This window comes from Panthera pardus, unplaced genomic scaffold, assembly GCF_024362965.1.
Source record: "Panthera pardus isolate Hobbes unplaced genomic scaffold, ASM2436296v1 HiC_scaffold_12, whole genome shotgun sequence".
Classification (NCBI taxonomy): domain Eukaryota; kingdom Metazoa; phylum Chordata; class Mammalia; order Carnivora; family Felidae; genus Panthera; species Panthera pardus.
In genome coordinates, this window is record NW_026526677.1 from 46,560,377 (window position 1) to 46,848,734 (window position 288,358).

The following is a 288,358-nucleotide window of genomic DNA, read 5'->3' on the forward strand; positions in this document are numbered from 1 at the left end:
TGGAGAGTTAATAGTCTTTTCAATGCTATTGAAAAGCTTAAGGGTTTTACATTCAGTTCAGTAAGGTTTTGGGAAGAGTTCTTAAAAAGCACAATAAAGTTATTTGTAACTAGTATCTTTCTATGAAATATATTTTTGGAATAGTTATGTTGATAAAGACAGTGAAATGGTGAAGTCCCATTAATATAAACAGTAACCTGTATGGGTGTGAATGGTTTCCAGGGTCTCAATATTTTGCCGATGTTGTTTTCAAACCTATCTGCCCCTAAGAAAATTATCAATCTCTCTTTTAAGAGCGATTCCCATTAGGAAATTAAGAGTGAATCATCAATCAGTGCCCCTCCTTGTTGGGATGAGCGCTGGGTGTTGTATGTAAGCAATGAACCATGGGAATCCACTCCCAAAACCAAAATCCACTCCCAAAGGTAATACTGTACACACTGCATGTTAGCCAATTTGCCAATAAATTATATTAAAAAATAATCATAAAAAATAAAAAAAGTCAAGACTTTAAAAAATAACTAGCTAAATAAACAAACAAACAAATAAATAAATCAGTGCCCTTCAAAGTGTATTCTGAAAACCAGTACTAATCCACAAACTGCTATTGAGTCCCAATGACATAAATACAGAAATTGAAAGCGTTTAGACATTTTTATAGAATTTTAGCAATGCAATTTTATATCAGTTTAATATAATAATAAAAACTGGAAGCTTGTATTTGAACTACCTTTTCATTGTACTTTTCTGGTGTTTCTTTTTATTGCATTTGCCAAACAAACTGGTCTAGGGTGGATTGGTCCTTCACCACAGATCCTTTGGGAAGCACTGTTCTAAACGGCTCCATTTTTAGAGTTCATATGCTCTCTTTTAATATTTTGCTTCTGTGGTCCTTATGGATATGAATTGATCTAGTTTTCACTCGGAAGATTAAATGAGTTAATGCACAGAAAAGCATCACACACAAGGTCTGGCACTGAAGTAGACTGAATTTAAATCCTGCTTAATCAAGGACACGCATCTCATGCTGTTCTTTGATAGGACACATAGAAGAACCTGTACCAGCTCCCTCCGAAGCAAATCGGTATCTGTAATCATGGCCCCACTGAGGAGCTTTCCCTCTCATGCTTCATCACTGGTCTCATCTTACCCGAGGGTTGATGATAAGGACAGCTCATAAATGAAATGTGTGTTGCTGTGAGACTCTGCTGATTCTCTAGGTCAGTCTCTCCTTGAAATCTGGACCTAGACATACTGCCCTAGGAGAGAACAGACCCGTATTCCCGCCCTGGCTCAGTAGCTGGGTGACCCTGGACCAATTGCCACCCTTTCTGTCCTTCCATTTCCAGCGTCAGGAAAGTGAAGGCAGTACCTACTAAAGCCGAACATCCCACATACCTGATGATGATCAGCAATTCTAATCTATTCTATATTCTATATTCTAATTCTAATCTAGATTATACCCAAGAGGAATGAGTACATTTGTGCACTCTGATACATCTTCTAGAAAGTTCATGGCAGTACCCTTCAAATGCCTATTAAGAGTTGAATCCGTAACTGAATTGTGAGAGTCACACAGTGGAATATTACACAACAAGGAGAATGAACAATTTACAAGGAGCAACAGAAATGTAGCTCACAATATTGAGGGGGAAAAATTAGACGCAAGTAGAGAATATACTCTACCAGTCTACTCATAGAAAGTTCAAAAATAGGCAAAACTAATCTCTGATGTTAGAAGTCAGGATAATGATGAGCCTTGAGAGGGGTTGTGACTAGAACCGGGCAGGGTGGGTGGGAAGGCGTGACGGAGGCTACTGGACTGGTAATGTTCTTTTTCATGATCTGGGTACTGTTTACGTGAGTGTGCTCGCTTTGAAAACTCCCGGAGTATACACTTAATAATTTCAACAATTTTCTGTATGTATGTGGTACTTCAACATAAAATGAAGCCATAGGACTGCATCCCCGTTAGGGTCCCTTTTAGCTCCATGGTCTCCTTCTCCAATTCCCTGGGTAACCCACATCACTCACAAATCCATAGGACTCAAACTAGGTCACTTCTGTCTCCAGACCTTTCCTTAGGAGATCATTTTTGTAGCTAAGCATGTTCTACCCTCAGCCCCCCAGGATTGTTCTTGTCCTGGCCCTTACATCTTCCCTCAGCAATTCCAACAGGCAGGGCCGTGTAATTTACAAGGCAGGAGCAGGTAGTGGGGAAGGCTTGGGGTTCCGATCGCCATTCTGCAGGCAAGTATCCATGTCATCTTGTGCAAGTGATTTAACTTCTCTGTGTCTCAGGTTTATTATCTCATTGTAAATTCATAAATGGTATCATTATCTCTATTTTACAGGTGAATAACTTGAAACTCGGAGAGTTTAAATAACTTCCTTCAGATCATATAGCCAATAACTGAGAGACAGATACTATAGCCCTTAGAATCTGTTCTCCCAAATATCTACACACAATTTTCAGCTATGTTCCCTCAGAATAAAGATTATATATTTAGCTAGGTGCATTCACATGACTAAACTTTACCCAATGGGATGTAACCAAACATGTTGTGTAACACCTTCCAGGAATCTTCCTAACAAAGAGATGGGACAAGAGTATTCAGTTTCTCATATCATCAGACTACATAACAGGCCACACCTCCCGCTGAGAACAACTGGAAAAGTTAAATGAAGTGAAAAATAAATCTTGAGAGTGTTGGAAAGCTAACAAAACTCACAGGGCCACAATCTCAGAAAAAAAGGAACCCCAAGAGGTGAGCCCATCACTTGGGACTGCTTTCCCCCAGGGCACCTGCCAATTTCAGAAGAAGCAGCTGAGAAGCTAGGAGGTTGAGCAGGGCAGGTGCCAAACCTCACGAGGATAAGCAGACAGATGTTCAGGGGCCCCCAAGCCAGGGGCCCCCAGGAACCTCCCCATCCCACCTTCCTAAAAGACTGCCTTCTAGTAAACAAAGAGAAAACAAAGACATTTAAACTAAAAAGCACAACTGGGAAAAATGGTTAACCGCAGATCCAAACAGAACTAACGTGCATGACAGAAAGACAATCATTCTAGTTGGAAACTTGGTGACACAGGGAGGCAGAAAAAACAAAAGGGTAAACACATGGGTAAATTCAAAAGGATATTAACTAAATAAAATAACAATCATGTTGTCTTATAGGGTTTAAGAACATAGAAATCATATGAAAATACACAAAAGCCAAAGGATTTCAATTGGGTAGTGAGTAAATGGAGTTATTGTTCTAAGGTCCAGGCACCCTCTGGGAAGAAGTAAAGGTAACAATTTACATAGGACTTTGATAAATCAAGAATCATGTTGTAACCTCTAGGGTAACCATTAAAAAATAGTAAAAGAGTAACTATAACTAGTAAGATAATGGAGAGAAAATTGCAGTCTGTGTGTGCCATTCAGAAAGATCTCATAAATTGTGTTTATAATTTATATGTCATATTTAAGCAACTTGTCTTTTTTTTTTTTTTTTTTTTGAGAGAGAGAGAGAGAGAGAGGGAGGGAGGGAGAGTGTGAGCAGGGGAGGGACAGAGACAGGGAGACACAGAATCCAAAGCAGGCTCCAGGCTCTGAGCTGTCAGCACAGAGCCCTACACAGGGCTCAAACCCACAAACCATGAGATCATGACCTGAGCTGAAGTCGGATGCTCAACTGACTGAGCCACCCAGGCACCCCAAAGCAACTCGTCTTTCGCATTCTGTTTTCTTTTTATTTTGTTGTGTTACTTTTTTTTGTTGTATAGGTTAAAAGCCCAGGGCGTAGGGGAAAACCAAACGTCTCAAATTAAGGTAAAAGTCAAACTGGAGGAAGTTTTCACTGGGGAAACTTTTACATTTCCCAAACGTGAATACCATCTGTTATGGGTTGAACAGTGTCCCTAAATATATATTGAAATCCTATCCCCAGAACCTCAAAATGTGACCTTACTTGGCAATAGAGTCATTGCAGATGGACTTAGTTACGTTAAAATAGGATGTCAGGCAAATTGGACTAGGATAGGCTCCCAATCGAGTAAAACGAGTGTCCTTAAAAGAGGAAGGTTTGAGCACCGACGTGCACAGAGGAAAGATGGCTTGAAGACACACAGGAGAGAGACAGCCACTGGAATTATGCTGCTGTAAGCCACGGGGTGCTTGGGGAGGCTTAGGAGGAAGCATTGCAGGGGCACGCCTTCATTTGGGACTTGTACCCTCCACAACTGTGAGAGAACACATTTCTGTTGTTTTCAGCCATCCAGCTCGTGGTCCGTTGTGGATGGCCTACAAAATTAGTATACCATCCGAGGGACAAAATGGGAGGCCCCTGCAGATCATGAAGAGGGTTCTACAAAGGGTCTGGATCTTAATCAATCATCAGAGGTTGTTTGACCACATCAAAGCATTGTGGGCTGGGTGGGGAGAGGGTGGGGGTTGCTCTGGGTAAAGAGAAGCCAGCCAGAGCTTCCTGGGGACTTCTTTGATCACTGAAAGTAAAGTGTGCTCTTGGGATGAAAAGAATGTGTGAGATAAAATGGCTCTGGAGTGGGACTGTTAAGTGAGACCTCTTAAGTGAGAGTCCCTCTTGGGAACCCTGGGGTATTAGCAGTGGCCTTTGAAGGCCAGGCTGCCTCGAGCGAGCGAGCACGTCCTTCAAGAGTCCTGCCTGCCTGGAGTAAGGCAGCAGATGGTAGGGTGGGGGTGGGGCATGAGGAAAAGCATCAGGGCAGGGAAAGCTGGAAGACCTCAGCCTTGGTTTGCGACATGGGGGACTGAGGGTGGGGTGTTGTCGAGGATCACACAGGACGATGCCGTTCAGATGGCCTCCGACCCAGCCGTGGTGGAATGCGTCCCAAGATCTTTGAGGCAGGCAGCCCACTTACCTACCCTTTAAGAGTCTAATAACGAACTGTAGACATTTAAGGGGGATCCCTTGCCTGAGCATGACAGCTCAGTGCCAACTACATGTACAGAGGGAACTCTAAAATTCGTGGCTCTTATCTGAGTGGTCTAACAAAGGAATGGAGAACACTCCAGAAGAAGAAGAGCAGGGGCAAAGCTTTTAAGGATAGCGAGAAGCAGTCATCAGACACTTCAGACCCAGTCAGGCAAGAATACCTGGCATCCCAGTGATTCTATTTGTATAATAGAATCTGTGCCTGTGTCACAGGCCACGATATTACTCCCATGGTCTCCCCTACCCTTCCCCAGGCCAGTGTCATTGGAGGAGCAAGGTCTTCTTTGTCACGGTTATAATCCACCTGCCTCCCACACCTGCCTCCTGATTCTGTGGCCTGGAGGAACGAGAGTCTGCACGTCCATCTTTACTAGGGAAGCTATTAAGGCTATTTATATTTTAATGTTTCCTTTTAGGGAGGAAGGTAAGCAATATTACATCTAACCATGAGCTGGAACCCAGTCACCATGGCCAGATGGTGTCTTCAGGGCGTACTTTGAGAACCTTGGCCAAATTCGTCAGCAGAGGCCAGCTCAGAGACAGAGAGTCCCAAAAGGGAGGTGGCAATGCTCTGGGAAGTGCCGTCCCTGGCCTGGTTCAGAGCTTCTATCTCCTCTCCTGGGAACTGCCCATTCTTACCTGTTCTGCTGAGATTTGAGGTATCATTTTCTGTTTCTGCTGTTGGGATTAGAACGGTTCAAGATTCACCATGGCCATTCCAATTACAAAGTCATAGTCTGGCCATTCCTGTTTTAAAATTGGTACCTAGGTAGAGCAGACTGACTCTTGCAAGGAACCTGGGAGGGAGGGAGGAAGGGAGGAAGGGAAGGAGGGTCAGCTCCATTTCACAGATGAAGACACTAAGGCACAATCAAATTATCCAGTGAGCAGTGGTGGAACTAGAAATTGGGCCCTGAATTAGTGACTTTTAACTCAGATTACCGTGTTTAGAATGATCATACTTGTTTTTCCTGAGCTAGATCAATTTCCTGAACAGATCAATGATCTGTTTTCAAATCCCACACTTACGGTGTTGAGACTGCTACACACAAACACACATGCATTTCCCCCACATTCTTTTGTTTTTGGTGGGTTTTTTTTTTTTTTTTTTGGCATACCCTGTTTTGTTCCAAGTTGATATTTAAGTTCCAGTTAGTTAACATATATGGCAACATTGGTTTCAGGTGTAGAATTTAGTGGCTCATCACATATGCAACACCCAATGCTCATGACAAGTGCCCTCCTTAATTAATACCCATCAACTATTTAGCCCATCCCTCACCCACCTCCCTCCATCACCCCTCAGTTTGTTCTCTATCACTAAGGGTCTCTTATGGTTTGCTTCCCTCTCTCTCTCTTTTTTCCCCCTTCTCCTATGTTCATCTGTTTTGTTTCTCAAATTCCACAGAGAAGCGAATTCATATGCTATTTGTCTTTCTCTGACTGATTTCACTTAGCATAATATATACTCTAGCTCCATTCACACTGTTGCAAATGGGAAGATTTCATAGTTTTTGATGGCTGAGTAATATTTCATTGTATGTATGTATATAACATCTTTATCCATTCATCAGTTGATGGACGTTTAGGCTCTTTCCATAATTTGGCTACTGTTGATAGCGCTGCTATAAACATTGGGGTGCATGTACCCCTTTGAGTCAGCATTTTTGTATCCTTTGGATAAGCACCTAGTAGTGCAACTGCTGGGTCACAGGGTAGTTCTATTTTTAACTTTTTGAGAAACCTCCATACCGTTTTCCAGAGCGGCTGCACCAGTTTGCCTTCCCACCAACAGTGCAAGAGGGTTCCCGTTTCTCCACATCCTCTAGTCTCCTGATTTGTTCATTTTGGCCACTCTGCCTGGCGTGAGGTGGTATCTCAGTGTGGTTCTGGTTTGCATTTCCTTGATGATGAGTGATGTTCAGCATCTTTTCATGTGTCTATTAGCCCTTTGGATGTCTTCTTTGGAAAAATGTCTATTTGTGTCTTCTGGTCATTTTTTTTTTACTGGGTTACTTGTCAGGTGTTGAGTTTGAGAAGTTCTTTACAGATTTTGGATATTAACCCTTTAGCGAACGTATCATTTGCAAATATCTTCTCCCATTCCACATGACGCCTTTTAGTTTTGTTGATTGTTTCTTTTGCTGTATAGCAGTTGTTTTGTTTTGTTTTGTTTTAATCTCAATGAGGTCTCAATAGTTCATTCTTGCTTTTGTTGCCCTTTCCTCCAGAGATGTGTCTAGTAAGAAGTTGCTGTGGCCAAGGTCAAAGAGATTGCTGCTGGTATTTGCCTCTAGGATTTTGATGGCTTCCTGTCTCACATTTAGATCTTTTAAATTTATAAATTTATTTTTGTGTGTGGTGTAAGAAAGTGATCTAGTTTCATTCTTCTGCATGTTGCTGTCCAGTGTTCCCAGCACTATCTGTTGAAGAGACTGTCTTTTTTCCATTGGATGTTCTTTCCTGCTTTGTCAAAGATTATTTGGCCATACATTTGTGGGTCCATTTCTGGGTTCTCTATTCTGTTCCATTGATCTATGTGTCTGTTTTTGTGCCAGTACCATACTGTCTTGATGACCACAGGTTTGTTATACCTTGAAGTCCAGAACTGTGATGCCTCCAGCTTTGCTTTTCTTTTTCAAGATTGCTTTGGCTATTTGGGGCTTTTGCAGTTCCATAACACTTTTAGAATTGTTTGTTCTAGCTCTGTGAAAAACTGCTGGTAGTATTTTGATAGGGATTGCACTGAATGTGTACATTGCTTTGGGTAGTATAGACATTTAACAATATTTGCTCTTCTAATCCATGAGCACGAAATGTTTTTGCATGTGTGTGTGTGTGTGTGTGTCTTCAATTTCTTTCATAAGTGTTCTATAGTTTTCAAAGTACAGATATTTTACCTCTTTGGTTAGTTTTATTCCTGGATATCTTATGGTTTTTGGTGCAATTGTAAATGGGATCGATTCCTCAATTTCCCTTCCTGCTGCTTCATTATTGGTACATAGACATGAGACAGATTTTTCTGTACATTGATTTTATACTCTGAAACTTTTCTCAATTCATGTATCAGTCCTAGTAATTTTCTGGTGGAGTCTTTTTGGGTTTTCTACATAGAGTATCATGCTGTCTGCAAACAGTGAAAGTTTGACCTCTTTCCTGCTGATTTGGATGCTTTTGTTTCTCTTTATTTGATCACTGAAGCTAGGACTTCCACTGCTAGGTGAAATAACAATGGTGAAAGTGAACATCCTTGTCTTGTTCTGATCATAGAGGAAAAGCTCTCAGTTTTTCCCCATTGAGGATGATATTGGCTGTGGGTTTTTCATAGATGGCCTTTATGATGTTGAGGTATGCTCCATCTATCCTCTCTTGAGGGTTTTTATTAAGAATGGATGCTGTATTTTGTCAATTGCTTTTTCTGCATCTATCAAGAGGATCATATGGTTCTTATCCTGTCTTCTATTAATGTGGTGTATCACATTGATTTGTGAATATCGAACCCCTCAAGCCCAAGAGTAAATCTCACTTGATGGCAGTGAATAATTCTAATGTACTGTTGGATTCAATTTGCTAGTATCTTGTTGAGGATTTTTGCATCCATGTTCACCAGGGATATTGGACTGTAATTCTCCTTTTCAGTGGAGTCTTTTTCTGGTTTTGGAATCAAGGTAATGTTGGCCTCGTAGAACAAGTTTGGAAACTTCCCTTCCATTTCTATTTTTTGGAATAGTCTGGGAAGAATGGGTATCAACTCTTCTTTAAATGTCTGGTAGGATTCCCCTGGGAAGCCGTGTGGCCCTGGACTTTTCTTTGCTGGGAGATTTTTTGATTACTGATTCAATTTCTTTGCTGGTTATGGGCCTGTTCAAATTTTCTATTTCTTGAGGGCCCTGGGTGGTTCAGTCAGTTAAGCATCTGACTTCGGCTTAGGTTATGATCTCACAGTTCCTGAGCTTGAGCCCTATGTCAGGCTGTCTCCTATCAGCACAGAGCCTACTTTGGATCCTCTGCCCCCCTCTGACTCTGCCCATCCCCCACTTGCACTCTTTTTCTGTCTCTCTCAAAATAAACTTAAAAATCCCTGAGTTAAAAAAAATTTTTTTCTATTTCTTCCTGTTTCAGTTTTGGTAGTTGTACGTTTCTAGGAATGCGTCGATTTCCTCCAGATTGCCCAGTTTCTTGGCATATAATTTTTCATAATATTCTAATTGTATTTCTGCGGTATTGGTTGTGATCTCTCCTCCTACATTTGTGATTCTATTTATTTGGGTCCTTTCTCTTTCCTTTTTGATAAGTCTGGCTAGGGGGTTATCAATTCTGTTAATTCTTTCAAAGAACCAGCTTCTGGTTTCATCGATCTGTCCTCCTGTTTTATTTCCTTCTATGTCATTTATTCCTGCTCTCATCTTTATTACTTCCCTTCTTCTGGCTCCAGGCTTCAGTTGCCGTTCCTTTTCTATCTCTTTTAGGTATAAAGTGAGGCTGTGTATTTGAGACTTTTCTTGCTCCCCACCGCCTCTGCATGGTCTCTCCAAGGGTCTGCAAAAACCAGCTTACTCCCAGTTGGTCTCCAAGACACTCCCTCCATGCACGCCTTCTCCCATCCCTCCACCCCTGTGCTCTTGCTTCCCTACCCTTGGGAACTGAGATTTGATTAGGTAGTGCCATGCTTCTCAATTTGGGGCACAAAAGTGCCCTGTAGGTCCATGGCAGTGTGTCCCAGGTACTTGATCTCCCAGTGTAAACAAGATGCATCTTCCTAGAGTGTCATGTTTACTCAAAGATTTTTGTGAGGGGTGGTGGAGGTTAGATAACCATTCTAGATCATTGTTTTCATGTTAGAGTATATATATAGATGCAGTATAGAAGGAAACACAAGGCACTTTAAAGGGAAAGCTTTGGCTTCCATTCCCTTATTTTCCCTGATCAGGGCAGGGCAGTGAGGTGCTGGGGGACTATGGCAATGGGAACTGATTTAGGAAAGCAAGGGAAGGAACAGGTAAACAGAAGATACAGGTCTGGGTGGGGACACAGGGTAAGGCTGTATAGCCTGGCGGTCAAGGGCCCAGGTTCCGGAGGCTGACATCTGGATCTAGCCCCAGTTCCACTACTTTGTACCTGGAACAGCAGGTAAGCTGAGCCTCTGTGTCTCAGTCTTATCTTAAAAATGGGGTATAAGGATTTTGCTTTCAGGATCAAATGAAACAATACATTTATAGAGCTTATTACAGCACCTGGCAGGTGACACGAGCTGAATTCACAGTATCCAGTACCCTGATCAGAGTCGGAGGGGCTCCTCAGGGGATCCCTGACAACATTGGTTGTGCTTGTCGTTTTTGCAGAAACAAGCTGCGAGAGGGAGTGAGTGTGAAACTACCACACATGCCCCGAAGGCTGAGTGATGGTGAGCTGCAGCTAATAGGCCAGCTAATGGCTGAGAGTCCGTGACTCTGAGAGCCAGAGGAGGGCAGATGAGCCCCAGCATGGGCACAAAGAAAACTTGCAAAGTGCCATCAAAAATGGCTGGCCTTCCTTGGGGCTTTCCCTGCTGCCACAATGCTTGCAAAACAGGGGCTCTTATCTGCAGTTATGTTTACTTTTTGTTGATTTTAGATGGGAACAAATGGATCGTTGCAAATATTCCAACAGCAGACAAAAGCTTTCAAACAAAGGGGGAACTCCGTGTGAAATGCTGGGGACTGACCACTTGGTTAACCTGATGTGGCAATTCTGAGGCATTATGCTCTCCCATATCAGGAAGGCTTGCATGCACTGGGATTAAGAACAGAAACAAACAAGCCGGTCCTCAAAGTGTGCATTGACGAAAGAGGCCAGTTCAGGGCAGATGGGAGCATTTCTGCAGAGGAACTGAAATATAAAACCAGGCCATGCCAGGTAAGAAGGTGAGAGGAATGAGGAGGTAAACCGGGACTGGCTCCACCTTTCTGCCTCCCCATCCCTGAGGGTAACTTTCTTTGTTGAAAGAATACACCCAAGGCAAAACTTCTTCACTCCTCTTCCCAATCAAGTCCAATGTGCTAGTCAGGTAAGTCCTTCCAGGTGCCCCGGGGGGAATAAAGCATCCAACTGTTAATTCACAGACTCCCACACGAAATCAAAGCTTTGCCCTGCTCCTTTCACTAGAAAGGAAGAAATGAAATGGACACTGCCCTTGGAGGTGCCAGACCAAGCCCACACGAAAATGTTTTGATTCCTTCAACAGGAAACCATTTATTTTTGGTTCATTTCAGTATTTATAGCAGTGCCCATGTAACGCATTTCAGCCCACATGAATAGTTCCCAATTGTCAGAGCAAATTAATCTTTTACAAGCTACTCAGCAGTGAGGTTAGAAGATAAACAGTAGGCGAAACAGTACACGCTCCCCTGTACGTGAACCTTCCTATTACAATAAATTACATTTGAGCTCACCACATCCAATGACTGCGACTCTCTCTGTTCGTGTGGCAGCCCCGGCTGCCCCCTGCCACCTCTGCCCTGCTGAGGTAGTTCTCTGATCAGCCACCTGGCTGGGACATGCTGCCATTTTCAGTTTGGAAGGAAAAGCCTGTAAGTCTGCTTCCTGGGAAGAAAGACACTGCTGAATTGCCATTTGCCTCCCGAATGCAGAAAACATCAATTTCATTGCAGCTCATCAGAGTTGGAAACACCTGCCACTTCCTTTCTCAGTCGCAATTAACATGCTGCATCTCAGCATTGATTGAGTCCAAGCAGCCTCACACTGCCAAAGTCAAGGTCTAAATGAAACAGTACAACCTGATAGTATTTTTCACAGTTTTAGAAACGAACTTATTTTCATTGCCAAAGAAGCACTACAAGAGTTGGGGATAAATGTCTTTAGACTTGAGATAAACGTGAGTAGAATAGACTGATGCTTATAATGAAAAATAGTTCTTTACCTTTGTATTTATTTGCGAGTGGTACTTGTTTATTTTTGCAGTTATTTGGGGGTAGAGTGGAGGACTGATATTCTCCCCTAATGGAAGCTGCACAACCCCACAGGCATTCAGAGAATGTTTGTTACACAAATAGATCAACAAATGAATGCTTTGCGAGAGCAAGCTTCAGACATGTCCTCTTGATTCAACTTATGTAAAATCCTAAACTAGCAACTAACATGAGCCCTTTAGTTTAACTTAGAAGCTGTGTGAGACTGGCTATAAAATACGACCCGGAGCTGGGGCTTTATGTCTCGTTCAGAGTCCTAACTTGTTCAGCTTTGATCACAAGTATACTTTTATGGGACAGAAGAAGCTGTTTTCGCCATAATCCTACCCGTACTGCATAAAGAAACTGTCTTTAAAATGTACAATATTTTACACTTTGACGGTCTTAGAACATTCTTTATTGTGAATAGGAATGGAATTGTTCAAAATAATTCAACAGCTACAATATTTGTGTCATTTTGGAAATGTCCATTGAAATGGTTTTACATGCTGGTAAAACTAAAAGCTGGCGTAAGTAAAAGGCTGTTAGGTATGAGCATGTGTTTCAACCTGGCCACGTAAGACTCAGCCTTCCACTCCAGAACATAGTCTTTGAAAGAGAAAATGAACAAATTGCCTTTCTCATCTATTAACAGAAAGAAGGTGTTTCTTGGCCCCCCTCAGGAGGATCTTTCTTTTAGATGAAAATAGAACAAATCAAAATAAGTGGCAATAAATTCTTTTGTATCAAAACAATCCAGACACCACACAGGTAAGCATCACGTTAAACATATGCAAGTCGCAAGTAGCATGCTTTCATAGAACTGACAGAAAACACTGGGTTTGAATACTTCTAAATATTCTAGAATAAAAACAGAAGTTCTAGATCTTTTTCTTTAAATGAATTAAAATTCCTGAGTATCCAGAGTCTTATTTTAAATGCCTGAAGGCCGAAAATATTATTTTAACTATCTCCATAAATCTTTAATACTATACAACTAGCTCACTGCCCCAAACATCTGGGTTACTTATATGTTAAATAGCTTATATACCGATACACCCTAGTGCCAATAGACCTTCTCCAAGTTATAATACAGGAAAATCAGAATTGTGAGGAAACTGTATTAGCAATTTCCACCAAATATATAAATAAATAAGAAGAGGTAAATAGCCATAAATGGCATAGTTTTGACAGCTAGATAGATGCCTGCACATATTCCCCAATAGAATTCAGGCACTAGAAGATTTGACTCTTTTTTTAAAAAGGGGAAAGGAAGAAGAAGGAAGGAAAAAAGAATTACAACCTTCGGAATTTGGTCTGCCATGGAAAGGTTGCATTTTAATACCACCCAAAACATTGGCGCACTTGAGAAATCCAGTTACATTTCTGATTTCTGGCTTATCAGCTGGCCAGACTGGTGCACATAGACAGCATCTCACACAGCAGTGGTTCATGGTCAACATGAACTGAGGAGAGTTAGGTCTCAAGAGCCAACTGTTGCAAAGCACCTTTTGTTCAATGACACATTTACACACTTGCAGAAATGAGAGAGGCCAAACATATAACAAAGAGTTCCTCAGTCTGTCTCTTGTCAGCAACAGGCTGACTCTTCAAAGAATCCCATTGACTGTAAACAATCAAATACTTTATGACAACAGATCACTATTTAAAATCTTTTCTTTGGTTCCCATATGAACCATCAAAACGACCCAGGAATCTCCTGTCAGTGCACAAATTCCATCTCCTGGCTTTCTTTTCACATTGAAAATGTCACTTAAAAAAAAAAAAAAATCCATGACCCAGTTTGGGATTTGATCACTGCCTTTGGTAAATGGGGTCGCTGCACTCAGCTCTAGGGTGAAGTCAGAAGTGGTTTTGTCCTTGTCCTGTGGAGTTCCCAGGGAGTCCCTGGAGAGAGCGCTGGAGACACTTCTCTTTGGACCTGAGAAGGCTGTCACCGGGAAGCCTTCTTCACCTTGGATCACGAGTGTGTGTGTTTTCAGTGCCATTACCAACGGTTATAAAAATGCACTGGAAAATGATTCATTTTCGAGAAACACTTTTCACTGTGTTCCAGGGCCAGTAAGGAGAGGACTCAGAGAACAAAAGCTTTTCTAAGCCTGCAGTATTTGGTGAACACTGATAGTCTTGCCAGTATGAAGTTAAAGTTTGATTTCCTTCTCTCTCTCTTTTTTTTTAAATGAAATTAAGGCTCAAATGTTGTATTAAACTCTCATTTCTTATGTATATTATATTAAGGCTTATAAATACAACTGGTAAATTAAATTCACCCTGGATTGAATTAACACCTGCTATATGAGTTATTTGCTTTATGTAATCAGTAATCTCAAGGTTTCTCCTCTTTCTCTGGAAACACAATTTTTAAATATTAACCTAATCTTTAAACTGTGGCTGCTTCTTTCTGACATTTGGAAACTGGTCATCCATGAAAGAAAAAAAAAGGGCAAATATGGATATATTAATGAAAAGGCAGCTTTGTAAAAATCTTAAGATGTGTAACTCAATGAATTGGGGAGATAAATGATAAAAACAGCAGGAAAGTCGATCCCTGTGTCACTTTCCAGGGAAAACAATGCTGGTCATCTGCCAAGGTCACTTCCAATGTGAGACATGCCAAAGTGACTGCCAATTCCCTAACCATCTTTGTATATTCGTCATTATAATCTCTGGAAGGGTCTTGGGCAGCTGTACTCCATATGGGAGAATTTTAAGAAGAAATTGCAATAGGGCATCACTTAAGTTCCACGTATGGCAAATCCTGCCAAAGGAACCGTGAGTGAGTGAGGTGTGCCCGGCCTGATCCTCAGCCAGCATCCAGGGCCAGCGCCTTGGGCTGCTCACGTCCTACTCAGCTGACAGCCCCTGGAGAATATGAAGCTTTCAAAGTGCTGGTCTTCAGCCTTTTCTTTTATGCGCTGTTCCTCTAAGGAGTCCACGAGTCTGTCCCTTTGTTCAATTACTTGCATCATCTCGCTGAGTATTTCTTGCTCCTCGTTCAGATCGCTCTCATCTTTCTGGCTCTCTAAAAAACAAAAAAACGGCAAGCATTGGGCCTCAGGTAACATTCAGGCCGAGGGAGAGATCTTGGCACGGGCATTCTTGATTGTTTCGGACTTGTTCTGCCTTCTAATTTCCATGGAGAAAACAAGGAAATGAATTTAACACCAGGGAACTCTCTCGCAGCCACAGATTAGCAAGGAGGGTGCTTTGTGCTGCAGTCAGCTCAGTTTTCATCTTGAGAGTATATACAAAGCAAACAGGGGGAAATCCCTTTGTAAGGAAAAGAATATCAGCCAGGCCCCACAGAGTTCTCCAGCCTCCCCTCCCCTGCAAGAAAAAAAAGAAACCAACGGAACAACAAGAAGGCTGTTTTCCCTAAACATGTCTGAACTACAACAAAGGAATCTATGAGAAAAGTTTCTAAACAAACCTTCTGCATCAGGGGCTAGGACTTCAAAGATGAGGATCCTTTTTTTCTTTTTCTTTTTTTTTTTTTTTTTTTTTTTTTTTTTTTTGTAGTTAATGACAAATTGCAGCCCTTTGAGGAGAGACCAGGCAGAAGCAAAATAAGGCTCTGGTTGGCCAATGGGATGGTGTCTCCAGACTGTGAACATGTTTTCTCTTTTGTCTTAAGAGTACAAGAACTTCTTCCTAATTGGCCTGACACATCCCATTGCCCCGGGGGACATAAGATTGCTACAAAAGGAAGGGAAGGGATAAGAAACAGGTAGTAATGATTTTCTGACAATCAAAATAGATTTTAAGGCAGATTTAAGTCTTGTCAACCAGATTGTTGCCTTGGGAGACGACTTTATAAATACCTGAGCCCGTTCCCTTTAACATGCCAGGGACTAGGTGGTGAGCCTGATCCTGGAGCAAAGAAGGGCCACTGTTTCTCACATGAGTCTTAGTTCAGAGGATGGGGTCAGGAAGAAGGCATATATGACAAAAGGGAAATAGAGAAACACCATTCCCTCGGTACTTCGTGTTTTATGGGCAAGAGACGATTAGAAGCAGAGGGTTAGCTCTAGCCTCTCTGTTCTGGGCCAGGAAACATCATACCATTTAATGGGAACACCAGGGGCTCAAGGATTCTTACCCAGCCCCTTGTTTGGAATTCTGGGAAGAAGCCAGCTGGAAGGGTGCCTTCTGCATAAACATAGGGCAGTATATGGTGGCTGGGCAGAGAAGGGTCTGAGTGTGGCTCCCCAGATCTCAATCTGCTGTGTGTGGCAGCCGTGGGGCTTAAGAGTGCCCACCAGCCCTAGAGCTACCAAAGGTAGCTGGCCAGTGAGCCTCCCAGAGGGCTCCCCCGCGATGAGGAGTGACGTGGTCCCACGGTGGAGTCTGTCTGGACAAGCTGAATGGAGGATGTGCTGAGGTGTGCCTGAGAAAGCCAGGGACTGCCACCAGGCTCCAGGCATGCTGAGGAGTGGCCAGGCTATGGACGATGCCAGCCATACACCTCAGCTTGCAAATGCCAGCAGAGAGAGTGGCAGCCGGATGATGGGACACAGCTGGGTGGGGACTCAGTGAATCAGAGCAACCAACCCAGATACCTACTGCTGCGGAGTCACAAAACCTGCCTCTCCCTACTACCCGTCCTTAGGGAGGAAAGCAGAAGGAAAAGCTGGCCATCTCCAAGGCTGAACATTTTCATCCCAAAGAGACTAAGCATTTCTACCGGGATTGTTAAACTTATTGCATCAGACCGAGTCTACTAGAGAGGGATAAATAAAGTTCTTTTTTCTTTTTTTTTTCCCTCTCTTGCTAACTAGTGGGCTAGAGCTTTTATGGAAGATCGGCTAAGGGGAATGAAGAAATGTATGATCCTCACTCCTTAGTAAAACTTAAAAAAAAAAAAAAAGGTTCAAAGGTGGCTAATGGGGACTGTTGGTGGTTTTTATTTTACCATCCAGAAACAGAGCAAACTGAAATTTTTATTTGATGTATAAATCAGATATTATGCTCTATGGTTTTTTCTTTTTAATTAATTTATTTTTTAATGAACTTATTTAAATCCAGGTTAGTGTAGTATTGGTTTCAGAAGTAGAATATAGTGATTCGTCACTTACATATAATACCCAGTGCTCATCCCAACAGGTGCCCTCCTTAATGCCCATCACCCATTTAGCCCATCCCCCCGACCTCCCCTCCAGCAACTCTCAGTTTGTTCTCTGTATTTAAGAGTCTCTTATGGTTTTTATCTGTTTTTATCTTATTTTGCCTTCCCTTCCCCTATGTTCATCTGTTGCGTTTCTTAAATTCCACCTATTAGTGAAATCATATGATTTCTGTCTTTCTCTGACTGACCTATTTTGCTTAGCATAAATAATACACTCCAGTTCCATCCACGTTGTTGGGCTAGATGGGTGATGGGCATTAAGGAGGGCACTTGCTGGGATGAGCACTGGGTATTATATGTAAGTGACGAATCACCACATTCTACTCCTGAACTATTTTTACACTATATGTTAACTAACTTGGATTTAAATAAAATAAAATAAAAAAAACCAAAACCCTGCTATACTTAGTACTTCTTGTTCCCCAGTCCCTGGTCCAGAGCGGTTTTCCTCCTGTGCAAACCTGATGCCGCACTCTCTCAACCCCTCTCTCTTTCTTTCCCTTTGTCTCTCCATGGAAAGGGTTCCCTCTCTTCTGTGGCACTGCTGTTTCTCTCTCCCCAAGTTCATGTCCATGCACCTTGTACCTGGCACGCTGTCTCCCTCCAATCATGGAGATCCTTCTGACACTCCATAGATCAATTTCCTGGTTGTTCCAAATCATCTGACCTCAACATAGCTGTGTTTGAGGGAGGAAGAAAACCCAGAGCACCCTGACTTCTCACCCATCTTACTCCTACTCCTTCTATGATCTGTTAATCTGGGTATATTCCAGTGTCGTTGCTCCTTATTTGATAATCAACACAGAAAAATAAAACATTCCTCCCTCAATGTTGGCTTGTCATCAACGGACTCATGCGAGCCCTCTGACGAATAAAAATGACTTTTATCTGTTCTATACAGTGCAGCCCTAGAAAGATTTTGCTAGAAATAGAATTTTTTGTTGCTATAAAGAAAGTCCACAAATCATTACTACGTGGGAAGGAATAGGAGACCCTCTTTGGTAGTCTGTGCCTGAATCTTAGTCCTCTCACTACTTACCTCGAACATACTTTTTAAGTTCCGAGACTCAGTTTTCTAAACTGTAAAATGGGGATAAAATGCCTAAGTAAAAACAATCATAAAGATGACGTCTAATATGTCAGGTGCTTGCCCTGTACCAGGCAACCCCATAGGTAAGTATGTTTGGTCCATGAGGTGTAAAGAAATTGTTGAACTTGTCCTTTTAGACCTAGGCCTAAGTGTAGGAAAGCCATGCGTGGATCTGGTCCCATGAACACACAGCCACAAAACGGTGTCTTACTGGGCTGGAACCAATGAATGCATAAATCAGTATAGCATGTGAATTGAATTTATGTCAGCTTTCCCTCCTTTATGGTGGAAATTATTTTCTCATTTGTGTTGACCTGGTCCGGCCTGTGCTGGGAAGGGTGTTTCCTGTACATCTATGGTGCCTGGCAGAACTAGGCCCGCCTTCCTTGGTGTTCCCAAAGCATCTCTGTCCTGGCCTTCATCTCATTGTACTACAAACACCAGTTTGCATGTTGGCCTCCCCGGTGAGACCACAAGGCAGGGGTGCTCTTCTTCTATTGCCAGGGCCCCCCTAGACTCTCAGCAAATACTCCTTAACTGAATAAATGGGAAAGCGAATGAGTGATTTTGCTCTGTTAGCTCATGGGATGGAGTAAACTGCTGCCCTCATAGCCCAGGTGAACAAAGCCAGAAGCGACTTGCTGGGCGGGTGGTGAGTTTCCACCCGTCCAGCCTCCCGTTCTGCCTCCAGGCTGCTTGCACAAGACAGGAAGAGCGTCCCACTCTGGGATTTGCAGGGTGCTCTGTGCAAGTGCCTCTCGGGGGAAAAATGTCTTTAACAAGGGCCCCCAAACATGTCATCGTACTCACCCTCCTTGAGCATTTTTTCTCTTAATGTCTGTTCCAGTCTGCTTTGATGATCTTCCAGTTCTAATTCTTGGGCCCTGGAGATGAGAAAATGTTCAGACCTTGTAAAAACTGACGATCTGCCTAGAAACAGAAGCTCACTGACTACAGCTACTGCCTTTTTTTTTTTTTTTTTTTTTCTCATTAAAACTGAGGTCTTGGAATATCTCTAAATGGAAAGTTCTGCTACTGCTGGGGTCACTGAAGGAGCCCAGAAGGACTGCTGGGATATGCTGAACTGGAAAGACCATGGAGCCGCTGAAGGTTGTGATGTGATCTCAGTGGGTGTTTGGAAGGCCACTCAGGCCGCCCTTTGGGGATGCATCATCAAGAAACGACTAGTATAATCCAGGAGAGAAGCAATGACAATCTGAAAATCTTTTCTCTTTTAGGGGCAAAGGGACTTCAAGTATCACCTCTAACAACTCCCAAATCCCTGATTGTGATAAAGAGCAAAACAAGGAAGAGGAGGCAGGAGAGAGCCATTGTGTCCATGTGGAGGCAAAAAAATTCAGACGCTGTCCATCTGGTTGTAGGAGATGTGGAAAGAGGGATCAGGGACGCTTGGGGTCTCTGTGTTTCCACCAATAGGAGCAGCAAAGTCAAGAAGAGAAGTTAGTTCTTGGTAAAGGTCAGTTTGGAACTTCTCAACCTTTCAATGCCTGGGGCTATTCCATGTGTATCCCTCGTGTATGCAAGGCGCCCACATGCTAGGCCATGTGTAATGTGGAGGTTCCCCAGAGCTTTGGGAACCCAACTCTGGAGTTCTCAGGAGAATGAGGACCACAAACAGAGGTCACAGGGATCAGAGAGGGTGGGTGAAGTCATGTGATCCCTCAGAGGAAGACTACAGAGAAAGAAAAATTTGAAGACAACGAGGTTGGAAATGCCCACATTTGGAAGTCAAACAAAACAGATGTCACCAGGGAGGAAGCAATCAAAACTTTGAGAAGCAATTAAAACAAGAAATTCAGCATCACAGAAACCAGGAGGAGAACGTTTCGAGAGAGAAGAGAGAGGTCGAGGGGATTCATTGCTACAGAGACATTGAAGAGGGTGAGGGCTGAGAATAGGCCCCTGGGTTTGACATCATGGGGCCTTCACTTGCACCCTACCCACGGCGTGCATGGGTATCTGCTACACTTCGCTATGCCCAGTCGTTGCTGCCTTTATTTTTACTACTACTTGGGTCAAGGTCCCTGCCATGTTCAATATTCTGCCTTTTGTTATTGACCCTGAACTTCTCTTGGCCTGCTCTGATAGCCAATGGAAGTGTACCACTCAAGCCTTCCTTTAAGAGAGAACTTTCTGGGCAGAGTACAGCAAGCTGACTGCTGAGGCAGAATCCACTCAGTGTCATGTTGTGGCCACACTGTCCCCAGGCAGCTCCCAGCCAATGTCAGAGCACAGCAGTGGTACTGGAGTTGGACTCCTCTGATGGCATCTCAGCTCTGGTTCTCCCTGTGGCCTGGCTAAGATGTTCTCAGGGCTATAGGGCCATCTCAGGTTCCTCTGTTCAATTCCCTTTCCTCCCCTTCTCCTTTCATAGGTATCAGGACCAAAGAGGGTCTGTAGACTTGCCTCTTACTCCCCCTCCTATTTCCCTTTATCCCAGTACATTTCTTGGACTTCCAATCTTGTCTTCGTATCTGCTTTCCCAAAGCACCCAAGTCAGTTACCCAAGATGGTTCTCTCTGTTCAACCAGGTCTTTTCTCTAAACTAAAACCTATCCTTTAGCAGCTTAAACCATTCCTGCTTTTGTCTAGCTCACCTGCCTGAGCTTCCCTCTGGCCTCTTTTGGAGCCGAAGGTTCCCCCTGGCAGCAGACTAACTAGGGAAGCTGGTCACTAAGCAGTAACAGCAGCCGTCATTGACTTTCAGACTCTCACACGTAGAGCCCATGCACCGAATGCTCCTTCTACAAACTTCCATGGAGCTTTTGCCATGTTTTCTTATTGCTAGCATGCTATGTGTTAGCACGTCTTTCTCCCCTAAAATCATGAGATCCTCGAAAATAGGGACGGTGGCGTCACTCATTTTTATTTCCATATTACCCAGCAGTTCCTGGCACACAGACTGTGTTGGATACATTTTTGTTGAATGAACTTTGTACTTCAGATCTAGTCTACAGGCAGACGGTATGATTGGGGAAAAAAGGCTTTGCAGTCAGGCGGGCATGGATAAGTGTTGCTCTGAGTCTCAGCATGTGTATCAACTTAAAAAATAGTGACAGAAAAAATAATTACTAAGGAGGATGCTTTCTTCCCGGACTTTCCTTCCATGTCCCCGTAGCTCAATGAGTAGAACTCTTAGTCTCCTTCCCCAGTCTCCACTCCTACTCACTCTCAACCTGGGAGAGGTAAATCTGGGAAGAGACTAGGTGAACTTAGCTCACACCCTTTTTCTCCTGGGACTAGCCTGCCTGCAGCAGACCTGTGTTCTTGATTACTCTGAGCCTTGCCATAGGTCTATGGCAAGATTTCCCAATCTTGATGCTATGGGCATTTTACTTCAATAGTTGGTGGGGGGAGACAGGGCATCCTGTGCATTGTGGGATGTTAAGTACCACTCTTGGCCTCTACTCACTAGACACAGGTAGCACCTCCTAGGTATGACAACCAAAAATGCCTCCAGACATTGTTGAATATCCTCGGGGGGGCAAAATTGCCCCCAGTTGAGATACATTGGTCTAGGGTAAAAGTCTTGCCCCCAAGAAGCAAGTGGGTCCATTACTTTCTGTAACTACATAGATGAGTATGTCTAATTCTGGGGTCTGGTTAGTGCAGTGGGTTGAATGGTTACCCCCAAAAGATATGTCCACACGCTGAGTGACCTTCAACTCTTTCAGAGTACGATGACATCCACCTCTACTTTCTGGTTCTCCCACCAGGCTGCTCTCTTATTCAGAGAGGACAGCCAGGGAGGTCTCAGTCCTTGTATGTTAAAGCCACAAGGAAGTGGCCAGGCAGATCTCCCCAGCCTCTTCCCAGACATAAGCTTCCCTATTGCAGGTGTGTGACTGCAGGTGGCCCCCCCTCCCCCACTGGTCTCAGAGACAAGGATGGATTGAAAATACCTTATCCAAATGCCCTCTAGCTCCAGACCCATCACTTGAGGTCTGTTTTAGCCATAGGACTCCACAGAGGGAACAGACAACTGAAGATTCTCTGCACTAATGCCAGCATGATATGCAAGGCACCAAATATCAATTTGCCTCAATCACGATTCTGTATGCACAAGGAGAAAAATTCCTGGGACTTCAACCTGGGAGGGTGAGCCACCCCACTCCCACCCCCTTTGCTTTTAGGACTCGCTGTTATCTGTGTTGCCTTACTTACATGATCAGTAGCTCCGACTCATATCGCATTAATTTATTCTTCTCCAGAACCAGCTTAAACCATTCCTGCAAAAGCTGTGCTTCATCTTGTGTGCCTGAATCTGCTTAAGAAATCAGCGGCAAATGGGTTAGATTGGCATTTTTCTCCCCATGATCAACCTGCTTAGGAGCTACTTTGGTGGGCCATGTTTGTAGCAGAAAAAGTCTCAACAGGCAGCAGCCCCCCTGATGGCCTGTTGATGCCTCAGGTTGCAGGCGTGAAAAATAAAACCCACCTGTGCATGCTCTGGGGGCCGTCCTCTTGGACATTTAGGGCATGAATACTTCAGCTCCAAGGTTCATATAATCTCGATAATGTCCTGCCATAAATGAAACTTCTCCTGTCTACTGGTAAAACTTCTGTATGTTTTAACAAAAATTGTTTTAATATTTATTTCTTTTTGAGCAGGGGAGGGGCAAAGAGAGAGAGGACCCAGAATCTGAAGCAGGCTCCAGGCTCTGAGCTGTCAGCACAGGGCCTGACGCAGGGCTCGAACTCACAGACCGTGAGATCATGACCTGAGCTGAAGTTGGACGCTTAACCTACTAAGCCACTCAGGGTCCCCAAACTTCTGTATGTTGATGCATCAAAATCTCCACCAAAGAAAACCCTAGTAACTCTGCTGGTTACTATCTCTTCCTCCTTCTCCTTCCCCAAATCCAATGATTACTGGGTGCTCAGGTGAGGTGTGGCTCCCTTCATGGGGCAGAGAAGCTCACACCACATTTAATTATAGAGGAGTGGTGACTGGCATCTTAATTTTTTACACAAAGAAAAGCCAAATGATGGGGAAAAAAGTTACTAGTTTTGAGTCTCACTGGGAAAGTTCTATTCATATCTTCTTATAACTTAGGTTATGACCTTTATTTTATTTTTTTTAATGTCGATTTTAGAGAGAGAGAGAGAGGGAGAGAGAGAGAGGGGGAGGGAGGGAGAAAGAATGAGTAGGGGAGGGGCAGAGAGGAAGGAGAAACAGAATCTGAAGCAAGATCCAGGCTCTGAGCTGTCAGCACAGAGCCTGATGTGGGGCTCGAACCCACAAACCGCAAGATCATGACCTGAGCCAAAGTCGGTCGCTTAACCAACTGAGCCACCCAGGCACCCCTAGATTATGACCTTTATTAAACATAAGAATTACCATGAGAAAAACTGATGCTGCTTTTGGATGCACAATGTTAGATGTCAAATGTTTACATAATAAAATGCTAAAAATCTAAGCATATTTGAGAAGCAGGAACATGGAGATGGTTTTTTAGTATTTCACCCTGAAATGAGAACACAGGCTGTATTGTGGCTCATGGCCATTCTAGAAGGATTTATACTGGAGTATCCCATAGGCAGAGGGGAAAATAGTGCAGACAAAACATATGTGTGACCTTGAGCCTTTGCTTCTTAATTGGTTAAAATGAACAATAAGACACACAAGGAGGGGCGCCTGGGTGGCTCAATCGGTTCAGCGTCCAACTTTGGCTCAAGTCATGATCTCCCGATTTGTGGGCTCGAGCCCTGTGTCAGGCTCTGTGCTGACTGCTCAGAGCCTGGAGCCTGCTTTGGATTCTGTGTCTCTCTCTCTCTCTCTGCCCCTCTTCCACTGTCTCTCTCTCTCTCTCTCCCTCTCTCTCTCAAGAATAAACATTAAAAAAAATATTTTAAAAAGACACACAAATAATAGAGTAGTGAGAAGCTACTATTTATTATGCCATATTATGACTGATGATTACATGCCAGTCAGTGGGCTCTGTGCATTATATGGGACATCTCATTTATTTTTTTATTTTTTTAATGTTTTTTAATTTATTTTTGAGAGAGAGACAGAAAGGAAGCAGAGGAGGGGCAGAGAGAGAGAGAGAGAGAGAGGAGACACAGAATCCAAAGCAGGCTCCAGGCTCTGAGCTGTCAGCACGGCGCCCAACGTGGGGCTCAAACCCACAAACTGTGAGATCATGACCTGAGCTGAAGCCAGGTACCCAACTGACTGAGCCACCCAGGAACCTCAATATATGGGACATCTCATTTAAACCTCATAAGAAACTCACCAGTAGATTCTTTTATAATCACCACTTGATAGCTGGAGAAAACAGAGGTCTAAAAGCTCAATTTTCCCAAGCTCACAGTTATTACGTGGCAGAACCAGGGCTTGAACCCTAGTGAGCTTTGTCCTGAGCTTTTCACTTCTTTGTATCACTCCCCACTCCCCCTCACTCCTTCCCTCCTTCTCATAGGCTTGTAGGGCAAGTAACACGCCTGACACGTTGCCCTGCTTGTAACAAGTCATTCATAAAAATGAGTTCCCTTTCCTCCCTGTCTTCTTAACCACCTTTTTGTTGATATGGACATTTGGGTCCAGAGAGATTCATGTGTAATGCACCAAATTACACAATTTAGGGGAAATTGGTACCACAAGGCAGATCTAGACTTCTGATGAATGCATCCATTTGTCCCTTCATGCATAAATTCATTTGCTCATCCAATAACACCTACTTATTGAATAGGTATTGGGTAGTGCTTTGGGTAATGGGGATACAGTGACAGATAATGCTACATGTGATGAGAAATTTGGAGATAGTAAAGCATAAGGCCTGCCATCTCTCTTTATTATTTTTTCTAGAGAATCTTCTGGAGCAGATGGATTTAAAGAGCCAGAATAAAATAGAACATTAGAAAACTCTTAACCACAACTAAGCAGCATAAAAGCACTCTGGGAATATAGAGAGGGGAGGGTTTTCCCGGTCAGGATGTGAGGTTGGCTTTCCAAGAAGTGTGGTGCTTGAACTGGGGTGTTGAAGAATGGATAACACTTGGAGAGGAACTAATGAGGATGGGAGAGGACATTTCCAAGAAGACACAATGTCAGCAAAGACAAGGGGATGGAACAGAAAGTGGTAGAGACAGAGATCAGGCAGGCCTAAAGGGGCATGGTGGGGCGGAGGGTGAGGTCTGGGAGTGTATGAGGATCTTGTCCTAGAGGTCCCTGAACGTCATGCTAAGACTCTTGTACTTTATGCTGTAGAACACAAAAGGACACTAAAAGTGGTTGAGTAGGATGATCTAAGTGAAGTTTTAATCAGGAAGGATTAAAAGGGGGGGGGGGAGAGAAATAGCCAAACGTTATTCTTCCTTAGGTTTCTTGGATGACAGGCAACTGGGACCTTGCAGTTCAGTGGGGAAGGCCAACACCGCACAGCCAAATAGAAGATAATGTGCCCCTTGCTATGGCCACACAGACAGGAATGAAAGAATAAGGTATATAGACCAGAGATCATCTATAGCATAAAAGTTACTTTACACTTGGGATCAAACTTCCACTCTTGCACCTCCTACCATGTGGGCTAAGAACACATACTGTAGCCTCCCTGAGCCTCAGTCTCCTCATCTGTTATGAAGATACAGTGGGATTGACTATGTACACAATAGACCTTAACCCAGCCCTAGTACGCAGTTTAAGTTCAATAAATGGTAATGGTCATTATTCAAATCATATGACATAAGCGATGAAAGAACCTTCACGGGTAATCTGTTCCGGGGATTCCCTCTACCTCCTTCCCTCTCCAGCCTCTGTGATAACTCTCCCTCTGATGGTGGAAATCCCTGCGGGGCTCTGTACTCCAAGTATAGAAAACTTCTTTCCATTGGCCTTTGATGGGCTGGCCGCCAGCTGCCAAGTCCAGTTTTGCCTCCATGGGAAAACAGAGAACACTTAACACTCAGAAGGCATTCAGAGTGTTCTTTTGTCAGAGTCAACACCCCTAGGTCATTTGTCATTGTGTCACAAGAGGGCTGCCCACCTCGACTTGCCCTCTGGTGTTCCAGGATGCAACCTGAAGACAGTCCAGAATCAAACAAAATACCAACAGTTCACAGGGGAGAGATCTTCTTGCACCTTTGTCTGAGCCCTGGGGTTGCTGAGGTCTTTTGGCAGCTGTGTCTTCACCGGGCTCTTCCTACCTTGCAAACGAGTGTGGCCTTTCCACACGAGTGTTGGTGAAGTCTGACGACTTCATGCTCTGTTTGTGCAACTCAGCCTTTCCTTAACCTAATGCAAGACTGTATATGTATCTTGTTAACTATCATCTTGTTTATTTTGTTCCATCATGGGGAAATCTTTCGAATATTTCCTCCAGTGACACAGTTCTAGCTTTGGGGTTTCTGCAGTATTGATAAATGGGCATCCTGGACCTTTATGCAATATTGAAAACCAAAATGTCAGATGGGACTGGACCAAGAACAGAGCCATCTGGCCCATCATTAGGGACCCTGCTCAGGCTTTGGGTGAGGCTGTTCTACAGACTCTAAATGCACTCTATCACCCAGCACACATTTCTATATTTTGTCCATGAGGCTGTTACAGGAAGCCTCGGTAAAATAATTTCCTGAAATCAAGCTTCACAACGTCTGCCGTGTCCACTGGCACTACAAACCTCACAGCTCCACCCAGAAAAGGAAATGACATTTGTTGTTCACAGCTTCTCAGTAAACACCAGTGGCTTCTCATAATCACTAAGTTTCTTTCTAAATATTCACAGTTTCTTTAATAATCCTTCCTAGAATCTTGACAAGGATCAGAATTCCTCTTTCTTTCCCGTGTGAAGTGAAACACAGAAAATAGACTGGCCTTTAGTCTTTGGTTCTGGAATTCGCCATGAGTTTTCAAAGACTGAGGTTATATCTAGCCATGTTGAAATAACTGGTTAATTTGGTTCATTCAACAAATTCTGGTTGAGGAACGCCACACCCAACAAGACTAGTATACGTGCCATCGTTCTCCGTGAAAGAAACCTAAATTCATTGCTCTCTCATTTTTCTCACCTAGATTTCTCTTTCAGATTCAACTCCCTCTTCTAGATGTGTTTAACATTTCTAGATGGAGGACTATTTTCCTTGATAAAGAAAACATAAATGCTGAGAGTTGGAAAAGAGTTGTCTTTTCTCATCCTGTAACATTACACCATCTGCCTGGGTCTCTCCTTTCCTTGTTCTCAATCCAAAAGAAACAGCTTTAAAGGCACTATTTTGCTGTCTTTAGAGTATCCTTTTTTTTTTTTTCAGAGTGAGCCTCTTTGCTGCATGATACCCACTTTAATCCTACATTACATGCGCCCTTTTTAATCTCTCTTATGTGCCCTTCTAAAATGTGGTCCATGAAAGAGTAACCTGTGCAGCCACACTGACTTCTATTGGCACAATACTCAATAAACATGAGTTGAATGGAATCATTCCATACAATTTCCTTTCTTTCAATGGAATAATTTACAACAATTTTTTTTTTTAGAATCTGTCTTTCCTCAAGAGTCAAAATCACTTTGGGGGATCTTTGAACATACCGTAATTGACCCATTTTCCTGTTGATTGCTGTCTAAGTCCCTCTCCATGTTTTGCTCTGGAATACACACTGACGATTAAAATTCCTTAGTATGGTATGCAAATGGTCAGTTTCACAGAAAACAGAAAGCCAAAGCATTTTCCAAAGAGCTATGACTGTTTACACTCCCACTAACATTGAATAAAAGTACCCCTTGTTTCTTAACCTTGCCACATACTTAGTATTATCAAGTTTTATAAATTTTGGTAATTTAATAGTTTGAAAGAGTTTCTCATTGTATTTGCATTTTCCTGATTACTAATGAGCATGATATGTTTTTATTATTTGCCTATTTTTATAAAGGCAAACATTTGCTTTCCTATTTCTTATTGATTTTTAAGGGTTCTTCACATATTCTGGAATACTGATTCTTTTTTGGTTATATTTGTTGCAAATGTATTTTCTGAATTAGTGGCTTATCTTTTCCCTTATAGTGTCTACAGACTACCAGCTTGAGGTCAAAAAGATTCTTCTTAACTTTTCAAGTTTCATTTTTCATATTAAAATCTTTGGGGGCACCTGGGTGGCTCAGTCGGCTCAGGTCACTATCTCACAGTTTGTGGGTTCGAGCCCTGTGTCAGGCTCTGTGCTGACAGCTCAGAGCCTGGAGCCTGCTTCAGATTCTTTGTCTCCCTCTCTCTCTGCCCCTCCCCCACTTGCTCTGTCTCTCTCTCTCTCTCTCTAAAATAAACATTAAAAAATTAACTAAAATTAATTTTAAAAACTTTAATCTTTATGAAATTGGTTTGTTTGGATGATGTAAGGCTCAATTTTTTTCCTCTGTTGAAAATTACTTGTCTGAGAATCACTTATTTCTATATATCTGCATGCTACTGTAGGCTTAAATCAGGTTTTTGTATATGTGAAATTATGTTTGAGTCTCTTGGTCGTTTTCAGTGAAGGATTAAAATTGGCTCCATAAAGGTTGTATACATTTTTTGTTTGATTTACTCCTAGGTGCCATATGTTTTTATGCTAATGTAAGGGCATCTTTTTTCTTTCATTTTTTAATTGCTTTATGCTGAGATCTAGGAATGCAATTGGTTTTTCTATTTTAAGCTTATACCCAATCACTGTCATATAGGCTCTTCTTATTTTTAATAATTTATTTGTGCAATTTGGGATGCTTTTCACATGGATGATTCTATCATCAAGAAACAACACAAATTTGTTTCTTCCTTTCCAAACCTTATGCCATTTTTTCCTTGTCTTACTGCACTGGCTAGGGTTCCCTGTACAATGTTGAATATAAGAGGTAATGGTAGGCCTTCTTCTGTTATTTCTGATTTTTAAAGAAATTCTACTAATATTTTACCATCCGACAGTGATATTTGCTGCAGCATCTTGGAAGATATTCTTCAAACTAAGAACATTCTATCCTGTTCTAATCCTTTTTTGTTGAAAGTTTTTGTCCCAAGTGTTGAATTTTGTCAAATGATATTTTCTTCTTATACTGAAAAGACCATATGGTTTCCCTCTTTCATTTCTTAATGTGGTGATTGTTAAATCACCCTTAGATTGCCAAATTTTAAAATTAATTGCATTGCATTAAATATTCATTATATTCTTTTATTTTTTGGGGAATCTGCTATATCTGTGGTTCTGTTTGCCCTTCTCATTCCTAATTTATTTATTTCTATCTTCTGTTTTATTTTATGTTTTCAAGAGCAAGCAAGGGGGGGGGGAGGGGCAGAGGGAGAGGGAGAAGCCCAAGCAGGCTCTGCGTTGTCACCACAGAGCCCAGTGTGGGGCTTGATGTCACCACCCTGGGATCATGACCTGAGCTGAAACCAAGAGTTGGATGCTCAACGGACTGAGCCTGCCAGGCACCTCTATTTGATTTTTAAAAATCAATTTAATATCATTGTTTCTAGTTTTTCATTAGTCTTTTCAAAGAACCAACATTTGGCTTGCTTGATCCTCTCCATGTTGTTATGACTCTCTATTTCATTTACTTCTGCTTATTATCTTCTTTATTAGGCTTCCTTTTCTTTTTTTAAATTAAGTTGGACACTTAACTCATTAATTTGCAGCCTTTCTTCTTTTCTAAAAGGAGTATTTAGGGCAATACCTCTCCACACCACTTTCACTGCACCTCTGAGTTTTGATCTACTGGTTTTCCTTTTCATATTTAGTACATTTTAAATTTCCACGTATTTTTAGAAATGTCCATTTGATTTTTTTCTTTGATCCATGAGAAATTTATCTTTTAACTTCCTAGATGCATGGTTTAAAAAAAATATTTGTTGGCTATTGACTTATAAATTAAGTACATTGTACTTTAGAATGTGGTCTGTATAGGGGCATCTGGGTGGCTTAGTTGGTTGGGAGTTCGACTTCAGCTCAGGTCATGATCTCAGGGTTCATGAGTTAGAGCCCTGCGTCGGGCTCTGTACTGACAGCTCAGAGCCTGAAGCCTGCCTGGGATTCTGTGTCTCCTTTCCATTTATCTCTTCCCCACTTGCAATCTCTCTCTCAAAAATAAACATTAAAAAAAAATTTTTTTTAAAGAAAGAGGTCTGTATAATTTAGGTTCTCTGAGATTTATCAACTAATAGAGTTAATTTTTATAAATCACATGTGAGCTTGAGAAGAATATACTATTCTCTAATATGGAGGTACAGGGTTTTATAAATGTCTTTTAAATTAAGGTTATTAGTTACATTGTTCACATTTGTACTAATATTTTGTCTGCTTGACAATCATTAAAAGATATACTAAAATCTCCTGCCACGGTAGCAGAAATTACTCCCTGTAGTTTATAATTTTTTGTTTTATATATTTTGAGCCTGCTAGAGTCAGCACATACACATTTAAAACTGTGATATCTTCTTAGTAAGTTGATCATTTAAAAATTATGCTGTAACCCTGTTTATTCCTAATCATCATTGTGGTATTAAAGGCTATTTTACCTGCTTTTAATATAATTACCTCCAGTTTTTTTCTCATTTCTTAAATATTTTTTTATGGAGGATTTTAAACACAATGCATTACCTCCAGCTTCATTTAATTAGCATATATTTTGCCATCCTTTTACTTTAAAACTTTTTGTGTATTAATGTTTTATGCAGATTTGCTAAACAGCATGTCACTGTCTTGTTCATTAACTTTCATGATGATTACTGACATATTTGACTTGTGTCTATGTCTTACTTTGTGCTTTTTATCTTTTTAGAATACTCTTTTATTTTTATTTAGAATTGAGTTGGGATTTTTGTTTGGCTGATTATTATTTATTATAAATAATATTAATAGACATTTATATATAATTATATATAATTAATATAAATAATATTAATAATATTAATATTATTTGTTTCCTCCACAGATTTGGATGTTATACATTTTACTTCTATTGTTTTGGGTGACTACATTTAAAACATAAATAGGTGTTTTTAATACCATAACAGCCTAAACTTAGTATCTTAGCCTTCTTTTAAACAACATAAGGGCCCTGGAACTCTTGACTTCCAATCATTCAACTCCAAACTTAACCTCTATTTTAGTCCAGTGCTTCAGTTCTATGTTTTAAAAATCCATATTATGTGGGGGTGGCTGCGTGGCTCAGTCGGTTACGCATACCACTCAGTTTCCACTCAGGTCCTGATCTTGCGGTTCGTGAATTCGAGCCTTTGCTTCAGGCTCCATGCTGACAATACAGGGCCTGCTTGGGATTCTCTCTATTTGTCTCTCTTTCCCTCCCCTACTTGTGCTCTCTCTCTCAAAATAAATAAACTTTAAAAATAAATACATGAAAATAAAAATCCATATTATTTTATATTGACAATGATTTACTTTCATGTTTATTATTTTTTTATTCACCATTTCTTCTTTCATATTATAGATTGTCCGTGTATCTTTTTCCCCCCTATAGGAATTTGTTTATAAATAGTTAACTCTATTCGAGAAAAAATTAATACGTCTTTATTGTGCACTTATTCTTGAAATACCTTTTTTTTCTCTGTACACTATTCTAGCTTGAGAGTTATTTTTTTCAGCTGTTTGACACTATTACTTCCCTGTTTTGTAACATCCATTACTGCTTTTGAGAACAGGGCTGTTAGTAAAAATTTTGTTCCCTTTTAAGGTGACTTATCTTTACTCTTTGTCCACTTTAAGATCATCTCTGTCCTCAATGTTCTACATTTTCACTCATTGTGCCAAGTAAGGGTGGACATATTTCAAGTTTATCCTGATTTCTGTATCCTGGAATCTCTTTAGATTCACATCTTTCACTCATTTGGGAAAAAAGAAAGCTAACACTTATAAACCACTCGTTGGGCCCCAGGCCCTTTCTAAATGCTTTGCTATCATGTCTCATTCATTACCTCTCCAAATGATACACAACTTCAATTTTCTCTGTTCTCTCCTTCCAGGACTCCAATTGAACATATACCAGATCTTCTCATTTTATTTTCTATGGCTACAAACTATGCCTTTATATTTTCCATCTCTTTCTCTCTCTGTGCTGCATTCTGGTTCATTTCCTCAGATATATTGTCCAATTCACTAATTCTCTCTACTGCTGTGTCCAAACTGCTATTTAGTACATTCATCAAGTTTTTAATTTCAATGAATGCATTTTTCATTTCCAGGCTCTTCATTTCATTATTAAAAAAAAAAAAACCTAGCCATTTTCCCCTCAACTTTTTATTTGACAAAAATTAAACCTAAAGGATTAAGCATTATATTTAGTTGTTATGTTCCTTTAGTCTCCTTTTATCTAGAACAGTTCCTAGATTCCACCCCTCCCCTTTTTTATGGCATTGATATTTGCCAGTTATTTTGCAGATTGTCTCTTACTCTGCAATCGTCGGATTTTATTCTTATTATTAAATTCAAGTTGAGCATTTCTGCTGCATAAGTGATGATGCGTCTTTCTTGGTACATCACAGCAGGAAGCTTATGATGTTAAGTTTGACTGCGCTTACGGTTGGTCAGGCTGAAGGTGGTGTTGTCTGTTCACTTTGGTAGTGTTTTTTGTTTTTGCTTGCTCATTTTTATGTGTAATCTATTTCTGTAAATGTTTGACATATAGACATAGTATATTCTGTATGTAATAATTAATGTAGTGGAAGTTCTTGGCCATTGAAACTTGTTTTTGCCATTCTTAGTGGCTTACTTCCTTGTGTTTTGGACGATTACTTATTTTTATCATTTAATGATTTGTTGAACTTAATTTGTCTGAAGCCTGAGAGCATAAACTGAAGCATGGTTTCTTTCATAGAGCATCTATACTTGTTTTCCAGGGAGTTAAAAGAACTGGCACAATGCAGGATACTTTGAGGTTAGCTTCCCTACTTTTCTTTAGTCCCAAGGCTTAGCCATTAAAACCACTGATATTTATCCTCAAGGCAACCCTGGATTTCTTTTTGATGCTTCCTCCCTTCCTGGCACATGGAAGTTTCAGCATACTTTTCTTCTTCTCATCCTTGTCCTTCTTGGCCCTGAGAGGTTTACCTCACTTACTTGAGAGAGCCTAGCAATGTTTTTGAAAGTATACTTGTTGTAGTGAACGGGCTTTTGTAGTATCTAGTCCACAGTTCTGCTGCTCCGTGCTTCTTGGGAACTGCATTCTGCATCTGGCCGAGTCGGCCATTTGGTAATCTAGTTTCAAATGTTTTTCCAGGTAAAATCATTATGACCGTGATTTTTTTAAATCTGAGGGTTGCAAAATTAACTTTATGGGTCAGAATAAGCACTAAAAGTAAAATAGGATGGAAAGTACTAGTCTTTTATATATAGCAAAATTCAGTATTATTTCCTGATGAATTTTTCAGTTATATATTTACATGTACTAATTTGTGATATAAAATGCATTTCTTGCTGCTCTCATGGTAATTTTTGTGTGTAAGGCAATGCTCGAGGGCACATAACTCTGCGACCTCCATGCCCCTGGAATCCATGCAGTGGAGAGGACCCAAGGCTTCTTCAGGAAGAGAATCTCAGTCTCATCCTCAGTGGGCCCATCTTTGTTGTAAGGCCACTCACTTTCTATAGAGTGGCCACGGAGGCCAGAAGCAGAGATGAACACCATAATAAGCGGATGATTTTTATTTGCTGAGTAAGGCAATATGCAGTCGACCCCGAGCATCCCGGCATGTCTTTGGTGGGAGTGCCATACTGCAAGGCCTAACCATCCTCCAGCCCTGAGACATTCCTGGAACCAGCCAAGTAGGCGATTCTGAGAAGTAGGTCAGGCTACCACAGCATGACTGCTATACAAATTCTTGCTTCCAGGGAAAGGGGCTGGTGTGCTCAGTGCTTTCTGTAAAGGCTGCCATGTACCTTGCCCTGAGCTCCTGAGCCGTGGCACAGTCCACTGGGTACACAGCTACCATCTAGGCCTAGCAGGTCACTCGGTGACACTTGGGTCCGGGGCAACTTGTACCATGCTGCCTTCCTGCCGTTTGCTGGGCTGTGAGCAAAACACTCCCATGCTCTGATGGACTGGATTTCACTGTTCACTTGCGGCACATAGACTTGTGGCAAACCCATCCAAATTCCTTGCTTGCTTAGCCGTCGGCTTTGGACTCTTGTTAACTCTTGGCCATTTTCTATGAATGGCATCAGGCTTCAAACTCACAAGTGTCTGATTCCAGTGTCTGTGTTCTTTTAAGGACACCTCATTGTTATATTTTCAAGGAAAGTATTATTCCTTCTGTTCCTCAGCAGCAGCCAAGATAAAAACCACAGAGTGCAAGCCAAACTACTTCCCTCTTCCTGGCTAGGTTTTCATTGCAATATCTCTTGTCATAACATGTGCTCCTGCTGCCACCTACTGGCAGCCTCACACATCCGGCTATTTCTTTGTAAACTCCATCTTTGTGAAGGGAAGCCATCTGGCTCTTAAAAAAAAAAAAAAAAAAAAAAAGCAAGAAGCTCAATGAAGACAACCAGCTGGTAAACCTTCCCCAAAAGTTGGTAACACTGTGAGGGCAAAGTTAATTCCCATATACCTCCCTTAGCGACAAATCTTTTCTCCCTCCAAGCTGCTCTCAAGTTTTCATCAGATTTCACCTGCCTCCAGGCGTTGAAAGAAAGCACAGATTCTGTTATCCACACCATCTTAATCTGAATGGTGGTCTCCTGCAAAATTGGGAAATTCCATTGCCTTAGCACTTAACATGGACCACCTCATTGATAACAAATCAGTAGGTAACAGTGCCTTGACCAAGAAGAATCTAAGGGGCTGGCAATGCTTGGCTTGTTTTCCTCATGGGGGTGGAGCCCAGGGCAATCAGGCCCCTGCATATCCTGGTCCTTTACTCTGGGACCTAGGACCACCAGGGGAATCCATGCCTCAAGGACATCCATCCATAACACTTCTCCCCACCTCCCAACACACACCCTACAGGACATCATGACTTGCCATCTAGGGTGGATTGCTGGATTTTCGTTTTTCTTTGTTTCCCCTTCCTTGAAAACAAAATGGGGAACAACCCTTCCTGCGGGTGGGGGAGCTTATTTCTGACTGTTGGGAAGAAAGAAAGAAGGAATTGTTGTCACGACAATTAGGAGCTCATCAAAGCTTCATTTTGCTCATCAGCCATCATTGCCCTCCGTCCTGCACCCCCGCATGTTCCTCTAATTCAATGCCCGCCTAATGAATAACTCCTAGGAACAAAAGAGCCTTTCAGGCTGGCGCACGTAATTATTAGAGGAGCCTTGCATTACTGTCACAGACTACTCATGTTTTCAGGCCTGTCTCTAAATTTGGTTATTCACAACCTTCATAGCTCAATATTATTGCCTAACTGTGATCATTTTCTAATTATCCTAATAATACCTATTAAATAATTCCCATTAAATCACTTGAACCAGAGCAGCACAGGCCAGCTCAAATACAACTTAACCTAATAAGCATTGGTCATTCATTAAGCACCAGGGCAATCTTTTAAAGGGGCTGAATAGAATATTAAACTGCAAAGGAATATTATTACTGCACAAATGTTATTACAAGTTAGAGTGTATTAATTTCGATGCCTGGTTTGCACATCTTCTGTTTGGTTTCCTTCGGGGCCACTCTCCTCAACTTAACTCTTCCAGCCTCCAGCCCCGTGTTGATTGGTATCTGTCACCCACACAAGGACAATCAAGGGGGAAAAGGCCCATAAACTGAACAGGGGAATTCAATTACTAAGGATGTAAAGGGAATGAAGGGAATCTATCTTCTGGCTGGGCTGACACACCTTTGAAAACACCACAAGTTGACTTTCTTCGGCTGATAGTTCAAAATAGCCTCTCTTTAAGCTTGAGGGAGAGGGAGATTTTCAGAAGCCATGAAAATTTGGTTTCTAGAATTTAAATCTCAAGCAGTAAGATGAGTCAATTCTTTTTTGTTGTTGTTTTAATAATTAAAAAAAATTTTTTAATGTTTATTCATTTTTCAGAGACAGAGAGAGACAGAGTGTGAGTAAGGGAGGGGCAAGGACAGAGGGAGACACAGAATCTGAAGCAGGCTCCAGGCTCTGAGCTGTCAGCACAGAGCTTGACGTGGGGCCTGAACTCACAGACCACCGTGAGATTATGACCAGAGCTGAAGTTGGATGCTTAACCAGATTGAGACACTCAGGTATCCCGAGTGAGTCAATTCTTTAACAGTGTATGTGTGTAGATGGATACTTAAGAATACTTTGTAAAAATGACATCGGGTCGCATCCGTTGAATGCCTGCAGTGTGGTAGAAACTCTCAGAGGCAATTTGCCCACCAATGCCCTGAATGACCTGGGAGTGTGAGGATTATTAGCTCCATTTTTGGCATAAGGAATCTGCAGCATGAAAGGTTAAGTGATTCTCCCAAGGCCACACAGCATAAATGCAACAGAGCAGAATTTGAACACGGGCTTTTTGATGCCTATAATTCTCTTTTCCCCACCATGCCACCCTGCCTCCCTAGCAAACTGAAACATGCTCTAGCTTTCTTGGTTTATCCTTTTCATTTCTAAGGCTCTTGCTGAAATCTGTGGATTCCCAAAGAGCGGTGCAGAGCCTTCTTGACGGGGAATGTGGCGGTATGTCAAACAAGGGCAATTCATTTTACTGCAAGTCCCCAAAACAGCTGTAGAGACAGGCAGTGTCTCTCACTGCAAGCAAGAAACAGTTATTATTTGTGTCATGAAGTCTATTCCTCATGGGTGGATGTGTGCATTGCAAGGAAGTGCACGGTGTGTTTTAGAAAGAAAAGGAACAAATACTTACTGATCATCTGTCCTGTGCTAGGATTTCCTCATAAACTGTTTTAGCCCGTCCTTACCACAAATCCAAGAAACAGGTCTGATGATCACTCCCACTTCGTAAACCGGGCTCAGAGGGATAAAGTCAGACTCCAGCATTTCCCTGTGACTCAGAAACAAGCTAACCACGCACGCAAGTGCTAACGCTTGCACTGCAGGGACCCTCACTTGGCTGAGTCCTTGCAAAGCTGTGGGAGCAGCCCTCATAATTTTGCCTGCGTGACTGTGCACAAACTTCAGGCTTCACAAAATCTGGGTCTGCCCCTGCTGATACCATCGCTCTCAGACAGCTGAACTTTTAAGAGAACTGAAAGCCTAAACTTCCGCCATGTTGTTTAACAAGTAAGATGTTTACACGACTGTACGCAGAGATATGTTTTCAGTGTCTGGCTATACCCGAAATGCAGAAGGCTAAAGACATCATACCCCCAAACGAAGGAGACAATATCACCCCCCACCCACTAACTCTAAGGGCCTCTCCAATTCACTAGCTGAAAACTAGTGCTAGGGTGGCTTCCAAAAAATGTAGGGGTCTTATGTCATGCCTCACCTTGGACTCCTTTGCTGTCTCCGTATTCATTGAGGCACTTCACGTCTCCTGGAGCAATGTCCCTCTTCTAGAACAATCTCCTCACCTCACTGGTTAACTCTTATTCCTCTTCTGGGTCTCATCATAATGGATTGCCCCTTCCAGGTGATTAGCCTGAATGCCCTTCTCCCCAAGATCAGTTAGGAAGCCTGTGATCGTGTCCCCATGCCCCCCTCCCCAAACGCTTGTTCCTATCACAGGACTTGTCCTCCTGTATTGCTGTTTATTTATTTACATGTCTGCATCCTTCAATGGACCATGAACTTCTCAAAGGCAGAAACTGTGCTATACTCATCGTTATAGACCCACTGTCTTCATGTCTCCCCCAGGGTAGGACTTCACCAGATGAATTCTGTTTGAATCTAAGGACCTGAAGCTATTGGTGGGAGAGTTACCATTTCTTGTATCAGGCAACATGTTAGTTTATCATCTTCATATATATAATTTTTTAAACTTTTTTTTTTGAGAGAGAGAGAGAGAGAAAATGCAAGCAGGGGATGGACAGAGAGAGAAGGGGGAGAGAGAGAATCCCAAGCAGGCTCTGTACGGTCAGCCTGGAGCCTGATGTGGGGCTCGATCTCACAAACCATGAGATCATGACCTGAACCAAAATTAAAGTACAATGCTTAACTGACTGAGCCACCCAGGTGCCCCCTTCATATATATATATATTTTTTATATATAATTTCTTCTTTAATCCTTATATCAGTTCTAAAGGAAACTGCAAATATCCCTATTCTAGAGGAGAAAACGAAAGTTCATAAAAGTTTAGAACGTGACCAGCCCAAGGTACACAGCTGGAAAAGGGAGGGATGAGGACTTTGAGTCCAAGCCCGGGCTTTGAATCGCTCCCCGCTTTGCTTGAACACCCAAATAGCTCTCATGACTATCTCAGAACAGTTTCTCATAACCCCCGGGTTGCAAAGAACATTCACACTTGCATAAGGGAGGCCGGACAGGCCAGAAACCCAGGGACAAGGCCCACGGGCTGACCAGTGCCCTAGGAATTTCAAATCGGACCATGAGTTTGTTTCTGGAAGTGTGGAGCAGCTGTGACCTCAGCGCCGCCTGCCCGCGTTAACAGTGCCGTTAACAGCAACGAGGTCTCAGTGTTTGGCCGGCTCGGTTAGACTGGCACCATTCTCGGCCCAGGCCCGCCTCTGCGATCGGCGGGGCCACCTACCTGCTTCCCCCCTCAGCGCCTTCTCCAGCCTCACGCCTTGGATCTCAGAAGCCCTCTGCCGCTCCTCCACCTCCTCCAGCTGCCTCTGGATGGCCTGCAATGTCAGGATTGCACGTCACATGGGGACTCTTGAGGTGCAGCGTCGCATGAGGGGGCTGGCTCTACCGCTTAGTTTTCAAGCAGAAGAGGCCCTATCCCTTGCAATGTCCCTCGGGTAACGACCTCTGAATTTCCAAATCGTAGATCTTGATGTTTCCCTCGCTTAGAGTGAACACATAAAGCAAGGAGGCCGGACGTAAGCTCAATCCGCCCCCGAGTAGACATTAGAACAGTCCTCTTCAGGCCAACCACACAAATGTGCTCTCAGGCAGAGGATGCTGGGGTAGGTGGGCGGTTCTCACTGTCCCGGACTCTCCAAGCCTTGAACTCTGACTATGGTCGTGGCATACACAGAGCGGCAGCTACTACTCAGAGTAGGACGAGGCTCTGGGAGCAAATGGAGGGCATGGTCACTTTCCATGTTCTCAAGAACCAGCAGAAACCTCCCAAGAAGCCTGTCTGGAGCAGGAGACGCTGAGCTCGGTTTGTCCAACTCCTGTCCTTGGCTATCGATTGTACTCCTTCTTTCACCGCACCGCAGGGCTGACACCCGGGGGCCTCTTACCGTGGGAGCATATGGAGGCTTACTAGCAGCTGATTAAGACAAGACCCAAGATGTTTATCCCACTAGGGGACAACCTCACATCCTCCCTAGTTAATGTCTGGAGTCACAGCTGGGTTTGCTTTTACCCGTTTATTTTCCCTACCAGCTATTTCTCTCCTGTCTGTATTAGGAAGGAAAATCAAGGGACAGCCTCTGCCCATATACATTTTCCCCCCATCAATTTTCTCTGCTTTCCAGCAGCATGCTGCCGAGACGGCACAGCCCTTGGCAGAACTGACTTCACACCTGGCAGAACAGGTAAATGAAAGGAACTGGCAGCTGTCTGGGCGGGCAGAAGGTGTGTGTCCCTCTTCCTCCACCCCATTGCAGCTCTGTCTCACCCCCACTCCTCCTGAGCTCCACATTTTCTCAGTCTCCCCTGCATTCAGACTACAATTGCTGAAGGGCCTCTGAGCCTGTGAAGAGGTGTGAGCAGGGGTCAGGCCTGAGTACCCACCTGGTTCCTCTTGCCAGGGACTAAGAGTGTTTAAGTCCCGGGGTGTAACCTAAAATCTGAAATAGACGGGGACTCTCTGAAATACTCCTGTGATTTTGTGCCCTCTGCTGCTCTTTTAAAGACAATTATATTTTTATAAATCCGTCTCTCAATGGCGTGGCATAGAATCGCTAATGGAAGGGCAGCATTTCAATGACTTTATGACTGACTCTAGTGCATTTCTGGCTTTGTGGTTGTTACGGTCTGAATTGTGTCCCCCCACATTCATGTCCTGAAGCCCTAACCCCAATGCGACTGTATTCCTTTAAAGAAGGAATTAAGGTTAAATGAGATCATAAGACCCCTAATGCCGTTGGCACTGGTGACCTTCTGCGAACAGGCAGTGACACCAGAGACATATCCCTCTCTGCCTGGGCACAGAAGGAAGGCAGCTGTCTCCGGGCTAGGAAGAGAGGCTACGATAAAACAAAACAAAACAAAACAAACAAACAAACAAACAAAAAACCAATCCTGAAGGCCCTCCATCTTGGGCTTCTGGCCTTCAGAACTATGAGTAATAAATTCCTGTTTTTCAGGCCACGTATTTTGTGTGATGTTATGGCCGCCTGAACGGACTACGGCAGCGGTTGTTGTTTGGAAACCAAGGGTGAAAATCTTGGAGACTAACAAGGGCTCCTGTGAGCTTTAACAGATGGGGACTCCAGAGGCATCATGGTTCTTATCACCACCTACCGTCTGGAGGGAGAACACGAGGAGGGGGTTGCTGGGTCGGCCAATCCATATCATAGAGACTTACCTTGTTTTCACAAGGGAAAGGTACAATGTTTCAAGGAAACCTGTTTCAGAAGTTGGGAGTGGACAGAGACTTTGTAGGGACTTTCCCTGTCCGCTAGGTGACAGGAGTGGCTCCCTTGTCAGTCACTCTGAAGGGTGAAGGAATGTGACTTCCTTCCTCGACAGAACTATATGGCCAGAGGGAATAACTGAAGAAAGGAATATAAGGGTACACTGCATGAATACGAATGGTCATTCTAAGTCCTTCTGTCCTAAAACCCCACTGTTCTTCAAGGCTAAGTCTGGGGTCCTCAGGGAGATGGAGAATGCTTGACTTCCTGCTTCCTTTGGCTGTCTGTGACAGAAGTGGGCAGACCAATTTGGGCAGGAATGTTTAGAACTAACAATCAAATGAGGAAATCTATATTGGAATGTTGGATGCTCATGTTTTTGACGAACCTTGGAGTAAAGACAGCTCCTAATAGTGGTCAGTTCAGCAGGGACACAGTCAGGAAGTCAGGGGAAGGTTGTATCCTCTCAGGGGACAAAACTAAGTCCCTGCAATGTGGTAGTCAGGGCTTGGGATGGTTCCCAAGGCCATGGGTAGCCTGTCACTCCAGGCTTACTTTGCAGGACACATGTTTGCAGATAGAAAGGCAGCTGGGAGGGGCCAGCTCAACTCCTCGGCTCTCCAGGCCTCAGAGTCCAACCAAGCATTGAGTTAGGATTTTTAGAATGGCCACAAATCTGGTCATTCACAGAAGAGAGACTGACCTTTTTCCCAGCCCATCTCCCCCAATACAATACAGACTCCCAAAGGGCTTCCCAATCCAATTACCAGGTCCCAGTCCCCAGGCTCACTCACTCATGTTAAGTTTGTATTCTGACCTGAGCTTTATGAAGTCTTTTCAATTCTTCTTGCTTAACCATTTGTTTTATTGCGTTCTCCAGCTTCCTTCTTCTAAGTGTCTCCCTCTCCTGAAAAAACAAAATAGAGAAGAAAAAATATATTCAAGAAAAATGGGGTTGAAATTTTCAAAATAATGACACAGGCTTCTACTTTTTCCAACAGAACCCCTGCTTAGCTTCTAGAACAACGATGTTCTGATAGAATTTCCAGCAATGGTGGACTATCTATGTCTGTGCTGTCTAAAATATGGAAGCCACTAGCCACATGTGGCTATTGGATATCTGAAATGAGGCTAGCATGAATAAGAAGCTGAATTTTAAATTTCACTTCATTTTAATAATTTTAAAATTATTAAAGGCTAGGAGGTGCCAGATTGGAAAACTGGCGTGTGTGTGTGTGTGTGTGTGTGTGTGTGTGTGTGTTGGAGGGGGTGTATATGTACATATGTAGGTGGGAGTGGCTTTATAGAGAATTGACTTGGCTCCCTTGAAGAAAAGAATAACAGAAAAATTATACTCTATACAGGTGCTACTACAGGCCCAAGAAGGATGAGCCTGAGAGGGAAACACACACACACACACACACACACACACACACACACACACACACCATGAAAAGCATTTAATAATTTTAAACAGTCCTTAGGTTGGGTCTACATTGCCCAATTGAGCCTGGGAATAGAGGAAGGTATCTAAATAATCCAAATGCGAGTGTTTCTTGGATTGAGGCAGGCATAAGATTGCTTCCCTTCCCCACTTCACTTTGCTTGTGCAAATATGTCATTAACGTCACTGGGTTTTGTGTGTGCCTAGGCTTGTAAAATCAAGAGCACTCAAAATCCATGTATGGAAAATAGATGTCTGGATTTTGATGGTGTCACTCTTAGGTTTTAAACACCAGCGGAAGGAGAAGTAATGGTGTGGCCAGCTCCACATAGTGGAAAGCAGAGGAGACACTTTCGGTTGGGAAACAGCAGAATGCTGGCTGAGCGCTGGGCCCAGGCACCCTACAAAGCTGGCATCAAATCCCAGCTGAGTTGTGTAAGTTTCAGCATGGCACACAACTTTCTGAACTTCAGTGCCCTCTTCAGAACGAAGGAAATGATTTAGTGCCCACCTGGTGGGGACGTTATAAGAATTAATGGAGGGAGGTGCCTGGCTGGCTCAGTCAGTTGAGTATCTGACTCTTGACTTCGGTTCAGGTCATGATCTCACAGTTCATGGGCTCGAGCCCTGTGTTAGGCTCCGTGATGATGGAATGGAGCCTGCTCTCTCCCTCTCTCTCTCTGCCCCTCCCCGACTCATGCCCTCTTCAAAAATAAATGAACAAACAAAAAAGAATTAATTGAGAGAATGTCTTTAAAAAGATATGGGATAAGTACTCAGTAAATACCATGATTTTTATTTTGTTTTATTTTATTAATTTATTTTATATGTAATTTATTGTCAAATTGGTTTCCATACAACACCCAGTGCTCATCCCAACCATGATTTTTATTATTCAGTGGCATGGCTATTAGATTATCATCTTATAAATTAGCATGATTATAATTTACTAAAATCAATGCATTTTTCATACATGTGTGCCTGTATATATAACACACACATATATATGGATATGGATATACATACATATCCTATACACACAAAGTAAATGTTTAAACTGGACTAGTTTCACTATGAGTTCGTCTACTCTGAGCATACTCATCTACTTTCTACATATTAGGATAAAGGTTAGAGCATGCTAACGATTTCTTTTTAATGCTGGCAGAAACAAATATGGAATTAAAAATTTATTACAGCTAGCCTGGTGCCTGGGCATTCAGGTTGAACTGAATGTTTGCCCCTTAAAGGGATTATAAATCGGGGCGCCTGGGTGGCGCAGTCGGTTAAGCGTCCGACTTCAGCCAGGTCACGATCTCACGGTCCGTGAGTTCGAGCCCCGCGTCGGGCTCTGGGCTGATGGCTCAGAGCCTGGAGCCTGTTTCCGATTCTGTGTCTCCCTCTCTCTCTGTCCCTCCCCCGTTCATGCTCTGTCTCTCTCTGTCCCAAAAATAAAATAAACGTTGAAAAAAAAAAAAATTTAAAAAAAAAAAAAAAAAAGGGATTATAAATCCACAAGGGAAGAATAGACCTAACAGGCCTACCCCAGAAACTGCCAGAGGAATCCAGTTCCACGACAGAGGTCAGGGATTATGCCTAAAATGTGTGTGTGCTTCCAGGGCCACGTGGATCCTGGTTATTCAGTCACCCATTCTATGGACATGGAACATCACACTCCTCAGGACAGCCAGCTTTGAGGCTTCAGAGTGTCTACAGGTCATCAGTGAAAACATTTATGATGAAATTTCCTTTTTCTAGAATTCTCCTTAGGATCTAGAGTCCTTTTCTAGAATCTCCTTAGGATCTTCCTCTTCATCCTTGGAAGGAAATTTTAGCTCTCAGAACTCAAACTTATTCCATATCAGATCATCTCTATTTCTATGAGATAGCTTCCAGATTTACTGTCCATCAGTCTGAACAGAGGGTCTGGGCCACTGGGCTGGGGGAACCTCACCATTAAGCAGCCAGGACATTTCTGGAAAGGGTAGGGTGGAGGGGCAAGGTAGAGATCGCTGGTAGGTGTTATCCAGAGATTGTCTAACTCAACCTATACAAAGACTCACAAGTATCTCTGGAGCTTCCATTATATTAATTTACATAATAAATCCCAGCACGTCCTAAGTGCTATGTGGCAGGTATTATACTAATTACTTCACATATCTCTTATTCCTCAAATTACACTTACATTATGGATAAGGCAATCAAATCTTGGAGTTAAGTAACTTGCCCAAGATGGCACAATTAGTAATTGGTAGAGCCAGGAGTTAAGCCCAGGGAGCCTGAATCCAATATCCACATTTTCATCTGGTCTATACTGCTTTTCCTGTGCCCAATAATGTGCAGGGACATCGAAGACCCCTGCCTTAGAGAAATGTCAAAGCTCCCCCCCCCCTAAATTAAGATCATTTAATATAATTTCAGGGTGGGGGGGATGCCTTGACAGCTTCTTAACACTTTTCCAAGCAGCAGAGCCAAACCCTTACTGCTTTATCAAGAGTTAGCAAAACAGAACCTGGAGAAGGAAAGAAAGCCATTACTGCCTTTTATTAAAAGATGTTGACATAGAAAAGAAGGATGATTTATTAACAAATGCTCATATAGCCATCTGATGTGCCAGGCACAGTCCTTATATCCTCAATAGTGGCAATGACAGCACAGAGAGAAAAGGAAAAAGAAGCTTGGGGCAGGGTGCTTGGGTGACTCAGTCGGTTGAGTGTCTGACTCTTGATTTCAGCTCAGGTCATGGTCTTGTGGGTTTGTGGGATCGAGCCTCGCATTGGGCTCTGTGCTGATGGTGTGGGGTCTGGTTGGGATTCTCTCTCGCGCTCCCCCTCTGTCTGCTCCTCCCCTGTTCTCTCTCTCAAAATAAATAAACTTTAAAAATATTTTTTAAAAAGGCGAGGAAGGAAAAGACAAAGGACAGAGAAAGGGAGAGGTCTGGCAGGACCAAGGTCCGGCTGCCTGCCCCACTCTCCCAGGTCCAGGCATGGGTCTGGGAGGACAGGGGGAGGGGAGGGCCGAAGGAAAGAGAAGGGGTGGAGTGTGCACATCCCATGTCCAGTTTCCTGTGCAAAGTTTCATTTGAGCTGACGTGGGCTCTGTGCCAAGTGGCCAGGGACACACCTGTATGGGAGAGAAGAGATAAAGAAACCAGAGCGGAGGGGGAAACCCTTGTTCCTTCAGAGTGAGCCCTTGGGAAGTAGTAAAGAACCTTTTGGCCGCCTTCCCTCCCTGTAAGAGTGGTCAGAAGCCAGGTGAAGCAGGCAAGCTTTTCCACAGTGTGGGCTTAAGTGCTGACAGGCTCTGTTCTGGGCCAGCAGGAGGACAAGGAGCTACTTGCAAGGCTTGCCCGGGATCTCATGGTCTTGCTATTCGATGTGTTTGGACCATTCCATTCTTCTATTCTCCGTGAGTGCTGCAATGGCTGTTAGAACGGCTGATGAATGTCTGTATTCGCTTGAATACAGACTTAACTCAGGGCCACTTAAAGGGATGAGAGAGGGACAGTAAAGAAACTGCAGGAATCAACATAACACCAAATTCATTTGTGTTGAGTACTGAACTAATCAGAGATGCCCCAAGTTAGAAAGGAGAAAGCCCTACATATTCTCTCTCCTTTGCATTCCCTCCCCCACTCCCTCTCACCTTCTTCCCCTCTGTCTCTCCCTCTCTTCCCCTCACCCCACTCATGCCCTGTCCTGGCTCCCCTCCTGACTTGCTCTAAGCTGGGCCATGGAGGGGCTGGAACCCCTGAGTGACTTCAGATGATGCCAAAGCTCCTAATGCCAGATATGGAAAAGTTGAGTCTAAGTAAATAAATGTGGTTCTCTCCCTTTCTCCTCAGATCCCCACTGCTCCAAAAAATAAACACTGTTAGTACAGTGAACTGCTTCTCTGTTCTCCTGGAAAGCATCTTAGGTCCAACCATTCATGCGCCAGCCCCAGGGAGAAGGCGCCAGCCCCAGTGGATAAAGCAAAGAACAGTGAGATTTGGTCATGGGATGTGTCTTCACGTATGTGACATACAGACACATTTAAGGACCTATAGCCACTCTTGTACTTCTAAATCTATGAGTATGGGAATTGTTTAAAGTGTTTCCCAGAAATCTGTTCATTAAGCAAAGAGAAGGACGGGCCATGTCCCCAGCCGGCACGCAGCTAGCCCCTTCCACAGCAGGGACCCTTGGAGATCCATGTCTACATGCAACTGCATGGTCCATTTCATATTTCTGATTAGAATCAACAGAACATTTTCCATGCAATCTGCCTCTAGTGCTTCTTAAATGAAGCTGTGTTTCCCCCAGGGAAATATGCATCTGCTTGTTGTAATTTTTTCGATGGTTTGCTTGTTGGACCACATATTAAACCCACTTTAAGAGCTGCAGTCACCAAATGATTTTAAGTAAATATGTCTGTTTTTTTTTTTCTGCCAGCTGGAGTCTCTAAGAAAGGCAAGCTCCTAAAAGTTAAAATTAAAAAAAGAAAAGATAATTCTTGGGGTGTTCCAGGTAAAAAGCGGTTGCTGTCAGATGCAAGGAAACACGATCCTCTAACGAAACAACTGCAGCTGGAGACCACATTGGGTCTGGAATCGAGATGGTGAGTGGCCCCCATAAGCCAAAAGCCCTTCTTAGTTTGCCAAGTCTTGTTACCTTTGACTGCAACGAAGGCTGGGGATGAAACTCTTCATCTCCAGAGGAGGAGCCAGTGGAAGACGTAGAAGAGGCGGCCCCTGTCACCTGCACTCGGATAGGGGTGTGTTTGGGACCTGAAATGGGAACAGAAGAACTCACTGAACTCTCAGCTTCTTTGCTGCTTCCCAACCCAAAGCTGCTTCTCCCTCCTCCCTTCTTCCCCTCACCCCCTTCCTCCCTGCCCTTCCCTCACTGCACCTGCCAGTGAGCAGGAGGAGGCAGTACCTAAGGGCAACTGGAAATTTGGCCCTCCACGTTAATTACATTTCTGGGTCCCTGCCAAGAGCTTTGCAGCTCTTTCATATTAAAAAAAAAAAAGGTATTATGCAGAAATCAATTAATTCCTTAAACACCATTTATATGGTGTGTTGCTTAGAATGCATTCAGAGATGAAATCTATTATTAAAATCCTTGTCTGAAGTTAGCTGAGTTACCTAAATGCTCGTGTAAGGTTCGTTCTGCAGAGTAATTGAATGCAAAAAAGTCGGAGCCAGCTCTTAAACAAATCGCCCTTCTGTGGCTCACAGCATCTGGCACCCATTTTTACTACATGACATCTGCTCAGTGTAAAAGAGCTGGCGTCAGAATGTCTGGTCATAGAAAAAAAAAAATCCCAAATGTAATCAGAAGCAAAAGGACTCTAAGCCTAAGGTTTTATCACATAGTCTCATGCAACATAAATATTTCATTAATTATGGCTAAACAAATGCCACTTTTATTTTCCCAACTTGCAGATATTATCACATCATCGAAGTGATGATTCAAATGCCAGGAAAGGCACTGTAAGATAGGGAGGGCTCAACAATGCAGGGCCCACGGGAGAGCTGAAGGCGAGGAGATATGCGAATCTCTGAAAAAGAGGTGGATGGTGAAAGGCGGCAAAGGGCCCGTGTTCACTAATCTCTTTGTGATCTGGCTGGGGACCGTGTGTGGTGAAGTCTTCCAGGTGCCACAGGAGGCTTTTATTCTTCTCAGTGAGAACATCTGCCCTTGCACACCATCCTGATGCAGAGTTGATAGTAATGTCTGTCTGCATGCACCCACTCTGGACACTGACTCTCAGAACCAGCGAGAACTCCGTGCTGGGAAATGTAGGAATCTTTACTCTGCCGTGGCAGCTTCTATCTGAATAGAAGTATGTGTTGGGTGGGGAGGGGGAAGGAGAAGCAATTCCATGTGACTAGCATTCTCTCCAGCCTGTCTTTTCCTCCCCATAATTTTCAACTATTTACCCCAGTGGAAGAGGCCACATTAAAAAAAAAAAAAAAAAAAAAAAAAAAAAAAAAAAAAACAAACAAAAAAAAAACAAGGGTAATTTTAACCACCAGGAGCACATTTACATATGCTGTTATTCAAAGCAAAATAATGCAAACCATCTATATAACAGCACAGACTCTCTGGGGAAGGAGTTCACTGTTTTCCATTTCAGTTTGCCAGATGCGAGAGCTCAGGTAAAGAGAGCTTCAGAGGACATCATAGTAACGGAAGGAGGCACCCTTAGTGGTGAGCTCAGATTGTCCTCCAGTTCCAGCCACTCAATTACCACTGAGTAAAGTAGTCACGGAGTATTCACTTCTGAGTGTGTGAGCCTGAGGACCTAACTTCACCTCCCTGAGCTTCTGGAACTCACAACTTCTAACCTGCAGCACTGTAGTGGATGAGTAAAGGTAATCAATGAAAAGAGCCTGACCCAGTGCCTGGTTCATTAGCGGTGCCTAAATAAATCTTGTCGTCATCGTCAGCAGTGGCAGCAACTCTGCCTCATCCTGATCGTCGATCCAAATCAACAATACTGCAATATTAACAAAACTGCCTGAGTAGCCTTCATTTATAGAACTCTTGTAGCCTAAAGTAGAAACTTTCAAAACTAAATGTTATAGGGCCATTGGATTTTCTTTTGAAATTGAGAGGAAAATATTTTTCAATGTAATGCATTTCTTAAACTTCTGGTAAATGTTATGTAAAGTTCTATGGTCACCTCTGCTACCTCCAAACTTTGCACAACCCTCCACACAGGGCTAGGTTCCTCCTTGTGTGCCGTCAGAGTCCTCTGGACATATGCCTATCAAAGCATTCATCATCCTGTACTACAAATGCCTGTCTGCTTCACTGACTCCACTCGGCTGAGCTCCCAAAGCCAGGAACTGGGACTCAATCTTCTGGACGACTCTATTCCTACCATAGGATCTGGGTCATAATAGGTGCCCAATGTATGTTTGTTACGTGAGGAGGAGTAAGCCACATGTTATCCATGACATTCAACTCAATAGCTGAGCTTGACAAAACCAATAAACATGGTGCTGTGCAGGAACAGCGCTAAGCTACACTGCTGGAAATACCAAGACTAAAGACATGGGCTCCTTCCTCTCCAGGGATTGACATGCTCATAATGACTGTCAAGAATGTGGGTCTCACTCACTCTCTCTCTCTCTCTCTCAAAATAAACAAACATTTAAAAAAAAAAGTTATATAGTTGCCTCTAAATCTCTTCCCCTTTCCCCGCTTCTACCACAGAACCATTGACTCCAGGAGTTAACTTTTCCAGGGCAAAGTTAACAAAACCTGGCAGCATTGCTCACTCTGTAATGGAGGGGCTGATTCTGGGATTGATCTCCAACTGCAAAGCACTGAAAGTCGGGTCAAGATATATGAGGCAGCTATTTCCAGACATTGGACAACAGACAGCGCAGGACTGTGATAAAGGTAAGAACAGAAGCAAATGAAGCCGTACAATCACAGTACCTCCCTGCCTAGAGGCACTTTACAGACCACAGTGCAGGTAGGAAGAGCCTAAACAGCGCATAGCAGGTTCACTGAGTTGAAAAGACAGAGACCAGAGTTTGAGTGAGTTGAGGCAGCTGGAATGTGTGGGGGAGACAACCGTAGAGAGCTATGCAGAAAAGGCACTTCAGGAACAAGCACAGAAGTCTCCTTGAGTCTATTGCTTAATAATAAACTTTAGATCCATAGAGAGAAACTGCATGAGGCTGGGCCAATAACTGCTGGGAATTATAGACTAAATAATCTCTAAAGCTTTTTACAGGATTGGGAAATACTCAAGTTCCACCCAGCGAGGGTAGAAAAAACTTTAGTGGCATTAGAGTAGAGGCCACAGAAGAGTCATACTTTAGTAACAGGGATAAATTAGCCCTAGAGTAAAGGTTATTATAAACTCACCCAAACAAGCTTACAAAAAACAACCTTGAAAGAAACAACTTGATCTTCAAGTTACACTACCGCCTACCAAATATTTTTACTGCCTATTTAACATTCTTTAAGTGAAGAAACAAAGTCTAGACACTCTACAATGTAATAGTCACAATATCTAGCAGCCAGGAAGTATATGTAAAAGAGCAGGACAATAAGCTGATCATCAAGAGAAAAATTAGTTAACAAAAGCAGACTCAGAAATAAATGGAATTAGCAGACAAGGATTTAAAAACAGCTATTATAAATGCGCTCAAGAATTTAAAAAGACAGCATAAATAGAATGAGGAAGTAAAAAATATAGAAAAATGAACCAAATGGGGGCGCCTGGGTGGCGCAGTCGGTTAAGCGTCCGACTTCAGCCAGGTCACGATCTCGCGGTCCGTGAGTTCGAGCCCCGCGTCGGGCTCTGGGCTGATGGCTCGGAGCCTGGAGCCTGTTTCCGATTCTGTGTCTCCCTCTCTCTCTGCCCCTCCCCCGTTCATGCTCTGTCTCTCTCTGTCCCAAAAATAAATTAAAAACGTTGAAAAAAAAAATTTTTAAAAAAGAAAAATGAACCAAATGGAACCTACAACAATGAAAAATACAGGGGTGCCCGGGTGGCTCAGTTGGTTAAGCATCTGACCTTGGCTGAGGTCACGATCTCATGGTTTGTGAGTTTGAGCCCCACATTGGGCTCTCTGCTGTCAGCACAGAGCCTGGTTCAGATCCTCTGTCCCCCTCTCTTTCTGCCCCTCCCCCACTTGTGTTCTCTCTCAAAATAAATAAACTGTTTTTAAAAAGATGAAAAATATAAAATCTAAAATGAAACTTTCACTGGATTAGCTTAATAGCAGGTTAAATATTGCAGAGGAAAATGGTGAAATTAAATTACAGCAGTAGAAACCATCTAAAATGAAACACAGAGAAAAAAACAGACTGAAAAACTGAACCTCAGTGATCTGTGAGATAATATTAAGGGGTCTAAAACACATATGGATGGAGTGCCAGAAGGAGATAGCGGGAGATAGAAATGGAAAAAGTCATTGATGTAATATTGTTGAAAACCACACAAATTTAATGCAAGTTGTAAATCCACAGTTCCAAGAAGCTCAATAAACCATAAGCAAGGTCAACATAAAGAAAATCATAGCAAGGCTCATGCTAATAAAATTGCTGAAAACCAGAGATACAGATAAAATCTTAAAAGCAGACAAAGAAAACTGATATATTACCCACAGAGAAACTAAGTTAAGAATGTCCATGGGCATCTCATTGGAATCTAAATAGACTAAGAGACAATGAAAGATCATCAAAATGTTGAAAGAAAAGTCTGTCAATTTGTAATTTTATATCCAGTGAAATGATCCATTCAAAATGAAGAAAAAATAAAGGCTTTTTTTTTTCCAGAAAAAGAAAAGCTAGGATAATTTGTTGTTAGAAGACATACAATTAAAAAATGTTAAAAGAAGTTCTGTAGCAGAAGGAATATAGCACATGGAATGAAGACCCATGAATGGCTTAGAATGGCTCTATGAAGAGCCATTTCTGGAATGGTAAATTTAATTTCTTTAAAAGATAATTGGCTATTTAATATAGGATAGTGTGAGCTAAGAAGAAATACATAATTTGGTCTCTGTCCCCCATTCCCACCCATATCTGGTCTTTGACTCCAGTTCCTGACACAGAGCTCCTGAAACTGTTGTCATTCCTGAGTAGTTTCTAAGTCTCTTGAAACTTCTGGTGATAGGAGCACCTTTTGTTCTAATGAGGTGACTCTTGGTGGGCTCCTGGAGGATGGCTGGCCATTAGAGAGACCAAGCTGTGACCAGAGCTTGGAACTTACAGTTCTACCCCTGATCCTCCAGAGACAGGGAAGGGACTGGAAAATAAATTAATAATCAATCATGCCTATGTGAAAAAGCCTCCATAAAAATCTCTAAAGTACAGGATCCAGGAGCTCCTGGGTTGGTGAACATAGAAAGTATCAACAAATTTCAAAGGACTAAGGTCATCAAAGTATGTCTTCTGACATAGTGAGATTAAGCTAAAAATCAATAATATAAAATATAACTATAAAATCTCAACATGATTAGAACTTTTCTGAGAACCTCCAGACCAAAGAAGAAATAAACATAAATTTAAGCTGATGGGATAAGAATATGGCATAACAACATAAACTAGGATGTAGCTAAAGTAGTGATTTGAGGGAAATTTAGAGCTTTAAATGCACACACTGTGCAAAAGAAAAGTTGAGAGTTAATGCCCTATGATCTATTTCAAGAAGTTAGAAAAAGAACCACTGACTGAACCTAAAGAAACTAAAAGGAAGAAAATAATCAAGATAAGAATAGATTACGAGAGACAATAAAAATAAAGCAGAAATAAAATAGAAAATTAATGAAGCAAAAATTTGGTTGTTTTAAAAGACATAACATTGATGATTTCTAAGAAGAATGATTAACAAAAAAGAGACAGAAAACACAAATAACCAATATTGAGGATGAAAAGCCCTACAGAGTATTCAAGGAAGCTATTATACAAATGATCTTATAACAATAAGTTTGAAAATTTAGATAAAATGGAAAAATCATTGAAAAACATGACTCACCCAGCAATAGCACTGCTAGGAATTTACCCAAGGGATACAGGAGTGCTGATGCATAGGGGCATGTGTACCCCAATGTTTATAGCAGCACTCTCAACAAGAGCCAAATTATGGAAAGAGCCTAAATGTCCATCAACTGATGAATGGATAAAGAAATTGTGGTTTATATACACAATGGAGTACTACATGGCAATGAGAAAGAATGAAATATGGCCCTTTGTAGCAATGTGGATGGAACTGGAGAGTGTGATGCTAAGTGAAATAAGCCATACACAGAAAGACAGATACCATATGTTTTCACTCTTATGTGGATCCTGAGAAACTTAACAGAAACCCATGGGGGAGAGGAAGATAAAAAAAAAAAAAAGAGGTTAGAGTGGGAGAGAGCCAAAGCATAAGAGACTCTTAAAAACTGAGAACAAACTGAGGGTTGATGGGGGGGGTGGGAGGAGGGGAGGGTGGGTGATGGGTATTGGGGAGGGCACCTTTTGGGATGAGCACTGGGTGTTGTATGGAAACCAATTTGACAATAAATTTCATATATTGAAAAATAAATAAATAAATAAAAATAAAAATAAAAATAAAAAAAAAGAAAAACATGACTTACCAGAACTGACATAAGAAGAAATAGAAAATCTGAATACTTACATATCTATTAAAGAAACTAACTCCACAGTTAAAAACCACCCTACAGAGAAAGTGCTAGGCTAGATGACTTCATTTGTGCTCAAATGTTTAAAGAGCAAATAACACCAGTGTTGAAAAAAAAATACAAACCCTCTTCCAGAGAACAGAAAAAGATGGAACACTTCCCAACTTGTGTTACAAGGCTAGGATAAAATCCAAAACCTGACAAGGATATTGCAAGAAAGGGAAACTTCAGACCAATAACTCTCATGAGCATGGCTGCAAAACTACTAAAAATAGTTAGCAAATCCAATACATTGATACATAAAAATACACAATACATTATGACCAAGTTGAGTTTACTCCAAGAACACAATAATGGTGTGACATTTTCAAATCTCTATAACAAAGTCAATCAATGGGACACCTGGGTGGTTTAGTCAGTTAAGTGTTTGACTTTTGATTTTAGTTCAGGTCATGATCTCACAGGTTCATGAGATCTAGCACTGAGCCAGGCTCTGTGCTGACAGTGCAGAACCTTCTTGGGATTCTCTCCCTCTCTCCATGCCCCCACCCCTCAAAATAAAGAAACATTAAAAAAAAATCAGTCAATGTAATTCAGCACATTATTCATTAAAGTAAAAAAAAAATTTATCTCCATAGATGTAAAAAATTTGATTACATTTATCCATTATTCATGAAAAAAGTCATAGTAAGCTAAGGAAAGATGGAATTTTCTTTAATATAAAGTACCTGCCTTAAAAATCTACAGCAAACAATATATTCAGCAGTGAAATATAATCCTTCCGTTATAGGGGGGGGTGGGGGGAGACAATGATGTACATTCTTAACAATTGCATAGGCAGTCCCAGGCAGAAAAATAAGGCAAGAAATTTAAATAAAAGGTATAAAAACTGGAAAGGAAGATGTCAAACTGTATTTATAGACAACATGATTATCTATATAGAAAATCCCATTAAAAAGCTCCTCGAATAATAAGTGAGTTTAGCAAGGACAATATAAAAAGTCTATTGTGTTTCTATATATCAACGATGACCAACAGAAAATAAAAATTAAGAAAGCCATTCCATTTATAATAGCAACAACAAAAAAATGAAACACTGAAGGGACACATTCAATAAAAAATATGCAGAACTACACACTGCACACTAACAGCCTTTTCTAGGAAAAATTAAGGAAAACCTAGATAAACTGAGAGAGATCCCATTTTCACAGACAGAAACTCAGTTGTCAATTCTTCCCAAACTGATTTATAAACGAAAAACAATATCAATCAAAATTCTAACGGGCTTATTTGGTAGAAACTGACAAGCTCATTCTAAAGTTTATATGGAAACACAAAAGACCTAGAGTGGCCAAAATAATATTTAAGAACAAAACTGCAGGACTCCCACTACCTGTTTTCAGGTGAAGCCACAGTTACCAAGAGCACATGTTACTAGTGTAAGGCTAAACATGTAGATCAACGGACAGATTAAAGAGGACAGAGTGATACCTACACATGTATAGTCAACAGATTATCTGTAGAGGTGCCAGAATAACTCGATGAGGGAAAGAATAGACTTTTTAACAAGTGGTGCTGACAATTGGATATCTACAGGCCAAAAAACTTGACTTCAATTCACTATAAAAAATTAATTAGAATTGGATTGTAGATCCAAGCCTGAAAGCTAAAAACTGTAAAGCTTCTGGGAGAAAACCCAGGAGAAATTCTCAGTGACTTTAGGTGTAGCAGAGATTTCTTAAATATTATGCAAATTATAAAAGAATTGATAAAGGTGACTTCATCAAACTAAAAACTTCCATTCTTTGGAAGATGCTGTGATGATAATAAAAAGATAATCCATCAACTAGGAGAAAATATTTGCAAACACATGTCTGATGAAGGATTTATATCTAGAATTTTAGGAACTCTGGCTAAATAGAGGACTATTGTATATTCTTAGATCAGAAGACTCAATATTCTAAAGTTACCAAATATCTGTAAATTAATCGATTAAAGACTGTATCATTTATAACTGCACCAAAAAATCGAATACTAGGGAATATATCTAATGAAAATTGTGCAAGATCTCTACAATCACAAAACACGGGAAGAAATTGAAGAACACCTCAGGGATATGTCATGTCCGTGGCTTTGAAGACTCAACATGCAAAGATGTTAATTGTCTCCAAATTGATCTATAGATTCAATGTGATCCCAATCGAATGTTCAGAAAATATTTTTGTGGAAAATGATTGATTGATTCAGTAAGTCACATGGAAATACAAAACGCCAAGAATAGCCAAGACAGTCTTGAAGAAGAACAAAGTGGAGGGTCTATTCCAGGCTATGAAGACTTACTATAAAACCACTTCCTGACTGAGGTGCAAGGACAAATCAACCAGTGGAACAGGATAGAAGGCCAAAAACAGACCTGCCTAATTTATGACAGAAGTCACAGCAATGAAATGGAGGAGAAGGATGGCCTTTTAAAAATAAATGCTGCTGAATCAAGAAAAACAAGAAGAAAAAAAACAACCAATAAACCTTCACTCTACCTCACAGAATACACAAATATCTATCCTACTTTCGTACTAGACTAAATTGCAAAAGGTAGAAGAATAAAACTTTTATAACTGTTGTCCAAAAGAAATATGAGCCATACATGTATCTCAAAATTTTCCATTAGCCACATTAAAAAATGTGAAAAGGAACAAATGCAATTAGTCTTAATCATGTATTTTATGTAGCCCCAAATGTCAAAAATATTATCATTTCAACATGTGGTCAATATAGAAATTACTGAGATATTTTACATTATTGCATTCATACTAAGTCTTCAGAATCTGGCACATGTTTTATACTTACAGAACATTCCTGGCTAGGGGTGCCTGTGTGGCTCAGTCGGTTAAGGGCCCGACTTTGGCTCAGGTCATGATCTCATGGTTCGTGAGTTCAAGCCCCACATTGGGCTCTGTGCTGACAGCTCAGAGTCTGGAGCCTGCTTTAGATTCTCTGTCTCCCTCTCTCTCTGTGCCTCCCCTGCTTGCACTCTGTCTCTCTCTCTCTCAAAAATAAATAAACATTAAAAAAAATTTCTGTAAAAGAAGAATATTCCTGTTTAGGTGATAAAATTTTAATGGTTAAAGTAAAATGTAATTCAAAAAGCAAAACGTTGTGTTTACTAGAAGAATATTTTGCATTGCTTCAGTTTTTAAATTTAAATTTATTATAACATGAAATAAAATAAAAAATGCAGTCCTCACTCATAATAACCATATCTGAAGTGTGCAGTAGTGGCTGCCATGTTGGACGGCACAGTTCTAGAAAGTAAAATAGAACATCTTTATGACTTCAGAATAGGGAAAGATTTCATCAACAGGATGCAGAAACCAACAACAATAAAGGAAACTATTGATAAATTTGGCTTCATTAGAATAAATACTTCTGTTTATTAATAGACACCTTTAAGGGTGAAAAAGTGAGGGGTGCCTGGGTGGCTCAGTCGGTTGAGCGTCCAATTTCGGCTCAGGTCATGATCTCATGGTCCGTGAGTTCGAGCCCCGCGTCCGGCTCTGTGCTGACAGCTCAGAGCCTGGAGCCTGTTTCAAATTCTGTGTCTCCCTCTCTCTCTCTGACCCTCCCCCGTTTTTTTTTTTAAAAGAGTGAAAAAGTGAGCCTAAGAGGGAGAGAAGATACTCATAACACATGTATCTGACAGAGGACTTGTATCCAGAATCTACACAGATTACAACTTAATAAGGAAAGGACCATCTATGCAAGAGGTCTGGGCAAAAAGGTCTGAATAGAGATTTCATACAAGAGAATATCTGAATAGAGGATGCCTGGGTGGCTCAGTTGGTTAAGCACCTGACTCTTGATTTCTGCTCAGGTCATGATCCCACAGTTTGTGAGATCGAGCCCCATGTCGGGTTCAGCGCGGAGCCTGTTTGGGATTCTCTCTCCCTCTCTCTCTGCTCCTCCCCTGCTCATGTGCTCTTTCTTGCTCTCTCTCAAAATAAATAAATGAACTTTAAAAAAGAGGGAGAGAAAATGTCAAAAGTAGTGCAACATCATTATCAGGTAAATGCAAATTAAAACAATGAGATACCTTTCATAAACATGGTGAGAGCAAAACATAAAACTAAACTGAGACTGTCAAGTGTTGACAAGAATGTAGGTCAAGGGTAGCTCTCATTTCCTACTGGAATGTATAAACACTCGTACAACCACTTTGGAAAACTGTCTGACGGTATCTTCTAACGCAAACCACCTACATGCCTACCCTACCACGCATCAAATCCACTCCCAGGTGTTCCCTGATAAAGCTTCTCTCTTTGAACAAACTCTGGGCAAGCTTCTTCGTGGCTAGGCCTCAACTTTTTATAGTCTATAAAAACTATAGACTCTCAACATAAATTACTTAGCCCACCCACTTCTTCCTATGCGAAAAGACTTGAACACTAACAGTTTCTAACAACTCAAAGTCACATCCCTAAGATAACCCTAGCCCTCCTTAAAGTACCTACCTGAGAAAACTCAAGGCTGACTGACAAAGCAATTTAGTGTTTGTTCTAGTCAACACCTGCTGATAGGGCTCTGACTGCCCTTTCTTACAGTCCTTGGTCCCCTTGAGATGTATATGAATCTCCTACCACTCAAGAATGTCTTTCTCAAGAACCTGAAAGCCAGTCCTTTGAAAGGTAATCATCAGGAAGGATAGGACCTCTGTCTCCCAGTCTCTATGGGAAGATAGAATCCTAACTTCAATAATTGCCAGCTAACACACACAACTAGCCTATTCAGCATTTATGCCGACCAAACCTTTATAATTCTTCACTTCCTTGACTCTACTGAGCCTTTGCTCAGCCCCTCCCTATTCCCTCAATCACCCTGTAGAACACCCAGCCACCTCTGTAAAGTTCAAAGGTGAGTTCACTTCATGTTGGACTCTCTTTTCTGCTGCAATAGTGTATTATCAGTTAAAATCTGTCCTTAACACCTTTCATGGCATCTGGCTTTATCTTTGACAATAGCCAACACAAGTGATAGGTATAAGAATGCTCAAAGCAGCATTATTCACAATAAAAGCAACTGAGAACACCTAAATGCCCAGCTTCAGAATGCACGATCGTGGCATATTCACAAAAGGGAATAGAAGGTGACAATGCAAAGAATGAACCACTGCTGCCTACAACAATATTGAACCCTGCCCACATCCCCCTCCCCGCCCTGCCCCCGCCAATAATGTTTAACGGAAGAAGCCAGGCACAATACATACTTGTATTTTCTGTTGTTGTGGAAGCAATGAACTCAGATTCGGCACCTATGATGATACCCATTTATTATGTCACAGTCGTATAGGTCAAAAGTGGAGGCAGGCACAGCTCAACCGGATGCTCTTGTTGGGTGTCTCACAAAGCCACGATTGATGTGTCTGCCATGCTGGGGTCTCATCTGCAGCTCAGAGTTCTCTCCCGGCTCATTCAGGTTGTTGGCAGCATCCAGTTCCTGGTGGTCATAGGAGATGGGGCCCATTTTCTCGCTGGCTGTCTGCTGGAGGCCCATCTTCACTCTCAGAGGCCCGCTGTCCGTAGGGCCTCCCATAGTATGACAGTTGACTTTTTCCAGGCCAGCAGGATCCTATCTTTCTCACCCAGTGAGTTTCAGGAAGGGCCCCCTCCTTATTAAGGGCTCCTCCAATTAGGTTAGGGCTACCCAGGATAATCTCCCTTTTGATTAACCCAAAGTCAATTGGTTTAGAACTTAATTACATTCACAAACTCTGGTAACCTAATCACAGGAGTGAGATCCATCATGTTCACGTTCCCACCATACTCAGGAAGATGAGATCTGCAGGGCAGAAAGCATGGGGCCCTCTGAGAATCCTGCCTACCACAATACTGAATGATTCAACGTTTATAAAGTCAAAAAACTGCAGAAGCAATCCGAGATGATGGAAGTCAGATGGTAAGCACTTTTGTTGGGTGTCACATGTATGTGGGAAGAAGCATGACTGAGGCTTCTGAGTGCTGGTGATTTTCTAGATCTTAATCTCAGGCGTATTTAAGTAAATGTGCACTTTGCAAAAATTCATTAGTTGTGTACTTTAATGTGTATATTTTATACTACAATAAAGATTTAATGCAAAAAGAAAAAGGAGGTTCTCGGGGTGCTTTAATTATATATGAGAATGATACCTCGCATTCAAAATTGTTTGTATAAAATCGGCACTGGGAAGTGCTTGAAATCAGTTTATGCCCCTAAGTAATTCAAGGACCCTGAGAAGTTTATGTATACTATCAATGAACCCAGGAAGTTTTGTGGAAAAGAGAAAAATTAAATTTCAGCCGATTTATTCAAGTGATCATAAGTTTGAGGTATGTCCATTTGAGTACGTTTTGAAAGTTTCTCATTTTCAGTTATGATATGGTTCTTTTTCTCCATTGCATGGGAGCGTACCCACAGGTTAACTGTGGAGAGAGCAATGTCAGTGTGTATGTGTGTGATTGGTGGGCTGGACAGGGAAATGAAAGGAATAATAAATTCCTTTATTAAGAAATAAATAAATTTAAAAAGTAGTAAAAGAAACTAATCTGAGCCTAATCTCATAGGGTAGGGAAAATCTTTGCATTCTTAGGATATTGACCTGAGAACACCTGAGAGAAAGACAAACTCTTCCATGAAATGGGCCCAGGCACTATTTCTAAGGCTGGTCAGCCTTAACCTAATTCCATTCTCTACCTTCTCATTCTGTTCCAAGCCAAGGAAGTCATACCATTTCTCAGTGAATGTAAATGAAAGAGCTCTCCGTGACAAATAAATCAGGAAAACACACTGGCCCCCACTTATTGTAATCAGCATATACAAAAGTCATCTAAATGTGAAATAAATGAAGTAAAGACCAATCTTCTGAATGAATTTAATGCAAAAATCTTAAATAAAATACTAACAAACAGAACAGTTATATTAAAATAATAAGATGCCATGACCAAGTGGTATTCATTTTAGCAATATAAGGATGGTTCAATATCAGTGAATCTATTACATAATTCATAGTATTAATCAAACTATGGAGAAAATAAAATCATACCATTATCTTGAAGGGTGCCGAGCATCATTTGATAAAATTCAACAACCATTCACGATTTAAAATACTTTCAGTAAAGTAGGGTTAGATGGCAATTTCCTTGAAGTGTTTAAATATATCCCAGTCAACCCAGAAGCAAGCATCATGCTTAGATGGGAAAACATTCTCCTTAATGAGGTGCATTCTCATTAAGGTTAGGAATGTCATAAGGAAACCATCATCACCACTTTTAGTTAATACTGTTCTGGAGATTCTAGAAACCAAAGAAACTAAGGAAACAAAATAAATTAGAGGTATACGTCTTGTAAACAAGAGGTAAGATTATCATTATTTACAGATGTTGGGATTGCATATTCAGGGAGGACCCAGGAGAAGCCACTGGAAAGCTTTCATAAGCAAGTAGAAGGCAGCACAATGGATGGGCAAAAAGTATTTATACAGAAGTCAATACATTTCAGATATACAAACAATAGTAGAAAGATATATCAAAAGGTCTTATTTACACTAGCAATAATAAAAACAAATACATTATAATAAACTTAATAAATATGCAAGACCTGTATGATGTAAGGTTTAAAATATTCTGGGGGCGGTGTCATAAAACAGAGAGCAAATGGAAAGGCAATTTATATCATAGGGTTGTGAATTCTTGCCAACTTAGTTTGTAAACTTAATGCCATGAAAATACTCATAGGATCTTTTTTTTTTTTTTTTTTGTACATAAACAAGCTGAGGCTAAGTTCAGATAGAATATCAAACAAGGAAGAAGAGCCAGGAAATTTTGAAAGAGAGGATCAATCATGGAATACTGTTCCTATCTGACAGTACATACATAAATTTAAAAGGGTATAAATATATAAAGTAAAATAATTAAAACAGTGTGGTACTGACACATAGGGAAATCCATCCAAGTACAGGAATTTGATACATGACAAATACGTCATTTCACATAAGAGAAAAGATGGATTAGTCACTAAATTATTTTAGAATAACCAGGGAGACAGCTTAAGACAAAACAAAACCAAAACAGGGCTGGATCCACACCTCACATTTTATATTAGGACTGTTTCTTGATATAAATATTGAAATGTAAAAAATTAAAAACAAACAAGAAAACCTAAAAGATACTGTAAGAAAATTCTTTTCTAAAACTTGGAAGAAGTACTTTCTGAACTATTATATAAAGGCTAGGAGCCATAAAATGAAAAACTGCTTATAACAACGATATAAAAATAAAACTTTTATGTGACAAAATCCACCATAAACAAACAAGAGGCTGGAAAAAATATTTGTAATTCCTGTCACAACAAAAGGGCTAAATTTCCCTTTTAATAGAGTCCCTTCACATCATTAAGAAAAAATACCAACAGTACAACAGAAAACTGGATAGAAGAGATAATAGGTCATAGAAAAGGAAATACAAATGACTTTTTAAATTGAAAAGGTACTCAGTCACCTGTCACATTGGTAAAGATGAAAAAAAAATCGGATAGCCCATTGGTTAGTGCAAGTGTCGAAACAACACGTTTATATTTTGCTGAACCGGCACCATTTTGATGGCGGATTTGGCAATCTCGATTAAAATCCCTGATTCACATATCCTTCGTTCCAGTATTTCTACCTCTACTACTCCACATATGACAAATGGCCTAAGTTCTCAGTTAATTACAACAGCACTGTTTGCAGTAGCAAAAGATAATGCAATTGACTTTCCATCCTGGGGGCCTGGCTACCTAAATCCACATCTACACCTGTGCAGAGATCCTGTGCAGCTAGAAAACAAAGGAGAAAGGTCTTTATGTGCCCACATGCAATGATCTCTAAAATAAAATTAAAAGCATAATACAAAGTGTGTACGATATGCTAGCATGCTACCTTAATGTAAAAAAAGAAACAAATATTGTTATTTATAAAATTACTCTTATATGCATGAATTCTGTCTGCAAGAATGCCTAAGAGGTTGATGATAACATCTGTCATCAAGGATAGGACCTGGATGGCTCAGGGACAGGGAAGGGAGATAGGACTATTTATTTTGTGCATTTTACACCCTTTTATTTTTAAACTACACAAATGTACTATCTATCAAAAAATGCACAACACATTAAAGTTTACGATGTGATATAAAGGGTATAATTGAACTCCAGCCTGTTTGTGCCTATCCTCAGCTTTGCTGAAAATAAAGTCTCTTGTTAATCTGTACAGCTTTCTGATTAAGGCACCAAAGAAGGAAATTAATTTTTTGCTTGAAAACTAAAGTTCCAAAATAAAAGTTAAAAAAAGAAAAAAGTTAAAAATAAATAAATAAAAACAAAGTTGCTCAAGAATAGGGACAGGAGAGTCACAGTTTATTTAAAGCCATCAACCAACTATCAACAATTAAAAAAAAAATAAATCATGTGTTTAAACTGTCTCTAAAGATACATACCAAAACTTTGGCAAGGAGGAGTGGGACAGAGAATATATGTTACTTTCTAAAAAATATATTTTCACATTGTCAGATTCTTCCAATTTATTAATTAATTCAATCATTTAAAAATTATAATCAGATTTAAATATAAAAAGCCTAGGTTTCCATTGTTAACCACATACATAACTGTTTTTAAATAGTAACAAAAAACCTAAGTTTAAAAGAGGCACCATTTTTTGACTAGTAAAACAGCAATATTTTTAAAATATGAGACAATACAGATGACAGTATGGCGGAAAAGGTACTTCATACACTAGTGGTGGAATATAAACTGTTACCTTTCTCTCGGTTTAATTGAAACTGACAACATGCAGTTGTAAGAAATAACACAGAGAGGCCCCATGTATCCTTTATCCACACCGTTAAGAAACAATGTTAGTGTAAGAAAAAAAAATTTGCATCTTTAATCCAGTAATCTCATTTCTTGGAACCTATCCTAAAAAAATAATTCAAAGGAAAGAAAAACCTATATGCATAAAAAATGTTCGTTCAATACCACATATATAAAATATAAATATATTCATAGGCATAATTTAAACAATAAACGGTTTGGGGACACCTGTAGGGCTCAGTTGGTTAAGGGTCTGACTTCGGCTCAGGCCACGATCGCATGGTTCATGAGTTCGAGCCCCGCGTCGGGCTCTGTGCTGACAGCTCAGAGCCCAGAGCCTGCTTCAGATTCTGTTTCCCTCTCTCTGCCCTTCCCCTGCTCACACTCTGTCTCTCTCTCCCTCTCAAAAATAAATAAACATCTAAAAATTGAAAAAATCGAAAAAATAGTTTTATTATTTTCTAGATAAAAATAATTTATTTAATGAAGTAACATATCCACTAGTGTTAATAACATTCTACTGCCATTAAATCGCATTTATGTAGACTATGTGTGACTGTCATAATAGTTATGCTATATTGTTGATTAAAAAAATACAATTTGGGGGCACCTGGGTGGCACCTGGACATCTGACTCTTGATTTAGGCTCGGGTCATGATCTCACAGTTCATGGGATTGGGCCCCGCATTGGGCTGTGCTGAGTATGGAGCCTGCTTAAGATTCTCTCCCTCTGCCCCTCTCCCCTGCTCATGCGTACATTCTCTCTCTCTCAATCTCTCTCTCTCTCTCTCTCTCTCTCTCTCTCTCTCTTTCTCAAAATGAATAAATAAACTTTAAAAAAATGAAAAATACAATTTTGGGGGTAAAACTTAGTAAAAGTTGCCATACATGGATAATGAGTGAGAAAGTGGTGAGATTATGGTCGATTCTTTGTCTCTTTCAAAACTTTCTGTAATGTAATTTCAAATTCAATTTTTTCCCCCAATTTTTCACGTTTTTCAAATTCAAGTTTTCCTACTTTTGTCAGAATTTAATTTGGGGAGCAAAAGAAAGGGAAAGATGCCCGTTGTTAGTCCAGTAAGAATGGTTAACTGCCCAGCACGAACTGCAGACTTTCGTTAGGAAAGAGCCACTTACTTGCATCTTTGTCTGGAGAAGGATGGACCCTCTGCTCCAGGCAGGTGCTAGTGAAAGGCTGTGCCAGCTTCTCCAGGGGCTGGGCACTGTCCACGGGCTCCCCTTTGCCCCTGTGGATGCTAAAGAGGTCCTGGAGGTCCTTTCTTTGTTTGGATTCTTGGAAGAAACTCTCAAAAGATTTGTCTTTGAGTCTGAGTGAGGAGAAGAGAGAGATCTTCCTCTTTGGAACCCTGGAAGCATCTGGGAAGGTCTCCTGCAAACTCACTTTCTCAAGGAGTGTGGGGACATCTTCCATCTTGTGGCAGGATGGGGACACTAATGCAGGAAACACCTTGGACGGTCGGTTGGGCAAACTGTGGGTACGGAAGGCAGGGTCAGGAAGGCGAGGGTGCGGAGGCTGGGCAGCCCTGGCAGGTGGGGAGCCCCAGGAGAAGAAGGCTGAGGTCCTGCGTGCCATGTCTCTCCCTGGGGACTGCTGGCTGCAGTCTTTACTGGAGCTGGTTTTTCGAAGGCTGAACGAGCGAGTGCAGGAGTGTGGCTGGGTGGTGGGCAAGGGCTTTGATTCTGGCTTGGTGGAGTTGGGGAGGAGGGGCTCCAGGGACCTTCGGATGGCATTTGCTATGAGCCGAAGTGGAGACTTGGGTGGAGGGACGCTTGGCTCCCCTGGAGCCCGTTCAGCTGGGGTCCCCGTCTTCTCCTGAGCCTTTCCCTGGGCTGGCGGGGTCTCTCGCACTCTCCAGGGGAGCAGCAAGGGGCTGACTGGTTTCAGCACATGGCCTCGTCGACCACTGTCAGCACTTTTCTGGGCAGGTTGTGCCCCAGCTTCCAGGCTCACACTCTCAGGGAGGGAGTCATTCCAGTCCAGCAGCTTTGTCTTCTGCTCCGGGGTGAGGACTAACTTCTTCAAGCCCAGCCTCTTCCCCTCTGTCAGCTGTGACCCACCCTCCTCTCTCCTTCCTGATTCTGTTTTCCTTTCTCCTGGGTCCTCTCCAGCCCCGGGGGATAGCTCTTGGTCTGGCAAGCACCTGTCCTTCCCTCTAGCAGGGTGTGGGCCTCCGTGGATGCTTCTGGCATCCCCAAGAAGGGACTCTGTTTCCTGACACCCATCAGAAGCCGTCTCTGCAGGGCTGGGTGTCTGGGGCCTCACCATGCAGTACTCTGCCCGCTCCAGCACTTGGTCATGAGGCAGATACAGGTGCATGTCCTTGGGTGCTGCCTGGGCTCTGGCGCGCCTCAGAAAGATTGGGGTAGAAGGGCTGAAGTGACCTCTTGAGACCTGTGAGGGCAGGTTGTAATCTATCACCTAGAGGAGATGGGCAAAATTAATGGGTATTTAGGGATTCCCAGCATTTATTTATATGGGGAGGCATTTCTCAGCCCATGTCCCCCTCCCTGCCTCGCTTCAGATCTCCAAACCCCAAAGTAAAAAAGAATTCTGCCTAGGATGATTTCAAAGGGCCACTCTTCATTCTAAGTGGCTGCCTTGGGACCTGCTGGGATCTGCCTAGAGCCCTGTATCAGCAGTGATCAAAGGCTTTGCTGGGTGCTGGATTAGGTGGGTTGGAAGCCAGAATGGAAGGTGACTGCACTGACCAGCTCCTGGGCCAGCCAGCCAGCCAGGTAGAGCTGGCCTGGCCTCTATGTGTGGCCAGACCAGATGCCCCAAGGCGAACTTAGCCACAGTTCCTACTAAGGGAACATTCCACCTGTAGATAGGTGTGTTCCTCCAACAACCGAGAGGCCAAGGCTTCTTCCTTGGAGACTATTAAGCGAAGGAGAGACAGTTACCCTTCTGGGCTGGAGCTGTGGTGGCAGAAAGATGGCCGTCAGGACTTTGCACTGACCCTTCTAGAACTGACTCATGCCTTGCTCCACTGAGAAAGTAGCCATTTGTAGTGAGCAGGGACTTGGCCCCTTGGCAAAGGAAGAACATAGGGACATTCTAGAAGTGGCTGTGCCCTGCTAAAAGCTCTGGTGCCTAAGGGCAGGTCATAGGACAGGGGCTTGACAAGAGCACGTACCTTGATTTGTCTCGTGCACCCTACTTCCCAGAGCCCAGACCAGGGTCTGGCAGGTAACAGAGGCTTGATAAACTCATACTGGAGGATACAGTTCAAACCTGAGTATCTCAGTGATGTCATTTTCTGTTCAAGAGGGATGGACCTCCAAGAGTCTCAGCTGCTGTCAAAGGCAGCCTCAGTTCCGTGTCTGCCATCCGTCAGCTGTGAGCTCCTCAACGTTCTCTGCCAGGCCCTCAAGGGCAGAGCAGATGTCCTAGCATCTCCGCATGCCACAGTCCTGCCCAGAGTCCATGCCCCACAGAGTCTGCTGAGTGAGTGGCTGTGCCCTGGGGCTGGCTGAGAAGGAGCAGGATGGATGAGCTTTCATGAAGGGCACAAGTGAAAAAGGCCTGGGTGGGCATTTCTTGGCCCTGGCTTTGCACTTGGGGGACCTCAGACTGCTAAGAATCCAGAGTTAAGGGCGGGGGTAGGAGGGGCACAGGCAGCTCACCTTCCTAACACCGGGGCAGGGCCCCAAGGGGCATTTACCTGAGGTGGGGAGAAGCCATCCAGGACATTCCCTGGGACACCGCCTGAAGACAAAGATGGAGGAGAAGATGAAGGAGAAAACAATGAGGAAGAAGAAAGAGGGGCAGCTTCCTCTGAAGGTGACATGGTTCTTCTGTTGTTCACTGGTGTCGAACCTGCCAAGGAAAGAACATACTCTCCATTACAGAGCTGTTTTTTTACGTTATTTTATCATGAAAAGGTGGAGGTTTGAAGAGAAGCTCCAACTGGATAAACACAGCCAGAGGGTGGAAGGTGCTGGAGACTGATTCTGAGACTCCAGTGCCCAGAGTTTGATCTTTGAGGAATGGGTGCAGGAATGACAGCCTGTGGGGGAGAAGAGGTCCTAGGACGAAAAGTCTAAGAACCATTGCACTTCTCACTCCCATGAGAACGTTCCTGAGATATCTCCAGGGCGTTTCTTGGAAATGGACGGCTACCTCTGAAGTTTCCCCCAAAGCCATTGTGGTTGGCATCTGGACTGCGTTAACTCACTTGGTCAATAAACCATCTGAGGCCTCTTCCCACAAGATGCCTGGCCATTAGCTGTGGGCACGGACAGGGTAGGTAGTCACTGCTAATGAATCAGGCTCTTCCTTCTCACATGGGCACCAAGGGGCTCTCAGGATGGTTAGCTTGAGATTTTGAGAGAACACTAGGGAGGGAGGTTATAATGAGTATCAAATCATTTGAAGCATATGGAGTGGGGTTCATGCCAAGTTCCTGTTGGTCAGGGAACAAATGAGATGCAGTGTATGTGCTCAGACCAACATGAGAAAGGAGTGTGGCCAGGACCCTGGGGATCAATGAGTCAATGAGTCTGGTAACAGCAGAATTGTGACAGTTGTAGCCTATAAGATCCATCTCTCCCTCTCCCGAGTGCACACACGTGTGTACGTGTGCACAAATATGCCCTCTGGTAACCTTAAATCTAAAATCTCGAGGGCTTTGCTTCCACGTGGGACCATTCCAATAATATGTCCTGAGAGGGATTCAGAAAATGCCATGCTCCTTTTCATATTTGTCCACTCTGTGTCTGACCCTTCAGCCCAGCCAGCTCTCCTGTGAACCCTTCCAGCACGTAGAGTCTATCCCCCAGAGACCTCCCAGGACCAACGTCTCTCAACCACTCCTGTCAGATTCCCTGCTTCTGGCTGCTCAGCTGACCCATTCCTATTTCCCTCCGAGGTGTCCAGCCTTCAGATGTTAGCTCACTTCCTAACTCAATACAACCCCCTGGCCTCAGTTTCCCCATAGCATTGGGTGAGACACTCCTGCTCTGGAGCCCACACAGGCCAGGCCAAACCCAAGCCCCACCCCCAGAAGAGTTCTTTCCAGACCCATCCGCATGGGGGAACCACACAGGGGCGGGGGGTTCTTCAGGATTCTGTCCTGCTTTCCTTGTACACAAATGTGTGTCAGAGTGCGTATCCCAGTCCTGGGCTCTGACAAGACAGTCACTACACACACAAGTTCAGCAGGCTTCCAAAGCGAAGCCCTCCAGAATGCTTCTGAGGGAGAGGAGAACTCAGGGGAACAGATCCGAGGGCGGCAGGAAGGAGCTGCTGGGAGAAGGCCCCAGGCTGCCAGGAGCCCATGCGGGGGAGGCGGCTGGCCAGCTTGTCACCCAAACCCTCAGCCCCCGTTGCGGCCCACAATGAGATGTTTCGAGCCTAAAAAGGCAAACGCTGTGAGTCAGTTGTTGCCTTGCTTCCTGTCCTCGGCTTGCCAAATTCCTGCCAAATTCCTTCTCCTCCTCTCCCTTGCCCCCTCATTCTCTTCCCTCAGCTACCTCCCAAATCAAACTCCTGAGCTTGTCTCAAAGTCCCCTCAGCTCAACAGACTGACTCTTTGTTCCCCTGAGGAGCTCTCTGGAACCTTCTGACACAGTGCCAGGGACACCTAGGGAACCAAACTTGACAGGAAAGCCTTGGGGTTTGCAAGGTCGTGACCCGGAGGCTGCTCCCTCTCTCCTTTCTTTAACCCCTGCCCCCACCCCTGCCAGTGAGGCCTCTTTGCACTCATGTTCCTCACACACCCACTTCAGGACAACTTGGGCAGGGCTTGAAGGGATGCCTGCCCGTCAAGCTGCCACCTGGGAGGGGAAGACCAGAGGTAAGCTGAGAGGTGACAGGAAATCTCACCTGCCTGAGGTGGCTGAGGTTTTAGGGTTCCCTCAGAGGATGGCAAAGGGGGAGCCTGGAAGCCCGCCTCCTTCACACCCACACCAGCTGCCTGACACTGAGCAAGTTACTTAGACTCTCACTTTCCTCATGTGAAAGACGGGAAGTCTAGCGTTGCTTCATGGGGAGGCTGAGGGGATAAAATGGGGTAAAAAGTGGTGCCCGGTGTAGGATGCCAAGTAAATGCTGCACGCGAGCTAAATATTAACTCTAATCCTTCTCTTCTTCCCATGCACATGAGTTGTGCCCAATAAAGACACTGCTGAACTGCTGACCTGTTCCAGAGGGGGCTATGGACCCCAACTATGGCCAAGAGTTCTCTAACTTGTAAGCCCAGGGACTCCACACTCACCACCTCAGATCCTTCTCTGCGGGTTCTTTCTTGTTTTCCTTGAAGGCTTGGCATGGTCCAGCCAGGCTGCTGTGCCCTCTGCCAGGGCCTCAGTCCTGGGTGCTGCTGGCCCTTCTGGTCCCATCATGCAAAGGGGTTGATAAGCAGACCAGGGCCCATATTACAGCCCCCCAAGCCTCCTCTGGCTCAGCTGTCTCTTCGCTGGGCCCTCCGGCAGTGACCTTTCCCTTCGATTCTAGAGGCCATTCTGGTGACTATGGTCAGCTGGGGGAGGGTGACAGCTCCCTCTGTCCTCCCACCTGGGGTTGGGGCCAGAACCAGCCTTGACAGGGGAGTGAGTGGACCGAGGAGATGGTGCCCCAGGTTCTGCTCACTACTACAGGACCAGTGTTGCCCACTGGGGTTTCCTCTTGGGCAAAATGAAGAGGACGAAAAAGATGGCCGTGAGGATTTTTACAAAGACTGGGATTCCAGGGTGCAGCTTCCCAGAATTTGGTGTTTAGGCAATACTCAAATTTCCTGAGGTCTCAGAGCGCCCTCTAGGGGCAGGAGGCTTGTTCCTTGGTTCATATGTTTGTTCACTCATTTTCTCTTTCATTCAGCAAGCTAGAACTGAGTGCCTCCTCTGGGCCAGGCCCACAGATACGATCCCAACTCAAGGCCGGCCCTCAGAGGCCCGAGAACTAACACCTAGGAAAACTAAAGACACATTGAGGTCGTCAGGTCCATCCCAGAAACCATGCTTCTGGTTAGCAGTCCTCTCTCTCCCGCGCCTTCTCCAGCACCCTCTAACCTGCTGGGGGAGGGGCCCCCAGACTCGCTGCTCACAGCCCAGACCGAGAACTTCTTAAAAGCAGGGCAGAGCCCCTTGTGCTCGTGGCACTCCTTAAAGTCAGCTGGAAGCACTGGATGGCACCTACCCAAATGGACCCACCGGTGGAAGCAGAATTCTTGTGATTTGGGGAGGGGCTAGGAGGCTGAGGAAATGAAGTGACTCAGGCCTTCAGTAAACATTCCCTATTCTCGTGGCCCTCACTGCCTGGGACTGCAAGATGATTCAAGAGCCATTTCAGGGTGCCCCCAGGTGAAATGGCCTGCAGGTGTGCAGCTGTGGTACAGCCCCAGAGGCACCCATTATCCCAGCCTGACCCAAGGAAGGTGGGGTGGGGGGGCTCGAGTCTGAGGGCTGCTGGGAGAATGAGAATGACTCATGGGCCAGGAGTCAGGACTGACTCACAAGGAAGGAGCCAACTAACTAGTGCTCTGTTCCAACTTCAACAATGGTTCTTTTTAGAAACCCCTGTCTAACCCAAGGCTTTCCTGGGTCCACCTCTTCCAGAGCAAGGCCCAGGAGGGAGTGTGGGAGCAGGGGGAGGCCAAAGGTGGACTTGGAAATGGACTGAGAGTCCCTGTCCCTCTCTCAGGACCGGGGAGGGAATGCATGCCTGCTCCTTAAGGGCTGCAGAGCAGCACAGAGAATGTGGCCAGCCCCAGGATGCTGTGCAACCGTGCGTGTGGTTAGTGCGCCCCCTAGTGGGAGTCTAATGCATCCGCGGCAGCCCTTGGCCCTCACCCAGCCCTGCTCTTCTCTGGGACGCTGGGGTCAAAGCCTGCTCAGATGAAGCAGCAGGTGTGTGTGCCTGGGCGGGCGGGTATGTGAGTGGGTGTGGGTGGGTGTGGCTTCCTTCACTGCTTTGCCCATGACTGCATGAGATCATTCGGCTGATGCCCCCAGTCGAACTCCAGTGCCTGGAATGAAAACACAAAGAGGCTCTGGACCTCAGTTTCCCCACCTGTGTTTCAAAAATCTTGGAGCCAGTGATTGCTAAGACCCCTTCCAGGTGCAACCGTAGAGCTGTAAGGCTCCATGATTCCAGACTGAGGAGCTGAAGAGGCAGGGAAGGTCCCAAATCCTTGGAAAATGCTTCCCCGAGTCAGCAGTGGAAACAAAGCCAAACTACTATTTCTTTCCTTGCTGCTCGCATCCAGGAGCCCAGGTCAGAGAGGACACGCATGGAATGAGAACAGCTGCCCCTGAGAATGAACCAGAGGACACTGCCCCTGTCCCTCCCCACCCACTCCCAGAGAGCTCATGACTCACTGGACTGGAATTTTCTTCTGCAGCTCTGGTATTTGTTGGGAGTTACAGACTGGAAGCTATTGGCCCGGAGCAGAGCTGTGGTGGAAAAAAGAAAGGGGCAGGGGAGATGGGGAGGGAGGGAGAGTCTGTTAAACTCGCAGAATAACCACAGGGTTTTTCTCTTGTGGCACGTTTTGTAGACCAATAATTATAACCTACCATTCTCAGACCACATCTCCCTGTCCCTACGACGCACACCTCCAGCTTTTCATTCAGTCATTCATCGAATATGTATTGAGACCCTGCTATGCGACAGGTACTGCCATCATTCAGAAAATGCCTCAGATTATGAGCCATCATTCTAAGTCACCCATAATTAACATACGTGTGTACCTGTTTGAGTGCACACATGCATGCCCGTGTACATACATGCATGTGTGCACACGCTTGCTTGTTAACAGAGCAGTTCTTCAAAGCTGGAGTCTCACATCAATGTCCCATTTATGTAGTAGAGAAACCGGAGTTGTGCTCATTGAAGCCTGCCTGGAAGCTGCGGAGTGTTCTACCTCCTCTCCTCCTTCCCTTCCAGAGCCTTCCAGACCCTTTGGGAACCAGGATTCTGTGGACTGTGTACTCAAGACCCTCCACCCATCTGGGTCTTGAGAATTAGCTGAGCAATACGAACATCCCAAGACATCCCATGGTCTTGGCCATTTAGGGTGTGAGAAATGCAGATGTACCTCCTTCCTACACTGGGCCCTCAGATTTGGCCTCAGGCTCCGGGTCCCTGTGGTGGACCTTCATACTGGAGATGTAGAATGGGGTGCCACACGTACACACGAATGCACACCCTGGTGGGACTGGGTGGTACGGAAGGAAAGGACGCTCTGAGAGCGATGTAGGTGTGGGAGAATGGCGTAGGGAAGGTTTGGAGCCAAAGCCCAGCTCTCTCTCTCCCTTCGCCCTGCCCCCATCTCGGGAGGAAGGCCCAAGTCCCAAGTCCTGCCAGGGCTCAGAGCTGGGCGTCGGTGCTGGTCAGCCAGGCTGCGAGGTGCGGGCGGCAGCCACTTCCGGGGCTTCTTTTCCTGGGGACGAGATCCTCCAGCTCCTTAGACCCCTGGCTCCCCTCTTTCCCTGACTCCACCTGGAGACAATTTGAGCCCGTTCTCTCCTGTGGCTTCCCTGTCCCACAGGCCTGCTGTCATATCAAGCCCTGCCGTGTGGACAGGTGCAGCGTGCGGCCTCCGCGTCTCACAACCTACGGATCTGACTCGCTCCTCCCGCAGGCGCAGGTCGGGGTTGGCCAGGCTGGACAGTGTACGTCAGGGGCAAGCAGGACTCCAGGGCAGCCGCATCTCGCTGACCTGCGCTGTCCTTTCAATCACAGAGTGGCGAAATTTCTCAAGAAACACAGAAGACTGCTTAAAGCTCTTGTTGCTTCTCCTCGGCTTTTCTCTTTGTGGAATGAAACTTACTAGAAGTAGCTACAATTCACAAGCGATTTTTCCATCCCTGGTGTTTACAGGACACGCGTGCACACACTCCCAAAGGGTTTGGGAGGCTCTGGGAGGGAAGGGGGAGAAGAGGTAGAACTTTCTGCAGCTTCCAGGCTTCGGTGAGAGCAGCTCTGGTTTCTCTACCACATGCACACCTATTTTACCACAGCAGGAACAGCAGGGTGGGTGGCAATGATTTGATCCAGTCGTTTTGAGCAGCATAAAGCAAGCCTGGTTCCCTTATTTTCAGCTTATATTTTATTTTTTATTATTTTTTTAATGTTTTATTTTAGTTTTGAGAGGGAGGGAGGGAGGGAGGGAGGGAGGGAGGGAGGGAGAGAGAGAGAGGCAGAGAGAGAGGGAGACAGGATCGGAAGCAGGCTCTTTGCTGACAGCAGAGGCTGATTCGGGGCTCGAACTCACAAATGTTGAGATCATGACCAGAGACAGAGTCAGACGCTTAACCGACTGAGCCACCCAGGTGCCCCCAGTTTATATTTTATTTATATTTATTTTAAGGGAGCACTTTTGGAGATCTTAGTGCCTGAGTTGCTACAAAACGAATAAGGGTAAGTATTTTGTCATATGGTGTGAATGATATCATTTTATTGTTACAAACGAGTAGTATCTTCCATAGGTCACTGGGCCATCCTGTCGTCAAATTATTGTCAGAAAAAAATGGATAAATACCAACTTTTCTAAGCCAGAGTAATTTGGGGCAGTCTGCCACCCCCCCCTCCCCCCCCCCCCCAGTTCCAATTAGCTCATGCCCAAAACCTAATACACTTGATTGATTCATTTAATTGTCTAGGTGTGCATTTTACAACACACTTACGCAGACAGTCTCTCTTGAGCTGCTCCTCTGTGATTCCCCAACGTGTAGGTCGTGGCCCTCCTGCATGGAAGGAGCTGGGGCACTTACATAAAATGCAAACACTTGGCTCTACTCCACTGAATCTGAATCTCTTGATTCACTGAGATCCACTGAATCTGAATCTCTTGAAGGTGGTGACCTAGATATCTGCCTTTCAAACAAGATTTTTAAGAACCACTGAACTAGGTGTCTTAGGGGAGCGTTACTGCACATTTTCCACTGAACCTCGATAACACAGGGCTTAAATTTTTTTTTAATGTTTTATTATTTATTTTTGAGAGAGAGAGGCAGAGCATGAACAGGGAGGGGCAGAGAGAGAGACACACACACAGAATCTGAAGTAGGCTCCAGGCTCTGAGCTGTCAGTGCAGAGCCTGACATGGGGCTCGAACTCACAGACCGCAAGATCATGACCTGAGCTGAAGTCAGATGCTTAACTGACTGAGCCACCCAGGCACCCCCACAGGGCTTAAATTCTATATCAGGCCATCATCTTGGTCAGGCTCTATGCTGAAGAACTTTGAAGATACAATAGGTTCCTTGATGAGCCAAGGTAGTCCCAGAAGTCTTTCTCTAAATTGTGGTAAAATATATGTAACATAAAGTTACCACTTTAACCATTTTAAAGTCTACAGCTCAGGGGCCTTAGGGACATTCACAGTGTGTAACCATCGCCACCATCCATTTCCAGAACTTTTTCTACATCCCAAACTGATACTCATTAAGCTGTCACTCCCCACACTCCTATCCGCCCCACCCCCTCCAGTCATCACCATTCTGCTTTCTCTCTCTATGAATCTGGCTATTCTAGGGACCTCGTAGAAGTGGAATCATACAATGCTTGTCCTTTTGTGTCTGGCTTAGGTTCATCCATGTGGCAGTGTGTCAGAATTTCATTCCTTTTTAACACTGAATAACATTCCATTATATGAATATCGCACACTTTGTTTATCTGGTCACCTGTTGTTGAACTTGGGGGCATTTCCCCCTTTGGCAATTGTAAATAACGCCGGATGGGCATAGGTGTGCAAACCAGGAGTCTTCTTAAAGCAGTATCTCGGCTTTGTTTGGCATTCCCTCAGCTCAGCTCTGAGCCATTTATCCAAGGGAACATTGTGATTCATGAAGCTCCATTAACATGCACAACATAACAACCCTATATTATCTCGCAAAATAACAGACTCACCATAACTAGCAACACAAAACACCACACTTCGATGGTACCAGAGATCTTAACCTTACAATGTGGTCTGCCTAGCAACGATCAAAAACATGATGCATGGAGGCGAAATCAATAAAAGATTGCCTGGACGTCATGCCATCTATCCACTTCTCTGTCTACTCTGTATTTCATTCTGGAATCAAACTAGACTGTCAGGAACAAAATGCGTTGGCCACACTGCCTTGTTGACTTGACGCAGCCCTGTCCCCTTGGAAGAAGTGTTCCTGCTGAGCCATGTTTTGCCACCATGCCCTCACCTGCCAGCCAGGGCTGTTGCATGAGACAGCCTCGCTCAAGACAGGGACTCCTGAATCCCTCAATGCCATCTATTTAACATGAGCTGGACAATTTCTACAGAGTGAAGCACTAGGAAAAGTGGTACCAGATCTGAAACTTGCTACAAGCCAATACATTGTTTTGAATTATGAATATTATTATGAATAATAATTGTGTTTCCTTTCAAACTCTGGCTGCCAGAAAACTCAGAATGAAATTCATGATCCCACTAGAGCAACCATTTAGGACTACAGCCTGCCTCGCTGGAGTCTCTAACTCCTAAACTGGTTTTGTTAACCTTGACCTTGGGGATTTATCTTTTATAGAGAGTGACATGTAATTTTGTATTATGTCTTTTTTATAACTTGTCTAAAATCCCCTGGCAACTGAGGAGAGAGGAGAAAATGGAGGGAGGGGATGAAAGGCAGGCAGGCTTCATATCTATAAAGGAGGAGGCCGGAGCCCAGGGAGAGGAGACAGAGGCCACACATAACCAGACAGAGGCAGTCTGCACTCAGCTGGGCACAGCACAGCTAGCGCTCTGTCCCCTGCATATGCTTAGCCTTTTGGACGGCACCACAGTGGTTTTTAACAAGTACGTCCTGATGACAATTTGTCTTATTTAAAAATAACTTTTAAGTTTTTTTTAAATGTTTATTTTGGGGGGAGAGAGGGAGAGGGAGAGGGAGAGGGAGAGGGAGAGGGAGAGGGAGAGAGAGAGAGAGAGAGAGAGAGAGAGAGAGAGAGAGAAACAGAGCATAAGTGGGGGAGGGGCAGAGAGAGAGAAGGAGACACAGAATCTGAAGCAGGCTCCAGGTTCTGAGCTGTCAGCCCGGAGTCAGACGCAGGGCTTGAACTCACAAACTGCGAGATCACGACCTGAGCTGAAGTTGGACACTTAACCCACTGAGCCACCCAGGCGCCCCAATGTGCCCTTTTTTAAAAAGGCTCACAGGGGAGGGTAAATCCAGAACTTCCAGGAGGCCGGCCCCGCTCGGGTTTTCCTGTGAAACCAAGCCTTGGGAGATTGTTTCTCGGTTCAGGCGGAAGTTCTGCTCTCGGCCACCAGAGGGGTGTGCAGGACAAGCTGAGTACCCGCTCTCCCAGGGCAGTGAAGCTGTTGGTGCCTCAGGTGGGAAGTTTCAGTGAGCCTGCTTCTTCCCAGCCCCGAGGTCACAAGTTACTGTTGACTGAATCAAAACATTCAATTCAAGGCCACCTTTATTAACACAAGCTGGGCTGCTAAAGGCAACGACTTTTTAGGGTGCGGAGGGCCCCAGCACGGAGCCACACCGATTACCAGCCGTGAGACCTAGGGAAAACACAGTGTGTTTGCTCACAGGTAAAATGGTGAGCTTACCGACCCCAGCGGGGTTGTCCTGAGGATGCCATGGGGCCATGTTTGGGAAAACCAAACAGGTACTTAGTGAGAGTGTATTTATTCCTGCGCAGGTCAAGTTTTAGTGCGTGCCACGTGTCCCAAGCACGGCTGATGGCCCTGTGCTGTCCCCAGGGGCCCCCAGGGAAGCTGTGCCACCCAGATGGCTGTGGTCCATGCACTGAGCCACATCTTTCTCTAGCGGGGCTATGGAATGCTCTAAAGAGATATCAAAGAGGAGACTGCTCTAGGCGAGAGGGTGCCGGGGCCCCCCTTATCTCTGCCAGCCCAGGACACACCGCAGCCAGTCAGTCAGGCCCCTCTGCCATACACCCCACTTGAGATTCCAAAGCTTCTTATGGAGCAAGAGGCTGGGCCTGGGTCCAGTCCCCTCACCCCCACATATACCCTGGCCTCACTGCCTCTGAGCCTGAGGGCTGGGCCTACTGGCCCCTCATTCTCCGTGAGGAAACAGTTGCCGGGTGGGGGGGGGGGGGGTGTCTCCGCTCCCTCCCTGTGCCCCAGGATCAAGCAAGCCTGGCTCCCATCCAGGCAGGCTGTCCGCTCACCTTGCACAGCTTGGGGCTCCTCAGGGCAGTGTGGAGAGACTTCTCTGGTCGGGGCCTCCCTCAGGGAGCTGTGCCTGGTGAGGGGCTGCGGTAGGGGTGGGGGCTCTGGCCGCCGGGGTCTTTCCTCACGGGGCTCTGCACTGGAGGCCTCGCTGCCACTGCAGTCTGGCTCTGCCTCAGAGCTGGAGGAACAAGGGGAGACAGTGGGTAAGCGGAGGGCCCAGTAGTTCACCCCCCAGGCCCACAGCGTGTCCTGCCCATCAGTGCGGCCAGCAGACCACGGGGCTCTGGGGGAAGACAGTGGTGTAGTTACCTCAGGCGTTGTTATCGCCCCCCCTCCCACGTTCATATGAAGTCCTAACCCCTCATGCCTCAGAATGTGACTGCATGTAGATATAGGGTCTATAAAGAGACAATTAAGTTCAAATGAGGTCATTAGGGTGGACCCTCATCCACTATGACTGATGTCCCTCAAGAAGAGGAGATTTGGACACAGACAGGCATAGATGGGAAACACCATGTGCACATGAAGCCAGCCATCCTCAAACTGAGGAGAGGGCCCTGGAACAGACCATTCCCCCTCACGGCTCTCGGAAGGAACCAACAAGCCTGCCAACGCGTTGATCTTGGACCTCCAGCGTCCAGAACTACGAGAGAGTACATCTCTGTTGTTTAAGCTGCCCTGGCTCTGGTACTTTCTGGGGCCCTAGCCAACAAATATAAGCACGGACCCAAGCAGGACGAAGCCCAGCAAATATATGCCGATGTGCTTGCACGAAGGTGGGTCCTCCTACGTTCAGGATCCTTGAGCAGGATTCCTTGGCTCTCCGGGGTAAGATGAGCTTATCATTTAGGACCTGGGCCTAAACCTTCAGGCATTTCAATGCCGCTTGTGTCCTGTGGGAATTGATGGGGGAAAGAGAGGACTAGTGGGTTGGAGGGAGAGTATTTTTCTGGGTCTTGGATGACTGGCAGGAATTCAAGTGGCAGAAAAGTAGAAGCAGTGTATCCTTAGGCAGCAGGGATAGCAAAAACACAGTCCCTCCCCCCCACCCCCGCCCGGGGCTTGGGGGAGGCGCAAACCTGTAGGGCTGTGAATTTAATGACCACTTGTATTTATTCTCTATGTATATAAGTCCAGCCTGTGTGTGTCCATTGGGGCACTGCCCCTTCTCCATCTGTGTACCCTGGTGGACTCTCCATCCATCCTGGTGCCCAAGCATGCCGGTCATGGCAGCTCAGTGCTCTTCACTGATTAGTCCCACAGGTGCAATGCAAAGTGAACCGTACCCATTGGAGGTCTACCTTGAGATCTTGGTACATGGGCACGGACTGATGGATGTGGGCTGAGGCCCTCAGCAGCTGAGAGTTCCACATGTGGATACAGCCTCTCTGGGGATGGTTGTAAATCCGCTGTAAGAGGGGCAGCAGTGGAGAGTGGTTGTTTGAGTTTCTGGTTCCAACCTTGCCTGGAGAGAGAACTACCTTTGGACTTCCCAGTGAAAGGAAACGAAGTATTTGCTTTGTTAATTAGGCTGGGTTGAGTTGGGTTTCTGCCTCTTACGATGGACATGGTCCAGTCTAATTGAGGCCCAGAAGGCTGTGAGAACTGGGGCAGGACCTTCCTTCTCACCTCAGTGATCACCAAGGGCACTCCAAGGCAGTGGCTCTCATGCAGACATGTGTCACAATCACCTGTGGGACTTACTAAAATGTATCTTCCTAGGCCGCCTTTCAAGAGTCAGAAGACACCAGACCTCATGAATAGTTATCTACACTGCAGTATCCATTTTCTCTCCTCACATCCCTCCCACATCTACTCCAATCAGGTTTCTGATCCTCTTGTTGGAAAATCCAGAGGCCAATTCTCCATTCTCATCCGAAACAGTGAGCCACCCCCTCCTTCTCGAAACTTCTCCTTTCTCCTCTCAGCTTCCACAACGCAGCCTCCGTTAGTTTCTCTCCTTCCTGTGGGTTTTGCCAGCCCCTTCTCTGCTTGCCCAGTGATTGTTCAAATGTCCTGGGGCTCTCCTCCAGGCTCAGCTCTTCTTTATCTGTGAGAAGATATTCTTACTCCACAGGTAACTCGTCGGCATCCTTGGTTTCATAGGCTCCATATGCCACTGGCCCCGAAATCATGGTCTTCAGCCCTGCCTCCCAGACACTTCTCTGTTCTCCTGCTTGCTTGACATCTGCATGAAGACTTCTGATAGACATCTCAACCCCCCCACTCCCCGACCAGGTCCAAAACAGAACTCTTTTCTCCACAAAGCTGCATCTTCCCTGATATCTTCTCCTCCTCAAGGCTACTCTAGAAACAATGGCACCTTTCATCCAGTTCCTCAGATCAAAGTCTGGGAGCCACCCTTCAACTCTCTCTCACCTTCACATTCAGTCCATCAGCATATCTTCTCCTCTGCTCCTGACTGTGGCCCAAGTTTCTCATCTCTTACTGGAGCCACAGGCTCCCACCTGGCCTCCCTACATCTGCTCCTACCTATCTCTGCTCCATGCATTTTCCATACCAAGGCCTGCTGATCTTTGGATATTGGAAATAAGATGTCTCTTTCTGACTTAAGAGTTACCTAATGGCTTTCAATTAGACCTAGAATAAAATTTGAACTCCGTGCCCTGTCTTACTAAACCTTACTCCTGCCTTACTTTCGGGTATCGTACTCTCCTTCCCCTCATTGTATGCCAGCCACATCAGAAGACACTGGGCCACACTCACCCAGAGGCCTAAGTACTAGCATCCCACTGCTTGGATGCCACTTCTCTCAGTCTTCACATGGTGGTCCCTTCTTGTCAACAATTCTCAGCTTGAATGTCACCTCCTCATGGAGGCTGTGGTAGATTGTTGGCAAAAAACAGTTGCAATCATCCCCCTCCTGGATCCACACCCTTTTTCAATGGACCTTTGTAGCTCCTCCCATAATGGTGGAGCCAATTTCCCTACCCCTTGAATCCTGGCTGGCCTTGTGACTTGTTGTGGCCATTCTAATGTGATAGGGGTAGCCAAGACCTCAAGAGACTTTGCACATTCTGCTTTCTCATGGGACAATGTGAATAAGCTTGGGCTGCCTGTTGGAGGAGGAAAGACCCATGGCCAACAGCTCCCTGGAACCCCAGCTGACAGTTAGCCATGCTCCAGAAGCAAGTGGGACCCTGCTGGCCCAAATTCACAAGGGAGCTCACTGAGACCAGAAGAACTGCAGGGCTGAGCCTGCTAGCCCACAAAATCCTAAGTGTAATAAATAGTGGTTGTTTGACACCCCAACCTTTGGAGTGTTTCGTTACTCAGCATGATTGTGAGAATAGATAACTGATACAAGAGACCTTTTCTGGCCACCTATTCTAAAGTAGCTGACAAGTCACTTTCTATCATACATTCTTATTTTATCCTTCTAGCAGGAACATATGAGATATTTTTCCTGTTAACTATTTGCTTGTTTGCTGGCTGTCTACCCAGTTTGAAAGAAAGCCCTGTGAGAGCAAGGCCTTTGTCTTATGTTGGTGACTGCTATGCCCTCAGAGTCTAGAACATAACGAACAATCAGTACATATTGCTGGTTGACCTCCTGAGTGAATTCAGCATCCCGGGGAGGCCTGGAGTCTGCACTCCTAACGACCACTCTGTGTGGTTCTGGTATTGGTGGGAAGGATGGCATTCTGAGAAATACTCCTCTAGGGCAGCAGAGATTCACTTCTCATGCCTCTTCCAGTCCCCAGCCTAGCCTCCCCATCACCATGCATTGCCATCTTACATTTTACTGTGACAGTGACACCCATTCGGCACCCCGTGATGCAGCCATCATGACAATTGCCTTTTGGAGAGAAGACAGTGGGGCCAGAGCCTGTCCCTTCTTTGAGAAAATAGCAACTGCTAACACTTAACAGTGTTTATGATGTGCCAGGCATTGTTCCATACACTTTCCATATATTAATTGTTAGATTCTTACAACTGTCCATGAGACAGGTGTTACGATTGTCCCCATTTTAGGGATGAGCACATAGAGGTATAGAGAGGCCACACTGCCAGTGAATGGAGAGAAGGCCAGCCTCTAAATGCTGTCCTCCTTGTCTAGTCCCTCTTCTGTCCCCAGCCTGCAGCAGCCTGAGCATACCTGCTGTCATCACTGTTGACCAGCACACACACAGCCATCATGTCTTGTCCAACTACGTCCTCCCCAGGGCTGATCCTCACTGAGGTCCACTCAGAAGGCAGGAGAGAGATGGCTCCACCTTCCACATCACTGGGCTCTGGCTCCAGAACACTCTTGGGCTTCTTGGGGGAGGTTGGCTCATCTGCTGGGAGGAGAAGAGGGTCTAGAGAGATGGTGTGAATAAACAGGCCCTGCAGGGTACCTGCTCCCCCGTCCAGAAGCTTGGGAAGCCTGCTGGGGACAGGGGGTAGGCAGGGCAGCAGGACTTACATCTACTTGGACACTCCAAGACTGACTTTCTCGTCCTCTGTACCATCGTGTGATTCCCACCACTTAGCCCAGCAGGTGCCCCGGCATTTAGAGCACACCTTTGTGTATAGAGCATGAATGCACATATCTATCTCACTTAATCCCACAGGAGGGTCCTGAAATGTTTGAAGGGCCCACCTCAGGCCCACAAGCCTCTGCACTGCTATTGTCAAAATCACAATGTCCAACATGCTGTTGATCCCAGTGGCAACTTCTTAATTCTTGTCTTGACATATTGGCAGCATTTGACCCAGCAAATCATTCCCTCCTTCTAGAAGCAGCTCTCCTTTCAGCTTCCAGGATAGCACAGCCTCATTCCCTTCCCCTCACTGGCTGTCTCCTTCTCTCCTTATTTCTGTGCTAGTTCCACCTTTTCCCCCTGACCTGGGGGATACTGGAAGGCTCCAGGGCTGTTTTTGAATCTCTTCTTTTACCTAGACTCATGCCAGTGATAATCTCATCTGGTCTCCTGGGTTCAAATAACCCCAGATAACAATGACTCACACCTCCATTTATATTTCCAGCCTAGTCATTTCTCCTGAATCTAGACTTATATATCCCACTGCTTACTTGGCACCTCCATGTAGATGTCTAGCAGACACATCAAGCTCATGTCCAAGTGGAGCTCTTCATCCCCACTGCTCCCCAGTCCTGCTTTCCCCCACAGCCCTCCCCATCTCGGTAGATGGCAACCTTGGCCTTCCAGCTGCTCAAGTCAAATGTTTTCGTGGCATCCTTGATGTCTCTTGTTCTTTCATTCTTCACTCAAGCTATCAGTGAATCCGGTTGGCTCTACCTTCAAAATATGTCAGGAATCCAGTCACCCATCACCACCTCCTCTGCTACCACCCTGGCCCTAGCCACCATTATCTCTTACCTGGATTATAGAAACAGCCTCTGCAGGTCTCCCCACTTTCCCTCTCACCATGCACCCCCCTTCAGTTTTCTTAATACAGCCACCCAACTCACTGTTAAATATAAGATCATGTTCCCCTGTTCAATACCCTCCAGTGGACCCTGTGACCTCACCTCCCACTACTGCCCCACTGTCTCTGCTCTGACCATGTCCCCCCATCTTGGCCCCTTGCACCGATCTTGCCTCTTCCCAGGAGATGCTGTCCCTGGACAGCTTCCTGCAAGGCTCGCTCACTCACTGCCTCAAGTCTTTGGTCAGATGGCACCTTCTCCATGAGGCCTACCCTGTCATCCTATTTTAACTGCAAACATGCCCTGAGCGTTCTCCATTCCTCTTTATTTTTATTTGCAACACGTCTCACCTTCTAATGATCTCTACAACTTTCTCATTCATTTTGCTTTATTATCTCTCTCTCATGACTAGAATATAGGCAGTGATCTTTGTCTGTTTGGTTTCTTGCTAGAATTGTACCTGGTAAGGAGTAGATGCTCGATGAATACCTGTTGAATGATCAGTGAACCAATGACCAAAACAGGCAGCCTGAGGCCCAGCTCCATCTTGGCCATGAACTAGCTGGGCAACCCCTTCTCTGGTCTCAGTGGGGCAGATGTGCTCTCTCCCTTCTAAGGCTGACACCGCACTTGCACTTGGCTTCCTCCCCGCCCACCCCCTCCAGCGGTCATTACCTTCTGTTCCCTGTGTCCCAGACTTCTGTCTCAATTGGACCTTTTCCATCAGTATTTGCATGTGCTGGAGCCTCTCCCATTTTAAGAAAACTATTTTTAACCCAATTCCCATGCCCGCCCCCCCCCCCCTTGCCAACTCTTCTTCCTGTTCTCCCTTTCCAGCCAATCTTGGGAGAATTGGCTACACTCACTTCTCCACTTGTTCACCTACTATCACCCAGCTTCTCAATCCCTGTAATCCTGCCCATGCCTCTGCCACTTCCCAAACTGCTTCAAAGTCCCCCATGCCCTCCTTAGTGCTAAGTCCAATTCACAAGGCTTTGGGGTCCTCCTGCAGCCGCTGCCGCCCTCACCCCTCCCTGCTCTGGGGACACGTTCTCTCACTGCCTCCCAGGCTGCATCCAACCCTTAAGTGCTGGGTTCTTCATGCCTCCACCTGGGAGAGGTTAGCCACTCCATAACTGTGTTTACCATCTGTGAGGATAACTCAACACATTTTTTATTTTTATGTTTTGAAATACTATATAGGCCAAACAAAAACACGTGTGAAAACACGTGCGCAGGCAGATGCGGTCAATGGGTTGTCAGTTGGCCACTCCTGGCATATGGGCACGCTTGCCTGTGCACACACATGGGCACACCTCTGCACAGGTGTGGCCGTGGATGGGAGGCACAGGGGGAGTAGGGGTGAAATTGGATGCTTGGCTGTATCGTAGTAGCAGCAGTAATAATAGAGGCAGCTTACTTTCACTGAGACTTTTATGGAGAACTATTTAAGTGTTTAACATGTATCAAGTCTATTAAACTTCACAGAGCCCTCTAAGACAAGTATTATTATCCCCATGTTGCTGCTGAAAAAAAAAGCAGGTGCACAGAGAGGTTAACACACCACCACATGGTCATGTATTTCATCAGAGGACAGGGACTAGTCTGCATAGCTGTGAGCAGAACAGAACCATGGACGCCAATGTGTGTGACCTTTATTCTGGGAGTTTGGGCTGGAGTATGTTCCCAGTTTTCTTCCCCTTCCCCGCAACAGAGCCATGCTTTGTCCTGTGATTTTGCAGCCCTTCCTACTAGGGCAGGTAGGTATGCTTCCCTGCCCAACTGACATGAGGCTTGGCTGGGACACTTGCTTTGGCCAGTGCAAATGAGCAGATGTGACGTGAGCAGTGGCTTCAAATGGCCTTGCTGTTTGGCTAGCCCACTCACATTCTTGCTAGTTTGCCATGAGAAGAGTTTGTCCCAGATGGCCACTGTCCCTTCGGCTTAGGTCCCTGGCTGTGGGCACATGGAACGAGCCTGGAGCCTGGCCTGGCCAATCCCATGGGAGCTCAGGCCACCCTTAAACCTGCAGCCTGAAGCAGAGCCACTCAGCCAACCCACAGACCTGTGAGCAGGAAAAATGGATGCTACAAGCCCTTAAGATTTGGAAGTCTTGTTACACAGAATGACTGTAGCAGAGACCTGACTGTCTACCTGGTTTCTATCTGAGTATAGGTGCGTGTGCCAGAGCCAGAACCACAACCACAAATATTGTGGTTGGCTATACATAGTCAACAGGTGCTACTTGGCCACCTCTGATCCAGGCCTGTGCTCGGGGTTTGGAAACCAATCAGCCATGCTCTCTCTGCCTTCAAGGTTCTTTTCCTGTCCCACAGGGGAGATAAGGCATATTCATACATAGTTGCATTACCAGGTAGATGGTCTGAGAGCAAGGCGGGACAAGGTGGAAGGGGAGGGAGATCGGACTTCCGTACAATAAACACTGGGTTTAAGGCACCATTTTGCTGGGTTAAGGACAAGTCGGTTCTGATCAGAGAAGAGAGAGGTGGTGCTCCATGGGATGGACGTCTGTGAACAAAAGCCATGTGGGAAAGCATTGCCATCTGCGTGGGAACAGAAAATAACCCTGTTTGGCTGGAGGGCAGGAGAGTATATAAAAGAAGCCAGTGGGAATGACTGCATGGACACTGAACCAGAAAGGGCCCTGAATGGCAAAGTGAAGAGTAGATGTCACTCCAAGAGCAACCACTGAAGGGTCGGAAGCTGAGGACTGGTATCACCAGACTGGCCTCAGAAAAAGATCGCTCTAATTACTGAGTGGAAGGCGGACTGGAGGACCCAACAGGAGGGGAGAGGGAGACTAGGAAAGGGGCTATGATAACCTGGGGGAGAATGAAAGGCTGAGCATGCACAGCCAGAAAAGAGGGGAGTGAGGTTGCTGAGAGCAGCCTGGGGGGGATCAGGTATCTGCAGGCAGTGGAGGCAAGCTGTGCCAGGCTGTGGTAGCATCACCTTGGGGACCAGCCCAGACCTACAAGGAACGCTCTGGGGGTCTGCTTTTCTCCTTCCTCCTTCTAGAGAGTTTTGGCCTGGCCAGCAGGGCTGAGGGATGGAATGGCATAAGGCCTTAGGCTAGCTCCCTGAGCTTCTAGAGGGCTGGGGACATGGCTGACTGATGAGCCCTCAGGACAGCAGGGCTAGCATCTCTCACCACGGAGTCCAGATAACAGTGGAGGGGCTGGGAGCACTGGGAGGTGAGGATTTTGAAAAAAGGAAGCTGGAGCTTCCTCTTATTACCACCTTATCCAGGTAAAAAGCCCCAAAGGTGGACATACTCTTCCCCTCCTTCTGCCCTCCAAGGCCTGGGCCAAAGGCTCCAGCTGGGTCTCTGGGGTTCAGTGCTATGCCCAGGAGGAAACTGCTTCACTCAAGCTTCTACTTCTAGACCCCTCTCTCATTCCCTGACAACACCCATCTGCATGCACATACCAGTAGTCCTAGCTCGAGCCGTCCTGGTACCAGCAATGGAAGTCATCAGCAATGGAAGGCAACAACGAAAGTAACACCAACTTATTATTGAGTGCCATTATCAACATCCATCATCTCTAACATCCTGACGACCTGCAAGGATGGTGCTGTCACCTTCACTGCATGAGTGCAAGAACGTGGCACCCAGAAAAGAACTCAGCCAGGGCCCCCCAGTGAGTCAGCTGGATCAGTCACCATGGGGACACGCAACGGCTGTGTCAGTGGCCAGCCCCAGGTGAGGGTCCAGCTGTGCTCACCTGCTGCCTCCCCCAGGCCTGTCTGCAACTTGTCGTACGTTTTGCCTGAAGTTATGTATTTCCATAGGGAGAATCCCAGACTCCGGTGGGGCTGGGGGCTGCCAAGGAAGGAGGTGCAGAGGGTGGGGGTGAGAATGATCCAGCAGCTCCCAGAGCAACTGAGCCTGGCCTCTTGGAGGAAAGCAGCTCTGCTCACAGCCGAGCACTTCAGTCTCCTCCCAGCGCTCTAGCCAGACACCTGCTGCCTGGTGATAGAGGACACTCCAGCAGCGGAGCCAAGCTGTGTCTGTCCTCACACACCACCCCCGGCAGCCAAGTCCCAAGGCCTTTATCTGGCCAGACCCCAGCTACAGTGTCAGGGTGAGGACCCTTGGTTCTGCTGCTGAAATTGTTCCTGTTTTCTCCCCAAGACTAGAGACCCTTCCACGCTCCCCCCAGAACCCAGGGAGACAGCAAAGCAACACGTTCTCCTGTGTAATGTTATTAAGCCCATTTTACAGATTAGGAAACTGAGGCTCACAGGCGTTATCTTCTTTGTCCAAAGTCACACAGCTCCTAACTGCCAGAGCTACTTCTGGCTCGGGGCTTGGCAAGACTCCCTCTGCTGTCTTGCGCGCTGTTCTCTCTGAAGAACCAAGTTTAAAAAGAGCAACGAAACTAAGTTTATCAGGATCCAGTCAGGAAAATAGAACTCAAGCCAGAAAGTTCAACAGAGGAAAGTTACTACAGGAAACTATTGACGATGGTGTCGGATGAGCCGGAAAGCCAAGTGCAGATCGGGAGACAACCCAGAGACAAGCAATAGCAGGAAGCCACCTGCTGACGGGGCGGTGGGAGGAGACGGTGAGTCCAAAGGCCAGGGCTGCCAGGCAGGAGTAAGTACCACAGGGAAGACACAGTCACTGCCCGGGATGCAGAGAATTGGAGAAATACCCTGGCCTCTCCCTTCATCCCGCCCTCCACCTTCCCACTAGTGCACCCAATGGTCAGGCCTAACAGGAAGCCAGTTGCCAGGGAGCCTGGGAAATGTAGTTTGCAGGGATTACACCTGTTCACTACAGAGCAGAGCAGGGGAAGGGCGGGGAGGATGTCTCAGAGCGAACAGGCAAATGTCCAGGACACTAAGCATAGAGCGGTCTCCCCACCATCTCGTAAGGTGGACAGCGACGACTGAGGGGACACTGACAAGCCCCCAGCAGGATGGGGGAGGGGCTTGGGAAGGGGCTTGTGTCAGGCATTCCCTCCACTCACTGCCAGGGGATGGCACAGTTGTCTATGCCAGTACCAGGGTCCCTCACAGTGCATGTACCCTTAAAGGATAAAGGCACAGGTGCCTAAAGACGGTACAGCTGCCATCCAGGCTTCTGAGAGTGACACCTCAGGGTAGACTCCCAGGAATGCCAGTTCCCAAGGGTCTTCAAGGAATGGCAAAACTGATGGTGAGCCCTGGGCCTCTGGCGTTTCTGTCCCGCCCTCCTGTACTCTGGCCAGGCATCCCCAGGCCAAGTGTCTAAGCCTGTTTGTGCGCAGACGTGTGTACTCACAGGCCCATGCTCTGCTGCCCTCAACCAGGGTGGGGAGCACTACTCAAAGGGCCCCGCCTGGCCTTGGGAGCAGCCTCTGTGCAGAGGCCAGCCCGAGTAAACTAAAAGCCAGCTAGGGGGAGGGCTCAGGACTCCCCAGCTGTGGGTTCCATCCTCACAGCTCACCAGAGCCGGCCTGCTCCTGCGGTGGGGCCCTCTGCCTGCACACGAGGTCAGACAGCAGGGGAGTGCCGTCTACGGACAGACCCGGAACCTGGTGTGAGCAGCGGGGTCTCCTCCATCAGGACCAGGAGGGGAGGGGGCCCGTGGTAACTTCCCAGCAGATCAGCGGGCCCCCACACAGCCGGCTTTTTCTCCTTTTCTTTTGCTAATAGCAGCAGATTTAGGGCCTTAGTCCTCAGACCTCCATTCTCTTCTTCTTCCTCCTCACGCCACGATGGGTGCCGTGTCAGGCCAGCTCTGCGCCTCCAACTTTGGGCACAGCCAGTACCCTATATGCAAGTTTCTCTGAATGACGTTGGGGGTGGAGAACTCTAAGTTTCTGGGTAGGAATCCTAACAGCAGCCCAGGGAAGCAGGAAGGGAAACAGCCTTGGGGCCCACAGGCCTTCCGTCCTGCACACGCCCCTTGACCGGGTGGCAGGCCGTCCCAGTGTGCCACAGCTCACCTCAGGGCAGATGGGAATGGCAGGCATGGCTGCCAGGCCCGGATGAAGTCCTCACAGCCCCAGGGACGTGCCAGGCCTGGCTGGGCCTCATGCGGGTGGGAATTGGAGGAGAGAGAACTGATCTTCTGGCACTGCTAGGTCCCCCAAGATTGAGAAGTTGGCTACTTTGTCTGGGTGAGGTGTGTGTGAGGGGGGGTTACCCCTCTTCCTTGGTCCCCCTGCTGCCTGCCCTCTTGTGGTCTCAATGAGAGACACTTGCAGGATGACTCGACTCAGGAGGTCAAAGGCACGTTGAGCAAACCACATGCCAGGCGCAGAGGCAGAGCCTTCCCCACCCCACCTCTTGTCTCAGACCTGCCACCTGGATTCCTGTATCAGAATGCCAGGAGAGGGAGACGATGTGTGTGGCTCCGTGGCCTGGGCCTTGACACCCAAGGGGATCTCGCTGGAGCCGCTTTCTGCTGCCAAACTCACACTGGCTCCCACCGGTCACCCAGTTCTGCGAGAGATGCTGTGTGAAGATCACCCCCCCTCCCCCGAAAGGCAAGAATGCAAGTCGAACCTCCCCTCTCCCAATCAAAAGGCTCTGTGGACACAGCAGGACACACAATGTCACATGTCATTCTGAGCCATGAATCGATGCCAGCAAGACCTTCTCAAGCCCAAGACAGCAGCAGACTCTGCGGTCTGAGGTCCAGCCCAGAAGGTAGGGCTTTTATCTGTTCTGCAAAAACTTATCAAGGGTCGAGTATGCGTCAAGCACTGTTCTACCAGTGGGAATTATAGGAGTGCCCGAAAGAGACAGAGATCTCTGCCCTCCAGGAGCTTATGTTCTGGCAAGGAGGGATATATAAGCAATAACCAGAATCAGTAAGTGAATTACATGATATGGTCAGGGGTGATCATTTCTATGAACACCTGACTAGTAAGTGGGGTAGGGGGGATCAGGACAGCTGGGGGTATGGATTGCAGTATTAACGGGAGACCTCCCTGGGAGGGAGACAAGGGAACAAAGAGCTAAATGAAGGGTGGGGTCAGCTGTACAGATACTAAAGAAGGGTGTTCTGGGCAGAGGGAACAGCCAGTGCAAATGCTCTAAGACAGAACGTGCCTGGTGTTCAAGGAGGCCAGTGTGGCTGAGACACAGTATATGAGAGAGAGCAGGAGTAGAGTAGGTCAGAAAACAGGGGCCAGACCATCCAGAGCCATCTGAGTCCATTACATGTACTGGTTTTTGCTCTGAGTGAGCTGGGAAGCCGCTGGAAAGTTCTGAGCAGAGGACAGATCTAAGCTCTGGAAGGCTTACTCTAGGATTGTGTTGAAAATAGGTTGAGCAGAGCGAGGTAGAACCCAGGAGGCCGTGTTGGAGGCCACTGCAGTAACTCCAGAAGAGAGAACAGTGGCTGAGGCTGGGGAGGTAGCATGGGGATGTCGACAAGGGAACAGATTCTGGCTGGATGTGAGGCCAAGTGAAAGAGCCATCAAGAATGATTCCAAGCCTTTGAGCTAAGCAAGGGGAAAGATGGAATTGCTGTGCCCAGAGACTGAAGGCCAAGGGTCAAGTCTGTTCAGGGGAATATTATGAGCAGGAGGTGGATATTTAGGTTGGAGACTCTTGGTAGAATCTAAGTAGAGATGTCAAGTAGGCAGCCAGAGGCAGGGCTAGAGCCCAGCTCCCTTTTTGCGGAGACTCAGGAATTCACTAAGCCAAACCACAGTCTTGCTGCCAGGTGGCAGGGGAAAGAAGGGGGCTCCAGAGCAGAGGCTGGGTTGTCTGAGGGAGGTGACCAGTTGCCTTCAAGAAGGCTGGGAGATCAGAACACTGGAGAAAAATAGAGGGTGCTGCCCAGTGTGAATGGAGACCTCTGTTGAATCTCCAACCTAAAGATGCCCCGTCCGGCACACTCTGAGCTCCAGCTGATACAGAAGGCTCAAGAAAGTCTCTTGACTTCGTTGGGAAGTCTCGGGCCTTCCCTGCTGCACAAAACCAGGAAGGTGCTTATCTAGAGCTCAGCCAGAGAGTTCTTGCTGCCTGAGAGCCCTGTTGGGCATGTTCACCGATTCTACCGCCACAAAACCCTAAGCCAGGGGCATCAGTTCACAGGAGGGGCTTGCCCAATACCACTAGTCCATACAAAGCGCTGGAGTCAAGGCTGGGTCTTTGACCAGCTCCAGGACCTCCCCAAGGGCCAAGGCTCCCCTGAGAGCAGCATCTAATTCCTGGCCGGGGCCTGGTGACTCTCTGTTCCTTCACAGTTGAAGATGTTGCTCTAGCTCACCTGCCTAGCATCAGAGAGCTCCTTTAATGTCAAGGTTACCTTCAAGGTGGCCACAAGGAGGTGAAGAGCTAATGAGGGACTGCCCATGAGCTGCTTGGCCCCAAGCCCAGCAGGGAGGAAACGCTCAATCAATAACAGCTGGCCCTGGAGCAGTAAAAGCAGCAGTCACTTCTACTTATTTAAGGGATTAAAGAAAAAGCTGTAAAAGTGAATGAGTTCACAGAAATAAAGGAGAACAGCCCACCCACTCTGCCTGACCCACTTGCTCTACTTAATATTCAGGTTACGGGGAGATTGGTTTCTTTGGCTGGATCATTTCTTTAGGATAAATTCCCTGGGGTAGGATTACTGCGCCAAAAGGTCAGAGTTCTTTTATGGATCTTAATAATTGTTGCCATATTGCTTTCTAGAAAAGATGGTCCTCGTTTACATTTTACCCAAGACTATTTTTTTTGCTTACAATCTACACCACTTTCTTCTTTAGTAATTCAGTGGGAACGAGATAATTTACATTCCTTTGAATGTAATTTTTATAAATGCTTGCTCTTTCTTTTTTAGCATTTACCTTTTAAGTTTCCTGGAGTGAGAATTGTCTATTCATGGCCTTTGCACATTTATCATCGGTCTTTTACCAACAAATATTAACTGATCACCTACACTGTGCAAGGTACTTGGGAACACCTCCTTTGCATGAACTTTTTAAATGCCACAGCAATGAACTCCTTCATTATAGCACCTAATTCACATTTTCCCTCAGTCTGACTGACTATTAAATATTTCCATTTTTACTGTTAAGTTTTTAAAATGTTTATGGTCAAATTTGTGTCGTGTTTCTCAAGGTTCTAAAGCTTAGAAAGTCACCATTAAAAAATTAAAAAGAAAAAAAAAACTAAAATTTAAGGGGTACCTGGGTGGCTCAGTCAGTTGGGCGTCTGACTTTGGCTCAGGTCATGATCTCGCGGTTTTGAGTTCGAGCCCCATGTCAGGATCTGTGCTGACAGCTCAGAGCCTGGAGCCTGCTTCGGGTTCTGTGTCTCCCTCTCTCTGTTCCTCCCCCGCTCACAATCTGTCTCTCTCTCTCTCATAGATTAATATTAAAAATTAAAAAAAAAACAAAATAAAGCTTAGAAAGTTATCACTCCACGATCTAATCAATTCTTGATTCTAACATTTAATTCTATTATTTTACCTTTTTAAAATTTTAAGTCTTTAATCCAGTGTTTCTGGATTAAGAATATTCTACCCAACATGTATGTAGAATGTATCATGCAAAACAAAAAACCTATCCCGGACAAACAAAAACTCATTTCAAATAGGTATGGGAAAGCCCACTTCAACAAAGTTAATTAAGCTTCTTTACTGGAGGACCCCTCAGACACTTTACCATGTTAGTAAGTCTCATGGATCTCCAAGGTTTGGGAGGACCAGCATGACTGCTATAAACCATTTCTCAAACTGTGTGACTATGGAGCTCCTGATTCACAAAGCCCCTCTTGGAACTAGTGTTCCCTTGACACACTTTGGGAAATGTTGCTTTAACCCCACTTTAAGTTAAAAAAAAAAAAAGTCAAAACTGTAAAGTTCCATGAGAATGAGGACTTTTGTCTACCTCACCCCTTGTGATATTTCCAGCACACCGTAGATACTCAGTAAATGTTGGTTAAGTAAACAAGTGAGTGTATGTACAAATAAAACAAATCAAATCTAGTGCATGAGACCGAGATACATATAATCCATGATATAGGGAGGGGCAGGGACTTTGTGTGGCTCACTATCGCCTCCCTAGGACCTAGAATATGTCTAGGGTATGGTGCGCGTTCAACAAATACTTGCATGGATGAATACATAAAGGAATGAGTCACTTGCCCACCCTAGCTCCTGACCTGAGTCCCTGACACCCTTTCTTCTATGGAAAAGAAAGAATATCTCACCTGGGTAAGAGTACATAACCCTGGGCAGCGCAGAAGGCAGTTCCAGGAGCCAGCAGCTGAGCTCAGAGGCCCAGAGCCCCAGAAATGCCCCTTCGGCGGAGGCTCATACCAGCGTCAGAAGCCCAGCTACGTCCAGCCTGGTGACGGCTGGCATCCCAACCTCGGGAGGCTGAGGACCAGACTTCCTTGGCGCGGTCCAGACTAGCCAAGTGAGACTCTGAATCCTTCCCGTATGGGGAGGCCAGCCTGGAATTGGGTCAGAGCCTGCCACGGGTTCTGTCCTCGGAATGGATCTGCAGGCAGAGCTTTGCAGCCTAAGACACTGAGGGACCTGAGCCTCTGGGGACAGGGGAGGTCTCTTGGGATCACAAAACGGCTCTCCATCTGGATAAGCATACTTGCCATGTTCGCTGCTGTTCTGAAACCAGTGTCTGCTCCTTCCTCCTTACCTCTCACCTCTCACTCAGCTGGGCCAGCATAAGACTTGCAAGGGTGACCTTTGTCACATAGGAGCCTCACTTAGAGAAAGTTTCCTAAGGAAAGCTCTCCTACTGGTCCATGGTTTGGATGGGGGGACAGGGGCGCGAAGAGCTGTTAAGACAGTCTGTTTCCAACGGCTGATGTGACACCGACCCTCACCCAGCTGTGCCCAGCATCTGCACAGAAAAGTACCATGAGCTTTCAAGAAAGAGACCCCAAAGCCTGGCCCAGGAGCATTGGTGACATTTTCCAAATATTACCCCTGGGTAATATTTCCTTTGAGAGTGCCCAGCGCAGCCCCAGAGAGTCCCGTGTCACCACAGATGCAGGTCCCGCCAGCGGTTTAGGGAAGACGGATCCCCCTAAACCAGCCCCGTGTTTGAGGTTGGAGCAGCTTCCACGGCAAAGAAGAGAGGAAACAATGAGCTTTATAAAGAACCATATTTATTTTTCATTTACAGCATCAAATACCATAAATAAAGCTAAACAATGTTTGCCGTGTGCAAAATACAGGGTTCCGTGTGGCACTGTAAATGACTACCAAAGGTCACAAACATGCGCTGCGATGAGATGGGGGGGTGGGGGTGGGGGTGGCTAGCTAAAGAGAAGGCCGAGAGGGAAGAAGGGCCCCCTCTGGTTGACATTTTATAAAGGGAGGGAGACTCTGCAAGAGAAGACAAGACAAGAGCAATGACTTCGTACTGGCTGGAATCTGCACCGATGCGGTGAGCAGCGCAGCATGCGGGGCTGTGCAGACAGGCCGAGAGGTCAGCGTGGCTCGGGGCCGCATGCAGGACAGACACCACCTGCAGCCTGAGCCCCTGAGGCCTGGCCCACAACAGCTCCACCGTACTTGGCACGGTGTTTCTCTATAAAAGCACTTGGAATGTCCTGCTGCTGCAGGCAATGAGGCGGCAGGGGTGGGGGAGGGGTGGGAAATGTGTTTTGAGCGGAGCCCCGGGGGCGTGGACACGGGCTGCTTCAGGCTTGGGCTGAACGGAGTCATTTCTCAAAGCCACCCCTGGCCTGTGACAATGATTGCTCTAAGTGAAGCTTCTGCATCATCTGGGGCTTTCTGAGCCAAGGACAATAAGAGGAGCCACAGCAAAGCCCTTGTGTCTGAAGCACAGGCTGCAGCAGGGAAGGGATTTGCTAGGAAAATTGTGATTGTGTGTTCGAAACACAGAGCATGGGTCAGGCTTGCGATGAAGCCTGGGAGCGTTTTTTTTTTTTTTTTCTCTCCTTCTTTTTCTTTTCTTTTCTTTTTTTTTTTTTTTACATCCTTCCAGAAAGGGTCACCCATGGTTTTGATCAATAATCTTTATACTATAATCAATTTAAGACACTTGTACGCATGTACTTTTTCAGAGGCTGCTAGATAAAAGAGTTATTTTCAAAGGTGAAGAGCCCTCTCTGCTGTGTGGTGTCACAGTTGGGGTCACTGTCCCAGGGAGGTAAGTGGCTTCGCAATGGGAAAGGCACGCATGCAGGTCGTACAGGGAGCCGGAGGGAGGCGTGGTATGTCCCAGGTGTAGACCGGGCAGCCGGCTCAGAGGTGAAAAGAATGAAGAATGGCTTCCGAGCGGAGCACCACCCCACGCTGTTAACCCACCATGCCACGGAATGAGTCCATTAGTATGCGAGACGTTCACAGTTAGCACAACCAGTAAGTACCACGGCGGGGAGGACGGGGCGCGGAAAGCGGGTTAGGCATTAGTACCACTCTCTGAAAATCGGCAAGAAAACCAGTCACCTCAGAGCAGAAGTGTGTCAGCCAAGAAGTGGGTGTAGCACTGGAAGGCTGAAACGAACTGATGGCCACAGTGTAAGGTTGGAAAGAGAGAGACAGAAAGGAGAATTTAGTCTGGGGGACAAAGGAGAAAGGCTGATAACACGAAAGGCACAGAAATTGAAGATGAGGCAACCATTAATAAAAGGGGGACGTCCCCAAACAAATCGTTGCTTGCTTTGGTCAGGTGAACCTTTCTGGTAGTGACCACCTCTTTCTCTGCAAGAGAGGATCCGTGCCCCTCTGTTCTCCACTCAGGGCTACGCGCATCCTCGGGAACCCCCTCCCCCCATATCTCTTGGCCCCAATTTTACTCCAGTGTCTCATACTCATTCTCGAATATGCTGGGGAGGCCGAGAGGCATGTGCCTCCTGGGATCCACCATGGGTCTCGGTGCTGCCCACCAGGAAGGTTCAAAGCCTCAGAACGTACAAACATCTCAGGTTTCTGACAGGCACACCCTGTATCACCAGAGTAATTCAAACCAGTCTCTTCATGGCCGTAAAGGACACTCTGAGAGATGCTCACTCGGGCTTCGTGGAGCATTCCACAAAGCGTCTCGGCCCACCCTGAGCCGAAGACAATAGCAATGACACGGCTGCGCATGTGTTCACATCACAACCTCAAGAATTTCCTTTCGGAATCAAAGAATGAAGCAAAAGTTCCTCCCACCACGCGGAATAGTAAAACCCCAGCAAAAATTTGGAAAAACACAACACGAGTCATCAGACTGAGAACAGTTCCAACAAGGACAGAGGTGCCAGTGCCTGTGGACTTGGTCACAGCCATAACCCTGTGTTATCCAAGAACTTCAGGGAAGTGTTTGTAGAAATGCCTCTCCCTCTCTTCCTGCCGTATAGAAACCTATCATCGCAAAGCACTCAAGAGCCCTGGCTTCTAACCCACGACAGGTTCCGTACTTACTTCATCGAGAGGAGACCTCTAGTGTAACAAGGGCACAGAGCCAGCTCCAGCCTGGCAAATATACACATCCTGAGCACGCTGGTGGGCCTCTCCCGGCAGCCTCTCCATTGTTCCACTAGACCCAGCAGTGGTCATGTCTAGGCAGAGTGGGGGGGGTGGGGGGGAGCAGAGGCCTCCTCCGGAAGCCCAGAGTGAAGACCACAGGTAGGCCCCATGCCTGTGTTTGCCCTTAATAGGGCATATTTCCTTTGTATCAGTCAACAAACAGCTTCCACCCCCAGCCTCCCCTGCTAGTCAAGACACAAGAGGTCAGACACATTCCTTTGCTAGGACAGTGTGAAAACAAATGGTGTCGGGCTGTTTTGACCAAATATGCATGGCAGCCGAGCGGCTAAGCAGCCAGGATGTCTGTAAGTAGTGCTCATGGGGCAGATCTCGTGTCCCAGAAATAATACCCTGAGGTGCTAACAAACGCCCTCAGTCCCAAAGGACATGATAGGAGAGGGCAGATTCCTTCCTCAGCCTGACCATTATAGACCCTGAGTGGCCTTGGCTCAGTCTGCAGCCTGGGCTGAGGACCTGATAGGGAGTCCCAGGGGTCATGACCCCAGGCGTCAATGCCACCAACTGACATAGCTCCTCTTCGACATTGCATCAGCTTGATGGAGCTCCGCATGGTCAGGGGCCAAGGGGCTTCCCATGCAGTGCTCGTTAGTGGGAAGGGATGATGGAGGTTTGTCGCAATCTGCTTGAAACCCCATGGCTCTAAGGCATTTGGCTGTGATTTGGTAGGAGGGGAAAAACCCTTCAGCTCCTATCGTACATCAAAATAAGGCAGCAAAAACACTTTCCGTCCCTCCGGGAGGACAGATAACAGCCAATGACACACTGCCGCGTGCTTTTGCAGGCCGTAGGTTCAATTCCACTCTGATCTACTCCTTGCTTCTAAACTGATCATGCTTTCGTGTTGCAAAACACTGTCCCCTGTTGACAAGTGGCATTAGGGGACGTACATCTAAAAGCACTGGTCAGGAGGCAGCATACTCACTTCTGCTTCTATAAAAGCCCAAATCGTTAATGTTGCAGGCAGTGACTACGGCAGCTGACTGCAAGGTAGAAAGGGTTTGTAATATCAGTTAAAAACTTCAAACCGTGTTTAGAAAAATTGACACTCATAGCAAAAAAAAAAAAAAAAAAAAAAAAAAAAAAAAAAAGCTTTTTCTTGGCTTATTAAAAGTTAAAAATTGAAATGTAAACCTAGAAATGTGGCTCGCTTTGGTATAAAAGGAGGACAAAGCTATAAAAAACATCCTTCATGTCGTGCTGGCCCCAGCACCAGGAGCAGATGCTCGCCCTGACAAAGTCAGGCGCAGGTGACCAGCGGGAAACTCTTTGGCTTTGAGCGAACTGGTTATTAAAGAATGCTAGGCTTCCTGGCCAGGGCCTTGCTAACTGCAAACACACTGCCGTCTAAGGTGGAAATGTTAGGGCCCTTCGGGGGTGGCTGGCATTTCAGTGGAGCTTGACCGGGAAGCATCTGAGCACCCAGTTGCGGATGGTCTCGAGGGACTCCTCAGACTCCCGGTACATGGAAGCCAGGACCTCGGAGAACACCCAGAGGAGCGGGAGCCCGACGCTCAGGAGCTCGTAAGTGTAGCAGTAGTTGTAAGCATTGTCCCTGAAATGAAGGCCGGCTGCACGCAGGAGTCCCCGAATCCAGTTAAGCAGGCTCTGGGGAATGTGAAGCAGGCCCCATGGCAGCCTGAGAGGCCAGCTTAGCGCCTTCCTAAAGAAGGAATTGGTGATACCTGGAGGGCTGCCTTCAGGCGTGCCAATGGCGGCGGCCGCGCAAGAACTTTCCACAGGAGTGTCCCGCCGAGGGGCCTCTTGCTCTCTCCACGTTCCCTCCTCCTGAGAGGGAGCAAAGGGAGGGCATTTAGGCCATGATTCTCACCGAGGACCCCTCCCATGAAGCAGACGAAGAGAGCCAACACAAACTGACGATGGCAGACCCTGCATTTTGCAACCAGCCCCCTCTCCCCCGCCAATAGCCTCAGCCCCCATGCATGGCTGAAGGGGGGCTAAATATGGGCATCACTTTCCTGGGGCCAAGGTGACCAAGGGGTTCACAGTCCTTCAAAACACACACGTTCTTTACTTTTTAAAAAAAGTTTATTTATTTGAGAGAGAGCGAGGGAGCGAGCAGAGGAGGGGCAGAAAGAGAGGGAGAGAGAGAATCCCAAGCAGGCTCCGCACTGTCAGCGCAGAGCCCGACTTGGGGCTTGATCTCACGAACCACGAAATCATGACCTGACCTGAGCTGAAATCAAGAGTCAGTCGCTTAACTGACTGAGCCACCTGGGTGCCTTAAAACACACGTGTCCTTTGAAAACAACAAAAACAACAACAACAACAACTGTTGGGCGCCTGGGTGGCTCCAGTCAGTTAAGCGTCCGGCTTCAGCTCAAGTCATGATTTCACAGTTCGTGAGTTCAAGTCCCACATCGGGCTCTGTGCTGACAGCTCGGAGCCTGGAGCCTGCTTTGGATTCTGTGTCTGCCTCTCTCTCTGTCCCTCTCCACTCGTACTCTGTCTCTCTCTCAAAAATAAACATTAAAAAAAACCAATGTACACATGTCCTTTGACTCAGAAATCCTATGTCATGATCTATTCTAAGTAAATAATTTGAAATAGGGACAAAGACATGCATACAAAGATGCCTGTTGTAAAAATATTTATAAGGTAAAAATATGACACAGGATAAACCTCATTAAATAAATTATCAACCATCTTTTACAGGCATCCAGAATGAGTCTTCAGAAGAATTTTTAATGTTTGGGGAATGGCTCTCAATATACTGCGAATATATAAAAAGAAGGATATAAAAGCGTAGTGATAGGATTCCAGCTAGGTTAAAATACATTCACAGAGGGAAAAGTCTGGAAGGAAATGTCACAAAATGTTAGTTATGGGTTTCTCAGGACAGGGTGGTGATGAATGATTTAATTTTCCTTGTCTGCATACGTTCATTTATTTCCCCATTTTTCTACACTGAGCCTACAGTACTTGTGTAATCAGAACAGGGCTGTTAAGTTGTGGGTCCTTGCTGGAGGTGGGTGGCCAATCAGGCGGTAGAGAAGGTATTTGCTAAGAGCTGCCAAAGGGGGCGCTATCACAAACTGTCCAAATATGTAGCAGGCTGTCACTTCGCGGACTTCTGAGAGCCTGGGGGGAAAACTTAGGGAAAGGTAGTCTCCACAGAAGGCATCCCGGCATAGAACACTCTGAGGTCCCGAGAGAGACCCAGGCCAGGGGTGGGGGCAGGGGGACCCTGTAGTCTTCGCATGGCTGGGCATATAGTCTCAGCCCAGTACCTGGGAAGGCTCTTCCAAGCTCCTCGGGAGAAGCTGGCACCGCCGCTCACCTGGGAGCTGGCCTCTAGAATGGGGTAAGCCCAGAGGCCTGCTGAACAGGCTAAGGAAGAGGGACCCTCCACACTGCACAGCACAGACTCTCGTGTTTACCTGTGGGTCTCAGTTCCTCCAAAGCCAGAAACGTTGGCCTAACTTGGAAGAACCCTCGCAAATGAGTTCCTGTCCAGGGGCCTGCCCTGTTTCACCAGTGCTTTCAAGACAAAACATACCTCTCTTTGTTGCTTCAACTCTGCCCGTCTCTTCCTCTGCTGACTGTTGGCTTTACAGTGAATGAAATGAGATTTGCAGAAAAACTTGCCTGTAAAAGAAACACACACAGGCACACACAGGTTTTCTCCTGTAAATGAGAGCTGCAGCAGACACAAGCCAAGGTCAGAAAATACCAATAATGGGAGCAAGCCTAGGAAACCTTAAACTTGGGAAGCAGTTTCTATCACTTGTCTTAAAGCAGCAGCACTGAGATGAGAACCCTTTGCTGCCTCAGAGGGAGGCTGTAGCAAGGCGGGGGGAGGAGTGCAGGGATGCTGGGGACGGGGCCGAAACCCTCAAACAAAACACTCCCCAAACCAAACTGAGGCCAAGTCCCTTCCCAAGGCTGGTTGCAAGACTGCAAAACGGACAGCTTTGAATATCAGTACTGTTTCCAGTTCCTGGTCCTTCCTGGGGCCCCCTGGAAGTGGGAAAGGCTTGGAGCAGATGGCGGCAGTGATGGGGAGGAAAAGACCCAGGTGAGACACACACTGGGTCCCTGGCCACAGCCCAGGACCATTGGGCACCTGCCAGAAAAGCCTGCTTTGTTCACCATTCATTACAAGAGTAATAATAGGGACAGTTAATGATGGTAACAACAAGGAAAACTTCTCCAGGACTCACAATATACCAGACACTATTCTGAATGCTTCCCATGAACGAACTCGTGTGAACCATCTTGCAACAAACTTTTGACCTAAGAACTATTATTACCTTCATTTTACAGATGAAACAACTGAGGGACCCAGAGGTAACCGGATTCCTAAATCCAGGGTTATATGGCTAGTAAATGGTACATTCTGGCAGGCCGCTTCTCAGAGGGGAGGTTGCTATTATGATTACTTCCATAATACACACTTTATAAATCACAGCATTGATATGCCATCATTTGTTGGGCCCTTGCCACAAGCCAGGTGCGGTGCCGAGCACGTGACTAGGTTTCCAGGTTTGATTCCCCAACCACACGGGGTGGGGGGTGGTGGGGATGGAAGGTGGTGAGACTGGCTGAGAACGCATATGTAAAGCACTCGGCACCCAGCAGGTGCCGCCTGGTGCAGGACCGCTCCCGGGTGTCCCTGGCCTGCCCACAGAAGACCTGTCTCTCTAGCAGGATCCCCCGGCTCTCTGACCAACTCTCCTGAGGACGCTGCATTCCTTGGCAAGTGTTGGGCGTCCCGGAGCCTCCAGAGCACAGAAGCCCAGGCCGCAGAGCAGTGCCGTCCCGGGCCCCCGGGGGTTACCTTCGTCGCTGTCGAAGGCGTAGGCGGCCAGGCGCAAGGTAGAGGCACAGACACTGCAGCGGAAACACTCGCGGTGGAAGAAGTGGCCCTCTGCGCTCAGCCTCTCCATCACATACACGCGCTTCTTACAGAAGTGGCAGGTGTCGCTGCCGCCCAGGTTCAGGGGAAACACCTTCCGCATAGACTCCTAGGGGCACAGGGCAGCGGGAGAGAAGCACCGTGCGTTAGGACGGACACTGTGTCTTGCAATGTGAGGCTGACGCTCTTGGAATTGCCGACCTCAATCGCGGGGACCTCGTGGGCTCCCGTCTGCTGCTCATGTCTCTGCAGCAAAGGGTGAGGTGGGGGAGGAAATGCTCCCAACATAGACCCCAACCCTCCAGGGACTGTGGTCCATTTTGCTACCAGGCTGGCCAGCCGGCAGCAAGGGAGGCCCGGGAGGGGCTCTTCCCAAGGCCGGCTGCTCTGGTTTGGGGGCAGGAGCAGGCAGCCCTCACAAACATGCCTGCCAGGAGATGCGGTCTCCAGGAATCTGTCCTGGGGGTTAAGGGCTGCCCGGGTCTAGAGAGAGGTCCCTGAAAGAATGTTTTCCACATTTGTCCTCCTGCAGTGACTTAAGTCAGGTGAGGAAAGCCTGTGGCATCAGAACTTCCAGAGAACTGCAGGGAAGGGAGAGACTGTGTCCTCTAGCCCCCAGACTGCCAGTCAAATCCCTAAATCCAAGGGGGCAGGAGGAGGAGGAGGGCCAGGCAGCGGTGCACCTGGGGGGTTCTGGATTCCAGGCGGGACGCGCTCAAAGGAAACCAGAACTGTACGGTCCGATGGCTGCCATTGGCAGCAGGCAGCCTTGTTTGGAGAAGGGAGAATTCGAAGGGAGGAGGGTTTCTCCATTACTGGATTCTCAGTCCAGTGCAAAAGGGCTACTCGGACTGGATGCCCAACACTGATGGTAAGGGGTGCCTGGCTACACGGTTGGCCTGCCTGGCCTTTTCACGGAGCTCTCCAGAGCCCTGGACAGCAGGAGAGAGACCCTGCCTTGTGAAATGACCCCTTGGGGAGCCGAGTGAGGTTCGTCTGTCAGAAAATGCAGCCCCCTCAAACCCCGGCTCTGGTCCAGCCCCTTCTCAGGCCTCCCGTCTACGAGAAGAGGGCCTTGGGTGGGCCAGGCCATCCTCTCTGGGAGGTCAGAGCTGGTGTCTGTGGGTGAAGGCTGAGGGGTGCGCATCCTTACCAGGTCTGGAGAGGTGGCCTGGGTCTTAGGTCTGTGATCATTCATGTACAGATTGATCAGGACTTCAGCCGCAGCCCCTATTCCACTGGACACTTTCCCTACCGTCAGCTACCCAAGAGCAGAGGCAGAGGAGACAGAGACAAAGGTAGAGGCCAGTTAGCACCGAGCAGGAAAGCACGAACAGGCTGGATGTGGGAGAGGGCTCCACACCCACATGCAAATAGCACCCAACATCCCAGGAGAGGCAAAACCAGCCTGGAGCGGGCAGCGGGCACTCTGGAGATGGAGAGAAGCACAGAAATGGAACCCCGTGGCCCGGGTGAGCCAGGTGACCTGGAAAACTACCACCATGGGGAGGTGCAAGGCCTCCAGGATTCATTAAGTTCCTTGGTTCACAGATGGGGTAAATGAATCCCGGAGACAGGGAGGGATCTATCCAAGGCCACGGAGCACATACATGCAAGATTTGGAACACTTTCCAGGTCTCCTGACCGCCAGCCCGGTGCCCTCACGCACTAAGGAACCACGACCTCACGGACAGACAGCTGGATGGCAGCCGCCCTTCCCCAGAGACCGCCCCTCTTTGGAGGGCTGTGAGCTGTTGCTTCATGAGCAGTGGGCTTTCCCTGCCCCAGACCACACTGGGGGGGAAGGGTTAAGTCCCCAACTCCACCATGAACCAGTTCTGAGACTGAGCACAAAACTCTCAACTTCTGAGCTCAGTTTCTTTTGTTCAGTAAAACGGGGAAAATGGTGTCTGTCTCATGGATGTGGGGTAAGAACTGAGGGAGAGAATGTATATCCAAGTGCCTGGTGCTTTGAGGGCGGAGCCAGGATGAGCTAGATGAGCTAGACTCCTCCCTCCCTGCTTCCTGAGTTCAGTAGGTCCCAGCCTGCCTTGCAGCCTCCACACCCCTAGGGAGCAAGGGTGGTGTCTGACCTGAGTCTCCCTGGGCCTACAGAGCGGTGACTGAAACAGGAGTGAGGAGGCAACAAGAGCGTACTCAACTGTGGGCTCCAGACGGCGGTGCCCAGAGGCCCCAGACTGGTGTTGGCAAGATAGCTCCATGTGGGCCCTGGGCATCACGGCCTGGTCTCGGGTACCTGTGCTTTGGAGGGCATGATGGCCATGCCCACCTGTCTGGGTCCCCATCAATGTGCCTTGGAGCTGGGGCAGCTGCTGGAGCCCAAGCAGATAGGGCACAATCACACACACACCCTCCGGTAAATCCCAACCTGCTCCCCCTTTCCCACCAGCTATGAAAGGCCACCCTGGGAACACTGTAGTCTCCTCTTCAGAGAGGCACACACCACAGTAAGGGATTCTGGAAACACTGTTTCGCATCCCAGGACTCCAGAAGGAAGCAGGCTCCAGACCCTCCGCGGCCTCTGTATCCAGCTTCTGGGAGTGGCACAGGCAGACGGCTGTTGCAACAACGAGCAACCGTGATGTGTGAGGTTGAAGGAATGCCCTCAATCTAAACCCAGGACTGCTCCTGGGAGGCCACATCTAATCTGCTACGAGACGCTCAGATGTAAGGCAGGAAGTTCCGGGAACGGCAAAGCCAATGGGCAAATGGCAGCAATTCCCCACCTCCTGATAGCAGGGCCCATACTCAGAGCCTTGGCCAACTCATGGGATTCCTGCAAGAGCACAGCCACTATACGAGGAAGAAGAGGGAAGGATGCCAAGCAGGTGGGGGAGAGTGAGGCTCTCTCCCCGAGGCTCCTGCTCCCTTTCTCATCAAGGAAGCCCTAACACTGACAGCCGCTCTGGAACAGTTGCGCCGACCACGTGTGGGTCTTGGGGTTGTAGGGAATACGGCCGTGGGCCTGTGAGGTAGGGTGTCTGACCTCACACCTCAGACAGACGGGGCCCCTCCAGGCTTTACAAAGCCAGCTCCTTCCCAGTAGCAGCAGCTGCCAGGCCACTTACCCCATACCCATTTCACCCTCCAAGCTGGCCCAGCCTGGGAGAGGTTAGGATTCTGCTTCCAGGCACACTTTCCACCATTTGCAGGATTTTGCCAATGCCAAGGAACTTGGCTCCTGTTTCCGAGAAGGGTTCAGCTGCGCGGGCGCAGGACAACAAGCCTTTGTTCGTCTGTTGTTGCACCCCCTACTGGGAACCCCCAACATGGGTCCCTCAGACAAAGGCTGTAGAATACCAACTACTTCTTGGGGTTATATCAAGACAAAGAGGGGAGGGAAGACAGCGGAGGTGAGATTTACCTGCCTGCCCACACTGCCCTTGTGGGGCTGCCTCCAATGGCCCAGCGTGTGAACTGGCTCTGAGGCACTCTCCCAGAAAGACTCCACGGCGATGCCATGATACCCATGCGCAATTATTGCCTCCCTTGAGTTAGCAGAGACTGAGACTGTACTTTCCGAGGCTTTAAATACAAGCCCCTAATGGGACCTTATTAACCACTTAGCTAATAGGCATTTTGTGCTGCTGAGCTTTTGTGCAATCCTGACTTAAGGAGCAATTACAGAAGCCTGCCGAGGGCTGTAAGGTTGCTGGTGGGTGTCGCCAAACACATCTGTGTCGTCATGGGCCTGCGTGGTTCTTCTACCAGGACAGGGCACCATCCAGGGTCACCTGGCCAGGTAATCCAGGATAAAGACAAAACTGGTCTTTCAGTATGGGCCATAAAGGCTCCTTTCTCCCAGTTGCAATCACAGACCCCACCCCATTTCAGAGGCTTTACCAAGAATAAGGAAAGCACCCTTAAGAAAGCGGCATTGGGTCTGCATGTGCCCCTCCTAACCTGATAGAAACCATCCCAGGGTCACCACTGGCCAATACCAAGAAGTGGACTGGACTTTCTGGAGAGGTCACAAGGAGACTAGGAGATGGAGAACTAATCTCAAGAGGTGAGGGGGGGTCCCCAGAAGCCTACCCTCGATGACCAGTGTAGAGGCAAACATTGCCCTGGGGATTATGGGTTCTCTTCTCTATGTTTCTTGTTAACAGGATACCTTATTGGCTCTAGAAGATTGAGGACATGATCGACAGACCTGTGCTAGCTCACTGCTCCTCAAACAATCAGTGGTAAATAACCAGGTTTTACTTTAAAAAAAAAAATCTCTAATCTATTGTGACCTGGTATTTCTGGACACAACACAAGGGAATTGCTAGAGATATGATTGTGCACTTGGTTGTATGGCAATGCCACACTGCTCTACAGGTGTCTAATGCTCACTTTCACTTGCTGTGCTCACCGGGTCACAGATCAGTGCCTGCCCAGGGACCACACTTGGAGTAGCACTGCCCCAGCCAACCAAGGAATTACTAGGCTCTTGGGATGCTGAGAAATAGAGAGATCAATTTGTAGAGAAACTTCCAGAAAACTCATCCTGATATTGACCTCAGAGCGAGATCCAGGGGTTCTCAACAAGGAGATACACCCACTGAAAGACCTGCAGAGGACTAGTCATGAGGACAGGTGACAATTCAGGAGAGTTTGGCCAAATAAAAAGATTTAGCCAAAAATGATCACATCCCAGTCACTAGTTTTTAAAGAACTGGTCATTTCAGAGGGCTGTGGGGCTGCTTTTGCAAACCTTTATGTATCTTTCAATATTCTTGTAATTTTGAAGAATCGGAGTATTTCTTACTACCCTCTTTCCTCTTCTGAATTCTAATTATTTTTTGGTTAATTGACTAGAACAAGCTGGAATGGCTGGACACTTCCAGCAGGCCAACATCTCACATTCCATTAGAATAATCTCACATACACTATTTCCCTTCTGTGAGCCTCAGCTGCCCCATCTATAAAATGGAGAGACCACCTCCATCCTTGCAGGACTGCAAAAAAGGGTCCCCATAGAACCTGGGCCACACCTCACATGGCACTAGGCTCCCAAGAAGCACTTGGCAGATAGTTCAAAGCACTGCCGTTGGGGTGGCTTTACACTTCCATGTTCTGGAACTTCTTCTCTCCTTTCTTAGATGGCCTTCACTCTGAAAACCTCTAGGTTGCTTGGGTTCCCTCCTCTGCATGAGTAAGACCAATACAGCCCAGCCAGGGTGAGCGCACCGGCTTCTCTTCGATGAGTCAAACATGGTGACAGGACTCTTGTCACCAGCACGATCCCAGAGGCTGCAGCAGATGGCTGGACACCCCCCCCCCCCCCGCAAAAGGAGGCAACCCTGGCAGCCTGAGCTCAGAACAGGACAAGCCTTTCTCACCCTGCTCTCCACTCCCTTCTGGTTTGCACTCGCTAATGTCATCACTGTGTTTTACTCATGTCTACACTCCGGGCACAGGGCATGTGCTCTGAAGGAAGGAGGAAACAGGTTCCTGGGCCCATCTGTGGCCAAACAATGCTAACGTCCCCCTCCGCCTCCCCCCACCCCCCACCACCTCGGGCCTGGAACTCAGCCAAGAATACCAGGTGTCTGGGCCGGGCTTCTCCACAGAGCTGGGTCCCCATGACCACCTGGCCTGTTGTGAACATCATGAGGCCCACACGGCTCAGGCAGGGTGAGGAGGTGTTTCCAGGGCCTCCAAGCTGAGGGCTCACTGGAAGAGGAAGTTTTGACAGGCAGGGCCAGAGAAGGTCTCCTGGGCATATTTGGGCTGACACTCCTCTCTGAGGAGTCCCTGCGTGAGGAACATCATAGGACAGGTGGTGGGCCTGCATGCCCAGGGATACGCTCAGGGCATGGGGGAGAGAGGACAAGGATCGAAACCACCTTGTTTTGAGGAGGACCAGAAATTATACCCTTGGAGTTGAGACTCAGGCAGGCCTTTGTGGCTGTGACCTCCCAGTGGGCACCCACATCTGCACCTGTGTCCACTGGTGCCAGGCACCGTGCTGTGCCCAACCGTGTGCAATGCTCACGGCCTTGCGAGGTGGGTCTCATAATCCCCCTTCGCAGATGGGAGAGCTGAGATTCAGGGAGGCTCTAACTCACCTGAGGCCGCACTGTTCTTAAGTGGCTGGGATGGAAATGGAAACCTGAAGGTGACTTCTTTGCCTTTAGAAAGAGAGGAATCAACATGCGTTTCAGGTAAATGAGCTTTCTTCTGGAATTCTCCTCCACTGGGGAAAGAGTATGTTTACTGGATCCTTCAGGCATGTTACATTGGTCAGTTTATGGCATTATTCCTGTCACCCTCAGGGCTAGCTGCTGTCACCTCCATTCTATAGGTTGGGAAACTGAGGCGCTGAGAGGCCCACCAACTCATCCAAGGTCACACAGTGAGTACTTGGTGTTCTGAACCCAAGTGCAACCCTAAGCTCATATTCTTCTCCCTGAAGCGCCCTGCCTCCCTGAGACACAACAGCACTCTACTAACTAAAATTCCCCATGTTGGGATACACATAGTACACTTCCAAAGGCACTCTTATCCCAGGAAAAAAGAGAAAGACGATGAGGTTGAGGGAGGCCTTGAGATCTAGGCTTGTCTCAAATGAAACAGACATAGCAACCAGCCAAGACTCACCTAGCTTTGCTCCAATGTACAAATCTCTGCAACAAACCCTGCAAATCGAGTTTTGGAACAAATAGCCCCATGTAGAGAAAGCTCCTTTTGTGATGCGAATTGCTCTTCTGACCCCGGAAGACTGACCCACAGTCCCCTCTTGCCCCGCTGCACAAACACTCAGCCGCCATCTTGTTCTCACAAGAGCTCACCAGCCTTGGCAAAGGACTGGCAGTCATGCCCCCCTGCTTGAAAAGAGAGGTTAACTAATGGTTGATTGGGGGCCAGGGGGCCACCACAGGAGGGCCGGTCTGATGGGATGGATGAGTTGAATGGTGCTGGGAATATACGAGTGGACATGATCCCTAGTCCAGTCCTTGGAAGACAAGACTCTGGTAAGGATCTAGATCCTAAATGAGAGGACCTAAGGAAGCCATGTGACACCATTCAGGCCAAACTCCCAGTGGCATCACTGAATCTTAGAGCAAAATATCCACCTGAGAAGGCAGGCAAGTGGAATCTGAAGGCAGAGCCCTGGCCACATATCTAGGGACTGGTGATCCAAGTTTGTATCCCTGTGAGGAACACGTGGTCCTCATACAAGTTTGGCTAGGTCTGCTCCCAGGTGGAGGTGGCTATCCCTGGATCCTCAGAATTGGAGTGTAGGGCTCTAGGGCAGGAATAGAGACACGGTGCCTGCCTGAAGTTTGCCAGGGACCAAACATCAGTCTCTAAGTGCATTTTCCTTCCTCTGGCTTCCCTGAATGGAGGCCAGCTTGCGGCCCTGGGCAGTGAGAACAGCCCATAATCTGCTGGAAAGAAGCACTGAGGCCTCAGGCTCTCTCCAGGGGAGAGGCTCCCAGAGCTCCTTCAGGACTGAATGAAGTGGTTTGTCACCAAGCTGTCACTTACTTTAAGGGGCAGCCAACCCTCTCTTCAGAGGAGGCCATCACCCTGCCAGATTCTGTACATGCACAAAGTCCAGTGTTGAATCAGTGGTAGGGTGGGGCCCAGGAGAGGGAGGGATATTGGTGGTGTGTGGGGGCGGGGAGTGCAGGGCCACTGGCCATATCCTCTCCAAGAATGCTTGAAACTTGGAATTCACCACTCATTCCTAACTGTCTACAAGGGCTTCACAGTGAGATCTGAAGGGTATTGTGAATGCTGAGTCCAAACTGGGTCCTTTTTACAAATGGAGAAACCAAGGCACAAAGAAGGTGAGTGGCTTGCCCAATGTCCCAGGGTGGCCCTTTCTAAGAGCTCTCCACTCACTGCCAGCCACCCTATGACAGGCACATCAGCCTGTAATTAATAAGCTCAATTATACTATCGCCTGATGGTCAAGGCTGGCTAGAGAAATGGAATAAGAATAAGAAATAGGGGTGACTCTTCTACCACAACCTGGTAGAAACAAGGAACAGAGCTGTAGGGGGGAGCAGAGGGCCTGAGATTGGCCATCCCAAAGCCCACTCTACTTGCGGTTCTCCATGCTCCATGTGGAGCTCTACGCAGTCACAGCCTCTGCGCTGGTGCCTCTGACAAGGACTCCATTCACACTGGGCTGGGGTCAGGAGCGCTGGGTACCAGTCGCCTCTCTGCACCTTTGTTTTCCTATCTGTGGCTCTACTCTCGCTCAGTTCTCTTTCCCAGGAAGAGCCCTCCTACCACTCCATTTTAAATTCCTACCCGTCCCCAGCCTGCCAGGTCCCTGCTACCTGCTATAATTTTTCCATAGGATGTACTGTCTTGTCTTCTGATGTACTGTACAGTTTATTCACATATTATATTATCATTGACCATTTATTTCAACCTACAAGGATATAAGCCTCACCAGGGAAGGAATGTAACTCCATTGAGGCCTATCCCAAGAGCCTGAAGTGCCTAACACTGAGCTGTCTGTTGTTTAATAGATGTTTGTTGAATGGCTGAATGTTCACTAACTGCCTTGCTTCATGGGTGACATTGGTTTAAAGCTCCTTGAAGAGCCCAATGGAGAAGCAGCCGAGGGCTCCAGTGGAGCATGATGAAGATGTGACGGGGAACGTGCCTATTGACGTTGACAGACGTGACAGAAGTGCCTCTGTCAGACCCTGGTGGCCTCGCCAGCACTTAGAGATCAAACACCTACTAGAAATCAAGTCAGGGAACTTGGGAAGGGTGGTAGCTTTTCTTGTCCCAGCTCTGCCCTCAGGCCAGGCCACCATGAGCATGAAAGAAAAGCAGAGACAAGAAGGGACCTTGACCAGGGCTAACTGAAGAGCGGCTGAGCGGGAGAGAAGCACGGTGTGGGCCTGGCTGCCCAGCCAGGAGCACCAGCCACTGCCTGCTTGTGCCCAGGCAACCTCGCCCCTTCTCGTCCTGTCATGGCTGCCACAGCAGCAAGTACCGTCCCCACCAGGGGAGGCTCCTCTCCCAAGCTGGGCAAAATGGCTGCTCCGCAGCCTTGGTGATGGTGATGACAAAACTGCCAGTCTCCACCCAGAGAGCTCACTATCACATGAGCCAGGAACCACTCTCTTGTTGATGACAAAATACAGAAGCCCAGATAGGTCAGGAGACTTAAGGTCAAAGAGCCGACCAATGGCTGACCTGGAACAAGACGCTAGGCGTCTTGGCTATGGCTATCTTCCATGGAGCTGGAGGTGTTTGTGTTTCTCCATGTCACCTCTCGCTGCCCTTCCAGGGGGTCATTCACACCCACGACTGGGACTGTGGAGGAGTGGGGGGCTGATAATATTCCTTGCTCCTTTCTTAGTGACGTTCCCTGTACTCTTCTCCCCACAGCAGTGGGAAGTCACTGGGGGTGGGACTCCCAACTACAAACCGAGAGACAGCTCCTCTTGTACACTCAGGTAACATCAGGTGTTTGAGCTTTAGCTTAAAGCACGGGAGCAAAAGAGCAGTAACTGTGATGGGGGACATTCAGCCTTGCACGCCCAGACGAGCCTGGGGAGCTAGATGGACCAGATGTGTTCAGAGAAGCACGGTTTGCAAGGAAGGGACCAAGCCTCCTCATGAGCAACAGCTAGACAAAGTGGGCTTCACATCCATTTTCAGGCTCATCTACTCTAGGGGCCAAGCTTCCCAGAGACCACCCCTCTCCCACCCCCACCTGGAAGTGTTCTCAGCATACTCAGTGACAGGAGGACAAGGGGGAAATCAGAAATTCCTCCACAACCACAATCTAAAAATTGTTCAAGGGCGCATTTCATTATCTACCTAAAGTTCGCTCCCTACCCCCGCTCCAAGCCGACCTCTGCACTGCTACCTGAGTCAGCCTTCTAGAACACAGAGCAGTGGCTTCTGTGGCTATAAGAGGACAGAATGAAACCCCTTAATACCAAGAGTGGACTGACTCTCACCCTCATCCTCCACACTCCCATAAATACTTTTATTCCCAAAGCAAGTTACACCAGAATTCTCTTTCCGTTCACGCAAGCCCTGCCTGCCTTCCTCTGCACATGCTAGACCTTTCTGAAATGCCCTTCCCTTTCTGTGTAACCTTTGACACTTGTTTCCCATATTGCCTACTCTGTGAATCCTTTCCAGACTTCTCCCCCTCCCTGGGTTCGTATAAACTTGCCCTTTCTGTGCCTTGGAATTAATGGATAGTGTTGACAAGTAGTAGGTTTGCCGTGTGAAGCTGCCATTTTGCTAGGTCAAAAACAACCAAATACTGGCCATCTCCTATGTAAAATGTTACTCATTTCTATGCTGCTGTGCTGTTCATCATCAAAACTGGAGTAAAAGGACCGTGCCGCCCACCCCGTCTCACCATCCGGCACGCGGTGGCATATGGTGGGTGCCAAGATGCACAGCACTGTCCGGCAAGTTTTTGTGTGCTGCCTGTTCTACTTTGGGGCTTGCTCCAACACAAAAACAAATGAATCCGGGACTGCTGTAAAGCATCTTACAAACCCTCATCGCCTCCAAAGCAAGCTCCTGGCATTTGTCTGCACAGGGTGGGCAGAGGAGAAGATCTCAGAACATGCAGAGGGTGGGGGAAGCTAATGGTACGGGACGACTACCTTTCTGGAAGGAGAAACAGAGTCAACAGTCGATGGAGAGGAAGTAGCAGCAGGATCAGGAGATGGAAGGCAGGAGGGAGAAGCCGGAGGGTGCTCGGGAGACAGATCTTTAGAAAGTAGTTTATTCTGCACAGAACAGAAACAGAGGAAGCTGTGATTATCCCTGGGGCGTGCACCGTGATGCTCGCCTCCACAGTGCAGCTCCATGCCTACGCATTCAAGGACGGGAAAAGAAATCCAGGCCTGGGTCTCAGGACAAAAAAGAAGCCTCGATCTTTGGAGCCCAGCAGGACTGCCTGGCTCCCGGGTACACGGCATTCTGCTACAACTATTCCAGCTCCCTCGTCACACCAAAAGAGCTGCAGCCGCTCCGTCCTAGTCCTGCATCTGTCTGCTCCAGATACCATCGCTAACGCCTGACGCTCTCGCTCTGGAGTTTGGGGTCATGTAGCAGCTGCAAACTTAGGAAAGGAGAACCCTGGGCTACTGTGGAGGCTGGCCCCTGGGCCCCAGAAGTGAACTAGATGCAAAGCATCCCTCCACTGTCAGTGACTCTGACAAGAAGCAGAGGACACAGGTCTGGAGGAGATGGAGTGAAAACAGCAGAGGGGTTATGTCCTAGGGACCAGGCTGCCTGCGAGCGGTGGCGGGGGTGGGGGGGGCGCCTTATGCACACATCCACTGTGGGGACCTCACTATCAGCTCTTCCCACTCCTCGCCAGCCCTCGCTCTTCTCTTCAGTGAGTTTTGAAAGGAGTACCTGGCCTGCAGGGGGCTGTGCTTCCCATTCTCAGGCAAAGCCATTCTTCTTGGCTGATGCCGCCTTTTGGGAAAGCAGAGCACAGGTTACAGCCTGTGGTTGGCCCCATCACTCAGGATCTCCCCGGTCGGGGCCACGGGGAGATTCCCCCATCATGCCTTCCAATGTCATGAGCAACTTGTCCTTCACGGTCAAGTCACTGTGATGTGATTCCTGACAGGCCAGCTCTCCTTCTCCGTGTTGACTCTCAGGACGCTCAGAGCCTACTTGGACCCCTCTAGGATCTAAAAGCATTCGGTTCTGTTTCCTTTGACCTGAGCCCACTTTACTACCTCGCTTTTCCCTTTGTCATGATTTATCTACATATTTTTGCATCTTCTCATGTGGGTCTTTTTTAGATGCCGGTCCAAGTTCTTGCAAAGTCAATAGCTCCTCATGCCGTGGAAGGAGGAGGGGGAGGGTCTGAAGCTGCACAGACTGAGTCGTGGTCACTTTGCTGGATGTCCAACATGTGGTCACTTTGCTAGATGTCCAACATGTGGATCCCTGGGTGGGGGAGGGGGCTCTGAAAGCCCCTTGTTTACCTGTGGGAAATCCCCATGTCCAAACATGGAGGCTAGGTGAGCCGCCTTCTCCTTAATGTTCTTTTTGTGAAATTCCCTGTTGGCCAAGTTCTGAGCCCTCTTCTGCAGGCCAGGTGAGAAAGAGGAAAGAAAAAGAGACAGCAACAGAGACCGTGAGGGTCAGGAGAGAGGTTGGGGGTTTGGGGGGTAGGGGCAGGCTTGTCTCGGTGGGACAGAGGAGACAGGGAGTGAAGAGGAAGAGGAGGAACCCACTGTGGGCGGAGGGAGGAGGGGAGGGAAGGAAGGCACCCCCAAACACAGGCAGAGGAGGGGCACGGAGCAAAGCTTTCACCTGGAGAATCCTGTCCTCCACTTGCTGCAGCCGCCGCAGCACCCCGGAAAGGGCCAGCGCTCCCTGGCAGGCAGGGGGCAGAGCAGGAGAGCTTCCTGGCCCACCCAGCTGCAGGTCAGACTTGGCTCTGGCTCTCCAGGGTCTGCTCGGGCACTCGCAATCAGCAGACACTTGCTTTAGCTCTCGGAGCACGTGCCCCGTCACAACCACCGAGGGGAACTGGGAGAGAAGGAAAATCAAGCTTCCTTCCCGACTGTGGCCCATTCACACCCACCCCACCATAAGCCATCCCCAAGCTGACCAGGGACAGAGGGCACGGCAGGTGCCGCCATCAGTCAGATTCCCTGTTAACCCGGGGTCCCGACTCTCCACCGTCCGACATCCTCAGTAACGATACACAGTCTCGGGCCTCCCCCCCAACTCACCGGATCAAGACCTGTACGAGGCTGGTCTCAGTCCCAGCTGCACCCTGAGGTCACCTCAGACACTTAGAAAAAGTAACCCAAGTTTGGCCCCACCCGCCGGGGGTCTGGTTTAATTGGTCTGAGGTGGGTTCCAGATATTTCTGAAAAACTCTCTAGGGGCACCTGGGTGGCTCAGTCGGTTGAGCGTCCGACTTTGGCTCAGGTCATGATCTCACGGTCCTTAAGTTCAAGCCCCGCGTCAGGCTCTGTGCCGACAGCTCGGAGCCTGGAGCCTGCTTTGGATTCTGTGTCTCCCTCTCTGTCTGATCCTCCCCTGCTCTCTCTCTCTCAAAAATTGGTAAACACTAAATTACGAAAAAGAAAGCTCTCTAGGTGATTGTGACGCTCACAGACAGAAAGCCGCTGGAATACACCCACACGGGCCTCGCTCGGCCTCCACCACCTGGAGCGACACAAAACTCCTGGTGCTGATGAGCCGCTTCTGAGTACTGTGGTCACAACAGTGTTTCTGTTCCAATTCCAAACCCAGAGATGCTAGCTGGAAAAAGCCTCAGCCCACGGCTGCCAGTCGCCTCCCCGGCCCCAGCCGGTCCTGGTCTGCTCGGGCACCGGGGGAGGCCTTCACCACATCCCAGCCTCACCCCTCCAATGGTGCGCAGCCAACCGGTCACCTGAGCTCAGCCCAACACCACTGCCGCTTATCCATCCCTTTCGAAATCTGCCTATTCAAGTGGTCTGCAAATAAAGCTACGTATCCCGGAGCTTCGCACAAAATCCCCCACGCGGTACAGCCGGTTCTCGCCCAAGCAGATGCAGCATCGAGGGCGTAGTTGTTGGGCAGATGTTACTCCTGACTGGCAGGTATTTCCAGATGCTGCATGCCTGGTTAGTCTTACCTATAAGGGCGGTCACCCCAAGTTGTGTCTGCCTTCCCAGAGATTCTATAGTGAGCCCTACATGGGCTGCACAGCCAGCCACTGACCCCGCCCCTCGGGGTGAAAGTCCCCTCTGACTTCAGCACGACAGCGTCCACTGGAAGGAGCCCTACCTGCCTTTTCAGAGGAGGTGATGGGCCGGGTGTGGGCTCCTCCGGCCGGGGGCAGCGAGAGTTAACAGGTGGGTCAGAGGAAGAGCGCAGGACAGGCTTACCTATCCCTGAGGTGCGGCATTCCTGGGAGGAGGAAGGGAAGTCCAAAAAAGCAGCCACGGGAAACATGAAGGAAAAGGTGAGTCAGACTGAGAACTTGGAGGGAGGAGAAGAGAGGTGGGCAGAGACAGCACCCCTGCAAGCTGGGCCTTGCTGGGAAACCTGAACCCTGGCTCTCCGTCCATGTGAACAAGTCCTGGAGTCCCCTTCTCTTGGACAACGTGTAAATCCCAGGGAGGCCTTGCTCTTGGCTTAGACCCGGGGCACTGGGCCTGTGCCGCCAGGCCATGCCAAGCCAGGGTGGCCAGCCCTCGAGTCCTCCTGGAACTGGCAAAGCTCCCGGAACACTAGATGCTACATTCCTTCTGATGGAAGAGAACCCTCAATGACACTTGGGGACTTCTAGGGGCAAAGCCTCCAGAAGGGGCAATTGAGAGAAAAAAAAAATTCAGAGAATTGTAAGTCTCGGGAAAACGGCCCCCTTATAGCAACAAAACTTGGCTCCCTGGGGAAGGTCGGTTTGTCCCGGAGGGGGCGTGGTCCACCATCAAGGCCAGACAGACATTTATGATTGCCTGTAAACCCAATCAACCAGGTGTTCTCTAAAAGAGAACCAATCCCCTCATCCCAAGCTCTTGTAATTTGACGGCGGCATCCCAAAGGAATTCAGGGGAGCAAAATGAACCTCATGCAGCTCAGACCCTGGAGTCAGAGTCTGGAGAGCAGTCAGCACAGTGTGCAGCCTGGTCCACGGCATTCTGCCTCTTTCGGCCTCACAGCCACCCCTGCTCAGACACAATGGCTCTGCTAGCCTGACCTCAGTGAACACGGGAGAGGGGATGCCAGAGAACCCTTGGGGAGGGCTGGTCCCCCGGAACTTAGACCCGTGACTCAGTTTCCCCTGGTTTGCACATGTCTTCTCACTCTGGCCTTAGGCTCCTCGGCAGCCGGCATCTCAAAGATGGCTGCAGACCAAGTCATGGTTACAAGGTGGAACCAAATTCTGGATTTCTCCTCCAGTGCAGAAGAGGCATCAGCAAACTATGGGCCCCGGGCCAAATCTGGCCTGCTGCCCGTTTTTGTAAATTCAGGTTTGTTTGCACACAGCCACGCACATTTGTTTAGGTATTGCCCCTGGCTGCTGTCATGCTACTAGGACAGAAATGAACCGTTGTGAGAAAGATAGCATGGTTCCCGAAGCCTAAAATATTTGCTAGAGCCTAAACTTGCTATCTGGTTCTTCTTGGAAAAGTGTGCCGACTTCTGATCTAGAAGGAGCGCCAGTCTCACCCGAGCCAGGCCTGGCTGGCCTACCTGAAAATCCACCACTAGCCTCAACTGGCTTCTGCTTCTGGTTTCTGCTGGCTTCTCAGCAGGTTCTGGTCACCAGGAAGGCAGGTCCAGCGAGCATCTGACAGGACTCACCTGCTTCACGAGCGAGGGGTTCCGAGAGTTCTCCTCAAACTTGGCCAGCAGCTGACTTGCCATGGACTTGACTTTGTTCTGATTTCCACCTTCTTTATTGCTGCCGCACTCTTGACTGGAGCGCAGGCTCCGGGTGGAAAAGGTTGAAGGCTGCAAAGGCCAAATTGAGTACATTGGTTGTTGGATCCTGGCACCCAGATATCAGGAAGGGGCCTGGGGACTCAAGACGGGGGACTAGTTTCCTGAAGAAGGACACCGTGGTCCGAGGAAGTGAAGCAGAAGCAGGAGGTGATGCCCATTGAGACAATGTTCATATCTTCCCAAAGGACAGGCGCACCCACCTGGGAGCCAGACAGGGTTTGAAAATGGACTCACTTCCTAGCCCCATGACCTTGGCAATTTACTTAACTTCTCTGAAGTGTCCTCATCTGTCAAATGGGAGCATAACCCACTTCCTCTGGTTGTTGGAAAACTCCAATACAATAATGAAGTGACAAGCAGAACAGTTTTCTAAATACACCATGTGGCATCAGAGGTGAAGGGTCGGGGGGGATGGGGGTGAGGAAGCAAGAGGCAGTATCAGTCAGGCAAGGAACGGGCCTTGGACTTCTTTCTCCTCTCTCCTCTGCACCCCAATCCCAACTTCAACCAGCCCTTCTCTGTTGTTGCTATCTTTAAAAAAATACCTTTTAATCTGGAAGTAATTTTATTTTTTTAAGTTTATTTACTTATTTTGAGAGAGAGAGAGCAGGGGAGGGGTGGAGAGAAGGAAGAAAATCCCAAGCAGGCTCTGCACTGACCTCACGGAACCCGATGCGGGCCTCGATCCCATGAACCCTGAGATCATGACCTGAGAGCCAAAACCGAGGGTCAGACACATAACTGACTGAGCCACCTAGGCACCCCTAGAATAATTTTAGATTTACAGAAAAGCTACAAAGATAGCACAGGTAGTTCCTATATACCCTCACCCAGATGCTTCTAATGTTAGCATCTGGAATAACCATACTACCAATCCCAAAACTCAGAAATTAACCTGGCACAATTCTATTAGGTAAGCTAGAGACTTGATTCAGACTACTCTAGTTTGCCACCAATGTCCGTGAGGTTCTAGGGTACCAGTCAAGGTCCCACATGGCATGTGGTTTATCACGTCTCTTCAATCACCCTCATCTGTAAGAGTTTCCCCATCTTTCTTTATCTTTCATGACCTTGACAGTCTTGAAGGAGACTGATCAGCTATTTTGTACAAGGTCCCTCAAGCTGGGTTGGTCTGCATGTCTCCTCATGATCAGAGTAAGGTTGTGGGTTTTGGAGAAGATGCCACAAAGTTCAGAAGTGTCCTCCTTGCTTTATATCAGGGTAGGTGCTATCAGTGTGACCATTACTTGGTTATGCTGTTTTATCAAAAGGTATTCTATGTAAGACTTCTTCGGCTCATCCTCTAAACACTAGAACCTGGAAAATAACTGGTGTTCATGGAAAGTCTTCTCTCCTTACCACAGAATCTGCTCCCATAGGCCTCAGAAGTAAATACCATCATATCTGGTGGGCAGTCTGCTTTCCCAAGGGGGCAATGAACCTCCTTCAAAGGAACAGATGTTCTCAAGACGACTAAGAAATGTTCATTTAGCAGAAAGTCATGGGAAGAAGCAAGCTAAGGTCTAATGATTTTTTTTTTTCTTCTGAAGAGTCCCTAAGAGCCCCAGGGGAAACCTTGTAGGCATATAGCCACTCTGAAGTGTTAGACAAACACAGAGTCACTCCGACTTCAAAGTACGGAATGTAACTGTGCATATCAATACAGGCTTGAGAAGAAGAGGGTAGGTTTACTGGAGTGGTCACTGTTTGCACAAGGCCAAAGTGGGCCAAGACACTGGGTCACAGACTGGCGCTTCTCAGAGGTTAATGCGCATACGAATCACCAGCGGCTCTCTTTCAAATGCAGATTCAGATTCGGGGGCGTCTGGGGGAAGGGACACTGCATTCCTAACCAGCTGCTAGGTGATCCTGCTGCTGTTGGCTCCTGGCCTACATTTTGAGCAGCGAGTATTTGGAAAGAATTATTCCTTAGTTAAATCTGACTTTAACAAAATGGCTGGCTCCAATCACAGTCCAGCAACATCTCAGATGGGGCAGGAGTAACCAGATTTCTTCCCACACTCTGACTCCTGTGTTGCCATCTACAGAAAGAGCACAAACACTCCCTCAAATGAGCCGCGGATGAAAGGCAGGAGCAGACTTCCACGTGAGACACGCATCACAGGCAAGCCTCTAGGGAGGAGGGAGGGGCAGATCACAGGCACTGTAAGTGAGAGCCAACACCCCATACTGGGGAAAGTGGGAGGTCTCTCCTACCCTGTTCCTCAGCCTCTGCTTCCTCTGCTCAACCACCTCCCTATTCACTGGCTTCTTGCGCACGCAAGAGCCAAGAGACAGAGAAACAAACTCTCTTGAAGGGATCAAAGAAGTTCTAGAAACGGTTTAGAAAAGGGTGATGTGAACTCATTGGATAAAATGTATTTGTACACATTTTAAGACATGAGCTGAACTCCACGCTTCCTTGAACAGAGCTCATCTTTGCCCCTTCCAGAAAATGCAATGAACAATAGGCAATTCCCCCACCCCCCCAGGTTGGGCCTTGTAACTTTCTTTGTTATAAAGGTCACTATGTTGAGAACCAGTGTCTGGATCCCGGTCGAGGCTTCCACATGAAGCAAGTCACAGACATGAACAACAGTGTCCTAAAAATATACAGCAATAATGCACCTTCATCCACATAAGGTAGTCTTTTCTAAGTCCTGTAACTCAGGTATAAATGTATTATACAAACTGTCCCGCATGCCTTTGGGGCCTAATTATGACATCCGCCGGTACGCTAGCTAAAGCCGGCATCCTACAGTTCACTGACAACATCTATGCTTGTTTTTGTGGGGTTAGGACAGCTTTTTCAGATGGTATGAGTACCTCCGGTCTCTTTAAAGAGCTTCCTGGGGAAGCAGGAACGGATACTCTCTTTTTGGCCAGATCGATTTTTCAGCAGGAGGCAGACTGGTGCTTGGTTTGGACAAAGTAGCTTGTAATATTCCACTTTGACCAGAAGGTGGCACTTGTGGGCCCTGGGACATCTGCCTTAAGGACTAGAAATGCGTAAAACAAAAGGTAGAAACAATGACTGGGAGACAAGAGGGGCTGCTGGTGCCCTGTTCCTACTTGCTGTTAATAGCGATGATATATTGATTAACACAGGTGCCAGATATCATGCTCGGCATGATATCATACACCCTCTTATTTAATCTTTAAAAATCCTGCAAAAGTTCCATACATTTCAAATCTATCGCCTGCATTTCACAGACGTGAACCACAGCCGGAGAGGCTCTGTTTCTCCAGGTTACACACCTCGTAAGTAGTGGAGGGAGGACCAGAACCCGATGGTTTTTCCATCAAGCCAAGCTTAGAACCAAGTGGTTCACGAGAGAGGAAAGAAGGAAGGGCCAGCACTGTGGCCACTGGCCGTCAGGCAACCAGCCTTTGCTTAAACTGACACACGAACCTCATCCAGGTTGTTGAAGCCTCTCCGCCTCCGTTTGTTCATGTCGCTCTCTTCAGTTTGGACGTCCACCTGCAGCGGCCAAGAAAGCATGGTGAGTTCAGGGCCATCGAAGTCTGCAGTTCCACTAACAGCCCGACGCCACGGAGCTGGCCCTGAGCTGTTGCCCGCAAACAGTCGCCAGCCCAGGAGACAAACGGACATAAATTACCCTGCGCTGTAACACACACTATCACAGAGTTCCCTTCAGACGCACGGGAGGGAGCCTTCCTGAACCTAGAGGGGGCTCTGTCGGCAGGGGTGGGAATCACATGGCAAAAGATCATCCTGAAACCTCCCAAAGCACAAAGAATCTCTGTTCTGGGGGCAAGGCAGGGACTGTCTCTGTTGTCAGAGTGACCCTGGGCTCAGAGCAGTCCCAGCCAGGTCTGCTAATGCCTGTCCACATGTTCCAACATGGAGACCACCTCCCACAAGCAGTGGTACTGCCCATCTCACAGGTGGGGATTCCCAGGGTTCCGATCAGCCGTCCAGGGATTTGATGGCAAATTAATCCGCCATTCATTCGCAATTGCAAATACCAATAAATGGTATTCTATCAACTTCAAAGTAGCATCAGGTATGGTCTGAAAACTGTGGTGACCATACAGCCCTATTTGCCCAGGACAGTTTCGATGTATCGTTTTCCCCAGCTGAATTATGCAGTGTTCCCTTTCCCTCTCAAAAGTACCTTGATTAGACAGTAAATCACATGGCTGCCCTACCAATAAGCCCTGACAGCCTCCTTTCTGCTGCCTGAACCTGAACATTTAAATCTGGGAACCCCCCTCTATACACGCCCATTGCAGTAACCCTGCAAGGACCACCAAAGGCTACACTCACGGTCAGCCTCCTGACCTCGAGGGAATGGGAGGGACTGCACCGATGGAGCTGAGTCTGGGGGTTGGGCTGGATTGGGTGCCTTCACTGCACTCTGCCAGCTAAGTCTATCCTGACCCTGGGGTTACACCGCTCTCCCTCCCCATGCCCAGCATGTTAGCCATAAGCATCTTTGCAGCAGACATCCTTGCTTCAAGCACTTTTGCCACGAGCATTTTTACCATGCAACTAATTGGATATAAAGCAATGTTGCTGTAACAGATTTACAAAAATAACTGGGGGACAGTTTGGTTTCACCAACTGATTGACAGCTTGGTTTCATTTCTCCATGGGCATAGTGCTCCCATTTTCACATTCTACAAATCTTAGCCCTGGCAATGGTCTCTGCAGCCGTGCAGAGTTTTGAACCCACATTTCCCACAGAGCTTTGGGATGTCTATCAATGGACATGTGACAATATGCCAAGAGTAAATAGCAGGGTGCTTGCAAAGCAACATAAAGCGAGTAGGTTTCCTAGGATTTGGAAATGGATACCTCTCTCACTAAAGGAAGAACGTTTAGCGAAAAAAGAAAACATGCCATGTCCAACAAGGAGACCAATCAGTAAGCAAAAAATATGTAACAGGATGAACCAAAGATCGAAGACCAGTGTTTAAGTCCAGTCCACAAAATGAAACCAGTTATTTGCACAAGGTCACGATGAATCTACGCCATGCTAGCTACATACTCTGGACGTATCCAAACGTTTTGTATTTCACAATAAAGTCTTTTGAATTTGGTTATTTGTTTTTCATGTTTCATTATGTCCTTTTCAATGAATGCCCATCTTTTATTTTTTGTGCTTTTCTCTTTTAGAGTAAAATTGCCTCTTGACGTTTACAGTGAGACTACCCGGAATCCTGCCATCAGTCTCTAGCTGGGGTCTTCTCCAAATGGCCGGGCCCCCGAGAGCCATGGATGTTCCCTTCCCTGGGAAGCCTCCACCCACAGACAGGCTTTCAATAGCATGCCAGCTGAAATCCCAGGCTTTCTTCCACTTGCAGTGGAAGGATGCAGTGGGAGGGCTGCTGGCCACTCTCTCCCCTCAAACCCAGGAGTACAGCCCCTTCACCCCATGCTTGTGCTGTACCAGGAACTCCTGGAGCCCCCAGTACACACACTGCTGTGTACCCACTTGCTCCCAGCAGAAGCACCTGCTTCCCCTGCTTTTATACTCCCGTCTCCTCTGCTCCCTTTCCACATTCACCAGCACCTTTAATATTTTGAAAGATAAGATCAACCACTGTTTAGTCATTGATATTTGTTCAGAAATCTGACCCTTCCCTTGTTCAGGCAGCACAAAAGAGCAGATCTGAGGGCCCTGCCTTCCCTTCAACATTTCCTTCAGCTTTTAATAAATCATTATTCTGTGAATGGAAATGATTTCAACCCAAACGCTTGGGCAAACACCAAGAGAAACAGATGACCTTATTCGCAACAATGTTGGGTCTTAGAGGCGCAGGCTGTCTGGGCCCCCGGCTCTAGCGCCTATGAATGGTTTGCTGGGGGAGACTGGAGCGCAAGAAAGTACAGGATGTCCTATCCAACAAGAACTCTCCATGCATAATCTTAGGGTTTTCTGTTGCGTTTTTTTGTTTTGTGTTGTGTTGTTTCTACCTTAAATGAAGACTTGGCTTTTCTCTCAAAGAGCAACACATCTTACTCTCGTTTGACAGCTTAGGGCTTGACTGTTCCAACATCAGAGCCTGTAGAGATCCAAACCCAGTATGTTAGCCACAGGCTCACAAAAAGCGCTTCTAGGACGGAATGTGCCCAGTAGCACCACCTAAGATGACCGCAAATCCTTTGGGGGAAATAAAGGAAGTGGATGGGGTAACCTCCACTCCTCTGATTCAGCCTGAGCTATGGGACAATAACATTCGGTCTATATGGAAAGGTTACCTACATACATACACAAACGGTCTCTACTCTTACTTATGAATTGATCTTGGAAGCACTGATTCTCAACTAAAGAGCTAGGTTAAGACAGAAAGGCAGAAAAAAACTCAAACTTAGGGATTTACCTAATTTTTTCTTATCTCTTTATCTCTATCTGGAAGCCAACGTTGCATTATTACCCCATCTCCTTGGACTCTATTTTGCTCTACGAAGAATGGAGTACAAGAAGGGAAAAAAAGTATTTATTGTGCCCAGTGAGAGACAGCGTGAGAATACACGAATAGCTCACTTTCTTTCGCTTTTTTTTTGCCTTTCTCCCAAGAACACATTTCTTTTTTAAATTTTTTTTTTAACGTTTATTTATTTTTGAGACAGAGAGAGACAGAGCATGAACGGGGGAGGGGCAGAGAGAGAGGGAGACACAGAATCGGAAGCAGGCTCCAGGCTCTGAGCCATCAGCCCAGAGCCTGACGCAGGGCTCGAACTCACGGACCGCGAGATCGTGACCTGAGCTGAAGTCGGACGCTTAACTGACTGAGCCACCCGGGCGCCCCAAGAACACATTTCTTATGATGATTTCCCAAAGATTTGAAAAAGTCCATATACTACGGGGCATTTATTAATCTAATTGGTGTCTCCATTTAAACAAATAATCAAAGACATATACCTGCTAAACTGATTATTTATTTGATCAGTGCAAGATAATCATGTTCCCATAAAGCCCAACTTCACGTGATGTTAGTTCAAAGGAAACCGCCTTTATATTTAGCTAGCTAGTGTAGGCTAACCCTGGAGAGATTTAGATCTGGGGCACAAGAAGAGAGACTAGCCATTGCAGGCAATGCCCGGATGTGTAGAGGCAGCCATGATATTTAGAAAGATGGCCAGTGACACTGGCAAGGGAGCTCTTCTCTTCTTCAGTAACAGAGTCATGACTTACTTCCCAGCTGTGTGACCTTAGGAAAATCACCTAACGTCTCTGACATCAGCTTCTTCATCTCTTATTTCCTCACCTAGATGTACTATCTAGCTCATAAGTTGTTGTAAGGATTAATGAAGTCACGTACACACAACACTTATCAGGTTGGCTATGGAAGTGTGGCACACTGTTAATTAGGATCGTGCTAGTTAAGAGACTTAGAAAATCTGAATTCTAGTTCTGACCTTGACTTTCACCACCACTATGGGACATCGCAGTTTAATCCCCCCACATGCAAGATTGTCCTTCTCTAAAGCTGGGAGGAGAAGACATGCCCCACCTTCCTCAAAAGGTAACACAAGGAGCAAACGAAATACGCATGAAACGGCTTCGTACGCTGTAAGGTGCGGCATCGATCACGGCTGCGATGCAGAACCAAGTGTTCAGTCCAACTAGTTTGCCTCATCTCAGAAAACAGGCATCTCCGTTTACTCACAACTCCTCAGGGACAGCAGCTACCATTTGTGGAGCCCTTCTCACACGGCAGGCAGAGCGGGGGCTCGCACCTGCATTGGTTCGTACTGTCTTTGCACTGGAGCAGTGCCGTGTTGAGGTTGGTGCCATCATTTTGCAGACAAGCAAAGGGAGGTTCAAACGTGTGCCAAATCCCCAGCAGGCCTAAATATGGTTTTGTCTGCCTGGCTTCAAACGTATTCCCATTCTGTAGGTTAGCTCAGAATCCCCTGCTGTGTTGCACAGAGAACAGGAGAGAGATCAGCCTTCAAACCGCAGGTGCCACAGCAGCGGCTCGAAGGCCTGGTGCTTGCTCGGCCGGGCAGCATCTGCACCCGGTGCTCTCAACCCTCCTGGGCTTTCTTCACATCTCTGAATTGAGAAGTACTAGAAAGTTGGTGGGGAGCCCTGGCTGCTGGGTGGAGGTTCTGTGAGAGCAGCTGGGGAAGGGGAGAGGAATTCAGATGGTGCCCCTGGAAAGTCAGCATCCTCGGGCAGCCTCCTTGCCTGTCTTGTTCTCTGCTCTACCCTCAGCGCCGACAGGAGAACCCCACATAATATATACGCTCAGTAAATATGGATGGAAGAAAGACTTCCTTACCTAATGCCCCTGGCTCTTTGGAAAGTGTTTGTGTGGGAGGAGTGAGGAGGGGAGAGCTGGGCGGGCACCCTCACTGATGAGACCAGACACCCACGCGAGCCATGCTCTGTGAACTCCACTCTCCCGGGATCAGTGCTGATGGAGAACGCCCGCCGCCTGGGTCACAGTCAGCCAGCTGAGCAGGATGAACACCCTGGGGCTGCCAACGTGGCTTCTGGGATGGGCTTGTCATGAATAAGGGACACCTCTGTGTTGTGTTGTCCTCCAAGGAGTGGGCTCAGAATGGGGAAACAAAGATCAGGCGCCCCGAGTGTGTTGTAACATACTGTATCCAGTGACTGGAGTGGCCATAAATGCAGGCATTACCCACAAGCAGTAGGTCTAGGAGCACATACCCAGGAGGACAGGGACCACGTATGTGTGTTCAGGCGTGACTTGTGGTACATAGTGACAGGAGCTCTGGAGTCCCCGGGAATTTTCCTATGCCACAGGACCAGAGGCAGATCTTCAGAAGCAGACTGAGAGCTTTTAAAGAGGAAAATATAATCCCCAAGCTCTTCTTCTTTCCCCAGGCATGGCCATTCAGTCTCCGGAAGTGATCAGTCAACCTCAGTCGTTTACCACTCACCAGAGAGACGATCCTCCTGGCGGACTGAGGGGAAAGTTATATTCTCTAAAAGCAAACAAGGTCCTTGGAGGTAAAAAGTCTTTTATTTTTCCTGGAGTTGATCAGCTTGGTTGGGATTTGGATGCTATCAGGCTTAGGGATGAGACAACAATTTAACGCCAGCAGTGAAAACCAGGAGAGAGGGAGAGAAATTTTTAAGACTGGCTCCACAGAGAAAAACGGACCCTCTCCAGATTAAGATGCCGCATTGTGAACAAATATGGGCTCCTCGATCCCCATATCAAGATGCTCCTCTGGAAGTTAGTGAGGGCATCGGCAGGGCCAGGGAGGGATGGGGAAAGGGGGTGAGGTTGAATACAGATGCCCCTATGTGTACAGATCCTGGCTGTGTGCTGTGGCGTAGTCATGTGGGCAAGGTCTAGCCTGCACGGCTGGTCCACAGGGGCGCCTGAGCTGGGGCGCTGAGGACTGTGTGTCTAACTGCACCGACACCTTCTGGGTGTGACCATGGTGGAGCCTCTGGGTGTGTGCAGTTTTCAGAGTCTCCTGTGCAGACGTCCTCCGTGCCCATCCTGCGGGAAGCTGGAGCGTATTGAGTACCCTGCTTGTGGGAAATGCCAAGGCCAAAGAGGATTGCAGGTAGGTTCCCCAAACCAAATAGTGTGCGGGTACAAGAAGACACATGGTCAGATGGGGAGGGGGTACCTTGTGTGTGGTCTGATCACTGCACTGGCACTGAGCGGTGGACTGTCTCTTAGTCAGTGATGACTAAGGCAGAATGTGATCCAGGGGCCTAACTAACCAGCCCACCCAGAGGAAGCATTCGATCAATCTGAGGTGCAAGAGGACAGATAATGCCCATGCCAAGCACTTACTTCAATGACCTACTCTTTCTACCTATCCAAACAGCGTGGCAAATCCTAGACATAAATGGGGCAGGGGGAGGGACCGGACCCCTCGCAGGATGGGCAGTCCATTTAGCACACTTTGGGGGTGACTGGACATGGTTCAAACTTAGCCAGGGCGGGGCCAAGCAGAGCCCACCCACTCCCCCTGCATTTTCTAGCAAAGCCAGCGAGAAGTAGGGTGAGGACCTAGCAGCCCTTGGAGGGCCTGGCTGGCCTTGCTGACCATTCCTACCACGTGACCCAGAGCTGGCCAGGCTGGTTCAATTCTGTCACTCTGTAAACAGAGGCGGGGTGAGTGATAGGTGTAAACGCTCCTTTCCAGTTCCCCCTGCTGTTCCCAGTTGTGGGCTGAGTGGTGGGAGAAAGCCGGTGAATGGAGAAAGGGGTTAAATATTTGCCTCTGTTTCCAGAAAGGCTGCATTGGCTTGCTTGGAATGGGGAAGCCCAAAGTGGGGATCCTTGGAGGAAAGCTAGCTGGGCTGGGGTGAAATAAGCCTATGACTGGGCTCCAGAAGGTGGCTTGCACTCAGTAGGACGTGCGGTAGGCCACGGTGCCTTCGCACAGAGCCTGTGTATGGGCGAGGCGTGGCCCCTTAGTTGTGGTGTGCCGACCCACACACCTTCCTGCCTCAGCCCTCGCCTTGCTGGCCCGTTCCGTCCCGTAGACAGGGTGTGGCAGAACATTACGTGCCCACTCCTGGAGTTAGCTCAAAGGCTACGACGTTCCTGGGAGCCTAGACCTCAGTGGAAAAACTGACCACTGCTCACACAACTGAGGGAAAGAAAGGAGGCTACGTGGCCCCAGCCCCACCCTGGGTGGAGGGCTGACAGGACCGGGCACGACTGACCACGAGTAGGAGACTGTCGGCAACCTAGAGAGACTGAGACACACGCAAAGGCCCGCAGCACTCTCGGCTGTCCCGCCGCTCTGTGGAGGGAGGCGAGCTTTGTGTGAGTACTTGCCACCTGATATCTCTGGGCCTCTAATTTTTTGATCTGTAAAATAAGCACGTTGAGCAAGATAACTTGTATCCTGTCTAGCATGGCGATGCCATCATTCAAATAAAATGACAATTTCTCATTAGGCTCCTAATTCCCAAACTGTCTACCAGGGCAGCCCATGGCCCCATAGTGTACTTGCAGAAGAGTCATAGGATACTTTAAATTTTCTAGGGAAACACGGTGAGGTCTGTTATACATCTTGCAAAATACCCCTACCAAGTTACTTGGACTTGTATCTACTTAGCAAACCGAACTTTTAGGGGTTTCTTTTGAGCCAGGGGCACTGTGATAAAAATTACTGAGGGACCGATGGTGCTGTAAGTCAGGCAAGTTTGGGAAGCTCTTTAGGCTCTGAGCTCCTCAAAGGCATACCTTCTTCACCTCTGTATACTTGCTACTTGTCAAAAAGAATTCAGCACTAACGTTGGCAAACAGTAGGGCCCAATAAACATTTGCGGAAGGGAGGGAGAGAGGGAGGAAAGAAGGAAGTGAAATTAACCGAACAGACTGTGTCAGTGTAGTATTCCCACACACCTCTGCCACTAACGGCCATTGTGATCCTGATCTAAACTGTTTTACAAGGAAGAAATCGTCTCCTCCTTCCCCTCCCCGCTTAGCAGCCAGGGCTAATCTGATTTACTTTATTATTTTTTTTCAAATTTTTATTTACATTCTAGTTAGTTAACATATAGCGTAATATTGATTTACTTTAAAAAACGCTCCAGTCGCGTGAACTCTCAGCTCTCTGCCACGCCCTTCCTAGAACCACTTTCAGGTCACTGAAGCCAGCTACACGGTGCCGGGGCGACTTCCAAAAGCGGTCAGTCACTAAACTGAGCTTTGCTCGTGTCTTCCGTGAGAACCTTATCTGTGTAATTCATCAGCATTAACAGACGGAGAGCAGGACATTGCCCTCCCCCTTGCCCCATCCATGAGCAAAGAGACACCAAACAGAAAGAAGCAGGTCGACACTTACTCGCGGGGTCCTCTTCCTCGGAAACGTGAGGTTGAGATAGTTGTGAGAAATGAAGGATTTGGCCAAGCTGAGGTCAGCATTTTCTCCATAGTTTTTGCCCCAAGAATCTATTCATAAATAAAAATATGACGGAGGTTAGACCCCACCACCGCGACTCTAGGACTCGGGGCGGTGGGGGAGGGGGTCATTGCTACAAGGTCCCTCCAAATAACTCCCTTACCCGTAACGAAAGATACAAGTGAGCTGGGTAGGGGCTGTGTAGCTCCATCCATGACCTCCCAGCCACAGGGGTAGACCTTCAACCTTTCGTGGCACCTGCCACACACACCCACTTACACACACAGGTCTGGGTGGGTGGGGTCCACTCCCATTTGGCCTCAAAGTGAGAGGAAAGGAAGGGGCCAGCCCCAGAACAGATGACACCAGAGAGCAGAGCAGCCAGACATGGGCATGGGGCAGAGATGGCCCAAGGGTGCAGCAAAGTCTCGCCCCAAAGCAGGGCCTTACCCACAGGCCTCAGCGGGGTGCCCCGGAAGAGCTCGTAGAACTTGGAGAGGTACATGACCATGCTGAGCTTGTCAGGCTCCTGGGCTGACGCCATCTCCTTGCCTGTGGTCACCGGGGGGATACCAAACTCACGCTCAGCCACGTCAAATGCCAGCTGGTTGTTCTCCACGGCATCGTCTTCATTCAGAGAGTCAAAGTTGCTGGAGAATCAAAACAAAGTGAAGTTCAAGGACAGGAGACATGGGTGTGAAGAGCTGAACAAACTTACCCACAAGGAGCATTATGAGTGACACTCTGCCGGGTCTCAGTGGCAGGGGTGTGGTGAGGGAGGTGTGGCCCCAGCCCCTGCCCCCATCATCCCCTTCCTGCTTCCTGCTGCCCTCACCAGCACCACCCCCCCCACTGCCCCTCCCCCCCCCCTCCCCCCCACACACACCCGCTGCTTCTCCAGGGAAGCTCCTTCTCACTCAGGGTGGGACCAAATCAGATTTAGGCATCGCTGCCTGGGCTGGAACAATGGGAAGATAATTTACACCTGTTTGCTACTTTATTTTTAAGTAGTTCCTTTATGTTCTTGTGCTTTTAATTCTAAAAGTAACATGAATGTCTCATAAGAAAAAGAATCAAGGTGTATACGACATATAAAGTGACAAGTGAGCGTCCCATCCCCTTTTTGAGGCAACCTCACTTCCTAAAGGTATCGACTGCTAACCCTTTGGTGGGTTTCCTTTCCTCCTTTTGGATGAATGTACTCGTGGGCCTGCAGTTACTCTGCAGTTGATTTGAATCCAGCATCAATAGATGTATTATTGGGCCTTCAACATCACAAAGTGTGTCCAGCGTTCCTAATGATGCTGCCATTATTGCCAATATGTGGACGAAGAAACAAACTCAGAGAAGGCAAGTGACCTGCCTAGTGCCACACAGCTGATTGGTCTACATCTTGGTTCGAATTCTTTTGGCTATAAAACTCAAACTGGTTCCCAGAATGAGGTCTTGCCCGGAATTCTTCTCTTGTGGGTAGAGTGCCCAGGGGCAGAGGCTCCATTTCCCCAGTGACAGAGGGGACGTGGGGACAAGAACGCCCAAGGGCAGAGGCTCGATTTCCCCAGTGACAGAGAGGACATGCAGGGACAGGCACACGCATGCGGCCTGAGCTGCTCTTCCGACTCACAGATTAGGAACTCAGGTCACGCAAGCTGCTTACAGAGTAATCAGTGCAAATGGAAAAGAACTTAAGAAAACCTCCAATAGAAGATATGTTTCGAGCCAAGATTCTGCATCTCGCAGAACAGCTCTCATCCCCCTTGTGCCCGGGTCCCCTTGGGCCATGAAGGGCTTGGCAGGTTCAACCGGAGCCCCCGACTCACATCAGCTCAGGCCGGAAGCGGTGGATGATGGCACACAGGGCCAGGCCGCTGCGCCAGGATGTGGTCAGGTCGGTGACATTGACGTGCTGGTAGCCCTCGGTTTGCTGCTGACACCAGGTTAAGAGCTTGCTGGGCCGGATGTCGGACTCTGCAGACAGGGGAGACACACAGTGGTGATGGGCTCTGGGGAAGTCTCAGCAGCCTCCCTGGGGACCAGGAAGAACAGCACCAAGGCAAGGGCCAAGGGCATGGGTGCAGCCCCGAGGCACCCTGCCAACAGCGTGGTGGGAGGGAGGGCAGGATACTGGGACAGGACACATGTTCTCCTGCAGCAGAATCCCTGAGACCCCCTATGGCCAGGCGCCAGTCAGAGGCTACCTACGAACACAGCGGGGAGCACTGTGTGGACAGACCCTGCCAACATCTCATCTGGTGGGGCAGGCAGACATGGCAGCAGGTGACGATGACACCATGCTGTGATGGCAGAGATGTGGGTACGGGGGGCACGCGAGCAGGTCTGTTCCTCGTCTGCCAGGGCAGCGAAACTCGCCAAAGTGAGAGTCATGGAGCAGGTGTACCTGCTGCTTGAGGAGTGTCTAGGGATTCATCAGACAAAAGAAGGCATTCTGGGAAGACAGAAGAGGGCTGTGCCATGGCAAGAATCTACAAAGGCCGGCCAGGCTACGTGCAACAGCTTGTTACAGGGGTGGCAGCAGTGGGGCGTGGGGCATGAAGGGAAGGAGGGGTGGCCAGTAAGGCTGTGTGCGCCCAGAGACTGGGAGGATGCGGGGTCCAGGCAGGCAACAGAAGCCAGAGAGCTCTTTCAGCAGGACGGGGACCTGAGCGAGGCCAATGGATCGTGTAACTATCCCTTCCCTCCACCAGGAAAAGAGGGTAGCATGTGGAACTTCTTATCTAGCTGGGGAGACAAGATCCCCACACTAGAAACAACAGGGAAAGAAAAGCAAGGCCCCAATAAAGTAGTTCCCCAGTTCACTTTCATGTCCTAAGTTCTTCATGCATATTAATTCCTCTCCAACCCATCTACAGTTGGCGTTGTTGCTGTCCTGGTTTTAGAGAAGAGGACGCTGCAGAACAGAGGAGAAGTCCCTGGCCAAGGTCACACAGCTCATAGCAGAATAGCCTAGTGGACTGCAGGGTCTGTGCCCCCATGGCCACCCCACCCCTACGCCAGCAGCTTGGCCGAGGACCCGGGTCGGCTGCTTACCCCTCCTGGAGAGGCCCACGGATCTCCTCACTGAGCCCAGCCTCTCGAGAGGCCACTGGTCCAGCTCCTTAGTGATGTATAAATGCTTCACCTGCAAGCAAGCACTTTGGTTAGCACTGACTTTAAAGAGACCACATAGCTGCCCACCAGTATTTCCCCCAAAGCCAGTCTCAGGGTTGACCCAGCCTCTACCCAGTGTCCACCATCTATTTTCCTCTCTCCCTGGAGGGCATGGCCTTCAGCAAGAGAACCGGGGAACCTGAGACACAGAGCAACGGGTCCCACCCAGTTGTCCACCCAAATGTGGGGGACTCAGGCGTGAGAAAATGTAATTGGCTAACTTTAAGAACATCACACCATTCTTCGTACCATTGCCTGAAGAAGTTGGCAGTTGTGTGTTTCTGAGTCAACGGGAGCAAAAGGGACTGTTGGACTGCGAACTGAAAGGACTTGATGGCTGGCTGAGGAGACTATTTGAGGGAGGCATGCTCAGCCACGCATATGCGCGGTGACAATAAACACGTAAGCACATGTGCAGATGTGGACGCCACAAATGTTCTAGTTCTTTCTGTGGGCTAGACACACACTGACTCTAGTTTTCTCCTGCAGCTCTCCTGGAGACAGGAAGTGGTCCCACACCCAAGCCAAGAGGCATTGGTGGCCTCAGTCCCAGGGATGTGGCAAAGTTTCTTGTTTTTTTTTTCTTTTTAAATTAATTAATGTATTTATTTTTAAATTTATATCCAAGTTAGTTAGCATACAGTGTCACAACGATCTCAGGAGTAGATTCCAGTGATTCATCTGGAATGTGGCAAGGTTTTACATGACCCCCACCCACTGCTCAGTGACGGGTGGCCCCGATAGGGCCCAGGGAAGGACTTACCTGATGGGGCCTGACACAGTTAGAGTTGAGATTTGGGTACCGTGTCCCTGGGTCCAACGTGTACTGCTCAAAGTTCTTGTTGATGTTCTCTGGGGTAGTCTGAGGTAACAGCCGATAGAGACTTTCTCTAGGATGAGGCAAAGCCCAGGGGTCAGGGGTTGCTAGGGCAGCCTCAGGCCCTTGTCTGGGCCCCCCCCCCCACCCCTTGCTCTGCTCTTAAAGGCTCCTTGAATATGTCTGTATACTCCTCCCCTCAAAGCCTGGCCCTCATGGTTCCTCATGGATCCACAAAGTGGGGGAGATTCGAAGGGCTGGAGAGGAGGTGGGAGGGGGGTCCACAGGCAGTGATGCTGGCCTTCTTCCCCCAAGAAGAGGGCAGGGACACACAGCTGGCAGCAGAGGGACCTGTGGTTTTGCTATAACCACCACTCAGCTAAGCTGCGTCCTATGGCCTGCCCCCCATGACCACTGGCCTCCACACCCAAGACCAGCAGAGGCCTGTCCCATTCACCAGCCCTGATTTCCCCCGGTCCACCAGCTGTTACAGCCACGTGGCCAGCAGCAGGAGTCTGGGCAGAAGCCCCAGAGGATCTCAGCAGCAGAAGACGCCTGGGAGGTCAGAAATCCAGCCCCCACAGGAGGACACTCAGTGCTGCAGTGAAGGCTTCCCCCTAAACCTCTTCTGGCTCTGCAGTGACCGGGCAGTGCTGGGAACCCCAACTTCAGGGCCGCTCCAGGTCAAGATTTCCCTGTTGCATTCAGGTCGTAAGGTCCTGGCCCCAAGAAAGAAGTCACTGAAGAGGGCAGAGCATGACAGAGAAAGTTTTCCTGGGGATGCTGGGGATCAAATCAGGGCCCGTGTGGGAAGGCAAATGAAAGAGTCATCCCAGGTTCATCCAGGAGTCGCCTAAGGGCCAGCCTTGCTCTCTTTCCTGTCTGATTTTGGAACTAGCCCTGCCCCCAGCCGGAAACCCTGCCACCGATACTCACCTTTCGGCCAGCAGCTCCAGGGGAGGGGTGCCCTGGTCCCAGCTTTTCACCATCCATGCCGTGTCAAAGGCTGCCAGGAAGCCTCGCGCACAGCCTGTGCCCATGGGCCAAAACGGCTGGAGGAGAAAGTGTGGAACATTCCCGTTAATTCTAAAGGCCCCCACTTTGCCTTCCCATTCTATCCAGCACTTGGGGCTTGCCAGGCCCTTGCAAGGCACTGGAGCGGGTGAGGGGTGACAGGACAGACCCTAGGATTCACCACAAACACAATTAGCTATAGCACAAAGTCCCGTGTAAAGGGTGCTGTATCACAGGAACAGCAAAACTGCTTTGGGGCTTACAAAAGGCACAGGCAAATCCCCACCCTGGGGAAGGCGATGGAAATCAGGGAATACTTCGCAAAAGAGTTGCATTTGTGAGGATTTTAAAGAATGGGTAGGATTCTCATCTTGATCCGTTCAGGAATAGCATGGGCAAAGGCATGGTGGCTGGAAAATGATGGTGCCCGGTAGAGGAGCAGAGGAGGGTGGCAAGAGAGAATGCTGAGAAGGGAGACGGCGGGGGGGGGGGGGGCAGGTCACAGCCCACACACCACGGGGAGCAAGGGCTGGTTCACCAAATAAAGTTCTTTTTAATTTTTTTAACGTTTATTTTTAAGAGAGAGAGAGAGAGACAGGGCGCAAGTGGGGGAAGGACAGAGAGAGAGGGAGACACAGAATCCAAAGCAGGCTCCAGGCTCTGAGCTGTCAGCACAGAGCCTAACGCTGGGCTCAAACCCATGAACCCTAAGATCATGACCTGAGCCAAAGTCGGACGCTTAACTGACTGAGCCACCCAGGCGCCCCTGACCAAGCTAAGTTCTAACTGAACTGTCCCATGGGCACCCAAAGCATAGTCTGGAATTTGACTTTTACTTGGAATAAACACACATTTTTTTTTTGGTTAGTGCTGACTTTAAAGATAAAAATGTAACCCTTCTGAAAACATTCTATCTAAGGATCCTTGCATTTGCTGATTCTCTGGGAAGCACTTTGAGCAGGGAGGCCATGGACAGAAACTGGACTTGGGGCCCCATATGCCTTCTTATATCCTCTACAATCTCCATGTTGCAAGGCCCCAGAGAGAGCTCCCCATGCGAGGAAGAAGTTGTGGTCCAGCTGAGGGCGTGCATGTTCTCAGGAGGCCAGCCTGTGAAGTCCAGAGCGGGGCTGACCGATTTTGTACTTTGACAAAGAGGTCGGCCCGAAGAGCCCGGAGGTAGGAGAGGAAGATAGAATGAGCTTCTCTGTATTTGGTCAAAGGACAGGTGCAAGCTGGAGACCAGCACGGGCTTGGCAGAGTCCGGCACACTGGCAGGGCACCCGTCCGTCCCCTGGCTGAACGACAGCACAGGCTGCTGGCCACACCATAAATGCAGGGATCGGTCTTTTACCGGGAATGGGGGGCACTACCTCAAGCAGGCTGTCGCCCACCAGGGCCACGAGTAGCTGGTGTGACTGGCGCTCGCGCACCAAGGCCGCGTTCTCGGAGGCGTACATGGAGGTGAAGTCGAACATGGCCACATCGGGCTGCCCATAATGGTTCATAGCATAGTCTAACGATGGCAGCTGGTAATTGGTGGCGAAATCTGCAGCCTCACGGGCATAGGAAAGCAGGTTGTCCTGGTTCACGTTCTCCGCACACAGCAGCATCTCCGTGTCGATGTAGTCCTGGGGGGGAGAACAGGAGCAAAATGTTGCAATCTGCCCCTGGAAAGGGCAAGTGTTCATACCCATATCTTTGCAAAAGGACTTGGAATGGGTTTGGACAGCGAGGCTGATCAAAACAGAAAATCAGGGCCAAAGGAATCAAGAGGAACCAAATCAGCCCTCTGTATGGGCCAACAGAGCTGTGATTAAGCATCGCACTTGACTTTGAGCTTCCTGGCATCCGAGGCAAAAGGGAAATGTGATGTATGGCAAGGCTTTCCTTATCAGAAAGAAGGAAGCATAGAAATTCCTAGGGGAGGCAATTTTTTCCTGGCACTAAATTCTAAAAGAACTATCTCACGTAGGAATTTTGACAGAGAACACAGTGTTGCAATGAACAGTTTACTCAGTAATGGTCTTGTGGTAAACACGGAAGTAAATTTCATATGGCTGGTTCTTGCGATAACTTTCAGCAAAAATGAAAAGACAAAAGAGCGAGTAAATTTTATAGCCGACCAAGCTGAGCTAATAATATGGTCTGGACATACTGTGTTTAGTGGGCAAACAGGACCAGAAAAGAAATGGGTAACTGGCATAACTCTTGAAATGTCTCTGCAGAATCAGTTATCTCTTCTCTGGCCAGGCTGAGGGTTGCTCAGGGCCCTGTTCTGCTCTCACAGTGTTAACTGCTACAGCCCTGAAGGGCACTGGCTCCCAGCACCAGGATACCCATCCTGGAGGGACTCCGGCAGTGCCCCATAGCATGTCCCCCCGAGTCTAATCTGCTCCTCGTGTGGTTAAGGAACCAGAAGACTATCTTTCCCGAAAGGTGGCAGAGAAGTGCAGATCCTGAGGAGGGTGGAGTGTGGGCGGGAACTGGTGGGGCCATCCAGAGCATCAGGTCACAGTCCACCCCTGCTACGCAGTGAGTAAATTTGGGCAAGTTATCAAAGTTTTCTGAGTTTCCGTTTTCTTGTTTGTAAAACAGGAATGACAAAATCCACCTCATACCGTGAGGACTGAGGGAAGTCGCAGACATAAAAATCCCCAGCCTGACGTCTGGCATGTGAGAAGAGCAAAGTGAGTGGGAATTTCCATTCCCTATAATTCACGATGGCACAAACATAGCATGTGGGGAAGCGCGTCCCTGGACCTCCGCTCCCCACCCCGAGGCACCAACAAGAGTATTTATAAAGGTCTTGGAAGGCACAGCCACATCTACAAACAGAGCGACCTACTGTGTCCATTTTCCTCATAGCCGTGATTTCAAATACCTCATCGCAGAAATTCTCATATGTTCACACCATAGTGCATCACCCAGTTTGCACCCAGCAGTGGCCCAAGGGTGCTTTGCCGGGTCACGGCGTTCAGGCTGGAGCTCCTGTCATTCGCCTTTCCTTTCTCCTACCTGCTCCTCCAGTCACATGACCAATTTCCTCCCTTACAAGCGTGGGGATGAGATGGGGAAGGGTGAATGGAGAGGTCTTGAAAATACTCCCTCTTCAAAGCAGGCCCACAAGCGCCCGTGAGGTGGGCTGGGTGATGGGGGAGTGTGGTCACGCCTGGTGCTGGTGTCCCGAACAGGGGTATGGGGACCTGCAGGGCTGGGCTGGCTGGAAGGAGCCACGGGACCTCGTATGGCAGGAGGTCCCAGGTGAGGGGACGGTACAGAAGCAGGACAGGGAGCAGCGGGGAGGGGGTGAAAACAAGGACAATGGAGAGAAAGGTGGGAAGGGACCCTAAGCGAAGTGGGCAGGCCTGGAGAAGTAGTTTTAAATTAAGACAGATGCAGGAGGATGAAGGTGGACCCCGTTTGCCACACGCATAGGTACTGAAGACAGGCTGCGTCCTCAGCAGAGAGGAAGGACAGTAGAGAGAGACGCGGCAAGAAGAGTACAGGGCGGGGAACCTGATGGGAAGAGCAGTCACCCCTACCTCCCCACCCCTGTGCTGAGCTGAAAGGAAGGCTGGAGATCAGAAGAGAAGGTCAGGCAATGGCTTCGAATGAGGTTGGGCTCAGCACTGGGAGACCAGCTATGATGTACGTTCGCCTCACCCACCTGGAAACAAGGCTCCCTCCCCCCATGGCGAGACCAAGCCTGCTATATCCAGGAGCCTTCGCCTATATGAATGTGGGCCAGCCCAGAGAGGGCACCAGGATGACAGGCCACCCTCCTTGTGAGGGAGAGCAAGATGGGCAGAGTTGGGAGCCCAAAGCCATCGTTTCCTGAGGAGGAACTTCACTCTCCCTTCAGTAGCCATGGAAGACCAGAGGTCAGTAGGAATAGGTGGGGAAGCAGGTCAGTCAGTCATTCAACACACATTCACTCAGCACTCTGTGTGCCTCCAGAAAGATGCTGACCCATGCAGGGAGAGGAAACGAGAGAGGACTTGCCATTCCTCTGGGAGCATGACAAGAATGTTAATTTGAGTGGCTCGGGGTAGATGGACCAGCTCCCAGCTATGCAAATGCTACAGAGCTTGGCCGGGCACATGGAGACTCCTGGCCAGAGCTCCTGAACCAAAGAACTTTCCAGCCCTCTCACGTCCAGCCTGTGGGCTAGAACTTCTAGAGGAGAGTTCCTGTCTTATCTTAAAAGCCCCTCAGCACCAGCTCAGAAGATGCCCTTGGACTCTCTGAGGGGAAAGAAAGCCCCAGTGAGGACACCCACGAGCCTGGGATCTGCTCCCAGATCTTCCACGGTCATTATGGGGTTAGAGTGAGTCACGCTTGCCCACCTGTGTGATGACAGGGACGTGGGGGTATGGAGGGGCTTTGACAACTGCCAAAGAGTTGAATCACCATGAGCAACATGCCGTGGCCTGGACAAATGCCCTGGGATGCCCTGAGGGAACCTTAGTGTCCCACAGGCTGGAGTACTCAGCCAGTGAAATAAGAAACCCATGTCAAATTCTGCCTGACTTCCCATGGTGAGAGGTGGGTGCTGACAAAAGCCTCCTCAGCCCCTCCTTTGCAAAGGTTTCCACTGTTCCTCAAGCCCCAGACCCCAAATAGTCCTTCACTACCTGCCATTGGCCTCTCGATGGAGGAGGCAACTTTGGAAGGGATGCCCATGGAATAAAGGAAAGAAGGGGACACCACCCCACCTCCCCCAGACCGGGTCAGCCGTGGGGCACCAGATGCCAAAACCCACTGCTCACACATCTCCTGGCTGTGTTCAGTCGGTTCCTTTCAACTCCCATCCACCCCATTCACAGCCTCCTGTCTGCAACTCAGGCTCTCAGCAAGCCCTGAGCCACGCAGAGGAGGCCCAGGGGAGGGCTGGGTTACTAATGCCACCCGGCCGGCTGCCAGCACAAAGTGATCAGAGGACAGGCAAATTCTTCTTCGACAAGCGACACTGAATAGTCACCATGCCGCCTGAGCTGCAGGCCGCCACCCGGAGAGCAGGCTGACCTCAGACTGCATGATCGTTATCTTGAGGCTACAGCAGGGGCAGCAGGAACAGAGGCTCTGGATAGGTTGGAAACCTGCCCAAAGCAGCTTCCAGCCCAGGGCCCACCACTCTGTGTGCTCCTTTCTTCTAGCCTCGTACTCGGTTTAAACATGAAGATGCACAGGCAGGAAGCAGAGGCCAGGAAGCCAGCAGGACCAAAAAGCAGGTGTCCAAACCAGACAGAAATGACAGAGGGAATCTACAAACCCCCTATATGCTCCAGGCATGGGGCCCGTTGCTCTGTATACCTTTTAAAATTTACTCCTGCAAACAACCCTTTCGGACAGAAACCATTATTCCTGTTCTACAGATAAGACCGAAGTTCAGGAAAAGTTAAGCAGCGTTTAGTCACAGTCCTGAGTTAATCCGTGGCAGAGCCAAGATTCAAGTTGAGCCTTTGTGCCTGTGAGAAGAGAGGGTTCCACCGGACATTACGACAAGAGGGCCACATGTGAAATTCACCAGTGAATGTTGTCTCCATGTTCCACTCGGACAAGGAGCCCACAGCTGCCTCCGAATGACATGAGACCTCCCAGGAAAGGGAGCAGGGTTGAATGAGACATGGAGAAGGAGAAGACTCAGCCCATCTCCCGGTGGCAAAGGCTCACACCAACAAGCGGGGGAGGGTCTCAGCCCCCACCGCCACCCCCCAGCGTTCTGCAGAAACACCTCTGCCTGTATCGGCTCCTTCACTCAACACTCACACGACACCACACAGAAGGAAAATGCTGGTCCTTTTCTTGCCTCCCGCTTTGCTCGGTTTCTGGCAGGATGGCATCTTGCTCCCACACTTGCTGGGTCACAAAGGGAAAGACAGGACACCCCAGCCAAGAGATACGTACGTTAATGATGACACCTTTGTCGAGCAGGCTCTGCTTCTTGGCAGTCATGACGAAATAGTGGGTGCAGTCCTTGTAGTAAACAATGTTCTCCAGATCAATCCCTGCAGACAGAAGTATGTGTGGACTCAGTTTGATTCCCTCAGTGCTCGCTGTATGCCAAGAGCTCTACTTTGCTGCATTACAGGTGCCGTTGTTTCCCTGCATATACTCATGTTGGGCAAGTTTTTAAAACACACAAGGCTGGGAAAGAGAAAACGGAGTGCTAGAATTTACCTAACTCCACACAGCTAGCTTTTACAGCCCCACTAAGACCCTATGTGCTTTTTCAATTGAGATATAATGGACATGTAACATGTTATAAGTTTAAGGTGTACGATATATTGATTTGGTATATTTATATATTGCGATATGATTAAAGCGCTTTAAAAAAAAAAAAAAAAAACCTCAAAGTCCTTAGGGGCTGTGGACCAGCACTTCCAAGTTAGAGCTAAGCGCTGCTGAAAGGCCAAGAGTTGTCCACAGCATAGCAGCAAAGCAACAGTAGTCCCGGGATTTGAACCCCAGACGGTCTGATTCCCAATCGCCACCGTGCCCTCCATGTGACCACAGAGTCAGAGAGTGGTGTCAATTCTCCCAAGGCTGTGCTAAGCCATGTTTCTCCCGTTCTCCTGTGTGTGGGAAAACCCAGGTGTCCTGGCAGGAACAAGTCAGGTTGGAGGGCTGGGTTGTATCTTTTTGTACTTTCCAGCAAATGCAAAAACACTCGAGAGACTAGGTTTCTGCTTTTAAAACAAAGCCGTAGTGCCTGGCCGAAGCATCACCTGAGAACTTGGAAGTGTGCATGATCAGAACCCCACATAGGACCTACTAAATCAGAAACTCTGTTGGTAGGGCCAGCAATCTGCACTTTGACAAGCCCGAGAGGGGATTCTGATGCACGTGCAAATTTGAGAACTGGCTTAGCTTCTTTGGAGAGAAAGGAACAGACACGTAACAACTTTAACAGCAGCTGACATAGAGGTGTGCTGGGTAACCAGAGGAACCCCTTTATTACCGTTAAATAGGAAACAGCCATCAATGCAGAGGGCTCCCCTGAGAATCAGAGGAAATTCATCCGTGTCACTGTGAAAGGGGCACTGTGAAACAATGGCCAAAGGTGACCGTCCCAGCGAAATGTAAAGGAAACTCACTGAGACATTTGGAAAAACACACTCAATGTCCTGTCATAATTCATATTTGGTGGTTTATTGAAGTATTTATCTTCTTGGTTTTTGAGAGGAAGGGAGGGTTGGACAATTCTTAAATCATTCAGAAGAACATAATACGCTGAATGAAAACATTCTACAGAGAACTGTGGGCTGATGGGGGCCAGGGTGGGGAGGGGAAAATGGGTGATGGGCATTGAGGAAGGCACTTGTTGGGATGAGCACTGGGTGTTGTATGTAAGTGATGAATCATGGAAATCTATTCCCGAAGCCAGGAGTATACTATATACACTATATGTTAGCTAACTTGACAATATATTATATTTAGGAAAAAAAAAAAACAAGAAATAAAACATAAAATCCTAAAAAAAAAAAAGAAAAAGAAAAGAAATGAAAAGAAAAAAAAGAAAAAGAAAAGAAAAGAAAAGAAAAAGAAGAGAAAAGAAAGAAAAGAAACCAAAAAACCCCGCTCTAATAAAATCATGCCACTGTGGTGAAACTCAGAGGATCGCCCAACGGGCACACATCATAATGGCCAGTGAGTGGCACAGTCTGGCTCAATAAGGAATACCATTCCTAGAAACTAACTTGAAATATTCCCGGGGAGCAGTTTGACCTGTAACAGTGCACAACTGGAAGGTCTATACCAGAGGCCAGCAGACTTTTTTCTGTAACAGGCAGATAGTAAGTAGCTGGGGCTTTGTGGGCCATCAGGGTCCACAACCACTCATGGCTACAGGTAGCAACGTCAACAAGTGGGTGTGACTGTGTCCCAAGAAACTTTCATTTATGGGCACTGAAACTGGAATTTCATGTAACTTTCGATTTGTTGCAAAATAGTCTTCTTTTGCTTTTTCTTCAGCCATTCAAAAACGTTAAAACCACTCTTAGCTCGAAGGCAACACAAACATGTGGCCGCCCATAGTTTGCCAGCCTCCAATTTAAATGCTTAGGCGGTGACAGTGCATCTACTTAATGAGCTATTCTGTGGCTGCAAAACTGACCATCAGGAGGACCTGGCTGCAGTGTGGACAATATTTCAAATGTGATGCTGGAGGAGAAAATCAGATTCACAAAGAGTATTGACACCCCAAGAAGAGCCAGAGCCCGGTGAAAAGTGGGGCTACGGGCAGACGATTATTGAAAAGAAGTATGTGAACATGAGAACTCTTTCTGTGCTAGGTGATACTCGGTGTGGATGATTGACTTCTGGTATGAAAATTTTGTCCAACATTGTTGTTACACTGCCTTTCGAGGAGAAATACCTATCTTAAAATCAGGTGAAAAGAAAAATCTGGGATTTCCGTAATTGGCAGGAGCGTTTCCCCCCTCTTTCCCCTCCCTGGGCTGGATTTCTCTGCACCATCTTTCTGACTGCCTGACGTACTAGTTGTCTGTTTATTAACGGTCTCCCCCAGCAGAATATATAAGCTCCAAGAGAGGGGTCTCGTTTTGCCCACCGCTCTTTCTCAGGCCCTTGAACAACAGCTGGCGCACAGTAGGCAGTCAATAAATATTTGTTGAGTAAAGGAATGAGGATCTTCTTTCCTCAAGGCCCACAGCTGGGGGACACTGATGCGCTGGGGTGAGTACACATTCCCTGGGCATCCCTGGATGTCCCTGGTGGGGAAGGGCGGCTGGCACACTGCACAGAAGTACCTACACTTCTTCAGGGGCTAACCTCAGGTTACTGGCTCCCTCCTCAGACGGCTCTCTGAAGCTCACGGTGACGTGGGCATAGACCAACCTCCCTGCATTAGGATGGTTGTCCCTCACTGGACAAGGATCCACTTGGGGAAGGGACCATGTCAACCTCAACTCTGTATCCCATGATACTGATACTGGCACGTAATAAGCACTGAGTAAACGTTGACTGAGTAAATCCATCTTTAGCCATTTTCATGTACAACAGCCAGAACTTTTTCTCAAGAATTGCCCTTGTCCTTGAAGGAATCCTACCCATTTCTCTCCTAAGGAGAAGTCTGGGCTTCTGCTTTATCAGAGTGAGGCTCCCAATCCCCAAAACTGGGACAGCCCAGCATGGACATGGCCTGGTTTGGAGAAAGGTGAGGGTCCCACCTGTTTCTTCTTTAAGGTCCTGAAAAAACTTCTGGTTGAAGATGAAAGCCACCCCGCTAATCTCTTCCACCTTGGCCTCAGCTGTGCTGTTTCTGTTTATGAAGTTGGCGGTGATCGCAATAGCCAGCTTCCCACGGAATTCTTTTCTTCGGAACCCTGCATGAGGCGAAGAGAAAAAGGGAGTCTTTCTTCTGGATTTGGTGGGAAAAGTGAAAAAGATTACTGAGGAAGCTATTCTCAGATGCCTCACGGGCCCCTGAAACCAGAATTCTGCATCTGTAGAGAATAAGGGCAGGTGGAAATGTCAAGGTTTGTACCTGAGGAAGAAACACATCACCAGAGGCCTAAGTCAGTGGGACTTTTTCCTTTCCTGAAATCTATAGGACCAATTATTCTGGTTAGGCTTCTACAAACAAAAGGCCAAAGTGATCTTCCTAAAGGCAATCCGAGAGCTCATCCTTTTAAAGATTTGTTAGGGGGTCGCCTGGGTGGCTCAGTAGGTTAAGTGCCTGATTTGGGATCAGGTCATGATCTCACGGTTCGTGGGTTCGAGCCCTGTATCAGGCTCTGTGCTGACTCTCAGAGCCTGGAGCCTGCTTTGGATTCTGTGTCTCCCTCTCCCTCTGACCCTCCCCTGCTCATTCTCTGTCTCTCTCTGTCTCTCAAAAATAAATAAATGTTAAAAAAATTTTTTTTTAATGAAAAAGATAAAGATTTGTTAGGCGCTGTTGCTAGGTACATTCATGACACACGCACTTTGAACTTGACGATTAAGACTACATTGTTAGCATTCTTCATGTTTTCCCCCCTTTGAAAAGGATTATGAGACTCAATTCCTGTGGGATGGGGATTTTAAACTTAAAAAAAAGTTTTTTAAATGTTTATTTATTTTTGAGAGAGCGCGAGTGAGCGGTGGAGGGGAAGAGAGAGAGGAAGACGCAGAATCTGAAGCAGGCTCCAGGCTCCGAGCTGTCAGTACAGAGCCCGATGTGGGGCCCTGTGAGATCATGACCTGAGCCGAAGTCGGATGCTTAACTGACTGAGACACCCAGGCGCTCCCATGGGATGGGGATTTTAACAAATTTCCTATTTCCAGTCTCCAGTGACGGGCACACGGTCCACGCTCAATAAATATAGAATGAATAGACAAAATTTTAACTTGCAATTGATTTGGTACAATGATTCCTTGGGGTGCTTGTGTCAATGGTTTAGCTTTTTAATGGCGGTGACAGAGAGGACCCCAAGCAGCTGGTCAGACTTCATTCTTCTGCCAACCCCCTTTCTTTCTAGCAGCTGGCTAGCCCACAGTCCCCAGTTTTCCCTCTGCCCCAGATGCCGTGCACTTTGCTTAACTCAAGGCGCTCATCACATGAGCAGGCTTGGCGGACATGCTTCTATCTTCAGCCTCCCCTGAGAACTCCCCCCACATTTGCTTGCAGTATACGCAAACCTCATGCGCATTCCCAAACTTTGGTCAAAAATCCCTTGGACTGGAAACCTTGGGTTTTTATCTCAGTACCTCCTCTTTTAAGTCATCCTTCATTAGACTTATCGAAATGATCAGAAATGGCCATGATGGTCTAGTCTGGTATTTCTTAACCGGGAGTGACCTTGGCTCCCAGTTAGGCAAAGTGTGGAGACATTTCCGGTGGCTACAACTTGGGGGTGCTACTGGTGTCTAGCAGGGAGAGGCCAGGGATGCTAAGCATCCTACTGTGCACGGGACAAAAAATGATGTGGCTCCAAATGCCAACGGCGTCGATATGGAAAAACCCGGCTGCAGGTCTACTTATTTGGTGCTAGGCTGCCTAAGTGGCTCTTCTCCTTCTTACCTTTCTTTTCCTGTGCACGAAATGCCAAACTATACTCAGACAGGGTGTGGATTTTGGATTTGCAAATATTCAGACTTAACAGTTTTACCAAACCACCAAAATATCCCCATAAATGCTAACGGCACAATATCCAGGTTAGCAGCTTAAAAGGTCTTTGTCAGGTATTGGTTATTGATTGCAGGGATGGGGCACGTGTAGGGATGGAGGAGAAGAGAGAGGCACAGGAGCGGGGAAAGGGCCCTCATGGTCCAGCAAGTGGTAGGGCCCAGCTAGGCAGACCACACCTCTGGAAGCCTCCAACACCTACCGTCTTTCAGGGAGTGAGTTCTGCCCTCAGAGGAGATGCCCTCCCGGTCAGACCTCTGCAGCCTGCAGCCTTTAAGCAGGGCAAGCTTGAAGAGCAGATGTAGCCACAGTCTAAGAGATGCCATGTGAGGCCATTTTGTCCACCATCTGTGGTCTCACGCGGATACAGTTAGTGCAAATCCATACAACCTACGCACCAATTAATCTCGGCAGGGGGCGGGTGGAGGGGGAGGTGATTGAAGGCATTTCTGGCAGTGGTGCTCCTCTCCCAACCTGATTAGCCCTTACTCCAAGAAAACGTGTTATGCTTCCAACTTCAGAACTCAGGGAAGCATGGTTTTGCGCTTTGACAGTCTGGGGAAAACAGATCTTACTGCCCAGCAGTGAGTGTGCTGAAAAGTTACAAAAAGAGAGGGGCTCCTTCTTCTGGAGCATTACACGTGACGGTGAAAGAACACACTCATAGTAGAAGAACGGCTGTCTTAGAGGAGGTATGAAAGTTCTTAGTGCCATGGATTGCACATTGACACGTGCTCAGTAATTGTATGCTGACTTTGAACTTCCCTGGCACTTTATCTTTATAAAACACTTTTACATGTGAGTCCTTTCTTAGCCCTCAAAACGATGCTCTGAGAAGATTCTGTTATCTACATCTTCCAGGTGGGAAAAGTGAGGTTCAGAGACAATGAAATGCTCAGCCTCAGGCACAGCAGGACAATCTGCCCTTCTGTGAAGGCCCCACCCAGCTTTAGCACCTGCCATCTTGCTTTTCTGCACTGCCCCCTCCCTCACTCCCATACCCCCTTCCTCAGCTCCAGGAACAGTCTTCACCTTCCAGCGTGTTCCTGCGGCCATCAGCGCCAATGATGACGTCAAACTCAAAGTCCGACAGAGCGTGGTCCGCAGGGAGAAATTCTGCCCGCCAGCCGATTTCTGCCAGAACAGAAAAATGATTTGAGTTGGCAGAGAAAGGTGGGAGGCCTCTTGGTGTCGGCCAGGAAAAATGGATAATACCCCTAGGTGTAGGCACCCCAGACAGAGCTGCCAGAGGAAAGACCCAGAGTCATCCCAACTCATACTCTCATCTGGACTCCTTCTGGCTTTAATATCAATTCAATCCGGGACAAAGTAAACCAGCAGCGTCAACCCCATGCTTGATGTAACTGGTTTCTGTGCAGGTTGGGAGACTATCCTCAGTGATTCTTAAACTAGTCTTACTTGAACCTTATTTTTCCCAGTGTTTTCTACCTTGCTCTCTTCATCTTCCCCTATATTCCTCCTTGCCCTCCCATTACTGACCAGACCCGGAGGATGTGCAGGGTGTAGAAACCAGTTTGAATTGCCACTTCATTATGGTCAGAATGTTCTGTCGGGCAGTACACAGCCTTCTATGATAACATTTTCAGGTAAAATCTTGTTGGTCACCCATAACTGGGATTTAACATCCACCAGAGGTTTGAGAGAGGCTACCAAAGCCACCTAAAGCCTCTTCTAAATTTTCAAATATCCTGGGCTGAGGACAGGAGAAGTCAGAACTGAATAAGCACATGGAGCTCTGAGGTCTCTGACATTAAGTTGCCCAAACTGAAGGTCCTGCCTCAGCAGAAGATTTTGATAATAAGATGCAGAGGCATCAGGAACAAAGTCTCTGTCCGTGGTGTGTGAGAGATCAGCATTTACATAAACATATTAAAGGAGAAAGGGAAGCATTACTAAATAATAAGACACCCACAATGGGCGAAGTCTGTGGTTTGTAAATTATACTTTAGTAAGACTTAAAAATATTATATGCCAAATTATATCATGAGCACTTATTTCATATTTTCTCTAGAAGCTTCACATTTCTCACTGGATTTTAAAATACCATATGGGTACAAAATATCCAAGTAACTGTGTGTTTTCCCACATAGCTGGAAGAGCATAGGAATGAACTTTTTCAAACAACCAAATGTAGGTCTTCTATCCTAATTACTTATTACTTCATTTGTCAAATTACTTCCCCCTAGTGACAGGGTAACAAAATTACAGGTTTAATGGCATAACCAATCCCCCGGGGGGAAGAAGAGAAAAACTAAAGTGGTAGGTAGCCCTGGTCCAAAAAGGTAAAATATCCTTGACGGAATTATACCAAACAGTCCCCAACAAGAATAACTCTTACAGAAACATCCTCTGAGAACTACAAATGCGATTTCCATTTTGTGATATCTGATTTCTAGATATGAAAGGAAAAGTATACTGTACTTTGATTTTCTTGATCTTCAGGAGGTTCTAGAACCTTCACAAACTCCACATTCACATGGATTTCAACGCCCAGCATCAGGGCCACCTTGAATAGGATGAGCTGCAACTGACGAATACCTATTAGAAAGGAAAGGGGAAAGAGAAGACGTGTCAGCAGTAGTGCTTGAGTGCCTCCTGCATACAGGGTACTATATAATCACTCCTTGATGATCTCTGCGCATAGTCATGTACCAACCATGATCACTACCGAGAACTAATTATGTGACAGCCACTTGGTGTTTTCTCACTTAACCCTTATTGTGACCCTTTGGGATAATTATTCCCATTTAATGGATAAGAAATTGAGGCTCAGTGAGGTGAAGTGATTTGCTCAAGGTGACACAGCAGCAAAACTACAATGTGGACCCAGATCTGTCTGATTCCTACACTGTGCTCTAGCTTTTAGATAATGCCATAATAATGGAGGCTCTCTCTTTCCTGCCTCCTTCCTGAGATAGGCTATAAGTTTGACAAGGTAGAGATGGAAAGGGGAGTAGACAAAGAGAGTAAATGGTCACAAGTAAAGTCAGTGATAAAATGGTTCATCTCATGGCAGACTGAGCCTAAGCTCTTAGCCACCCACGGTCAGGGGCGGCTGGGGAATTCTCCCTATGGAACTGGGCTCGTGATAATTCACCTCCCACCCACTCTTCTAAACTTTCCCAGTAAGTGTCACCTCCTATCTCTCCCTTGGCCCTGCCATTCAGCACATGTGGGGATGTCTCCAAATATTTTTCTATAGAGCAAGAAACTTTCTGTGGGTCCCTCTGTATTTATTGGGCTTTGTTCATTTAACATTTACTGAGCATCTGCAATGGGCCAGGTGCCATGGGAGGCACAAGAGATATGGAACTCACTCTAGTGGAGGAAACACATGTAAACAGACTGGGTCAGAGCATGGTGATTGGGGGCAGGGGAGCGGCAGAACAGCGCCTGAGCTGCAGTCCCGGAAGCCAGGAGAATACCAGATCCCCACAGACAGATTAAGGATTACAAAGAGGCGCTTGGGAGTTAGGAGGCTTCCTGGGGGTGGAAATCTCTGTGGAAATCTCTTTGGCAGGGTGGTGGGGGAGAAGTCAGATTACAAAGGAAGGAGGCATGAACAGGAGAGGCACAGACAAAGTCTATATCCTCCCTTTCTAGAATAAATGTTTTGAAATAGAAAACGGTAAAGGAAATAACAGAGGGCTTGGGGGAGCAGGAAGCCAGGAGGGAGAGAGGGGAGCTGAGCGGCCAGCTCTGCCTCCTACATGGGGCAAGAGGAAGGAATGGGTACTGGGGTGGAAGCGAGTGCAGGAGGAAGGAGGGGGCTGGGACTGAGGAGTACCCGCCAGTGGCTTCTCTTCCCCAGAGCACAGGAGGAAGGCCATCTGCTCAGAAGGAGGCGGCTGTGGTGGAGGTTCAGAGCAGCTGCCTGGGGACTGGAGGAGGATGCTGACACAGGACCATGGAGAATTGCTGAGCAGTGCTGAGGGCTGGGGCGCCACTGGGACTGGAGGCCACGGTTGGTCTGGAAAGAAGCCAATCAGCTGGGGCTCAAAGAACCCAATCCCCCTTCCTGCCTGGAAACAGGCCAGGTCTCTCCTCATCATTTCAAGGTTGCTAATCTATCCTGTTCCAGCACATATTAGGTGTTCAAAAAATTCTCCCTGCCTCCCTTCTCACAGGCACTGGAATTGCTCTTGGCAATGAGCGCCCTGAATGCCAGAAGCTGGGATCCAGAGTCCTGCCAGTGTTTCTGCATACTGGGACTTTTCCAAGAACTAGGGGTTAAATTGGAGCCCCACCAATGGGGCACAGAGGGGCTCCTGGCCCACAGGGAAGGCAGCCCAACAGACTGGGGCCCTCACAAGGACCCAGCTCTGCCTCTCAGGAAGACTTGATGAGAGCGTGGCACTCAATGTTGTCATCCTGGGTTGGTAACCAACAAAAATTCTTCTGTGGGTGGTAGGGAATACCCTGAAAGCTGACACTGCGGCCTTATGAGCGAATCCAAATTTCTTTCCAATGGACTCCTGGAATTTTCTCATCCCAGAGTGGGAATAAAGTGTGGGGCCACTGCTGATAGGTTCTCTTTACTTGTGACTAAATTACACCCTATGTGGTTGACCATTGTCTCCAGTCATTCCTCTGAGCCCCACGCCCTTTCCCGTCGGCTCCTGTCCTCATGAGAACGTGGCTCTCAGGGCTCTCCTCCCGCCCACTGGTTGAGAGACTGAACCCTCAAGTTGGGGACCCCGGCCGCTTCTTGCTCACTGCACACCAGCGGATGCAAAGCACTTCCCAAGTACCTACTACTTGCCAGGCACAGTGAGAAGCACATCACAAACTTGACCTCACTTAATCCTGGTCCTGGTAGGCAGGCATTAATCACATGTGCGGGAGACAAAACTTGGGGCTTGAGGAAGGTTAAGGAATTTGACCCAAGTTACACAGCAAATGGGCAAGACCAATTTGGGGCCCAGATCTGTTCAAACCCTTGAACTCTCCCCATAGTGTTAATCTCCCTGACTTTTATGGGTCACAGTCTTATATACAAGGTGGCTAAAGACCTCCTCCCTGTTAAGCATTAGGGGAAGTCTGTCCTACAGCTGGTCTGCACAGATCTTGCCTGGAGAGACCCAGGCCTGAGGAATGCAGAGCCAAAGGGCCTCAGTGCTCACCTTGCCCTACCCGAGCATGCTAAGCTTACAGGGCTGGCCCAGGGCCTGGAATAACTCAAGGAAACTTGGTACGGGATCTGCCGATTGTGTCATTCCTCTCTTCTAAAACCTGCCGTGGCTTCCCCCAGCACCACAACATAACATCTAAGAGGCCCACTTAATGGTTTTGTGTGCCTCCCTCTTCTGAACTCCTCCAGCAAGTCTGACCACTCTATTAAAGTGCAGTTTATTGTTGACAAGATCGGTGAGCTCTCTGAGAGTGCAGACCATGTCACTTGCCTCTGTTTCGGTTTCCCACACTTCATTCACTCAACAGAAGTTTACCAGACATCTACTATGTGCCAAGAACTCTTTTACACCCTGGAGATACTCTGGTGAACAAGACGTGCTTACTGCTCTGTGGGGCATACCCAGCATAGATGCCAGCACGAGGCACAAAGCAAGCCCTTCGTGAAATGTTGCCAGTTGAATGCATGGATCCCCCAGGGACTTGTAAGCTGGAACATCCTGGAGACTCCTTAGTGTGGAGAGATGTGCCCCACCCAGGGTCAGACCCCTCCCTGAATGGGGTGCCACCATTGGCTCTACTCACTGATGTGGTCAATGGAGCCAGCGCAGAACTTCCCGTAGAATTTCTTGGCTCCCAGTCCCCGTAGGTCATGGATGGTGAAAGGCCAGAGGTGCAACACATTGTTCCTGGAGAAGGTGTCCCTCTTCTCCACCACAACCACTTTGGCCCCTAGGTAGGCAAGTTCAATGGCAGTGCGCAAACCACACGGTCCTCCCCCAACAATGAGACACTGTAGAGGTAAGAGAGAAACACTCAGTGATCTCTAGCATTGTGGACACAAACTCCTAGTCAACACCTAACTGGTCCACGCAAATCAACCAGCAAGTACAAACCAAGCACCTTTTTGGGACCTGCCATTCATCCACCCGAGGTACATTATCTGTGGGCCTAACCAGGCACTGTGCCACACCCTACAAAGGACACAGAAGTAAAAGGACTTGGGGGGAGCACAGATACACTTGAGGTTCCGAGTCAGACTGAACTGGGCTTAAATCCCAGCTCTGGCATTTGATACCTTAGCTTCCTCATCTGTGAATGGGTCTACTGCTCTTTCCTTGGGGAATTATTGAAAAGAAGATTCCATTAAAAAAGCTTATGGTGCATCTCTGTGACCTTGGATTAGGCAATGATTTCTTTGATGTGACACCAAAAGCACAAGCAACAAATGAAGAGATAAATTGGACTTTATTCCTAAAAGATTTTGTGTTTCAAAGGCCATAATAAAAAAAAAGTGAAAAGACAACCCCCAGATGGGAGAAAATATCTGTAGATCATCTATCTTGTAAGGGACTGGTATCCAAAATATATAAAGAATTTTATAACTCGCCAATAAAAAAAAAAAAGACAAACAACCCAATTAAGGAACAGGAGATAATCTGAATAGACGCTTTCTCAAAGAAGATATACAAATGGCCAACAAGCACGTGAAAAGATCCTCAATATCCTTATCCATCAAGGAAATGCAAATCAAAGCCACACGAGATACCACCTCGTACCTGCTAGGATGACTATAATCAAAAAGTTCAGACAAAAACAAGTGTTGGTGAAGAAGTGGAGAAATTGAAACCCACATACGTTACTGGCAGGCAGATGCTTTGCAAGATGGTACAGATGCTTTGGAACAGTCTGGCAGCTCCTCAAAAAGTTAAACATAGAGCTGCCATATGAGCCAGCAATTCTATTCCCATGTTTATACCCAAGAGAAGTAAAAACATATGTTCACACAAAAACGTGCCCATGAATGTTCACAGCAGCATGACTCATTAGAGCCAAAAAATAGAAACCGAAATGTCTATCAGTTGATGAATAAACAAAATGTGGTCTATTGATACAATTGCTTATTCAACTATGAAAAGGAACGAAGTACTGATATATGGATGAACCTTGAAAACGTCATGCCAAACAAACGACATCAGACCCAAGGGGATACATATCGTATGATTCCATTTATGTAAAATGTCCAGAGTAGGCAAATCCAGGGAGGCAGACAGTAGATTAGGGGTTGCCTGGGAACGGGGGTGGGGTGGGGAATGACCCATAATGGGCATGCGGTTTCTTTTTATGGTGGTAAGACATTCGAGAATTCGATAGTTGTGGTGCTTGCACAGCTTTGTGACTACATTAAAACCATTGAATTACATACTTTAAAAAGGGTGACTGATATGGTGTGTGAGTCATATCTTAAGAAAATGCTTGCATGAGAAGAAAAAGCATATGGTATGGAATTTGGTACACACTAGTGTAGACTCTGTTATTCGCTGAGCCCCAGTCCCTGTCTTCAAGGGAGCCTGAGCCTAGTGGCAAACTCAGACTTCTGGAGTAAGTAACCAGAGCCCTCTGTGGTTAGTGATTCCTCCTCACCACAGACACGAGAGGAAGAAACTATTGTCATCCTCATTTCACAGATGGGAAAACTGAGGCACAACGCAGCGAGGGAACTGGCTCCTGGCTTCCCAGATCCGAAGGAACAGAATCAGGATGCAAACCCAGGTGATCTCACTCCAGAGCCCATCAGGCTGAGCTCCTATTGCTGTACGACTTCTACCAGGAATAAAAAGAAGAAAGAACGTTGCAGCAGAGGGGAGCATCCGTTCAAAAAGAAAGAAGTTCTTTAAGGTGGGTAGAGAAGGGTACTTTGAGGGGAGGGAAGGGAAAGGAAGGAGGGAGAAGAGATGAGAGTCAGTCTGGAGCCAGATGCTAAGGGTCTGAAACACTAAGTGAAGGAGTATGGCCTTGGTCCTGCAGGCTGTGGTGAGCGGAGGTGACAGGACCGGATTCTATACGAGTCCCACACTAGGTTTCAATGGATGTTGCAGTGTTGAACAGGACAAGGGCCCTTCCCCAAGGAAGCTACAGCCTGTTACGAGAGAAGGGACAACATGTAATGACCTCATTGGTTACACTAGGCAAAAGCCCTTCCATTTAAACAAAATCATGAGGGAGTGCCAGAACATCTAGACAGGAAAACGACAGTGTTTTGGCTGAAAGAGTCAGAGACCCCTGGGCAGCACCCCGCCCTGCCCCTGGGCGGTCCCTGAAGCACCTTCAAGAGGCAAGAGTGCACCTGGGGCGGATACCCCAGCAAGGCAACAGGGAAAGAGATCTGTACCCACCCACACCTCACTGCTCAACATGTCAGAGGCATCTGGAAGCTTCCCTTCTGCTCAGGATCAAACCTTATCTTTGAAAAATGCACGTCCCTTCCCCTAGCAAATATTCCATCATCCAGTTATCACTCATCTGGGGCCTCTGGGGTCTCAAAGAGCAAGTGCGAACAAGCATATCACAAACTCCCACACCACAATCAGCGTGGCTTACCAGCTGGAACCTTCCAGAGAGTTTGCAGAAACCCCATTAGGGGAAATGAAGTCACCACTGAGATACGACTCACTCCAGAGATGTCGGGGAACAGGCGTGCAAATCCATTTGCTTCCTTTCTGGATAGAGCACACTGGGGAGAGCCACCACCCCCACTCCTTATCTCACACCCCAAACAGCTCCTCTGGCTTGCCTTGGCCAGACCATGACGGGCATTTCAAAGTAAGATTCCGAACCCTGACACTCTGAGGTTGGCTTTGGGGTTAAGCCTGGATTCACTGCATTTCTTTACCATTAGTGCATCTTCTTCTGTTTGCTGAGTGCTGTCACTCCAAAGCCAGGGATGGTGTGGGGGTGGGAGGATGTGGGGGAAGATGGGGAGGAGGAGGAGGAGGAGGAGGAGGAGGAGGAGGAGGAGGAGGAGGAGGAGGAGGAGGAGGAGGAGAGGAGCCCGCCTGCACCCTTCTATCCACCAGGCCTGACCCAGCACCACTCCCAGAGCAAGGCAGGAGATCCCTTTCCCACCAGTGGGGTGAGGCGGGGGGTGGGGCAGGGGCTGCTGTACATTTTTCATGCAAACAGTAGCCAGGGTATTGTTTCTTACCCTCCCAGCTAAACCTGAAATCCCACCGGCAAAAGGTCAGTTTTCCCACCACTCTGGGCCCCAGCACATACTTTGGGCCTGAAATTTCAGAGACGCCAGGCATACTGTAATCTAAAGTCAAAGCAAATACCAACAGGCCCAATTATATAAAGGGAGCAAATTTGGTGCAGATGTTATCAAGACAGGAGAGAAGGCTTGCCGGCAGGGGCCGGGCCAGTTCCTCTCGGAACATACTTGTTATGATTAACATGGGAACTTGGGAGTTCTGACTAGAGGCCACAAAGTGCAACTGCCCCGGGCCTGGGCAGAGGACAGGAGAGAAGGAGGCTTCCCCAGCGTGCCCACAGGTGATGCTCCGGATGTTGGGTGTAGTGCAAACAGACCCCAGATGCAAAGGCTCATGATAACTCAATGTGAAAAACTCTCCACATTTCCTAGACCCGTCTGGGCTCTCGCTGCTGAGGACCGGGTGCCAAGGAAAGAAAACTTTTCATTAGGACTCAGCCCCGAGGCCTTCCTCGAGCCCCAAGTGACACGGTACATTCTGTCCACAGGGTCCATGCTAAATGTTACCCCAGAGCTAGGCTCTGACGTTATAATGATCTGCATGTTTCCCAGGCCAGCGTGGGTGCTCCTCAAACTCTCTCCCTGTGTCCCCTGCATTTCTGTTATGCTCAGAGCCCAGTACATGGCCTGGCACACAGGCGGCCTAGATAAACAGTTGGTAGATGCACACGAACTTCTCACACCCACCCCGCCCACCCAGTTCTGGCTCTCTATCAGTAACTGGGATCTGCGGTTCATGTCAGCCAGGGTTTATGTCTGCCTTTCCCACCCAGGCGGGGGTTAGCTGGGGTCTGCCAAGGCCACCAGCATTACGGACGTCAGCAGATCTGCGTGCTCAGGCGACATCGATTTATTACCCAGTGGGGAGTGGGGCAGACCCAACACCAGCAGGAAATCCATTGTATAGATAAGCTTGGCAGTGCATTCGTGGAGAGACAAACACCACATGGAAAAATCAGCTCTTACTTATCAAGGGGTGGGAACGGGGGACGAGCAGACTAGCCCACAGTCGAGGCACCGATCATGCTTCAGGCACAGGGCTGGGGCAGCCTCAGCCACACAAGACTCTCTCACGATCCAAGAGGAGCCGAGCAGGCAGTACCCACTTCTTGATGGCATGATGCATGTTCCGATCCACAAGCGGGTGGGTGTATTGGGACCATGCCAAGAATGCTAAAGGTATTCAGTCCCCCAAGGGAAGTGCCAAGGGGACCAGGGGCTAAGCCAGGGGTTAGCAGTCTGGAGATTTGATTTCCGCTTCTGAACTCTGCCTCCAGTTTCCCTGGGGGCTCTGTGTGCAGACGTTCCAGTGAGGAGGGGCACGGAAAGCCAGCACCCGGAGGCGGCAGGAAGGCCGGGGCCTGCATTTCCCTAGCGCTCTGCACCTTGTTGAAAAGGAGGAGTACGGCATCTAAACTCTATGGGCCCAGGACTTTCAACTTGCCAGGCACTGTCCTGATCACTTTATGTATTTTGTCGTTCCCACGGCCCTGTGAGGTCAGTGTCCTCATCATCTCAGCTCGGTGAATGAGCAAACTGGGGAACAGAAAAAGTGAAGTCACTTGGTCCAGGTGCCCTTAGTATCACCATTTTTGAGCTAAGAAACGGGAGCAAAAGACAGGAAGAAAGTCCCTCGGGTCGGTCACAGAATGAGTAAGTGGTCAAGTTTGGATACAAACAGAGGCAACGGGGGTCCAAGACCTGTGCTCGGAACCACGTATCTGACATGACAGTAAAGCAGACCTCAGGGGTGCGGTCAGGGGTGCGGTCAGGACGAAGGAAGGTGGCTTTTCACCGTTTCCCTGCGTGGGGCACACCTCGGCCTGCTGAACGGAGCTGGGGTTCAGGCTGGGTGCCCAGAAGGCCTACAGGCCTGGGTCTGGGCTGAGCCTCCTATGCTTCCCTGGGGTGGGAGTTTACGGGCTGGATGGACCTTGAGCTCGTGCAAGTCCAGGAAGCCACCTTGGCAGGTGCCTTGGCAGTGAGGGGTTTGGCCACGGACAATGCAAGCCTTCTCCAGTGCACCTGGGGGGCTGGCAACCCTGGCGGAGAGCCGAGAGATGGGAGGTGAGGCATGGTGCCATCTTCCTGGGGGGAGCCGGTTCTCTGGGGCAGCGCTCTGGTTCCAGGGACATACCGCCCCACTTCCTCATGTGGCTTCCCAGCTTCACTGGCCCTTAGGACAAGCGCTTATCTGAACCCAGGCAGGAAGGCCCTGTTACTGGGTTACCATGGGTGAAAACAGCTCATCTCAGAATCACAGGACAGAGACTTTGCCATCCCAAGTGCCACCCACATGCTAATATGGGGGGGCTTGCGGCAGGGGCCTGGCCTCACACCCCCATTCCGCAGGGCAGCACTAAGTGGAGAGACGTAGCCACTTCAGTTTCTAGCCATGGAGGAGTCTCCGTGGGTTGGGTGGTCAGACAGGGGCTCTTGCGGGGGATTTCAAGGGGCACTCTGGGCAGGGAGCTAAATCTCATCTGACTTGACAGGCCCCGCCCCGGTCTGGCTCTCCTGTATCTGGGTCACACCCAGTTATTCCTGAGTAACAATGAACACCACTCACTAACCTCAGAAATTCACAGAAAGGAAAAGGAAAAAGATATCCTGCTCTCCCTGCCTGCTCTGAAAAAAATAAAAATAAAAATAAAAATAATAATACAAATGCCTCTGAGAAACATTCCATTCCTCCCGGTCCTTCCTTTCCAGCTCGAGCCAGCGCTCTGAGGTGCACCTGCGACCAACCACCACAGGGTCTACAAATGTTTCATTTGCAAACATTCTGCCCCTTGGCCTTGTGGGTCCGCTTGTATTGGGGCTTTGGTCTCAAGGTGGTGCCGCCTGCCTCTGGGTGCTGGTCATACGTCACAGTCTTTCCCCGCTTGGGCACAAGCACCCTGAAGTCAGGGCATGTGTGCCAGGCCCCATCCAGCCCCCGCTGGCAGGACAGCACAGGACCCTTCCTCTGCAGATGTCGAAGTGCCTAATCAACAGTGCCAACTCTGTCCCACCTTTGTTGGTGCCTGTACCTCCCATGTTGGGAAAAGCAACAGTAATCACAGTGTTCCCAACAGCAACAATAAAAACTAGAGCCCGCACTTGCTGCCTGCTTACAACGTGCAGGAACAGTGCTAAGCCCTTTGTAAGAAATGTGTCTCGTTTCATTCCTACCGAAACCCCGAGTTAGGCATATTCATTACTATCTGGCACTGGGAAACTGGAGTTTGGGAAGCTTATAGGACGTGACCAGGGTCCCAGAACTAGAGCAGGAGCTGACCTGGGACTCCAGAGTCCATGCTTGAAGTCATAAGCTTATATATTACCTCTTCCAGGTTTCCGGGAGGTGCTCAGTGGTCTATTGTTAACATGTCCCCTCCTCCACTAAAACATGTAAGGATCGCTGAGCACCCTGTGGGATTGCAGAGGATACGAGAGAAACCTCAGAGACCAGCTGGCTGGGACCAGAGAAAAAATAAAACGGAGATCATGAATGCTGCATTGTTTGGGGATTACCTGTGAAGACTGCAGAACCTTGTTGGAGGGACAGATGGGTGACTTTCATAAAAGAAGTCCCTCTAGGAGAGGGTCCATGAGTGGCCACCTGAGGCCGAGGATGTGGACACTGGAGAAATGGCACACCGAGGTTTGGGCCAGAAAATGGGAGGGTTTGGAGGGAGTGGGCAGCCCAGCTTCCACCCTTGTTCCCTTACAGTCCCTCCCCCGAAGGAGTGGAAAGGGCCTTCTGAAGTCAGATCGTTCACTCCCAGCTCACAACCTCGAGGTCTTCCCGTGGCACAAAGAGCTCAAAATCAGACCTTATCATGGCCTTGAGGCCCTGTAAGACCTTGCCCTCTAATTTCTCCTGTCTTCTGCTCCTACCACACTTCCTTCCTTCTCTGCACTCCAGCCATAATGGCCTCACTATGTACACACAGGGCCTTTTTCATTTGCTTTGCCCCCTGTCTGGAACATTCTTCCCTTAAAAAAAATTATATATAAAACATATAAGATACATAAACATATAAAGTAAAAAATATATTTTTTTCTAATATAAAAAAGGGCATCTATTGCAAAACAATATGTAGGCCTAGTTTTATTTTTCTTCATATTAACATCCAACTTTCCAAACAGCATTTAAAATTTTTTTTAACATTTATTTTTGAGAGACAGACAGTGTGAACGGGGAAGGGCACAGAGAGGAGACAGAGAATTCAAAATAGGCTCCAGGCTCTGAATTGTCAGCACAGAGCCTGACGCAGAGCTCAAATGCACAAACTGTGAGATCATGACCTGAGCTGAAGTCGGACGCTTAACCAACTGAGCCACCCAGGCACTGAGTCAAACAGCATTTTAAATGTTGGTAAATATTTCCAGATGTACATGTATATTGTTCTATTGTAGGCTCTTTTTTTTTTCCTGTTTGTAATCTTATAGCTTTATAGTATTTTCTTTACATTTTCCCAAAGGTTTTCAAATACACAGAAAAGCTGAAGGAATTTTAGTGAACAAACAAGTACCAACCACCTAGATTCTATAATTACATTTTGCTCTCTTTGCTTTCTCACACATTTATTCATCCGTCCGTCCCTCTACCCATTCATCAACTTATTTTTTTGGTGCATTCCAACTAAATTGCAGAATCAGTACATTTCCTTCCAAATACTTGAGGATATCACTGATTGGAGTTTGAGATGTGTCCAATGCTCCCCCCCACTTTCTTTTTTTAATGTTTATTTTTGGGAGAGAGGGGCAGAGAGAGAGAGAGAGACACAGAATCAGAAGCAGGCTCCAGGCTCTGAGCTATCAGCACAGAGCCCGATGTGGGGCTCAAACCCATGAACTGTGAGATCATGACCTGAGCCGAAGTCAGATGCTCATCCAACTGAGCCACCCAGGTGCCCCCAAACCCTGTTTTTTAAGATACAATTCACAGGCAAAGAAATGCACATATCTTAAATATATTCATTTGATGTGACAAATTACACTATTTTTGTTCCTTGTAGCCTATCAGTCTGCTCTCCCTCACTGGTCTTTCTTCTAGTTGACCCCGTGCATTTTTGTCCCCTGGGCTCTGGTGCCAGCATCTTGGTGTGTGAGCAGTGAGCAGCCAGGAGTTTCTAGTCAAGGTGCGGGTCTGGGGCCGAGCAGCCGGCTGTCTTGGCTCCCTCTTCTCCCTAAGAACAGAAGTCCCAGGGCCTTCCACGACCCCCCCCCCCAAAAAAGAGTGTGGAGGAATCTCACATTCCTTGAGGAAGAACAGGGGAAGGAGCCTTCTCCAATGGGCTGAGGCCAGATATACTCAAAGCTAAGAAATCTCAGGCGGGTTATAATCCACGTGTGGGGGAAAAGTAGGGCTAAGATACACAAACCATCCGGGATCCAGAAATAGACACGCTAGGTCACTGTTACCACTTTCTCTTTTTGCTAAGGCTCTTAGAACCTGTAAGTCCAGTCAGGTAGGGGTCCCCACATTACACAACAATAGTCAGCACTCACTGTCCTTCATTCAGGGACACCTGTACCTGTCTTGCCAATGTCACAGCTGTAGCTAGTAAGAGGCAGAGCCGGGACTTGAAGCCAGGCACTCGGCTCCAGAGACCATGCCTTTGGTCACTGGGCCACAGAGACCACCGCAGGTGACAGGGGCATGGAGAGAGCGGACTGGGAATCCACAACAGCCCTCCCTTGCTCTGGTTCTCAGTGAATTTTAATTTGTGATCTCCTCAAAGGCAGGGTCATACCTGGCTTGCCTCTGCGTCCCACGCCACTAGCCTGGCACAGGGCTAGTGCTCGGTGAGGATTAGAAAAAAGAGAGGTGAGCATACATACCAGGCCCTGGGTGGACGAGTACCCTTTGGGGGCCTAACTGGTGAGGTGGCTGGGAGAAGAGCACGCACTGGCAGGATCCAGCAGGAAAACTACAGCAATGGCAGGACACCCCTTCCAGCCAGGACTTGGGGACTTCTGGAAGGGGCCAACATCATGGTAACTCAATCCAACGAGAAAGGCAGAACACAGTCTGAGCATCCACCAACGTATACTTTCCCAGCCCAGAGAACCCAGCCCGGGCCGTGCCCAGCAGTCATCAGTCTTCCTGGTGACACACATTTCCGCTCAACAGGTGCCATGACTGGGGGCCACCTGAGGTCAGGAGAAGAACGTACTTCGTATCTCCCACATGCCGACCTACAGCCGGTGCATTAGGTGCAGGCACTCATTTCCATTGTGAAAGCCGCATTGCTTTGCCCAGTGTACAGCTGAGGAACTGAGCCTCAGGTGACGTGAATGAATGGAGCTGGCATTTACTGAACTCTAATTCTGTGTCAAGCACTGATCCAAGGGCATCTCACACGTTAACTCATGCAAACCTCACAACCACCCCAAATTTGGAAATGACGGCACAGAATGGCTAAGTGGAGTGCCCAAGGTTGTACACCATTAGGAAGGAAGAACTGACATTCGGACCCAGGCTTCCAGTTCCAAAGCACAAACTCACGTCCATCGCGTCACGCCTGCCTAAGATGACGGAGCTAACAAAGCACAGAGCCAGGAGTCTCCACTAGGTCCCCGTGACTCTACCATCAAGCTCTTCTTTTTTTTTCTTTAATTTTTTAAAATGTTTATTTTTGAGAGGGGAGGGCACACTAGCGGGACAGGGGCAGAGAGAGAAGGAGACACAGAATCCGAAGCAGGCTCTAGGCTCTGAGCTGTCAGCACAGAGCCCCACGCGGGGCTCGAACCCATGAACTGCAAGATCATGACCTGAGCCAAAGGTGGGCACTTAATCAATGGAGCCACCTGGGTGCCTTGGCTCTTTCTTCTCATATCGCCCTCCCTGACACCTCTCTCCCACATGTTTGGGTTCACTATCCCTTTCTGGCCCATTTTTTTTCTCCATCCTGGGTACTCTGACTCCTTCACTGGGGCTGCCTCATCTGTGACCACGCGCGGTGCTAAGCAAGGCTGACCCAATCAGTGGGCAGCAGGCTTGTCCTGGGCTGCCCTCTACAGAAAGACCACTATGGACATGGTAATGCATCTGCATGAGAAAAGGCCACGTGTTCCTTCCGTGTTCACAGATTCCTATTGCTCTGAGGTCAGCAAAGGAGAGACTACTTACCTGAGCCCAGCGGCTGTTTCTGCAGCCAGCCCAGAGCTGGGCCGAGGGCCCAAGGAGAACAAGGCCACCCCTGCCTCTCCACAGGCATATGTGGACCAGCAAACACTCGGCCAAGAGCCCTGGAGTGTTTCCCAAGGAGGACACAGCAGGTCAGAATATGCTATAAGAACACGCTGTTAAGAACACGCTGGTTTCCTTCATCTTCCTCTTTTATAGGGTCTACGGCCACACAGGCAGGTGGCTGGGTGCATGTGGCTTAGGGTCTAAGCAGGACGTAATTCACACATGCAAACAGGTGAACCCCGTCCCCCTCCCCCCAACAGCCCTCCAAGGAACTCCACAGGGAAACAATGCACATGGCCGTGGAGGGAGGGGCCCGGGCTGGGAGGCAGGAAGGCCATTTCCCAGCTGTGTGACTTCCAGCACAGCAGCACATTAGGCTCCAGTGGGTTGACCTCCGTTTCCTCCACCATAAACAAGGAATTAGGGTTGTTGCGGGGATGGAGTCAATAGACCGCAGAACTCAGCCGAGCACGCGGTAAGCGTTCGCTACGTGACAGCAATGACGGACAGCTCGCCTCCCTGCTCCCCTCCTCCTGAGCAGAAGTTCTCTCAGTGAAAGCAGCAGGGCTCCGCCTCCAAGACCTCTCGGGCCAGCTCACCCAGGGACACGGATGCGGTGATCCCGCCAGTTTGAAGGCTGGGGGTGTTTCACATTCCTTGGGGGCAGATGTATTGGCCTTTATCAGGGTGCTTTAGCAGGGTAGATGTGCCATGCCTGGAGTCTGGGCACCCAGAAGGCTGCCAGGCCGCGGACCCCCACACCTGCGAGCTGCCCTGTGTCTGCCAAGGCCATAGGTGTGCGTACTGTCCAGTCTGTCAGGGGTCAGCACACTCTTTCTGCAGAGAACCAGGCAGTAAATATTTTAGACTTTTTGCCAACTGCTGGGTTGGATCATCCTGCCTGGTGCTTCCTTCCTCAGCGTCCCCTTTATCTTAGGGGGTCCAAGGAGGTACTCACGAAAGCCCGGATGCCATTGTCAGTATCTCCTGAATTCTGATGAACTTCCCTTGCTGCTCCTGCTGCCCAGAAGCCCTGCTGCACATCGTATAGAGGCTTCTCTCGCCATTCAGGTCTCGCCCCAAACATCGCATTCCTCAGACGTATCTTCCCCACCCCACCCCATTTACTCTCACGTTTCCTTGTTTTCCCAGGGTGCTGACCACAACCCAGAATGTCTTTTTTATTTGTTAACTAGTCCACTGTGCCTCCCTCCACCTGCAGTGCAGTGTAACCTCCAACAAAGCAGGTAACTAACGTGTCTCCCTTAGTCACGCTGTATCCCCAGAGGCCAGAAGAGCCACTGACCCAGAAGACCTGCATAGCCCAATAAATCAATGAATCAAGTCCAATCGTATGTTTCCCCCAAACAAGATGTTTGCAGCACTAACCAAAATATCATAGTCAATATATTCTTTTAATTTTTTTAACGTTTTTATTCATTTTTGAGTGAAAGATAGAGTAGGGGGAGGGGCAGAGAGTGAGAGCAAGACAGAGAGACAGAATCCGAAGCAGGCTCTAGGCTCTCAGCTGCCAGCACGGAGCCCGATGCGGGGCTCAAACCCGTGAACTGTGAGATCATGACCTGAGCCAAGGTCAGACGCTCAACTGACTGAGCCACCGAGGCGAGGCGCCCCGTGTCATAGTCGATATTCACTGAGACACTATCTTGGGGGCTGTGCACATACTATCTTATCAAATGAGATGGAAAGTAACTCATGGGATACACTGACATTAAGGTCCCACTGCTGAAAAATTTATCTGGGAAGAGGCAGAGCTAAGTTTCAAACCCAGGTCCGTCCAACTTGGCCCCAAGTGACTAACCACCCTCTTGCTTAATTTTGCAGGGTTTTTTTTTTTGTGTGTTGTTGTTGTTGTTGTTTTATCAATTTCATGGGAACACAGATTATCTGTGGCTGATTAGAAATGCTGGTAAGCAATGATGTGCCTTGGGACTTTTCAAACAATGGAGGGAAGACATTATCTAAAATGTGTGGCCTATTAAACAACTTGTTTCAAAGCACAGGTTTGGGGGAGAAGGAAAGAAATGAAGTCGCCAAGAAGTATGGGGTTTTTCATCTTTCACCAGAGAAACGGTTAGGGTCAGGTAGGGGAAACAACTTCAGGTATCACAAAGCCAGTTAGGAATGACAGCAAATCCTGACACATCCCAAGGGAAAATCCATATGGTCCCCGTACCTTGACCCACCTCCCAGGACTGGGCTATATATCCCATACCCAATCCACCGAAGGTTAAATGGGGAAATCCCAAATCCAGATGTGCACAAGACACAGCCCAGTCTATTTCCAGAGAGACTCCTTCCCCAGTGAAGAGGCCTCACAGCTTGCAGATACCAGCAGATAACAGCATCTGACACATGCCTTCTGGGCCATTCTCACCCAATGCAGTTCTGACTCCACATGCAGCTGACACAAAAGAAATGAGCAAGCTCGCCCAGAAGCTCCCCGTAACTTCCAGGTGGGTTAACCTGACACTATAAAGTGGCTTGTAATTAAAATGTTTTCAAAACTGGGAGTAGATCACAGTGTCTAGACATTGGGAGACTCCAACCCTACACCATCCTGCCCACCCAGGATTACAACCTGCCAAAGAACATGTTGTGTTTTCTTTATCAGAGGATCTCGAAGGGCACATCTCTGGAAAGCCTCTCCTCACCGCCTGCTGGGGGCTGCTGGGGAATTCTCTCTGCCACCAAGAAGGAGGCATGCCTGGGCATCTCGGGCTCCTACTCTCTGGAAGTGGCCATGCCTGGGCCACTGGAATGGCTGGGGGCATCCCCTCTTAGGCTGGCTGACTAAGTCCACATACACAAGGCAGGACTTCTGGGATCCAGGCGTATTGCACCATAGCTGCGAGCCTGCACGGGAAGAATTACTGTAACCCTCCAGATAGAACAAACAAACTGCTGGCCCCAACGCAAACACAGGTGCGGGTGGAAGGGGGAGTGCTGAGGTAGGCAAGGACAAGGTTTAAGCTGTCCTACCCAGGAGCCAAGAAGAAAGGATATTTATCATTCATTTGCCCATGCATTCATTCAAATAACACTCAACACAGTTTTTTTCTAGGCATCATGTTGAGGGCTGGGGAGACAGATGGACAGGCCACATTTTCTGCCCACAGCTACTCCCACTTGAGCACAGGAAAGAAAAAAAAAAGACACTAAAGTTTCTGGAATTGGGTGGACTTCACCAAGCACATGCATAGTGGGATTGGGAAAGAGCAGAGGCAGAAACCTGGAAGGAAGCCACTCTCAGGCTGGGTGAAGAGGTCCTGAAGCTGGGAATAGAAAGGGTTATACGAGACACCCTTAGCCCATAAAGGTTAAGAGATTTAGTTTCCAAGTTGTTGTGTGAGTGTCAGGTACTCAGAAAAATCTGGAAGGCATGTAGAAATCCCTGTAGTTGATCCACAGAGCCAACAGAGTAAAAGATTCTGATTTTTAACAGTAACAGTAACTTCTACTTAGCGGAAGTCTGCTACGTATTACTCATGATGTATGCTGATTTCATTTACTATTAGAAACATGCCATTTTGCAGATGAGGAAATGGAGGCTGTGAAATGTTAAGTAACCTGCCTGCCCATAGTTGCAGGTTATCCGGTGATGGCCATTATGCGATTTCTACGATGCCCTAGGACCTCTGATCTTGAAGTCATTGCCCATAAGACCACATGACCCAAAGTGAGAGTGTCCAATAGAACACGGTTTCTCAGCTTTGGCACGATGGACATTGGGGACTGGATCATTTGTTGTTGTCGGGGGCTAACCTATGAACTGCAGGATGTTTAATAGCATCCTTGGCCTCTACCAACTAGATGCTAATAGCAACCCCCTTCTGCCCTGAGCATGACAATAGAAAATATCTCTATTGCCAAATGTCCCTGGGGGGCAAAATCGCCACCAGTTAACAGCCACTGCAACAGAAATATAATGTGAGCCACACGTGTAATTTTTAATTTTCTAGCAGCCACATTTTTTTTTGGAAAAACTGGAAAAAAAGAGAGAAAATTAATTTTAATACATTTATTTAACACATCAAAAATATCCTTTCAACATGCAGTCAATATAAGAAGTACTGAAGGGGTATCATACAATCTTTTTTTCATACTAACTCCTTGCAATCTGGTATGTATCTTACACTTACAGCACATCTCAATTTGGACTCGCCACACTTCAAGTGCCCTAACCATGTGGCTAGCGGCTCCCATAACGAACAACACAGATCTAGAAGAAAAAAGGAGGAGCTTACCCATTTTTAAGAATGGGTGGAGGCAGAAGAGCCCAAGACGCTGCTGAAATCAATGGTCAGAGAGTATAACAGGCAACTTCTGGGAATGTTCACAGTTCAAGTTTTTCCTTTCCCCTCTGAGAAGTATCTCTCCCTACCAGCAACCTACTTACCCCGTGGGCTGGGGTGGGACAAGTGAGGAGTGAAAAAAAGGTATCTGGTAAGGAGGGGTGGAGGGAAACCCAAGAGAGAGCGAGAGAGAAAGAAAGAGAGAGAGAGCATCCATGGGAGGGGGCCCTGGGAAGCCCACCCACGCAGAAAACAGGGAGTTACTGGAGGCTTTCAGGGAGGCAGCAAGCAGACCAGGCGAGGCAGAGTCCAGGAGTAAGACAGATACAGACAACTCATCCACACTTGGGAAACGCCCAGAGTCACCTCCACCAGCAGCGTTGACTCAGGGCTGATCCCAGTCCAAGTAACTGCTGAAACAAAGCCCCTAAAACCACAGTCTTAGTCAATCTAGAGCCAGATCCAGAGAAATTGAGGCCCTTGCCTGGGACCACTCAGCAACGATCAACACATCTTTGCAATGACAGATGGTAGGGCTGGGGGCTTGCCGCTGTCTGGACTTATTTATTCACCCATTTGGCCACTGCTACTCTGGCAGGAGTCTCACTCGCCCCACTGTGCAGATGGGGACAGAGGACCACACTGCTGGAAAGGGCCATGACGCTTCACTAATTATTTAAGGAAAAAAACCTTAACTGAAGCACACAATTCAAGTTAAAACATAGCAATGGTCCTCCCTTGCATATGAAATCCATTAACTAATTGATGTTTTATAGAAGGAACAATAAACAGAAAACCTTTTGCAGTTAAAAAGAAAGCAGCTCTGGGGTACCTGGGAGGCTTAGTTGATTAAGCGTCCGACTTCAGCTCAGTCATGATCTCACAGTTTGTGAGTGTGAGCCCCACGACAGGCTCTGTGCTGACAGCTCAGAGCCTGGAGCCTGCTTCGGATTCTGTGTCTCCCTCTCTGTCTGCCCCTCCCCTGCTTGCACTCTGTCTCTCTCTCTCTCTCAAAAATAAATAAGAAACATTAAAAAATATTTTTTCAAGGAAAAAAAAAAATAAAACAGTTCTGTGTACTGAAGAAGGAAGAAGGCACGGGAAAGGCCAGCGGGCAGAGGGAGGACAGAGAAGACAAACAGAAAGGGACAAGGGGAGAGGCAGATTCCTGCAGGGGAAGAGAGCAGAGAGGAGATAGCCAGAGCTCATAGAGAAGGGAGGACCAGCACCGGGCCTCCGGCGGGGAGCAGGATGATGTTGTCTACCCCAGCTCTGCCGAGACTGGGTCGCTGCTCTCTCGTACTCTCTGGGGAGAAACACACCTTCCCACTCAGAGGCCCCACTTGACAAGAAGTATGGTGGTGGCCAGAGGCCCGGTCACATATCCCTGAGAACTAGGTTTGGAGGGTAGCCTGCAGTTTGGCTGTCCGTGGGTCCTCGGGGCCTGCAAATCTCCTGCCTGCCTCCAAGAAGAGGCCCATCCCACCCTCTGAGCAGGTAGTTCCAGAAGAGCACCTCCCCTTAGCTGACGTCTGGGTTCCACCAGCTGTGCTGGGCACCCCTGAACTGCTCACCACTCTCAGAGTTAACTCCACTCCTGCTCCCCATGCTCCCACCAGGCCCCTGAACCAGGGAGAGGCACATTCTCTCGCACCATGTCCCCTAATAGAACCTGTCATCCCCATTGTGCAGATGGGGAAAGCTGAGCCCCAGAGACTGAAAACCAACCTGTGTTGTTTCCACTATAGAGTATGTGTATTATTAATATAATAGCCTTAAAGGGGAAGGTTACATAGGGTATTTACACACACACACACACACACACACACACACACACACACACAATACATGTGAAAAGGGCTCTATAAGTTATAAAGTTTTATAAACAGTTACTAAGTTGACTCTTAATACAGAGTATAACATCCTGTCGACAAACATATGGCCCTCTTTCCAAGGGACTGGGGCCGGCTTACAGAGTTCCTTCTAGTATGTTATTCAACTAAGCCAAAAAAAAAAAAAAAAAAAAAAAAAAAAAAAAAGGCTGTATCTAACCTCCGCTTCATCCCTGCGTGGGCAAGGTCTTGTTTGTTTTTCAAAACCCACTTTTTAAGCACTTGGAGAGCTCTCTGTTGCTTCCCACAGTTTCCAGCAAAAGTGCCGGCTCCAATTAAGCCCATAAGGGATCGCCTCCCCCTGCAGCTGGCTCTAGAGCTTCCAACCCCCAAGTAAGGAAGAAAACCCCAGCCAGCGCCAGGAACCAACCCCCCCCCACCCCGCCCCCGTCAAAGCAACTCAGCCCACCTTCTACTTCTGGGACTCCTTTGCGAAGCACCTACTATGTGCTGGGAGGCATATGCTCCATGCTGAAGTAGATGTAGGATTTCAAGGTCTCTGGCCACAGTTTGGAAACATGATTGCAGGTGGAGGTGGGGCTCGCTGTGAAGCACTTTAGGGGAAGCATGCCAGGGTACAGGGTGTCACCCTGGTATCCTCCAGGCCTCTAGAGGGTCCAGAACTTCTCCTTTTCCACATCTGGACATCCTTGCAGCCTACCTCCCTGGAGACAGCCGAGCAGTGCGGTGTAGTCAAAGAACACTAACCTGACCTGAACCAAGAACTGAAGTCCTCCTCCATTTTAGGATCCTGGCTCCCCTAGCCTCAGTCTGCTCATCCATGAAATGGTACCAGAAATATCTACCCACATCACAGAACTGCCAAGAGGCTCAGATTCCAGCCCCAGCCAACACAGCAGGGGACAGCTCAGAGATGGCCAGATTCTGTCATTTGGACTGGAAGTATCAGAGGCTTAGAACAAGAAAGGATGCAGACAAGGAAGGTCTTCTGTATGGGAAAGTGCTCTAGAACTGATAAAATGTGGAATATTTCTGGAATATTCCCTCCAGCACCAAATAATGGTTTTATTCTAGCAGCAACCATTTACTAAGAGCTCACTGCTTTCTCTCCAGCATCTAGAACACTGGCATCATGACCCTAAGTATACGTGTGTGTGTGTGTGTGTGTGTGTGTGTGTGTGTGTGTGTGTGTGTTGAGTAAAGCTAATTATTGCTCTAGGCCCTTTATAAACACCTCATGAAACAGGAGGAATCTTGGGGGAGACAGGTGAGGAATCCCTCCTTTGGCCAATGACCTTATTTATAACTTTCCAGGCCACGTGAAACCTTGCTTCCTCCCCTCCTGCTTTGTAAACATGTAAGGCAGAGAGATTCAAAAGGCCCAGCTTACTGGACAGATTCTGGGCACCTAGAGGCTGAGCACTTAAGGTAGATTTACCAGCCCCCCGGGCTTGACAGAAATTAAAAACCATAGGACCTACTGTGCACTGGTTACCACTGCTGCTATTAACCCCCTAAATTAAGCTCTGCCCAACCCGCTTCTCCTAACAGCCTGAAGGGAGGGATCCCTAAAGCCATTCCCTGAAGCTCATTCTTGCATCAGTAAAAATGCGGAAAGGCCTAGGGGTGGGCTTGGCTTCCTATAATGTCCGGAACCTCTCTCGGAGAGCCTAGACGATTTCATCACGAAACGCGAGTGTCATTTTCTGGGACAGACAGAACGGGACATTCAGGAGCTCAGCGCCCCACGGAGAGACTGTAGACTGGCCCTTTCTCCAGTTTACCTCTCCTGGGCTGGGACTGCAGAGCAGCGGCTGAGCTCCAACGCACAGCCTCCACGGGCAGGTGCGTGGGTACGGCTCTCCCCTGGGACACGGACACCACTAGGAGGAAGGTGGACAGGGAAGTGGCTCACAGGCCACAGGGCCAGCCGAGGTCTCAAGAGCCCCGCTGTTCAGATTTCTTTTGCTCTGGCAGCTGGTCATCATGACCAAGGCAGTGACCTTACTCTGTGCAGGCACTCTTCTAAGTGCTTTACTGTATGAATTTCTTCAGGTCTCCTACTCACCCGATTCTCTGGGTAACCACTGCCTTCTCTACTTTACAGTTGAGAAAACTGAGGTACAGAGAGGCTAAGCACCATGCTGAAGGTCACACAGCCCTGACAGTCCCAGCCTGCATCCCACCGGCGATATCGAAGACAGAAGACACAACACCAACCCCTTTTGGCTCAGCTCAGTTTCAGAAAGTTGCTTCCTCACACTCCGCTCTCTTGTAGGCCTGGACGGAGCAGAGGTGGTGAGATTCTGGGCTCTGAGCTGGAGTAGGGAGGAGGATATGCAGGGTATGGACAGTGATTCTCCCCTGTTGATGCCATCAGGCCGAGGCTCCAGCAATCATTTTAACAAAGAGTGCCACGTTCAAGCTGGCACACCAGACATTTTCACCTACTCTGAAGACTGGGCTGGAACAGAGTATGGTTCCAAGGCCCAGGATAGTGAAACGACAGAAAACAAAACCATAACACATGTCATCTGAAGTCAGTGACCACAAAGCCTTTTTTGATTCAGTGCTTAACGAAGGCAAACAAAAAAGGAGCAGGATGTGGAGTCATGATGGCATCTGGCCACGTTCCCCCCCCCCCCATACTCCTACTTCCTGTATAATGAAGCATTCTGTCACTTTAGCATCTTCTCACCAAGATAACAATAGGCTACGTTTTTCCACCTCAGGACAGTTGGCTTGAGGCTGCAGATGGAGAAGCCGGGAGAGGGGAGCCACCGAGGACACTGATTAATGGGTTTCCCAGGTCTGCTATCAGCTGTTCCAGACACGAAGTGTCGGCACTGATCTCAGAACATGCTACGCCAAAGGCCCTATCGCAGGCACTCCGGGCAGATCGGCCCACGCATTCCCAACCCATGAGGCAGCCTGGAGGGGAGCCAGAGAACGCCAAGGTGGACAGAGGAAGGGCCAGAAAAGGTCTGAGAGCTCGCGGTTCTCACTGCTGCTCTGGGAAAGGAGGCTGGCAATCCCATGGGGCATGAGGACACCAGCTCTGACTTGAACAACAATGGACCGCCTGGTCTGGCCTTAATTAAAAGAAAGACGCAGGATCATACCACATTTAGAAAGAAACTGAATGAAAGAGGCCTTGAAGAGGCCATCTGCTAGAACCTTGCGTGTCACAGAAGGGGACACAGAAGAGAACAGGGAGGAAGGGAAAGAGGAATTGTACTTTTGAGGACTTCCTTCGTGCTAGCAAGGGTGCTTGATGTGCATGCCGAAGCAAGTAAGGTATGTTTTAATTTTAACATCCCTGTTTTACAGAAGAGGAAATTGCGACTCACACCACTGATGTGATTGGCCCCGGGTCACAAACTAGTAAGTGAAAGAGCTGAGATTTGACCTGAGTCGCTCCCAGGCTCTTCCTAGCATGCCCCGCTGCCGCCGTGCACAGGCAAGCCCCACACAGCTCCTGATCCCCAGTTCCTAAGGGTCGTCAGACCAGGGGTCCTTAACCTTGTATGAGCCAGGGGTCACTGTGGCAACCCGGTGAAACCTAATGACCCCTTCTTAGAATAGTATCTTTAAATGCACAAAGCAAAATGTTAACACACGTAACATATCTAGTAATATATTAAATAATAAGATCTAGCCCCAAGTCTAACACCTTACATGATTTCCAAACAGCCTTAAGTGTAAACCAGAGACTAAGGAACCTGCGACAGTTATGAGGACAATTGGAAACATCTGTGATTTATTTTGGTGATAAAGGCACAGGCACCCTTAATACAGGTGTGCTGCCTACATTCATGATTGGGGACGATGCTACAGTTCAGTTTAGAGGTGGGTGAAAATAACAACTGGAGAAAGGGCCAGTCTACAGTCTCTCCATGGGACGCTAAGCTCCTGAATGTCCCGTTCTGTCTGTCCCAGAAAATGACACCCCAGTTCAGAGACTCCTGAGAATAAAACAAACAAACAAAACAAGACCTCATAACAGAACAGGTGGCAAATAAGCATATGAAAAGATGCTCCCCACCACTTGTCATTAGGAAATGCAAATTAAAAACAATAATGAGATACCACAACATGGCTATCAGAGTGGCCAAAACCGATCACCGCCAACACCGAGTGCTGGCGAGGATGTGGAGGAACAGGAAGTCTCATCCGTTGCTGGTGGGGATGCAAACTGGTACAGCCACTTTGGAGGACAGTTTGTCAGATTCTTACAAAACTAAACCTATTCTTACCATATGACCCAGCAATCGGCCCCTTGGTATTTGCCCAATGAAGTTGAAAACTTATGTCCATACAAAGACCTGCCCAGCAATGTTTATAGTGACCTCATTCATAATTGCCAAAACTTGGAAGCAACCAAAATGTCCATTCGCTAGGTGAATGGATAAAATTGTGCTATCTTCAGACAATGGATTATTGTTCAGCCCTAAAAAGAAACAAGCTGCCAAGCCATGAAAAGACATGGAGGAAATATAAATACATATTGCTGAATGAAAGAAACCAGTCTGAAAATGCTACCTACTATGTGATCGCAACTATGTGATGTTTTGGAAAAGAAGGTCAAACAACTGTGGAGACTGTAAGAAGACCGTGGTCGCTAGTGGCCGGGAAGGTTCAGGAAGAGGGATAAACAGGTAGAGCACAGAGGATTTTTAGGACATGAAAACACTCTGTCTGATACCATAATGACAGACACAGGACACTATACATTTGTTTAAACCCCTAGAATGAACACCACCAAGAGTGAACCCTAAGGTAAATGTGGACTTTGGGTGACGATGTGTGTCAGTGTGGGTTCATCAATTGTAATAAATATACCACTCTGGGGCAGGATGTTGATAATGGGAGAGGCTGTGCATGCGTAGGGGTAGGGAGTATATGGGAAATCTCTGTACCTTCCCCTCAATTTTGCCGTGAACCTAAAACTGCTCTGAAAAAAAAAATAAAGAAAAAACAACCCCCCAACCCAAAAAACCACAGACCAGAGCAGCACTGCCATGAATCCCCAGCACAGGGGGCACTTGTAAACCTTTTCCCCAAACCTGTGGGGCAAAGTAAGAAGTTACCATTTACTGAATGCTTACAACATTGTGGGCTCTCATCTAAGTGGATGAATTTTCTACTTACAACAGCTCCTTGAAAGGGGGTAATATTACCTTCATTTTGCAGATCAGAAACTTTGGGTTTCAAAGTTGAATCCTAAAACAAGTTAGATAGATCTACCTAACGGACTATTTGAAATAATGAATCATTGCATCAGAAAGATTGCAACGCGAGCTGTTAAAAACTCTTACTTGAAACTCCTCCTTTTTACATTTGTGTAAATAAAATGAAATAAATTATTTGCTGAAGCTGATATAATGCTGAAAATGCCATCTTTAACCCCAAATCTCAAACTGCCACATCCATCTAAAGGGCTTCATGTACCGGGACATTAGCTGAGAACATCTAATAAGCCAACAGTCAAATGTGAAATTCTAAAATCATGAATTCATAAATACAAAGTAATGCTGTTGTCCACCTTAAATATTTCAGACAGGATTTCTTTTGAAAATAAAGTAAGAATGACATCTGAATCCCCCCTCCCCACCCTATCTTTGACACTCAGTACTAAGTGCTGAAGAAACAGTGTGGTTGGAGGTACGATGGACATCGTATTTCTGACAGTCACTGCCTACAGTGAGGTCCTCACACAAAGGTCAATTAACTGGGCACCGCAGTCTGGGACCCCTGGTTTTGAACATTCTTGCATTCTTCCATTTATCCCCATGAAATTCCAGGCAAGTCCCTTAATCTGGCTGAGCCTCAGTTTCCCCATCTAGAAAGTAGGGATGGTAACCCCAGCCCTTTTTACCTCACCGAGTTGGTACGAGAATCAAGTGAGATGCTAGAGGCAAAATTGCTTCACGAGCAGAAAAGCTTTATGCCATTGTGATGCATCAGTAAGTTCTAATAAAGGAGAAGTCATTCAGTGCGGTCTGGAGCCCTGGAGTAAATCTGAGAGGGGAGAATACAAAAGGCTCCGGCAGCACTCGCAGGGCTCGTAAATCCACACCACCCACACCTGTCGCTGAGTTCAGCAGCAGCAGCAGCACAAAGGCCAGTGATGTGCTTTTCATGGCAACCCCTCCTGCCAAGAAAGCATGGAAACACTGGAAGAATTTAAACCTGGTGATAATCAGGTTTACAGTTCCTTGCAAGGGAGCATCACCTACATTCTCCCCTCCCCCAAGGGCCAGGGCTCACGGACCTCACCCAGGCACCTCTCTCCGGGGAAAAGACTTTCAAGAGATGGTGACTCCGCCACGTCCAACGTCCGCAAGGTGCCGAGTAGGCAAGGATACACCAGGTGTCATGGTCTGCAGGGCCCCCAGTGACCCTGAAAAAAATCGTCTCTACTGGTGTGATAGGAAGGAAGCTAGAACAAGAGGGAGGTGAAGCCATGGAGGAAGGGGTACAGAGGTCATCTTCCCTGAGAATTCGGTTGAGAAGAGAAGAAACAGATCTGATGCCATCAGTTTCATGAGAAGCGACGGCTGCTTAAAGGAAGGGGGCAGAGGGATGGATAGGGAGCCAGAGGAAGGGAGCGGGTTAGAAAACTGGCTGGGCTTTCTTACAAGGCTGCACCAGGACGCTCAGCACAGGGTGGTCCTGAGACCACCCGTCCACTCTGCTACCTTCTCCACCAGGGTGAGTTCAGGGCAGACCTCCCAAGGCAGGGTCAGCCTGCAGTCAGGGCACTGAGAAGCTGCCCAACACAACCGCGGGGAATGAGCACGGGCTCCAGGGCAGGCAGGGAAATGAAGGCAAGGGGAGGCAAGGGAGGAGCTGGCAGAGGACAGGGGCCTGGGCCAGCACCAGGTCCGGTGAGGGCAGCCTGGCCACAACAGTGGCAGCTCTGAGACATGACTGGAGAGGAGCATTTCAGAGGAGTTTAGGCGGAGCAGTGCTGGGTGCTGGGAAGGGGTGGCTAGGGCAGAGGTGGCAGGTGGCAGCTGCTGGAACCACTCAGGCGGAGGGCCTCCGAGGAGAGGGTTTGGGGGGGGGGGCCATGGGCCACTGGCCAGAGCAGGAGAGGGAGAAGGCGGGGAGCAAGGGGCGCGGTGTGGCTAGGATGGGACAGGCCGGAAGGCTGTTCTGGAACACCAGGCTGGTGAGGCAGGAGCCGGATGATCAGCCAGGGCACCAGGCCAAGCTGGGGGCGGGAGGGTATGACAGACACTGGGGAGCCACAGATTTGAGCAAACCGAAGTCAGATCCTTATTTCTGAAGGAAGGCTCCACAGGGCTGGGTGACAGGGCTGGGTGACAGGGCTGGGTGACAGGGCTGGGTGGCAGGGCTGGGTGGCAGGGCTGGGTGGCAGGGCTGGGTGGCAGGGCTGGAGAGGGAGAAAGGCAAAGGGGAGTTCAGAGACTGGTGACCGGATCACCTGGGTAGGAGGTCACTGCCGCCATTCCCAAGTGGGAATGGAGAGAAGGGACAGGCGTGATTGGAATTGTAAAGGAAGGCACAGCACAACTCAGGAAATGATGAGAGCAAGTGAAGAAACGGGAAGAGAAGCAGGTGTCAGAAAGAAGTTGGTGAATGTGGCTTAAAAGTGCCCAAGGGGCATCCTAAAGACATCCAGAAGTGCCTACATGGGGCCATGGTGCTCAAGAAGGTAGGGACTATAGACAGTCATCTTTGTGGGGAGTGACAGCTGAGTGTAGCAAAAGCTTCTCCTGAGAGAGCACCCCCAGCAGAAGCAAAGGAGTCAGGCACAAGCCCTTGGGGTACGCACTATGGAAAAGAAGAAAGAACACGAAGACACCTGCAAAAGATGGATCAGGAAAGTCGTGTCACAAATGCAACAGGAGCCTTTCAAGGAGAAGGAGGTAATTAACCGCTACCAGGTACTTTAAGTGCTTTAGGTATATTTCCCACATAACCTTCACCTCAGCCATGTAAGATAATAACTATTATTATTCCCACTTCACAGAAGAAGAAACAGAGGCAGCATCATAATACTTAGTAAGCAGTCAAAGAGAGTTCTCATAATAAAGGCAAACACTGGTAAAGGGAAGGCCCTTCAATGATCTGCCTCCTAGTCACCACCCCAACCTCCCCTGTATCACTATCCCCTTGGCTCACCCTAGTCCTGTCTTGGCTGCCTGGCTGCTTCTTCCAAATGACCAAGAGCTTTCCCATCTCAGGCCTTTGCACTTGCTGTCCTCTCTGAACAACCAATTCTTTGCCTGACTCCTTCTCACCTAGAGACTTCAGCTTAAATGCCACCTCCCTGTCACCGTATCTAGAATCAACTCCCTTCCCCAGGTCTATCACAACACTCACAGCACAATGTCCTTCTTGGGATGACAGGATAAAGTTATCTTTGTGTGCTTCTGTTCCCTGCTAACTGGACAGAAAGCCCTGCAAGTGTAGGGGCCTTCTGTGTCTTCATCTTTCTCTCTGGGGCCCAACATAGTCAGCCCTTAGCAGCCACTTGATGAGGGAGTAAAGGAGTAAATTAATGAGAATACTTCTTCTTGGGTAGGGTTCAGTTCTGTGGACAGTCCGGAGGATTCTTTCTTTCCAAGACTTTAAATCAGAATGACCAGGTCTGCCCAAACCTGGGCAGCAAGGCTGGTTTTAGCCTTTTCCTAATCTGTTGCGTCTTTCCCTCTAAGGCAAACAAGCACAGGACGCAATAAATTCCTTATGGCTGAGACAGCTGTTACGCACAGTTGGAAGACTGGTCTACCTTCACTCAGCATCACTACCCAGCATCACTCAGATCCCACAGTCCCTTTCATGATGGAGTTTTGTGGGTCTCTACTCCAAAGCCTTCCATGGTTTTGCATCTCAGTCAGAATAAAAGGCAAAGCCCTCCCAGAGGCCTCATGGCCCACACAGCCTGGGCTCACTTCCTGGACCCCACCTGGGGCCATCTAACCTCATAAGTCTTCTCGCTGTTTCCAGAAATACCCAGCACCTTCACTTGTCGGTACCTCTGCGCCTACTGCTGTTCCCGCTGTCTAGAACTCTCTTCCCTTTAGGAGCCATATGCTCATGTTCTCGCTTTCTTTAGTTCTTGGCTCAAATGTTACTGTCACACAGAAGCCTTCCCAGCACGTCCTTATATAAAACAGCAACCCACCTCTGCTTCGGACACCCACATCCCCCTCACCTTGCTTTCTCTTCTCTTTATTTTCATCCTAGCACTGACCACGCGCACAGGCACACATGCTCTGCCTCTTACTGAGAAGAACACAAAGTACAAGAGGGCAGAGAATTTTTTCTGTTCTCTTTCCTGAGGTATCCCTGGTATCTGACATATATGTAGGAGACACTTGAAATGATTTCTTTAATGAAATAATAATTGTGGGAAATTTAACTCAGGGATGGCAATTTAAAATAAACACAAGCAGGTGGAAACAGTTGGGTTGTTACTCAGAAGTTGAACCCAGAATTACTACATGGCTCAACAATTCTGCTCCTCAGTAGATGTCCCAGATGTTCCGCAAACAGGAACCTGAATGGATACCCGTACGCCAGGGTTCCCAACAGCATCATTCACAAGAGCCGAAAGGTAGAAACAAAGTAAGTGTCCATCGATGGACAAATGGACAAACAAAACGTGGTATATATACATACGATGTGGAATTATTCAGCCTTCAGGAGGAAGGAAGTTGACATGTTACAATGTAGATAAAACTTGAGGACATTATGCAAAGCAAAATAAGCCAGTCGCAGAAGGACAAATACTGTATGATTCCACTTATTAAGGCACCTAGAGTAGTCAGATTCATAAAGGCAGAAAGCAGAATGGTGATTGCTAGGGGACGGGGGAGGAGAGAGTAGGGAATTATTGTTTACGGAGTACAGTCTGGGATGTTTCAGGTTGGATGAATAAAAAAAAAAAAAAGGGTTGAGAGACGGGTGGTGTGATGGTTGAATAACAATGTAAATGCACGAATGCCACTGAACTGTTCACTTAAAAATACTTACAAGGGTAAATGTTATGTATATTTCACCATAATAAAAATTTTAAAAACTCTCATACTGGATTCAATCACTGGAAATCTTTTAAGTATGGTTGGGATAACTTGGATATGTGAGTCTCCTTTCTCTACTTAAAATTTATGGAATCTAAATACAGACTAGGTATTTGTGATTAAAATTAAGCCTCCAAATTGAGATGTGCTATAAGAGTAAAATGTATTTTGAAAACTTAGTTTAAAAAGTGTAAAATATTTTACTCATGGTTTTTACAGTAATTACATGTTGAAATGGTAATATTTTTGATACATTGGGTTAAATAAAATATATTATTAAGGTTGGAGAAAAAGAGGAATGGATTCTACCACGTGGGTGAACCTTGAAACATTATGCTAAGTGAGATAAGGGCCAGACACATAAAAACAAATATTATATGATTCCACTTATCTGATATACCTAGAATAGGACATTTTATAGAGACAGAAAGTAGGTCAGAGGTTACCAGGGCCAGGGGGAGAGGGGACAAAAGAGTTATCACTTAATGGGTACAGAGTTTCTGTTTGGGGTGAAGAAAAATTTTGGAAATGGAAAATGGTGTTGGTTCTATAATACTGTGAATGTAATTAATGTCACTGAATTATACACTTAAAATGGTTAAAATAGCAAATTTCATGTATATCCACAATTTTAAAAAAGCCATGAGGAATGGGGTGGGGGAAAAGTAAATGAAGAGATCACTTTCTTAAAGCTATAGAAATCAATAAACAGTTGTGAACACTGACACGCTAGCTCCTTGGGTGAAGGGGTAAAGGAAACTTCCCCGGCTTATTCTGTGGATTTGGACAGAAAGGAATTTTCCCATGTATGCTCCTCAGATTTAGACAGCTCTCTCCTAGAGAAAGGATGCAAGAATAAAAAAATCTTCCCACTGCTGAACTCCCATGGACAAATGTTTGGTGACAGCTTGCAAAGCTGTATTTATATCTCTTAAGACTATGATGCATAAGAGGAGGTGGGGAGCACGTCAGGTGGCAAGTAAAATATGTTACATACAGCTGAAGGCTCTGAGCAGGCTCTGAAGTTGGAACATATCTGGGTTTTCTTCCCAAAAAGCTGCATTGAAGTTTAAGGTGAAGAGTTTTTATGTAATATGTGATATACAAAAGAATACACGTATATGTTATTATATTTACAACTTACCGTCCTTAACTCTGCACTCTTGTAACTATATGTTATATAGTATACTGTTTGTATTCATATAGGTTCAACATGCTATAGAGAGAACTGGAAGCTCATAACTGACCACTCTGTAACCCTGAGGTCTGTGTGGCCTCCTACCTTGTCTTTTGAAGAATTCACCTGCTGAAATGCCAAGTAGGAAATAACCCAACTGCTTGAACCTGCAGGCATTTGGTTCTCTTTGTACAGTCTTCTTCTGTCCAATGGTACTTCCTCTCCCATTGCTTTCACAACTGTTGATTGCTAATGAACACCTTATACTCCAAACATCTTCTAAGCATCTGGTTTTGAAGATCTAACCTGTGACAAATACCTACCATTTGCCAGGTGCTGGAGAATCAGCAAAGTGTAGACAACAACTCCTGCCCCCATGGATCTTATAGTTTAATGAGGTTTCTGGAAACACGTGATAAGGCAATGTTTGTAGCTAGGGCAGCACCTTCTACCTTCCTCCTGTCTTGGAAGCAGATGTGGTGGCTGGAACTGCAGCAGCCACGTTGCTTCTACAAGGTGACAAGTATGATGGAACATTGAGTGCTGTATACAATTTAACAGCCACTAGTCACATGTGACTATTGAACATTTGAAATGTGGCTAGTCTGAACTGAGATGAGCTGTAAAATACATATGGGATTTCAGAGATTTAATTAAAAAAAACAAATGTAAAATATCTCAGTAGTATTTTTTTATATTGACTACAGGTTGAAATAATATTGTAGATACATTAAATAAAACATATTATTACAATCAATTTCACCACTTTGGGTGCTTTTTAAATGTCGCTACTAGAAAATTTTAAATTACATGTGGCTTGCATCATATTTCTATTAGACAACAGACGCCTAGAGAATCAGAGAATATAGCCACCATCACTCTACTGATACCTGGTTTAAAAACCAACTGGGTGCTTGAGACCTGGGGATGAGCCAGGCATGTCTCTGTCCCCAAGGAGCCCACAGTGAGAAAGAGACACAAAAAACAACCAAGGTGGGGAGACACCAATCAGCAAGATCTGGTAGGACCAGAGTCTGGGAGTCCCCAGTGGGCACAAAACCCAGACTGAAGATGGAATAAGAGAAGGGGAAGTAGAGAAGAACTCAGGGAGGGCTCCCTGAAGAAGGTGATGCTTGCTTAAACTGGATCACACAGAGAACAAGTTAGCTAGGCCAGGAAGGGGCCCATGTTCAGCACAAGCCATGCAGATCTTCTGTGGGCCATGGCTCTACAAGTTCCCATTATTTGATGAAATTCGAAGAGAAAAATACACACTTGTAGTTGTTCCCCTTTTAAAGAGCATTCACCTTCACTGATAAAGCAAACCTGTTAAAGAAACCATGTATACACAACTATATTTGCAACTGTAAAGCACTATGCAGACGTTGGGCGATAACAATAGCAATTCAGTTGTTTTGGCTGTGACTGAGATGGCTTCAGAGGTGTCAGCCATCCCTGTCTTATTGCTACTGGACTGCTCTGTTCGAGGCCACCCCGCCCAGACTCCAGGACTCAAGGGGTGTCCATCCCAATGCCCACTCAGCAAGGCCAAAGAGATCCAAGTAGGCAATATCCTGCTGTGGCAGCCCCCTTTCAGAGATGGGCTCTTCTTGGCCCCACTGGTGGGGAGCATCCCCCAAAAGAAGGTCCAGGGAGAACACAACAATGCCTATAATATTTCCAATGTGATGCACACACCCTTGGGCTCAGAAATCCTCACAACTATCCCAGACATGCTCTCATGTATATATAAAGTCTGTGCGGAAATGTACTGCACCACCATTTAGGATGGCAATAGACTCTGAACGAGCGAAGCAGTAAAATAAATTGTGAAACGGGAAGCCATAAAAAACCCTGAAAATAAAAGGATGAGAGCCCCACATACTGATATAAAACAATCTCCAAGATAGATTTGAGTGAAAAAAGAAAGATGCACAATATGTAAAAAACAACAAAACCCCCCAAAAAACAAAAAACCAAAACAAAACAAAAAACCAAAACGTTTTTCCATAAAAAGTCAGGAGTGGGGGGATGTACACATCCATAATGCATGCATGCAGCCATGCGTACCCATGTAGACCGTCAGCAAGAGCACGTGGAAATGGTGGTGGCCTCTATGGTTGGGACCTGGGGTCGTGGGGAAAAGATACATTTCATACACCTAGTACATGTTCTTGTCCTGCTTGAATTTTTTTAAAATCATAAGCACACACTTCTTTTTTTTAAAGAAAACTAATTCGTTCTTTTTCCCTTAAAAAGACAAAGAAGTCTTTATAAGTGTACTTATAAAAATGAACCACAGTGAACCCAAATTAACCACTTCCCACGAAGACAGCCAAAAAAGAGAGCTTTTTATCTCGGTTTAATATTTGGAGGATTGGAGTCACTGAAGCTCATATAGAATGTCCAGCGCATGCTCTCATGCTGAGCCTGCAACCTCCGTGTGGAGCAGAGGTGACAAGCGCAGGAACTAACCCAAGCCCATTGTAACCCAGGCTTAAAAACGTGTCTAACCAGTGCCAGGAGGCCATTCCAGGTAAGAGGACAAATCCGGAGGTCACCGACAGAGTCTCACCCCGCAGAGACCATCTCCTGCTCTGTCGGCTGGCTATGCCTGCAGCTGTCCATATTAGGCAAACTGGAACCTGACGTGCCCCAGCCAGTGCAGCAGAGCCCAGCTTCGAGGGCCGTGGTGGGTGATTTCAGAGGTCCGGAATGTCAGATAGCCTTATCTCGGCCAGGAGATAGCAGCCTTCCCTCCTAGCTTCACCCTTCCTGCCCTACCTCCCTGCCTCCTGCCATGCTCTGCTTATGAAGCTTGGGAACCAGTTGCATCACCCAGGCCCGGGCCACCCACTGGGGAGCCACTGCAGAGGCAGAGATGGGCAAGGGTCACAGTGAGGGACAAAAGGTATGGGGTGACCCTGCTGGATGTTCCCCAAATACGGACATTTCCTTCTCACCAGATAACTCAACAGTGTTCATTTTACAGGCTGGCCCCATTCCTGCTGGTGACAAGAGCCCATGAGTCATTTCCTGCAAGCATGTTTTGATGGCGGTGATGTACAAATGCCTTCTGGTCTGCCTTGGTTATCTGTGATTACTGAGCAACCCCAGGGAGGGTGGTAGGAGGAACCCTGGATTGGGAATCTGGAGCCCATCCTCAATGGTCCCCCAGGTCCTCTGACTGCGAGACCCTCTCCTCACGTCCTGGCCCCAGGAGGCCGTTCTTTCTGGCCTGCCCCTGCATCCATCAATTCTGCTTTCTCTGGCCCTCACCCCCTCCCCTCTCCCCATTCCTCATCCACTCCTTCGTTCCTATTACACAGCAACATAGTCTTCCGGGAATACAGCTCTCTGCCTTGTGTTCCCTCAGCTCAGCAAGGCAAACTTCTACTCCGATGTCAAGCTCCAAATCACACCTTCTCTTCCAGGAAGCATTCCCAGACTGCTCCAGTCATACTTACTCATTGCTTTTCTGTACTCTTGCAGAACAGCGTTCACACCTGTCTCATACACTTAGGAAAGCACTGAAAATAATGGCTCAACACTTGCCGATCACTTATGATGTACTACGCAGCATTCTGAATACTTCACAAAGACTGTCTTATTTAATCCTCACTGCAACTCCATGAGAGAGGGACCATTCTTATCCTCATTTTACAGAGAATACCACTGAGGATCGGGGATTTAGGTAACCTTCCCAAGGCCACAGAGCTATTTAGTGGCTGACTGGTACCTAGATGAGTGCCTGGCACACAGTAGCTACTCAATCATTATTCACCTTGTGAATGACTAAGTAAGTTAAGAAACATAGACATAATTATGTTTCTATCTCCTGAACCACTCAGAGCCACCTCTTATTTACCTTTCAAGCCATCTCTCCTGTCAGGTGCCTAGTAAGACACAGGGCACTCGAAATACCTGCTGAATGAATGAACAAAAGAAGAATCGCTTCTCAGCCTTTTGGCCAAGATCAAGTGAATGAACCAAAGAATATTTGAGCAAAACCAATCAACAGCACCCAAATCCTGTCAATGCCACCTGCTAGCTTCACATAAATAACTTCAGGATCCTGAGTCCCCGTGTATGTCACCTGTCAAATGTAGAGATTGTACACAACATTCTCTCAAGTCCCTTCTGGTATTGGGTACATATAAAATAAAAGACCAGACTCAACAATTTTGCAATGATGGCAATTCCCATACTAAACTTTGTATTTTTTTTCCCTCCCGGGCTATTTTCCCCAGGAACATTCCATAGGTGGACGTGACATTTGATCTGGGTCCTGCCATAATGCAGAGCCAATAATAGTCCAAAAAGAGTTAATTCGGCTCAATCCTTGGTTCACTCTATCCTTATCCAAACAAGTCACACCCAGAGAAAGAATGATTAAGTGCCTGACAAAACCCTCATAACTAATCATCAATAATAAACAATGATCCCAAGTGAGATTGTGCAAGTTAGATTAAAGCCACTGCTCTAACAACTCTGTCTGATTTTCTCCCGGTCTCCTGGCAACTCCACCAGAGACTTTCTTCTCCAAACAGATCCTGGTCCATCTCCCCCAACCACCACTGCCAACACACACACACACACACACACACACACACACACACACACACACACACACCACTCACTGCTGGAATAGAGACAGCAGCACAATGCTGAACACGTGGTAGCTGCTGATAAAAGCTTGTGAAATGCTGAAGCCCAGATCCACTCCAGATGGTGCTCAGATGTGTCCACATCCGTGGAAAGGTGGGGCTTCTGGCTAAATTTCATGAATTTCTACTCTAATTGTGGCCTGACCAGGAGCTTGGCTGTATGCCTGGTACCTGACACAGCTGTGTTCTACGGCTCAGCATTAATGATCACCCATGTGCATGCTAATACCCAGCATTTCTTGTCCGGCTGATGCTCAGCATAAACCACTACACCCAAGGATACCTAAGTGGGGTGTGTGAGCGAGACAGTGTCTGTTCATGTCAGGAGAGGGAGGAGCCACGTTCTGTGTTTTGTTTGACTCACAACAAGGAGGATATAAACTCTATGCTCTTAGAGCAGGGCATTACCCATCCACATGAACCCAGTACGGAGAGAGACTATACCATGACTGGAATGCAAATAAATATTCACCACAGAAGACACCTGTTATTTATCTGTCTCACACCTCTATGACCTTGGGAACCTGCTCCTCCCTCATATCAATCATGTGATGCTTGAAAGGGCCACCAAAGACAGTAGCCGTTTCCCTCAGTTTGGGCACAATAATTGGTCCAGAGATGGGCCAATCAGAATCCTTCCCTGAGATTGTAATCAGCATTAGGCAGGAAGACAGAGAATCTAGTCTTTGGGTCACACACCTATAAAGATATGAAGTACAGGCCACCAACATGGAGAAAATGTGTTTGCAGGAGGGAAGAATGGAACCAACATAGAGCAAAACATCCAAGGGATACATGGAAGGACAGAGGATGGGAAAGACTTTGAGTGTCTGGACCTCCCTGTTTATACAAGTTAATGATTTCCCTTTTTGTTTAGATTTGAGTTGGGTTTCTGAAGTGTGCAGCTCAAGTGACCTCACACAGTCACAGCCATACTTAGAGCACATTTTCTTTCTTTTTTTTTTTTATATAATTCAAAAAAAAATTTTTAATGTTTATTTTTGAGAGAAAGAGAGAGAGAGAACGGGTGGGGGAGGGCCAGAGAGACAGGGAGACACAGAATCCGAAGCGGGCTCCAGGCTCTGAGCTGTCAGCACAGAGCCCGATGCAGGGCTCGAACCCACAAACCGTGAGATCATGACCTGAGCCAACGTTGGACAGTCAACCCACTGAGCTGCCCAGGTGCCCCTAGAGCACATTTTCAAATGTGTCTTCCACACTTAAGGATCTAGGTCATCTGGCTACCACACATCTGAAATGTCTGTGTTCCTCCTCCCACAAGGTATAAAATTCTGAGCAAGATACACTCTCACCCAGCATCACTGACTACAGATGTTAGTGCTTTCCCTTTGTACCTCAGGCCCCAGGGGTGACCTGCCAACCACAAGAGTCCACAAGGACTCTTCTCGTTCCACCCATCAAACCTTGTAAAATAGGGGCCGGCCAGACAGGCTAGGCAACCGACCGGTGATTTCTGAAAAATGCCCAACATCCTGGCGGTCAAGTCTCCATCCCATCCCCCTGCTGGCTCACTCCGTCTGAAGGTCTGTCTTCAGATCTCCAAGAGAGTCCCCTCAACAGCTAGAAACTCATGAGTGCATGAGGCCACCGCATTTCCTAATAAAATAAGGCCTCTAAAAATCTCCCTGAGAAAACATCTTGCAGCTCGGTCACCTGGCCTCTCTGGGACCTTTCTAAAAGAATGCCGCCAAATGTACCTACTGAAAAGGGTGATGCTTTGAAAACAAACAGTTCCCCCCTCTCTGTGTCTGAAGAGCCTCCCAGAGCCATGAAGTTACAGCAGCTAGGCCCGGGTGCTGCCTCGGATACCAGTTACACCCCTTGCTCTCGTTTTTCTTTAAAGCTTTCATCTCCTCTGCACAGGGCTGAAGCTTGGCGGGTTACGGGCAGACACCACCTGGATGGCGAGAGCTCTGGGCTGGAGTGCTGGCCTGGTGCAACGCTCTTCTTATGCCCCATAAAGTCAGTGCGCCCCAGACCTGGAGGAGCTCTGGCAGCCATGTCCCCAGGGACAGGAGAAAGCAGCCATCTCCCACGGTACACTCAACAGCTCCTCATCACCAAAACAAAAACACAACAGTCCTGATCGCCATGGAGAGTTCAATCCTCTTGTCTGGGATTGGCACCGACTAAAATTCCAAGGGCTCTGGCTGAACCACCTCCTGTGAGGTCTAAATTCAGCACGCTCACTTTTAACCCAAACATACGGCCTGGACCACTGCCCGGGGCTGACAGCCCCCAGGGGCCAGCCGGGAAGTCATGACTTCCGGCTGCCCATTCGGCAATGGGCACTGCGGTGCTAGAAGAGAGGTGATGCGCTTCCTAGGCCATGTTCACCGAGGTTGCCTATGGCAAAACAATGGGGGAAGTAACCAGCTGTGGAGGGTTAACTGCATGTGAGATCCTGAGCACAGAAATGCATCCTGGGGAAGAGGGCAGGGAGGCAGTAGAGAAAGAGAGAGGGAGGAAAAGGCAGTAAGGACCAAAGACCTATTTCTTAGCCAATTAAAGTCAAGGGATCTTTCTACAATGTTGGCTCCCAGGGGAGTGGAATTTAGGACACAATCTCTAGAATCAGACAGACCAAGGTTGCCTTCTTGTTGTGTGATCTTGGGGAAGATAATGGACTCTTGGTTTCCATAGCTCTAAAATGACCCAAAGGACCATGTAGTGTTCATTGAGACCACGTTTATAAAATGCCCGGCACAAAAAAGTTGCTCAATAAATAGTAACTACTAAAAGTAGTAGTGGAAATGGTAATAGTAGAAGGAGGATAATGCCAGGCATGCCTTTATTCCGTCTGCTTTGGAGAGGGCACAAGAAGAGTAGCTGAGGCCACCATGGTAAGACACGAGCTCCCACCTAGGATAAGCTGTGCAGGTACAAAAGAAACCTTGAACTGAGCAAACTGAGAATACACACCCATGCCTCTTAGGAACCTCAGGATGGCAAGACGGCAACAGCTTCCTGACCTCCCAACGAGCCAACCCACACACCCCACTCGGGTAAGAGATGTCCGCCCAGGGTGTTTCCTTACCTTGGTGTTCATACAAGACTTCCCTCGCTTATACTCTTTGTGGGATCCACGCTTGTCCAATTTGTACCACAGGGCTTTGGCCTTCCAGGTGGTCACCTTGGACTTGAGCTTGGAATAAAAGTTTCTGTGGTCCAGAGGGTCTAGGTCCAGGTGTCGCGTGAGGATGTTGAAGGCCTGGAGGGTGCCTTTGCACGTGGAAGCCTGGACAAAGTTCTCGAAAACCTGCCCGGCCTGGGTCTGCTTCTCGTCCTCATTTTCCCCCATGTTTTAGGAGCCGTGTAGAGCAGTGGTGAGGAGAGGATGCAGGAGAACACCATCAAGTACCTGGAGAAGCGTCACACCTGCAAAGGTAGGTGGAGGCAGAGGTGAGCTCCGTGGCAATGAGGACAGGGTAGGGGGGATGGGTGCCGAGAGCGAAAAATAAAATTCCTTTAAGATGTTAAACACCCTAAGCGTAATAATGAGTGCTAAACATAAATCATCTATAGAAGACACACAATCATATCTTCTGACTTGGCAATCCTGTCTTGCTGGCAATCTCTGCCTCCCCACCAACACCCCACTCCCCTCACTGGCTAAAAAGAAATACATACAGACTGTTCAAAGATATACCCTGGCTGATGTCAGCATTACCTGGTCGATCTTGCTATGAGCCAGATACTGTAGTTCTAGAAATAATAACTGGTAAAGGGGGGGGGGGCAGAAAAGCACAACAGATTTAGCTAGCACCACCAAAAACATCTAGTTCGTGGTGCTGCAAATTAGATGACTAATATTACTGTAATCTAGCCACATGACATTAGTGCACAGACCAAAAAATTCAAAGCACACGCCTCCCTAGATTTCATGACCTTCCCACCTGTCCTTAGACACCAAACTTTAAAGTCTTCCTTCGTTTATTCACCAGAGGTCTTTCCCCTACATAGGTGACAGACAGCAACTTCTCAAAATTTCTCTCTACTGCCAGTACCTGCTGGAAGCATGGGATCCACCTGGGTCAGACATACAGAAAGTCACAGATACATGTGGGTCTCCTCCCGATGGACAAAAGGAGTCTGTGCTTTGTGAGCCCAAGCTGTGAGCTGTTTGGAACAAGTGCATAGGCTGATTGAAGGAAAAACGCGATGAGTATTCATTCACATCACGAAAATAGCTCGCCAGGGTTTTGGCCATCAGCCTTTCCCTGTGCACCACTCTAACCTCAGGCATTTCTTTGGAAAGTCATTTAAGTTTCAAAGGAACAAAAATAAGTTAGGGCTGATTTTCCAAAGCAATAGCTGTTTTTCCAGAATCCAAAGCTAGTGCAAGACGACAAGCGTCGAGGAACTAGGGCCGGCCCAGCTGTCACGAGGGCTCGAGAGGGTCTGTAAACAAGAGAATACAGCATACCAAGGTCCCCCAGACAGAGGCCTGGCAGGAGGAGGTCGGCAAACACACAGACAAGGCCCTTGGGCTGGGCGGCTTCCCACTCTAGACAGAAATGCCATTGTGGGTGCATGTGGATTGTGGGCTGGCCTTATAATATTAAAAGCAGAGAATGGTGTTTGTCTTCTTCCTTAATCCTTTACTCATTCATTCAGCAACAATTATTGGTGCCTAAGCAGAAGCCATGGGTTGCCCTAGGTGCTAGGGATGCAGAGATGGGGCCTAGTGAGGAAGACAGGTGCATAAAGAGTTGGTTATAAGACAATAGGCAAGTGGTCTTAGAATACGAACTCAGTGCATGGAAGCCAGATCAGGCGGTGTCCAACGGAGCCTAGAGGTAGCCAGAGGAGCCATGGGGGCAAAATGTCCAAGATGCTACAAGTTTAGGAACAAAGTGAATTTCATTAGAAGACCAGGGAGTAGATGCTCTCAGGCAAAGGAAATACCATACAGGCTTGAATTTGGAAAGAGCCAGTACAGCTGCAGAATGACAGCAAGGTCAAGGTGTCCGGAGTTCAGAACTCGTGACAAGGGGTAGGGGCATCCAGGGCAGATCATGGAGGGGCCCTGCTCCTCCCACGGGCTGTGAGGTGCAGAGACAGAGCAGCGGGCTGAGAGGAGTCTCTGGGAAGAGGAGATGGTGGGGAGGCACAGGAGAGGGAGGCAGCGAGGACCAAAGCAGCTGGGAGAGCACAGGGAGACAGAAGCACACGCGAGAAGGCTGTACAGCAGCCTGGAGGGCACCACCTGTAGGGGGCAGCCTGCCGGGGGCAGACACCCAGACACTGCCAGCCAAGAGGGCACTGACAACAGCATGGGACCCCACCCCCACCCCCACTCTGCCCCCAGGAGCCTCCAACGTGCTTGGCACCGTGCTCAGCTGAAGGCACATTCCACTCCAGGCCTCGCCAAGTTCCATTTCTCGCCAGGCCCCTCTCCTCTGCGAGCACTGACCTGGCCGCTCTGTTCTCCGCAGCCCAACCAAGTCCGCAGACGTGGAGAGCTGGCCCTGTGCTTTGCCAGATGCTGCTAAGTCACGGATTCCCTCCCAGATGCACTCTCGGCTCCTGTGACATCTGCAGTGCTCAATTTTGGCACCGCTCACATAAACACGGCCTCCTCCTGCTTTAGCTCTGCCCCAGGTACAAGACTCGCCACCAAGACAGCTAAACAGACAGCAAGACTCCTTTGCTTTTCAGAGCGAATGAACACTTTGTTTCTCTCTATCCTTGGATCCACTTCTCTGCCCAGCGCCGAATGAAGGATGTGGCAGTGGACGGACAAATACGAAACCCCTTGAATTCAGCCAGTATCTTGCAGTCCTTTCTGGGGCTGGGCAGGCAGTGCAGAGAAAACTACAGGCTTTAAGGCCATCAGAGCCCAAGTCCAAAGCTCAGCTTGGCCCCTGGCTGCCCTCGTGGCCTCACACAAGCCACGTAAGCTCTGAGCCTCAGTTTCTTCTTTTGTAAGAGATGTGACAGTCTCCACCTTGCAGGGTTGCTGCAGAGGGTCAGATACGTGTGTGAAGGCAGAGCTGGCCCCGGGTGGCTCTCGGCCGATGTGGAGACATATGCCACATCCCTCACAGCGGGCAGGTTTGTGTCTGGGGAACGTACCGGTTTGAAAAATACTTTTGCAAGATGGAGTCTCCAAGTTTCCAACTCCTCCTTGCCTATAATGATGCTGAACCTGACTCCCAGAGAATAATTTACAAACTGGAAGAACCTGTCTCCTTCCAACACCAGCTGCCTCCTTTCCTTCCCCCCACCCCCTGAAAGAGAAATGAACATTTTAGGGCTCCAGTGGAGAGCTGAAGGTGGTACAGAGGGCACAGGGTGGGTGTAGGGGCTTCAGGAATGCACTGCTATCTAGAGAGAGGTTCAGAGAGGTGGAAAGAGCTGGCAGGACGGCAGACAGAGCTGCCTTGGACTGTACCTTAGCAGCTCACACAAGGCTTAGACCTGCATCCCTGGGTCTGAAGGGTCTGGTCTCAGGCTATAAAATCAGCTTTCCCACTGAAGTCAAAGACCTTAAAAATGACTCTAACACCCACGTGGGGTAGGTTTCCTCAGGAAGAGCCTCAGAGGGGTTAGTCTGGCAGATGGGGGCGTGCACCTGGTCTCGCGCACCTGCTAGGCACACCTGATCTAGCGTATCTCTCAGCCTGTTTTCTCATCTATAAGAGGAGATCATCACACCCACTCCATAGGCTTGCAAGGAAGAAATTCAGTCATGTATGTGATGTATTTAGCACCCAGCAGCTACATGATAACCAGCATTCATTACTATTCTTCAAATGGTGCAAAGGTCATCAAACCAGAAGGAAGGGACTAGCTTCCCGGGTCAAGGAATTATATATGTTATAAAACTAGAAGCCATGGGCTTTCAATTCAGAATATATGGTTCAAATCTACTTTGTAGTTATGGAGGCTTGGACAACTCACTTTAACTTCTGAGATTTAAGTTTCCCCAAATATAAATTGGGGAACAAGGAAGTTTCAGTAATGAACTGAAAGCATCCTTGGTATGAGGTAGTTCTGTTAATGAACTAGAAAGGCTGACTTAGGAGAACTCTTTGAGTCCGCGTTCCAAACCCTTTCTTCCAGAGACTGGTGTGTAATTCTTTTGGTGGATACCCTTTCTCCTTCCCCAAAAGAAAATCAAGGGTTAGTTAAATCAGAGGATCCTGGATAAAAGCTCTTGTTAAAATTTTCCTTGTCAACCACTCCCCAGCTGTTGCTTTTTAGAGTTTGATATGAAATATAAATAAAACCAACTACCCAGAAATATGAAAGGTTTCTGCATTTTCTGGGAAGAAACAGGACGTGATGCTTTAGTTTCTAAGAATAGCCTTGAAGCAATTTGGTTTTTGCCAACTGGAGTCCCTTATTTGTGGTTCTGCCTGTGTGACTTCATAAGTCACAAAACAACCCCCTTTCCCTGTCTCTGGCTGCTACAAATTAAAACTCAGGGGCTCCAGGGGCACATGGGTGGCTCAGTCTGTTAAGAGTCTGACTGCTGATCTCAGCTCAGGTCATGATCTCATGGTTCATGAGTTTGAGCCCTGAGATAGGCTCTGCACTGACACCAGGAAGCCTGCTTGGGAACCTTTCTCTCCCTCTCTCTGCCCCTCATGCACATGTGCGTGCACTCTCTAAATAAATAAATAAATAAATAAATAAATAAATAAATAAATAATATTTCTCTCCCTCTCTCTGCCCCTCATGCACATGTGCGTGCACTCTCTAAATAAATAAATAAATAAATAAATAAATAAATAAATACAAATTAAAAACAAAAACCAAAAAACTCAGGGCTTCCGATTGCCAGTGATAGCATGAGTAATGGGCTCAGTCCAGGGCATCTAAAGGACAAGTTCAAGGTTTACACAGAGTCCCTAAGTACCTCTCAAATGAAAGAAGAAACCTTCTGGCCAAAGAGTTTCTCTAGTACACTCAAATTTAAGACCCCCAGCCTTCTGTCTTCCCTGGGCCTCATCATCTGCCAAATGGCATCACAAAGGATGACCAGGTGTTGGATAAATGACAGGGTTCTATAAAAACTTGAGGGCTGGAGGGACACCAGACAGAACCTTCTAACAAAGCAGCTGTTTGGCCCAGGAGAAAAGCTCAGCCCTGAACCACACCCTCAAGGCTCACAGACAAGATATGCTTCAAGGTAAATACCAACCCTTGGGGTGGGGTGGGGGTGGATAAACAGGTGAAGGGGATTAAGAGGTACACACTTCCAGTTATGAAGTAAGTCACAGGGATAAAAAAAAAAAAAGACAGCACAGGGAATATAGTCAGTAATACCGTAATAAGTTTGTACAGCAACAGATGGTAACTACACTTACTGTGATGCACCTTGCATAATATATAGAGCTGTCAAATCCCTATGCTGTACACCTGAAACTAATGCATTATATATCAACTTATGTTTCAATTAAATAAATAGAAAAAATAAATCAAAACTAAAAACCAAACCCTCTTACCATTGACATTGTCAAGCTCCTCATTCAAACTTACCATCTCCTAGGTACCTGGCCAACAGACCCCCACGCAGGACCAGTTTCCATTCCAGAGGCAATGAAAGGAAGCCGTTCACCCCCACGCACTCACAGGTGGTCAGAAGATAAGGAGCCCCAGCTCCGAGTGTCACACACAGAAGACCCTCAGTCACAGCCACCTGGATCCAACACCTGAGCTGAGGCGAGAGGAAGCCAGGGGAATGTCTCCCACATACACTGCATCTCTGCAGAGCCCAGGTTCACAGGTGATCACATCTTCTCACCTGGCCCAAGGAGGCCTGGCTTTCCATCTTACAAGGACTTACAACAACCATCTAGAACCAAAAGGGGCATCCCCCAGAGTTGGGAAGAGACTGAAAGGGCCCCCTTGTCCTTGCCATGTCCTTCCAACCAGGGGTCCCAGCCTTGCCCTGCTCACCTTCCCAGATGGACATCACACTGCCTCCTGGGGCGGCCTCTTGCACCCTTGCCTCCTCTGACCAGGAGAACCTCAGTGGGATCAAGTCTTCTCAGTCATTCCCCGGGGAGATGGATCCTGTCTCTCCACAGGTTTCTTTCTGTTCCTTATTTTAACCCCAGAGATCACCCACAGGAAGTCAAAGCCCTTTCTTACATGCAGGCTAAACGCATACATGCAACTTTTCTTACACAGGCCATCTGAAGCCCTAATAGGAAAGGCCAATGGCAATGCATTCAAGAGACATACCGTGAAAGCCCAAACAAGTTCCCAGCCTGCCGCAAGGGTCTAGATAGTGCCCTCTGTCTACACTGCTCTGGGAGGGGAGCTCAGACTCTACCTTCTATGCTGCCCCCTCACTGAGAGCCCAAGGCCATGTGGCTCTTGCCCTTCCAGCCCCAGCCCTCTCCTCACTCTTTTCCAACAGTGAGTTTTCTCCATTGGTCTGGCTTCAAGTGACCTCACACACTCCCATGTCTTCACCTCCATCCACTTCCTCCTGCAATCTCAGAAGCAGATCCCAGGATGACCTCCCTCCCTGCTCCAGTGGGCCAGAGACCAGTGTGCTGTGTGCTGACCAGTCAGAATGCCAGGAAGAGACCTATGTGACCAGAGGCCCACGACAGGCCAGGCTTTTTCACCAGTATTATCCTAAGGAGTCCTCACAACAAGTCTGTGGGGTGGGGTGGTCCTTATTTTTCTTTCCTGTTTCTGCTCTGTAACAAGAGCCCTGGGGGCCAGGGGCCATTCCAGAACTCATCCATCTTAATTTTTTTATTTTTTAGTGTTTATTTATTTTTGAGAGACAGAGAGAGACAAGAGTGCAAGTGGGGGAGGGGCAGAGAGACAGAGAGAGAGGGAGACAGAGAATCCGAAGCAGGCTCCAGGCTCTGAGCGGTCAGCACAGAGCCCAACGTGAGGCTCAAACCACGAAACCATCATGACCTGAGCTGAATGAAGTCAGACACTCAACCGACTGAGCCACCCAGGTGCCCCCATCTTGATTTTCTATAAAGCAAGTGTAAGTCTGCCATATGTGCTTCCTATTGTGTGTGTATGTGTGTGTATATACATGCATGTGTGCATGAGTGTATATATACACAAGTGTATATATATATGTATGTGCATTGTGTATTCATGTATGCTTATATATGCATGTGTGTATATACCCACGTGTACATGTGCGTGTATAAGACACATGTATATATGTATATGCAGGTGTGTGTGTATATATATGTGCATTGTGTATGCATATACATGCATGCACGTATATGCCCGTGTGTATATGTTCATGTATAATACGCATGTGTGTATATCTACATGTGTACACACATACCTATTTTAAACATTTTTCAATAAGGATTTCCAGCCAGTGCTCCACATCTCTGCTTGAACCACGAAGCCTCTCTTCAAGGACCTTTCCAGAGAAGCAAAGCCTTTGAGTGGACAGAACTCTGGCCTGGGCATGAGGAGTCTGGGCCGGCCCCTGACACCAGCCTCATGAGGACACCAACAGCAGCGTGGCTCAGCTGCTGACAGTGCACCAGACCCTGTCCCAGATGCCTCCATCTGTGATCTCATTTGACCATCCTTGTTGGACAGAAGACAAGACAGACTACAGAGTAACCTCCCCAGTATCCCATAGGCAGTGACTAGGGATGCCGTGAAAGGAGCCCCACTCCATCTCACTTCAAAATCCACACTCTTAGTCACCCACTGGATAGGGGCCACATAGACAGAGCTAACACGACCAGCTTTTGCTGCAGCCACCGTATACAGGAAATGATCCAGTTCTAGAGCTTCTGAGGATCTCACAGGTGTCAACAACGGGATGTGGTTTCATCAGTTACGGTGCAACCAAATAATAAAGTATTCAGCAGTTCTTTAAAAATAGTATTCATGAAGACATTTAATCCATGGGGAAATGCTTGTGCCTTACTGCAGAGTGAGGAGAGCCGGATACAGTTTCAGGTACGCTATAGGATTCCGACCCCATAAGGCAATATCTATAGAAGAAGAAAAACAAGCTAAACATGAACATCATTGTGTGTGTGGGGGGGGGGGTGCACACATGGGGTGGGGGGAGATGGTCTTTCAGATTATTTTTATTTTTAGCTTCATACTTTTCTGCATTTCCCAAATTTTCTACCAAGAGCATGTACAACTTGTATAAACCCCTCCTATACACACATTCCAAGTCCAGGAGCCTCTTTCCCTGATCAGACCATTGGTCTTAGCCACAGGAGGTGGGCTTCTGGACTGTACCTTCCTTGGGCCAGCAAGTACCTGCAGGCCTCCACCACACCAGCAGTGTACTTTTCTTCCCGAAAACAAAGGGCCATCCTGCAAGAAGCACCAGGCTAACTTGGTGAATGTGTTTACATTCCAGCCAGCAAGGGACAGGGGTGGGACAAGGCCCCAAGGCTGTATTCCCCCCCCATGGCTCTGCTCTGCCCTCTGGATCTCAGGTCCTTGGGTCCAGCGTGGCAGGCCCCTTCCCAAGAAGCCATGCCTTTGAGCCCATCTCAGCCTGGCCTGCAGGATGCCTTGCCCGTGAACCCACAAGAAGGAAACCTGCATACCTGCTTATGGGCCAAGAGGTGACAAAATTACGTGGATCTCAACACACACACTGGGCTCATCTTAACAACAAAAACTGAACAGTCCATTCTACGTGTGCCCCAAATCATCTTGGTGACATACTGGGTGCCCAGGAAAACTGTCAACTCTCAATTTTGAGTTCCAGGAGGCCATCCTATTTCAGAACTGATAGTGGGGGTACTGAGAATAAGCAGATTCAGGGACAGAAAGCAGAACAGTGGATGAGAGGGCAGGGGGAAGAGAGGAATGCGGAGTTAGTGTTTAAGGGGTGCTGACTTTGAATTTGGCAAGATGAAAAAGTTCTGGAGGTGGATGGTGCGGATGTCTGCACAACCGTGTTAATGTATTCAGTGCTACTGAGCTCTACATTTAAAAATGGTTAAAATGGTAAGTTTTATGTCACATATATTTTCCCACAAAAGTAAAAATAAAAATAAAATGCACAAAACAAAACCACCATCACCACCTAACAGTAGGAGCTGTCCAAGGCCAGAGTATGGAATTTGTGACCTAATTAACGCTGAAGTCAATTTTCTAAAATACTTTTGAATTAAAATGTAATACGCAAAAGAAATCATTGGGCTAATGAAAGAATCTTGCTGTTTTTATTTGGCTCAGTGAAATCATTTTCACCTTTTTTTTTTTTTTTTTTGGTAGGTCATCTAGACTCTCATTCTTCCTTCCAAATTTTATTGGACTCCAGAAAGCCTATGGAAGCTCAGTCCTGACAAGTTGTAATTTTATCTCTTGTTCTGCTTCCCCCAGGCAACCACCACCAATACCCCTGCCCCCGTACGCTCAGCACCAGTAACATCTCCTTCAACACCCGGCTCCCTGGTCCTTGCTCCCTGAGCCCACCATGCATTGCCCAGAGAGAATGCTCCTGCATTCTGACCATCCCCAAGCAGTGAGGCCAGCAGACTGCAGTTCTGTGAAAGCAGGGAACATTCTTCCCAGCAGTGTACAGATTCCCTAAAAGCTCCCTGGCAACAGGTCCAGATCAGCTCAGATCAGGTGGACATGCCGTTGGGCTCGAATGAGTGGAAATAACGGCTGTGTCATGAGATGACACTCCTGTCCCTCAAAGTCAGGGCTGGGCATATTTTTCATTGGCTAACATCAACTTCAAGGACACTGGGTAAGAAGCCTTTTGAAGAATCCTGTTGTAAGACAAAAAAGCTTCCCCATTTCAAAAAACATTAGGTCCAATATATCATATAGCATCCTTGGTGTTCTTAAGCATGTGGATGTAAGCAAATCCTCGCCCTACCAACTCCTACTCTTCAAAGCCCCTTCCCTCCAGACATTTTAGCTCCCTAGCCCCAAATGGGTTGGCTCCCTCCCACTGCATCCTTACTTGCCTCAATTACAGCAAGTTCTTCTGTGAATTTTTTATTTCCCTATGCCCAGTTCCTAGCACAAGACCCTCTGTACATAGTATGTGCTAAATGAATGAATGAATATACAATCCTTGGGACCGTAAGAACTGTTGACATTAAATGAGCATCTATGAAGTCTTGGGCAAGGTGTTAAAAGCTTCCTATGTATTAAAGTTAATCACTGTAACAAACCCAGGCATTGTTAGACTCTCCATTATCTCCATTTTGTAAAGAATTAGGAAAGTTAGCAAGTTGCCCGAGGTCACATGGTCACAAGTCATGAACGTGTAACATGAAGCCCCATAGTCAGAGCTCAGAGCCCAAATCCTTAACCACTATACCCATACTGCTCCCACACAAAGTGAACACAGCCAAAGGTATACAAGTCTGCCCAGCACACCACAGCAGACAGGGTCTCTGGTCTAGGCCGGGGACTCCTTTTCTTCCATCAAACTCCAAAATGCTAAGATCTGGGTAATGAGATCTTGGTGCACTATCAGATGAGGACAGAGGCTAATCTGCCAATAAAAACTCAGCTGGGAGGTAATTTTCAGGCTTTGGTGGGTATGGCCGAGACAGGCTAGCTGACTGCCACACGCATTGCTCCTTCCTCCTGAGCCCTTCCTTGTAGCTGTGAACCCACGCAACCAGCTCTAGGTAATCGGACTATGAGCAGAAGTGATATATACAACTTCCGGGCATGCCCCATAAGAACCTCCCATGGTGACCGTCCACGTTCTTTTCACTTCTGCCAGAGCACAGCAGCTTTGGAAACCACAGGTGGGAGATGGCAAAGCCAGGAGAAGGAAAGAGCCAGATTCCCTGGGTGCCCTGGGAGGAAAGCCCTCTGTGACGAGGAACATTTGGCCTTCACATACATGAGAAATAAACTGCAAGTATATGAAGTCACTGAGAACTGAGGGTTTATCTGTTAGGTGGGAAACGTCCCCTTAAGTAATACAGGAGGTAAACCACAGTGTGGTAGGTACGTCAGATTTGGCCTGTGTCAGAAAGCTTTCTCTCCCAGTAAGAACGCTGGTCACGTGGGGCGCCTGGGTGGCTCGGTCAGCTAAGCGTCTGACTTTGGCTCAGGTCACGATCTCATGGTTCGTGGGTCCAAGCCCCGTGTCGGGCCCTGTGCTGACAGCTCAGAGCCTGGAGCCTGCTTCAGATTCTGTGTCCCTCTCTCTGTCTGCCCCACCCCTGCTAATGTTCTGTCTCTGTCTTTCAAAACTGAATAAATATTAAAAAAAAAAAAAAAAAAAGAATGTTGGTCACATGAATGAGCATCTCTCTCACTACCACCATCGTTGTGGTCAACTTCCAAAACAACCAGATCTGCCATTTTATATCTTACCTTCCACTAGGTCCTCAATATCCTAAAAAGGTTGCTTGACCCTCAGAATACGCCTGCCCACCTCTCTATTTAAGCACTCCCGTCCCATATATATATCCTGGGTTGAAAATCCACATCCTTTCTCTACGTGAGAATAATAGAGGAGAACAGGACAGATAAGATAGTCATTTCCTTGGTTTCAGTGCCTGCCCCCGTGTCCCCCGCCCTGAGTCCCTGGAAGCGATGTGCTATGGTGGAAACCGAATGGACTCTAGCTCACTGAGCACTCTACCGAACAAGTCATAAACAGAGCGTCTCTGTGAAACGTAAATGAGGTGCCTCATAGTGCGCTCTCACGGATGTGCTAAGTGTCATTTCCAGCACCTGCAGGGGAATGACTCCCACTACCTCAAAGCTCAAGGCAGCCCAAGCCAAACTAAGGTAGAAATTGGTGCATTTTCACACAAATGGAAAGGGTAGCTCATTCCCGTTCATCTAACTTAGGCTGGGATGGGAGAGCTAAACGTGTATTTTCCACTGAGCTGGTTTCTAGCACGCCCTTAAGGTCACTCCCCGTGGTGAACCTTTGTATCTGGATCTCATTACATCTCCTGACTTGCTGAAATTAGGTCTCAGGGACTTGGACTCCAGTAATTGGTCCGGAGGACAGAGGGGGATGCCGAGGAGGAGACGGAAGCCATAGCAAAGCGAACATGAAAAGGATTTCTCAACAACGCCTGTTCACTCCACACACAGCTCCCCAGCCAGGAGCCTGGGACGACCACAGAGCAGTCCCCGCCCTGAGAAGCTCACAGCCCAGCAGTGTCTCACGGAGCCTGTCTTCCAAAGGCCCCAGACCTTAAAGAGTTGTGCCAAGTTAATGTATTTGTCAACCGCCCCCCCACCCCAGGCAAAAAATTTGTTCTTCATTGCCTGACAAAAGTTGTGGGGTTTTTTGTTCTCGTGTGAATTTATCAACATGAAGTCAGTCTCAAAAATGTGCGCAAACTCCATCATAGTTAGGTCTATACTGCCTTCGCCTAAGAAAACAAAATGGCACTCTCCGTCCTTCCCACCCAGCCTGGCTTCCCCGGCCATGTCCACTCCCTCACCTCCACCTCCCCTTCCATCCACTGCAGTCTGCTTCCCACCCATGCACACAGTCCGGGCCTGGCCTCACACCCAAGGTTGCCACACCAACTCCACCATCCCATCTGGGACCCTACCTTGTTCACTGCCTCTCCCATTTTCAGTCTTTGCAGGCTCCTCTCTCTCTCAATGCCCCTGAGATTTTGCTGTGTCCCAAGATCTTAATCTTCACTCTCCTCTCGCCCTCAAGGACCTTAGACACTCCTATAGTTCAACCAATATCTATGTCCTTACGACCCAACAAGCTATCCCTCCATGGGATCTCCAGGTCCGTAAGCCAACTGCCAAATACCCACTTCCTCAATGACTCCCATACAGAGACCTCACGTGTGGTCAGTTGACCTCCCCTGTCACTCCCCTGCACCCCCAACCTCAGCGAACAGCACCATCTGCATCCAGACCCCCGAGTCACACTGTCAGAGTCCCCTCCTTGCCCCAGTCCCTCACCTCCTGAGCGGCCCATCACCCAGTCCTGCCTTAGCAGCCCCATCCACTACCACCCTCCTTCCTCTCTGCTCTCATCTGAGCCCTCAAAACCTCCTCAAGCTGTTCCTGCTTCCTGATCAACCCCCTCCAACCCATCGGCCTATTTCTCAAGCTGCCACCAAAGACACCTTTACATCAAAAACGCACATTTGCTCAGGATCTGTTCCTCTTTCATCCTTCAGCAGCAGCCCCCCACCCCCCCCCAACAATCTTCAGGGCCAAATCTGAACATCCTAGCAGAGCAAAACAGAAACCACCTTTGTGACTCACCTCTTGCCTGCCCTTGGCCTGCCCCCCAATGCTTCCCCTTCCCTGTACTCTTGGCTTACTGAGCCACCTGCAGTCCCTAGTAAGCCAGGCTCTTCCACAACTCCCTGCCTGTGCCTTAGCTTGTGCTGTGTCTCTAACATGCCCATGCACATTCTTTTTTATCTGGTGAAAACCTGGGGGGCTCTAGAGCTGAAATACCAAAGCTAGCACAGTACCAGGGGTCCCAGTTTGGACCCTGGAGTCAGGCAGACTTATTAGAAACACGACACACCATTTACTAGCTGTGTGTGCCTGGATGAGTTACCAAACCTCTTTGAACCTCAGTTTCCCCATCCATAAAATGGGGATAATAATAGTCTTGACCCCACTGGGCTACGTGAGGATGAAACACAATGATGCTTGGCTAGGCAGTGTTCTAGGCTGCACTGTTCTCCTTTGAAGTCTTGCTCGGGCCTCCACTCACCCCCTTCCCCACACCGTACCCTGTGGAGGTTCCGATGATCGTTTCACACATCCTATTGAGTGGATCCACTTACAGGTCTGCCTGCCTCAATGGACTGTGAGCTCTCGAGCCTGGGATTTGTGCCTCTAGCAATGGTAGGTGCCCAGTGACCACTGCTTGTGGGTAAAACCCAAGCAAGAGTGGCTACAAAACCCAGGCTATGTGGCGGCTCGAAGTGTGACTGCTCTATCTTACGGCCACCAGGATTACCGCAGGGGCCTCCCACCCAGCCTCTACTTCTCAGCCAGAACCGCCCCCACCCTGTTCCCAAAGCCCTCAGGGCTCCCTACACCCCTCTGTGTAAACCCCCTTGATGGGCTCACCAGGCCTCCGGTGCAGCCCCTATTTCCTTGTTAGGCTCGATTCCCAAAGGTATTAGCGCTGCCCTGTGGCTGCGTCAGACAGGTGGGCCCCTGAAGTGTTCCACATCCAGCCTCCACCCTCCTCCTCCCAGCCCTGCTCCAATCTTGCCCATCCTCTAGAGTGGGGGCATGCCCCACGATGCTAACTGAAGACTTACCGTGCCCTGTCTCCCAAAGGAACTGCACAGTCCAGTCAGGGGATCACATTTCAATAATAATTATGGGTAATGGCTGCCGTGACACTGAGCGGTGTGGACACACAGGATGGAGTGACGGGCGGCCTGAAGAAAACCTCAGAGAAGTGGCACCAGAGGCACAGAAGATTCCCGGCCCCTTACTGACCTTTCTTTCCTATGCATTCTTTTCCTCCTGGAGTCCACGCCAGAGGCCACCCAACCTGGCTCTACCATCGATTCACCAGGAAGGGTCTCCAAATACAGCTTCCTGGCCCCACTCCCAAACAGAATCTATGTAGCCTGATGGCCAAGGTGGGGGGGAGGGGAATGCTTTTGACTCCCCAGGGAGTTCTGTGGCCCAGCCAGGTCTGGGAATCACTACCCACATAGAGTTCTGCTCGTTCCATTCACTGAGAACCTGCTTTAGCTGGGGCATCGCCAGGCGCTTTGGAGAGCAGGTGGACAAGTTCTGCACCCCCAGCTTCTGAGAAACTGCTATCCGGGCAGGGGTGGGGGCAGGGGGAGACAAGCAGTCATAACACAGGGATCGTACACAGGGCAGAGACCAGACTATCTGGCACTTCATTTAGCCTTGAACCCCAACACATTTTTTGTGCATTAATCTTGTCTGGGTGACTCATGTATAAACTTCTTAAGGAAAAGGCCACTGTCCTTTGTCTGGTTCCCTGCATTTCCCAGAGTACCCAGCTCAGTTCTGGGTACACAACTGGCATTCAATCGGTGTCAAAGATTCAAACAATTCGACTTTTTATATTATGCCCCTATTTGACGAATTCAGCCATTAACGAGCCGTCTACTCATTTTTACCTTTGTCATTTCGGTGCCAGTGAGGTGCCCACTCCTGGTAGGTAGGCACTACACATTTGTTGAATAAATGAACCTCTAGCAGTCAACGATCTGTTTCAGGAGGGACAGAACAGCTTATGCTATAACACCTTTAGAGTTAGCTTTTGAAAGCCTCCCAAATTTTTTTCATTTGAATTATAGACCTTGAATTTCAGAATCAATTTCCTGATATGTAATTATACTGCTTTGTCGTTAATACTGTCATGAATGTTATTAGCAATGTAAATAACACCTCCCTGGACCTTGGCAGTCAGCCGGCCTCCGTGTGGCTATGCCCAGGGCAGGGGCACAGGACATGATTGCCCACTCCTCTCATTAAGCCTTCCACCCAGCTAGCAGACCAGCCAGCCACACCCCTGACCCCAGTCTCCACACAGGGACCTGTAAACTGCATTCAGCCTTTATAAGCAGGTGTGTGCACCTGCAGGGCTGGGTAAGCCCTGCCTGAGTCAGAAAAGCCCAATGGGCTGTTCAAAGCCTACGGACATGTCAACGCACTTGAGAAGCCAGGATCTGTGATTTCAGTGTGAAATCCCCTGTGCTGTAGACAAGACACACGACCAAACAGGGACACTCAGCAGGAGGTTCTTGGGAGGCCCCAGCACGGGACATTCCACCAAGCGGGAGTGGGCTGGGCAAGCTGGGGTGACCAGAAGAATGGACAGACTCTGCTTTCCTTGGGGCCAGCATTTCCAGTGGTAATGCTGTTGTCATTGTGGTTTGTTTGTTTATTTGTTCTACGTCCTAAAAACAAGACTTGGTCTTGAGTGGGGACACTTCTGGATGCGGCTTAAAGATCATCTGGCCCTCCCTCTAGGTTCAGTCTAGGGAGGGAAGATCTGTGATGCCCTTTGCACCAAGGACCAAAGGGGTTTTCCCTGGAGGGCATGCTCCTTCGTGGAAAGCACTTTGGCAGCCCAGTCTGAGAGCTGTTCCCTTCCTTTTCGCTTCTGCTGGAAAGCAGGAGGATTTATTTGCTGCCTACTTATTTGTCCATACCTTCCCCACAGACACTGATGACCATGTGCCAGGAAAATGAACACAGCTGCAAAGTTCTCAGATGTGACCTTGGAGGAGTGAATGGGCCAGAGGCAGAGCAAGAAAGCTCTGAGAAAGTTTCTCTCTACTCCAGCAGGACCCACCCAAGGGGGTTCTCTGTCCAAGTCAAATACACTGTTATCAGAGAGCAGTTTAGATGTCTGAGCAGAAAAGAGAGAGAGAGAGAGAGAGTTTGGTCCATTTCCTCATTTGTGCAGAGGAACTGAGGCCTCCTGGGAACTATTTTCCCAAAAGTTCTATAAAGCCAATGAAGTTTCCAGATAGTAAATACAGAAAGGTCTCTCTGATAAGACAGGGCAGAACAAGTCCCTAAAAGACACTAAACTGCTGAACTGACCTCTGAGATTTTTTTTTTTAATGTTTATTTATTTATTTTGAGAGAGAGAGAGAGAGGGAGAGAGAGAGAGAGAGAGAGAGAGAGAGAGAGAGAGAGAGAGAGAGAATGCACACATGCCAGCTGGGGAGGGGCAGAGAGAGGAGACGGAGAATCCCAAGCAGGCTCCACACTGTCAGCACAGAGCGTGATGCAGGGTTTGAACTCCCCAACCATGAGATCATGACCTGAGCCAAAATCAAGAGTCAGATGCTTAAGTGACTGAGCCACTCAGGTGCACCTGAGATTATTGGCTTGACAGGTTATTCCACACCACTGGCACATGACCACGAGGCTGGCAGAGAGAGCAATGTGGACCTGTGTGGAAGGGCACCATGGCTCTGAGGACACGGACGCCCAGCTCTCCCAGTGAACACACAAAGGCCATGGTCTGTGAGCTCAGAGATGCTGGGATTAGCGCTCCAGGACCAGAGACTACCCTGACCCCTGCCCCTCACTGCCCCACAGCCCAACAGACATCAGTGCAGGGAGAAGATCACGGGTGGGACCATGCTGCTGATTTTTCTGTGGAGGTTAGGGAGACAGTGTCCTACCATCCCAACATAAGAAAGCTGGGTTGGCTCAACAAAGATATTGGACTCCTCTCTGACAAACACATTCGCTAAAATAAGCAGCAGCTGTCTCAGAAAGGAATTTCTCTTTCTTCACACACAAAAAAAACACAAAACCCAGGAGCTACAGAAGAGACCGATGCAGGCATGAAGGCTTCGACTCCACATTGCTCTCCGGTTTTTCACATGAAGGACAAGTGAGGCTCAAAGCTCTGTTTCCAAAATGGATTTCCTGGGACAGACCTCCACAAGGATTCATCCATGGAGAGAGAGACCAGGGCTCCCACAGGACTCACTCTCTCTCTCTCTCTCTCTCTCTCTCTCTCTCTCTCTCTCTCTCTCTCTCTCCCCGTGACTCCTCGCACTCTAAAGAGCTGATATTTTTAAAGATTCTTGCTCTCTCTCATGGCAAATCATCTGCTTCCTGGATCCTTTTGCCTTGTAAATATCATCTTTAAAAACAGCAATATATTTTCATTGGTCTTTATTTTTAAGTAGCCTTCTCACTCCAGCCCCAGCTCCTGCAGAAAGATTGTGTGGCCCTGTCTGGAATGCAAAGCAGTCCCTGGAGAGACAGTCTGCGCATGAACTCACAAGGGTGTTTGTTATCAGCTTATTTGGCAAGAGGAATCTGAGACATTTTACACATGAACTGTCAGTGTGGCCGGTCCCACTCTGATGCCTTCGCCCTATCAATAAACACCTCCACTGGTGCGTGACACACAAGAGGTAAAAAATGGACACAGACAGTCTGAAAACAAGCCTCGTGCACGTGTCTACAGGGAAAGGTACTTCAGGTGCCTGGAGAATTCATATCTGGAGAATCTTCGCTGGTCCCTACTGAGGTTTCTTTCAACGACTCTTACAGAGTTAGCAAGTGTTTCACAAAAGCCCTTAACCTTCTGGTGCCAACCACGCCCCCTCCTCCCCCAGCTTATCTCTCAGTTAAATGTCCCACCCCTTCCACCCTCAGCGAAGAAGAAAACTCTTCTTTACTTGTGAGTCCTGCATCAAGCCCTTTCATACCACCACACATTTTCTTGGAAGCCTGCTTTCTTATCTACCTAGTAATCTCCTATTCATCCTTCAATTCCCAAGTCCCCCAGCTTGTGCTCAGTGCAGGTACTCTGTGTGAGGCTCTCTTCTCAGTGTTTCCAGAACACTTGATGTGTCTATGACAACAGTTAGAATGGCGGCTGTAACTTCGTATGCACCTGTCCTGCTGTCAGGCCAAGGCACAAGCTCCTGGGAATAAAGGGACTAGGGCTTACTCACCCCTGCATCCCCACAACCCAGCCCAGGACCCAGCATTCAGAAACCGCATAATAAACGTTGGTCGCCCCAATCAACGCCCGGCCCATTTAGCCCCAGCCCTCCCCTCTCGGTGCTAACAGAGAGGCCACTTGAGATGTGGAACGAGAACAGGTGGCGGGGTCAGCCTCTGAGCCCTGGCCCCTGTGAGTTCAGTAGCCTGTGTCTGCCTCAGTTTCCTTCTCAGTACAACAAGTATGGCCACCTCTCAGAGGGCTGCCGAGGGGAACAGACAAGGTAACACACACAACTTTGTGCCCACTCGTGTCATGGAGCTCAGGAGGAAACGTGAAAACAAGTGGGGTCCTACTTTAAAAAAGTGAATGGCTTCCGTGCCGGTTCATGGGCCATTAACATGGTGACAAGGTGGCCAGCCTGCCACCCAAAGTGGCCTCTCTCAGAGTAAGAGACAGGGCAGGCTGCACACTCAATCCACACCCTTAGCTTCAGAATCTCAGGACGAGGCCTGCTTAGCAACAAAGGTGATTTGCATCTGAGTGGCAAACCCACAAGAGGCCACTCCTGCCGAGGCTGGCAGATCCGAGCCTTCGTTTCCGGTCTTAAATTAACCTTTCACCCCAAGACACGCCATAAAACAGAATAATGCTGGCTCAACAGTGGTAAGTCACTAAGTACAAGCCAAACAGCCCGCACATGAGAAGAAGCCTCCACCTCCCCGAGCGGTTGCACCCAGGTTTTATTAGGCCCCCAATAAACAATGAGGTGGCAGCAGTGGGGCCCTGCTCACACCTTAGACAATCAAGCGCAGGGTCAAAGAGAGAAGTGGAAAGTGTGGTGGCTGGAACCATGTGAGGAGGCAGCAGGGCGCTGGGGGGAAAGCCACTTCATATGATGTTGTTTTTTTAAATGTTTATTTATTTTGGAGAGAGAGGAACAGGGAGCAAGCAGGGGAGGGGCAGAGAGGGAGACACAGAATCCGAAGCAGGCTCCAGGCTCTCAGCTGTTAGCACAGAGCCCGACGCGGGGCTCGAACCCACCAACCGTGAGATGGTGACCTGAGCCAGTCTGACGCTTAACTGACTGAGCCACCCAGGTGCCCCTCATATGATGTTTTTGATACCCAAAGTTGGGAATTGGGAGACCTGGCCTTCATCTCCATTCTCCCACTAGCTTGCTTTCTGGGTCTTGGTAAGTTCTCTCTCTGGGCCTCAATTTCTTTACCCATACAACAGAAGAATTCGATTCCATGTTCTATAGGTTCTTCCCAGCTTTAACACACTAAGATCACAAATCCTAGAGGCAACCCCACCTTTCTCAGCCCTTCCCCTTTCTGTGCTAGTTATCCATCTGAGACATCTCTTAGCTCCCACTGAGCAGGCTTCTACCAACACTAGAACTTTACTGCTCCAGAGTGTCTGGTCAGTCCTGAGCACAGAGCCTGGCTGGCCGAGAAGAGGAGACGCTTGAGGCCATATTCTTAAGGACTCATCTGCTCTCTCTGGTCAAACAACTCAACTCCAGGTAACTTGTGGCATTCAGAGCTTGGCTATCCCAACAACCCCTGGTCATCTGGGCTGGCTTCTTTCCACTCAAAGATTTTTCTCACTCCCTTCTAATACCACCTGCACCTCCTGGGTTCCCGACTCTCTATCAAAACATTAGACTTTCCCCAAGGTGCTTGGCAAGAGACTAGGGCAGCAATAGGCAGTTCTTATCTGTACTCTGGTATGTCCCAGGGTGGGGTAGGGGAGAGGCTACGAAGACCAGGAGAAAAGTGTCTACAGAAGCAATCTCCAGCCACATTAGGAGGAGGTGACCTGGAGAAGGTGACAGAGCTAATCACAAGGACAGAGAGAGCACTGAAAAATCACAGAATTCCAGGAAGCTCCTTAAGATGCTACCCAACCCTCGATGCCTCCCTTATCTCCTTAATAACTCTGGGGACAGGTGAAGTTCTGAGTGGCCCAACGCCATGCAGCTAAGCTGTGGACAATCAATACTAGAATGTGGGTCTTGGCCTCAGCCCACTCTTTTTTCCACTCTACTCCGTCGACCTCAAGACCTAGTTAGGGTACTCTAATGAGGCCAGTTGGATCCCCTACAGACTCTAAGAAACATGACCCAAGTGCCACTTAGGGGAAGAGCAGGCCCAGAAGATATTTTGATAACTGTCTCCCTGACCCCCCATGCATTCCTTCCCAAGCTGACACGGTTTAATTGTTCTTTCTCCAGCCCTTGCCACAAAATCTTGAGGAGCTTAGAGGTCAGTGAGAAGGGAGGGGTGAGCCCTCCTGTCTTACAGAAACCTGAATATCTAAGATGATCACAAGGTTCCCTCTTCCTCGGTCTAAAGGAGGTCAGTGGGGAAAAGTGGCAGATGGAATTAACCCACTGGAAACCTGGCCTGATTAGGTCAAGAACAGTCATTGTGAGCAATTAGATGGATCATCTGAATGTTTATTACAACGCTAGGATCTGCCTCTGCCAAGGACCTTTCAAAGAACCGTGTTGGACAGCTCACCTCAACGTCAGGAGGAGGAAGCTCAGAGTAAAAGATTCAAGGAATTAATTATTCAGTGTGCATGACCCAGTTCCTGGAGGTGAGGCTGAGTGAGAAGAGAACTCACCAGCTCCTTATCATGGCAAGAAATGCAAATACTTCACCGGGTAGTGTTCCCTTTGCTGCCCAAGAGGATCCGTTTATGGTGGAGAGTGCCTCCCGCCTGCCTCCCCAAAAGAGCCAAAGTTCATTCATTCAACAAACAGTTACTGGGCTCCTCTGAAGTCCTATGCCCTCCAAGGATTTACATATGGCTGGAGCTTAGCAGCTTCGAAAGATCATGGAATTTATAAACAGGAGGCCCGGGCAGTGTCCCAGCTCAGACCTTAGGTGGCTATACTACCCTGGGCAAGGTAGAAAATTAAGTTAACTTTCTCATCTGCAAAATGGGAATGAATCCTCCTGCCTTATTATGAACGTGAAATTGATCTTTTTAAAATGGAAAGTCCAAGTAAACCTGAGGTGTAAACAATAATGAGAGAAGCCGCATGCTTTTCCTGCCCTAGAGAAGCTTCTGACCTGGCCATATTTGGAAAATAACCCGAGGTACCTCTGTGGCAAAACTCACATTTCCTGTAATTTGGGCAAAGGTTATGTTTCAATCTGCCAAGCAGAGATGGAGCCTGTGGTCAGTCCCAGTCTCCGGTCGGTATGCCCCAGAAGGTGCAAGAAGGGGCAGAGTATAAACAGAGGACTCAGGACCTGCCTGGCCCTGTATCTGGCCTGGGTAAATGAAAGACCCAGGAAAGCCCTATGACTGAGAGCGGGGGAAAGGCCACCTGGAAGTGTGGTCAGTCAGAAACAAAACTTCATCTGGGCACAACAGGAATGAGTTGGCATACACATCCCTCCCCATATACATTTCAGACAACGATGGAACTCACTGCCCATTGCCCGACCCTTCTCTGGGGACACATTCTATATTCTGTTTCTCTAGGAAAGAGGCAGAATTCTCAGGCCACAGCAGATGGTCTTATCAGGACCTCTTTGCCAGGACACTAAGAATCAGAACTCCTGCAGTAGCTTTTCCCAGGTCCAGCCAACCCCTTCCTGGTCTGTTGTTTAGGATGTCACCTCCCATAGCTCCTCAGTGCCCCCCAGGCCAGCCTCTAAATGCCCAGACCTGGCTGCCTGCTGCCCCTCCCCCACCCTGCTCCAGCCTTGGGTTGGGCAATGATGCTCTCTGATCCCCTCCTCCCCCTCCACCAGGACCCACCCCAGTCTCACACCTCCAGGGAAGCCCCTAGAGGCAGGGCCAGTTCTATTCTTCCCTATGTTCCCTCTAACTCAGGGCATTCTAGAAGTCCTTCACCATCCTGGTACTGCAGAATGATAGTCCCAAAATGTTCTCTGGTGTCTACATAAGGAAGGGAGGCCGAGGAGGAAGGGGGAGGAGAGGAAAGATGCCAGACTGGAAGTCCAGGGCCCACGTTCCAATTCTCCATTTGGCACCAGTTAGGTAGGTAACTTTGAGAAAGTATCTTCAGGCCAGGCTTCAGTGTCCCTATCTGGTAATAAGGTGTTTGTGCTAAATAAGCTCTTGGGTTCTCTCTAATTATAAAATTCAGTATTACAGAAACCAGACTAGCCTGGCCATAGGAGACAAGCGTCCTGGTTCTTATGTGCTGCAGCCAGGGCGGGAGCAAGTTAGCTGACTGCCCAGACCTCTGTCTCCAGGTCTATAAAATACGTGAGGCTGATTGGACCACTCCTCCCAGGGAGTGAGGTTCCCACCAGACACTGCGGTCGAGCTTCATGAACCACAAAGCCCTGAAGAAATCTTGGGGTTTGAATTCCTTGAGTCAACAAACAGCTGCCGACGCCCTGCCACGTGCCCAATACTGGGCCTCCAGGATGGCACTGCCTGGCTCGGACAGGAAGGTTGGAGGATGGGTTGTTGCTCTCAAGGCTCCCACAGCTAGGGAGTGAGACAAACAAGTGAGCAAACCTTAACTTGGCCGGTCATGCACCTGCAGTCTGAACAAAGCACTATGGGAGTGGAGAGGAGGAGGAGGCGCCAACTTTGCCTGGAGAAGGGAGGGAAGCTTCTAGAAGGAATGGCATGTCCCAGATGTGGACGCCTATTCCAGGAGTTGTGGGACTGAAGTCAGGGCAAAGGAGAGAGGCAGAAAATGAGGCTGAGGTCTAGCACGAGGGGGCCTTGAAGGCCACCGGGACAGTGATGTTCAGATTGTCTTCTGGGAGGTTCTGGCAGCGCATAGAGACAGAGCAGGGGAACAGAGCAGAGCTGGGGAGAGCAGTGGGGGCTCCCAAGACAGTTCCTGAAGGTGACTATGCCAATCAGTCATTTTGATTCCTGCCCACACCAAGCCTCCCAGGCCCCCAAGCCTGCCTCCGTAGACTTGCCAAATCTACAGAAAGAGGTAAACAGGTCTGTTCTCCTAAGAAGGGAAGCCAAGCAGAGGAAGATGCCGCAATCACATTTTCAAATCTTGGACAAGTGGTGGAGTGCTGTTCAGTCACTCCCTGCAGGAGCTGCCCAGCCAGATTCTTGCCTTGGCACACATCTGGGCCAGCAGGAGACGGAAACGCCATCAGAACTGGGACTGGAGTCGGGACATCTGAGCTGCTGCTCTGACTAAGGGGAGAAGGGGCAGAGTGTCCCCCTGACCAAAGACCACTGACTTAGGTCCCAGCCACATCTCAGTCTCAAGCCCCGCCTCCCTCCCTCCTCTGACAGCATGGAGGGCTGTGCAATGGTGGGGTGGTTGTCGGTTGTGGGGCAAAGACAGAGACAGGGCGGGAGGGGGGGCGGGGTGTGGGAACGGAGGCCTTCACCAGCCACTGCTTCTCCAAACCGGATCACAATTCACTTGGGTTTAAAGAAAGAGTGCAGGTGCCCTTACACCTTTCTGAAGCCTGACGCCAGCTCCCCAAGGTCAACCCGATGGTAGAAAAGAGACTTACTTGATCCTTAGGCATCGCAGTGACTAAAGTCATCTTGCAGGAAGAGCCACGCACAGGTTGCCATGTTCCTTTAAAAACAAGAGCCCGGCAATGAATGTCAGTTACATTATCTTACATTACAGCCTCATATCTTCTCCCTGCTAAGAGGTCCCCCAGGTTGTGTACTTTGCCCTGTAGTAACACTACCCAACTAGAGGAAATGCACAGAGGATTTCTCTCTGTGCTCCAAGTTTTGCATATGAATAAAGGAATTGCAAGGTGGTTAAACAAATTCCATTGTGTCCACTGTCTGGGCACCCTAAGGGTTTAATCACATCTCTACCTGAAGACTTGCAGAGAAAGTAAGATGGTAAAGATTACTTTAGTAGAAACAGAAAGTGCCAGAATTTCTAAGCTGAAGACACGCTGAAAGTAAGTCAAGCTGGTGTAAAAACTTGGTAATAAGTCACCAGCGCGAAATCTGTCACATTTCCCAAGGTGGAAAGGATCCAAAACACTACATAAACTAGGAAGTTATAAAAGTGGACCATCTGATCATGGCTGAGTTTCCTAAACAATTATCTTGGCTTCCGATGACCACCCAAATGGTTTGGTCACATCCTACCGCTTCTGCAGAAAATACCTCTACACCTGTTTGGAAATGGAGCCCAGGGTTAGAAAACATTTCTAAGGATTTACTTTGACTACTCCAAATTCCTGAGAGGTAGCCTCAAAAGTTAAGATGAGAAGTTTGAGATGTGCCAGAGGCAACACACATACTCCAGAGACAGAGGCACACTTCACTCAACAGGGGTGTGGACCTCCTTGCCCCCATAATCACACATGTGTTCTCTCTATGCACAATGAACTGTGTTAAGCACCTGGGACTTGAGCTCACTTTCGGGAATTTTCAGACTATGAACAGGAAAGTAGCTACTATGTACTGAGCACTGGCCATGCATTGAACGCACACTGTTCGACTAGACGTGGTCCGTCTCCGTAGCTCCTCACATACAGGAAGACAGGTCTGGAGAGCAGAAAGCCCCTGCCACGGCTCTGTGGCATTTAAGACCTCACATACAGGAAGACAGGTCTGGAGAGCAGAAAGCCCCTGCCACGGCTCTGTGGCATTTAAGACCAGGGCAGGCTGACCCTCTGCTCGTGGTCTTTCCCACCACACCGAGGTGGGAGGGGTCCTAGGACAGCCGTGGTGAGCTCCCAGGGCAGCCACTTGGGCAGAGGCTACAACCATGCCCATCGTGATCATCGTTATCAAGCCACACCTCTCGGGCCGTCTGGAACATGGCGGCTGGCAAACAGGCCAGCCTGCCTCACCCACATTCTATCAGCCTGAGCTGTAGGCTCAGAGAGGCCGGAGGGCTCCCCTTATCTGCCACCTGCTTCTCAAGGGAAGCACACTGGACTGTCCACACAGTGGGATGCAGGTGGGCATTTCTGGACCAGTCTGTGAGGGTCAGATTCCCACACAGGCCTGGGCACATTGCGATCCAGCCAACCCAAGGACGAACTCAAACCCTCTGTCTGACCAACAGTTAAACACACTTCGAACTCCCCTTAAATCCACTAAACCAGAAGGTCCTAGGGCCAAGCACCTCCCTTCCCCTCAAGGGGCCTCAGTTTCCTCATCTGTAGAATGAGAAACTGGACCTAATTGGTGACTCCTCACCAAAGACCCTTTAGCTGCCCCCCTCTATGGGCCCTGACTTTTAGAGCCACCTACAAAGCTAGTCGGTTATTAAAAGACGAATCTAAAGGATTAATCCGTGCCCGGGCATTGTGATGGGTAGTTAGCACGTGCTATCTCAGACAATCCTCCCAGCCACCGTGTGAGGCAGGAAGTACAGTCACATCACAGAGGGCAAAACTGAGGCATGGCACAGGCAAGAGCCTTACCTGGGGACGCGATCAGCACTGGCCACAGCAGCCTGGGACTCCCAGGGGAGCTGGCCTGATGCCATGCCCATGTGTGCTCCCTGACACAAGCGTCCCTTTGTAACAGAACGAGGGAACGACGTCTCCTCTGACACCTGCCACCTCACCAGTCCCAAGCAGAGGCACGAAGTCTCCAGGCCCTTGCGGACCTGACTTGGGTGGTGCAGCAAAGATGTCCTGCCGTATTCGAGTAGCCTCATGATCTCAAGGGACATGAGCGTACCTCAGGGGACCTTTCCCTCTGCTCTAGCTCCATTGCATCAGGGTCTTCACTGGGGGACCCCAAGCACTTGGGACCACCAGACACTCCATCAATACTTGTCAAATGAAGGAATGAAGAAATCCAGAGGTCAGAGGCATGTAAGGCTTGTCCAAGAACCCCTTGGGGTAAGTTAGTGTGAGATGCACCAAGACTGGCTGGCCCAGAACCACCAAGGTGGCCCCTCAGCGGTGTGCCAAAGTCTCCATACCCCAGCCCCAGCCCCACCCCCACCCCCTGGACAAAGGATGAAGGCTCAGATGTTGACCCAGGTCCGCTCTCCATCACAGTCACCGGAGCAAGAGAAGCACCTGAATGCCAAGGCTGCCCAGGGAAGTGGTCCAGGAGCTCAGATCCTGGAACCAGGCAAGCCTGGGCTCCTACCCCAGCTCTGCCACTTTCAAGGAGTCTGATGGTCGTGGACAAGTCACATAATTTCTGTGAGCCTCAGTTTCCTATCTAAAAATGGGACTCCTGTTGGTACCCACTCCGCAGGGTGGTTGTGAAGAACAAGTGAGGTATTGCTGTTAACAATGTGGCCCAGGTGTGTAGTTCAAAGTGCTTGGAGGTGACGTCTATGCATTGTATCATCTGGGTTAGAGCGGGTGGTTAGGAGTACATCTGGAGTCCTCTGCTCGGGTGCAATGCCAGCTCTCCCTACTAGCTCATCATGGCACCTTGGGCAGATTGCTTAACCTCTTTGTGCCTTAGCTCCCTAGCATAGAAAGTGGGATTGATTGCAACGATTAAATGAGTTTACGTAGGTAAAGACCTTAGAAGAATGTCTGGCACAAAGTAAGCACTCAAGAAAAGTTAGCATTATTCTTAATTACTAATATTACAAGCATCCTTCTCCCTTTGTTCCAATACAGATTCCACCCCACCTCCCACTCCCCAGCCACAGAGATTGGCATGGGACTCAAGACAGGTTCATCAGAGAACCTTTTTACTCCTTGGCCACAATCTTGAGTACAAAGGGTGTGTACCTGCTCCAAGTTGGGCCAGATTCTAATCTGAAAAACCTGGGAAAGGCCCGGTCCTCAGAATGCGTGGAAGTGTGTGCAGGGTCAGCTGGGAGCTGCCTGCAGCCATGGACTGCTGAGCAGGGATGCTGGAGGTCACCTGCTCTCTCCCTAGGGCTGGATTCTGCAGCATTTCCTTTGGGTCTTTAAATCTCCACTAGAACCTTCCAAGGCATCCCATTTTTGCTTAAGCTCATTCAAGTTGGACTCCTGTCACTTGAAACCAAGAGTCTCAACTAACAATAGCACTCAGCAACTGGCCGCTTTATCATCGCTAAATCCCACCCAGGAAGTAAAGCCAGCTGCACACTCTCAGGGAGCCCCAGGCAGCCAAGGAAAAGCAAACATGTGCAGCAAGGTGTCTCTGCAAACTGAGGTCAAAGGAGGCCTCTGCAAGCCCCTGGACCGATGCCTTTCCTGGCAGAGGAAGATGCCAGAACCAAACATGTGAACAGCCCAGTCCTGGCATTCGTGGATGGGAACCCAGTCTCAGACGTGGGTCCTCCTCGCCATGAGCATTTTCATGGGCTTCACTGTGGTTCAGGGGAAAATACAACACCCGGCAGTTGCTTGAAACAACTCTTCGGAGGAGGAAGGAAGGGGAGTAAGAGAAGGGAAACCACACTGAGTCCTTCAACATGTGGCTCTTTCCCTGGTGCAATCGCCTTGAACTTTCAGCACAGTCCTAGGAGCTGGATGCTCATCTGACCCACTTTCCAGTTGGGGAAACGGAGACGCAGAAAGCTGGATGTCTAACTCAGCAAGGTCACAGTGTTCATGCCTGATGCCTGGTCCGCCCGCCATGCCGCCACCTCAGCACGCTCTGGTCCTGAGCCTGAGACCTCCCCACACAGGCCCCTCTGCTGCCTCTCACCCCTGTGCTAAGACCACCCAAGCAAGATGGTCCTGGGCCGCTGCCCCCTCATCTACCACCCGCCCTCCACCCCTGCCCAGAGACAGCTTCCCAGAGGAAGGGGCTGCCATAAGGTACTGACAGGACAGGTAGCATCGTGGATATCCGGAGTGAGTCCCTGGGCACGTTTCCTTCTCTGCACATTAGTTATTTTCATCTCCAAGAGCCGCAGTGCGATGCTATGGAGACAGCATGTCTCCGGGGGTTTTAGCCAGGCCACACCTGTTAGATCCCGGGGAGAGTTCTGTGGGTTCTGGGGTTTTGTTTTTGTTTTTTTCTCAGTCACCATTCCCAAGAGATGCTGGCTTACCAGGTGCAGCTACAGGTGCAGTCCTGTGCTAAACCCCGTCCCGTTGTCTCACCGCCTTCTGGGCCATCACCAAAGACAGTCTCCTGTACCCCAGGCCTCCTAACAGCAGCCTCTCGATTCCCTCCAGGAAAGGAAGCTCTATCTCCACATGCGGTTTCAAGAGTTTTAGAGAAACAGAAAACAACAACAACAAAAACCAAAACCCCGGCCTGGGAGCAAAAACAAAGAACAAAAACACACTGATCGCCTCCCCGTCTCCTGCAGCCGTTAGCCGTGGGGTGAACACGCACACCAGCACGCGAGGTCCCCGGAGCCCGACACCGAAGTCGGCACAGGCAATAAAAGGAAACAACCAGCGGAGTGAGGACTATGGAGACACAAACGCCAGCTGGTACAGACGGAGACTCAGACGGAGACTCAGACGGAGACTCAGACGGAGACTCAGACGGAGACTCAGACGGAGACTCAGACGGAGACTCAGCCGGAGAAGGTAGCTTCCAACATGTCGCCCTGACTACAGTAAGGTGGAGCAGAGTGGCCTTGGCCAGGTGAGGGCTGCACCTGTGGGCGTGGGGGAGCTTGGCTAAGCCATTCCCAAGAGGCCTCTCCCACTGACCCTCACAGGCACACATTTCACAACGCCACATGCTGCCTGGAGCCCATCTGCCAGCTAATGGCCATTCTTTTTGTTTTCTAGCTGCCCCAAGTCACAGGGGATTATCCAGGCAGGTATTTCCCTTACTTCTCTTTTTCTTTTCAAAGCTTTGCCGTATAAATAGCTCTGCTATTTAAAAATAAATAAATCAGAAGGAACCGGCTGATTTTCCCTCAGGGCATGATTTGGTTTCACGCACTGGGCTAGGTGCAGGCTACACAGCTCTGCTTGGTGTTAGAGGGGCAGGCAGTACACTGGAGGGTTCTGCTGGGTCAGCTACAAATCTGAAAGGGGCTGGAATGCTCGAGAGGGTCCCATTTCCCCCCTCCCCCCACTCCCACCCCAACCTGGTTCTCTTTAAACCAGCCAGGAAAACAACCATTCAATCAACATTTGCTGAGTGCCCTGGCAGAGGCTGTGAAGAACACCCAAAAGTGAGGGAAACGGGGCTGGACGTGGGAAGCAGAGACAGTAGAAAGAACACTGTGGCCCCCCCCAATGCCAGCCTCAGTGCCCATGTGTCCTGAGACGCTGGACGACTCATTTCAGCACGTAGGTTCATTTGTCCCCCTTTCTGGGTTGAGATCTACCTTTTAAAGTCAGGGTATGGATTAAACAAAACAATACATGGCAAAGACTGTTAAAGGCTGCCACGTGAGAGCCATTTACTGCAAGCCAAGAGCTGCATGCTAAGTACTTTGCACGGATTATTTCAGCAGAACCTTACAACTTCCCTGTGACGTGGGGACCACATCCTCAAGCTCAGAAGAGGAAACTGAGACTCCAAAATCAGAGCACCTGCCCCAAGTCACCCAGCTAGAACATACACCCAGGCCGGTCAGACTCCGAAGTCCTGGCCTCGCTGTGCTGCCTGCTGTCTAGTAGGTGCTCAGAACACATTACATGACATGTAAATGCGGAGCTCAGCTCGGGGCTGCTGGCTCTCCACCCGGGAGGCGCATGGAGAAAGGAAGGGGAGTTTTGGCTGAGAGAGTTTAGAAAGCCTTTCTGGAATAGGCAGGGCTGATCCAGGCCTTAGGAGATGGAGACGCAGACCAGAAAAACCGAAGCAAGGAGCCGGAGGCGCAGATGACCAGGCAGGTGGGCAGCGCGTAGCAGCAGAGACTGACCAGGCTGGAGGAAGAAAGGAAGGGGGACTGGCCTGAGGGAGGGATGGGCCACCGGAGCCATGGTCTTAGGAGTCATTCCACCTACAATCTTTCTCACCCACACCCCAGAGACACTCCTGTGTCTGCTCCTTTGGTCATATGACAATCCTGGAGGGAACCAGGGATCCCAACCGTAAAGGCCCAATAACCCCTCTGTCCCCACAGCAGACCTGGCACCCAATTCGACGAGCAGGTGATCTGCCAGCTCCCTGCCCGCGCTGCCCTGCCAACCGGCCAGGCCCAAACTCTAGCCTCAGCTCTGGGACGCCAGGAATCTGAATGCAGCCTCGTGCACGGAAGTATCCCCACTGCCACCCAACATTCAAGGCTCCCAGGAGGGAGAAGAGGTGAAAAGGGAGTTGTAGGACTTGAGCTCCTCACAGGGCTGGGTCCCTGGTTCACTGACTCTGTATTCCCCACATCGGCTGGGACATTATAGGTACTTCTCAATAACTGCTTATTAGGCTAAACTGAACAGAAGATTCTTCCACTTAAGCAATAGCTCTGGAGTTTCGTAGGTCTGGATTACAGTCTGTCCTGGAGCCCTGGGCTTCGTCCCACCTTGCTGGAAGGATCATCTGCCTGTCTGCCTCCCAGAAAGGAAGTGCCGCTGCCACTGCCCCCAGCATCTCTCCTGTGACACCCCCGGGAGGCTCCCCTGCACCCTGAACACGGTTCTGGGCCCTGCAGCTAGCCCCACTCCTCCTCCTGGGAGAAGCACAGGTGCCAGCCTCCTCCGCCTCCAGCTGCAGGTTCCTCCAAGGACTGTCTGTGCTCTAGGCATGGCTCCAAACGCTACAAGCTACAACGCCCTCCCCACTGTCTCTGTTCCCCGCAAGCCCAGAGCCCCAGCTGAGCCTCAGACCCACGGGGAAGGGAAATGGGAGTGGGGGGGATTTAAGCAACTCCGATCGCTGGCTCAGCTCAGGCCCACTGTTGCGTGCTTTTCTGGAAGTAACAGGACCTGGAGGAGGAGGAGGAGCAGGAGGAGCAGGAGGAGCAGGAGGAGCAGGAGGAGCAGGAGGAGCAGGAGGAGGAGGAGGAAACTGTGTAAAGTTCTCCTCCCAGCTCTCCTCAGGAGAAGGGCACAGGGGAATTCATGGAGAGGCTTGGTCAATCTGAGCCTCCAGACCAAGGCTTCCTGGGATGGGCAGGGAGACACCTGTTACCTTCTGCCTGAGAATCTGTGGACAGATTACCCAACCCTGCAGAGGCTCGGTCTCCTTACCCATTAAATGGGGATAAGAGTCAATGGTCACAGGGAAAAACGCTGAAGACAGGATAAAGTATGAATGTGAATGTGCTTGGCCAACTGTAAAGCACCCTTCGAAATATCAGACATTGTCCATAATCCTGGGAAGTGGGGTCTGCAGGTCAGAGTAAGCGGCTGCGAGGGAAGTGGAAAACTAGGAACCCTTTCCATTTGGCAAACTTCCTTCAACATCATCTAGGACAAGGGACAAGTCTCCAGGGATTTAAAAACAAACAAACAAACAAACAAACAAACAAACAAACAACAACAACAAAAACCACGAAGACCTATTCCCTGGTCTCAAGCACTCCCAGTCTGGCAAAGAGCTACACTCACATTTACATAACAAGGCAAAACAAAATGTGACTGGAGGGATCATCCAGAGGGGATGGGACATTTTATTCTGGCCTCAGAGGTCACAGGAGACTTTTATAACATTATAAGATAATAATTCACATAATGCTAACTCTTAGAGCTTGCTGGGGCCAGGGAGTTCTGAGTCTTTGCATGGCCAACCTAATTTAACTCTCACAAAATCCCTACAAGGGTTTGCAGAGAACATAACTGAGACACAGAGAAATTCCCTCCTATCTCTGTCTCACATGGCTGAGGGGTGGTGGAGCTGGGATTTAAACCCATCAGACTCTGCTCCTCCAGCACACCAGGGGCTGAGTCAACCAAGACAGGTCTCAGACAGACTCTCCAGGTGGCTGAAAAGCTCTGATAAGGCCTGTGAGGATGAGTCACTGGGGGAAGGTGCTAACTTTTACTCACCCATGTGCAACTCTGACTTCCGGCCCAGGGTCTCACCTCTGACGCGGCCCCTGGCGGACCTGGGGAGTTGGCCACGCCTCTATGTTCCCCAAGGCTCCATGTCAGCACCACATACCAAGGGAGACTGATGTAGCCTATATGTCAGTATACATTTACATAACAGATCACTCCTGGGATAACAGTTCTTATAAAAGGTACTTTAATGTCAGACGGTGGGGGCGGGGGGAGGGAAACCTCTCAAATCCTGGCTCTGCTACTTATTGGCTGTGTGACCTTGGGCAGATCTTAGTGTCTCTGAGCCTCAGCTTGCTCATCTACAAGATGTGGTTGACAATGCTTATCTCGGGCAGTTGTTGCAAAGATGAAATAAGATAGCATGGCTAGTGCAGCACCTGGCACACCACAGACACAGAAGCAGTGGTTGAATGAATGACTTTACAAAGGATTTCCACCGGGAAATCACCTTCTGCATGGTACTTCCTGTACCCCAGGTAATGTTCCAAGCATTCTACATTCAGTAGCCGATTTCATCCTGTCAAAAATGCACCTATAGGATAAATACTTCTTTATCTTCATTTTACAGGTGTGGGGCTTGAAGCACAGAGAGGTTAAGTAACTCTTCCAAGGTCACTTAGGCAGGAGTCAAACCCAGAGCCCACACTCTTAAGCGCTGGATTATTCTAAAATAAAGAAAAGTCACAGCAAGAATGTTGAACTGACCCCATGCCCTAAATTCTGAGAACACTTCAGTGCATTTCTCATCATTCCCCCTCCAACCTAAACTCTGCCATCACCCCCCTTCTGCCAGTACCTGCTATCCCCCTCACCCCTGCCCCACGGCTCTTACTTCCTAGCCCTGCCCCACTGTACTAAAGTCAGAGGTGTGAAACTAGTGGGCTTTTTTAGGCCCTGGTCATCTGGAATCTCAGCCTCCCGCCCAGCCTCTCTGCTGGAGCCCCCTATATCCCATCCTCTACGAAGTCATCAGGGATATCTTACCATACATGGCACTCCTCTGCTCAAGCACACTCAAAGGCTCCCTGCTGCCTAGAGCTGAAGCCACCAGTGGGTGGAAGAGGATCAACTGGGACTCAAGATCCTGCAGGATCTGGCTTGGTCTCCTTCCCTTTGGCCCCACACCTCTCTTTTGCTGCCTTTTAAGTCCCAGGGGCAGGGCAAGTCAGTGACCACCCCATTTAAAATTCCAGCCCTCCCCTCAACTGCTTCCCTCCACCTGCCCCCAGCACATCCTATCTTTTTACCTGCTTAGGGCTCTACCTCCACCTTATCACCTGGCCCCATACATAACCTGATTGTTTATGGTCCCTCCCCCTCTCCCAGAACAGAAGGTCTATGTGGCAAGGGATTTTACCTTTCTCTTGCCCTTCTGTAACCATAGCACCTAGAATAGCTTCTGGACCAGAATAAGAACTCATAAATACCTGCTGAATGGCCAGACATTTAACATGCCTAAGAAGAAAAATGTTCAAATAGAACAATGGTGGGGGAATGGCTAGCATTCCTCTGACTTCCTTTCCTGCTCCTGAGGACATTTCTGGAGCACAGGCTGTAGACCTCTGCTTAAGATTAAGATGTACGGCCGTCAACCAATTCTTCGTCATTCCCCCTAGGATTTACAAGAGTTCCCTAAGAGACCCTGGGCCCGTATCCTCCTATCCCTGAACTTGGACTGGAGCACATGCGTGCACACACACACACACTCCCTCTATCCCTGCATATTGAAGGCCTGAAGGCCACATGCCTCTGCCCAGCCTCATCTCCTTCTGCTCACCTTCAAACCAAGCCATTTCTCATCTTCCCAAGCTGCTACATTCACCAGAAATGCTCTCTTCTTCCTCCCATGTACCCATCAGTGCTGGACCCCTCTAGATCCAGATCCAATGCAGCCTCCTCCTCTCCCCGACCTCCCTCCTTCCTTTCCAAGCTTTCTAGACCTTCTCCAGCCCCTAGAGAGCACTCCCCACACCCACTGCTATCTCTACCAGTCATATGGAATTAGTCACGAACTACCTTGTGATTTCCCTTCTATGATCTGAACCATTACCAAAATCTCCTACTTAATTTTTTTGAATATGTAGGACTTATTTTCCCAAGTGTGTGGTGAATGCTTTGGGAGGTGAGGCTGGGCCCTACCCACATTGCCATCCCCATAGCACAGGGTCTGGGGTACACAGTAGGTGCTCAAAGCATGCTTTGCCATTAACTGCCCAAGGTAAACAAATCACCTTCCAATCAGGTCATTTCCTCAGTTACAGGTGCCTGGACTGGCTACTCCCAGTGCCCTACATTTTGTCTTCAGGGTCTGCTCTGACTTTGGTTATCTGCAAATCCAGTCGTGGGCTTGTGTTTTCACAGGGTGTTAGACACATTCTAATTATACCCCCCTGAGCTGGGCAGAGGAGTATGATGGGAAAGGAAATGGTCTGTAAAGTCCTGCAGGTCTGGAAAAGGAACGTGCATAGTTCTTGGAGACAAACCCAGACATTCAGAGTGTTTCAATTTCCTCAAATACTGGAATTCAACAGAAGGGGAAAAAACACCATGGTGCGAGTTTTTACGTGAGTCACAGCAGAAAACCAACACTTGAGGGGCGCCTGGGTGGCTCAGTGGGTTGAGCGTCTGATTTCGGCTCAGGTCATGGTCTCACGGTTTGTGAGTTCAAGCCCTATGTCGGGCTCTCTGCCGTCATCACGGAGCCCACATCAGATCCTCTGTCCCCCTCTCTCTCTGCCCTTCCACCCTCTCTTAAAAATAAATTAAAATTTTAAACAAAAAAGAAAAAGGAAACCAACACTTGAGGCCCAGGTGCACCTGTTGAGCACCAGCTCTTAGTAAACTGTGATTATGAGAGGCGGCAAAGTCTCAAGTTACTTCCGACCTTTGAAGAGAGTCAGGGAGGAGGCTGTTTACTGCAGGCCCTCCGTGTGCCAGGCTCTAAAAGAGGGTCCCCTTCAATCCCCCCTGTAAGGTGAACAGGCTGTCACTAGCCCGGTGCGCACCTGAGGAACAGAGGCCAGTGTGGTAGCAGGAGGCAGAGCACTGACTCAACCAGGTGAGTCACACGCTTTCCACAGTTCGCAGAGCAGGGGTCCCAGATTATCTGTGGGCTTTCTTGTTTTATTTTGTTTTTTTTTGTTTTTTGGTTTTTAATTTTGGATAGTAAATACATTGAAAAAAATCGAAACATGGGGTGCCTGGGTAGCTCAGTAGGTTGAGCATCCAACTTCGGCTCAGGACATGATGTCACAAGTTTGTGGGTTTGAGCCCCACATCAGGCTTTGTGCTGACAGCATGGAACCTGCTTTGGATCCTCTGTCCCCGCCCCCTCTCTCTGCCCCTCCCCCCCTTTCAAAAATAAACATTAAAAAAATTTTTTTTAAATCTAAACACACAGGGGCGCCTGAGTGGCTCAGTCGGTTAAGCATCCAACTTCAGCTCAGGTCACGATCTCGCGGTCTGCGAGTTCGAGCCCTGCGTCGGGCTCTGGGCTGATGGCTCAGAGCCTGGAGCCTGCTTCCGATTCTGTGTCTCCCTCTCTCTCTGCCCCTCCCCCGTTCATGCTCTGTCTCTCTCTGTCTCAAAAATAAATAAACGTTAAAAAAAAAATTTAAAAAAACAAAAAAATCTAAACACACAAAAGTATACAGGAAATGTGTCCCTTCTACTGCATCTACCCCTGTCCCCACTCTGAACCAGGGAACCACCATTATTGGTTGCCTGTGTCTCATCCCTGACAACGTTTACGTGTATACACACAAATATAAATATTTATTCTTTTCTTTACGTAACTGATGGCAAAGGACACACACTTCTCAGTGCCCAGCTTTTATCTCTTAAAGGAACAGATTTGGGATGGGGAGATAGAGAATCTCTATGTAACAAAAAAAGATGCATGAAACAAAGAGGAAAATATTCTGCAGGATACAGGTGTGCTCAGAGAAGAACTGGGGCATAACGGGAAGGTCCCCACGGGCACCTAAAGGTCAGTTGCTGATAGGATCTCAGGCCAGCCAGAGATGAGCTCTGGTGGTTTGTGGGGGGCAGAGGGGAACCACCACAGGGAAGTGTGGAAGCCCCACTGGCTGAAGTCTCTGACTGGCCTCACCTTCCAGAAGAGAACGGAAGTATCCATAGAGACAGGACTAACCTAATCCCCACAACAATAGCAGAATGGGTTAGTGACCAGGAGGACACAGGAACTGTGGAGGAAAAGCAATCATTTCCTCTGAAACTGGAGAGAGACCAAGAAGGGGAAGTTGGTGCCTGAGACTGTAAGAAAACAGACTTCACGTGGCTGGGAGAATGCAAGGGCTCTAGGACCTGAGATCGAGGAAGTCAATGATTCAGACTCTGAATTACAGTTCTAGTTCTGCAGTGGAGTGGAGAGGGAGAGGGGTGCTGTCTGGAGCAGGGAAGGGGAGGAAGCAGGAGGAGGAGGAGAGGAGGAGGGCCTTTTAGGAAGGGGAAGCGGGAAGCTCACCATAGAGAATGGGAGCTAGACTCTGGGAACAAACTGGCTAGATTCTAACTCCCCCCTTTTCCCTTGTGAAATCTTGAGCAAGTCAATTAACCCTTCTGTGCCTTAATTTCCTCACTGGTAAGTGGGGGGCGGGGAGGATGACAATATTCACCTCATGGGGTTGGCACAAGAATTAAATGAGTTTATATTTACAAAGCCCTTATACCAGAGCTTGGCACATAGGTAACCGCTATATGAAGTGTTGCAGAATAGAAGCCATGTGGTTGCAGAGGGAAGCCTGGACAAGACTCCTTGTCAAAAGGCCCACATCCCATCACTGGATGAAGGATGCATAACCAAGAAGATCTTAAGAGACAGTGATGCGAGGCCTGGCCCCGTGTCAGCCGGAGGAGGCAAGACTGGGATGAGCTGTGGCCACATGGCAGAGGGCAGAGGGCAGAGGGCAAGAAGGCATGTGGGTCATCTTGAACCAAGAGGTCCAGGGATATAAAGGGGCCCCGGGAAGTCTGACCTTGGCTTCCACTCCAAATGCATAGAGGCCCCTCTCAAAAAGAGGGGTCTTTAGACTGACAAGTACAGATCAACACGGAGATGACAAAGGGAGCTCAGATCAGGGATGAGCTTGGTTTTTAAAATACACACATTTAGATACTGTCAGTGACTGCTGGAAACTCTTGCAGATGAGACGGATGCACTTCCTACTGCATCACTGTGGGGCAGCCTGGGGACACAGGAAAGCAGTCTGGGGGCCCTCTGGGAACTGAGACTATGTGATGTCAACCAGAGTTCACTTCCTTCTGTGATAGGATACTTGGTGGGAGATGGAAAATTGCCAATGGACGTGGCATATCCAGATTCAAGAAGACATCTGGCCAGAGGTCAGAAAAGCAGTAAAGAGACTTAGGAAAGGGGCAGCCCACACTGCCGTTCCCCAAGCAAGCTGATCAAAGATTTAATGTCTGAGGGGAGAGGTCTCTAGTAGTGTGCCAGAGGGCTGTCTCCTGATAAGCAATTTATCAGGATGTGGGTGATGCTATAGAAGGCATATTTTTTATCATTATTATTTTTTTTAATGTTTATTCATTTTTGAGAAAGAGAGAGAAAGTGTGAGCAAGGGAGGGGCACAGAGGGAGAGAGAGAGACACAGGATCTGAAGCAGGCTCCAGGCTCCGAGCTGTCAGCACAGAGCCGGACGCGGGGCTCAAACACAAGAACCGTGAGATCATGACCTGAGCCGAAATCGGATACTCAACCAACTGAGCCACCCAGGCTCCCTGCCTTTTTTAATTTTTTTTTTTTTTTTTTTGGTAATGTGCTATAGAAGGTATACTCAAATAGGATCCTGAAAAAGCCCAAAGAAACATGGTTGCCCTGAAATTAACAAGTTGAAATTTAACAGAAATGGCTGTTCTGAATCAGATGGGAACAAAATAGGAGGCTCTGTATTTAAATTCTAAAGCCACACACGTTTAGGACAGAGGTGATGCTGCTTACCAACACCACATGTTAAAAAGATCTAGTCTGCGGTAATGTCAGTGAATCAATGGTGTGATGTAGCTTCTAGAAAAGTTCATGCAATCTTGGGCTGCATTAATAGAAATAGAATGGCCTGAACTAAGAAGGTGATGGCTCCCTTCCTCTGCTGTGGTCATACCACACCATGAATACCATATACGGCGTGGGCACTACCTTCAGTGTATTAGAAGAATATGAACAAATGGGAGTTTGCTCAGAGGAGAACCACAGGGAAGGTAAAAAGAACTGAACCCACACCACAGATTGTTAATATGGAAGAAGATTCCAGAGAAAGTAAGAGGGCTGCCTTTAAATATCATGTTTTACTAATTAGAAGATGTGCATTCAGATGCACATTCTTCAATTATAAAATGTCTGAGCGCAGAATGTATCTTACAGCCCCTTAACATCTAATTAAGATTAAGAAATGGATCATCACTTTACCAAAATATAATAACGTACCAAAAGAGCCACAAAGATGGGGGAGTCAAAAAGTGAAATGCAAGAGTCAGAGTCCAAAACTGAAAATATTTTAGAAATGCCTTAACTAATTTGTTTTCCTTTAAAAATATTTTAATGCTTATTTATTTTTGAGAGAGAGAGAGTCCAAGCAGGGGAGGGGCAGAGAGAGAGGGAGACACAGAATCCGAAGCAGGCTCCAGGCTCTGAGCTGTCAGCACAGAGCCGGACGCAGGGCTCGAACTCATGAACTGCAAAATCATGACCTGAGCCAAAACTGGGCACTTAACCAACTGAGCCACCCACGTGCCCCATGTTTCCTTTTTATGTACATGCAAGTGTTATGGAATATAAAATTATGTCTAAGGCCTAAAAGGATTCTTTCAGTAAATATAAAAGTTTCCGACAGTCACAAAGCAGTGTTCCACAATTTAATTGGAAGCACTTTTTCTTTCTTGAAGGTACACAGAATAGTGGTACATCTTCCAAATGGTGGTATCACAGATTGGATTTAAAAACCGTATCTGCAGAGCTGACATGTGGAGACAAAGAGGAGACTCATTCTCTGTGGCTTCAAGAAGGAAGCCTGAGACCAAATGCTGGAAGCTGCAGGGAGCCATCAAGGACGTGCCCGGGGGAGCCATCCAAAGATGGCCAAGGTCAGCTCTGACGTGCAGGCCCAGGCTGGACCACCACGGTGGAGAAATCAGGCACCGAAGGAACAGCCCTGCAGTTCCAAGGTCTAAGATGTCACCAGAAAGAGAAAGAAAGGCACCCCCATCTCTCTTTGCTGCACACACAGGTGCTTTGAGCCGTTCTCTTAAAAAGTTACTACTTAAAGGTAGAAGCCACTCAGGGATCAGTGCCGAATGGGAAGCCAGAAGCCAAGAGGAGCCCCACCCACATCTGTGCTCTCGGACTCCTGTGGGCCAATTCAGAAATAGGCTCGAGGAAGGGAGAGCCACCAAAGGTGCCCACCATGTGCCGGGCACCATGAAGTGTGCCATGCACATCGCCCCATATAATCCTCACAGCCTCTCTGACAGGTGGATATTATCACTCCCCTCTTACGGAAGAGAAACTTGAGGCTCAGAGAAAGTAAGGGGCTTGCCAAAGGTTTTACACCTCTGAAGACCACCACCAGTGTGGCAACATGCTTCACGTGAAGGAAACTCCAGAAGTCTTGGTTGCAGAATGAATAAATGGAACAATTAATTGATCAGTCACGTCAATGAACCAATGTGGTCTCATATCGGTAGCACTGATACTAGAGAAAAGAAACATGAAAGCTGGTTCAGTGCTCCCTTCCCCCACCCCCCAGCCACCCCCATCAACAGCTCCCACAGGCACTAAACTCATGCCATTTGCTGCTCACAGGACCAATTCATCCCATCACATACAGCCAGGGTGTTTCTGAGACATCTATGGCAGAGAACGGTGCCGGCAGCCCTGCTCGAATGCCAAAGCCTTAAGTGCACCAGATTACCATGTCTCCCACCTGCCAGGTTAACACCGGAGTTGGAAGAAGCTCAGCCTCTGTCCCCTTCCCCATGGCCAGCTGGCCAGAGGCTGGGGGGTCAGCCAAGCTCCCACTGTTCCAGCTGCCTGGAAACATCAAGCCAGCCACACCTGCATGCCCAAGCTTTCTCCTTCACCGGGAAAGTGACCTCAAAGTGTGCGCCAGAAACCCAGGGCGGCACCCACCTGAAGGGGATACTCAGGTGCTTGTGAGGCTACAAGCAAGGGAGACGCGGTCACTTCAGAGGCTGGCCCACAATGCTCCACGAGCATTGGACACCTGCACAAACCCCCCTACCCCACCCCCAGCACTGAGGCCTGGCCTGACTCCAGCCTTCCACGGTCCCCCAAGGCAGCTCCCGTGTTGCCACTGCACAGCACCCCTAACGTGGCCTCACTCTTCCACCTTTCTGTGTGCTATACCGCTGGCTACCTCTGCCTGTGGAAATCCTCTTTCCTAAGGCCCATCAAGTGCCACCAAGTGCCACCTCCCCTGGTTCCCCCACACTGTGAGGCTCTCCAAAGCACATTCCACACTCTACCTTGGCGGTTGGGCATCAGTCGCTTGTCTAGCCCACCTGTGTACATTAGATGAGGGCTCCGCACCTGTCATTCAGCACGACATCCCCAGCACGACAGCCGCACACGGTGCTCCAGAGCCCTGGCCAGGGTGCTCCACACCTGCCCTAGCAGCGTCCTATTTACAGTCCTGATTGCCCCCTCCCACCTCTTCCCAGCTGACTCATCTCCTTAGGTTCAGCCTTCAGCTGACAGCTAATCAGAGATCGACTAATCTGTCAACTATCCTTCCCGGTTAAATTATGTATGTTTTTGTTTTTTTTTTTAAACAAAAGTCCTCTGGACTTCAGACAAGGGCTGAAAACAAAGGTGGGAATTCTAGGCTCCAAGGCTCTGGGGGAGGTATTTTTGATAAGGAAAGATCTTGCACCCAGCAACTGAGCAAGCCAGCGCTGCAAGAGTATGCATCCTAAATTCGAAGCATGCCAGAACTGAGAAAGGGGGTGGGGCCCCGTCCTCAAAAGGGAAGGCCAACTGCAATTAAAGCTGCCCAAGACAAACCACAGGGATCACAGCCTGGCAGAAATGGTGGAGGGAGAACAGATTTGGCTCCCACCTGGCTGGGTGACTTTGAGCAAAGAACTGCCCCTCCCTGGCCTCTGCTCAGTACCAACAAGCCTCTGAGCCTCAGTTTCCCCATAAGTAAAAACCATGGTGGCAGGAGTGAGTGAGAACTGGATGACCTCAGAGAGCCCTTCCAGTCTGACATCCCAAGGTCCTGTGACTCACGGCCTCCCTCCTTCTCTCCCTCCCTCCTGGGAGGTATCACTTGAAACTACCCTAGTTCCACTCCCTCCTCACTTTGAGCCCCACCTGAGTCCAAAGGGAAACGTAACGATAAGATCTCCTTGCCAATAGGCAGGCAGCATGTGGGGACAGGGGGTTTCGCCACCACAGGTGGAGGGAAGGGGCAGAGCTGGGGGCAGGTGTTGGTTTCTATGGACGTAGAAATGCTACTTTCATTCACGTCCCAGCCTGGAAAAAGACAGCTGGTCGCCTTTGCTTCCCTGACCTACCTTTTTAAGAGATTACAACCGCTTGCCAAATTTAAGTGCTGCTCTAAAATCAGGACATATAAGGTCTCTGCGCCTGGATCGGAAGGTTTCAAAATGGGGAAAGAGCTTGGAGGCAATCTAGGCCGCTTTGTGCAGCCATGCCAATTAAACATCTTTAAAAATAGCCTCTCTCTTCTCTTGCGCTGAAGATAAAGATGAAGTTTCAGCAATAACCAGACATATGCTAGGAGCTTCTGAAGAGATCACAACATAAACACCCTGGAGAGCAACCATAAACAGCCCAGAGCCCTCTCCAGGCAGCCAGCAACATCCTGCTCACTGGTGGGGGTGGGGAGGGGCCCAGAAGGAGGTGGTGCAGAGAGGCTGGGCTCCCCAGGGCTTGAGGAGGTGGTGGGGAGGACCTCAACTGGATAGAAAATAGAGAGCCAGTCCTCTTCTGCAGGGAAAGAAAAGCTCAGGAAGCCCACGGAGAGGATTTCCAGGAAGCCATCCAGAGGATTCCATGCAGGTGTCATTCATTCTGAAAATGGGCCGCTCCTTCAAAGTGGAAGTAAAGACCCCTTTGAGTGCTTACCTATGTATGCAGGGTGCTTCACAAATATTCCAATTTCATCTCTACATCTACCCCTTGAGATGGGTATAATGTCCTCCTTCACATAGACTCAAATACACTAGTGTTCGTGGACTTGCCCAAGGCCACATGGCTATGATTCGAGCCCAGATCTGTCTTAGCAGGACGGTTTGTTTGTGCCTGTATCACCTGTATCCAGAACAGGCCCCCGAGGTGTATTCTCAATGTCCAGGCTCTCTACACCCACGAATCACACGCAAGGAGATTCCACAAGGGGAGAGGGGACACAGGAAGGGGGAAGGACAACAGTTAAGCTTCGGCTAATACAAATAACCGCTGGGGCTCAGCGGCCCCGTGGGCCCTGCCTCTTCACACCCTGGTTGCTTCCCAGCAGGTCCAAAGAGGAGCATAGGGGAGAACAGGCACAAACGGATGCCTAGATTCTGTCTGTGGGGGTCCACAGGAGGCTAGCGACAGCCGATGCCATCGAGGAAGAGGACTGAGGGCTGGAGGGCAGGAGGGAGAGAGACTTTTCATTGAATTACCTTTGTCCTGAGTGAGTATGGGACCATCATGTACTCATGTGTGTGGGAGCGAGTGCTGAGCATCTGTGTGTGTCTGTGTGTGGGCGGGTGAGTCATTTTTTTTAAGAGAGTCTGTGATGTCAGGTACAAGATAACAGACACACCCAAGATGGAGATGGAAACCCGGAGTGAGCAGGACTCCTGGGCCTCCAACTGCCACAAACCTGGAATCCAGAGGAAGCTGGAGATCTCATCCAGAGTCTCCTCTTCCTTCACAACAGTCATGTCCTGCGGCTCCAGCAGAAGGCCGAGGAGCTCTCCCCCCACAGCCCCAACCAGTTGCACAAGCCCCACAGGACACTCCCTGAGGAAAGCGATACACCGAGTCCTCTCTCTGAAGTCTGGAAAGAGGCCTCCCCAATACCCCTGTCTATTCCTCTCTTCTGTATCTCTGTCATCTGCTATCAGACCCCTACCTCCTTCAAGCAGGGGCCTCCTGACCTTTGTATCAAGCTGTGCAAAAGCCCAGCTGTCCTGACACATGGAGCCATCAGCGCTCTGACTTTACAGCGGCCACGAACTCCACACACAACACGTCAATACCCCCTTCTGCTCGTCCAGGATGAACAGTTGTCCAACAGGGTAGGTCAGCAGCTCTGCCAGCCCCCCGCAGGCCCTGGGCCCACTCTGCTCCAGGCAACAGCTCTCCTGGTGACCAAAAGGTCCAAGTGGCTTTTTCCTAGAACCTTTTCATGCCCCCCCCAGACACCTCATTCTCCTGGCCCCCGGTACAAGTTAAACCCCGAGATCCTGCAAATCTTTACCAGTCACCGTCTGCACTCAGATAAGAAGCCAAGGCCAGCCTTTCAGAGTCATGAGAGCAAAGAAGTAGTTTCCGTATCTGTTATAACACATCGATGCTTCGGCAGCAAGGCCAGAACAGGATGTTCCTAAACTCCCACTCCTGCCTCTGGCGTGGCTAGGCTTCTGGACTGGGTGTGTCAGAAGCTCATGCCCGAAAACGTCCCGTAAACCTTCTCTTGTGGCAGGTTGGAGAGCAAGAGCCACTGTCCAACTCTTTGCCACCCTCCTCTTGTGCCAGCAGGAAGGACATCTGCACTGCACATCCCTCACGGCCCGGAAAGGAGAAAACAACCTGAGCCCCAAACCAGCAGGAAATAAGTCCCGATTCTGAGACTTGCCTTTACGTGTGTATTCCCCAAAGAGAAATCTGACCAAGCCTTGGAAGGAATGCAGATACAGCCAGGCCAGGTTTTCCCAGAATGAGCTACAGTAATATCTAGGTGTGTAAAGAGCACAGAGCAATTGCATTTAAGAAACGATGGCCACACCTGGCCATCAAAAAGGCTCTTCGTAGGGGACACAGAGGTGGACACTTCCTCAACAGCTGACAAAGAAGGGAAGGGTCTCAAACATCAGACTCCATGGTGATCCAGCCTTGCAGGGAAAGTTTGTTTGTGATCAGAGGGCCCATGTCCCCTATCATCCCTGCCAGCTCTGAGTTTGTGAGACCAGATGATCAGCGCTTTAGGAAGGAGGAGACTTATCAGGGCACACCAGCCATGTTTTCTACCTCCGGCGAAAATGCAGGGAGGAAAACAGAAATGGTGGAGGGAGTGGTCAGCTTCCCCCCCCCCCCCACCACTCCCACCCACCACCCCTCCCAAAGTGAGGAGAGCAGGGTGTTTGACTGTCAGGCGCTCTCCCCAGAGGACAAGACAGGCCACTGGGGCCAGAAGCTTTGCCCTGCCTACCTTAACAACCATGTTATTTTGTGTTCCTCTGATATCTCAACCTCCCTGAATAGAAATGTCGAAATCAGAGCCTAACATTAGAACGATTTCATTTTAGGGAAACCAGAATGAAATTCTCAGGAAGGAAAGGGGGGCAGGTAGAATGGGAGAGGGTGAGGCTGCGTGGGTTCTATGGCTGCCTGTCTCCTAAGCCCCAGCTTTATTCCCTAAATGAGGCAGCCCAGGTATGTTAAGATAATGTCGTAAAACAAAATAAGCAAATATCAAAATGCCAATGGCTCTGTGACCTTTTCCACACACATAGCTGTACAAAATGCATGTTTAACTTTGTCCACCCATCCACGTTGAAGAAAATTTTTTAACTTTTTTTAATGTTTATTTATTCTTGAGAGAGAGAGAGAGAGAGAGAGAGAGAGAGAGAGCATGCAGGGGCGGGGGCGGAGAAGGGGAGACACAGAATCTGAAACGGGCTCCAGGCTCTGACCTGTCAGCACAGAGCCTGACATGGGGCTTGAACCCACGAGCCAGGAGATCATGACCTGAGCTGAAGTCAGACTCTCAACCAGCTGAACCACCCAGGTGCCCCGAAAATTCTCTTTTTTAAGAAGAAAAAAACCCCAAATATTTGGATTTTCCATTAGAAAAATAAAATATTTTTAGTGTTAAAAATTTGAAGAAAATGTTAAAAAGACTACTAAAGATAAAGGGAAACAAATCGACTCTTGCACGGTTATCAAAAGAAAAGGACTTAAAAATTTTTAATTTTGTTATATTTCCACCTAGCAGAAAAGACTGTCTACGTGGGGAAAAAGAAAAGAAAAACGAACAAAACAACAAAAACACGAAGAAGAAAAACCTCCTCATTCTGAGGGCTGTTTGCAGAGGGGGCCCCTGCTGGGTGCATCAGACCATCTGGAGATTCGACAAGGAATCCACAAGTGACGCACACCTTTCCTTCCCTCCGGAGCCTCCAGTGTCCTTCATTAGGATTCCCACAAAGGTGCCAGAGGTGGTACAAATTCAGACAAGACACTGAAAGGTCCCAAGCGTCCGTCTTTGGTGGTCCCAACCAGCCAGCTGCAGACGAAGAGTGACTTGAGAAGGCTCCACAGCTGGCCAGGTGTGGGGCAGGTGAGGTGGCTGGCGAAGGCACAGAGAGGAAGCGCTGTGCAGACAGAGGTGGGCAGAGGTCTCTGTGCAGCCCGAACACCAAGTGCCCGGGTGAGAATGCAGTGGTGCCTGCGGCTGACTAAGTAGGGATTCCAAGCCCTGGCAGAAATGACCTCAGAGCCTGTCAGCCCCACACATGATCCGGGAAGCCCAACTGCTGACCAGGGCACAAAGGCGGCCGTCTGGGCTCCCCACCACAAACCAGAGCGGCGCGGTGAGCCCAGAAAATAGTTCTCCTATTATTTCACGAGGTTTACAGACTGACGCTTGCTGGGGAAACCTCCACACGCGAGCAAGTCCTTTTATTTTTTTTAAACCTCTTATCTAAACACAGTCACAGGCAGCCACGCGAGCCCGGGACGGGGTTCATTCACTCAAAATGCATTTCCTGAGTGGCTACACCACTGGACGGATGCTCAGCAAGGCTCCGCCCCATCCCGGATGCCACAAGGGCATCCAGCACGGCACAGATGTGGATCCCAGTCTCAGAGGGTTTGGTGGCCGGGGGGAGGAGGTGGGCATATAAAACGGAGGGTAACGGCTGGGTAAAAGGCTGAGGGGAGACTGCTCCAGACTAAAATAGGCATAGAAGGACTAGCAACCAAATGCAGCATACAGACTTTGGATGCTGATTCGAACAGACCAACTGTGAAGGTCCTTTCTGAGACAAGGAAATCCGAATACAGACAGATAAGAGCAAAGTACTGTTAATTTTAATTACATGCAGTAGCAGCAATGTGGTTATGAAAGAAAACATTCTTTTAAAAATAGATCTATACTGGATTATATAGGGGCAAAATGACAGGATACCAGAGATTGGCTTTCAAATACTTCAGGAAGAAGGGAACCTGGGTGGCTCAGTTGGTTAAGCGTCCGACTCCTGATTTCAGCTCAGGTCATGATGTCTCTTGCTGACAGTGCGGAGCCTGCTTGGGATTCTCTCTCTCTCTCTACCCCTTCCCTGCTTGCACATGTGCAAGCTCTTTCTCTCTCTCTCCCTCTTTCTCTCTCAAAATAAATAAATACACTTTAAAATATAAATTAAAAAATTTAATTCAGGATAGAAGGGGAGAAAAGAGAGCGATGAAGCCAGTCTGGCATAATCTTGCTGACGATTGAAGCTAGATAATGAGTAGATGGGGCTCATTATACTATTTTCTCTCCTTTTGTGTCTGGAAATGTTCATGGATATTTTAAAATAGAGGACTGCAGTACATTGTGGTGGATAGGTTAATGAAGACCGGTACAAAAGGCTCCGGTACAGAAGGCTCAGTACAAAATACTGAGCAAAGGAGAACCAGGAAATAAGTGGGTTAAGTTTTGTAAGAGTTTTCAATGCCATGTCCTAGTGGCGTGGGAAGACTCGCTCACAAATAATTACAACAGAAGTTGGGGAATAGGAAGTACAGCAAAGAGAGATGCACATACCAGCCTTCCAAGTACAGAGCACAGCCACCAGCTTTCCTGCTTTCCTCAGTATTTAATTCACCATATAAACCTCATTCATATAGACAGAGACCAGAATCCTAGCTTGGTTACTCACTAGCCAAGCGATGGGGGGGGGGGGGGGGGGGGGGGGGGGGGGGGGGGGGGGGGAGGAGGAGCTCTCATTTGCCCCAGTCTCAGTTTCCTCATCTGTAAAATGGGGACGATCCCAGTATTCCCTTCCCTGGCACTTTAAACAACAGATACTTTTAGCCCTGGCAGGGCTTCTAGGATTAGCAAACCTTCTTACATTCCTACCCTACCCTTCTGGCCAGAATCAAGGCTCTCCACCAACAAGGCAAGACCTCTACCCTTCAGTAGCAGGCAGTGAAAGGGGCAGGTCAGTGGTTGAGAGACACCCAGATGAGGGTAGGGACCTGGGTGGAGAGAAGACATGCCCCAATTATAGGCAGAGGGAGGGTTACCCAGCTGTTCCTCTGCTCCTTCCAGCTCCTGGGAATGGGCCTCCGACGACCACAGCTAAAACCAACCTTAGTCCATAAGATGCTTTTTACTAAAGTACAACTGGTTGGTATCTGGCTAATCATGATTTGCTTTTAAGGAGAGGGATGAGCAGAAAGCCTGGGATGAGCTCTGGGACTGAAGGAAGGAAGGAGTCAGGGACCAGAGTGATGTCATTGTTTTTTTTTTTTTATAAAGGTATGCTCACGCTGAGGATCTCAATCATCTTACAACCATAACCTCAACAACTGCCCCCCAGCCCCGCCCCGGCAAATAAAACAAACAAAACTAGAATCAGATCTGGGGTAGAGGTTATTCCAGGTAATAGCCCTCCTAGACAGTCCCAGGAGCCAACTCTCAGGGGTGAGACCAAGTCAGTGGCAGAGGCAGGCTCTCCTCCTTCACACCCCCCCCCCCCAGATAACACCCAAACACCAGCCGCTAATCCCTCCCCATCTCAACCTGACCAACACCAGCCACTCATCCCTGACTGGAGGACAGACTGAGCAAGCTGTCTGCAGGTTGAACAACCTGGGTTAACCAGGGTCAGTTCAAGTGCGTTGCCAAAGCAGGAGCCCCCGAAATCTTTGGACAGAATCTTTTCAGAGGCCACGAGGCTCCAATCGGCACACAGTGGAGGTGTGATTCTGTAGCACCTCACTTTCCACAGCCACAGGGCAGCAGGAAGAGCACTGGGTTTAGTTCTGGCAGAGCCTGGTTCAAATCCTACCTCAACCACTTTCGGTGGGACCTTGGGCACTTACCCTACCTGAGTCTAAAATGAGGACAGAAAAACAGAGTTTTTGGAGAGCAACCACACAATCTGCTGCAAAAGTGCCACAGGACAGGATCTGTCAGTAGGTACTTCGTAAATCTGCCTTCTGCCTGAAGGCAACTTCCTACTGCAAAAAGAGTCTTCAGAATATCGGGGGCTTCCCTGGAGACTTGAGGCCCCCTTGCTGGGTTTGCCTCCCCTGCCAAGAAGACAAGAACAGAACTGGCCCAGGTGCCAGAGCCCCCAGGCACATAAACATCAGAGGGCCAGCCAGCTACTGGCTTTCTTCCCGAGGGACCTGCCCAGAAGGGGGCCAGTTAGTGACTTCACCCTTCACTGAAACCACAGAAGACTATCGTGAGAAAGCGGGACTGACAGCAAAAGGGTCCATACACTGCCACCCCAAGCCCCCTAAGGCCTGAGAGGCTTCCAGAGAAAAGCTCTCTTGGCCTTAAGAACCAGGTTACAGAATTAACAATGTGGAAGGAGACACACGTTTACTCTGGTTTCAACACGCCTCTTCCCCATCCAGCAAAGGCGATTCCTTGCTCTGCCGGGAGGGAGGCCGGCCTAGGATAAAGTTAACCCTATCCGCTCCAGTCTGGAAGCCAGGTAAATGGTGGCAGGGACTTCGGGCAAGACCCCACTTCCCCTCAGAGCCAGTCTGGCAACAGCAAGGCAGGCGCGGCAGATGCCCGGTGGGGTGCTCCCGGACCTGGGTGCGCTTGGGCTGCGCCTGGGCTGCAGGGGGCGGGGGGGGGGGGGGGGGGGGGCAGGGTATGCGGCAGAGAGAGGACTGCGCCACGGCCCCCTGGCCACCTCCACCACCCGCCCCGGACTCAGTCCCAAACCCAGCCCGCAGGAGGCCAGGCAGGCCACTGCCATTTGGCCCAACCTAACTTCCTGTTGTTAAGGAGGGAGGAGAACTGGGGCTGGGTAGGGGAGCGCCCAGTGAAGAGCCGGGAAAGAGCATGAACAGAGCGGAACCCAAATTATGGGAAAGCAAAGTTTGGGAATGATCTGCCCCGGTGGCATGCGGTACTACGGGCGCGTGGCGCCCACTCTGTGTTGACGTTTGGGGATTTTCTAGGCTTAGAATTACAAGGTTTGGTTGTTGGGGAGGAGTAAGAGGTAGTTCGGGCTAGAGTGGCAAGTTTTAATTGCGTTCTAATCGATTCCGAGACCTATCGGGCAGCCCCGGCCTCCCTGGGGCAGGGCCACCTGCTTGCCGGGCTCCCCGCGGGGTGGGTTTGAGGCAAGAGATGCTGCGGCCGCACCTGACTCTCCCCGGCGCGGGCCAGGGCGCAGAGTCCAGGCTCGGCTGCCCACGGTCCCCACCCGCCCACCCTCCCTGGAGCCCGGTTCCCCACCCCACCCCCTTACCGAGATCTGCGCCGGCCGCCGAGCCTCGGGTTAGCTTCTGCGTTCGCCTCGAGCCGCGGACGCGGCGCTCAGGACCCGCAGGCGGCCTGCGGAGCTGGGAGCCACCGAGGCAGCCCCGCGCAGGCTTAGCCGGGCTAGCGCCTGCAGTTCTGCTCGGCGCGGCCAACCCGGCTGGTAGCCGCCCCCATCGACGGCGCGGCCAATGACAGAGCAGCCGGGGGCGCGGCCCGCCCCCGATCGGAGGCCCGCGGCCAATGGCAGTGCGGCGCGGAGCCCACCCCCGTTCCACGCCCGCTCCGCCCCCATGGGGCCAGCTGTCACCGAGTATGCCGCGGGCGCACGTGGGCTGTAGCCTGCCCCCAGCGCGGGGAGCCCCGGGCGCTCCCACCCAGACCAGCGGAGGGCCAATGAAGGCAGGGCGTGATGGTGCTGCTAGATGAAAACCTGGGCGCTAGAACCTTAGTGTGAAGGAAGAGGCTGGGGCTGGGCCTCTGCTCCTTGGCTTGAGCAGCTGGAAAGCAAGCCTCAGCTTCCCCTTTTGAAAGTGCGGGAGCAGCATGGCACTTCCTGTAACGGTCGTGGACCTCCCTTCTTGCTTTGCTCCTTGACTACCCTGGGCTTCCGCAAACGTCCTAGCTAATAGGCTCTTCCTTTCACCTGGACTGGCCTTGCTTCGAATACAGCTGATGGGAAGAGGGAGGGTAGTACAGACCACCTGTGTTACCTTCGTCAAAATCACCGAAGCACCCTGTTCTCTTGGCTGTCAGATGACTACCTTAATCTCTGCTCTGCCCACGCTCCTGGGTTGCCCAGACCCCCTCAGCTCCAGAGGGCACCATCCACAGAAAATACAGTGTGAACAGCGTGGGGCCTAGCGAGGGGGGCAAAGCGACTCCGTAAGCGGCAAATACTACACATAGCTTGTGCAGGACTTCTCCAGTATAGCAGAGATCACGAAACAGGGATCCCAGGGGCAGGAGCCATATCTTGGTCACCTCTGAGACCCAGGGCCTATCACTGGCTTGGCCCCAGGTAGGCATCAATAAAGGTTCTTGGAACTGAGCTGACCAGGGAGAGAACAGGCAAGCTTGGGCAGTGAGAAAACAGTGTTGTGGCTCCAGGCTGCTGGAGTTTCCACAGCACGGGACCACCCTCTAGAGACACTACGTTCCCTTGCCAGGCAAGTACCAACAGAACAGTTGGCCCCCATCAAACCCGGGGTTTATTTTGTTCTCTCTGCTCCTTACCAGGTGATCCTACTCCAGGCCTTTTGAGTTTTCCCAGGGATTGTCCTACCCGGTAGTTCTCTTGGCATCTTTCGAGTTCAATCAACTTCCTGCAAATAAGCCTCAGCAAAAGCCGCCCCTGCTCCGTGTGTAAAACAGCAGTGGCTCCCAGAGGGGCAGCTCTCCACTCAGAAAGAACTCCCCCTGTGAGGCCAGTTGATGGAGTGTTTTCTGGGCACGTTTTCTCATTGAATCCTGAGTATGGCTCTGTAAGGTACGTATCTTTATTATCCTTCCCTTTAACAGATGTGGAAACTGAGACTCAGGGAGGCAAAGTAACTTGTCAAGGTCACATGGTTAATAGGTAACAGAGTTGGAATTTGAGCCCAGAGCTATCTGATTCCAGAATGTGCATGCCTAACCACAGTGCGCTGGGGCCGCTACAGTCCTGCCCGTGCCTCTGGAGCACTGGACAGGCCACGTCTATCTCTAAAGGAACTGCTCTGGGGCCTGACCTGCCCAAACATTCCATTGAGCTCAGGCCTGGGCACTGTCAGGGCGAGAGATGAGAGCAGCCTGGCCCTGCTTTATTCACACACTGATATAGGAAACCCTAGACAGAGAGGAGCTTCAGGAGACACCCTCACCACAAAGCCTCAGTGGACACAGGGCCTCTTCCTTCTGGCCTGTGTCTGAGACACCCATGTTGGGGATCTAGCTGGAGATAGTCATTCATTCAATTCACAAATGCTATTGCCAGCTGAAGCTGAATGTGTTTCCTGCATTCATGTAACTTATGCTTCATAAGCATAAGTACAAGGTGTTATGGGAACTGTATTCTATATTACTTTTATGTGTTTTTTTTTTTATAATTCCAATCACCTTATCTCTAGCACAATGTTCTCCAAGTTAAATTTAACACTACTTCAGGAGCACTTTGGGCCAACCAAGTTTTGCAAGATAGCACTGTTCAGTATAGAAGTTTGATTAGCTCAAAAAACTGAAACTTACCAGTGCCTTTCTAGACTCTTCCTCTCTTCTCCCCCACCCTACTCCCACCCAATCTCTTTAACTCTGGGGCTTGGGTAAGAAAGACCCTTGCTAGGTGAGCTTTTAGGGCAAGCTGGGAGCTGATGGGGGCTAACTGCGTGGATGAGGATAAGCCTCGGGACTTCGCAAGCCAGTGGCCAGGGCCCCTCACCACCACACACAAGACACCCTTCCTGGCCATCTCCCCAGAGGGTGGATAGAAAAAGAGACAGGAGACAATGCCACCCCCCTCTGGACAGAGCAGTAACCATGGCATATCCTGCTGGACTGGTGTCTGGGAGTTTATACAACTGAGCTCTTCAAAGAGAAGGCCATGCAATGTTAGAGCTGACCATGGAGGAAATATCAGCTAAGCCCCTCACTTAACAGATTAAAGAAATAGAAAAATAAACGGAGCTGCAGGGAAGGGAAGGTGCTCGTGAGTGTCACGGTGCGTGGGAGTGGGTTCCAGGTCTCTAACGCCCCCGCCTCACTCCTAGCACGCAGGCAAGCTCACACTCCTTGTGCCGTGGCTCAGTATGCTATATTTAATAATAATCTCTTCCTCAGCCCACTCTGTCAGGACGGAGAATGTGTGCTGGTGAAGGTTGTCTGGGAGATACAGATGGCCACATTAGCATCAGAGGGAGGGAGAGAAGGAAGGCCCAGATTCATCCCTAAAAATATCTGCATCTCAGACTGGAAGCGATGGGTTTACCAGCACATACGTGCCTCCCTGGAAAAAACTTCAGCTGGTGATCTCCGTCATCATTGGTTATCTACCTGATGGGTTCTGAAAAGGCTCTGGGGGTGTTAGGGCTGGCTTCTTTTTATTTCCAGCCTAGCAATTTGCTTGAAGGTCAGAGTTGAACTAAGTGGATTCCTTTTTTTCCTTTTCAAAGTTTTATTTAAATTCTAGTTAGTTAACATACAGTGCGATATTGTTTTCCAGGGTAGAATTCAGTGATTCATCACTTACATACAATACCCAGTGCTCATCACAAGTGCCCTCCTTAGTAACCATCACCCATCTAGCCCATCCCCCAGCCACCTCCCTCCATCAACCCTCAGTTTGTTCTCTGTCATTAAGAGTCTCTTGTGGTTTGTTTTCCTCTCTTCTCTTCACCCCCTTCCCATATGATCATCTGTTTTGTTTCTTAGATTCCCCATTACCTGGATTCCTGAAGCAGAGATTTTCTGTGGGGGAGCCAAGGTGCCTCTCACGGCATTTGAACGGCAGGAAAAAGAGATATACCACCTGTGTCTCCCCGTCCAAATGAAAAAGGGTCCAGGACCTCAGACCTCTTCCTCCTGTACTGATGTTCCAGGAAAGCTGGTTCTCATCAGCTTCATCCCCACACTGCTACCAAAAGCCTTTGGGCTTTCAGAAGAAACAGGAAGACTGGTATCTATACAAAGTCCAATGACCTTCTTAAATGATGACAAAAGGCAGACTGGTCCCAGGCCACCTTAGGAGCTATGTTTGGAGAAGGACTTCCTAAGCCAGGAAGTGGAAACATTTGTGCCTCCCTCAAACAGTGTATGAGAAGCAAGATCACTAGGTCCTTGTTCTAGCCCGTTATCTTCCTGATAGGGCTCTGAATGCTCCATTTTCCATAGAGAAGACATATAAATGTTTTCAAGGTCCGTAGGAACTCATCAGGCCTACCACATTTTCGGTGGGTTTTCCAGAGACAGTTTGGGGGAGAAATGGCACCTGTCAAAATCAGTAATGCCTGTAGCTCTTTGGGGACTGTGTGCATGTTGGCAGCAATGATGGGAAAGTCAGTGCTGGAGAGCTGAGAGCAGGAAGGAGATGAAATCCCAACCAGAGCAAATAGAGACAGAGAGTGGGTGTGCAGAGGGTGAGACATGGGATTATGAAAGTTGTCTATCCCCAGGCCCAGATACCCTGGGGAGTGTATATGCCTGTGTGTCTGTGTGCACACGTGCAAGCTCAAAGCCAACTGTGAAATACAAGGACATAAGTCTGGTCCTTAGAGACACAAGAGGTGAAACAATGCTATAAAACCCATTGCATCCTCCAGGCAGGCTGGGCCACACCTGCAGCTCAGGCAGACTCGCGTTCATGCAAACCTGCCACCCATTCTAGAGCACACTGCTGAAATTGCACGGAGCTAGGGAAGCCGCTTCCAAATCCTCCATAGTGCAGCTGGCAAGGAGCAAGGACAGGGATACTTTTCTCTGTTCCAGCTCATGGAGGGGACTCACTCAAGTTTATCTGTCCATCCACCCCCCCACCCACCCATCCATTCATCATATATCCACCCCATAAATATGTACAGTGCAGTTATTCTAAGAGACGTTCTAGCTAAGTAATTAGTAACATAGTCTCTGAAGTCAAGATGCCTGCGTTTGAATCTCAGCTCTGCCATGTGTTAACTGTGTGACCCTGGGCAAGTGACTTAACCTCTCTGTACAGCAGGCTCCTCACCTATAATAGGGGAATAGTAATAGAGAGATGTGTGCATACTACAGTGACTGGTACATAGTATTTATGTATAAATGTTTTTAAATAAAGTAAATGAGGGGTGATATTAATAAGGATGTAGGGAACTAGAGTCTCTAAGAGGCATCATTATAAGCAACTCCAGATCAGGGACACAGCCACTCCCATCTCTAAACTTGTGTGTTTGAAGAGAGTACGATTATCATCCACACCTTAGAGATGAAAAAATGGAATCTTGCAGAAGTGAAGTCACTCCCTCAAGCTCTCGCAGGAACCAGCATATGGCAGGGTGAATCTGACTGGCTGACGTGTGAGCCTGTGCTCTGTACATATTCCCGGCTACCAGACTGGGCACAGCTCCCAGGCCTGGCCAACACCAGAGCCCCAGTGGTGACTGGTCCAACAGATGTGCCCATGGTCCAAGCGGATTTCGCCTTCAGGACCAGTGTGTAGATAGAGCTATCTCTTTCCGAAGAAGTCAAGGCTAGCTGTCAGCGTGTTCCCCATGCAGAAGAGACCCAACCACAATAGGAGAGAAAGAGATTCCTATGATTGCAGAGACCAGAAGTGAGATCCCCAACAACCTTTCTTTGCAATTCTCTTGGTTCTGCCTTCCTCTGAGTTGGCTTTGTCTTCAGTCTGGTTTTCCTCATTGTAGCTACTGCCAATAGCTCTTGTTGCCACCAGCAACCTTATCCAAAAGAGAACATTTCCGGCCCAGCATTCCAAGCAGGAGTCCTAAGACCCACTCTGCCTGGATTGCATCACATGCCCACCTGAACTCTTAGGGTAAGCAGAGGACTGGAATGTGCTGATTGGCTGTGCAGGGCGGGGCCCCTGCCTAGCTCTGGGGGGACTCAGCCTCCCCTGAGACACCAGGTTGCGCGGGAGGGAGGCCGTCGCTTGATCGAAAGCAGAGTACAGTTAGGAAGGGAAGGAGGGACACACAGCCATGTGCTGGGTTGGTACAGATCAGGGCACATATGAACTCTCAGAATGAATTCGTGCTTTTTGTCTCTCAGAGAGTCATGTCATTCTGACCTCCCCCCGTCCACACTGTACCCCCACCTGCCCCACATACCAACCCCCGTTAAGCTTCTCTCTAAGTGCAGTGCATCCTGTAGTAAATACATTTTAATTAAAATCGAATTCCTGCCCAACTGCTTTTCTGTTCAAATCTTTCCCCTCAATGCAGTTCAGATGGCATTAGACTGCGCAGTGCAACCTGACCCCTGATGGGTTCAGAACGGCTTGTTCTCCCCTCGTCAGAGGAGTGCAGTATGCAGGGGCGCTCGGTATCACCGTGATGGAGCTGGAGCCCCGGGACAGAAAAGCCTGAGCAAGCCACACAGGTCAAATCCTGGTGGAAAGTGTTCAGGCTCCAGCAACCTGTCTGCAACCTCTGCTGTCCATAATGGTGTGACTTCCAGCAAGCCAGTTAATGAAGAGAATAGCCCTTACTCATAAGGGGAGAGTAGGGAGCAAATCAGATGACAAACGTGAAGGCTTATTGTTGACCTCATTAAATGTCAGTTGCTTTCTCCCCTATTTGTGAGTGTGGCGATTTTATTTCATGGCAACTTGCTTGGGGTTGCCATGAACCCCCTTGGGGTTCCCAGAACACCCTTTCCTGGAGGGTTCCAAGCAAGCACCAGCCCCTAGGAGACTAGGAAGGTGAAAGGGACAGCAGGCTGCGGGCGCGCCGGGAAGGTCAGTGCCGGGCTTCAGGTGCCACTGCCGCGCATGCGTGTTGTTGATGGCGTAGGGGGCAGTAGCTGGGCTCCTGGCGGTAGCTTCCTCCAGCATCCCTGAATCCGGGGCCCCTGCTCATGCACCAATTTGGCAAAATGCACAAGCTGCTTCTAAGGGTCACTGCATCGTTAAGGTTGTGAGTGGTGAGAAATAAATACAAATCCCAGCTTCTCCTCAAGGGTTCCGGGTTGCCCGGGTTCGAGTTTCCTCTTAATTTCTCCCACTCCCATCCAAATTTTCTTCCCACTTACCAGCTCTGCCAAAGGATACAACTTTGGGCCCACCAGCCGACACGAGGTGCCTGCTTTCCATAGACCATTGTGTTGTGAACTCCAGTCCCTATGATCATACCTTATTCCAGATCCCATGCATGATCCTGCTTCCCTGATCAATCCCTGGTATGATGGTAAATAAAACTGCCACTTCTTGTAAGCCGACCACGGGCACATGCATTATTATTCTTCACAACATCCACATAGGACTGTGAGAATTTCTGAGAATTACTGACTGAGACTATTGACGCTATTTTACACTTTTTATATTAGGGTTCCAGATAAGTGAAACCAATAGGAGATATATAGAGACAGATAGACAAATGGATTCATTATGAGAAATTTGCTCATGTGATTATGGAGACTAAGTAGTCCCACAATCTACCCTTTGCAGGCTGGAGACCCAGGAAAGCCAGTGGTGTAATTCCAATCTGAATCTGAAGGCCTGAGAACCAGCCAGCCGAAGGCAAGAGTCATAGAGTCGTGCCTCCTCCAAGGGCAGGAGAAGACCAATGCTCCAGTTCAGCAGTCAGGCTAAGAAGTGAATTCCCCCTTCTACTGCCCTTTTGTTTTACAGGCTCTCAAGGCATTGGATGAGGTCTGCTGACATTGGGGAGGGCAACAGGCATTCTACCCATTCTTATCCAGAAACACCCCCAAAGACACTCCCTGAAATGATGTTTAATCAAATATCTGGGCCAGCCAAATTGACACATAAAATTAACCACCACACTTGGCTAAACCCAAACCAAAGAGGTTAAATACTGTGTCCTAGTAACTGGCAGAACTAGAATTCAAACCCTGGTGTATCTCACTCTTGTGCCTGAACTCCTGTCACTCACTGGCTCTGAAACCCGTCAGGAGCATTATCCCATTAATTATAAAAGGCTGCAAATGTGATGTATACTCATTAGGAATAGGAAAGACTCTTAGACTTATCAGTTTAAAATGCTCAAGATGCCAAAGAGGTGACAAAAAAAGATAATGGAACGTACCCCAAAAGGTGTACAAGCACTGCCAAGAGGAAATGCATTGTAGGTCTGCTGGTCATCATACAAGTTGCACCTTAAGCACATGGGTTTAGGCTGTGTCTCAGCTGAAGGGGTCTGATCGCTCTCCGTACAGCCATGTCTGAAAAGATATCTGACTTCTGGCAGAAAGAAATGCAGTAGTTGGTTCTCTGCACAGTTCACCACTCAACACCCTCCCACTGGCCAACAATCCCTGACAGTCCAACTGGGAGAAAATCAAAGAAGCAATTGAGTGAGGGCTGCTCTGGGTCTGAGCCTGAGAGTCACAGGATCCCAGCACAAAGCAGGGAGGCATGGCCAAAGCGGCCTTCTAAGAATGCCTGAGAGGCCAGCCCTCAAGGTTTTCCATTTCCCTGAGGACCGAGGGAAGCATCTTATGATGAGGCCATGGCTGTCCCGTGGACCGAATGGAGCAAAGCAAATTTATGTGGCATGCATGGCTCATTAAGGGCAGAATAGGAGGAGAGTGACATGGGAGAGGGGCAGAGGGAGGACTAGGAAAGAGGTGACATAAAACATCACCCCACTGGCTCCAGCCTGTATCTCCCCACTCCTCCCCCAGCCCTTCTGGCCTCAGAGTTTCATACCACTATTCCCTCCAAAGGGCCCTTCCTCTTGCTTTCCCACCAAGGACCATCACTCCCTTTCAGACTTGTCTAGATCACCACCCTGTGACATCTCCTCATCGCCTTGGTTCATGTTCATTCCACATCCTGTGAACACTGTGTCCCTGTGACACTCCAGTTCTTTCTTACACACGTGTCACATCTTCAGAGAAGGGCCGTATCTCCTGCATCCTTTCCTTCTTTATATTAAAAGTAGGCTTTTTCCTTTTAAAAGAAATGTTCATTTATTTTTGAGAGACAGAAGGCAAGCAGGGGAGGTGCGAGAGAGAGGGGGACAGAGGATCCGAAGCGGGCTCTGGGCTTGAACTCACTAGCTGTGAGATCATACCCTGAGCGGAACTTGGATGCTTCACTGACTAAGCCACCCAGGTGCCCCAGGCTTTTCCTTTTTTTAATCAAAGCTGTGCTCAATCAAAAAGAGGAATATAAAAAGTAATGTCATCACCCAGAGATTTGGAGAATCAATACCTTGCTGGATATGGACCTATTTCTAGTATCAATATATGCACCTATGAAATTGTGTGGCTATATAGGCAAGATCAGAAAGGGGTTACAAGTTTGAGTTTTGTAGTTGAATCACCTTAAACTGACATCTGTGTGACCTTAGATAATTAATCCCTCTCTGAATCTCAGTTGTCTGGTATATAAAAGAGGGACAGTAAAGTTGTTACAAAGTTGTCATGCGGTTGTTGTAAGGATGAAATGAAATGATCCACAGAAAGTCCACCAAGCATGATATATAAAATCACCATTTGTGGTGTGCATTTATGTACGTGTTAAAATACCCATAATAAGAAATTCACCATTTCGACCATTTCAAAGTGTGAAACTCGGTGGCATTTAGTAAATTCACAATGTGGAGTAACTATCAGCACTGTCTCTTTCCAGAACATTTCTAGCACCCCAAAAGGAAATCCTACACCCCTTAGGCTGGCTCTCCCCACTCCTCTCTGCCCCAGCCCCTGGCAACCACTAATCTGCTTTCAATCTCTAAGGAAAATCACTTTCTCTTCAACCGTTGTCTCTCCCTCAGATTTTCCTGACAGCTTTCCATTCAAACCTCTCTCCAAACAAACTAAAGCAAACTTAAAGAAAGGGAAACAAACACAAAACTACAAAGCAAACACAGAGGAACGATTTGGCTCCTCTCCTTGAGGCCCTAGAAGTCCCATCAGGAACTTTCTGTCCCTGCTGGTTTTGTCTGTCTCCAGGCTCCCTCACCCCAAATGCTGTCGCCTGGCTCTCTCCTGAGGGTGGGGGGGCCTCCTGGTTGTCAAATTCATGTTCTATTTCCAGCCGTCATCCTCGTCATCCGTCATGTTTTTGCACCGCATGACGTCTTGCCCCCTCCCCTTTCTCAAAACCCTCTTTCCTTTGATTCCCAGACACCTCTTGTCCTATGCCTCTGGCCTCCCAGCCTCAGTCTCTGTGCCTTCTTCTCTTCACCGTCCACAGCTCCCCTCGGGTCATCACATCCGCTGCCCCAGTGCCCACTATCACACGGACACCGGCCACTTCCAACTTCTCCTCCATTCCAGATCCCTGCGTTCATCTGCCCCCAGGACCTCCCAGAAGTCCTCGAGACATCTCACACTCAACAGATGCGCACTGAATTGTCCAAAACGCACTAAATATTCCTAATCTTACTAACGGTGGACCCCACTTCCCAAACTAGAATTTTCAGAGTCCTCTGTGGTTCCTCTCTTTTTTTTCTAAATCTTTTTCTTTTCCAAGTAGATAACAAAGCATGTCGGTATAGTTCAGAACCCTCTCTTGGGTCTCCTCCCTCCTATCCCGCCTTGTTGCCACAGTCTTAGTTTGGGTCCCAACATCTCTCAACAACTACAACAACCTCTTGAAAATCCACATGTGTCCTTTCCATAACTGTCAGGATTCCATGTTCCAAAGACAAAAGCAATCAGGTTGTTCTCCTATTTAAGTATCTCCGTCTTCTAGAGTATACAGTTAAACTCCTCACCCTCAGCCCCCAGAATATGCTAGAAGCTATCACAAATCCTCCACTCTCTAGCATGGGTGGGCTTTCAGGTGAAGCTGCTCCCAATTCCTGGCCCCAGGGGTGGGACACGTGACCCAGTCTGGGCCAACTGGCAGTCTCCACCTCTCCGGCCCCAGTAATTGGCTCAGGCCCAAGTCAGAGCCAATGAAACACAATTCTGGGCTTTTATTTGAGCTATGGGGAAATCAGACCTCTTCTTTACACTGGACATAAAGGAAGAAGGTACAGAGACTAGAATGGCTGCATCTTGTGACCCAGGAGAGCGTCAGATTGGGGCCATCACTGGGCAGAGGAAAACCTCACCCCAGTGACATCTTTTGGGGCCTGGATCAAACCCTACCCATAACCATATACCCTTGGTCTCTTTTGTAAATGTAAGCCAACACATTTCCGCACTCTTTTTTTTCTTAAAATAGTTTGAATTAGGTTTTTTTATTACTTGCAAATTGAAGTCCCAACTCATACCTTTCAAGTCAGTATTTTCCAGATTTTGCTGAACATTAGAATCACCTGGGGGAGCTTTTAAAACTCCCAGGGCTGGGGCGCCTGGGTGGCGCAGTCGGTTAAGCGTCCGACTTCAGCCAGGTCACGATCTCGCGGTCTGTGAGTTCGAGCCCCGCGTCAGGCTCTGGGCTGATGGCTCGGAGCCTGGAGCCTGTTTCCGATTCTGTGTCTCCCTCTCTCTCTGCCCCTCCCCTGTTCATGCTCTGTCTCTCTCTGTCCCAAAAATAAAAAAATAAAAAACGTTGAAAAAAAAAAAAAATTTAAAACTCCCAGGGCTAATTCAATCCTAACATCTCGGGTGGGAGCCAAGCATCAGTCATTTTTAAAGATCTCAGGCAATTTCACTGCATGGTGAAGTCTGGGAATCACTGCTTTAAGCCACGCAGGCTGCTTCCTCTGGGCTCCCCCAGCTCCCCGCCTACCAAGTAACCAGAGTTCTTTTCACCCCATATTATTGTCCTTTCTCTTTGGACTTTGAGAATCTTAATGGCAGATTTGTGTCTTTATCCCTCTGCTTTGCATATGGTAGACTTCAATAAGAGTTAAATAATGAACAGATGACTGACTGAATGAATGAATGGGACAAGTCCATGCCATCTTCTGGTGTATTTTTAACTTCAAGGCACCTTGAACTAGGTACAAAGTAAGAATGTTCAGGCTCTGGAGCCAGAGAGCCTTTGCCCAAATTCTGGCTTGATATGACTCAGGGCAAATACCCAGCTGCCAATGCCTCCTTTCTTCATCTATAAAATGTAAATACAAATAGCTCTTACATCACAGTGATGTCAGGATTTCATAAGTTTTTACATGAAAAATTCTTAGAACATTGTTTGGTACATAGTTACAATAAATGTCAGCTCCTCCCTCCCTTTCTTTCCTTCCTTCTTCTCATCCTTCCTTCCCACTTTCCTTCCCTCCCTCCCTCCTTCTCTCCCTTCCTCCTTCCATCCCAGATAAATTTTTTTAAATTTTTTTATGTTTTATTTTATATTTCAGAGAGAGACAGAGACAGAGAGTGAGCAGGGGAGGTTCCGAGAGATGGAGACAGAATCTGAAGCAGGCTCCAGGCTCCGAGCTGTTAGCACAGAGCCCGACGTGGCTCTTGAACTCATGAGCAGTGAGATCATGACCTGAGCCAAAGTTGGACGCTTAACTGAGTCACCCAAGTGCGCCCCCCCCCACCAGATAAATATTAAGTACAGACTCCCTGGGTTGGCTAAGAAGTGAATGGGTGGTGAGGTGGGGTAGACAGTACATATGGAGGACTCCTTGCAAAATCCCCTGACTAGAAAGGGACACACAGACTAGGAAGAGGCAGAACAGAGAGTGGTTTCTGGGGTTTTCATTTCTCCGCTGAAAGCCTTAGCATGTTTAGATGCAGAAAGATGTTGAAGGGTCAAGAGGGGCAGATTCGACACCTGCCGTGGCCAGATCCACGGGACATGGGAGGAGGGACAGCCTTGGACCAGAGGAGGATGGGTCTCTCTCAGACGCAAGAGGAATCACAGCGAGGAGGTAAGGAGGCCAGGGAGGCTGCAAAGGCTTCACACCTGTGTGCGATTTGGAGGTTGTTTTCCTTTACAGTCTGTTAATGTCGGTGAATTGTGTTCAGGTGACTGGAAGTTTACTATGTGGGGGTGGAGAGCCAATTACTGGTTGGTGGCAGAACAAAAGACTTGTAAAATTCCCAGTGCTGCTGGGCTTGCCCGGCCCACAATGCCAACAGCACACAATCAGGTATTTTCAGAGGCACCTGAATAGAGCCTGTTATTTGCAGGAGGCCAGGTGAAGGGCTATTGTTTTGTATTATTCATCTCAGAGAATTTCATCTGTCTTAAAGGCACTCTTTTTCTGCCTGGGAGGAAGAGAAAGCACTTCCGCAGAAGAGCACAGCTTTATAACAGGATTCGTTGTATCAGAACTTTTCACCTGCAAGGTCTCTGTCGTTACAATCCTACGTGCTTCTACGTTGTTAGCAGGGTGGTTGCAGGGCTCTTTGCTGTGTTAGAGGCAGTGGTAAGCATCCAGATAAGGACATCCTTGAAAACATCACTACCCTCCGCAGCTCTCCGTTTTCTTATCTGTGAAAGGAGGGAGTAGGACTATGGGCCTGGCCGCTCCCTTCCTCCCTCCCTTCCATCAACATGCATTCACTGAGCTCCCATCAGACGTTGGGTGCAACTGTAGACCCTGTGGGGTGCAGAGATCAACAAAACCCGATTAAGCCATTGTGCCTGCCCTTGGTTAGTTTGCAATTTCGTGGGGGAAACAATAACCGAAATCACTGTGTTGTGGTTCAGGCTTTCATCATCTCTCATTGAAACCCCTTCAGTGGGTTCCTAACCAGCTTCCTTGCTTTGTTGGGTTTTTCCACCACTGTGGGGAAAATGTTTATGAAGCACATGTCCAATCTGGAGGCTGATATCCAGCCCCATAACACGACAGGGACCCCATGCCTCATTTCCTTTACTCATGCTATACTCTCCTGAAACCCTATGTCTTGCAAACTTAACCTTCAAGGTCTTGCATTACCTGCACCCACACCTTGATGGAAAGAACTGCTCGCTCCTACTGTACTAACCCCAATGTTTTTAAACACACCTCAGCTGTAGCGCTGATCACGGCATGACCATTTACCTGTGTGTCTCTTCTAAGAGCCTGTAAACTCCTATATTAGGAAGGGGCAGACCTGAATTAGTCAGCGCATGGCACTTAACTGGTACTGAATTAATGATTGTGAAGTCATCAAATGCCATAAGTGAGAAACGTGTTAGGAGAGGCACAGTCTCTGGGGAAATTCCTGGGTATAAATATAAGGCAAACACCTTTCTGCCCTGTGTTCTCCCAAGCCATAATTGTGCATCTGAAGGAAACTCAGAGAGCAGGGACCTGGGGACTTTCTTCTAGTATTGTGAACAAGGAAACAAAGCATAACACATCAGTCTTATCCCCACCATACAGCTTTACAAATCTTGTCATTTTGCCCTGTTTGCTTCAGATGTTTTTGTTGTTCTTTCTTTTTTTTTTAGAAACACAACCATTATAGGTAATCATAACCCCGAAGGGATACATTCCCTTTCCTCATGAATGGTGTTCTTCATGGTGCTTAACATTCTAATATATATTTTTACACCATTACCATACAGGCATATATTTCTAAACAAGGTTTTGTAATGTTTTTTATTTCTAAACATTAATTTGATATGAATTCATACTGTGAAATTATGATGTTTTACCTTTGTCTTTGAGATTGATCCATGTTGATATTTGAAAATTATTCATGAGGGTCTGCTTTGTTGATTAGTATTCCACTGAGTGACTGTAACACATTTGATTTGCTCATTTGCCTGCTGAGAGACATTTTTTTTTTTTGCTATTATAATTGATATCACGAAAACATCCTGTGTATATCTCCTTCTGGACGTGTAAGAGTTTTTCCTACATGTGTAGAATTGGTATGGCTGGATCATAGGGAATATTTATTTTCATCTTCACTAGGTAGGAACACATTGCTCTCCTAAGGGATCCTGCCTATTTCCTGCCATCGGTGCTGTCTTACCCAGAATGCACCAGTGCAATCCACAGTTGGCGTTATCAGACTTTAAAAGTCTTGCCAATCCGATGGGGATAAAATACCTCATTGTTATTTTAATCTGCATTTTCCCAATTACGGTGGAGGTGAAGCTTATGTTTATTGAACATTTGGGTGTCATTTATTTGTGAATTTCCAAGTCATACCTTTTGTTCATTATATTCTGCTAGGTGGCCTTTTCCTTATTGATTGTAGAAGTTCTTTACTTATTCGGGATATAGTCTGCATCTCATCTTTTTATTTGGTTGTGTCTTTCCTTGAACGTTTGCCTTAATCTTAATTTACAATAAATTTATTGTTTCCTTTATGGTCTGTGGGTTTGTTGTTGTTCTTTCTCTCTAAAAAATATTTCCTTACCTGAATGCCATAATTATAGCCTTTTATATGTACATTCTGTTCCAAAAAGTCTCACATTCTTTTTTTTTTCTTGAGTTCCATCTTGAATTTTCACTTCTCCGTATGGAAACCAATTATCCGACCTTGTTTACTGAATGGGCTATCCTTGGTCATATGTCAGGTATTCGGATACATGTGGGTCTATTTCTGGGCTCTCCCCTCTATCCCATTGGTCTATTCCATTCCTGCACGAATTCCTTCAGATCAGTGGCTTCCTCATAGGCCTTAATAGCTGGCAGGGTCAGTCTTCTTGTTTTTCTTCACAGTCACTTAAGCTATTCTTTGACCTTCTCTCTCCCACGTGAATTTTAGAATTGGCTTGTAAATCTTTATTGAGATTTTGGTAGGCATTTTGCTAAATTTACATACTAATTTGAGAGAAATTCTCACATTTGTGGTATTGAATTTTCCAATCCGTGAGTCAGGTAAAGCTCTCCGTTTTCTCAGGTTTCCTTTTGTGTGGGATGTGGCCATGAGCCCCGGAGCACCATTCCCAATGGAAGAGTAAAGTGCATCTGAGAAAGCGATCACCGGGCGTGGGCAGAGCCCAGCCAGCAGGAAATGAGAGCAGGCTGTTCAAACGGACTGCCAAGGTTTGGCTGCTTCCTAACCCCACTGTGGCAGATACTACCAGTGCTCCAAACCTGGGGTTCTCAGCTGCCTTCCAACCTGGTTCTTTAGCAGTCCCCCCACCCCCATCAGAGCTGGTGATGCCGAGTGATGAAACCACTATGCCACCCCGCCTAAATCTCTCAAAGCAGAGAGGCATTTGCTGGGACCCTATGACATCCCAGCACTGGTGGCTCTGAGGGACTTTGCAGGCCTGCATGGGGCTCCGGGCCAGCTGCCTTCCACAGACAGAAGTACGGGCACATAGTACCCAGGAGCTTCTCCCTGGAGAAATGGTAGATTTCAGGCAAACCAAAGCGCTGAGTAGACTGAACAAGGGCCTACTTTGCCACACGATCTGGTTTTGACTTCTCATTCCTGCTACCAGGCTCCTCTGTGTTTGTAAGTGCAGAAGCCCTTGGGATCTGGTCCCCGAATGCCTGGTAGTGGAAGCTCTTTATGTTTCCTTACACCTTTTATGGAAACAAATCACTACAGTCTATTATGGAAAGATGACAACAGAGGCTTCAGGATCTCCACCTTGCTCCCCCTGGACCTTCTGCATGTGGTGCACAGGAGGGGCTTACCTGACGCGGGTTACAGTCGGAGAATGTGTCTTCAGTACCCATCACATGTCAGGCACTGGGTTAAGGGCTTAAAAGATACGTCTGCAGCACAGCGACACGATCATCTTCCTTTTGAGATGAGAAAAAAAGGTGCAGGGAGCTGAAGTGACTCATCCCACCAGGGTCCCACAGACAGTCGGTGAGAGAACTAGGAGCCAAGCTCAATCTACCTGTGGCCGTGGAATCCAGGTCCAGTGCCATGAACTCACTTTCGCCTGTTCCTGACGAGAGGGAGAGGGAAGAAAAGGGAGACACAATGGAAGGAAGAGAGGGAAAGAGGAAGCTGGGGGTGGGGAGGGAGGGAGGCTGGTGGAGTTGGAGTCTCCAGGCCTGCCCCTCTTTTTCCTCCCCCAAGGTCTGCATCCGGGGGTCCTGTGCACCTAGAAGCCCCATTACCACAGTCTCCCAGAGTGCTCCTGTTTGCCCTAGGACGAAGGAGGGGGGAGGACAGATCTTCACAGCCGAGGACCCTCTCTGAAGGGGAAGGCACAGTTCATGGAGGGCTGGCGGGTGCAGAGGAGAGTCCTGAACCCAATTAGCAAGATAACCTGACCTTTGCAACAAGGCCGGAAAAGCCTTAGCCACCCATGACGGCTGTGGCCTGGGAGGGGGGCTCGGCTAAAGACCAAAGGGAGTACTAGAGAGGCGATCTGAAGAGTATAATTGGGTTAAACATTATAAAAACAAACTCTTCCAGACATAGAAACATGTATCTCGAGGGGTGGAACTCAAAATTTTCTTTTCTCTGTTCAGGTATTCTACTATATGCAGATATTACAGTGGGTATAATTCTCTTTCTCTTGCTTCATTTGCTGGATGTTGCTAAGAGATCATCCCACCTCTCAGCGGATGGAAGGGACAGGGTGTATGTGAGCAGAGAGAGTGGCTGTGGGCGCGGGGAGGCCACCGCAGGGAGGAGCTGGCCTCCTGGGAGCAGATGCTCAGGTGAGGTGCATATTCCATAAGGCGCGTTACTGGGCCATTACCTCAGCCAGGAAGGAACACTCTGGACTTTAGAATTCACTTTTACCTCCCTCTTCCCTGCTCCTGGCTCCCCAGAACTCCTCCCTTTCTTGATGGCTCCTGAAGGAGTTCTAGAAGGCCGTCTCTTGTCCCCAGATCCCTGGGGTACGGGCCTAACTGGAAACCACTCCGGTTTGCCCCTCGGTAGGAAATGAGGCAGACAGGATGTTGGTGCCAAGGCAAGCCAAAACCCTGGTCAGCATGGGAGGCGTCTGCAAGCTTCCTGCCATGAGCAGCTGGGCTCAGCTACAAGGCATGCTGGGACAGGAGTAGTGGGAGCCGGCCCCAGGGGTGACGGACTGGCTGCTGCCCTGGCAGGGGCTCCAGGCAGGTGGGCGGGGCTCTGACAGAAAGCATCTGTGGCATGTGCCAAGGGTGTGTGTCCTCAGGTGGGCAGCAACATCTCCTCTCCCAGGAGTTCTGTAGTTCTTCCTCTCCAATTGCTCAACCTGTGCCGATCCCTGTGCGATTACTTGAGGAGCCAAGGAGGACAGACAGAAAGCAGTGGTGCAGGGGAGAAGGGACCATGCCAAATCTGCCAAATTCAAATATCTCTGTTATCCTTTGCCACAATACTGTTGCGCGGCTGTGGCTGCTTCTGGCTCCCAAATGTGGCGCCAATCATGTCGCGCAGCCTGCATTGTTTTTTGAAATGTGATCTTGCCATTTCCCCATCAAGAGGCGACATCTATTTCTTTGCCCTCTTGAATTTGGGAGGATGCTATGACTGTTTTGACCCATAAAATATGAGGGAAGTGATGCTGTACCAGAATCGGCATAGCCCTTCACCAGCCTGGCGGCTTCATCTTCCTGCCTCTTGGAAGCCAGTGGCCGTGTTGTGAGAGGCTCATGCCACATGGAAGGGTCATGTGCAGTCAGTAGCCCCAGCCAGGCCCCCAGATGACAGCCAGCCTCAAGCACCAGCCATCTGCCTGAGCCATCTCAGACCTCCGGTCTAGTCGAACCTTCAGATAACTGCAGCCCCCATTGCCATCTGACTGTGATCATATAAAAGACCCCAGGTGGGAATTGCCCAGCTGAGACTGGTCAATGCGAGATCATAATAAATTTGTATATAATAAATTGTTTTAAGCTACTAAGTTTGGGGGTGGTTTGTTACTCCACAATAGCTAGCTAGATCAGAAACAGTATATCCAAAACATATGCCATAAACCAACACCACGTGGGGCACCTGGGTGACTCAGTTGGTTGAGCGTCTGACTCTTGATCCCGGATCTGGTCATGATCCCAGGGTCATGGGATCGAGCCCTGCATTGGGCTCCCTGCTGAGCATCGAGCCTGTTTAAGATTCTCTCTCTCTGTGTCTCTCTCTGTCTGTCTCTCTCTCTCTCTCTCTCTCTCCCCCTCTCTCCCTGCTCGTGCTCTCTCTCTCTCTCTCTCTCTCAAAAAATTAACTAATTGTAAAAAAAAAAAAACAGGGGCGCACCTGGGTGGCTCAGTAGGTTGAGCATCTGACTTCGGCTCAGGTCATGATCTCACAGTTTGTGGGTTCAAGTCCTGTGTCGGGCTCTGTGCTGACAGCTCAGAGCCTGGAGCCTGCTTCACATTCTGTCTCCCTCTCTCTCTCTGCCTCTCCCTGCTTGTGTTTTCTCTCTCTCTCAAAATAAATAAACATTACATTAAAAAATTATTTTAAAAAACCCCAGCCACCTGTATTATTTCTCATGAGTCTGTTGTTTATGTGACTTCAGTCAGTTGGTGAGGGGCTGGCTGCCCTGGGTGGCCTCAGCTGGGTCAACCCAGCTCTCTCTACCTGATCTCTCATTCCCCAGGTGAACCCAGGCTGTTCTCATGGCAGCATCAGGGGTTTAACAGGCTTCTTAACAGGCTTGGAACTGGCTTGCTATCACTTCCCCTAAATACTGTTCAAAGCAAATCTCAAGGCCAGTGCATATCCAAAGGGTGGGGAAGAAGATTCCGTGTCTTGGTGAGAGGGTCTATAAATTCACAGAGCATGTGAATAATAGGAGGGGTGGAGAATTGTGGCTGTTTCTGTTATCTATTACAGCATCTAATGAGGATATTAAGAAGTTTGCTGAGGGTTATAAGACATAAACCCTTCCTTTGTTTTTACTAGTGTCTTTAAATCTCCATTGCCTGCTAATACTTATCATTATTTTAACTTTTCAGCCTCTACATGGAGGTAAGGAGAAAAGGACTGCGAGAAGTAGCTTTTAGGTGGCCAGCCTTTCTTGTCAAGTGCCCCAGTCTTGTGGTTTTCAAATGGGGCTCCGTAAAGCCCTGGGGTTCTCTGGTGGCTTCTCAGCAGCTACTATGAGGGGAGTGGGTGTGTCTAAGTGTGATGTCCCCACCTAAATCAGCCAGTTTTGTTCTCTGGTGATTTCCTTTGGAGAAATGTTATGCGGCTTTGAAAAAAATAAAAGGAAAGATTTGAGGTCCTCTGAACTAGATCAACCTCTGAGTCTTAGAGAAAAGAAAAAAGTCTTAGTGAAGTTGAGTGTCTACTCCAAATTACTCAGCAAATGGCTGTCTTGGCTGGCCAGTCTGCTGACCCACCATTCAATCTGAGACTAGCTCTCTTAACTTATTCCCCCTGGCCTTCACTGGGTTAAGGTAGGAGAAGTTTGAGGTAGCTTGGTGGACACGGGGAAACCAAGGCATGCATAAACGATATTCCTGACACTTTTTAAATTCTATTTCCCCAACAAGTGGGATCATTCACTGTCCTTGAGCCTCGAACCTCAGTGACCCCCATTTATACACACAAATACCCTCACATACTCCCTGTAGGGCTTGATCCCCAGAACCACCAACAATTCAGGGCATCATGTTGGCACACAGCCTGGGTTGGCTGGTCGACCCCAAAACAGAACTGAGTATGCTGGGTGGAGTTGACTCCTACAAGGCAGATGGAGCTCCATCTGGAAGAAAACCTCATCTCCCAGGAGAAGTCCTGGTCTTGCTTAGAGCCTGTGATCTCCTTGTTCTCCTTCCAGTGTGTTAATTCCATTTCTTCCCAAGTTAGATTTTTTAGGACAGGGGCTATTTATAGCTCCTCCTAAGCCCTTTTCAGTCTGTTTCCTGTTCAAGTACTGCATTAGTCACCAGAAAGTGTCTCAGGCAATCTCTGAGTGCCTGCCTGATCTCAGCAACAGGGAATAGGGATGATGGTCAGACTCAGGGTGGTCCTGTGGGGAAGGGGGGAAGTAGGAGGCAGCAGGCTGAGCAGGGAGGCAGAGGGAGCATCCCCTTTCCCCCATCCTCTGTGGCATGAAGTTCTGAGTCCTTATGGCTTCCTAGAGTTTGCTTAGCCCTTGGAGACACAGAAACTCCGCTGAGGCACCTCCATTTGGACACATATTTTTGCCATTACTTGATGACCTATTTGCATGCAGCTCCTTGTAGAGAATTTCCTCCCAAGCCATATACGGTGATTTCATTGCACCACAAACCAAGGCTTCTCTTCACAGTCAGTGAGAAGCTCCTTCCTGACTTCCTCCTGCCTGTCCCTGCATCTCTCCTTTTTACTGGAGACTGCCTAGGCTGCTCTGAGCTTTCTCCAAGCCCAGGTCTCACCAAACATGTTTGTTCCCAGGAAATTACCAGCTTCGTCTGAGTGAAAGGCCCCTGATCTGAGCTTTTGTGTTCACAGGCCCAGGAGCAGCGACCTCTGAGGCCAAGGGGAGGAAGAGGCAACTTCAGGCAAGGGAGTGGGCAAAAGGGCAGCAGCCAAGCCCTCCATGCCTCTTCACCTTCCCATGCCTCTGTTCATGTGGTTCCCTTGCCCGAGATGCACACACTGGACCGGGGTGAACGTGTCAGGGTACCCACTGCTAAAGATCTTCAGTGGGGCACCAACATCCCCTAGCAGCCGCTGGCCACCTTGAACGCTTTGATCAACCTCTACAAATCCTTAGCGAAGAAGTTGAGTTCAAGTTCCTGACCCTGCCTTGCTGGGGACAAAAGAGGGAAAGGTAGAGAGGAGGTGTCGGAGCTTCTGTTTGCATAGCACATCATCAGGTGGCCGGCATCCCACAGACTGCCATCTTTCCAAGTGTAGCTTTACTAATTCCACAAGCCCCAAACCAGGGCACTCCTGCACCTTGAGAACAGAGCTCCTGAGGGCTTCAGAGACAAGCCTCTAGGCTCTCCTCAGGGACAGCGGCCCCCTCTGTCCCAGCTTCCGAGTGCACCGGAATCCCTAACACCAGATGGTCGCTGAGCACGGCTTTGTGCCAGCTGCCTGCCGAGTGCTGTGGAGACAAACACTCCAAATGCTCAGAAACCATCTTGGTGAGAAGGTGTTTGGGCTAAATGGGACCTTCCAGTCTCACTCAGAGAGCTGGCATGGATGCCAGGGCCCTGAGTGGTGGAGAAGAAAGAATTCAAACTTGAGACAAGCATGCCAGATGCCAGCTCAGACCCAGGCATATCAGGGCCACTCCACATCTGTGAGGCACACCAGCAATCTGGCGCCACTCTTCTGATTTCTGTTCAGATTCCATCTAGGAGATGTATTACAGACTATCTCCCCACAGAGCACCCTCAGTTATATCCTTGCGAGTGCCAGAGCCCAGAAGATGTGGTCAGGGGCAGCTGAGTCAGACTTAGTCAAGGATGAGATTGCTTCGGCCAGAGCTGGAGGCCTTGGGACTTATTTCCAGGGGGTAGGTGATCCAGGAGCAGGGCGAGGAGGTCCCTCTTCTGGGACCATGACGACGGACTCTGAAGCAGAGAACATCAGAGGGTGAGAACCTCATCTAAGCTCCTCTTACAATGAAGCTCTTTCCTGGTTCCATTTTTTAATTACACCCATCCAGAAAAGCACATAGGACCTTTTACATTCTAGTAACTACAAAGCAATCCCCCACGTACTCACCACTCCCATCAAAAAGCGCAACACTGCCAGCACAGTGAAGCCCCTTGCATATCCCTATCTGATCAGACCCACCCCTTCCTTAGGCTTTTATGGCATCTACTTCCTTGTCTCTTTAATTATGTTACCTGAGTTTGCCTCCCTAAAGAAAATAGTTTTGTTTTGAGCTATTTGTGAATAGACTCACAGTTGGGTTATTTGTGTGTCTGGCTTCTTTTGTTCAGTTACGTTTACCAGATTCATCCATGCTGTTGTGTGTAGCTACAGTGTGTCCATTTTCCTGGCTGTATAGTATTCCACTGCATTGATATGCCATATTTATTTGTTGATACTGCTGTTGATGAATATTTGTGTTGCTTCCAGGTCTCGACTGCTATATGCAATGCTGTCATGAACATTCTAGGTATGTGTATCCTGGTACAACTGTGCATGCATTTCTCCAGGTTTTATATCTAGAAGTGGAATTGTTAGGTCATAGGGTGTGCACATCACCTCTTCATGAAATAATAGCCAATGGTGTTCCAAGTTGTTGTACCTCTTCTTCCTCTCTTGCATAACTGTAGCAGTGATTCCGATGGGAGGAGACCACAGGTCCAGAATTGCTGGTCCCACGAAGATGCTTCAGGAGGAAGAACTTCAGTTGAGAAATCAATCTGCGCGTGCCTTCATTTCTTTCCTCATGTTACTGATGGAGACTGTCAGCCCCTGCCTCACTGTTCCAGCCTCTGTGACTGGAGCTCCCTATAGTGAGCCCACTACTCTCCCACCTCAGACTCACTCTACTGTGGTTGCCAGACTAATATGGTCAAAGACATGATAGGCAGTTGTCATCTGAAGGTTAGTCCAAGGGTAGTAGGACCCCAGCCATCAGATAGGAAGCCAGAAGAGATGATACACAGTGGGGTCTTTAGCAGGGCTTGCAGCAGGATGGCCCTGTCACATCTGGGGCCTGACAAGCAGGGAAGAGGAGACATTGGGACCCTCACTAGGCGCAGAGACCTGGGGCAGAGACAGGACTGGCTTCAGCATAGCATATCACCTCTGAGCCTTTGTATTACAGCAGAAACCCAACCTGAATACTCTTAAACAAGTAGGAGAATTTGTTGGCTTATAACAAAATATAATGACAGGCCTGCCTTCAGGAGGAGCTTAATCAAGAAGAGTAAGATAAAGCTCCAAAGAAAAAACAAGATTCTAGAAGAGGATCAAAACGCAGCAAACCTCACAGAAGCCAGGTCTCAGCAGGATCTGTAACAGGGGGCGAGTTGGGGAGCAATGCCCTGTGTCTGGATACAGTGGGTGTCCCCAGAGTGTTCCTAGTGCCTAGTGGACCACTGACGCTTGGGGAGCAGCATACTCACACAACCCTACAGAGGCCTGTTTGTACCCTCAGATTCCCGAAAAAAAAGTAACGTATGCTGAGCATCTGGGAGGGTACTCAGGAAAAGAAAAAGTGAATGTCTGTGCTAGACATGAACATTTTGAATATATTTTCTACACTAGAAATTGGGAATCAGGGTCTGAGTTAAGATTTGGCACTATTTTCAGGTAGGTGAGGAAATTTGGGTGTCAACATGTGGTCAGCGTTTCTGGGACATTTCTCTGATGTGTGAGATCAAAAGGAGAAAATATCTGAACTCGGCTGTCTTAGAAATCTTAGAAGTACAGTAACTGCATTGATTTTTAATAATATTTACTTGTGTTTTTTTGTTTTATTTGGGGGGGTGCAGAGAGAGAGAGAAAGGGAGAGAGAGAGAGGGAGGGAGAGAGAATCCCAAGCAGGCTCTGCACTGTCAGCACAGAGCCCACGTGGGGCTCCAACCCACAAACCATGAGATCATGACCTGAGCTGAAACCAAGAGCTGGGTGCTCAACCGACGGAGCCACCCAGGCTCCCCTACTCGTTTTTTGTTTTGTTTTGTTTAATACAGAAAAAAAAAAAAAAGAGTAAAAACCAATTGGCCCAAAATCCCACTGATAACCTCCTTGGTGTTTTTCAAAAACAACACCTCTGCATGCTATTTATGCTAAAAGGTATTCAATGAAAAAACAAAACTCCTCTTCTTTAGCTCCCCCTTTCCACAGGGACCCACTAATCAGATTCTTATGTGCTTTCCAAAAAATTATTTCTTCATCAGACCCAGAGTAAAGGATTGGAGAATCGTTCTGTTAGCTGTCCCACCTTAATGAGGGGAGACCCTCTGGCTCCTTCTCTGGCCAGTCCCCCTGCCCCAGCTCCAGGTAGCCTCTCCAATGGGCAGGGCTACACTGACCCTCCTCTCCTGGCTCCTGCCTCACCCCTACCAAGGCACCCCTCCTGAGGAATCTGACAGCAGGGGAATATTTACTGAATGAGAACACCCTGAAGGGAAAGATTTTTCTACTGATTATATGTCTGGCGCCCTAGAACATCTTCTATTTTTTCCACGGTGATTCATCCAGGGATCATGAGAGACAGGCTGCTGGGAAAGATGCCGTTGCCTTCCCAAGGTTTGATCAGGGTTATACAATCTTGAGCTGATTTCTGCTTGGAAGTCCCCTCACTTTCCCCCTTGCTACTTGTCCCCAAAACCTAGGGAAGAGGACCGTATAGCGCCTGGGGGTTATGTTAGCATGAAATCCTTTTTCGTAAGCATTGAGTCATATGATATGCCTCTGTATGACACTGGAAGTTAGTGTGGGGTTCTCAAAAATTCTCATTTATTCATATCATATAATTCCTGAGAGTTTACCATGTATTCCTCTAATACCTTTGTACTAGGCTTTAAAAATTAGTCAAGTTTTCCTGAGGCTGAGAAAGAGAAGCAACTCAGGTATAAGGAATAACTTGCTCAGAGGTGCAAATGTCTGAGACTAAATGCCAAGGCCTCCTTGAAATTAGAATCTTAGAGTAAGTGAAGGCCAAAGTCAGGAACCAGGTTGGAAAGGTAAACGGGAGGTGGATGATGAAAGAGCTTGAATCCTAAGATCATCAATTTTGACTTCATTTTAAAGGCTGATGGAAAACTTTGTGGCTTATTAAGTAGGAGAATGGAACTATCCAGGGACCCCCACACTCAAGTGAGGATGATTTGAGGAGTGTTAAGGTACGGGGTTATTTACTAAGGTTTGGGCAACATGTAGTAAAACCACAAGGTGTACTGCTATTCCTGGAATAAGCAGCATCAGGGCTGTAGGAAGGGGTGAGGGACAGGTGCCATTGCTTAGAGAGTCATGCAAATGTTTCCCTGAGAGGAGCTGTGGCCTTTGGTTGGGGTGACTCCACAGTGAGGGGGCCAGGGTGTAAATCCTCAACCTCACTGTCCTCCCCTTTTGACCTCTTGCTGGTACTCCCCATTGGCCAAAACCAACCAGAAGCCAGAAGCCAAGGGAGGCCATTGTCATGTCCATACAGGTCAGCCCCCCCAGGGCCAAGAGCAGGACAGAGTAGATTTGCAGGGGCAAAGGACAGATGTCCAACAAGGCCATCTTGGGCAGAGTGGAGGGTGAATTAGAGGCAGAGGGACAGGAAGAGAGTACAAGGGTCTGAACTAACCTGGGTCATGGAGATAGGGAGGAAGAGAAAGATTCGAGCAATATTGAGGACTTAGAAGAGTCATGACGCTTTCACAGGAGAAACTAGGACAAGGGAGGTATCTAGGGTCACCTGGGTACCTCAGTGGATGGTGACCCCGTTACCTAGGAGAGGAGACAAATCCAGGGGAAGGTGCTGCTAATGGAGAAAAAGAAATCACTCTTTTCTGGCTGGCCAGGGCAACCATGGGCAGGAAGGCGGATGGCTTCTTGTGTCCCTGCTCTGGGCAGAAGCACAATGGCTTCCGGCATCTTTCTCCTTCCTTTTCTGAACCCTTCTGCTCCAGCACTTAGCAGCCCCCAATCACCCACTTCCACAGGGGTCTGACTTCCTCAAAGCATCCAGACTACAAACTGATTTCTTTGTTTTCACTGTGCTCCCTTTCTACTAGTCCAAAAAAACCCAGTCCTCCTTAAAGGGGAAAAAAGTGTAGGGGTGGAGGAGAGTGGGGGAAAAACAATGAGGAGTGACTGACTGCTAGTTCTCTGTGGAGATAGATGCATATTTTTAAAGGAACTACTGGGTTGAGTTTCTAATTAACAGATTATGGGGGGGGGGGGGTTGTTTTAGTTTCAACTCTGGATCCTTCCAGGGCACTCAGGATTCCCAACTCTGCCCAGCCCCCCACCTCCTCCGAAGTACACAGGGAAGCAACTTGGCGCCTACTCTACCATGCAAACAACCCCTAATCTGCATTATGTAGTGCTTGGGACTTTCAATGGTGGGTGAAAATTTTAAGTTTGACTTCTAAGAAGCGTGGGAGTAGGGTAGACCTAAACATAATCCTAAAACAACAAGGCCACTTCAGGGTGCTTTGCCAGCAGGGTCTCCAGGAGTGCCCTCTCCCTCCCCCAGTGAAACCCAATTGTTCTACCCACAGAGAGCTGCCTGAAAGGGGAGAGAGCTCCCCAGGGCCCCCTCCCCATTCCTGACCTCCCCACCCCCACCCCTGAAGGTGGGTGTGTGGGAGGCCATGTTGCTAGGCAACTGGCTGTTGTCCTGCAGTTGCCCTGGTGATAAGGGCTTGTGTGTACAAGGGGGTGCTCCTGGGTCCTTGCTGAGTGTCTGTATAAGCAGGCTGGACTTTTCCACCATGATGCGTTCCTGGAAACCATGTCATAATGTGGTTTGTCAAAATTTCTCAGAGGAACAGCATTTGGTCTCCGTAAGGGGTTACGTTCCTGACTAAAGACGCAGCCAGAGATAAATCACAACTGTGATCAACAATCTGTCATAAGCAGAAGGCACAAGTGCCCAAATATCCTCAATGAGTTCTACGGCTAAAATTATGCTCCAAGCCTCACCACGAAGCTATCACTTGACTGCACGTGAAGCCCTATGCATCATGTTCATTCATTCACTCATTCACTGACATGAAGGCTGTAGGGGTCATTGTGGCTCACTCCTAGCCTCATTTCCACTTCAGATGATTCGTCTTCTAAGCCAACATTATGGGTCACAGTCCCTTAAAAAGATGTGTTGATGTCCTAACCTCTACTACCTTAGAATGTGACCTATTTGGAAATCAGGTCTTTACAGAGATCATGAAGCTAAAATGAGGTCATTAGGGTAGATCGTCATACAGTGTGACTGGTGTCCTTATAAAAAGGGGGAAATTTGAAGAGACGTGCACAGAGGAAAATGATGTGAGGAGACACAGGGAGAAGGCCACATGAAGACAGAGGTTTGGAATGATGCGTCTACAGGCCAAGGAATGCCAAGGATGGCAGGCAAACTACCAGAAGCCAGGAAGAGGCAGGGAAGGATTCCCCTACAGTCTGAAGGGAACAGAGTCCTGCTGCTCTCTTGACTTCAGACTTCTAGCCCGTGAGATAATACATTTCTGTTGCTTTAAAATTGCCAGGCTTGCACTACCTTGTTTCAGCAGACCTAGGGAACTAATAATGGCCAACCATGGTAATCCCACCCTCTTGGCTCAATCCTGGCCAAAGAGCAGTAAGGAGAGGCTACTGGGCTGTTTCTGAGAAAGGTTCCACTTTTCCTTCTGCCTGTGCCTGGAGGTGACTCCAGGAATTGCTGTAGCCACCATACTGTGAGCCTAAAAGGCAAAGCCCTCACGGAGGAAGGCAGGGAGTACGTGCATAGGACCGGGGACAGATGACCTGTTGAGTTGCCATTTGAGCCAAGCCGGAGTGTGGCCAGCCTCTGCGCATCCTGTCACGTGAGATGATGGGGTTCCCTGAGGTTTAAGGCAGACGGTGAAGCAGAGTCTCCTTGCTGACACAAGTGTCCTCCATTTGGGGTCAACTGTCACATGTGCTCAGCACTTCTCCCTGCCACCTCCTCGTGCTGACTGAAGCTCCAGCCTCCTTCCAACTGCTATTCTGCATCTCGGTACTGACAGTGGTAGATTGTTTGCAAAGGTGGCCGTAATAGTTCCTCCTAGCCGTGCACTTCCCAGTCCGACTTGGCTGCCCCACCAGTACAAGGTGGTGTTTACCTTTCCATCCCTTAAATCCAGGCTTGGCCATGTGACCTGCCCTGCCCTGCCCTGCCCTGCCCTGTGGGAAATTAACAAATGAGACATAAGCAGAGCTTTCAGAAGCACTTGGGAAGTCGGGCTTGCTCTGTGGGCTTCAGTTGGAAGCCCGAGACCACGATGCAAATGGCCTGAGGCAGCCTGCTGGAAAGGCCACTAGAGGAGAACTGAGGCACTCCAGCTGACAGTTGCCACTAATTGCCAGCTCTGTGACTAACCTTTCTTGGATTAGTCAACCTTAGTCAACAGCGACATGAATGATCCCAGGTAAGACCAGGAGAAGTGCCACTGAGCTGAGCCCAGCCTGAATTTTTGACCCACAGAACCACAAGCAAGTAAAATGGCTAGTTTTAAGCTACTAAGTTTTGGGGTGATTTGTCACATAGCAATAGCTAACCAAGGAATTGGCAGATGGTCCCCAATCTGGCACAATCCCTTCAGGCTCATTCCCAGGCCAGGCACTGGGTGGGAGACTATGGATACAATCATGAGAAAGAACAGACCTCGTCTCTGTGCTCTCTCTCTAATTCTTTTTTTTTTTTTTAACGTTTATTTATTTTTGAGACAGAGAGAGACAGAGCATGAACGGGGGAGGGGCAGAGAGACAGGGAGACACAGAATCTGAAACAGGCTCCAGGCTCTGAGCCATCAGCCCAGAGCCTGACGCAGGGCTCGAACTCACAGACTGCGAGATCGTGACCTGAGCCTAAGTCGGATGCTTAACCAACTGAGCCACCCAGGCGCCCCTCTCTAATTCTTTTTAAGTTTCTTTATTTATGTTGAGAGAGAGAAGGAGAGACAGAATCCCAAGCAGGCTTCACGCCATCTGCACAAAGCCCGATGCGGGGCTCAAACTCACCAACTGTAGGATCATGACCTGAACCGAGAGCAAGAGTCAGACGCTTAACAGACCGCACCACCCCGGCGCCCCTGCTCTCTTTTAATATTAGCATGTGCCAGGCACTGTGCCAAAGGCGTTCGATGTGTTAACCCGAATGACAGTGTTAGGAATTACTACCATCTTACGGCTGAGGAAACCAAATCTCAGAGAAAGTAAAGAAATGGCCAGCTTTGCCAGATCGTATTTTCCAAAGGTGGCTGCAGCGATATCTGCCATCAGATATGCTCTGCTAGAACCTTGCCACCCTCCCATCAAGGGGCAGAATGCAATTCCCCTCTTGAATCCAGGTCGGCCTGTGATTGGATTACAAGCGAATAGAAGGCAGCAGGAGCGACACCACGTGACTTCCAAGGCAAGATCATAAAAGCAGCTACAGGTACTTTATGAGCTGGGGCACTTGTCTTTGAAGTCCTAACTTCTGTGCGAGGTTGCCGTGCTCTGAGGAACCCTAGGACACGCTGTGAGGCCCCGTGGGGTGTCCCAGCTGCCTACTCCCACTAGGACCCAGCTGACAGGCAGCCCCTATCAAACTCCAGATGATTCTACCGCCCAACTGTTGAGTCATCCCAGCCTTTGAATCTTCTCCCTTGAGGCCCAGAAATTATAAGTCAGAGACAAGCTGCCCTCACTGCGCCCTGTCCAATGCATAGAAGGCATGCACATAACACAGTGGGAGCTTTACGCCGTGAAGTTTGGGGTAGTTTCTTCCACAGCAACAATAAGGAAGCACGCAAGTTTATACAGCTGGATAGCAGGAAGGGGAATGAGGTTGGATTTGAACCCTGGCAGTCTGACTCCAGAGCCCCTTCTACCTCGGCGAGCCCTTCACTCCCATGCCCCTCAGCTTACTCCCCAGAATGGAAGCTTGGCTCCCCTGACACCACCACATCTTTCTGCGAAGCCACCCCAGTCTCCACCCCGAGAGGAGCGAGGAAAGGAACAGGTTTGCTTCTCCCTCTGCTGCTCCCAGGCCACCCTGCCCTCTTGGAAGCCCAGGCCCTTCCTTACCTCGGCTCCACAACAAGGCTCTCTCAACCTTGAGCACACAGCCTGCTCTCCTTGATGATTGCAGTTCCTGCTTCGGGGGGTTGCTTTGCTCCCCATCGAAGGCTATGTGAAAATGCCCCCAAGTGAACCTATTATGGGTCAGGCACATGGTAGGGAGACAAGGTAGAATGAGCTCTGTGTTTACTCCCTCTTGCTCTTTCACAAATTGCCACAAACTTAGTGGCTGAAAACAACACAAAGTTATTCTGACAGTCCTGGAGGTCAAAAGCCTAAAATCAAGGTGTCTGCAGGGCTGTTTTCCTTCTGGAGGGCCTAGGGGAGATGCCGTTCCCTCCCTTATCCAGCTTCTAGAAGCTGTCTGCATTCCAGGCCCCATGGCCTCTTCCTCCATTTTCAAAGCCAATAGCACAGCCTCTTCAAATCTCTCTCTCTGACCCTCCTGACCCACTGTTCCACTTATAAAGACCCTTCTGATTACATTGGGCCCACCAGATTGTCCAGGAAAATCTCCCCATCTCAAGGTTCTTAATCATATCTGCAAATTCCCTTTGGTAAGGAAGGTAACATATTCACAGGTTCTGGGGATTAGGACGTGGATGTCTTTAGAAGGCCATCATTCCACCTACCATGGGCTCTTTGATGGAACTCATCTTGGGTGAGGTTATATATTTACAGCAGACACTGCCACTCCTCACCAATTATTCATCTTTTCTTCTTACTAGACACAAGCGTCCTATGCATGACCACGCAGTTGAGTTCTGGCCAATAAGGTAGAAGCAGAAGTGATAAAGTGAGGGGCACAATTGCAGACCTGCCCCATACAAACCCACTTACGGGCCTGGCCACAGAATCCCCAACAGGTTCATATATCTCCCATGCATGAGCTAAGTGAACAGGACTGCAAAGACCCACAGGAAGTTGGAGCCCGTGGGGCAACAAGTCAGGGTCCCTGAATGACAGTGGAATAGTATCCCTGCTGACCCACCTTGTATGCTGACATACATTAAGACATTGACATTGCAGGTTGTTGGTTACAGCAGTTAGCCTACACTGACAATATACACCCACAGTAATGTACTTTAAAAGAATTTGTATAAACGTATTTCATAAATTTTATGAGGCATTCAATTTTGTAAGTAAATATAATATTTACTTACTACAATGATAAGTTCATCTATGACATAGATCATAGTAACAAGAAGGTTACTTGAGTATGGAAACCAATTTGACAATAAATTTCATATATTGGAAAAAAAAAGAAGGTTACTTGAGAAACACACACAAAAACAAAATCAGTGATGATGCCTCTCAGCTGCAGGCAAGAGGAAAGAAATCTGACTTATTTCTGTTTTGTATGGACTGCACCACAGTGAGGAATCCTGATTAGAACACATAACTGCAAACAGTAACAAGTATATTTTAACCTACTGTAATCTCCAGAAGCCCTTTGATAAACAGAGATCACCAGAAAAGCTTGAATCTGAGACCAGCACAGGAACTAGCTAACTTGGCAACACAAGTTCGTGTTTCGGGGGACTTCCATATGGATTCATTTACACATTGTCTACTTTCAAAAGGAGAAAAGACAATTTACCCCCAAACCTGCAGGACCAATAAAACCAAAACCAGGCAAACAAGAACAAGAGTCCAGTGATCAAAGAACTGGAGCTAGGAATTTCACAGACTGAGAAGCCGGGGAGTGTGTGTGTGTGCGTGTGTGTGTGTGCGCATGCATGTGTGTGCATACGTGTGTATATGTGCATGTGTGTGCATGCATGTGTGTGCAGATGTGCATGTGTGTGTAGATGTGCATTGTGTGCATGCGTGCGTGTGCATACATGTGTGTGTACGTACACATGCACGTGATGGGGACCCAGGGGAAGGGGTGGTCAATAAGACCCTGTGGTCTTGGAAACATGAGACCTTTTTTCCAAAATGGTCCTTCTGGGCAAATGACTGCAGGGTCCCACATCTAAATGACCAAGCAGCTGGTCATTTAGAATAAAAGCTGAGGTTCCTGCAATTGTTTATCAGTGAACAGAGTCTGGGAGCCCCAGCCCTGGCGTGCATAAACATTGAAAAAGAACTTGGGGAGAATCTATAGCCCCAGAGCAGTTACTTCTAGACTACAGTCGGTATCTTACCTGTGATACATTACGGAAGATTGGTTCCGCAGCCTCATCAAGGCTGGGTGCAAAGAGGGCCTCGAGGAGCCCCTGTTCCCTCTGGCATAAAAAGACATGAAAAGTTCTGGAAGCCCAGCTAACAAGTGGCCCAGCTGTGGCTCCCAGGACTGCAGGAGAAGGCAGCTTCTCCCAGACTGGCCTGGGCTGCCCACACCAGGAAGGACCCACTGGGGGAAGAAGAACACTCTCACTGACCAAGCACATGTTCTGTGAAGCTCTATGCTCTGTTTTTACATATAGTTCAGTTGAACGACAACCCTGTGTGGTAGGTCCTTTTAATCCCCAATTTAGAGAAGGGGGCAGTGAGTCTTAGCAAGATTAGAAAGTCAGCCCCCAAAGCACGCAGCCATTCGTGGCAGGTGGCATCCGAGCGGAGCCGAGTCCGTGTGCTCACACATCTGCCGGGAGGGCTCCAGCTGCACACAACTGTCGGCTCCCTTTCCTCTTGACTCGGAGGCCCGGACTGAAATAGACCCGAGGAGGGAGGCACTGTGGCCCTCGGTGCCACGATAAAGCTATAAATGGTACCAGGGGTGAAACCACTGACCTTGGCTGGCAGCGAGGGAAACAGCAAGCTGCAAAGCCAGGGTACACGATGTGGCCCTCAGCCCCAGCACCAGGGCGGCGGGCACAATGTGCTCCCATCTTCCTCACCTCCTGGGCCTCGTATTTCACAGGCTCAGTGACACGGACCTGCTGGAACAGCACGAGGGCCCTCAGAACACTCTGAACCTCTCATTGTTTACACAGCAGCGGCTGCTATGAGCTTCCCAGGGCTGATCACTGTGTAACCGCCCATGTCAGGAGTGGTGAGACTGAGGGACCATCAGGTTTGTTCCTAAATCAGGACCCAGAGGCCAGTGAGAGCTGGTAAACTGGTGGACCATGGTCCCCAAGCTTGTTCACCAGATGTCTGATGCGCTGGCTGTGGGCACCGGTTAAGAGCAGGAATAGCGGTCAGCATCTCCCAGATAACCTTTGACCTTACTTCTGTGTGGGCCATGCCTTTACCCATGGAGCAGGTGAGCAGTGGGAGCTGTGGGTGCCGGAGAAAGGGCTCTCACCCACCCCTCGCATCTGCCAGAACGGACACCTCACTTACCCAGGGGCTTTTCTCTTCCTTGGGACAGGAGAGGCAGGTCTTCCTAAGCCCCAAACAACCAGCCTGTGAAGTTTTCATTCGGTATGTGTTTGTTTTGTGACAGCATGTGATTCTAAGTCACCTGCTCTTTCTAAGTGGCTTTGATAGTTGCCTGAGTCCCAGCAGCGCAACCAGCGTTCTGTGGATGTCGAAACCCCTTCGGTTCTTTTCTTTAATGAAATTGTTGCCCAAACCCCTGTCCTCCCTATAAAATGTCAAGCCATGATTTTCAGAATGACACTGCAGTGCATACTCTTGCAACAGGAAACGACTCGGGGGCATTTTATTAGACTGGAGATTGAGAAGAATGTGGACTTTTCTACAAAACTCTGACTTGGGTACTTTATCATTTCAAACGTTTCCGAATAATGAAGTAGCATTTGTACACAACTGGCTTTTTCTAGGCCCTTCGTTTTTATTGTTGAATGTTTTATTTAGATATATCTTCAAATTGCTTAGGGTAGGAGATGGGGCTGCTAGAAGAGGGAAGGAGGAGAGAAGAAACCAGCACCGGGTCTGGCTGCAGGGGACCCAGAGCATAGGTTAACTGCGCGAGTGAATGGATCAACGAATGAATGAAACCATCATTGAGCAGTGTATCCAAGCTCCGCATCCTTCGCTCCTTGTCACCTGCAAAATAATATCCAGACATCTTGTGTACTTCAAATGCTCGGGCCTCAGGCCCATCTCGAGGAACTGGGGACAACCTGAGACCCAGGCCAGAGCAGTGGCTGATGTGAGCCAGAAGCCCTGAGGCAGTCACCAGCCCTTCCCCTCCTGGGCACCTGCTGGTTTATCAAGCCTCTCCAAGTGGTTCCCTCCTGGGCTCCTCAGAGCACCCCACCAGGCATCAGAGTGGGGATCATTCCTGTTGTACACTTGGGGTCTTGCACCTGGGTCTGGAAGGGGCACAGCTACCAGGGGAGGAAGGAAGTCAGGGTGGACCTATTAAGCTGGACACCAGTGTGGTGAGGCCGATTCAAACCTGGGGAGCTGAGCAAGTTCCCCGATGACACTCGCACGCTTAGTTTTATCCTCCCACCAGACAATGAAACTGTTGAGCTTTGACTTGTCAATTAAATGATGAGAATAACAAGAAAACTGTATGTCCATTTTCAAAGGCTACAGCCCTTCACCTCAGATTCTGGTAGCATCTCCTAGGGTCTGAGCTCCCCACTCCCCCATCCCGCCCCCGGGTGAGCACTGCCTTTGAAGGTCAGAGGGCTGATCCCCTCCTCTGCTGGTTGGGGCCACACAGCACAGGCTGCCTTCAGTGCCACACCCCACACCCACATCCTGGTCCTAAGAGTTATGGAGCAGCAAAACCAATAGAGCCATTCAGCCCCCCAAATCCAGGGGCCCCTACTTTTAGCTGCTGTTTACTGAAAAATTGGGGCAAAGAAGCAGAATGAGGATGGGTTAAAAGCATCAATCCTCAGTTAAACCCACTGACTATTTTCCTACCTAAAAACCTAGAACATGAAGAAGTAATCTAAATGTTTTGGGGGGGAGAGGGCTCTCAAAATCTGCAAAATGTCAAGTTAGCCTAACTTACTGAGGGGCAGTGACCCCCTAGAGCCCTTCAGAGGAGGGTAACTAGGATGGCTCTGACACATGAGGGATAGCCAAAAGATATGGTAACATAACATTCATCCTGGAAAGCAGGTGGGTGGGCACTGTTTTCAAACTTCTGGACAGCTCCAATGGGGGAGAGGGGTGGGCTTGTTCAGAGGGGCCTTACAAGTGTGGACAGTGAAGGAAGTCCACACGGAGGTAAATGGCAGGAAGCTGCGGAAAAGCCAACAGTCAAGAGCCATCCAGACACGGGACAGGCTGGCGTGTAAGGTAGTGAGTTCCCCGCCCCTGGAGGTATCCAAATACTTATTCATTCATTTACTCTGTCAATATATATGTCTTAAGGTCCAGCAATAACTTGAGTGCCAGACATGCAAGGTTCCTGCTGTCAGGGAGCTTATATTTTAGTGGGGAAGACAAATAACAAAAAACTAAAAAACTAAACATAAAAAACCCAAAATATATATTCAGCAGAGTTATAAAAAAAATTAAATAGGGTTATGAGAGAGTGTGGGCCGGGTGTCTCCTGTGCACGGCGTGGTAAGGGTCAATATCAAGCAGAAGCAGAATGGCCTCTTAGCAGGGCAGGTGTTAAGAACCAGATGCAGCTCTTTGAAACCCCTTCCATTCTGAGCCCACGACCTCACACAATCCTACATGCCCATTTGCTCACTAATGACTACTGGGCGACTCCTCCCCAGAGAGTGGTATGGCTGAAGGAACCTTGAGCAGAGTACCCCCCACCGGGTACGTGGCTGGGGCCAGGGGCCCTGGGCACAGTGGGGTGGTAGCTTCCCCTGTCTCTCACCTGCTACCTCCTCACATCCTGCCTGTCTCACGGGCTTGGCTGCATAATCGCTGGGCCAGGATTTAGAGCCAGCGCAGCATGGAGCTTATAAATCTTCTCTCACATCATGAAATGCCAGCAATTTCACAGCCAGGGACTCCTGTTCTCATAAAGTCCCCACACCAGCAGACTTGCATCTAAAAGTGTCCTCTGGGCTGACGGATTGATGTTGGAGCCTCTCTGGAGCCAAACACGGGGACAGGCTGCCTCTGCCACCCGCTTGGCTACTCTGAAGCCCCCACAAGGAAAGGTCATCATTACCAGGCCAGATTGCCGGGGCTGTGCCTGCAAAGGAACCCTCAAACACGGTGCCCTGAGGAGTAGAGGAACAGAATGGCCACCTCACACTGGGAACCAAGGCCATACTGACCTTCAAGACTATTTGAGGGGAAAAATATTTCTGAGCAATATGCATAGTTGGAATCCATATGGGGACATATCCAATTACATTTAAATGTTTTTAATTTTTTTTTAATTTAATTTTGAGAGAGAGAGAGAGAGAGAGGTCAGAGTGTGAATGGGGTATAGGCAAAGAGAGAGGGAGACACAGAACCCAAAGCAGGCTCCAGGCTCTGAGCTGTCTGCACAGAGCCCGACAGAAGGACTTGAACCCATGAACCATGAGATCATGACCTGAGCCAAAGTCAGACACACAACCAACTGAGCCACCCAGGCTCCCCCCAAATTTGCCAGTGACCCTTAACCCTGGCTCCATTAGAATGACCTGTGGAGTTTTTATTTTTAAATTTTTTTTAACGTTTATTTATTTTTGAGACAGAGAGAGACAGAGCATGAACGGGGGAGGGGCAGAGAGAGAGGGAGACACAGAATCGGAACCAGGCTCCAGGCTCTGAGGCATCAGCCCAGAGCCTGACACAGGGCTCAAACTCACGGACCGTGAGATCGTGACCTGAGCTGAAGTCGGCTGCCCAACTGACTGAGCCACCCAGGCGCCCCGCTGTGGAGTTTTTAAAAGCCTTACAGAGAGAGGCAGTTCCCACCTATGGAGACTCCAACCCAGTAGAGTCTAGAAAGGATCTCCTGCATCTGTATGTTCCACAGGGAAGGATTCGCCACTTAGTTCATAAGAAAAACTTCAAAGGAACAAGAAGGACAATGTGGCAGCCTTCCAAGATGGTCCTGAATGATCCCCACTTCCTGGTATTTATGTGCTCATATAATCCCCTCCCCTCAGAGGGGGCTAGACCTAGTGACTCACCTCTATGAACAGAACAAGGCACAAAATGATGGAATGTTACTTTCAAGACTAGATTACACAAAGTCTGTGACTTCTATTTGAGTCCCCCCTCTCTTTCTCTTGCCCTCAGGGAAGCCGGCTGCCATGTTGCCAGTCACCCTATGGAGAGACTCATATGGCGAGGAAGTGGTGTCCCCCACCAGTAGCCAGCGAGGACTGGAAGCCTGACCACAGCCTGCATGTGAGCTTGGAGAGACATTCTCTCCCAGTCAGGTCTTGAGGTAACTGTCCCACTGACACCTTGATCCCAGCCTTATGACTGATCCTGAGACAAAGCACCCAGAAAAGTACTCCCAGATCCCTGACCCCCAGAAACTTTGAGATGATAAATGTGGGCTGTTTTAAGCTATTACATTTTGGGGATAATTTGTTACGCAGCAATAGATAACCAATACAGACGTATGTAACAAAATTTTGGTAGTGGTTTATGTCTGAGTGGTGGGATTATGAGGGATCTGTATTTTCTTCCATTTGCTTATCTATATTTTCTGATTTTTTCATATTCCTTGAATTACATCCAAAATGAAAAACTAAAAATCATTTTCAAATCATACTCGAAAAAACTTTGACAGGAAAACATAGGAGAAAACCTTTGTGAACTTATGCTAGGCAAAGCTTTCTGAGACAAGTCACCAAAAAAGGGGACGCCCAAAGAAAGATAAATTGGACTTTATCAAAACTCAGAACTCTTGTTCTTCAACAAACATCATTAACCAAATAGGAAAGACAAGCTCCAGACCAGGAGAAAGATTTGAAAATCATAGATCTGATAAAGGACAGGTTTCCAGAATATATGAAGAACAAGAAGTAGACACATAACCCAATTAAAAAATGAGCAAAAGGTTTGAATAGAATCTTTTCTATTTCTCCAAAGAAGATACACAAATGGCCAATCATCACAGTCATTAGGAAAATGTGAATTCAAGCCACAAAGCTACACCAATATACGCCTATTAGAAGGGCTAAAATTGAAATGGCAAGTGTTGACCAGGATGTGACTGAAGTGTCACCTTCATACACCACTGGTGGGAATGTAAAATGTGGCAGCTACTTTGGTTTCTTAAAAAATTAAATATGAACTTGCCATATGACCAACTCCTAGGTATCTCCCCAAGAGAAGTGAAAACGTCCACACAAAGACTTATAAGCAAATATTCATAGCAAAAACTGGAAACAACCCAAATTTCCATCAACAGGTGAATGGATAAACAAAATGTGGTCCATCCATACAAGATACTGTTCAGCAATAAAAAGGAACTCAGTCCTGACTCATGCTACATCACCACACCACAAAAACAGTATGCTAAGGGAGAGGAACTACGCAATAAAGAATATATATTGTGTGATTCTATTTATTGGAAATGTCCAGAAAAGGCAGTTCTACAGCTAGAAAGCAGATCGGTATTGTCTGGGGCTCGAATGGGAGTTTGACAGCAAAGGAATAGGAGGAAATGTTCTGGGGTGATAAAGGTGTTCTAAAACTGAACCGTAGGGATGGTTGCATGATTGTCTACGTTTACTAAAAATCACTGAATTATACGCTTACCATGGGTGAATTTTATGTTGTGTAAATCATACCTCAGCAAAGCTATAAAAAAGTTATGTCTATAACCTTGGACCCAGTAAGTTCATGTCAAGGGCATAATCAGAAATGTACACAAAGATATATCAAGGATGCTCATAACAGTGTTTTTTTTTTAAGTTAATGAAAAACTAGAATCTGAATGCTTAGTAACAGATAATAAATGATTAATAAGTGGTGATGCACTCGCTAGACTAGTATGTGACCATTAAGAATGGTATTTACCAAGAATTTTTAACAACCTGGGGAAACGCTTAGGATAGAGTACAAAAGCTGTTCCAGTGGCCTGATTTCTCCATGAGCAGAGTCTATAGATAAATGTTTATTTTTAAACACACTTGAATTTGTTCTGTGTGAATGCATCGAATGCATTCTGTTGAATGCGTCTGTACATGCAACACAACCAGATGTATATACATAGACTTTTTTCCTTCTGGATATGTAGAAATAGTAAACAGCTGGTGATTATATAAGTAATTCTTGTTGTTTGCTTTGTCCTTTACCTTTTCTGATATGTTTCTTCAAAAAGCATGTATTCATTTTAAAGTCTGAAGAAAAAAAGAAAGAAAGGAAAGCTATGGCAGGCCTCTCTTCTCCTTGTCAGAGGAGGGGCTGTGGTTTCCTGAGTGAGGGGTACACCCTGGCCTCGATACAATGAGACAGAGGGCCTATCAGCTACTGCAGATATAAATGGCAGCCAACACACCTGGAAACAGCTGTCTCAGTCCATTCGTCCCAGCTGGGACTCATTGATCTTAAAACAGGGCCAACCTTAATGCAAGGACACTTCCCTTTTCATTAGCCAAGAGGAGGAGCTCCTACCAGGGAAAGGTCTCCAGGGGCTGGTGTTTTGTCACTGCAGCGAAGGGAAGGTAACAATGATCTTAGAAACAGATGCATGAGACCTACTAGGAACTTCTGGACAAATACCACGTAATTTCACTCATATGTGGAATTTAGGAAACAAATGAGCAAAGGGAAAAGAGAGAGAGAGAGAAGCAAACCTAGACACACACTCTTAATTTTAGAGAACAAACTGATGGTCACCAGAAGGGCAGTGAGTGGGGGAATGGGTGGATAGGTGATGGGGATTAAGGAGGGCACTTGTGATGAGCACCAGATGCTGTATGGAAGTAGTGAATCACTATATTGTACACCTGAAACTAATACTATTCTGTATTTTAACTCACTGGAATTAAAAAAAAAAAAACTTTTAAGAAACCTGCTGGAAACCCAGTCTATAAGCTGGGGAATCACAGGGAGAACCTAAACCTGGTGGGGAGAGAGACGAGTGTTTGACTCCTGGTTTTGCTACAGAAGCCACACTCTGTGGAGTCTGGAATGAGCTACAGATTTAAACAGAAATTCAGTTTCCCCACCTTTAGATGGGAGACGATTAGACTGCCTATTTCCAAAATGGAAATCTACATCATTGGCTAATAAGATTCAAGGAATAAAGGGGATAGATTCGTGCCCCAGAGCTAACATAACAAATTATCACAACCTGGGTGACTTAAAATGACAGAAATTTATTCTCCGAAATTCTGGAAGCTAGAAGTCCAAAATCAAGGTGTTGGTGACATGCCCTCTCCAAAAGCTTTCTGGAAGACCTCGTCTGGCTTGTCCATGGCGGAATCCGCAAAGACTGGAAGAATAGTAACAGGTACATGCTCAACAGAATTTATACAAATAACAAACTGGTGAATAATTCAGAGGACAATGTATTATGTTTTGTTTTATGATAACCTTTTTACTCCTAAAATAAAAACAACATATGTTCATTTTATAAAATACCAAAAACATACATAAGCAAAAAGCTTAAAATCTGCCAGAATCACACCTTTGCAGATAAACTACTAATATTATTGCATATAATATGCAATAATAATAATGCAATATTATTGCATATAGTTATCCAATATTTATATGGTAACTTTTTTTAAACATCATACTGTAAACACATTGTTGTAACCTGATTTTTACACCTAACATTTTATGAATATCTTTCTGAATCATTACATATATTCCTTGACCTACCATGGGGTTACATCCTAATACACCCATCCTAAGTTGAAATATTGTGAGTCAAAAATGCAAGCACACATTGGATATACTGTGGGTTTAGTTCCAGACCACCCCAAGAAAGCAAATATCACAATAAAGTGAGTCGAATGAATTTTTTGGTTTCCCGGTGCGTATAAAAGTTATGTTTCCCCTAATACTATAGTTTATTAAGTATGCAATAGCATTGTGTAAAAAAAAAAAAAAAAAGCTGTGTACATACCTTAATTTAAAAATAATTTCTTGTGTGGGCACCTGAGTGGCTCAGTCGGTTAAGCGTCTGATTTTGGCTCAGGTCATGATCTCATGGTTCGTGAGTTCGAGACCCACTTTGGGCTCTGTGCTGATAGCTCAGAACCTGGAACCTGCTTTGGATTCTGTCTCCCTCTCTCTCTGTCCCTCCCCTGCTCCTGCTGTCTCTCTCTTCCTCCAAAATAAATAAATGCTAAAAAAAAATTTTTTTAAATAAATAAATAAATAAATAAATAAATAAATAAATAAATAATTTCTTGGGGCTCCTGAGTGGCTCACTTGGTTGAGTGTCCGACTCTTGGTTTTGGCTCAGATCATGATCTTGTAGTTTGTGAGTTTGAGCCCTACATTGGTCTCTGCACAGACAGTGCAGAGCCTGCTTGGGATTCTCTCTCTCCCTACCCCTCCCCTAGTTGTGCACATGCTCACCTGCTCTCTCTCTCTCTCTCTCTCTCAAACAAATAAGCATTACAAAATAATTTCTTGCTAAAAAGTGCCAACCATCATTTGAGCTTTCTGGGAGTCGTAATCTTTTTGCTGGTGGAGTGTCTTGTCTCAGTGTTGATGGCTACTGATTGATCAGGTTGCTGGGCTGCTGAAGGTTGGGCTGGCTGTAGCGATTTCTTAGAATAAAACAACATTGAAGTTTCCTGCATCAATTGACTCTTCCTTTCATGAATGATCTCTCTGTAACACACAATGCTATTTGATGGCATTTTACCCACAGTAGAACTTCTCTCAAAATTGGAATTAATCCTCTCAAACTCTGCTTCTGCCTTATCAACTAAGTTTATGTAACATTCCAAATCTTCTGTTGTCATTTCAACAGTCTTCACAGCCTCTGCACCAGGAGTAGATTCCATCTCAAGAAAACCCTTTTTTTTTTTTCTCCTCAGGAAGCAATTCCTCATCTGTTCAAGTTTTATCATGAGATTGTAGCCATTCAGTTCCATCTTCAGGCTCCACTTTGAATTCTCATTCTCTTGCTTTTTCTGCCAGGTCCGCAGTTACTTCCTCCACTAAAGTCCCTCCTCAAAAGTCATCCATGAGGGCCGAAATCATCTTCTTCCAAACTCTTGTTAATGTTGATATTTTGTTCTCTTCCCATGAATCACGAATATTCTTAATGGCATCTAGAATGGTGAATCCTTTCCAGAAGGTTTTCAACTGACTTTGCCCAAATCTATCAGAGGAATCACGATCTATGGCAACTACAGCCTTACAAAATATGTTTCTTAAATAATAAGACTTGAAAGTCAAAATTACTCTTGGATCCATGGGTTGCAGAATGGATATTGTGTTACAGGCATGAAAATGTGAGTCTTGTTGTACATCTCCATCAGAGCTCTTGGGTGACCAGGTGCATTGTCAATGAGCAGTAATATTTTGAAAGGAATCTCTTTTTCTGAGCAGGTCTCAAATATTAAATATTCAGTGGACTTAAAATATTCATAAATCATGTTGTAAACAGATGTGCTGTCATCCAGGCTTTGTTGTTCTATTGATCGAGCACAGGCACAGTAGATTGCACACAATTCCTAAGGGCCCCAGGATTTTCAGAATGTTCCATGAACAATGGCTTTAACTCAGAGTCGCCAGCTGCATTTGACTCTAACAAGAGAGTCAGTCTGTCCTTTAAAGCTTTGATGCCAGGCACTGACTTCTCTTCTCTAGCTATGGAAGTCCCAGATGATACCTTCTTCCAGTAGAAGGCTGTCAGGTCTACATTAAAAATCTGTAATTTAGTGTAGCTACCTTCATTAATTCTTTTAGTTAGATCTTCTGGACAATTCACTGCAACTTCTATATAAGCACTTGCTGCTTTACCTTATGCCTTTATGTTACAAAGACGGCCTCTTCCCTTAAACCTCACGAACCAACCTCTGCTAGCCTCAAACTTTTCTTCTGCAGTTTCCTCACCACACTCAGGCTTTCTAGAATCGAAGAGAGTTAGGTCCATGCTCTGGATTAGGCTTTGGCTCAAGGGAATGGTGTAGTTGGTTTGATTCTCTACCCAGACCACTAAAACTTTCTCCATATCAGCAATAAGGCTTTTTAACTTTCTTATTATTTGTGTTTTCACTGGAATAGCACTTTTAATATCCTTCAAGAACTTTTCTTTTTCATTTATAACTTGGCTAACTGTTCGGTGTGAGAGGTCTAGCTATTGGCCTAGCTCAGCTTCCTTACTAAGCTTAATCATTTCCAACTTCTGATTTAAGGTGAGAGACAGGGGGCCTGGGTGGCTCAGTTGGTTGAGCATCCAACTCTTGATTTCAGCTCAGGTCATGATTCCAAGATCATGGGGTCAAGCCTCACATCAGGCTCTGCTCTGTATGTGGAGCCTGCTTGGGATATTTTCTCTGTCTGTCTTTCTCTCTCCTTCTGTCCCTTGCCAGCTCATGCACTCTCTCTGTCTCTGTCTCTCTCTGTCTCTAAAAAAAAAAGACATGTGACTCTTCCTTTCACTTGAAACCTAGAGGCCATGGTAGGGTTACTAACTGGGCTAATTTCAATATTCTTGCATCTCAGGGAATAGGGAGGCCCGGGGAGAGGGAGAGAGATGGGAGGATGGCCAGTCAGTGGAACAGTCAGAACATATACAACATTTAAGTTCACCACCTTATATGAACACGGTTCACAATACCCAGAAACAATTACAATGGTACCATCAGAGATCACTGATCATGGATCACCATAATAAATAATGAAAAAGCTTAAAATATTATGAGAATTATAATATTCTCATAACTATGAGGCACACACAAGAAGTGAGCAAATCCTGTTGGAAAAATGGCGCCAATAGACTTGCATGGTGTGGGGCTAACACAAACCTTCAATTTGTTTAAAAAAAACAAACATTGTATCCACGAAGTGCAATAAAGCAAAGCACAATAAAAAAAGATATGCCTATTCACCTAACCAACCTATCATAGCCTCGCCTAGCCTACCCCAGACATGCTCAGAACATTAGCCTACATTTGGGCGAAATCGTCTGATACCAAGCCTATTTTATAATGAAGTGTTGACTACCTAGCGTAACATATTGAACACAGTACTGAAAGCGAAAACCAGAACAGTTGTATGACCACAGAAGGGTTGTGAGGGCATAGGTTGTTAAACCCTGTGATGGCGTGGTTGACTGGAAGCTTCAGGTTCGTCATATCGCTAGCCCAGGAACAGATCAAAATTCACAATTCAGACTACTGTTTCTACTGCGTGTGTGTCACTTTCACACCGATGTAAAGTTAAAAAAAAAAAATCCTAAATTGAGGGGCACGTGGATGGCTCAAGTCTTGATCTCAGGGTCACGAGTTTAAGTTCTGCATGGGGCTCCTTGCTGGGAGTGAAGCTTACTTAAACACACACACACACACACACACACACACACACACACACACAAACTCATAAGTAGAACCACTGTAAGTCAGGGATCATCTGTATGTAATATCCGACCCTATCAAGTTTTTTGGTTGTATGGTGGGATGACCTATTGAAATACTGACCAAGTCTCCCCTACCCTTCTGAATGTTCTCCTTTTCTGAGACCCTTCCTCTAATCAGACAGCTGTTGAACTGAGTTGGTATCATTGCCTCAGGAAATGGACCATGTAAGAAACACAGATGGCATTCAAGCTTTGAGGCGGCAGATTACAGATGACTGCAGATTACAGATGACTATAGATCCCTTGCCATGGCTCCCATGAAGAAGCAGGGTCTATGTCCCCTCCTGGTGAAGCCAGGCAGGTTTTGTGATTCTGCCGGTAAAATAAGGCAGAGGTGATGTCGTACTGGTTGTGATACCCAAGACTGAAGAGACTGACAGCAATTGTTTCCTGTTTCTGGAGCCAGGTCTCAGAGCCTCCTAGTAAGAAGGCTGACTATCCTGAGGCCGCCATTGTGTGAGAATCCCGAACTTCATGGAAAAGCCTTGGAGGATGAGACTTCATGTGAAGAGAGAGTGTGAGGCTGGGAAGCACCCTTGCACCAGACATGGACGTGAAGACCCAACATGGAAGGGTATCCTTTACTCCTTCCAATCCCTGCTCAAATTCCTGACCCACAAAACAGTGACCAAAATAGGGTTGCTGGATTCAGCAAATAAAAAGATAGGACATCCGGTTAAATTTGAATTTCAGATCAAGAACGAGTAATTTTTTAGTCTAAGTATATCCCCAGTATTGCATGGGATATACTTATACTAAAAAAAAAAAAAAAAAGTACATTATCTAAAATCCAAATTTAACTGGGATTAAATTTTATACATATAGTATTTGAAGATAAATTTTAATTTTTTAACACTTAAGGATAAAATATACACAGGTAACATATTCACCATAGTTCATCTGACAACTCTAGACCAAATTAAAATGTATGTTTTATACCACCAATTTATAGGGTAGCTTGTTATTCAACAATAAAAAACCAAAACAGCAGCAACAGAAAGGAATTGGCGATGGAGAATACACCCGATGTGGAGCTAGAGTCGCTGGACGGAGCTGTTTTTCTCACTCTTGAAAGGAAAACAAAACAAACACAAAAAAAAACTTCTTCGATGGGAGAAAAAGAGAAAGAGAGAAGCTAGGACAGGAGCAGGGTCTACTGCACTACATTGTCCCCTCCCTCTCTCAGGCAGAGTCCCCTCGTGTAGGGGTGGGTGAGGGAAAGGACGGTGTCACACACAGACACAGGGGCTGATCTCAGAAAGCAGAAGGAAACAGGCTTTGCTTTCAGGGTCGTCAAGGGCATTCGAGAGATGCCCTTTCACTGCCACAGAGCCAGCGCACCCAGAGGGACTCATGATGGAGGAGCTGGTGTGGACAAGGGACCCAGTAACAAATGGCAAGGAGGCCCTCTCTCTGCGACCCTTACCGCCATCCCACTTCAACCAACATACGTCACCATACACTTTCCCAGGCCCCAGTAGAGGGGTCAAGGCAGCCCGTGCAATTACTGGGATTATTTTCCCCCATTTAGTGAGATATGTCTAAAATAAAACTCATCTCAGGCACTGGAAATAATGAGATGTATGTTTCTAGCCCACCCGAGTTAATAGACTAAGATTTCTACCGGCTACAGCCATAAACCATTTGGTACTGCCCTGGTGTTGATATATTTAAATTTGAAAACTTATATTTTTGTACGTTAATACTAACACACCCCTCAACTCCATTTCATATGCCACATTCAGACTTCTACCAATCAGCTAAGCAACTGTTCCTAGCAGTTGCCCAGGCATTGCCATATAGGCTGATTAGGAGCAAGCATTCTGGAGCAAGACTGCCAACATTTGCTGCCTAATGGCTGTGTGTCCGCGAGCAAGTTACTGAACCTCCCTGGGCCTCCACTTCTTTATCTATAAACTACCAACAGCCATCATGGTATCTACCCCATACCATTGCAATGAGGCTAAAGTGAACATGAGTGTGTTTTTAAAAGTGTTGGCCACTAGTGCTGTTTCCTGTGCACTTACTTGGAGATTGCATTCAATGCTTACTATCTTATAAAGAGCCGTGGAAAGTAGAAAGGTTGACACCTAATCACTAAACTGCGACAAAGATCAGAAACCATGTGGGGAATCTTTATTCTCAAATGAACACCCTTTGGATTGGCTTGCCGCCTGTAGGTTCATGGGTTAAAGAAAAGAATGAGATTCAGGGAAAAACATACAAAATCTGGAGACATACCATAACAGACCCAACAAGTGCCTCACCGTCACCCCTCAGCATTTACTGCTTCCGTGTCCTACAGCCTGACTTCCCACCTGCCTGCACTCAAATTTTTGTCTCAGGTGTTGCTTTTGGGGAAACCCCAACTCAGACACATGTGATTCAAGATTGTGTCTAAACAGGCAAGTTCAGTGATTTGATAATGTTTTTAAAATAGTGGTGGGGGAGAGGAATCGTGGATATTAACATCATTTCCAACTTTATAAAGCTTAGGGGCACCTGGGTGGCTTAACTGATTAAGCGTCTGACTCTGGATTTTGGTTCAAGTCTTAATCTTGCAGTTTGTCTTATTGAGGCTCTGCGCTGACAGCTCAGAGCCTGCTTGGGATTCTTCCTCTCCCTTGCTCTCTGCCCCTTCCCCTGCTGGCATATGAGCACTCTCTCTCTCTCTCATAAATAAATAAACTTTAAAAGCTACTGTTAGTTTTTCAAAATAAGCTACTGTCCCAGTTTCAAACATTTGACATGTGGATGGATTTCTGGGAACACTCCTGTGTGTGAAAGTCAAGGACAATCTATGATTCAGTCACTCCTTCTCCTGATGGACTTTTGGGTTATTTTCAACTGCTGCTAACACAGACAATGCTTCAACTAACACCTTTGGCAAAATCTGTGCACACATTGTGGATTCTCTCTGAAGCGCAAATTCCCTAGAGCAGCATCACAGTCCCAAAAGACGTGCATCCACGTTGCCCAGTTCCTCCCCCTAAAGGCTCTCCTGGTTTGCACTCTACTCCTTCCCTAGGTCTAGCTTCAGAAGTATTTTCTCAACTCCGATGTTCGGCTCATCCGTGACGGTGCGGACACTGCCTTTGGCCCTGGCCGAGGCTTTTGCAGGGCAGGTGAGTTGCAGGTAGTGAGCTGAGGCACTGTGGACACCAGGCAGGGTCAGGGTTCTGGGTCCAGTGTCGGGGTTAAGAGACAGAGATGAGTGGAATCAGGGTCCAGGTCAAGGCTGACCCGGGGAGCAGGGTGGGAGCTACTTGAGAACTGAAACGTTTTACACAGGGACATGGAGGGTGAGGCCTCACTGCACAGACGGTGGCTGCAAAGGCTGCGTCTCTGTGAACCAGGGCAGGGCCTGCATGGCCCATGGGACACCTTCCCGCAAATTAGGAAAAGATGCCCCTTCCTCAGGTTAAAAGAAAGGTCGAGTGAGTAGATCTCTGAACAACCTAAACTCTGCCTGCTGAACAGCAGCACTGGCTCCATGCACACACAACACAGGGGCACACTTGGGGACACAGGAAACCCCGCTCTTCCCCACCCACCCCCTGTGAGGCAACCATGTCAGGTTCAAAGTCTCAGGGGCCTGCGAGTCAGGCACTAAAGGGCAGCCAGAGCGCAGGCATCATAGGATGCGCACACGTATGCCGAGCTCATGCACAGGCCCAAGTGCCATCGTGAGTTGAGGTCAAAGATAACTCTTCCCTGATACCTATCTGGCGACCCAGAGTCCCTGTGCCATCCAGCATGCACTCACATAAGTTAGTGTGGATCTACCATGTGGAAGATGCCCCTTAGGTGTAACGCCCTTGAGCAGTGCACTACATGAATTCCTGAACATAGGCCACAAGGCACCATCCATTCAAAGTCTACAGCTGAGTAGCAGCCCCCCAACTGGTGGTAGGCTGCTGCTCCTCAAGACCTGCTCTGCATAAGCTCTGGGTTGGAGCAGACTTCAGTGACTTGAACAGGGAGGGGCTGGGGAGGCCGACTTCAAGCCAGGCCTCCGCCACCTCCCGAGGTAGTTCTCTGGGCTCAGACCTGCCAATTAAAGCCCTCGAAGATGAAAGAGGAAGGCTTTGGTAAGCAGCTGGGCGAGATGAAAGTCAAGTCCAAGTGGTGTTTTACAGCCTCCTAAAGGGAGGATTTCTCGGCATGTCTGGCATTTTGCCATGAGCATCCTTGCCACAAAATTAGTTTGCTGGAAGGCAATTTTGCTATGAAGATAAAATAATGAAATCTAAAAGAGGGACACTGAAAAGGATATAATGAGGGGCACCTGGGTGGCTAGGTCGGTTGAGCATCCAACTTCGGTTCAGGTCATGATCTCATGGTCTGTGGGATCAAGCCCCGCATTGGGCTCTGTGCCGACAGCTCAGAGCCTGGAGCCTGCTTCAGATTCTGTGTCTCCCTCTCTCTCTGTCCCTCCCCCGCTCATTCTCTCTCTCTCTCTTTCTCTCTCTCTCTCTCAAAAACGAATAAACATTAAAAAAAAATTTTAAGGATATAGTGAAACATGAAAAAAATTAATACAATTCATAATTAATTTCTTCCTTCATTAAGAGAGGTATCAGTTTTCCAAGCACTAGGATACACGCTTGCATCGTGTTGTGCATGGTTCTGGGCTGCTCGTTCTGGGCATGGGGAAGAAAGGCTAAGGCTCTAACGTACTTGTAACTGAGCTTTGCTATTGTGGGGACTGGTACGTTTTCACTGTCCTGCAGAGTGTAGCGTGCAGTCTGGCCTTTTACTTTCTATTTCACGCCTCCAGGAAGCTTTATCACCAGATCTTCTATCAAAGTGATCTCTGTAGTTGTTACCATCCACCGTCTTAAGACGGCTGTAAGACCACTGTAAAGGCTAGCTGACATTTACCTACAGCAGTCCCCCCTTGGCCCCGAGGGACCACAGTCCAAGACCCCCTAGGGTACTGAACCCCCGGATGTACTGTTTCTTCCTAGACATACGCACCTAGGATAAAGTTTAACTTATAAGTTAGGCACAGTAAGAGATTAACAATAATAAAATAGAACAATTATAACACTATACTGTAATAAAGGTTATGTGAATGTGTGTTTCTCAAAATATCTTATTGTCCTGTACTCACCCTTCTTCCTGTGCTGATGGGAGATGATAAGACGCCTACGTGATGAGATGAAGTGCGGTGAATGACCTAGGCAGCGTGACCCGGTGGGCTGCTATTGACCTTCTGGCCCTATGTCGGAAGGAGGATCATCTGCTTCCAGAACGCGGTTGGCCACAGGTAACAGAAACCCTGGAGCGCAAAAAGAGGAGAGCAGGGTCTACTGTAACATAAAAGTGAGAATTGTGTCCATGGAGAAATAAAACCCAACTGACAACTAGCTTCATTCAATACGTCGACTCTGCCAAAGGCAGTGGATTCATCAATGAGGGAATGTAACCAGCCAGCCAGTTATTTTATCTTTTACTACAAAACTGCCTCACGGTTGATTAGTAATGCAGTGAAAATGCCTGCGGCGAAGATGTTTCCAACGAAACTACCTAGAGCTGATTCTAGGTGCCGCTCATTAAGCTCAGTCAAGAGCTTGCACCACAAAAACCTGGAGAGGCTCTCACAGAGGCAGCTGGCTTTCCCTCCCTCGCTCTGACAAATCCATATTCTCATCGTTCTCATCCTTCTCCTGGCCTCACCAGCAGGCCTCCTGGGGGCAAGCTAGTTGGCTCAGACTTCTGGCAGCAGCCCCACCCACCCCTGCACCTGACTCTGCACACCTGCCCCTCCCCAGCAGGAGCCCGGAGCGCAAGCTGTGCATCCCACCAGAGCCCAGGAGCACTGAGATGGAAAGGAGGAGCATGACCCGTGGGGGGTGCCCATGGCTGGGGGGATGGCCGACTGGCCAGCTCCACCCAACCTGTCCTGCCCCCTGCTCTCTGCTGCTACATCTGAGCTCAGCAGCCTGGCTCACCACCCCACAGAAAGGAGAGCAATTGCCCGTCCCACACACCATGTTTATTTCCTTATTTATTTCCTTATTATCTCCCGCTACGCGAATGTAAGCCCCCAGAGGAAGGGTTTATGTTAGTACCCTATGGCTGCTGTCACAAATTCCCAGAAATTTACTGGCTTAAAACAACACAGACTTATTTTCCTACAGTTCTGGAGGGCGGAGGGCTCACTGGCCAAAATCAGGGGCAGAGTTGCATTCTTTTCTGGAGGCTCCAGCAGGGGGAATTCAGCTCCTTCCCTTTCCCAGCTTCCACAGGCCACACACACTCCTTGGCTCACAGCCCTCTTCCATCTTCAAAGCCCGAAATCACATCACTCTGACCCCCGCTTCGCCCTCACACGTCTGCCTCTGCCTCTCATCTTCCTCCTCTACTCAGAAGGACCCTCATGATTACGTTGAGCACCCGCCCCCTGATTACCCAAGATAATCTCCCTATCTTCTGGCCAGCTGATTCGAAACCTTAACTCCCCTCTGCATGTAGCACAGACTATGTACACATTCTGGGATTAGAACGTGGATGTCCGGGGTGGGTGGGGGGGAGACATCATTCTACCTACCACAGGGTTTGTCTCTTAATCACCGTTGTATTCCCAGTGCCTGAACGGTATCTGACACATAGCAGGCCCTCAATAAATACTTGCTGAATGAATAAGTGAATGAATACATGAAGAGCTTACTAAGAATAACATTTAATTCATAGTAAACACTTAATCGTGCTTATTAAGAGCCAGGCACTATTCACAATGCCTTATGTGTATTAACTCATCGGATCCCCGACAGCTCCATGAGGTATGTTTTATTATTCCCTGCCTTCTATAGATGAGGGAGTGAAGGCACAGGTGTGTAGTCTGCCCTAGTCTACACAGCGAGCGAGTGAAAGCCAGGATTTAATCTCGGATTTACCGAGCACTTCCTGTGTCACCGGCCCTGGCTGGGCGTGTTACATTTCTGATCTCATTTTATCCTCACAAGAGGCCATGAGGAAAACGGGCAGAATGGGAAGCCTGGTCTCAACAGGGACAGAATTAAGTCACCGGCTGAGGGATTCTGAGGGGTTCTGTGGGGCAACGGATTGCATATTCCTCCTTGAGCCTCCTATGATGCCAATCAGATGAGGACTTTGCACCCCTAAAGGGACTGTGGGTGTCCATGTTCCCGATACGGGGCTCCTGCCTTGGACTCTATACCACTAGTATCCACACCCCCGGCAGGCCTGTAGCAGACCATGACCTTCACCAGACAGGCCTGGCTGCTCTGTGTCCTGGAAGCCTGTTCTCCTTCAAGGAACAGGAGCCTGCTTCAAACCTCATCCAGAGGCACCTGGGCGGCTCAGTCGGTTAAGCGTCTGACTTCAGCTCAGGTCACGATCTCACAGCTCATGAGATCGGGCTCTGTGCTGACAGCTCAGAGCCTGGAGCCTGCTTCGGATTCTGTGTCTCCCTCTTTCTGCCCCTCCCCTGCTTGTGCTCTCTCTCTCTCTCTCACTCTCTCTCTCTCTCTCAAATATAAAATAAAATAAAAACATAAACATTAAAAAAAAAACCCTCATCCCGAACTGAAGCTGCATTTCCCATTCCCCTGATGACAACTCTGGGGACTCCCCCCTGGCTGGGCCCCATACTTGTTTTGCATGGGCTGGAGCTGCTTACTGTCTGGACGCTGGCCCTCCAGAGCCACCTCTGATTTACCCTGCCAGCCTGCTCCTGAGCACACAGGCCTGCAGGAGGCCCCCAGGCCTCAGCCACCCGAGCCCTGTAGAAGGAAGTAGAAAGAACGCTGCTTGGACAAGGAGATGGCGCTACCCCCTGGCTTGCACCTTAACCTTTGCAGTCAAGGCCAAGAAGAACAAAACGCACTTGAGCCTCTGCCAGCACAGTGGGGCAACGCAGTTTCTGTTCCCGCCAGCACATTTTTCTAGGTCAGTGTCAGATCAGGGAAATCCAATACCACATGTCCCAACTTTTTATTTGAAAATAGAGAAGTTGCTTTCCAAAATAAATAGTGTTTACAAGCGGAGGCTGGAGAAGCCTCCATCAGACATGGTCTCAGTGCCCAGGCAGGACAGATTCTTCCCGGCCTGGTTGCTGTGAACCCAATGCCAGCCCCAGCTCCAGCCCCAGCAGAGGCCGGATCAGGAGGAGCACACGTGTATATACACATGTGTGTTGATGTTTGCCTGCATGTG

The 288,358-nt window shown here is 47.9% G+C and overlaps 1 protein-coding gene and 2 long non-coding RNA genes across 17 annotated transcripts in view; 1 reads left to right on the forward strand and 2 right to left on the reverse strand.

The window, feature by feature from the left end:
- Window positions 1-12,301: 12,301 nt before the first annotated feature.
- On the reverse strand, window positions 12,302-236,262 carry MICAL2 (microtubule associated monooxygenase, calponin and LIM domain containing 2). 15 transcript variants are annotated; one of them, XM_053899985.1, is made up of 36 exons: window positions 235,814-236,262; window positions 209,795-209,862; window positions 150,210-150,417; window positions 146,916-147,032; window positions 145,506-145,607; window positions 142,537-142,692; window positions 139,253-139,353; window positions 134,716-134,973; window positions 133,265-133,380; window positions 132,275-132,401; window positions 131,392-131,482; window positions 130,164-130,311; window positions 128,794-128,993; window positions 128,287-128,393; window positions 119,926-119,994; window positions 116,373-116,522; window positions 114,849-114,971; window positions 113,376-113,594; window positions 113,045-113,146; window positions 111,701-111,826; window positions 107,162-107,224; window positions 102,238-102,345; window positions 101,007-101,193; window positions 99,726-99,814; window positions 97,891-97,993; window positions 81,448-81,631; window positions 77,324-77,505; window positions 71,530-71,604; window positions 66,876-67,030; window positions 64,327-65,629; window positions 46,832-46,947; window positions 41,556-41,645; window positions 38,734-38,827; window positions 22,328-22,430; window positions 18,953-19,026; window positions 12,302-14,949 (listed from the first exon to the last, which is right to left on the reverse strand). In XM_053899985.1, exons 2-36 carry the CDS (start codon window positions 209,825-209,827, stop codon window positions 14,765-14,767), a joined length of 5,664 nt encoding a protein of 1,887 aa, XP_053755960.1. In that variant the 5' UTR covers window positions 209,828-209,862; window positions 235,814-236,262; the 3' UTR covers window positions 12,302-14,764. The 15 variants fall into 15 exon arrangements, with proteins under 15 accessions (XP_053755960.1, XP_053755953.1, XP_053755958.1 ...); XM_053899978.1 differs by lacking the exon at window positions 209,795-209,862 and adding an exon at window positions 185,991-186,331 and having other exon boundaries at window positions 235,814-235,983; XM_053899983.1 differs by lacking the exon at window positions 235,814-236,262 and adding an exon at window positions 226,616-226,742.
- A 910-nt stretch (window positions 236,263-237,172) lies between these two features.
- LOC109271147 (uncharacterized) lies at window positions 237,173-242,714 on the forward strand. The gene is made up of 3 exons (XR_002081837.2): window positions 237,173-237,313; window positions 241,197-241,327; window positions 242,545-242,714. It is a non-coding gene; the product is annotated as an uncharacterized LOC109271147 (long non-coding RNA).
- Window positions 242,715-275,986: 33,272 nt separating this feature from the next.
- Window positions 275,987-288,358, reverse strand: part of LOC109271344 (uncharacterized) — a 13,187-nt gene continuing 815 nt past the window's right edge. Inside the window, exons 2-3 of the long non-coding RNA XR_002081934.2 lie at window positions 285,291-285,458; window positions 275,987-276,061 (exon numbers count right to left, since the gene is read on the reverse strand). This is a non-coding gene — a long non-coding RNA (uncharacterized LOC109271344). The remainder of the gene's footprint in view (window positions 276,062-285,290; window positions 285,459-288,358) is intronic.

Coding starts and splice junctions, on each gene's coding strand:
- MICAL2 (XM_053899978.1), bottom strand. CDS start 186,254: ATGGGGGAAAATGAGGACGAGAAGCAGACCCAGGCCGGGCAGGTTTTC. Junction 134,974..139,252: donor ACAAAGGTGTCATCATTAAC/GTACGTATCTCT, acceptor TCTCCCCCCCAG/GACTACATCGACACGGAGAT. Junction 116,523..119,925: donor GCTTCAACAACCTGGATGAG/GTTCGTGTGTCA, acceptor TGGCCTTTGCAG/CCTTCAACCTTTTCCACCCG.